This window comes from Cavia porcellus, unplaced genomic scaffold (assembly GCF_034190915.1).
Source record: "Cavia porcellus strain 051 isolate PalLab524CR breed Dunkin Hartley unplaced genomic scaffold, mCavPor4.1 scaffold_8, whole genome shotgun sequence".
Lineage (NCBI taxonomy): Eukaryota > Metazoa > Chordata > Mammalia > Rodentia > Caviidae > Cavia > Cavia porcellus.
Genome location: NW_026947491.1, coordinates 49431512 through 49644039, shown reverse-complemented (window position 1 = coordinate 49644039; position 212528 = coordinate 49431512). Strand labels below are relative to the sequence as shown.

Below are 212528 nucleotides of genomic sequence, written 5' to 3'. Positions count from 1 at the left end.
TACCAGGGATTGAACTCACGACTGCCTGCTTGCAAAATAATTTTTAAAAAATTGATCGTTATTTTTACAGTAGTGGTGACAAACCAGTGCCTTCACACTGAGTTACATCCCTAGCTCTATTTTAAGTTTTAATTGCATCTCATTAAACTGCCCAGGCTAGGCTTTCACATAGGGTCTTCTTATTTTAGCAACCCAGAGTACTGGGATTATAAACAGGTTCTACTCCTACCAGGGTTGCTTGCTTGCTCATTCTGTTTCGTTTTTGTTTTTGTTCTTTTGGTACCGGGGATCAAACTCATGACCTCACGCTTGCCAGGCAGGCACTTAGGCTGCTGGGCTAAATCCTCAGCCCTTGTTTTTGTTTTTTTTAAAGACAGGGTCTCATTATGCAGTTGAGTTGGCCTTGAACTCATTATGTAGCCTAGGCTGGCCTCAAACTCATGGCATACCTCCTGCCTCAGCCTCCCAAGTGCTGAGATTGCAGGTGTGCACCAACATGCCCTGCCACATTTATGTATGTATGTATTTGATACTGGGGATCGAACTCTTGACCTCCCACTGGTCAAGCAGGCACTTGTGCCACTGAGCTAAACCCCCGTCACTCTGCCACATTTATTAAAGGTAGGGAAAAACAGGCTTTGCAGAGTGAATTCAGGCAAAGTAAAGTAAGAAAAAGGCATAAAAAAAATGCAACCTATAGCAAAGAGAGCTATTATTAAGAAACACAATAGCATCATTCATTTTGTGGTACTGGATGAATTGGCACTGAGTGAGATTGCCAGCCCTCCCACCTTTTTTTTGTTTTTGTTTTTGGAAGACTTGCTAAATTGCCTAGGTTTGGCTCACATCTGTGACTCTGCCTCAAGCTTCCAAAGTAGCTGGGATTACAAACATGCAACAATATATAGTTTTAGATAATATTAAAAATTTGAGAGTTTATCAGATTGCAGAAAAGAGGAGATTTGAGGGCAAAAATTGACAAGTTGAAATTTTGGGCCAGCGATTTAGCTCAGTGGCTCAAGTACTTGCCTGATAAGTGCAAGGTCGCGGTTCTATCCCTGGTACTAAAAAAAAAGTTGAAATTTCACAAACTTTATAATGATCTTTGGAGAACAATTCTGTACCCCCCTACCACATTGAAAACATGTGAAATTGCAGTGATTTAAGAAAATGTTTAATAATCCAAGTATACAAGAAATTCTTGTAGTTGATACTTGTTAAGACAGAGAGGCTAAGGACTTAGCTCAGTGGTGTGCCTGCCTAACACATATGAGGTCATAAGTTTGATCCCCAGTACCAAAAAAAAAAAAAAAAAGTATGATACATTTCAAACAGTGATAAAGTTCAGTTACCTGGAGATGTGAGTGTTTTAGGTATCCGGATTAGGTGAGATGCCAGTGTAATGTGTGTGATGTTTCAAAAAACTAAAGACCAAAATTGTAAAATGAGTCTTGCCAGAAAGGGATGAGGGGGGGAATTTTTAGAATTGTTTGACTTTTATATAAGATTATCCTTATTCTAAAAAGCTTATTTTGTGCTAGACCATAGGAGGAAATAAAGGGTTCACAAATTATTTTGGACAGAAGACAAAGGAATATCTTATTGTGCCCCCCTTTCTATATGGGAGAATGAATTCAGGCATTTTTCACCTGAACTATATCCTCTGCCCTTGTTTATTTTTTTAGATAGGGTCTTGCTAAATTGCCCAGGCTGGGCTCAAACTTGAAATCCTCCTACCTCAATCTTCCAGAGTGCTGAGATTAGAAGCATGCATTGTTTTATGTTAAACTCTCTGATACCTTTTCATTGCCAAATGATAGGAACCTTTTCATGAACAGAGAAAAGAAAACTGATGCAGGTTAATGGTTAAAAATCTGGGGAAATGCCGGGCATGGTGGCTCATGCCTGTAATCCCAGCACTTGGGAGGCTGAGGCAGGAGGATCCTTGTGAGTTCAAGACTAGCTTGGGCTACAAAGTGAGCTCAAGGCCAGCCTGAACTGCATGGTGAGACCCTGTCTCAAAAAGACAAAAAAAAGAAAAAAGTCTGGGGAAATGTTCTAATGGGAAAATAAAGGATTTCCTCAATCTACCCCAAAGTACCTTTCAGTAAAATACTTTAAAATGTATATGTAGGGCTAGGGTTATAGCTCAGCGGCGCAAGCACCTTCCTGGCAAGTGCGGGGTCCTGAGTTCAATTCCCAATACCACAGAAAAAAAGGTGGGGCGTGTCCGGAGATACAGCTCAAATGCATAAGCGTCAGCCTGGCAAGTGCGAGGTCCTAAATTCGATTCCCATTTTTCCCAAAAAATAAAATGTATATGTGCTGGAAACCAGGCCTACCGGTGCACACCAGTAATCCCAGCACTTAGGAGGCTGTGGCAGAAGAATCATTGTGAGTTTGAGACCAGTCTGGGCTGCAAAGTAAGCTCAAGGCTTACTGAACTGCATAGTGAGACCCTGTCTCAAAAGGAGAAAATGTCTGTGTACTGGCCTGTAGTTCAGGGATAAAAGCCCTTGCCTACCATGTGTGAGACCTTGGTTTCATATTCCTTAATACCACAAAAGCTGCAAGATGCAACATATATAATGTGAATACCAGAACAGAGAAACAAATAGTATACCTACCAGTGTCCTACAACACATGTATTTGTATGTACCACGACTATATAATAATTATTTGTACTATTTATTCATTTTGTTTTTTGAGAGGGGGACTGACTGGCTTTGAGCTCAATACTTAGCCCAGACTAGCCTTTAACTTTGCTATCTTTCTGCCTCAGCAACCTAGCATCACACTTTATTGCAATGTTTGCTTGTTTGGACCTTAAAAAGGTCCTAATGTTTTATATTTATTTATTTACTTGACACAGGGTCTTAATTTAGGTGGACCTTGATCTCACTCTGTAGCTCAGGCTGGTCTCGAAAATCTTCCTGTTTCTGCCTCTCAAATCTATTACTGGCGTTTGCCACTACATCAAACTGATTAGTTTTGGTCTATTCAATGTGTAATATACATGTGTTAAAAAAATTGGTTAGATCCTTGCATTGATTGTATCGATGTAAGAGGTAAACGGGTCTTTTGACTCGCAGAGCATCTAGGGAACTTAAGATCTCCTATGAAAGGAAAAACCCGTATTTTCACTTTGAGAAGGCTTCAGACATCGCCATGGACAATTTCAGTGGTTCTTTTTTTTTTTAAGTAGCAGGGCTCGAGCGCTTATGCCGCTGAGCTAAATCCCCAGTTTCCTCGGGGTATTTCTTCAAGACACCACTATTTCTGTAACCGCGCTAACTTGGCAGTCAACCAGTTCAAGGTACTACCTAAGGAGAAAATCCAAGGACAGGGAAAGACAACGCATTTAGCTCACTCCTGCTTCCAACAGGAACTCGGCCCCTTTCCTAAACGTAGTTCCGCAGAGCACTGACATTGCTTTGGTCCAATTAGGTTTCGAGATTTAGAGCGCTGCTTCTCCAATCATAAAAGGAGTTTCAGATTTGCACCAGTTTTGACCAATGGCTGAGAGGATGGAAGTATATTGACCTATAAAAGTAGCTCTGAGAATGACGAGCAGGGAATTTACCCAATGGGTGCTGCTACAGCAGAGCGGGTATTCCTTCAGCTGCAGAGGAGCAGGCGGCACCAACAGCGGTCACTCTCAGTCTCCACCCGGACTCCGCCATGTTGAGTCTTGTGGGTCGTGTGGCCGCTGCCTCGGCCTGCGGGGCTTTGCGGGGACTCAGCCCTTCGGCATCGCTACCCCAACCGCAGCTTTTACTGCGGGCTTCCCCGGCAGCGGTCCAGCCTGGTAAGTGCCTTCCTGTGAGAGCCAGGTTTCTGTCTCCCCATGACCTTGAGCCGCAAGCGAACTGTAGTTTGGGCCTAAGGGTTCTGTTGTGCTAGAAGGATGCTGGAACGGCGTCCTGCCAGCTAACGGGTGCTGGACAAGACCTGTTTCCTCGTGGAAGCTTTCTGTGATCTAGCATTGCCTGATTTTGGAGAAAAGGCACTGTGTAACGAAGAAGTGCGGGCTGGTGCGTTGACCTTCCCACGGCATGGCGGTGTCAGATCATGAATAATAGGGTTTGGTGCAGAATGGGAAGACTATGCAGGCACGTTCCCGGCTGCTGCGTGGCCCTCTCGCAGGACACGCCTTTCATACTGTAGGAACGGGACTGAGCTAAGGTGGAATTTGTCCATATTTGTGGCTTAGGTCGGGGCTTCCGATGATGTTAGCCGTGCTGTCCCCAGCTCCACACAACATGTTTTTGTTTGTTAGCCAGAGACTATGCGGCGCAAACATCTCCGTCACCCAAGCCAGGCGCCGCCACCGGGCGTATCGTGGCAGTCATCGGTGCCGTGGTGGACGTCCAGTTTGATGAGGGATTACCACCCATCCTAAATGCCTTGGAAGTGCAAGGCAGGGACACCCGGCTGGTTTTGGAGGTGGCCCAACATCTGGGTAAGTAGAATTTTTAGAAATAGTGAAGCCATTAGTTAACCCACATACCTGAAAACGCTGTTCCTTCTATGATGATTTTATCAGCATGACTTTCGTTCTTCTGAATTACCTGAAGCCACATTTAGATACTGAGAAGGAGTCTTGGTTAAGTAGGTCTATCCTGCTAGGCACATTTCATTAAAGGATAACCAACTTGTCCTTACATACAACCTTCCAATCCCTCTGATAGGTGAGAGCACAGTAAGAACCATTGCTATGGACGGTACAGAAGGCCTGGTCAGAGGCCAGAAAGTCCTGGATTCAGGTGCACCAATCAAAATTCCTGTTGGTCCTGAGACCTTGGGCAGAATCATGAATGTCATTGGAGAACCTATTGATGAAAGAGGGCCTATCAAAACCAAACAGTAAGTTTCCAAGTATCTGTTTATGAAGGAACTGCCTCTTCCCATATTTATTTTTTGTGGTATTGAGGATTCACCCAGGGACTTGCACACACATTCTAGGCAAATTCTCTATCTTTTTAATTTTATTTTGTGTTTTTTTTTTTTTTTTTTATTGGTACCAGGGAGTGAACTCATGACCACGCACTTGTAAGGCAGGCGCTTATGCCGGCGAGGTAAATCTTAAGCCCCACAAGTTCTCTGTCAATAAACTACATCATAGCCCTTTTTTAATTTTTTTGAGAGAAGGTCTTACAGCGTTTTCCAGGCTGGATTTGAACTTGCCATTCTCCTGCATCAGCTTCCTCCAGAGTAGCTGGGATTACAGGCACATACTGCTGTGCCTCACAGGAACTACTTTTTAAGTTAGAGATATCAGGGTGATAGCTAATAAATCAGAATTTTCCTACAGGTAATTCATAACATATTAATTGACTTAATTGTTGAAATCACATTGCAGGGGGCTGGGGATTTAGCTCAGTGGCATATGCGCCTGCCTTGCAAGCAGGCAGTCGTGAGTTCGATCCCCAGTACAGATAAAAAGGAAAAAGACAAAAAAAAAAAAAAGAAAAAGAAATCACACTGCAGTTTTTGCTGAAGAAACTAACAATGCAGAAGTTCTGTGGGGTTTTTGGTGTGGGTGTTTTTGGTTTTGCTTTTTTTTTTTTTTTTTTTTTTTTTTGTAGTTTAGGCTGCCTTGAATTCATAGTGATCTTCCTGCCTCAGCCTCCAGAATGCACCACCATGCTCAGTCCAGAGGTTTTCTTTTTTTGTTTTGTCTTTTTGTTTTGAGACAAGGTTTTACTCTGTGGTTCAAGCTGGCCTTGAACTTACTTTGTAGCCCAAGCTGGCCCTGAACTCATAGTCATTCACCTGCCTCAGCCCCCTGAATGCTGGGATTATAGGTGTGTGACACCAAATCTGGCTGACCTAGAGGTTCTAATTGTTTAAGACCTGGTACTTTTTTAGGACCCCAGTTGAGTATTTTAAAAGGTTTAGTTTTGTAGCTTAGGTTAGAGTCTCTAAAACTGTCTTTTTCTTTTTTTCCTATTTATGTTAAAGAATGTTGTTAGGTCAGTAAAAGAATAAATAAAAAATTTTTAAAGCTCTGGAGTAATGGTATTGGTTCCTGAGGTAATGAAGTCTATTGCAGAAAATTAAAATAGATGCTAAACTGTAGAGTGGATTCTCAGTGTAGCTCTTAAGGGTTGATAAGGATATTTAAAACTTTTTACTTGCTTTCAACAAGGTAGTTAGATACTGATCCTCTTTCCTCTTTATAGATTTGCTGCTATTCATGCTGAGGCTCCTGAGTTCATGGAGATGAGTGTTGAACAGGAAATTCTGGTGACTGGGATCAAGGTTGTAGATCTGCTAGCTCCTTATGCCAAAGGTGGCAAAATTGGTATGTTAGTGTTGAGTATGTATTTTCCAAACGTAATATGGGAGAGAAAAAAAATATACCGTGATGTAAGTGGGTGTTTGATATCCGTCCTTCACTGATGAACAGCTTTCTGACTTTCGTTCTTCTGAGTTTGCTGAAGCCAGATGCCATTCCTGAGAAGGGGAAAGATGGAAAAAAGAATTCTTTGAAGTGTGCTTAATAGGGGAATATAGGACTCCTTAATGATTCTTTTTGATCTTTCCTAGGGCTCTTTGGTGGTGCTGGAGTTGGCAAGACAGTATTGATCATGGAGTTAATCAACAATGTCGCCAAAGCCCATGGTGGTTACTCTGTGTTTGCTGGTGTTGGTGAGAGGACCCGAGAGGGCAATGATTTATACCATGAAATGATTGAATCTGGTGTGATCAATTTAAAAGATGCTACCTCGAAGGTATTGAACCATTGAGCTGACTGATTTTCACAACATAGTAATGCTAGAACACTATTGCCAGTAAAACTGTTCTATATCTTCATTTTAGTATCCTAGACTAGGACCTACACAGAAACTATTGTTAATGTTTTTCTCCTTAACTTTCTTTAATGCACATTATCTTTCTTTTTAGGTTACAGTTTTAGATTTTTTTTTTTAGCTACACTAGGGATTGAACCCAGGTCTTTGCATACTAGGCCATACTCTACCACTGAGCTATTCCCTCAGCCTTGGTAGAATAGTAAATGGTCCTGCTGTTTGAACGCTAATTTGGAGAAAGGGTTTCCTGATGCTTACTATGCTTCAACTACCTATGTCTTAGATATCTACATTTTGTATCTTTTATTTCTACGTATTTCCATCCTACTTCAGGATTTGATTCTTAACTATACATTGTTTTAAAATGAATATTTAAGAAATTATCTTGTATTCTGTTTTGAAATGAATATTTGATAGGTTTTTGTTTGGGGGGTATATTGCTGGAGATTGGGCCTTGTACATGCTAGGCAAGTGCTCGCCCATTGAGCTATACCTACAACCCTGCATATTATAAACAGAAATGATAATAACTTATGAGAATGAGAGCCTGTGGTGGTTTCTTTTTAGTTAGAGCTCTAAGGTATGTGGTTTCCATCCTTTTGCTAGATTTTCTGATATGGTATGATTATTTTAGGTAGCTTTGGTGTATGGTCAAATGAATGAACCGCCTGGTGCTCGTGCCCGGGTAGCCCTGACTGGACTGACTGTGGCTGAATACTTTAGAGACCAAGAAGGTCAAGATGTACTGCTGTTTATCGATAACATCTTTCGCTTCACCCAGGCTGGCTCTGAGGTAAGGGAACTCTTTAAAGGATCTGGTTAATTGGGTCTTCCTGTGGACTTACACAATACAGAAGTTGACCAGTGACATAGACACTTAAAACCTTTGTTCATATTCTTTTTTTTTTTTTCTTTTAGGTGTCTGCCTTATTAGGTAGAATTCCTTCTGCTGTAGGCTATCAGCCTACCCTGGCCACTGACATGGGTACTATGCAAGAAAGAATCACCACCACCAAGAAAGGATCTATCACCTCTGTACAGGTAAAGAAAATAAATCGATGAAGGTTTAAGTTGCATAAAGGCATGTATATAGTAGTATAAAATCTCATTACCTACATCTCACAGCTTTTGGAGAGTGTCTGTAGGATCATCTAAAGTAATTGAACTAGGTCTAGTGGCATATCTATAATCCCAACACTGGGGAGGCTGAAGCTGGAGGATCCTGAGTTGAAGGCCAGCCTGAACTATGAGGCAAGACTGTCTGCTGTAGAAGTACAGGAAGTTGATTATTTGCTGTGGAACTAGGAATTGAATCCGGGGCTGGGAATTTAGCTCAGCGGCATAAGCGCCTGCCTTGCAAGCAGGCAGTCGTGAGTTCGATCCCTGGTACCGATAAAAACGAAAAAGACAAAAAAAAAAAAAGGAATTGAACCCATGGAGTGCTATGTCCCTAGCCATCCCTCAGCTCACTCTTTTTCTTCCTTCCTTCCTTCCTACCTTCGTACCTTCCTACCTTAATCATCATGTCACAGCTTCTGAAGTACCTGTGGCTACAGGCATATGCCTGGCTTGTTTTTGTTTCTAACTCTAAAAGTTGATGGCATAGTTACTATCATTACCATAGTGTAAAATGAAGACCAAAAGGAATGATAATGGAAATTCTTCTATTGTGACTGAGAAGGATCATGTAATCTGAAAGTTCACTCAACAGGTATTAGGGGTAGGTATTAAGAAACTCTTGGGAGGTGGGCTACTTTGTGAGTCAATAAGTCTTCTAGGTGGAGATCAAACTTCTTGTCTTGCCTTAGCTTCCCAAAGTGCTGGGATTACAGATATACACCACTACACCCAGTTTTGAGATGAGCTTTTTGAGAGAAAAATTTTTTTGTACTAGGAATTGAACTCAGGACCTTGCATTTGCCAGACATGTGCTATGCCACTGAGCTATATATCCCCAGACATTGAGATGAACTTTGAGACAGGATCTTGCAGTGTAGTTCAGGCTGTCCTCAAATGCAGTGATCCTTCTGCCTCCGCTTCCTGGTGCTGGAATTATAGGTGTGTTCCACCATACCTAACGAGATGAATTTTTAATGCTATGAAGGTAGAATAAGATGAAAGTCAGGAAAGGGAATGGCTTCAGTGGAATATTTTTCCTGCTGCAATTCATGGGTTCTTGACTCACTTTAGGCTATCTATGTGCCTGCTGATGACTTGACTGACCCTGCCCCTGCTACTACTTTTGCCCATTTGGATGCTACTACTGTGCTGTCCCGTGCTATCGCTGAGCTGGGTATCTATCCAGCTGTGGATCCTCTGGACTCCACCTCTCGCATCATGGATCCTAACATTGTTGGCAGTGAGCATTATGATGTTGCCCGTGGGGTACAAAAGATCCTTCAGGTAAGCTTATTGCTACGTGGGATCAGTGGCCATAAAGTTGGAAGGAATTTGAAGACTTAGCGGGATTCAGTCATTTGTGATTTGCTTTGGATCAAGGGGAATTGAAACCATCAACTGGTAGAGCTAATGAGTGCTCTTGAATTTCTAGGTAGACTTTGGAATTCAGTTTTTTACTACTAGCACCTGAGGGGATGGGTAGAAGAAGACACTTAATCTTGGCTGCTAGTCTTCATTATCCCCAGCATGTAACTTGCTCTTAATTTTGGACACTTAATTAAGCACCTTTGTTTTTATAGGACTACAAATCCCTCCAGGACATCATTGCCATTCTGGGTATGGATGAACTTTCTGAGGAAGACAAGTTGACTGTGTCCCGGGCACGGAAAATACAGCGTTTCTTGTCTCAGCCGTTTCAGGTTGCTGAGGTCTTCACAGGGCATATGGGAAAACTGGTACCCCTAAAGGAGACCATCAAAGGATTTCAGCAGATTTTGGCAGGTGAGATTTTGAGTACAAAGCTGAACATAGAATGATAGAAAAACTGGAATCTTGGATTCATGATGTGTTCCCATTGCAATAGAAACTATAATATGCTAATTTTTTTTTCCTGTTATTGGGGATAGAACCCCAGAGTCTTTGCACGGCTGTATTTCCAAATGTGTTTTTTATTTTGAGACAAGGTCTAGTTTAGTTTTCTAGGCTGGGATTCAACTTTGATTCTCCTGCCTCAGCCTCCAGGAGTGTTGGGAGTAAGGTGTCCATTATCATGTCTGGCTTTTACTTTTTTTAATTTAATATTTCTCAGAAATTTTACTTGAAAGTACATTTTTCTGAGTGACATGAGGTTTTAGCTTCTCTACTCCTCCCTTTTATTTTCCTAATGATTTTGAGATTGAACTCATGGTCTTAAACATGCTATCTCTGTACATCCCCACCCTTCATTTTAGTTAATATTTCACTTTTCCTTGAAAAATTTTTTATTTCAGTACTGAGGATTGAACTCAGGATCTTGCACATGCTAGGCAAATACTTTACTACAGGGCTATATCCTAGCTCTTTTTATATTTTGAGATAAGGTCTCACTTAAGCTAATCTCAAATTTGTAATCCAGAATTGGTTTCCCGAATAGTGGTTTAGCTAGCTAGCTAGCATCCTTTTATATGTAATGCAACCTTTTTCAGTACTAGCTACTATTTTTTTTCCTTTTTATTGGTACTGGGGATCGAACTCATGACTGCCTGCTTGCAAGGCAGGTGCTTATGCCACTGAGCTAAATCCCCAGCCCCAAGTACTAGCTACTCTTTTGAGCAAATTACAATAGTACAGGAAAAGCATTATTACTCTGTTTTACAAATGAGGAAACTGCAGCACAAAAGTGTTAAAAATAAACTTTCCCAGTATCACATAGCCAAGAAGAGAACAAGAATGTGTTGCTGGCCTTTGTGGTGCAAACCTGTAATTACAGCAGGCAAGAGGTTGAAGCAGGAGAATCTTAAATTCTAGGTCACCCTAGGCTACATAGTGAGAGTCTGTGTCCAAAAAAACCTTTTTTTTTTTTTTGCTCTGAAGTAGTGTAGTTCCAAGTCACACGTTCTTTTGTTTTTGGAATTTTGGGGATATGGGAACGCTATGTCACTGTAGTCCAGGATGGCCTTGAGCTCACTATGTGTCCCAGGCTGACCTTAAACTTGCAGTGATCCTTTTGCTTCAGCCTCCCAAGTGCTGGCGTACACGCAGGTACTACCATACCCGGCAGTGGTGTGTTCTTGATCCATAGTACACTGTGTCTTGAGGGACATTTAATAAGTTTCTTAGATGACATCAGTTGGTCATAATCTGGTGGCCTCCACCCACAGGTAAGATTGATACCATCCTATGCTTCTTGCTAGTTGGATTTGTTTTCCTTGCAGGTGACTATGATCATCTCCCAGAACAGGCCTTTTACATGGTGGGACCCATTGAAGAAGCTGTGGCAAAAGCTGATAAACTGGCCGAAGAGCATGCATCATGAGAGCCTTCTGCCAGAATAAGCTCTTGTCCTCTGTGCTGTCCTTCTCTTTGCCACTAACCCTGAAACCAGTTTCTATGTATGCCGTACAAGAGCCTCAGTTGAAGACATTGTATCTGAAGAGTATTTAAGGTTTCCAATAAAATGTAAACCCCTCAGTATTTGTGTTTTTCTTGGTTCTGACAACACAGCACTCATATTTTTCACAAGTAGCCATAGATGCAGTTTAGCACAAAGAAGGGTAAATGTACAAATGCTATTTGTGAACTGCTGTAGGCTTTAAAGAGGAATTTCCTGTGAGTAGTGTGATCTCAAGCTTTATCTCATAAAGCAAATGGGTTTTTTCCCCCCTCATAAAGAACATTTCTACTTGGTTTAAAAAGTAAAGGGATGTTTTTAAGAAGAGCAGTATTGGAAAAAAATGAATTGGTTTAAAGTAGCATATTCCAAGACAAGGTAGGGATTAATTAGCTAAAATTTTAGGAAATGGTCAATACGGTACTTGTCTTTGTAACTGTGCTAAAAAGGCACTTTACATTTTCCTTAGACCTTATAAAGGTGTCAGGTGTCTGACTACTGCCTGCCCCAGGACATCAGCAAGCCTAGACTTGCCTTTTGTACTTGTGCCTCTCCAGGGTAAAAAAAAAAAAAATAACAGGAAGCCCAGACAGCTCCCTATGAAAGTTTGGGAAAATTTGTCTCTCAGACAGAAGCTTTGTCTTAATCTGCTCTTAAAAAAAAAAAAAAAACCTTTGGGAACCTGGTGTGGTGGCTCACGCCTATAATCCCAGCACTCAGGAGGCCGAGGCAGGAGGATCCTTGTGAGTTTACAAAGCCCAGCCTGGGCTACAAAGTCTGAACTGCATAAATAGACCCTGTCTCAAAGACAAAAAAAAAAACTTTGGGAAAGATCTGATCCTACAGGGAGTTAACCAATTTACTGAATTGCTGCTTGGGTTTCTAAATGAAATTAGGGCGTTTCAGCCCACTATGGTTCAGAATGCAACATCAATTTTGGTGCCCCAGGTGTTCTCTGAGGCTAGGCCCATACCACTGCCCTCTGGTGGCAGCACAAGAGCCTGCAAGATCTCTGATGTCACCATTTTGAAATCCTTAAAGGCCATTTGCTGGGAGGTGGTTTTCATCTAATGACTGTTTACAAACCAGCTGAGGATTTAGTCCAGAGGAGGAGCCTGCATCTATAGGCTCCACCTCTGAGGCCTTTAAATTGGGCAGAAGCTAGGCGGAGACTAGCTGAGCTCCCAATTGAGAGGCCCCTGGGGGCTAAAGGTTGGGGAGGGGCCCTGGGAGAGGCGCCAGGGGTGGAGCAAGGCCTGTACACTTCCTCCGGTCTTCCTATGACTCCTCCGCACCAGTCTCTACTGTATCGTGATCTGGACGGAAGGTGGAGCCCCTGAGCTGCTTGTGGCTGGTTGTCGGCTCCCAGAAAAGCTTGAATTTGGCGAAATGCTGAGTTATGGGGGTGGGGACAATTCTTCTAGGTCCTGACTCTAAAGTGGATAAAAAGGTGGTGAAGGCCCCGAGGTATGGGTCACCCCTTCCTGCTAGTTTCCCCAGCTACCCAGATGCAAGCCTGGAAAAGAAACTCTAAAGGTCATTTGCATCCCTCCACTCCTTCCCCCGACACGTTCAGGACGACCTCCAGCATTTACCGAGAACCTTCTCCCTCTCACTAGATGCAATTATTTATTTCCTTCCTCCTTCACCACCCTTTTCTACCACGCCACTGAAGTGTCAACACACTTCTAACCTTCCTCCATATTCCTCCTGGTCTGCCCTGTCCTTGCCTCCTCCCTCTCTCCACCCAGAGAAAGCCCCGCCTTTCCCTCCTCCCTCCCACCCCAGTCTGTCACACAGGGACATCACCCTACAGCAGTTCAGGCTGTGTGGTTCGCAGGAAGCATACATTGGCTTTTTTATTCTTGCTAGTTTTCAGTTCACATTTTGAGAAGATCTAACACCAGCCTTCACCTCAAGGTGGGCCAAGGACAGTGAGGAGCCGGTGGTCCCAGCCGGGAGTTCTGCCAGACTGACATGGGTGAGTATGGGGCCAGCCCTGGGGAAGGCCTGAGGGATGCCTAGCTCCCTCCCTGGCTGACTCAGCAGGGGTGGGGCCTAACCTTTGCTCGTTTGGGGGGTGAAAGAGAGGAAATAGGACTATGGGGGAGTCACAGGGCTCAGCTGGTGAGGCTGCCAACCAAGGGATCCTGGCACTGGCAAGTTCCAGCTCTAAGCAAGCGTCTAAACCCTTGCCTCGGGCCAGGGGTTCCCCGTCCCCCCACCCTCGAAGTACTGCTCCTAGCTCCTTATTCAAGCTGGGGAGATTCCAGTAATATTTCATAGTACTCTTCCTGCCCCTACAACAGTAGCGCTCACTGTTGGTCGTGGTGGTGGGTCTTTGAGGTGCCTCCACTCCGCTCAATCTCTCTTTTAAATCCCTGTTTCTCTCTTCCCCCACATTGTCCCACCCCCTGGTGGGGGCTGTACTGAGCAGTGCTTCCCGTTGCCCCAGAGATTGCTGCAAGGGTGATGGTGGATGGGACAAAACTAAAGTACAAATAAAAGCGATTCTCACGGTCTCACATCAGCCTGTGTCAGGCTATTAGACAAGAGGACACTAAGGTAAAACAGCTTGAGCGGACGGGATGGTTTTGCCCTTGTGGCTTCCTGATTCCAGAAGCTCCACAGTTGTGCGGATGGGGCCTAGAGGAGGTGGTGAAACTGGGGACTTGTTCACCTCATAGGGAGCTGCGCGTGACTCTCAGCACTCTGGGCCTTGCTGGAGTCCTTGTGGCTCCCACTGCTTTCCCAGCCTCCTTTGTGCAGAGGTCTTCACAGCACCCCAGGAGCGCAGGCACCGCTCTCCCAAGTACTCCCGTTCGGAACCTTCCTCCTACTTCGCCGCCTAAGTTTCTGCCTCTTCCTGGGATCTGCTCTCTTCCTCCATCTGGGATCCTTCCTGGTTCTGGCCTAAGACACCACCCGCCGCCCCCCCGCCCCCCAGCGGAGCCTCGGCGGCCGCCCTCCCCAGTAACTCCTCACCCCGGTAGCTCCTGCCCCTTTAAGCGCCACCTCCCCCTCCCCCGCCGGCGGCCCAGGGCTGGAGGAGGAGGCGACGCCGCCCCGCTCCGCCACCTGCGCCGCCGCAGCCCGCGGCCCGGCCCCGCTCCAGGTGAGGCCCGGCCCCCACCTCCGGCCCAGAGTCCCAGTCACCGTTCCCGGCCCGGGGTTCGGGACTCGAGCCTCTCCCGGGAGCTGCCCTTCCTCGTAACCCGCGCTCTCTACTCGCCGGCTTCTCGCGCTCGGCGGCCGGAATCCAGAGGCTTCTCACGCCTAGCCGTCATCCTCTCCGGTGCCCCTCCCAGCCAGGCCTAGGAGCTCCCCTCCCCCGCGTCGTCATTGCCAGAAACATCTCCCGCGGTCCAGGTTTTGCCTCCCTCTTCTGGAATTAGCGCTTTCCCACGCCATCCTAACCCCAACAAAGTGAGGACAACCGCCACCACAGCTCCTCCCGTCTCCCGCAGTAAGGGCCGGGGCAGGGGCAACCCCTTCCGCAGCCCGGCTACGCTCAGTTCTCGAAGTACCGCCTCCAGCGTCTCCGCTGCGGTCGCCCCACCCCTAGTCTCCAGAGTTTGGGGTCCGACCCCAGCTCCGCCCACAGCGCCCAGGTGGGAAGGGCCCGGTTCTGGGCCCCGGGTTGGCCGTTCCGGCCTCCGACGACCCTCCCCCACGATCCAGGAACCCCTGGCCCGGGTGTGCCGGCTAGCGGCTGTTAGGGTAAACGGGTAGGGGTCTGTACTAAATCAAATCCCTGAGGGACACAGGGTGCTGAGTGAGGCGAGGGAAAGCCAACCTCCATTCAAGATGTAAGGGGAACCTCTATCCCAAGACTAAACTGAGGGGCACTGGCCAACTTGGAGAGAAGAGAATTTGCCTTTTAATACATTATGGAAGAATCTTGCCTCCCCAAGATGAGGAGAGGGCTGTTATGCTCTGATTTAAGGGAGGAGGGGACCAATTGGAATGGTTACAGGGCTGAGAGCCATCTCTCCACTAGATCCTATTAACAATATGATCCATTCTGCTAGCAAGAAGGGAGGTCTTATAATTACCCTACCTCGAGTAGGAAATTCTCTTTCTCCTTAAATCCAACTGCATCCCTAACTCTGCTCTTTTGTGCTTTCATTCCCACCCATCACCTGCAAATTGGGGACTAAGTGTCAGGATTCGATAAACACTTTTCTGAATTGTGTTCCAGGAGGTTGGGAGGGCATAGTAGGAAGGTGACCGAGGTCCAGGTCTGTAGTGGTGCTTGGGGTTGGATGTTAGGAGTGTCTGGAGGCGGAGAAGGAAGGAGGTAGAGCTAGGCGTAGTAGGACTCCCCTTTTCCCTTCCTCCTCCTGGACCCTGCCATCTAGCTGCGGAGTGGAGCCAGCACTGTGGCAGCTAACCTCAGAATTAAGCAAGTGCAGCAGAAAAGAGGGTTAGAAAGGGGAGCAGGTACTAATTTCTCTCTCCGCTTTTTCTCTTCCCCTGACCTGTCTTGAGGGAATCAGTTTCCTAGACACTCTTAATTAGTGATAAAATGATCCTTTCCCCCTTCCCCTTTCTAGTAGCTTTTTTTTTTTTTTTTTTTGATGGGTATCAGGAATTGAACTCAGGACCTTGTGCTTGACGCAGGCATTTGTGCCATTGAGCTTTATCTCTGGCCCTTCTAGTAGCTTCTTAACAGGGAGTTTGGTAGGTTATTAGCCACATCTGATGGAATTGAAAAATGTTTATGGACATACAGGGTCAGTGTGCTCTCGCTGTCTGGATGGGAGGGAGAAGCACAGCTGCTACTTGGGGTGGCTTCTGGCAAGAAATAAACACCCAGCTCTTGAGCATTTTGGCTGTTGACCATCATCTTTCAGAATGCTAGGAAGATTGCCTGATTAAATGGGAAAAGGCGGGGTCTCATTCAGGGATAAGGGTGATTGCAGTCCTCTGTACCAGATGGGAAAAGTGAGATCCTGTCCCTTTTTCTTTTGTAATCCCGGTGGTCCTCTCCAGTACCTCTCCCCAACCTCGACTGTCAGGGACTGTCCTAGAAGTTGCCCTGGAGACTAGGCCTGGGGCTCGGAAGGGGTGGGGGTAGTCAGTGTGCACAGGAGTAACCGGCTCTTCCGGAGCGAGAGAAGCCGCGGAGGGTGTGTGTGGGTGTGTGGTGTGGAGCAGAGAGGCGGGCCCACACCCCGTCTGACCGGTGTGGCTCCTCCTTGCTGGCTGAGTCTCCTAGCTGGCTAGCCCCGCATTTGAGAGCTGGAGGTAGGGAGATTCTCCCTCATCTGTCCTGGAAACAGGAAAAGGAAGAAGATATTAAACTCTCTTCCCCACCTGCCGGTCTCTTCCTTCCCCTCTCCTTCCCCTCTCCTTTACCCCCTGCCCTTCAAGTGTCAGTTCCACGCGCTGAGTTTCTTTTCGAGATAGGCATTTCTTAGTAAACTTCTTTGGCCTGCTCCTTTCTTCAGGAGAGATTTTTCCCCCTTGAGTGTATCCTCTATTTTACTATAGACTTGAGATCAGCAGGATATTGGGAGGCAGGGTGTCTTTTTTTCCCCCTCAAGGTGACCTATAAATGTTTGATAAGGAAAAGGATTTTTCTAGTTCTTCCCCTAGTAATCTACTTACCTAAGGAGAGGGAGAGAAACTCCCTTTAGTCTTCACTAACTCACAGATTTTGTGAGGCTTTGCTAAAGCAAGCTTCCTTATTAGCCTCTCTCAGCTATTTGTAGTGGTAAGTGGAGTCATTCAGAAAGCCAATCCCTGTGTAGAGCAAGGAAATCCAATCTAGAATTGATCGATTTACTCCCACCTTGCCTAGCCCTTAGCTAATTTTCAGATGGTTCCTCCTTAATCACCCCCAGGTAAAGGTATTTGTTGAGATCTCCCAACTTGCCAGAATTTTACCATCCCACTCTTGTTGCTCTTTCAAGACACTCAGCCTGAACTTTGCAGTTTTTAGGCAACTGTTTTATCGAATAGCATTTCATTGAATTGAATGGAAATTTTCTTGAAGCCTGAAAAACGTTGAATTGTAAGGAAATGAAACTTGGTTTATTTCTAGTCGTATTTTATCCACTGTTTGACCTTGAACAAATCATTGAAACATTGAGTCTTAATTTTGACAAAGGAGGCCTGGGGATTTAGCTCAGCGGCATAAGCATCTGCCTTGCAAGCAGGTGGTCATGAGTTCGATCCCCGGTACTGATAAAAATGAAAAAGACCAAAAAAAAAAAAAATTTTTTTTTTTTGACAAAGGAGAGAAAGTTGAACTAAAAGCTTTTATTTATATATTTATTTATTTTGTCTTTTTGAGATAGGGTATCACTATGTAGGTCAGGCTGGCCTTGAACTCACCATGATACTCCTGCCGCAGCCTTCCTGAGTGCGGGGATTACAGGTGTGCGTTACCACTTCCAGCTCTAAACTACAAATTCAATATTCTCTAACATCATATGTAATTATCTCTCATCCTGTGGCCCTGCAACAGACACTTTAGGTAACAGCCAAGCTAGTTTGCTAGATTTTACTTTTCTGTTTCCAGAAAGTTTCACGAAGTACTACAATAGCATAAGCAGAGCTTATTTTAGGCAAGTGCTCTACCACTGAGCCACATTCTGAACCCATGAGTAGACCATATTTACTGGTCAGTTTTCTGCTCATTTTCTACATTTTGGAGGGCATTTAGTCTAGAATCAGTTTCCATTGTCTGCTTCCAGAACCAAGCAGTCTTTTCCCTACTCACAGGAATGTTTCTGAAGGCCAGGGCCTTGCAGATGTCACCAGGAAAGTGGTGATCCAGACAGCACCAGGCTGCCCTGACCGAACAGAGGTGAGTGGGTGGTGGACCCTTGCTCTTTCCAACTCTTTGAATAATGCCCTAACTAATCTTTCCAACTCTATTTTCTACTACTCTGCCTGGGAAATTGTCCCTGAAATTGTCAATCTCCCTCAAGTTAGCGCGTGCCTTTGGTGCTAGAATTGTGGCCTAGTATTTTAGGTTAATTTTAAGACTATGGCTCGTCTTTCAGTTTGCTGGTGTGAAGCAAGACCACAGCCCTCAAAGAGATTTGGCTGCCAAGACTGGGTTTTAGCACTCAAAAGGCTTTAGGACCCAGATCTCAGAACGCAAGTTGAGACGTTGGGCGCTAGGACCTGGGAATCCAGGCCAAGGAGGGCGGCTTTCGCGGCCACATCTTCCCCGCCCCCTCCGGCTCCGACTCACTCCTCCCCTGCCGGCCATGTTGGCTACGCTCGGGCCCCGCGGTTGAGCCGCGTCCCCCATCCCCCTCCCAGACCCTGGACCCCAGACCCCCTCCCCCCGCGGGCGTCTCCTCCCCTCCCGACGCCCGCAGCTCGGCCATGTGAACCGCCCGCCCCCCGGGGAGACGCGAGCCCCGAGCCCGGCACGACGCCACCTCCCCAGGTTTGTGGGGTCTGTGAATGGGAGTCTGAGGAGAGGAAGCCTCGCTCTTATCCGAGGCTTCCCTCCGGGAAGAAGGTCCGGAGCTGCCTTCAGCCTAATATGGGGTGGGAAGCTGAGGGAAGCTTATTTCCTGCTCGGGGTGTCCCTGCCCTGGGGACTGGCCGAGCCGCGGAGGACCCACACTGGGCCGCGGGGGCGGGCAGAGCTGTGAAAGCTCCCGGTGGTGCGGCGGCGGCAGCAGCGACTTGAGGAGGCGGAGAAGCCTTCTGGCTGGTGGAGAAGACTCCAGTGGGCGACTCGGGGTGGAATCCTGGGGAGGGGCTCCACCTACTTGAGTGGGGGTGCGGACTGCCCGCGTGCTCGGGTGGGTGCGGGGGTTCCCTGGGTGGGCTAACCGTCTGTGGGTGTACGGGTGTTTGCGCCGCTGCGCCGCGGTGAGTGGAGGGCAGAAGGGGCTTCCCTGGGTCCGAAGGTGCCTCCCTATGGGAGCACGCACCTTCTGTGGAGCGTGGAGGCCAGGACACGGCCTGGCTGGGAATTGTGCTGCACTTGGCTTGGGGCACTGTCGTCCTCGGAGAGTCCCCTACTCCAGGGATGGGATCGATAAGTCTAGTCGTCCGGATTAGAGTTGGGTTCAGGGGGAAGATAAAGAGGTGTTCCTTTGCAAGGAAATCCCTCGTTAAGTAAGGGGATCCCCGTTTCCGTGGAAGGAAAGATGACCTCGCATCATCCCTTTTCTGGTGTTTCCTATTTTCAGGGAAAGGCAGTAGCAGTAGCAGTTATCCTATGTAGGGCTTTATCAGAGTGAGGGATTTGTATCCTTTGAGGGGCGTTGATGGGGATAGCTTCCACCTCCATCTGTACACAAACAGCCCCTCCCCCAGCCTCCCGCAGGAAGTGGCCGGGAAATGGCAGCTGTGCGTTTGCTGCTGTGACTCTTGTTGTTTTGAAATGTCCATTTTAATTAGATTTGGTTTCGTTTTCTGAGGCTTTCTGGGCAAGCTTGGATCCTACCAACCGTGTGACCTGAGAGACTTTTCGTTGAACCCTTCCCCCGTGGATAAACTTAATTTGTCAACTAAAAGTTGTCTACTGCAGTGGTCCCGCTAATCCCGATTCCCCTCCTCCAGAATATCTCTTTATCCCTGAGGTCCTCTCCCCCACCACCCCAATTTGCGCTGGAGGTACTCAGTGTACACCATCAGTATAAGTGATGAGTCCCTCGTATAGAGAGCTGCTATGAGAATGGCTTCTTCGGATTCTGCTTAATATGTTATTTGACAGTTTTTACATTACACAGCTTCTGGGCAAGTGAATTTGTGAAGTAAAGAAGGAAATATTCTGACAAGTGGAGGAAGAGGTAATGGGAAAGATTTAACCTACCTTTTTAAGTTGTCTAATTGGGGGTGGGAACTAATGTGTACAGAATGATACTGACTGTTCCTCAGTGGTGATTTTAGCCTAAGGACAGCCTTACTGGGAATCCTGTTGACTTAGGGTGTTGCAGATTTTTTCCTTCTTCGTTGAACTAATTTAGAATAGGAGTTTACTTGTCGTGTGGCTTACCCTTCAGTCTATGAAAGAACATCTCTTACTTGGAGAATGGTAAACTCTTCCTCTGCTGAGATTTTCGCTTAAGGTGATAAATTCAGATTTCTTTTATAGCCTAAAGGCGTTTTGTTGCACACTAGATTTGGCTGGGGACAAGAGTTCGCCCTAAGAGTTTAAATTTTGAGTGTTGACATACGAGCATTTGGAGTATCCTAAAAAGTATGTAAGTTTCGCATTTAAATCAAAGTTTGACTGTTTTCCAGTAAAAACTCTACTTTCTGATTGTAGATTTGTTGATTAAAATCCAGGATAAGGAAGTGGCATCATTGTGTTTAAGATAATGTCATTGCTCTTTTCATTGAGTGTTAACAAGGCCTTCTGATGTCAGGCTTTTCCATGCTCTGGTAGACTGGCTAGTTCCTTTGTTTTGATTTCTGGAATGATTTTTTTTTTTTTTTAAGTTCCCCTTTCTTTAGCCTTTGCTTACCTAAATTGAGACCTGACAGAAGAATAAGTTGATTTTTCCCTATTCGGATTAAAATTGAAGAGGTCTAGGTATGTCATTCAGTGATAGAGTGCTTACCTAGCACCCATGAGGCCCTGGGGTCAATGTCAGCAGTACACATACAAAAAACCAAAATAAAAACCTAGCACTCTGGGAGGCTGAGCTGGGCAACTTAGGGAGACCCTGTCTCAAAGTTTTTAAAAAAACAAAAACAAAAAACTTTTTAGGCGCTGGGGATGTAGCATCATGCAAAAATCCTGGGTTCAATCCTCAGTATATACCAATTTAAAAAAAGGACTTACTACTTTTGGACTTTGAAATAGATTTTTGAGAAAATGCTGACTTCCTTTAATACAGTTGAGGAAAGCCTTTTATGCGTTGTCATAAAATGGCTGCATTTCTCTACAGAATAGTAAATCTCTTAATACTGACTGCTCTCCTTAAAAGAAAAAAATTTGAAGTAAAAGAGTTATATGTGTTGATCTCAGCCAATCCAAATCTGAAATGCCAGTAGAGGTTTATTTTGTTGTTCTATCGTTCTGGAATCAGGTGCTACCAAGAGAGAAGCAAATATTTTTGGGTTTCTGACTTTTGTCTTAATGCTATTGACCTTCCTTTCTAATCTTTGAAGAGGTCAAGGACCAAACTACCATGTTTTTTTTACTGCTAAAATTGTATAGCCGGGTGTGGTGGCACACACCTGTAATCTCAGCATTTGGGAGGCTGAGGCCAGTGGATCTCTGGAGATTGAGGTCAGCCTGGATTACATACCGAGACTCAGTCTCAAAACCAAAAAGAATTTTAGGGCCAGACATAGCTCAGTGGCACAGCACCTACCCGGCAAGCATGAGGTCATGAGTTTGATTCCTGGCATCAAAAAAAGGATAAAAGTTAGTAATTGGTATGCATTTTGACCTCATGTGGTGTAAAGTGAGGCAGTAATGCCATTTTTTTTTTCATTTTATTTGTTTGTTTTGGTGCTGGGGATCAAAATCATGACCTAGCTCTTGCGAGCAAGGTGGTGCTTATGCCACTGAGTTAAATCCTCAACAGTAATGCCAGTTTTTATGTCGTGGGACATAGAGTAAAATACACAATTCTTTTTTTTTTGTCTTTTTGAGACAGGGTCTGGTTATATATGCAGTTCAGGCAGGCCTTGAGCTCACTTTGTAGCTAAGGCTGATCTCGAACTCACACGATCCTCCTGCCTCAGCCTCCTGAGTGCAGGCATGAGCCCCCATGCCCGGTTAAAATATACAATTCATGAGGTAGTTACTGGGCAAATCATCTTCCTGACTTAGAGTATCGATGTCCTTTTGTGTCTTATAGCCCAAAATGAATACTTCTCAACATTGTCTCATGTGACTGAGAGGATATATTTTTCAACAGTTTGTTAGAGTAATTTAAAAACCTTGTCTTTAAAATAGTCTGTAACCCATGTTAATAGCAGCACAGTTTATAATAACCAGATCTTGGAAACAACCTAAATGCCCATCGACTGAGGGATGATAAAAAAAAAAAATGTGGTATTTTCATCTGGGGCATGGTGGTACATGCCTATAATCCCATCACTTGGGAGGCTGAGGCAAGAGGATCTATAGAAGTTCCAAAGCAGCCTGGGCTACTAAGTGAGCTCAAGGCCAGCCTGAACTGTATAGCAAAACCCTGTCTCAAAAAGACCTTACCCCCCCCCAGTGATATTTTTCTACAATGGAGTACTACTCAGCCATAAAGAATAAGCTGGACACTAATAGATAAATAGATGCACCTTGAGAACATACTCATTAGTGAAATAAATAAGACGTGTAAACGTCATGTTTCATTAGTGTGACATGCTGAAAGAAAAAACATGTGAATGCGTAAGTATATAAAAAATAGTTAAGATAGTTATACTACTGATTTCTCTGAGTTCATTGAAAAGAAAGATTTATACTGGTATTGTTTAGACAGTTGAAGGCAGATGTCGTGCTCTGGGTGAATGATTTGGGGATGACAACATGAGTATATGTATCATTGTTACCCCCCTGATGTACTTTAAAATTTTGTTGTAGTTTTTTTATTTTTTTTCTTCCTTCTTATCTATGAATAAAATGGATTTGGAAAAAAAGAGTCTTTTAAGTGGTTCTTGTCACTAGCAGTACAGTAGCACTAACTTAGTATTTTGTCCTCCTAAATACATTCATACCTGTGTGACTTTGGTTCCAGACCCCAAGGATAACAAAATCTGAGAATACTTAGGTGACTTACATGAAATGATGTTATTATTTGCATCTCTGATTTTTAGTTTCTTGCAATTTTAGAGACATTTTCCTTTTTCTCACAGCAAAGTAACTAGAGGTATGGCAGAAAATTTTAGATTATGTGATTCCTTTACAGTGTTTTGTTAACAAATATTGTAAATTTGTGTACTATGAGTGTTCAGTTAAATATCAATCTTTCAAGACATTTCACTAGTTTAGAGCTTAAACTGATATTTTACAGTTCTTAGTACTTCTGTTTCTCAGCCTTATTTTCTACAAGGGAATAGCCCCATCTAAAATATGTCACGATTTCAGACCTTTTTTTTTTTGTGTGTGTGTGTGTGGTCTTTTTCCTTTTTATCGGTACCGGGCATCGAACTCACGACTGCCTGCTTGCAAGGCAGGCGCTTATGCAGCTGAGCTAAATCCCCAGCCCCTCAGACCTTTTTTTCCTCTAGAAATTATATCTCTGTGAAGAGTGAAGCTGAATTTTTTGGTTCTTTGAAAATAGGAGATTTTCAAATAGGATGAGTAAGCTGATAATAGTGAAATAAATACCCCACAGATTTACTCACTTGTTCAATCAAACAAATACTTTTTGGTTCTTTTATCTCCTAGATGCTAAATTAGGTGCTGGAAACAATGGTAGGACCTCATATCCAGTTGCTGCTATACAACCTACGTAGTGTGGGAGAAATAACCATCTTTGTATAAACTCCATTGAGCACCCTGGACATGGCAGTTTCCTTTGCTTGGTCTTTTAGTAGACAATGTACTTTCATCATCTTCCTGCCTCACCTTAACAGTTCTAACTAGGGAACTGGGCATATGGCTCAGTGGCACAGCGCTGCCTGGCAGGCACAAGGTTCTGAATTCAATTCCCAGTACCCAAAAAACAAAGAGTTCTGACTAGGAAGCGGGGGGGTTAAGTAAAGGGCATTTTGAAAGAGAATGAGCCTCAACTATAGTTTGTCTGAGTCAGAGCTCCAAGGGAAGCTTGTTTACCAGGATTGGAATGAGCCATCCTGACTGGAGAAGAAGGCATATGTGCTTTGAGTCTCGGTTCTTGGAACTCATATTAGTGGAGGAAGATAACTTGGCCAGAAAGAAGTGGTGAGGGGAGGGGAATACTGGGAATTGAACTCAGTACCTTGCACTTGCCAGGCAGGCACTGTGCTGCTGAGCTGTATCCCCAACCTGGGATTTTTAGATATGAGTCAAAGATCCCTACTTTTAGTATCAGAAACTGGAAGCAGTGAAAACCTGGAACTTTCCCAGGGTGTTGGGGAGCTTTTGTGTTGCATAGAGCCGGGTTTCTCAGTCTTTGTCACTGAATCTTGGGCCAGATGATTTTATATTGTGGAGAGTTGTCCTTTGCATTGATGATGCTTAGTGAGGCTTCTACTTACCAGCTGCAGGTAGCACATAACTTGACATAACTTAAAAATCACCCCATGTTGGAAACCTTTGTATTAGAATGTGGTAGGTAACCCAGATGTATAGAGTTGAGAACTATCCTTCATAACATTCATGGTTATAAAGCTAACATGTAGTAGTATGGTTTATTCACTATACAATAGAATTTGCTTTTGCTATTTAGTCAAGAAAGTTAAAGGCCGGGTGTGGTGGCTCATGCCTGTAATCCCAGCACTCTGGAGGCTGAGGCAGGAGGATCATTGCGAGTTCCGAGACCAGCCTGGACTACAAAGTGAGCTGAAGACCAGCCTGAACTGCATAGTGAGACCCTGTCTCAAAAAGACAAAAAAAAAGTTACAAGTCTCAACCCACCCTCTTCTCTCAAATTAGAAACCTTTCTTATGTGGCATTTTGGTGGACTACCTGAGAAGAACCACCAGAGTGCTGCAGAGACTACCAAAGTATCCAGTTGGAGGGTATTGATATGTCTTGTTTCCAAGGGTAACCTTAGAAGCTTTCAGGTTAGAATTGGTCAGGCAGGACACCTGCAGTAGTGTCAAAATCTGTCATATTTATTTCAACACTTACATTGTCAGTCTTTTTCTGTTAAAATCATGTCATAGACCCACAGAAGTTTTTTTTTTTTAATTGCAATTGAGAGAAAAGCATCACATTTGAGCATGTAGCAGGTGCCTTGCTGCCACAGATAAGGGGCAATGTCTCTTAACTTTTGTTTATTTTGAGACATATGTCTCACTGTGTAGCCCAGGCTGGCTTTGAAGTCTCAGTGATCCTCCTGTCTCAGCCTTTCAAGTGCTGGGATTACAGGTGTGCGCCAACACACCCAGCAACACTGAGGCTGTTAAGAAATCGTCCATTTATGGGCAGCAGGGTACTTGACGATTGTACTTCCTGGTCATGATGTCTACTATTCTGGGGATTGGGCACTAAATGATCCCTCCCCCTGCAAAGTCCTGCTAAGTTCAAAGGGAGACACCTTCCTTTGCTTTACTGTTCTTACTAGCTCTGCATTGGAGGACAGAGTTTACCTTCATGCTTTATTAAGGAAAGCATTTTGGGTAGGAAGATTAAAATGAAATAACCCCTGAGATAATCTTTACTGAGGAGAGGAATTGTTCACATTTTCATTGTGATCTCATATTCAAATAATACCAGAATCAGGAGTCAAATTGGATATAAGGAAATTTGAGCAGATCTTTCCTAGTTTTGAAGTCTTTTTCCATTCTGATAATGGTTTTAAATTATATTTCTAAGAGGGCCAGGGGGGGTTAGCTCAGTGGCATAAGTACCTTCTGGCAAGTGCAAAGTCATGAGTTTGATCCCCCAGGTTTTAAAAAAAAAAAAAATTTAGACCTTTTGGAGCTGATTATTATTTTGTAATCTAAGCATTCTTTTTATTCTCCAATGACAATAGCTAACATTTATTGAGTGTTAGGGCTTTATACAAATTTTCTAATTTAATATTCTCAAGCCCTGGAAGTGTGTACTAAAATTTTTCAAATAACAATTCTTTAATCTCACCAAGAAAGATAATAAATAGTAGAGCTGGGTTGTGAATCTAGAGCCTACTACATTGTGCTGACCTCATTGAACAGCCCAGAATGTTTTATGTGTCTATGAAGCTTATAAATGAAATGATTGTGGTTCTTGTGACCCTTCAGTAAGGGATGGTGGGGAGCAGACAGACACAAGCTAACTTCTATTCCTTTTACTTCTCTGATTTCTGTGAGCTATCCACTTACTCTTCCTAGTATGTAATTTATGAAAGGGGTTATGCTGTGCTTTTCCAGAGCAACAGCTAGTTTCCTCAGAGATTCAAATAGATAAAAAAATGATCTGTGGCTCACCATTGAGTGGGAGGGTATAGTCCAGAGTACATAAGAGGAAAGGGGTGTGTATATTTTTGTTTTGTATATGTGTGTTTGTACCCCCCACACACCAGATGAGAAATATAGCTCTGCATAAAATTTGGGGAACAGGAGAGATGGGTATCAGATGAAAGTGGTTCTCCAGGCATAGCATTTTCAGGATTTCTGAAGTGAACTATTGAATCTCCTTTTTATAGAATGAGCTTTGGAAGAACCTAACCTACAGATTAGGAAATGAGCTTTCCTTTTTGTCTTCTTTTATTTAGAAGGATTTCATGATGTTTATTTTTCAGATCCTCTAGTATTTTTTTTTTTTTTTGTCTTTTTCCTTTTTATCGGTACCAGGGATCGAACTCATGACTGCCTGCTTGCAAGGCAGGTGCTTATGCCACTGAGGTAAATCCCCAGCCCTGATCCTCTAGTATTAAGGAGTGCCATTTAACTATAATAGAGAGATCCTGGAGGACCATGAGGTCTTCTTTATAGAGATATGTTTGGGTTTTTTTATTTTCCCCCTTAGTGCACAGCAGGTTGAGGTGTGCTACTTATTTAATAAAGGAAGATTGGGAAATCCTATTCAGAATATAAGTCTTAATTTTTTCTTAAAAATTTTCTTTCTTAATCAGTAAAACACGATTATTTTTTATTTTAGTTTAAATTGCTTAAGGTAGAGGTAATTACACTTAGTCTAGAAAATTCTATAATTATCATGCCATATACTATACAGAGTTTATAATTCATGTGCAGAATTATGTTCTTTACACATACATAGGGTGATCAGAATATACAGTGAATGTTTAGGATTTTTTTTTAAATTTTTTATTGTTTTAATTTTTTTTTTTTTTTTTTTTTTTTTTTGGTCTTTTTCATTTTTATCGGTACCGGGGATCGAACTCACGACTGCCTGCTTGCAAGGCAGGCGCTTATGCCGCTGAGCTAAACCTCCAGCCCCAGGATTTTTATTTTTATTTGTTTTGGTACCAGGGATCAATCTCACAACCTTGCACTTGCCAGACAAATACTTGACAGGCCACTGAGTTGTATCCCTGGCCCCTAGAATTTTTTTTTAAATTATGGTAAAAGACATTGCCATTAATTTTCTTAACAGTGCTCCTCCTTACTTTGAGCACGTGTATTTCATTATTTTTGCCCTTTTTTTGGCGTGTCCTTTATTTTCAGACCTGTTTTGGTGTGTGTGATATTGGTGCTTGAACCCAGGGTCTTTTCAATGAGCTATACCTCCAGCCCTCTTCTATTTTTCATTTTGAGATAGGATCTTGCTATCCTAAGTTGCCTGAGCTGGGCTCAAACATCTATCCTGCTTCTGCCACCCAGACTGCTGAAATAACAGGCCTGTCCTACCAGGCCTGGCCATTTTTGCCACTTCATGAAGCAACTATGATACTGCTTTAAGTACCTTTATGAAGTATGATTTAAAATGTAGTGAATGCTGCTCCATGTACCATCCCACAGACAGCCAGTGTCATGAAAACATTACCTGTATCCTTACCTACCTTGTTCACCAGATGTAGCATCTTGTGACTTCTAGCTGTTCAAAGTCACAGTGATCTTTTTTTTTTTTTTTTTTTTTGTCTTTTTCGTTTTTATCGGTACCAGGGATTGAACTCACGACTGCCTACTTGCAAGGCAGGTGCTTATGCTGCTGAGCTAAATCTCCAACCCCCAGTCACAGTGATCTTGAAAGGTACATGTTTTGAATTGATTCAGAACATTGAGGCAGCCAGAAAAAAAGCCATGAAAGAAAATTCCAAAACTGCTTCACAAAATGGCAAGTATGACAGGATAAGTATGTTTGAGGGAATTTATGGCAATGTGTTTTTTACTGTAATAAACAGGAGAAAAGTATACACATTCACTGTATTTTTTGACTGTGCCTAATACATAAAATGTAATTGCAACATTGGCCAGTGAGTAGTCATATACATTCTTTTTTTTTTTTTCCCTTTGAATTTTAATTTTATTTATTTATTTTTGAAGCAGGGTCTCACTGTATATTGCAGGCTGGCCTTAAACACAGTTATGCAGCTAAGGCCAGGCTTGAACTCATGGTGTTCCTCCTGCCTCTGCCTCCTGAGTGTTGGGGTTATAGGCATGTGCCACCTTGCCCAGCTATTTATCTCTTTAGAAGTTTGATTAAAACATCACCTAAGGTATATTTATTACCTCTTTATGGGAATTTGGTTAGCTTTTCTGTGTGAATTATTCTGTCTTTAAAATCAAGTAACATCTATGAAGCTGTTTTCTCTGCATCAAGACAGATTTTCTCTTGATTGAAGTTAGAATACAGTAGTATACCACAAGTATCTGATTAATGTGTCAGACTTTACCAGTAATTTTGGCTTCTGCTTCCTATTTTACCTCTACTCTTCGTTCTGTTGAAGGGTTTTGTTTCTCATCATTCTTGGTGCTTCTCAGTTGACACTTTTTTTTTCTTTTGAGACAGGGTCTCACTATGAAGTTCAGACGGACGTTGAACTCACTTTGTATCCTAGGCTGGCCTCAGACTAGCTGCGATCCTCCTGCCTCAGCCTCCCAAGTGCTGGGATTACAGGCATGTGCACCATGCCCAGCTCAGCTGACACTGTTAATCATGCTTCATTGCTGACAGTTTTCTGGCTTATGTTCTTGAAGACTGTGCTATTTGTTGTGAAAAAGAAGTAGAATACTGAGGTTGAGTGAGGTAGGAGTTCTGGGAGAGAGTGCTTGCTTAGCATATGTGTGTGAGGTTTTGAGTTAATTCCCCAACATCGCTAAACAAAAAACAGAATAGTAGAATATCACTGATTTGTGTGTGTGTGTACCACAGTTTGTTTTCTGAAGTATATTTTCTCTTTCAAATCCATTTATTCATGTAATTACACTATCTTCAGATGTTTGAGGCTATGGATAGGATAACAGACAAGCTGGTTAGCTCAAGCATAATAAAAACAAAGTGGGGTATATATCATATATGCTTTTCCTGCCAGTATTCCCATCATCACAGCTTCTTGTTAAAAATACGACTTTGATAACTTTTTATGGATTCTGGGGATGGGCCTGACCAGGAGGATAAAAGCAAAAGGAAAATGTAGAGGGTTAATATCTTAACAGAGGGATAAGGTTGCTTGTGTTGAGTAGACTCCTAGGCTTTTGTATGATTATTCTCTCTCTCTTTTTTTAAGTCACTATAAAGTTAATTGAAAGACCTCTATAGACTCGTTGTCAGGTTAGGGGCATATTTCATCCTTTTCTTTCTCAAATCTTAAGTAGTGGGAGGGGAGGGGTAATTCCCTCTAGGAGATCCCTGGTGACATTACCTTGTTTAACCGCCAGTATTTTTTTCCCCTTCTCTCTCTCCCCTCCTACAGAAATGGAGGCAAACGACCATTTTAACTTTACTGGCCTTTCCTCTGCACCTGCTGCCTCAGGACTGAAACCCTCTCCCTCAGGGGAGGGCCTCTACACTAACGGGTCTCCCATGAACTTCCCTCAGCAAGGGAAAAGTGAGTGTGAGGGCCACATGGGCTGGGGAGGGAAATGGGCATCATTTCTTTAGAGCAGGTTATTGGGAGGAGGTTTGGCTCTGTTTTAGGCTAGCGATCCCACAACTCTTTCTTGCTAGGTAGGAAAGGAGGAAATGAATCCAAAGAACTAGCTGCTGGAGAGAAATCAGACTTCTAAGAATAAGTTCTAGGGGTTTACAGATGCAACATTTTTAGTCTTGACTTAAAGTTGGAAAGTATTAGAAAACATACTGGCTTTTTCATCTTACCCTGCTCTTATGTTAACACTGTTTCCTGGCTATTGCCAGAGAGTGGTGAGGTGGCTACTTCTGCTTATTGATGACTTGGTTATATCCTTGAGAAAGAGATAAAGGACCTGCCTTGAGAATCTGTTTTTAGAGGTTAGAGAAGCTGTTTTTGAGCTAGGACTAAGGGTGAAGAAAGGTAGGTGAAGATTGGGATATGTTTGCCTTTTAGTTTGTACAGCAGAGAAAGAACAGATTGTAGAAGGGCCTGTGTCACCTCCTGTCCTTGGATAAAAGGTAGGGACAAAAAAGAATTGAGTGTGTACCTAGTTTGCCTAGAGAGAAATTCATAATTCCAGATGGAAGTGCTGCTACCCTAATTAGGTCTTTTGCTGGATTTGGCTTCTCAGTTACTATGTAGTATGAAGTGCCTCTTTAATCTTGCTTAGGTTTCAAGTCCTTTATGTTTAATAGCAGAGAGAAGCCCCCATACTTTCCTCTGTCCTTGTAGGAGAAAAATACAGGCTTATACTTATCACTTATCCTCCTATCTTCTACAAGGGGCTTGCAGAGGGATAGAAGTTATTTTCATTGGCGTGTCTCTCCTGCTCCTGTCTCAGATTTCCTTTTTTCCTTTATTTGATTGTCCTCCATTATCCCAGAGAGTCCCATTGGTGTTGAGAGTTGAATTCTACAGCACGGTTCATGCAAAGATTTTTACCTTATTATTCTCCAGAGCCTATGGGGAGGGGCTAAGCCCAGCCTTCTGAGCTGAAATCTTGTCACTGTGGTGACTGCAAATTCTATTCTTAGCCCAGCACAAAGTGCTGGATCTGCATGTGCCAGTGAGGTGGAGGCTGGTCCCTTCTGGTGCCACTATGGGGCCAAATAGACACTGGGATGGGGAGTACCTAGAAAGTTCAGTTATGCCCCTCTGATGGAAGAATTCCTCCTGGGAATGACTGGAAGAAGCATGCAACTCACTGTAGGGACTCTGCAGACAGCTTCATTTAATAAAAAGGCGGCGGCAGCAGCCAGCTCTGCTGGTAGCTCCCATGGTACCCCCTACACAGCAGTCTCAGCAGCAGTTGCTAAGCTTACATTCAGGAGTATCTGGGTTTTGTGTTCCTCAGAGACCTAAAAGCTAAATATAACAGGGACTCTCCCTTCTCTTTATCTAATCAGTCCTATTACATTGGGGTCTTTTGGTGGTCTTGTATATACATCTATAACTGATCCTTTTCTCTCTTTTCTGCCAGGTTTGAATGGGGATGTGAATGTTAATGGCTTATCTACTGTATCTCACACTACTACTTCAGGGATTTTGAACTCTGCTCCCCACTCCTCCAGCACCTCACACCTCCATCATCCCAACGTGGCCTATGACTGTCTCTGGAACTACTCACAGTACCCATCTGCCAATCCTGGCAGCAACCTCAAGGACCCACCCCTTCTCTCCCAGTTCTCGGGGGGACAGTACCCACTCAACGGCATTCTTGGGGGCAGCCGGCAACCTTCATCCCCAAGTCACAACACTAACCTTCGAGCTGGTAGCCAAGAGTTCTGGGGCAACGGTACCCAGAGTCCAATGGGGCTTAACTTTGATTCACAGGAACTGTATGATTCCTTTCCTGACCAGAATTTTGAGGTGATGCCCAATGGACCCCCAGGTTTTTTCACCTCCCCACAGACTTCTCCTATGTTGGGATCTAGTGTCCAGACCTTTGCGCCCTCCCAGGAGGTAGGCAGTGTAATCCACCCTGATGAGGCAGCAGAAAAGGAGTTGACTTCAGTCGTGGCAGAGAATGGCACTGGCTTGGTAGGCAGCCTGGAGCTGGAAGAAGAGCAACCAGGTATAACTGGGTGTCTCAGCTGGATGGGGAGAGGGAAATGGAGCTGTGGGGATAGTGGCTTTTGGAGGTGAGAAAAACTTGTCCTTCCAGCTCTCTGCAGTGGAGGCTGATTTGCATGTTGGTGATTAGCAGAGCCAAGTGGCTGGTGTTTTTGTGGCTGCAGCACCAGCTCGAGAGTGGGAGTGCAAATTATTTCAAGCTCATGCAGAGCTGCTGGCCTGGAGAGGGCAGGTGGGCGAGCCTGAAACAGCCCCAACAGATACTCTGCATCAAGAAAGCTTCTTCTACAACATGAAAGGGTTAAGATGTTAGTAGTGGGCAATGAAGCCCTTTTGACTAAGGCATGATCAAGTGGCTGCTAAAGTCATCCAAACCCTAGTAGTGATTGACATGTGAAGGTGGAAGGAAACAAGCAGAATATACCATTGCCATTGCTTGTGTACAGCATTAGTATGTGTGACAATACCTCTATAATTTCTCTCAAAAAGTTAGCTTGCAAAAGGATACCCAGTACAACAGAGAGACCACCCTGTAAAATCATAGGATGTCCTTTGTTCTCATAATTGGGGCACATGTGTATGAACATGACTGGGTTCTTGTCTCAGATCCCTCTCACTTTCTGAGCTGCAGAATTGGTTTTACCAGTACATCTCTGCTCATTTAGAGTATCTTGATATACCAGTTTCCAACATAGAATTGGCACCCTAGCAGTATTTTGAGTGAATGAGCATCCTTCTAAAACAATTTTAACTGCCTGGTATACCTAAATGAAGCTGTTAAAGGCACCAATTTTGACTTGTGCTCTCTCCTGGAATTCCCTAGAACTAAAGATGTGTGGATATAATGGCTCTGTCCCCTCTGTGGAGTCATTACACCAAGAGGTCTCAGTCCTGGTTCCTGACCCCACAGTAAGCTGTTTAGATGACCCTTCTCATCTTCCTGATCAACTAGAAGACACTCCAATCCTCAGTGAAGATTCTCTTGAGCCTTTTGACTCTCTGGCACCAGGTGAGCTAGAAGGCTGGATCTTTTACTTCCAAGTAGAGGGTAGCCAGTTTTACCACCTAAAAGAAAAAGTAAAACAGAGACCATGTCAGAGAATCTGGGGCATTGAGACTTCCAGATAATCTAGAGGCAGACCACAGTTATGTGCCACTGGCCTGCCTGGGCCAACTTCCCCTCTGAACTGAATTGGTTCATTTCCCAAGTTCTTGCCAGTGTTCAATTTGGCCAAGAATCTTGGGCTCTAATAATTCACTGAATATGGGCTTAACTACTATAGCAGTTTGGCTATTTGTGTTCTCACTTAGAGAAAACATTTGTCAATGAACAGTAGTTTTTTTACCACACTGATATATAGGAAAGGCATGTTTTATGATAAATACTATAATTTTGCAAGGTTCTGTGATCAATGCTTTTTTACTTTTCACTTCAGAACTTTTATGGTCTTTACAGTCTGAGAACTTTACTCTTTTTTTTTCTTTTAAATGACTACTTTTTCATTCACTTGGTTTTTGTTTTGTTTTTTCCTGTACTGGGTATTTAACCCAGGACCTGCTTGTTAAGCTGTATACCCAGTGCCCTAATTGTGTACCCCTGGTCCTCTGCTTTTTTTTTTTTTTTTTTTGTAGATTTTTACACAGGATTTGCTTAAGTCACTAAGTTGCCCATCCTGGGTTTCAAGTTGTGATCCTCCTTCCTCAGCTTCCCAGAATGCTGGGATTACAGTGTGCACCAACATGCCTGGCTCTTTCTTTTTTTTCCTTTCTTCCTGTCTTTTTTTTTGAGACAGGGTCTCACTATGCAGTTTAGGCTGGCCTTCAGCTCACTTTGTAGCCCAGGCTGCTCTCAAACTCACAACAATCCTCTTGCCTCAGCCTCCCACGTGCTAGGATTACAGCAGGCATGTGCCACCATACCTGGCTAAAATGGAACTTTGTTTTTTGGTGGGGCGGGGGGAGCGGGATTGAACTCATGATCTCACGCTTGCCAGGCAGGTGCTTGTGCTGCTGAAGTAAACCCCCAGCCCCTGGCCAATTCTTTTAAAGTGCTGTATATTGTGTATTTTCCCATTTAATTGTTTAGGGGGATGGGGCTTCACCCACACCACCTACCAGTTTACCCACTGGGGTCGCCACTTGTGTGTCTCACACCACAAGCCTCCCATTTAATTTTAGAATCTTCACATTGTGGAAAGTAGAAATGGAGTTTGAGACAGAGTCTTGCTGTGTAGTCCAGACTGGCCTTAAACATGTAGTTGGTGATCCTCCTGCCTCAGCTGAGTACTAGGATTATAGACATGTGCTACCACACATGGCCTAGAGTTGGACATTTTTCAGGCCAGTTTTTGTTTTGTTTTGTTTTGTTTTGTTTTTTTTGTCTTTTTTTTTTTATCGGTACCAGGGATCGAACTCGCGACTGCCTGCTTGTAAGGCAGGCGCTTATGCCGCTGAGCTAAATCCCCAGCCCTTGTTTTGTTTTTTGGGACAGGGTCTCGCTATGCAGTTCAGGCTGGCCTTGAGCTCACTTTGTAGCCAAGGCTGGTCTCGAACTCGCAACAATCCTCCTGCCTCAGCCTCCCGAGTGCTGGGATTACAGGCGTGAGTCACCACACCTGGCTCAAGGTCAGGTTTTTTTTGGTCTTTGTCTTTGTTTTTGTTTTGGGTTGGGAATTGAACTGAGGACCTTTGCACTGACTTGTTAGCCCTTTTTTTTATTGGACACCAGGGATTGAACTCGGGACCTTGCACTTGCCAGGCAGGTGCTTAGGCTGCTGAGCTATATCCCTGGCCCTGTCAGCCTTTCTTTCTTAGTTATTTATCTACTAATAGGGTCGTGCTAAGTCACTAAATAGCCTAGGCTGGGCTTTAATTTGCAATTTCTGCCTCAGCTTCCAAGAGTAGTGAGATTATAGGCATGTGTCACCACCAAGCCAGTATTTTTTGAGGAAATTTTACCAATTTTTCCTTAATATACTGTTGATTTTTTTCTTTCACCCCATAAACAGAGCCAGTGAGTGGAGGACTTTATGGTATAGATGACACAGAACTGATGGGTACAGAGGACAAACTGCCTCTTGAAGATAGTCCTGTGATCTCTGCCCTTGATTGTCCTTCACTTAATAATGCTACCACCTTCAGTCTCCTGGCCGATGACAGTCAAACATCAGCTTCTATCTTTGCCAGCCCTGCCTCTCCACCCGTCTTAGGGGAGTCTGTTCTGCAGGGTAAGTGAGGAGAGGCAGGACGAGAAAAAGTCCTTGACCTACCAAAAAGAAAAGACAGAAAAAAAAAAGAAAACAAAGTAGATTCCATATAGTTAGGGCAATAGGAGTAGGAAATCAGCAGGAATGCCTAGCTAGGGGGTGAAGGGCTTATGGTGGTATTAAGAAAGGTATAGACAATTGTACTCTTAACCTGTGTTAAGTCAGTCCAGACTTTGGAGTCTTGGGACTTGCAAGGGGAGGCTAGATATCTTCCTTTTCAGGCTTCAGACAAAAGATACAATATATTTATAGTATATTTATATTTATAGTGTATATTGCCCTTTAACCTTTGTAAATGTTTGGGAAAGAAAGCCAGAGGTGCTTTTTCAAACCCTAGAATGAAGCCCTTGAAGTGACTATGGTTCACTTAATCCAGATTGTTTTATGTGATGCCATTTTTTCTTTACTCTATCCCTTTGGATCCTAGATAACAGCTTTGACCTGAATAATGGCAGTGACGCCGAACAGGAAGAAATGGAGACTCAGGGTTCTGACTTCCCTCCACCCCTGACCCAGCCACCCCCTGAGCAGTCATCCACTATTCAAATTGAACTACATCCAGTAGCCTCACCAGCAGTCTCACCAGCAGTCTCCCCAGAAGTCTCCCTGTCAGTTTCTCCAGCAGCCTCTCCACATCTCTCCCCAGCAGCTTGCCAAGTGGTCTCTCCCAGTTCCTCAGCAGTCCTACCGGCAGTCTCTATGGAAGTTGCCTTGACAGCTCCAGTGAGCTCCCCAAAACCTTCCCCTGTAACTTCCCCAGCTTCTGTCTCTCCAACAAATAAACATGTCAGCAGCTTTCATGAAGGCACTGGTGACCTGGAAGAGATCACAGGAGAAGTCACTACTTCTGGTAGTGGTAAGTGTCCAGATTCTGTTCAGCCTCTGACTGGTTCTGGGAAAAGTGTGTTTCATCTAGGTGTGATATATGCCTGTAATCTCAATGCTCTGGGAGGCTGAGTCAGGAAGATCACAAGCTCAGACCCAGTCAGGGCAACTTAGTGACTTAGCAAGATCTCTTCTCAAAATAAATTTTAGAAAGATTGGGGATCTAGTTCAGTACAAGGGTCTCAAATTCAGCCCTCAGTACTACTGAGAGTTGGTGGGGTGAGAGATGAAGGAAGGGAGTTGTTCCATGTTGCATGTATGTTATCCACCCCTCTCCACCCCCCACCCCCACCCTCGGCCCATTATGTTAATGTTGTACTTGAGCTCCTAACATGGGTATCCTGTGTCTTCCTTCCAAGCTGATGTCCTGAGGAGACGTATCGCTACTCCGGAAGAAGTTCGTCTTCCCCTCCAACATGGGTAAATGCTCTAGGTTATTGCATGCGTTGACCTTGAAAAGTTTAATGCATGACTTTTGGAATTGAGGAGCTCCCTTTTCTGAGTCTGGGGAGAAATTGGCTGGATAAGAGTAGATTACAGGACTGTTATCTGTAATTATATTGTTCCTTGGTATGAGATTCCTGAGTTTTTCTTCTTTCAGGATCTGTCTTCACTCACTGACTCTTTTCTCATCTTGTGGTGGCTCAGCCTTGATTAAGGGGCTCCAGTTGTTATCTTTACTAGACCCTGAGTCTCAGATGTCCAAACTAGCTGCCTCACCTATTTCTTTCTTTTTTTTTTTTTTTTGTCTTTGTTTCGGTACCGGGGATCGAACTCATGACTGCCTGCTTGCAAGGCAGGCGCTTATGTCTCTGAGCTAAATCCCTACCCCCCTCACCTATTTCAAAAGAGAAAGGGTAGTAATAAATGAGTAGTGGGTTATGAACAATGAATTGGGGTAGTTTAGTTATGGTGGTGGGGTTTTTTTTGGAATCAGGAATTGAACTCAGGACCTCACACTTGCCAGGCAGGCACTGTGCTACTGATCTATATCCTGGGCCCTTTGGTGGTTTTTCTTTAATGATGTTGCAAGAGGTAAACACTATAACAGTATGTTAACTAGAATGAATAAGCCAGCAAATACCCAAGGGCTTTGTGGAAGTAACTATCATGCCTTGTCTTCCCCCAACTCTTCTAGGCTATTTACAGTTACCAACTCTTAGTATTACTTACAATATGAAAGAAAGATAAAGCTTAGACTTAACAAAAATCTGTCACTCAAAACATGGAGTTCCTAACTAAACTCTGGCTTACTGAGTCATTTTATGGAGTCAGTGGGGACTTGACTCTTCAGTTTGCCTCCCCAATCCGCTTTCTTCTATCCCTACTCCCCTCGATTTTTTCCTTTATTGTCCACTCAGTAAGTTTCCCTGAATGATATTAGGAAGGGATTTCTTGCTGTTTATCTCACAGACTTTGTAGGTAGAGGTCTTTTTAGTTTTGCGTAGTTTAATGTATTGCTGTCCTCCTGAGGTGTTTGTGAGAGCTCAGTTGGCCTTTTAGTCAAGTTTATCTCTCACAATGCTTTGGCATCTGCATACAGTACTAGTGAGACAGCTATGGGAGGGTCATCTGCTCAGTGGGCTTGGCTCCTGGGTGGCTTGGAAGTGGGTAGGCGTGTGACCTGGTGGTAGGGCCCATGTGCTTCTCTGGCAGGTGGCGGAGAGAAGTGCGCATCAAGAAGGGCAGCCACCGATGGCAAGGGGAGACCTGGTATTATGGACCCTGTGGGAAGAGAATGAAACAGTTTCCAGAAGTGATCAAGGTAATATAGCCTTTATGGGTGTTTTTGAAGGTAGACACCCCTTTTTGAGACCTGTGGTGTTGGATGGCATTGTTTACTCCAGGGCCTGTTGTGCTGTGCCATTCCCAGCCAAAGACATCGTTAAGACTCATTAATGTTGATTAACTTCCTTCTTTTAGTATCTGAGCCGCAATGTGGTACACAGTGTGCGCCGTGAACACTTCAGCTTCAGTCCTCGTATGCCTGTTGGAGATTTCTTTGAAGAGAGAGACACACCAGAGGTGCTGGCCAAAGGTTTAATGTATTTTGGTCCCTGAAAAAGAGTTGATGGACAATCTGGAGCCTTTTCTTGTGGGGTTTGGAAGTTCTGGGAGCCTTAAACGGTTTAGAGGATCTAAGTGATTTGCACTATTGTAACACAGTCTTCCTGCTATCTTAGGGCTTGCAATGGGTTCAACTCTCAGCAGAAGAAATTCCATCCAGGATTCAGGCAATTACTGGCAAACGGGGTCGACCTCGAAACAATGAAAAGGCTAAGACTAAAGAAGTCCCCAAGGTGAAACGGGGCCGAGGTCGGCCACCCAAGGTCAAAATCCCTGAGCTATTAAATAAGACAGACAACCATCTTCCAAAGAAACTGGAGGCCCAAGGTATAGTAGCATTTTTTACTTTGAGATTCTGCTCCCACACAAGGTATCTGAAATTACTAAATTGCTAATACCTGGGTTTCCCAGGAGTGTGACTGATACCTGAGAAGAATTTCAATCAGCTTCTCCTCCTCGTAATAACAACATCGGGGTCCCAGCACTTTGGGTACTTGTTTTGCAATGTTTCTTCCTTGAGGTGGTCTTATTAATGATGTCTTAAGTCTCCAGGTATAGTTATATTTCTCAGAAGAGAGGATTTCTATTATTTCCACGCCCTTTGTTACCTCTTACTCAACTTCTTATTTATACTGATGTCATTTGTCCACTTTTGCTTATGACCACTGTAAGGAGATTTGAAATTCACATCTCAGTTCAAAAGATAATCAGTACTAGTTTAGGAGAATACACAGGGTTGGGGTAGGGGGTGTCTTAAGTGCTGCAATTTCCCTGTGTGAAAATATGAACAAATTTTGTTTTCTGTTTCCTACCAGCTCTACCATTTTCTGACTGTGTGACCTAACACAGTCTCATTACCTTTTTTTTTCTTTGAGACAGTCTTACTCTAGGTAGTTCAGGTTTATCTTTGAACTCAGTATGTATATGTAGTCTAGTCTGGGTCAGCTTCAAACTCCCTGTTGTACCTTCTGTATCATCTTTTTGCCTTTACTCATCTTTGCTTTACCTTCCTCACTCAGTGTTTCCTGCTACTTCAGCCTTTTGAGTGCTGGGATTATAAGTGTGTGCTACCACATCCAGCTGAATCTCATATTTTAATGGAAGTCTTTTTTTTTTTAGTTGCAGGGATCGAATGCATGCTTTGCACTTGCCAGGCAGGTGCTTATGCCGCTAAGCTGATCCCTGGCATTTTAATGGAAATCTTAGGCAGTTCATCTGCCCATGTGTATCTGACTAAGGGTTGCTTTATAGATGAATGGTGGTATTTCAGAAACAAAAGAATAGGTACTATCAGATTAAAAGTATCACAAAGTACACAGAATTATGCTTCAGTATTTAGTCTTCCAGAATAACGAAATTCTGTTTGTTCAGTGAAGCTAGAAGACCTGAGATATAGGCATAAGCAATAGCTATGTTGATGTTGAACTATATAGTGTCTGTTACCTGCTACCAACTAACACCCTCCTTCCCTGGCGCCTTTCTCAGCCCTCTCTGGCACCTTTCTCAGCCCTCTCTGCACTAAAATGAGTTTGTGCATTGCTGCACTTGTCAGGTAGCCTGAGAAAGAGACAGGCTGCAAGGCTACCCTGTTGTTAAGACCTCTTTCCCATTAGCTGGACTGCTTCCAAAATCAATTAATTTGGATCCAGAGGCTGCTGCTTGTGAGCAGGAGATCACATTTGAGTTCTTTATGCTCCTCTCCTACATTTTCCCCCAGTATTTTATTATGTATACTTAAAAATAAAACATAACATATTGTAGTACACTGCCATAATCCCGTAACTCTGGGAACCTGAGGCAAGGATAGAAGGTTTGATGGCGACAGGGATATAGCTCAGCAGCGTGGAGCCTACCTGGTAAGTGTGAGGTCCTTTGTTCAATTCCCAGTACCTAAAAAAGAAAGAAAATTTAAACCCAGACAATTTGACTGTTTAACAAGACCCTGTCTTAAAGTAAAAAAGGACTGGTGCTAGGCATGATGGCTCATGCCTGTTAATTCCAGTACTTAGGAGCTTGAGACAGGGGATCACTGAGAGTTTAAGGACAGCCTAGGCTACATAGTTCCAGAAAAGGCTGACGTACAGAATGAGACCCTGCCATAAAACAAAAAAACGAACAGGCAGATGTAGCTCAGTTCATCCCTGAGTACCAGAACTCAGATATTTAAAAAAAAAAACTCCCTAGGCACGGTGGCATGCACCTATAATCCCAGCACTAGGGAGGCTGAGGTAAGAGGATCTCCTTGAGTTGGAGACCAGCTTGGGCTACATAGTGAGTTTAAGACTAGCCTGAAGGTACATAGCAAGTCCCTGCCTCAAAAAAACAAAACAAAACTTCTCTACATTCTTCTAAGGAACTGCTTGAGAGACCAGCTTTGTAATGGTGTGTGCTGTCCTGGGTACCAAAGGTCTGTCTTTCTGCCTCACTCATCTCATTTTTCTTTACAGAAACACTGAATGAGGAAGATAAAGCAAAGATGAGTAAAAGCAAGAAGATGAGACAGAAGGTACAGCGGGGAGAATGTCAGTCTCCTATCCAAGGGCAGGTGAGGGACATCAGTGGGCTCTTCTCCTACAAATTGCTTCATGTTTTTTTCCATCTCCCACATCTCTCATCCCCTGCATAGTACCACAAACTTATTGCCCTGAAGTCTCTTGGGCTTGATTTAGAGAATTGGGTTTATTCATTAATAATGTGGGCATCTGTAGGGTGAAAGAATCCATTGCCATCCCTCATCCTGTCTCCCACCTCTCCTCCCCAGCACCCTTGTTTGTTTTTTAATCCTAGCCCAAGCAGAGATGCTTTCAGAGTTTGAGGAGAAATGACTTCCCTTATGGTTTACAGGCCAAAAACAAGAGGAAACCAGAAACCAAAAGCTTAAAACAGAAGGACACCAAGAAGAAATTGAAGGTAGGTGCAACTAAGGTACACACTTGCTGAGGATAATTTTGAAGTGATCGAACTTCTTTGTAAGATGTGTATGTCTTACAGTTTCATTTCTGGGCTGACACTGGGAGGGACTGAGGCCAAGAAATGGTGGTGACTGGTATCTTTATGTCGCTCCTGCTTCCTCTCTCTTTGATGGGTAGGGTGAGAAAGAAAAGATAAAGACAAAGCAGGAAAAAGTGAAGGAAAAAGTGAAGAAGGAAAAGGTAAAAATGAAGGAAAAGGATGAAGTGGCCAAAGCCAAGCCAACTTGTAAATCAGATAAGACCCTCACTACCCAGAAACGCCTGGAGGAACGGCAGAGGCAGCAGATGATCTTGGAGGAGATGAAGAAGCCCACAGAGGATATGTGTCTAACTGACCACCAGGTAGTGAGGGGAGAGAACAATTCTGGGGTCACTTTTGGAGGGACCATTTGTAAGGACATCTCTACTATAGAGAGGACCTCATGGAAAGTCTTATGGTTGCCTTCTGCTAAGTCTTAACAAAACATTGTACCACTTTCATCCCTCCAGCCCTTGCCTGAGTTCACACGCATCCCTGGTTTGACACTGCCCAGTAGGACTTTCTCAGACTGCTTGACCATTGTGGAGTTCCTGCACAGCTTCGGCAAGGTGCTGGGCTTTGACCCTAACAAAGATGTGCCTAGCCTGGGAGTCCTGCAGGAGGGACTCCTGTGTCAAGGTGACAGCTTGGGCAAGGTGCAAGATCTATTGGTACGGCTCCTAAAGGCTGCGCTCTATGATCCTGGACTGCCCTCCTATTGTCAGGTGAGCTTTCCTGGGCAAGTCAGGAAGGCTTGCAATGTAGTGCCTTGTCTCCATTTTACTTTTCTGAGAACACTTAGAGACTTCATAAAATGATGAGAAGTGGGGGAGATGTTTTTGTTTCCATTTCTGTTTTCCTTACATTTTTCCATTTCTTTTTCTTCCTGACACCTTGCTTCCCCCGACCCCCCCCCCCGCCCCTTTGGGTACGAAAATCGAACTCATCACCTCATGCATGCCAGGCAGGTGCGGTGCCACTGAGTTATATTCCTTTTCCTTTGTCTTAATCTTTTGTTGTTGTTGTTGTTCTGTTTTGTTAGATAGATAGGGCCTGACTATATATAGGTCAAGCTGGCCTCGAATTTGCCACAATCCTGCCTCAGCCTCCTAAGTGCTGGAATTACAGTCACCACACCTGGTGTTAATCCTTTTTTTGTACTTTTCTTTTGCAGTCTTATTTTGTTTTAAAAACCTTCTTCTGTATTTTCTGTTTTAACCCAGTAGTTTTTTCCCAGATTAATCGAATTCAAGTTGTTCCTCTTTGCTGCTTCACTCTCATTATGCTCTTTCCTTTAAACAGTCTCTGAAGATCTTGGGAGAGAAGGTATGTGAGATCTCACTGACAAGAGACAATGTGTCTGAGATCCTACGCTGCTTCCTCATGGCATATGGAGTAGAGCCCACCCTATGTGACAGCCTACACACTCAGCCTTTTCAGGCCCAGCCACCCCAGCGGAAAGCTGCTATCCTGGCCTTCCTTGTGCACGAGCTGAACGGGTCTACCCTTATCATCAAGTGAGAGGCTAGGGTGGGGATGGTTGTCTTATGCCTTGTCATACTGGGATTGGGGAGGAATTTTGCCTTTCAGAAGTCCTAAGGTGATATGTGCCCACTGCTAAGCTCTGGAGATGGTAGAGTGAATTTTGGTGCTCTTAGGAGAATTTAAGCCTGCCTCTGACATTCGTCTTGTCTAGGTTCTAGGCTGAAGCTCCCTACCCCCTATATGTCTTTAAAAGTTTCTTCCCTTTTTTTTGTGCTGCTATTTCTTCCTCAAAATCCCATTCTTTATTCTCCTGCAGTGAGATTGACAAAACTCTGGAGAGTATGTCCAGCTACAGGAAAAACAAGTGGATTATTGAAGGCCGGCTCCGGAGGTAGGGACAGGAGAGCAAAACTAAGAGAGGAGTGAAGTAGGGAAGGATGAAGCATGCCTAGCATTTTTGCTTACAACTTTTGCCCTTAGTTCCTACCCTAGGTTGGGGACCTTAATAATGGTTGAGATTCCAGATTTTCCTGCTGTGGCAGTAGGATGCTCATCACAGTTTTCTTTAATCCACTATCTGTTCAAGACTGAAAACAGCTCTGGCTAAGCGAACTGGGCGGCCTGAGATAGAGATGGAAGGACTAGAGGAAGGCCTGGGACGGAGGCGTAGTTCTCGGATAATGGAAGAAACCAGTGGCATGGAAGAGGAAGAAGAAGAGGAAACTCTAGCAGCTGTCCATGGTCGAAGAGGTCGAAGAGATGGAGAGGTACTGGCCCAACAGCAACAGAAGTGAAAGTCAAAACACACCAGACACACACCTATAATCTTAGGCAGGAAGAGTGCCATGAGTTTGAGGACAACCTGGGCTACAGAGAATTCAAGGCCAACCTGAACTAACTACATAGTGAGATCTTGTCTCCAATAAAAAATTTGTTGGCTGGAAATGGTGGCTCACGCCTGTAATCCCAGCATTCTGGGATCCCAAAGCAGGAAGATCACATGTCCTAAGCCAGCCTTCACAGTTTACTGAGACCCTATCACATAATAAAAACATGTAGAGAAGCCAGGTGTAGTGGTACATGTCTGTAATCCCAGCATCGAGAGGTTGAGGCAGGAAGATTGTTACAAACTTGAGACCAGCCTGGGCTACAAAGTGATCTCAAAGTCAACCTGAACTGCATAGCCATACCCTGTCTCAAAAAAAGACAAAGAGCAGGGTGTGGTGGCACATGCCTGTTAATCCCAGCATTTGGGAGGCTGAGGCAGGAAAATTGTTGCAAATTCCATACCAACCTGGGCTACAAAGTGATCTCAAGGCCAGCCTTAACTGCATAGTGAGACCCTGTCTCAAAAAGACCAAAAAAAAAAAAAAAAAAAGTGCTGGGGATATAGCTCAGCAGCATAGTGTCTGCCTGGCAAGCATGAGGTCCCCAGGAGAGGGGAAAAGAAAACATGTAGAGCTAGAAGTCGGTGAGAAGGCCCTGAGTTCGATCCTTAGAACAGAAAAGAAAAGGGACATAGGTACTTCTCTGTCTTGGTCCTGGTAACTTCCTTTTTCCTCGTGTTCTTGTTTTTCTCTAGGTTGATGTTATAGCATCTAGCATCCCGGAGTTAGAGCGCCAGATAGAAAAACTCAGTAAGGTATTGTTGGTAGAGTTGGAAGTGTGGGCTGGGCAAGAAATAATCACCTCAGCTGGGTATCAGTTTTACAGGGGAGCTCTGAGAGCTTGTGCCTTCTCCCATGTACTAGATGAATTCACTACTCTCCCTCTAGAAATGTGTTTTTTAGTCGTCTTCCTTTTCCACCTGCCTATACAGCGTCAGCTGTTCTTTCGCAAAAAGCTACTTCATTCATCCCAGATGCTTCGAGCAGTCTCCTTGGGGCAAGACCGATACAGACGCCGCTACTGGGTATTGCCATATTTGGCTGGTATCTTTGTGGAAGGAGCAGAAGGGAGCCTAGGTAGGTGTGTGTGTGTGTGTGTGTGTGTGTGTGTGTGTGTGTGTGTGTGTGTGTGTGAAAGCCTCAATCCTCTGAGCCCTATCTAATAAATGATTCCTTTGTCTCTGCTTAGTTAGTGATCTTAGGCTTCTTTTGTTTTATGAGAATCATCAGTAGAGCACAGTGGTTAGGAGCACAGGCCCTAGAATAGGACTCCCTACCTGCTTGCTATGCCACTTATCAACTATATGCTTGTTTCTTCATTTGTAACTGGAGTTAGTAATAGAATGTGTGTTTTATGGAGCTGTTAGGGGGATCAAGAAGAGTTAATGCTCCTTATTGGACTAGTGCTTAACAGAACAGGCCTTGAGGAGTATAGTTCAGTGGTAGAACACAGAATAAAATTCCTGGGTTTGAGCCCCAGCATCAGAAAAAAATAATAATAATGCTTAAAATACAGTTGGTTCTCAGTAGATTTCTGCTTACAATTATGCCACTGCTGCTGATGATCACTTAGAACAAACAGTATTTTTTTCCCCAGATATTTTGTCCATTGATATATAAATTATTACTAGTGGTGGAACATCATAGAAAGAAGACTAAGTCCAAAAGAAAAAGAAAGTATGTATCATGTATTTATATGTTCTTTTCTGTTGTATATCAGTATGTGTCTTAAATTCTTTTCTTTGTAGTTCCTGAAGATACAAAGCAGGAGAGTGATTCCTTAAGGGTGACAGTCCATCCAGCACCCACTCCTGCCTTCTTCTCTGTGAAGAGAGAATTAAGTAGCTGTAGCACCTCTGCCAGTTCTGCCCGGACACGAGGCCGACCTCGAAAAACTAAACCTGGGTCAATGCAACCTAGAAACCTGAACTCTTCTCTCAAAGGCCAGGATTCAGAACAACCCCAGGACCGGCTTCAGCCCAAGGCGCAGCCCCATCTTCAGCCTCAGGCTCCTCCCCAGCTCCAGCCCCAGCCCCAATCCCATCATGAATCCCTGGAGCTAGAAGGCTCTCCTTTGTCTCTGAGTCAGAGCCAGCATGACCTCAGCCAGTCAGCTTTCCTGTCTTGGCTGAGCCAGACTCAGAGTCATGGTTCTTTGCTGAGTAGCTCAGTCCTCACACCTGATAGCAGCCCAGGAAAGTTAGACCCAGCCCCCTCACAGCCCATGGAGGAGCCTAATGAGGCAGAGTCTGGCCTTGATCCTCCAGCATCCTGGTTTAATTTCTCAGCCCAGGTGCCCTGTAATGCTGCCCCTACACCGCCCCCTGCAGTTTCTGAGGATCAGCCCACTCCTTCCCCTCAGCTGCCTGCCTCAAAGCCAGTAAGTTGCAGAAAGAATATGTTCCTTATGTTTGCACAGGCTCCATGGGTTGGCTATGGGACTGCTAAGGAAACCTATATGTGTGAAAATACCCTCATCCTTTTATGTCTCCTTTTAGTCACAGATGAATAGACCTAGTGCCGCCAACCCTTCTTCTTCAGCACAGTTCTCGTCCACCCCCTTGACTGGGGTAACTCCTAAGAGGCTAGCAGCAGACTCTGGAGAAATGCTACAGAGTCCCACAGGGCTGGGACAGCCAAAACGGAGAGGAAGACCTCCCAGCAAGTTATTCAGACAGATGGAGCAGCGTTACTTAACCCAGCTGACAGCCCAGCCTGTTCCCCCTGGTGAGTGATTCTGGGTGCAATGGGGTAAGAGTACAAGGAAGCATTGTGGGCATTGTGTTTCATAGCTGGTTCCCAAACCTCACCCCATGTATGGGTTCCTTGTTTTCAGAGATGCGTTCAGGCTGGTGGTGGATTCGAGATCCTGAGGTGCTGGATGTCATGCTCAAGGCCCTACACCCCCGAGGCATCCGGGAGAAGGCACTTCACAAACACCTTCACAAGCACAGGAACTTCTTGCAAGAAGTCTGTTCACGGCCCTCAACTGGTAAATAGATACCTTCACCTAGCCTAAACTGCAGAGCCCAGGGCAAATGTGAGCTCATGGGCCTCTTCTGTCTTCTCACTTCTCAGATCCCATCTTTGAGCCTAGTCAGCTACCTCCCTTTCAAGAAGGGGTTATGAGCTGGTCACCCAAAGAGAAGACATATGAAACAGACCTGGCTGTGCTTCAGCGGGTAGAGGATCTTGAACAGCGGGTTATCCTGTCTGACCTGCAGATTCGGGTATACTGGGATTGGCACTGGGTGGGGAGTTGTTTAGGAGAGGTCATTAATTCCTTAAAAACTATTTGGAACCAGGGGTTTAGCTCAGCAGCATAAGTGCGTCCTTGGAAAATGTGAGGTCGTGAGTTCGATCCCTGGCACCAAAAAAAAAAAAAAAAAAAAAAAAGGAGTGGGGCATGGTGGTTTACACCAGAAATCCTAGTACTCTGGAGGCTGAGGCAAAAGACTCTCTATGAGTTCAAGGCAACCTGAACTACATAACAAGACCCTGTCACAAACACACATACACCATTCAGAAAACCTCTTGTGACCTAAAAATGGGTTTTTTTTCTCCTTTATGAGTTTTATTCTGCTTTCCCACATGAAGGGCTGGACATGTCCTAGTCCAGACTCTACTCGTGAAGACCTGGCCTACTGTGAGCATCTAGCTGACTCCCAGGAGGACATCACCTGGAGAGGTCGCAGCAGAGAAGGGCTGGCACCTCAGCGTAAAAGTACCAACCCTCTGGACCTGGCTGTGATGCGACTGGCTGCATTAGAACAGAATGTGGAGCGGCGGTACCTGCGGGAGCCTCTCTGGCCAGCTCATGAGGTGGTACTAGAAAAGGCACTGCTCAGCACACCCAATGGGGCCCCTGAGGGCACCACGACAGAGATGTGAGTGATTCCCACTAGTTCTTGGTATCAGAGAGCAAGGCTAAGCTCCCCGCTCTTCATTTGATCCTGCGCCTTATCCACACATCACTGCTTTCTTCCTACAGCTCATACGAAATCACCCCTCGGGTTCGGGTTTGGCGCCAGACACTTGAGCGGTGCCGGAGTGCAGCCCAGGTGTGCTTATGCATGGGCCAGCTGGAACGGTCCATTGCCTGGGAAAAGTCTGTCAACAAAGTGGTAAGAGACACAGAGGGCCTGAAAGGGCCAAGGAGCCAGCCCTCCCATGTGGGTGGGGTGACAGATAGGCAGAGGCTTAAAGGCTTCCCGTGTCTCCTCACAACCAGACCTGTCTAGTCTGCCGGAAGGGTGACAATGATGAGTTTCTTCTGCTTTGTGATGGGTGTGACCGCGGCTGCCACATTTACTGCCATCGGCCCAAGATGGAGGCTGTCCCAGAAGGGGACTGGTTCTGTGCTGTCTGTTTGGCCCAAGTAAGTAAGATCTCCACTCTCATTGCATCCCACTTACCATCAATCCTACAAATGTTATTCTGCTCCCAAACTCAGCTTGGAATGAGTTCACGGGATATTAGGAGACCTGGATTCTGGTTCTTATTTGGAAAAAATCACTTAAATTTTATAGCCTCAGTTGCCTCTATAAAATGGGTAATTATCCCTTTCCTTTCACCCCGACTTGTTATCTGAATAAATTCAGATGCCAGCTTATATAGGAAGGTATTTTGAAGCCTCGGTTATAGTTAGGGATTCTAACAAATTAGAAGGCAGCCCTTGTGGGTACTGGGGAACTGATGATGCTTATCTCCACCTTTTCTTACCCTCAGCAGGTGGAGGAAGAGTTCCCTCAGAAACCTGGTTTCCCAAAGCGAGGGCAGAAACGGAAAAGTGGTTACTCACTGAACTTCCCAGAAGCTGAGGGCCGGCGCCGCCGGGTACTGTCAAGGGGCCGAGAGAGCCCATCATCAATACCCCGATACTCAGAAGAAGGGCTGTCTCCCTCCAAGCGACGTCGACTCTCCATGCGGAACCACCACAGCGATCTCACGTTCTGCGAGTGAGTTAGTGCCATCTGCCAGAAAGAGGACTAGGTGGGGCAGTGCATGCAGCCAGAAAGGGAGCCATTGCTGTCCTTGTGCTGGTAGGATTATCTTGATGGAGATGGAGTCTCATGACGCAGCCTGGCCTTTCCTGGAACCTGTGAATCCACGACTGGTGAGTGGCTACCGGCGCATCATCAAGAACCCAATGGATTTTTCCACCATGCGGGAGCGGCTGCTCCGAGGAGGGTGAGTGATGTTGGTGACTCCCTAGCTCCTCTCTGTGGCTCCACAGCTCTTCCCAGTTTACAGCTCTGCCTTCGCTCCTTCCAGGTACACCAGCTCAGAGGAGTTTGCTGCTGATGCCCTTTTGGTTTTTGACAACTGCCAGACCTTCAACGAGGATGACTCTGAAGTGGGCAAGGCAGGACACATTATGCGCCAGTTCTTCGAGAGCCGCTGGGAGGAGTTTTATCAGGGAAAACAGGCCAATCTCTGAGGCAAGGGAGGTGGGGAGTCATCTGTGGCCTCTCTCGTACCTTCCACAACCTGCCATTCACACCTGCTGATGGTGCCCTGGGGCCAGGCTCAAGTCAGATAGCTGATTTTTGATCCTGCCCTTGGCAGCACCCACGTCCTCTTACCCCTAGTCCCCTTTCTCCCTTCCTCCTCCTGCTCCTCAAATAAGAGGTGTGGAGATGAGGTCCTTCTGGACTGAAAAGCCAAAAAAGAAAGACAAAATAATTTTTCCTGTTTTATTTCCTAATTAAAAATGTGGAGGGGGAAAGAAGTCCCTACTTCCTCCTCCCCACTTCCTCTCCCTCCCTGTCCATGCCCCAGCATTCTGGGGTGATTTAACAATAGCAATAGTTCTAGTGAATGTGTGAAACCGAGAAACACTCTGTACTGTGTGCGGACCCGCAGTGACGGCCAGTAAAGTGAACTTAACCCCAGGCGTGTCGCCGACACGGGCCCTGGACATGCTGCTTCCACGTGCAGACCCATCCTGTCTTGCTTCCTCCCGGCTTCCCCTCCCCCGCCATTTCCCAGTTTTTTCAGATTTTCTCATCCAATAATGTAAAACTCTTGTGTACGGGTTTCTCCCTCCTTTTCCCCAAATCTTTTTCCCCTTCAAAGGAAAAAAATTTAGAAGTCCCTGTTTTTCTCTCTGTCCTCATCTTCCTGCTGATAGCTGTTCCATGTAAAATGTTGGATGCTCCTCACATGCTGAGTTTCCATCCTTTCCTCAAACTCAGTGACTGGGGAGAGGGTGGCCGGTACCCAGGGCCTTCCAGCCTCCTTCCTCACCTGCTTTCCCAAACTTCCCTCTTGGGAACTCCTCAGGGACAACTACTGCTGAGTTTGGGTGCACCTCTGAGATAAAGGCCGGGTAGCACTTGACTGGCCTCAGAGTGGAAGAGTGGTGGGTGTGGTGTGCATGCACACATGCCTTGACTGACCCTATTTTGATGAGATCCATTTCATTTGTTTTCCCCAAGTATGTTTTTAATCCTACTGTTCCCTTGTTTCATACCATCACTTCTATGTCTTTGGGAAACCACAGGAACAATTTCTCTGGGTCATTTCTGTTCCAGCCTCTTCGAACTGTGCAATCTTTCAGTAGGCGCACTCCCCCTCAGGAGCTTTGAGTCTCACATTTTTGCAGGGAGAGGGGTAGAACTGGATCTTTCCTAATCCCATCAGCATCTATGTGTTTAGTTGTACTTTTCCTTCCTTTTATCTACTCATACCCTGGGATCCTTTCCCAGCAGCAGAGACTCCTGAGCACAGGAGAGGGAAGGGAGAGGGCTTCTGGGTCCACCAACCTACCTGTGACTGCCCAAGTGAGCTCCCAGTCTATGAGAAAACTGCTCACTCAGACCATAGCCATGGCCCCAGCCCCCTGCTCCTGCTCAGCGAGCCCCTCCCACCAGAGATTACGGGTACTTGCACTGGGGAGGTGGCTGCTAGCTGCCCGAGCAGAGCTGAGGCATCAGAAGTGTCCACTGATGCAGCACCACAGAAGGGTGCCTGCCGGGCAGCAGAGCGATCATTCCAGTACTTCTGGCAGCACTGAAGGGGGGGGGGGCTGCAGTGTAGGTCTTGGGCACCTCCTTAGTCCTGTACGTCCCTTCTCTCCCAGAGCCTATTTCTAAAGTCGCCTTTTCTGTCAGATAAACCTCAGAACTTTTAATTTTGAGATTTTTTTTTTTTGCTTTTAAATAAGAGGTGGATTGAAGAATAATTGACTTTATATTATGCATAAATATTTATATTTTATCTAAATAACTGCGCTGTAACAAACTTTGTGTTAGACATTTGGAACTGTTCTAGTTGGGCGCCCATCTTTCTCCCCATGACAGTTTTCCTCTGGCATAAAATGTCGATTACTTTTCATTGTTGGAGGTGGGGTGCATGGGGTGAGGTCTCAGTTGTCTGCTGTGTGTTCCTCTCCGGCTCCCTCCATAGGGACCAGGCATTCTGCAAGGGGGTTAGAGACTGTAGAGGGGTGGGGACAGCACAAGCAGGGGGGCCATTTCTCACTTTCCTTTCCCCATCTTCACTGCCCCTTAAGCTAGGTGGATTTCTCTGTTGATGAGAGTATTTGTAGAGAAGGCAGTAAAAAGTAAGACAGCCCCCCACCCCTTAGTTGCCCTTCCCCTATCAGTCTGGTAACAGCAAGAAAACCACATCATTGACACCAAGTTTCCATGTTCCTTTTACTTCAGAAGGGACTGACTTTTTATATAACCAAATGTGGTGTTTTAGTGACTTTTTGATAATGTACAGTTTTTTGTGAATTTAAATTTATTTCTTTCTATATTTTTAGGACCAATCTCATTTTTAATAAGGTTAAAAAAAAGAAAAGTCTAGAGAAAAAAGCCTCCTGTTTTTGCCATGTGATGTTCCACATGTGATGCAGCTGTAGAAAAGTGCTTGTCAGTTGAATAAAAACCACATTTGATAGAGATTCAAGACTCTGTGTATTTCTCATCCCTTGAGCATAGTCTCACACATACCTTTTAAGTGGGGAGCCTGGGTGTTGGGTTTAGCAAAAGAAATACATTTATCCCTGCCACATATTGGCAGGGATCCCAATATGTAGGAGACTGAGGCAAGAGGATCTCCAGAAATAAGGCTAGTCTAGGCTACAAACAGAGTTCCAGGACAGCCTAGACTACACTGTGAGACCCCCATTTCAAAACAGGTTTACCCTTAAACCTCCCACATTGGCCCCACTTAAGCATGGGTTCCTGTCTCACACGTTGTTTGTGTGGATGGAACAGGTATAGTTCTGCCTTAAAAGTCTGAGGTGCTGGGTAAACTGAGATTGGTTCCAGCCTTTTTGTGAGATGTGCTTTAGCTTTCTGAGCTGCCACCTGTGTTCCTGTAGCAGCAGATAGCCCGTCACCAGCTTTTCCTCCCCACTTGTGGATAAGACACCAAGACAGCCTTTTGTGTTTTATTTAAGAAAAAAAATTAACAAAATGAAACTACCAAGTTACAGGGAAAAACGTGGGAAGACCAGGGGTCAGAAAAGGAGTAAGCTAGAAGGGTAGCATTGGCATAAACACAGAAGAGTATAAAACTAGACATCTCTGGATAAAGAGGGAAAAAAATGTACAAAATTGTTTTAAGTATAAATTAAACTTACTTCCTCTCCAAGGTGATAAGTGCATGCAACAGAGTTCCTGCCCAAAAGCCACCCACCCAGCCATCTTGGGGATTCAGAACTGCAGGAATGGGGCAGAGACTTCAATTTACTCAGGCTGGGAAAGTTACCACCCTCCAGCTTTGGATCTTCGTCTCCTGAACACCATAAACTACCTGGACCTTAGGGTGGACAAGGGAACATCTTCTAGCCCTGTAAATGTCACAAACTTTGGTATCTGGTTACCCTTTCAGCCATGTGGTGGCCACTGAGCCGTTCTCTTGTGGTAGGGAGACTCCCAGCCATGCAGTGACTCCTTGGTCACTGCATCCTGCCCTTTTAGGACCTATCAATGAAACTTACACTATTCTAGGGTGCTTAGTGAGCCAAAATCTTAGACAAGACGTTGCAGAAGTAGAAATATCCAGAGTTTGCATTTGTTCATGAGGCCTTTCTAGCTTACTAACGAAGAGAAAGCCAGTAAAGTCAGGCACTTGTGCCCTTGTTGTAGAACTGTGAGGTAGATAAAATAACAAGGACAAAGGAGCTTGGAGTTCTGTTTGGACAGTGAAGGCCTCTTCAAGCCAAGCGGACAGGCCAGGAAAAAGCAGTGGGAGTGGTGATAAACTTCTCACCCCTTCAGGAGTCTCATAAAGACAGTTGTTCTTTGCTGCTGAGGGAAGGCTATATAAAAGGCAGCAGAAAACCCCACTGACCTTCAGGAGTCTAATGCTTGAACCAAAAAGTGTGTTGCATAGAAATGGAATAATTGGTGTAAAACCAGCGTAACAAGGCACAAGATTTAAGCTCCACCTCTGCAGACTGGCTTTTTATCACCCATCCTCCTTTTGGGCATCAGTGGATGCCACTGACCCAGGAGGACTGGAAGAGACTGGAGCAAGTGTGGGCTAGACTACCCATCTGCGTGGACTGCTCCTAGTTAAGGCAAAACAGCCCCCGGGAGTGTGGTGCTGCCACTTTCCCAGAAGGAGGGGTATCTGTAAGAACAGCAGTGGGTCCTTTTCTAAGACTCAGAAGCACTGGGGGATCCCTGCCAGGGCTGTGGACAGTGACAGCAATGTCTGCACAGGAGCACAAAGTGACCCCTGAGACAGGCATGGGGTGACAGACTCACTAGTGAGCAAGTCAGAAAGGGACAGGATGGAGCAGGCTACAGTGCTGACCAGAGAGCCTGTGGAGCAGCAAAATCTGTCTGATCTCAGCACATGAACTGTCCTGCCACCCCAGCTATGACAAGTTTATTCTCTCTTCAGAGCCAGATCCTCAGGCTGGGCAGCTCTTCAAATTCTTTGGTTGAAAAGCCTTTTTTTAAAAACCCCTTCCCAGCCAGACGTGGTGGTGTACTGCTATCATCCCAGTACTCAGGAGGCTGAGGCAGAAGTATTGCAAGTTCAAGACCAGCCTGGGCTACAAAGTGCGCCCAAAGCCAGCCTGAACTGCATGGTGAGATCCTGTCTCAAAATACCACCCCCGCAAAAAAAAAAAAAAAAAAAAAAAAATCCCTTCCCATCATTCTTCCCAAATCTCAACCTCTACCTGCATCATTCTTCTGTCCCTGCAGTCAACACTAGCATGAGACGGGGCTCGCAGGCTCTGTGCCTAGAAAAGTGCTTGGCAGCTGAGGAAGGGACTCTGCTGTGCTCTACGGTATTTGAAAGCTATAATAAGACTGTTACAAGTTTCAGCCAGGCTCAATGGCACCCACTTGTGATACCAGCACTTGGGAAACAGGAAGGAGGATCACAAGTTAGAGCCAAGACTGGGCAACTTAGTGACTTAGTAAGAACCTAACTCAAAATGAAAAGAGGCTAGGGATGCAGCAGAGGCCCTGGGCTTAGTCCTCAGTACCTCACACAGTGACAGGGAAGCTTCTGTAATGATTGGGGTGAGAGCAGAGGCAGGACTCAGAAGTGCTGCCCACACCACCGTTTCACACAGGGAGCGATGCCTTAGCATGTCCTTCTCTTCCCAGTCACTCCCCACTAAGAGAAAGGGACTAACGGGAAAGCAGGACTGTTCTTCCACCAGAAAGCACCTAAAAGTGACTCCTCTGGGCCACTAACCATTCAAAAATAACTGCAGGCTCCTGATTACTTCCCACATCTGAACCTGCCCAGGTCAGAATAATCATTAATAGAATCTAACAAGTAGAGTCAGATAAGACTCTCAAAAGGTAACTTCGAAGTTTAAAACAACCAGAAAAAAAAATTAGAACCTTTTTTAGATTTTAAAAAAAAAGTTCTGGGAGGCAGAGGAAGGGCAGCAGTGACAATGATTTCCATCAGGAAAGGTGTCCCAATGAGACCTAGCGGCAGCACCCCATCCCCTAGTTGAATGAATACAACTCTGGGTTTTCTCTCTTTAAGGCCACTGACAGCTGAGAGTGATGGTGTACACTGTTATCACAGCATTCAGAGGCTGAGGCAGGAGGATCATCTTAAATTTGAAGCCAGCCTGGGCTACAGAATAAGACCCTGTTACAAACAAAGGCTATTGACAAGAAAGTAGCTGTGGTATACTGCCCTTCACTGACGGTTAAGAAACTCCAAAACAAGCACTATTTGTCTAGCCAAACCCCAGAGGGGTACTGAGAGTGGGGCTTTTATCCTGGACAAGCTTTTCCTGAAGTTGGAAGCACCAATAGAAAAATGGGCAATTTTGTTTCTTAGTTTTTCAGTCCTATTCATTGCCTCAATCCCACTCCTTTATCCCAAGGATGTATATAAAAGGACAAACAGGAAAAGGAGGAGGACAGGGACTCTAAACTCGGGGGTGGGAGGAAAATCTGTGTGCCACAGCCGCCCTCCCCTCTGCCCTCTACTTCCCCCAAGCTGGCCTCAGCTCTGCTGTTCCCCTCGGCCACCAGCTTATCCCGCTGTGGCAGTTTCTGGGGAGATGAACCTAGCTCCAAGGGAGCAGATTCTTTGTTGAGAGGAGACAGCAGCAGGATCATCTCCTGTTCTAGTAGGTGGTCACAAGTTTTCTTCATCCTGTCTCCAGTGCAGTCAGATCTTAGAGAGGACAGCTATGGAATGAGACAGAGGGCGTCTAAAAGTCTCTGGCCTTGTACACTGTGAGATGGGATATACAATGCTTTTTTATCATAGCTCACTGCTGTCCTTCAGAAAAAGGAAAATTCTCTCTTTGGTTTTCTTTGGGACAAGATAGATCTTACCATGTAGCCCAGGCTGGCCATGCATTTGCAATCTTCTTGCCTCAGCCTCCCAAATGCTGGGATTATAGGCATACACCAACACAGCCAGCTAAAGAAAATGATTTCTGAGGTCCTGTTTCACCAGGGAAGGGGTCCAAATATGCCAGGGCAGGACAGTCACTCTGCCATTAGAGAACTCTGTCCTTTCCTATCCTGTGCAGCACACAAACAATTCCCGTCTCAGCCACAGAGAAATGTGTGTGTACCTGCTACATTAACAAGAGCATCCAGCTCCACCAGGACAGCATCAAAGGTCAAAGTCTGGGAAAATTCTAGGATCCCGGGATCCCTACCCACCCAACCAGTTGCACTGAGTGTCAAAAGGTGCTGTGTCCAGGGCCGGGATGGGAACTGACCCCATCCCAGAAAGCTGTCTGCATCACAGCTTTTCCACCTTGGCACTGCTGACATGTTAGGCCAGAATTCTTGATGGGATACAGGGTGTCTTGTGCACTGAGGGGTGTCATCGGTGTGCTAGGTCTAGCAAATAGATGCTGATGCCTATAACACATACACACCACCCCGAGGCATGGCCATCAGAAATGTCACCAGCTATCAACCCCAGGCCCTGGGGAACAAAACCACCACTGGCCAAGAACCACTGGTCCATAGTCTTGTAGTCTGGACAGAGCCTGAGTGAACTTGGCCAGGCCACAGCGGCACAGGCCCTGTGCCAAGTGGAGCCCAAATAGCAGGGGGAGAAGGGCCATCGCCACAGGGTAAGTGGAGACTGCAAAGCAGGGACCCAAAGGCCGCAACTTCCACAGAGGACGCTGGCCTCACAGCAGTAAGAGCAAGAGGTCAGTAAATCCAACTGCAACTTATTGAAAAACACTTAGTCTTCAGCCACATTTGATTCAAAGGTGACTTCCGAAGGCTGTGGAGTCCTCTCTGAAATGGACCTTGCAGCGGCTCTGCTTCCCGCAGCTATCCTCAGCGCAGAGGAAAAGCCACTTCTGTTGCTGCTCAGTGTTTGGCCTTGCTCCTTGCCCAGCACTACCCCCAAATTCCAAATGAAATTTCATTCAAAAAAATTCACAAAAATAAAAACTGTGAAAAAGTAAGCAGGCAGGCTCAGCTGTATAGAAAAGAGAAAAAGAACAATCTTGAGAGAAAAAAAGACAAACGTGTGAAGAGGAGATGCAATGTGTGAACTGAGAGCTTTACAAAAAACAAAATCTTAAAAATCTGCTTGTTTTCTGAAACATATACATACATATTTTAAAAACTCCAGAACTAAATTCAGCAAGTAGGGGTCAGCGTCACCAATGGTCTAGCACCACATTTTTCTCTTTTCCTTTTAAAGAAGTCTTAACGAAGCGTATTAAGGTTTTCCCAAATAACCAGGACGTAGCTCACAGAGCAGCCCCAGGCGGCAGGGCACCTGGCCACCGCGTCTGAGGCAAGGGGAAAGTATACTACAATTTAAAACAAAGCAAAACAAAGAAAAAAATGTTTCATCTCCTTGAATGTAACACATACAAAAAGTGACGATTTCCCCAGGCTGCATCAGTGACGGTTCAGAAGCAACGCAGAGCAGGCTTGCAGCACCTCCTCCCCAGGGTCAGCGCTCAGTGGGCTCGCGGGCATCTGTCACTGGGCTGAGCTGCCTGGATCTGCAGGCATCTCCAAAACTTCCTTTCTACCCAACATGGACAGCGAGGAAATCCTAGAGCAGGCCCAAGCCGGAGAGGGTGGGAGGGGTGGCGAACACGAGAGCCTGCCTGGCTCCAGGCAGGGCTGAGCTGTGGCCCTCACCCTTACCGCTGTTACTTGCTGAACTGGAAAGAATAGACTCCAGGCTCTGAGGGCGTCTCCACTGCCACCTGATTCTGCGGACCGCTGTTCTCCTGCACCACAGCCAAGGAGGACAGTCAGCTTCTGCTCTCCCTTCCTTGCCTCCCACTGAAGCAGCCTCACTAAAACCCCCAAAGCTGAGGGGTCTTGCTGGCCCCCCATGCCCTACGTCATGGACACACACCCAGCACCAACCACTGGAAGGATGTAAAATGCTGCAGCCACTCTGGAAAACACTTTAGCAGTCCCTCAATGTTTTGGGATTTGGGTTCTTTAAGACAAGGTCTCACTGTATAGTTTAGGCTGGCCTTGAACTCCTGGAGCCTCCTGCATCAGCCTCCTGAGTGCAAGGATTACAGCCTTGAGCTACCACATCCAGGAGCAGTCCTTCAAGATTTACAGCAGCCTGACCTCTTCCTAAGGCACACTAATCAACAGAAGGCAGCATCCTGATATTTGCTGCTGGTGGCCAGATGTACAAAGGGCCTCATTCTCAAGGACAGAGTAAATCTTTCCTTCCTGCATTCCTCATATACCTACAGCTATTTGTGAACACAGAATCAGCATCACTGTGGGGAAGATCATGAACAGGGGAAGATTTGCTTCTGCAAAGTTACAATGCTCTTACCTCAACAGAAACACTGGAAGAAGGCAGAGGTGCATACTGGGAGATGTAAGCTCCATGCATAGCTGCAGGTGTCGGCATATACTAGGGTGGAAACATCGACAGGCTTAGAGTTATGGTTCTTGGCACCTGTGAAACACCTGGGCAGCTTTTACATATTCTGATGCCTGTGTTCTGCCTCTAGAGGGCCTACTTTAATTGATCTGGGCATTAGACTTTTAAAAGCACTCTGAGAACTTCCAGTGCAGTGCATGTCTGAAGTGCTAGCACTCAGGAGGCTGAGGCAGAAGGACAGGCTTGAGTTCAAGAGTAGCCGGAAATACACAGTAAGATTGTATCTCAAGCAAAAAAAAAAAAATGCATTCCAAAGTATACTGCCTTAGAAATGCTTCTGCCTATGCTACCTGGGTGACTTACTTCCTTTTTTTTTTTTTTTTTTTTTTGAGCCAGGGTCTTGCTATGTAGTTCAGGTTGGCTTTGAACTCATTATGTATCCCAGATTGACCTTAAACTCTCAGCAATCCTCTTGCCTCAGCCTCCTGGGTGTGGGGATCACAGGCATGCACTACACCCCTGGCCTTTCCTGCTGGCCTTCTATTTTTCCTCAACACCCTGCCTTCCTTGTCTTTAAGTGTTCTTACAAATCCAAACTGGGTAGGCCTGAAAGAAACCTAAAGTTTTCTTCCTATTACTATTTTGATAAGGGAATGAGTATTAATTCTTAAATTAATACAGTGAGTAATCATGTATTGCAAACATGTACGGATACAAGTTTTATAATAATTTTTAAAATTCACACACAGAAATGCTATTCACTTAGTTTTGTGAGTAGGAAGCAGCTCTAGGGTAGGCTGGGAAGCAGATTAGCTGTTTCTGGCTTGTGGGTTATCTTTGCAGTTTGTCTCTTCTAATTCTGACGTGACATGGTCACCCTGGCATTCACTGCAGTTCTGCTAAGGACCTCTGTGCTCCTCACTCTGTGACTTCTATAGTCAGAAACACCCTACTTTACCGTGCCCGTGCTGCTGAGTGAGAGGTGGCCTAGTTGCTGGGTCAGGGGTCCCATCATGGAGGCTGGTTGGAGAGAAATGGGGTGATCCATCCCTGGTGTCAGAACGGAGCCCTTAAGGCAACAACAAGGGGAAGTGTTATTGGCAGCATCCTAAAGCAGTGACAGGTGGCTACTACGGACACAGAAAACAGACATCCCAAAATCCTAGGACTGAAAATCCCTGGTGAACAGCTAGCCAACTCACAGCTCGCTGCCCTTCAATATGGAGGGACCCACTCAAAGAAAAACATGAGGTCTCATAGCTGCGCTATGGGCCCAAGCCAGAACTCACACCCACACCTCCCACCATCCACGCCCTCTGTTTTCCTTCCATCCAACTGCCTCTTGCTCTGCCCATGTCTGATAACTCACGGAAGGTGGCATGAGGTATGACTGGTGGTGCATCCAGGATGGGTTAGGTACTTGCAGAGGAGATGCCTGAGTCACTCTCTGATGTGAGCAAAAACAAACAAAAGTGTTAAATAACTAGAAACTACTGTTTGGCTCGGTGATCCAATTGTAGTCAGCAAGGCTCCCCGAAAGTTGAAATTTCCCCTCTCAGAATATAAAATCATTAAGAATAAATTGCTGCCAGGCACAGTGGCACACACCTGTAATCCCAGCACTGGGGAGGCTGAGGCAGGAGGATTTCTGGGAGTTTGAGGCCAGCCTGGGCTACATAGTGAGCTCAAGTTCAGACTGAACTGCATAGTGAGACACTGTCTCAAAAAAAAAAAAAAGGAATAAATTGTTTTAAAAATATTACTAACTCATGTAACTCAATAATTTACCCAGTCTTAAATCCAATTTTTTAAAATGGGCAAAGGTCTTGGATTGGATTTATGTCAGACAATATATAAATGGTCAAAAGTACACAAAAGAGGCTCCAATGCAGATCAAAACCAAAATAGGACACAATACATACCCAGGATGGCTGTCATTAAAGAGCCAGAACACTCAGGAGGGTAAGGCAGGCGGATTGCCACAAGTTTGAGGCCAGCCTGAGCTATATAGTGAGTTCAAGGCCAGCCTGAACTCCATGGTGAGATCTTGTCTCCAAAAAAATTAAAACAAAAAAAATAATAAAGAACCAGAACAACACACATCCCACAGACTGGTGGGAATGTCAAACAGTACGATCACTTTGGAAACACATTACCAGTTCCTCAAGAAGTTGAACACAGGGTTTAATTATTCACAGCTATACACCTGGGTGAAATGAAAGCACATATCCACATAAAAACTTGCATGTTCAAAACAATATTACTTACAATAGGCCAATAGGTAGAGGCAGCCACAGAAAAGAATGAAATACCAGTGTACACTATAATGTGAATGAACTGAAAATATGCTCAGTAAAAAAAGCCAAACACAAAGACCATATATTTTAGAGTTTATTTGTAGGGGCTGGAGATTTAGCTCAGCGGCATAAGCACCTGCCTTGCAAGCAGGCGGTCATGAGTTCGATCCCTGGTACCGATAAAAAGTTAAAAAAAAAAAAAAAAAGAGTAGAGTTCATGTGTATAAAGTATCCAAAACAGGCAAATCTATTGAGACAGAAATTGCCTGGGAAGGGCTGGGGATTTAGCTCAGCAGCACAAGCACCTGCCTTGCAAGCGCGTGGTCATGAGTTCGATCCCTGGTACTGATTAAAAAAAAAAAGAAAGAAAGAAATTGCCTGGGCAAAAAAACAGACCCGAGGGTCAGTGGAACAGAATAGAAGATGCAGAAAATTTCAAACACACTCAGCCACCTTATGTTTGACAAAGGAACCAAACAAATCCACTGGAAGAAAGCCTCATTAATGAATGGTGCTGGGAAAACTGGCTTTCCACATGCTGAAGATTAAACCTAGACCCAGATCTCTCACCACGCACTAAACTAAAATTGAAATTTATTAAAGTTCTAAAAAAAAATTTTTTTTTGGTCTTTTTGGGACAGAGTTTTTGCTATGCAGTTCAGGCTGGCCTTGAACTCACTATGTAGCTCAGGCTGGTCTCAAATTTGTGGCAATCCTCCTGCCTTAGCCTCCCGCGTACTGGGACTACAGACATACATCACTACACCCAGCCAAAGATCTAAATATTAAGATGAAACAATAAATCTGCTGGAAGACAGAACAGGTAGATCCCTTGAAGACACTGGTGTAACTGAAGACTTTATGAACAAAAGCCCAATCACAATGGAACTATCTTAAGAATCAACAATTTGGATATCATCTTATTAAAAAGCTTTTATGTAGCAAAAGAAACTCCAACAGAGTGAAGAAACACCCACGGTATAAGAAAAAAATTTACCAGTTTTTCCTCAGACAAAGGACTACTATTTAGAATATATTTAAAAAACTCCAAAAGATCACACCTCTCAAATTTAAAGACTCAGTCCAAAAATGGGCATCTGAAATGAATAGATACTCCTCATATGAAAAGTAGAAATGGCAAAAAAATATATGAAAAAAGCTTCAACATCATTGGTCATTTGGGAGATGCAAATTAAAACAAGGACATTCCATATCACCCCATAAAGAATGACTATTATCAAGAAATCAACTAATAACAAGTGCCGGTGTGGCTGTAGGGGAAAAGGGACCCTTTTCCTTTGTTGGCAGGAGTGTAGACTGGTGCGACCACTGTGGAAATCAGTGTGGAGAGTCCTCAAAAAACTAAGACTAGAGGTTCTATTTGACACAGCTATTCCCTTTCTTGGTATCTTCTCAAAAGAATTAAAAGTATCACACCTCAGTAATATAGGCACACCTATGTTTATAGCAGCACAGTTTGTAATAGCTACAAGGAATAGCACTGAGGAATGGATAAAAAAGATGTGGTTTTTAATAGAGTACTACCCAGCTATAAAGAAGGATAAATGAGACATTTCTTGCTAAATGGATGCACCTTGAGACCATACACTGAAGTGAAAGAAAGCAGACACATGTAAATACTGCATTGTTTCTCTGGTATAAGAATCCAAAAGTGTAAATATGGGGAAAAATGTATAATAGCAACTAGGAAACTGGGAAACAGAAAGAAAATGTTCAAATGAGAAAGGGAACAAGGGGTTGGAGAGAAAAGAAGGAACAAGAAAAAAATAAAACAAGAAAAAATGGAAACAATGTTCCTATAAATAAGGAGGGAAAGAAGGATTGAAGAGAGGAAAGGGGAATGGGAAAAAAGAAGATATGTCATGTACAGGTACAAATCCCCATGACAAAGATTATCATATGTATCACATGTTGTTTCCAAGTTTTCCTTTTTTTTTTTTTTTTTTGGTAGGGATCAAACTCACAACCTCGTACTTGCCAGGCAGGTGCTTATTTGTGCCACTGAGCTAAATCCCCAGCCCCTCACTTTTTTTTTTTTTTTTTAACTCTTCCCTCCTTTCTTTTCTCCTTATATGTAGTTAAATGTCTTTTTCTTTTACAGCTTTTGAATTGCCCTCCTAATTAAAAGTTGTTAGTACAATGTACTAATATGGTACAATGTACTAACATGCTGCCTGTAATCCCAGCATTCAGGAGGCTGAGGCAGGAGGAATGCTGTGAGTTTGAGGCCAGTCTGAACTGAATAATGAAACCTTGCCTCAAAAAGACCAAAAAAAAAAAAAAAAAAAAAGATGCTAGACTAACTCATTAACATTCTGGCAGAAATCATAATAAAGAAGCTTGGCATGGTGGCACACGCCTATAATCCCAGCTCACTGTGAGTTTGAGGCCAGCCTGGGCTATATAAGTGAGTTCAAGGCCAGCCTGCACTACACAGTGAAACCCTGCCTCCAAAAAAAGAAAATATAACAGGATTTTTAAAATACTTTCTTTCTTTCTTTCTTTCTTTTTGGTACTGGGATCAAACTCAGGACTTCACATTTGCTAGGCAGGCACTTATGCCACTGAGCTAAATCCCCAGGCTATAACAGGACTTTTATCTTATGCCATATACAAAAATAAATTCCTGATGATATCACACTTAAGTGTAAAAAGAAGAAAGAAATGGGGGAAGGAGAAAGAGAAGAAGGAAGGAAAGATGGAAGGAAGAAAGGAAGGAAGAGAAAGAAAGAAAGAGTGAGCAAGCGATGGGCAAACAAGCAAAGCATGCTTGCCTTCCACCCTGGACTTGCTGAATGCGAAGCTCTGGGCGCAGTACCCAGCAAGCTGGGTTCAGGTGGGTCCTTGGGAGACTGAACCCAGGGCTCTCACCTGCAGGTGAGTGCTGACCCACGGAACTGTGCTCCCCACACACAACCTAGTGTTACCAAACCATCCAAGTGATCCTAACACTGAAGTCGTAGGACCACAAAGTCCACAAACGATAAGTCTGGGGAAAAAAACAATTTAATTAGCTGTTCTTCAGACGATTGATACTTACATGAAGAATTTGTACAAGTTGATGGGAAAAGGACAGATAATCAAGTAGCAAAATGAACACAGCACACAAACAGCAATCAGACAAGGGTAATCAAAATATGACAAGCAAAAATTTCACCCATATTCAGAGAAATACACAGTGTGCTTCACAGTCATTAAGACAGGAAAATTTTTGAAAAGCAAAGACATCAAAGGCTAGAGGGAAAAGGCATTCACATACCACTGGGGGAAATGTAAACCAATACAACTTCTGCAGAAAGCAATCTGGCAATATCTGTAAACCTGAATCTCTATATACTACTCAACCCAGGAAACCTACTCTTGAGACTCTAGCTTCCAGAAGTGAAAGCATTCACACTATTTGTAGCAAAAAAAAACAAAATCTAAGTGAACAGCCTTCAGTGGGATACAGCTGAAGAATTCTGGCATGGAATTCAATGCAACTGTTAACAGAATTAGAGCTTAACACTAGCTGTGGTAGAATCATTTGGAGGGCTTCTTAAAAGCCTTACCCTCAGGGTTGCTAATTCAGTACATCTACAGAGAAGTAAAAGAAAATTATGCTAAACCAGGTGTGGTGGTACACGCCTGTAACCCCAGCACTCAGTAGGCTAAGGCAGGAGGACTGCTTTGAGTTCGTGGTAAATACATAAATAAAAAACAAACATGCGGTAGGGGAAAGCACCACACGCCCTTCTGAGTGTGAACATACCTGATATGAAGACACTGGAGATGGAAGGTAAGGGGAGAGTGCAGACTGGGCAAGCACCCTGCTGGAGGTGATGTTATAAGGGGCTGGATAGAACCTGTAGAGGGGAACTTTATTCAGGTGTCACAGGAGATCACAAAGTCATGGTCTCTACTGCTAAAAGCACCGTAAGTGTCCCACCAACTCGATTTAAAAATTAAGATGAGGCAGGAGTGGTGGCACATGCCTATAATCCCAGCACTAGGGAGGCTGAGACACGAGGATCCCTGAGAGTTTGAGGCCAGCCTGGGAGATAAAGTGAGTTCAAGGCCAGCCTAAATCACGTAGCAAGACCTGATCTCAAACACACCTCCCCTCTTTCCTCCCAAAATTGAGATGAAACATCCAAGTCCCTGGACATGGGCTGCTGTCATTTCCGGTGCCCTAATTCTATGAAACATCCTTACCCATTCTGAAGAGCTGAGGCGGGGTCATACGTTAAGGCCATACCACCCTGTAAACAAAGAACACAGCGTTCACAATGCAAGCTCTAGGGTGAGGACAGAAGCAAGCCCAGAAGGGCAAAGCTGGGTGTGTATTTAGTTCCATGATTAAAGTTTGGCCAAGTCCCAGGGCAGCTGCTGCAGAGCTTCCCGGCTGTGCAGGCTGCCCTCACTGAAGATGGTCAGGCAGCGGCATCTCGGCTCCGGGCTCCGCCTGCCTGCGCAGCAGCCAACTGAGCTGGGATAAGGAGCCTGTAGTCACTTCCACTGCGCCAGTTTCTTCCGTACTCCTGTTCCTGCAGAGGTCCTCTTACCATGTCTCCGTTCCTCGGCCAGGCACGTCCGTTCTGCACAAACTTTCCTTGGTTCTGTCGTTTCTTTGGCCCACCATCAGCAAATTTGCAGAGCAAGGGATCGGATGGGGCTGGCAGAAAAGACAGAGGGGAGCCCACCTGACGCAGCGCTCACACAAAGCTCCAGTCTTCACCGCACCCCCACCCCCACCCCGTTCTGGGCCCCACCAATGCCTCACCTGGTACCCCGGGGGGCGTTTTAATGTATTTCCCATTAAATTGGGTGATGATGGCTTCGCACTTCTCTGTGGACTCCATCCTAAGGGGCACAAGACCGGTTAGGCTCTGGCTTCCCTCAGGATCTGTACAAAGAGAAGGCCCTACAGATATTCCACAAGTGTTCCTGGCCTGCAAAAGCTTATGATCTAAAGTGAAAAAGCAATGTTGAAACGACTGAGTTAAAGATTTTTGTTGGCACAAGAGTAGCAAGAATCACAAGATCTCAATACCAGTGCCAGGTCGCACTACCTGGAGCGCTGTCAATAGTAAACACCTTCTGGACTCATTCCTCATTGGTTTTGTTTGTTTGGTTTGGTGGGTTGTTTTTATTTTTTAAGATAGTAAAATACAACAAAGCAAGACAGAACAATGCAGTGAAATTAGTACAGAACTTCAGAGCAGGATACCGGCATAACAGTAATAGGTACTATGCTATATCATGTTATCGTCACAATAGTTGCCCATTCAATTAGGTATAGCAAAATCATTGGTTTTTTTGAAACAGGTCTTACTATGCAGTTCAGGCTGGCATTGAACTAACTATGAAGTCCTGGCTGGCCTCCCACTCAGGGAAGTCGCCGTCTTAACCTCTGGAGTGTTGGGATTACGGATATGAGATACTATGCCCACTCATTCTTCATTTGTTTTAGAGATAACATCCATCTATCCAGTGTTGTACAGACTAAATGAGTAATGCATATAAATGTGTTCTAAAAATTGTAAGAACATGCATGTCTACAATCCCAGCACTCAGGAGGCTGAGGCAGGAAGACTGCCATGAGTTTGAGATCAGCCAGGGCTACACAGTTGAGTTCAAGGTCAGTTTGGACTATATAGGGAGACCCTGTCTCAAAAACTATGATAAGAGCCTAAAAAAGTAAAAGGGCTCATTCAGGTTTGGAATAAGCAGAAATAACAACAATTAAAAATATAATACATTAGGTGCTTACTTGTACTCTTAAAAATTTACACTAGGTGTGGTGGCTCATGTCTGTAATTCCAGCACTCCTGGAGGCTGAGATAGGAGGATCATTGCAAGTTCAAGACCAGCCTGGGCTATAAAGTGATCTCAAGGCCAGCTTGAATTGCATAGTGAAGCCCTGACTCAAAAAAAGAAAAGAAGGGCCAGGGATTTAGCTCAGCGGCACAAGCACCTGCCTGGCAAGTATGATCCCTGGTATCAAAAAAACAAAAGAAAACAAAAACATAGGGGCTGGGGATTTAGCTCAGAGGCATAAGCACCTGCCTTGCAAGCAGGCGTCGTGAGTTCAATCCCTGGTACCGATAAAAATGAAAAAGACAAAAAAAAGAAAACAAAAACATAAAAAATAGAAAACAAATTTAAGGCCAGCCTAGAGAAATTAGCAATCATCCATCTCATAGTTAGGCAGATAGTTAAGAGGCTGAAGATGTAGTTTAGCGGTAGAGGGCTTACCTAGCATGTCAGTTCAATCCCCAGTACCAGAAGAAGAAAAAACAAAGCAATTAAGAGGGCCTTATATATTGTATAATGTATGGAAACTTCTTTTATCTACTTCCATATGTAAATTAAACTCTAGTATATACTGTATGTCAGTAACATGAAAACCACTCCTCGGCAGAAGGCAACTTTCAAAAGGCCTCAAATAGAACATTTATTCATTCATTTCTTTATTCATTTCGAGACAGAGTCTCACTATGTAGTTCATGCTGGCCTTGAACTCAAGGGATCCTCCTGCCTCAGCTTCCTGAAGTCTGACATTACAGGCATACACCACCATACCCAGCCTTCTCTCAATTTACTTCTTAACTAAAACTAAACAGGTATTGAAAATTGGAATTAAAACCCCTTTTGTAAGTGATTTCCAGTTATTTGCTTCTAATAAAGCTGACAACTTCTGCAAATGATGATGATTTTTCCAGATTAATTTTGATGGGGCTGGGGATTTAGCTCAGTGGCATAAGTACCTGCCTTGCAAGCAGGCGGTCGTGAGTTCCATCGCTGGTACTGATTTAAAAAAAAAAAAAAAGATTAATTTTGAGGTACATGCCTGTAATCTCAGCACTTCTGAGGCAGGAAAAGCATCATGAGTTTGAGGTCAATCTGTGCTACATAGTGAGCTCAAGACCAGTTTAACTATGTAGCAAGACTCTGTCTCAAACAAACAAAAATAATAATTTTGATGATAGATCACCTTGGTATATAATTCAGAAGGAATTCAAAGAATTTCCATTCTAACACAGCTCCTATCCTTATCTGTTTATCTATGTGAACATGATGAAAACAAAAACCAGGAACAAAACTCATATTAAACTCTGTCCTGTTATAGTGATAAATTACATTTATTTATTACTTTTTTGTTTGTGAGACAGTATGTAATTCAGGCTGGCCTTGAACTCAATATGCAGCCCAGGCTCACCTTGAACTCATGGTGATCTTCCTGCCTCAGCTTAAGTGCTAGGATTACAGGCTTGTGCCACCATGCCTCACCTAAATGATATTTATTGACAGTTGCTTGACTTTAATTTTAAAAACCTAAAAAAAAAAAAACTAAACAGAACTTTAGCATTTCCAATAAAATTTACTTTACATAAAATAATTTTGTATGAATAACATTTAAACTAATAATTAAAAAGATTATTCTCTTATGGGTCAATAGACATAGTGTAATGGCCATGGGGGGAAAAAATTTTAGCTTAAAACTTACTTGTGTTGGAGAGAAATATAACAAGATGATCCATATGGAGATTTTCAGAACTAAAAATATGTTACACTACAACAGAATTCTGTAGAGAATGCAAACACAGATCAAAAAGATGAGTAATACTGGAATAACAACGAGATGTATGACTATTAAAAAAGAAGTGATCCATACAATTTTAAATGGACACTTTTGTTTATGGAATGATATTTAAAGTTGAGTGTGGTGGCACAAGCCTGTAATCCTAGCATTTTGGGAGCTGAGGCAGGAGGACTGCAAGTTTGAGCCCAGCACGGACAATTTAGGAAGACTCTGCCTCAAAAATATAATCAAAGGACTGGGATGTGTGAAGTCACAGAGTTCAGACCCCAAATGTGATGACCACTAAGTGTGGTAGCAACACATCTGTCATCCCAGCTACTCAGAAAGCTGGATCAGGAGGATCACAAGTTTGAGGTCAGCCTAGCAACTCAATAATATTCTGCCTCTGAGCTGGGGATATAGCTTAGTGGCACAGTGCCTGCCTGGCAAACAAGGTCCTGAGTTCAACTGAGTTACCAGAAAACAAAACCAAAAACAAAACAATATTCTGCCTCAAAATTGGAAAAAAAAAAATATATATATATATATAATATAAATATATATAAATTATACATATATATTTTTTTCCCCTCCCCTGGACAGGGTTTCCCTATGTAGTGCAGGCTGGCCTTGAACTCACATATCTAGCCCAGGCTGGCCTCGGACTCATGGTAATCCTCCTGCCTCAGCCTCCCAAGTTCTGGGATTACAGCTGTGCACTACCATACATAGCTCAAAACGAAATTTAAAAGGTCAAGGAACATAGCTCATGGAATGTGTGAGGCCTTGGGTTCATTTCCCAGTACAAAAAAAAAAAAAAAAAAAAGACCACAAGCCTAGTAACTTCCCTTGGTTATGTCTGGGGTTGCCAGCAGGTGGTGCTACCCAGATTAAGCCCACTACAGCAGAGGACTAATCTTTATTCCCAAAGCCAAAAACACTCAGGCTGAGACAGCATTCATGAACCAGATAAAATATTGTAAAACAAAAACAGAGCTTCAGATTACAATCCAGTAGTTTTCAAGTTAAAAAAAAACAAAAAACAAAAACAGAATCTCCTGTCAAGTAACTCACAGCCTCCTGCATGTTAGACAAACACTCCCTGTGGGCTCCATCCCCAGCCCTTTTGATTTGAGACAAGGTCTCACTACATTGCCTAAGCTAGGTTTGAATTTGTGATCTTCCTGCCTTAGCCTCTCTAGTAGCTGGGATTACAACAGGTACCACAAGCTGGAATTCCCTTTCTTGTTTGTAAAATAATATTTTATTCAGTGAATAATGAATATTTACAGGGTTATTATAAAGATTAAATGAGATAAATGGATGAGAAACCCTCAGGTATAAAGATATATAAATTATTTTGTGTTGGTTGGGTCTGGATCAAAGGACAAAGGCAAGTATTGGTGAAAAGATAAAGATTTGGGGGCTGGAACTGGAGTATATGCAGACCAGTGGTGCAGCGTTTGCCCACCTTGTGTGAAGCTCCTGGTTTGAGCCTGCAAAAGTAATAATGTAGGGGCTGGGGATTTAGCTCAGCGGCATAAGCGCCTGCCTTGCAAGCAGGCAGTCGTGAGTGCGATCCCGCTACCGATAAAAAGGAAAAAGACAAAAAAAAAAAAAAAAAAGGATTAATGTAGTGTTGAGCTGGGCATGGACGCACATATCTGTAATCCTAACACTTGGGAGGCTGAGGCAGGAGAATTGCCAATAAAATGTAAAATAGAGTAAATTTTTTTTTTTTTTTTGGTACCAGGAATCAAATTCAGGGCCTCATATTTGCCAGGCAGGCATTGTGCTGCTGAACTAAATCCCCAGCTCAATCAATTTTGATCAAGTTTTGCTTTTGTAGTACCAAGGGCTGAACTCAGGGCCTTTGCACTCAGCTATATTTTTAGTCCCTTCTCTTATTTTTTATCTTAAGGGATGATTTTGTGAAGTTGCTATTTGCCCAGGGTGGGTTCAAACTTGCAATGCTCCTGCTTCAGCTTCCCATAGGGCCAGGATTACAGGCACATGCCACCCTAGCAGGGGGCACAGAAGTAGAAGGACATAGATGTCTTTGGTGGCTTCCTTAGTGAGATTTTTTATTAACCCCAGCACTTTTCACTCTTACCATCCCTCACCTTGCAAAGCCAACTCCTCTGCTGGTCCCATTGGTATCTCGAAGGATCCGAGTGGAGATAACCTGGCCAAAGGGCTTCAGCATCCCCTCCAGTTCTTGCTCATCCATGGACAGTGGGAGGTTTGAGATATATAAATTTGTAGGGTCCTGTTCTTGTTGCTATGAAAAGAAAAATGAGCAAGGAGGCTCACATCTCTTGCCCCCTTCCCACTCCTGCCTCTCAGCTACAAAATGACATTTCAGAAGAGACCAAGGAAGGGCCCACAAGCACACAGCATCTTAACTTCCCTTCATGCCCAGGCCACTGCTGTGGGTTGTATACTGAGTCAGGGAGGAGGCAGAGTGTCACTTGTTTCTCATGCTGTGCAAACTGCACGCAAGTCATTCGTAGAGTCCAGCTGAGAGCCAGGCAGAATGGCCTCCCCAGAAGCTGCCCTGGCCCCACTCTCAGGGACAGCTTGGAGGACTCCACATGCCCTTTCTGGCCACAGCACCAACTTCTGAGTAGGAAGTTGTTGTTCCGGGAGGAAGGAAGGAAAGCAAGAAGGGAGGGGATCCAAAGGGCCAGAGTAGCTCACTGGGTCACCACAAGGCCTCACTGCAGGAGGAACAGGACAGTGCCCCCTCCCACCCCAGGCTGCACGCATGGGATTTATGCAGCCACACTGCTTTAGACAGTGGTCACCAGCAGCCTAACCCCACTCTGCCTTTCCTTGTAGGATTTCCTTTTTCTTAAATCCTTACAAAAATGGGTGGCTGGCTGGCCTGCCTCATCAGTTCTCTAAACATTCATGATGGCTTCAAAAGGCAAGACCTAAGAGAAGTGCAGAAAACCTTCTAGTTTTCAAGTAGGCTGGACACAATAAATACATAAATAAGTAACAGCGGAGGCAGCTCTGAGAAGGACAGCCATTTTCCTTCCTTGCTGTGGTTTCCTCCCCTCCGAGGCCCACTCCCTGCCTCTACAGGGACCAGTGCTGGGAAGCAGAGAACACTGTTCTGAACCTCTGAGTTGCACAACTGGCTTCTCAAAGAATGTTGCAAAACTATCACAGCCTTTCTGGTAGGGAAGTGGGGCTGGGGTGGAGCCATCGAGGCAGCAGTGCTGCAAGAGGCCCTCTCCTGCCAGCAGCAGGCAGGAGCACAACAGAAAAAGCCACCAGCCAGGGTCGCCCTCCCACAGTCTGGGAGGCACAGGGGATACTGGCTGGACTGAGTGTGGCCAGAGTAGGGAGGCGCTGAGAAAGTCTTGGCCCTGGCTCAGGGTCACACAGCCTCCAAAGAGCCCTGAGAACCTCAGGACAGGGACTGAGAAGCTAAACACTACCTCTCAGAGAAGCAGTCATGAGACAGTGTCCTTACCTTTGCCATCTGTGCCTGCACACCACTGGCTTTCAGTGCTGTTACAGCCTTCTGTGCTGCTGAAGGGCTGTCAAAGTCCACAAAGCCATAGCCTGGAACAGGGAAACAGCATTATGGGAGGTGAGGTGTGAGAGAGGTAGGAGGCTCAGGCTTTGCAGGAGACAGGGGAAGATTTATGATCCATGTAAGGGAAGTTTCAGGGAGAAAGAGAAATTAAGAGGTTTCAGGTGGTTCTCCTCACACTCCTCAAACCCGGAGGCTGGGTCTACTTAGGGCCAACAGTGTCAAGGCAAGGTCTTTGTGTACCTACCTTGCTCCCATCCCCTTGAAAACCTAGGCTTCGGGAACTAGCCTTTCCGATAATCCACAGCCTCCAGCACACACACGTCTGAAGGAACTCCCTGCCCTCTTCTGTAGACACTTCCCAAGGCTGACACCCTTCCCTTCCCGACCTGCAGCCCTCTCTCCTCCTCCCATCTCTCCAGCTCCACTTCAAACTGCTCTAATGCCCCCAACTGTTCATTGTTGGAAAATAACACCTGAGTTCCTTGCCATCTCTGCCAAAAGAAAATTACCTTGCTTTGCAAAACAGAAACAACCTCACTTACCTACCTCTACCACCCCCTCCAAGTAAATAACATCCAAAGTGAGCCCAGGGGACTCCAGGGAACTCTGTAGTCTTCTCACCTTCTGACCTCAAACAGCACTTTCAGCTCAAGCTGTCTGACACCAGGGAATCTCAGTACCCACTGGGCTTTCAGGCCCAAACCTCAGAGCCTGCTCCCTAGCAGAGCACTGAAGACTGCCAGCAGCAAAAGGCAGAGCCAGATGGCTGCTCCCCTGCTCTCTCCACCACCTGGGACAGCTCTTCTCTCACCTTTGCATTTATTTGTGGTCTTGTCCAGTATGGCCTTAGTGGAGACAATCTTGCCATATCTAAGGGAAAGGAAAATGCAAGACGATGATCTGGGGCCAGGAGCAAGAACAAGATAAAGACTAAGACACAGGGGCTGGGGATTTAGCTCAGCGGCATAAGCACCTGCCTTGCAAGCAGGCGGTCGTGAGTTCGATTCCCGGTACCGATAAAAATGAAAAAGACAAAAAAAAAAGACTAAGACACAGACAGTGAATCCCATGCCTCCCTCTGGGCCCCATAGGATCATTTTTCCTCCTCAAATTCATAAAAAGAAAGAGAAAAAAATTATGTCACCAGAACCAGGCATGGTGGCACACACCTATAATCTCTGGACTCCTGGAGGCTGAAGCAGTAGGAGTGCAAATTTGAGCCCAGCCTGGGCAACTTAGTGAGATCCTGTCACAGAGTGTGGACTGTGGAGGGCTCAGTGGTAAGGCCCTGAGTTCAATCATCAGTCCAAGGAAAAGTCACCCTAAATAGAAGCCTGTTATAAGGCTGTTCCCACAAAGGAAACAACAGGGGGTGAAGAGACTATGCGCTTGGAGCACCAATACATTCATCTCTTCCACTAGGACTTAGGCATCCACTAGAAAGTGAGGACTTTTTGGACAAAGCTTGGCCCTGGCCACACTACAGAGTGTGTAAGGGCAGAGCTCTGGCTGGCATTCTCAGACGCTAAAAATAACCCTTGACATTACTTATTTGCTTTTGTACAAACACCATTCCTCCTCAAAATCTACGGACATTTCTTTCTTTGCTGCCCCATTCTCATTCTCCTACTGATGCTCTACTGAAAAGTCAAACTCAGCTGAACTCCTTTGGTTCAAATTCTAGTTCTGGCCAGGTAAGGTGGAGCACACCTGTAATACCAGTGCTTGAGAGGTTGAGGCAGGAGGGTTGCTGCAAGTTCAAGGCCAGCCTAGGCTACCCAGTAAGTTTAAGGCCAGCCTGAACTGCACAGTGAGATCCTGTCTCAAAAATCCAAATAAATTGGGGCTGGAGCATAAGCGCCTGCTTCGCAAGCAGGCAGTCGTGAGTTCGATCCCCGGTACCAATAAAAAAGAAAAAGACAAAAAAAAAAAAAATCCAAATAAATTAATAAATAAACACAAATAAATGGATTACTGGGAATATAAAATGAATTGATGGGGGCTGGGGATTTAGCTCAGCAGCATAAGCACCTGCCTTGCAAGCAGGCGATCGTGAATTCAATCCCGGGTACCGATAAAAAAAAAATGAATTGAATACAAGGTACTAATGTTTATCAAATGGTAACCACCTAAAAAATCCAACTATCATTACTGTGACAATATTCAAGGGTCTTCAACTTTAACCTACTGCAAATGGCTCACTCCCCTGCCTTATCATATTCCTTTTTGGGGGGTGGGGTAGAGGCAAGGTCTCACTAACTCACATAAGGCCAAGATGACCTTGAATTTTTAGTGATTCTTCTGCTTTTGCCTCTTGAATACTGGGATTATAGGCATGCGCCACCATGCTGGGCCCACCTAACCATAGTCTAAAACTTTGCATTTTCACTGTTTTAGATTTTTTTTTTTTTTAATCGGTACCTGGGATCGAACTCACGACCACAGGCTTGCAAGGCAGGTGCTTATGCCGCTAAGCTAAATCTCCGGACCCTGTATTTTCATTGTTAAAATGTGATTTCTTCGAGATAGGATAGGAACACCACCAGGTGGAACAGGAATATTAAAAAGGCCATGGTTTGGTAACCTATGCTCCCTGACTAATATAATACACTTCTATACTTCCTATTGAAGACTGAGGCAGGAGGATCACAAGTTTCAGCCCAGTCTGGGCAACTCAGTGACTTAGCAAGACCTTATCTCAAAAAAAAAAGGGGGGGGGGGGCTGGGGAGTGAAGGCTCTGAGTGCAATTTCCAAGACCACAAAAATAATAAATAAGGGCTGGGGATTTAGCTCAGCGGTATAAGCGTCTGCCTTGAAAGCAGGCAGTTGTGAGTTCAATCCCTGGTACCGATAAAAACGAAAAAGACCAAAACAAAACAAAAAAATAATAAATAAATATGAAACTTTTTTTAAGGGGCAGGTTACAGCTCAGTGCACAAGGCCTTGGATTCAAGTCCCAGAATCACTAATAAATAAATAAATAGGTAAATGAAAGAAAAGAAAAGAAAATGAAAGAAAAAACCAAAAGATAATCCTAAAGGCTACTGCTTTTATTATCTTGCAGGATATGAACCAGTTTTGTATCTAACCCAGCAATACTATTCCAACACTATTTCTTCAGTACCAACAAACAATTCCTAAACACTCTTTGAACCCATTTTCTTCCATCTTGCTTCCATTAGTAAGTTAAATGCATCTCTGATACATGTTTATTCACTCTGTATTTGTATGAGCGAAACACTTTTCAGCTTTCTGAGCATTCTGCTTTGGAGGCAGGCAGTGTTGCAGGGCCCCACAGCTCGAGTAGGAAGCATGAGGGATTTGGGGCAGCTTGAAGGGTGCTCAGGAGAGAAAGTCCCCTTCTCCCAGGCTGACAGTGTTAAAGAGCAAAAGAGAAACCACTAACAAAGTCAGAAGTATGACAGCTAACTGAAAACAGTTGGCAGGGACTGAAATTGAGGCCAATACCCCACACAAGTATTTTCCCCCGTATCTGTCCTCTTCTCCCTAAAGAGCACCCAATGATTGACCGATTTGTTTTCACTCCGCGGCCGCTCACTGACATTTTCAGTGGAGCTTCCGTGACCCAAAGGATTAGACAGAATAAACCAAGCAATGCCCTGGAGGCTGGGGAAAAGCACAGTAAGAGAGGGTAAGGATGGATGTGGTGATCTTAGCCCTTCAGGGCTACATGCTTGGATTCCTTCCCAAATTTAGGCAAGAGGAGGGACTGAGAAGTCTGACTCTAGGCCAGAGGACACAAACGCGCTCTCCCTATCAAGGCCCCAGGGTGGAGCCTGCTGTGGTCTAGCAGCAGAGCCTGAGCTCACAATTTCCACTGCAGCTGGCAACAGCTGGGTCACTGCTGCTTCCTCCTTGGACGAAGGGGCCCCACCAAGAGAACCCGGAGTTCCAGTCCCAGACCACACCCCTCCTTCCGGCCCACCAGAGTTCAGGATCCAGCACCGTTCATTTCCTTGACAACCCAGAAAAGACTACAGAGACAAAGGCAGGAAGTCCTTTCCGCACAGGAGGAACGCCCTTCCTACAAAGGCTCCGCCCACCGCCTCTCTGCTGCTTCTCCACAGTCCCTGTGGGTCCCTTCTCCCACCCATAAACTAACCCTGACTGTCCCACCCCTCCAGAAGCTGTTCAGAAGATCCAAGTCAAAGTCTAAAAGCACAGTGCAGTTAAATTGAGTTTCTTCTCTATCTTCTCCTGTGATAGCATTTTGGGTTTTTTTGAGACAGAGTTTGGTAAGTAGTCCAGGCTGACCTAGAACTCACAGCAGTCCAGCCACAGCCTTCTAAGGACTGGGATTACAGGCGTGTCCCCCACAGCCAGCATGAGAGGATTTTTTAAAAATACATCATGGTTTAGTACAAGAACCTAAGTGTAGAAATGATGGACCTAAATGGCTATAGCAGCACTCTTTTCCCCCATGAAACAACACTTGTATTTCCAGCTCCCTGAACAGTGATAGTCAGTGTTCTATGTTTCACTTACACCCTTCCAAGCAAGGGAGCCTGGCATGTAAAGTAGACACCGGTTTGGTATTTATACCCAGCTTTTAGAGATAGAGTCTGTAGCCAGTGCCAGCAGAAACCCCTGTGATCTGCACTGACCAAGTTACTACCTCAGAGAGGGATTTATAGAGCACCTCAAAAAGCATCAAGCAGCTACATTTTGGGGGCAAGATGTTCTGTTTTTTCTCTTCTGGGATTTGAAGCAGCCAGAATTTACACAACTTGCCTTAGGAATTAGAATTAATCACTTCAGATTTAGTAATATCACTTATTTAGTAATATCCACAAAAACTGGGCATGTTGTATATCTTGTCACCCAGCAATTTTGCCCCTAGGTACTTAACATATGTTAAATTCATAGCATATGATTTATATTTATTCATAAAAGTCAAACTGGAAAAAATGTCCAGGAAAAGTAGAATGAGTAACTGTTATATTTATACGATGGAAATTTATAAAACAATAAAGTTTTGGTACATTGCAACAACGTGAATCAATCTCAAACATATTATTTATCAAAGGAAACCAGATAAAAAAAGAAAGAAAACAAGAAAGCAAGAGAGAAAGAAAACAAAGAAGCCACATATAGAAATGTATGTGCAACTGGGTATGGTGGTGCACACCTATAATCCCAGCACTATGCCAGGCTGAGGCAGGAAGACAGCAAGTTCAAGGTCAGCCTGGGCAACTGTCTTGGTTATTTTTCTTATTGCTAAAAAAATTTTTTCGTTGGGGCTGGGGATTTAGCTCAGCAGCATAAGCGCCTGCCTTGCAAGCAAGGCAGTCATGAGTTCGATCCCTGGTACCAATTAAAAAAAAAAAATTTTTTTTTTTCGTTGTTGAGACAAAATAACACCCAAAGTTAAAGGAGGAAGGGCTTATTTCACCTCAGTCTGTAGAGGTTTCAGTGCAGTCAGCTGGCTCCAAGGCAGGGTGGCACACAGCAGAGGGGCATTGCAGAGGGGAAACAGTCTATGGAAGAGCAGGACAGGCAGAAGGCAGCCAGCAGCCAAGTAGCAAGCAGCAAGCAACACAGCAGCCCTCTCTGTTTTATATTCTACCCAGGCTACTCTCCCTCAGGGCCAGTAGCACCCATGCCCACGGAGGGCCTTCCCATTATTCACTCCCAGAACTATTCCAAACCAATCAGTGGACCAGTTTAGAAATCACACTCCCTTGATCCCAGCATCACACACTCCAGATCCAGCCACCTCTGAAAATCCCCACCATGACCAAATGGGGCTTTGGGGGCCATCTAGACACCAGACATAACAGTGGTTTAGTAAGACCCTGTCTCAAAATAAAAATAAACAAATAAATAAGGGCTGGGGATGTAGCTTGGTGCGAATGCCCTGGGATCAATCCTCAAAAGAAAAGAAAGGGAGGAAGTATGTGCCTTTATGATTATATTTACATGGAGTTCAAACAGGCCACTCCAATCTATTGTTTAGCAGCCAGCAGGTGACTTTGCTCAGGCAGCTGCTGGTCAATGGCAGGCAGAGCTCTGAAGAGTTGATGATGTTTCTTGATTGAGATATAAGCATCTACTCCAAGGCTGTGTTCCCTTTGTGAAAATTCCCTGTACTCAGTATACTTCTGTGCACTTTTCTATACTCTTGCTATACTTCAACAAAGAGTTATAAAAGATGATAAAAGTTCCTAATACTTCTTTCTACCATTCTCTTACCCTCCTTCAATTCTTTCCTGTTTCCCATTAATCTCCTTGTCTTACCCTCAGTCTTCTTCAACCATTCTCCCAAACATATTATTTGAAATGCATGCTTTTCCAGCAAATGAAATTGAGTCCGACATCTCTGCATCCTGCCTTTTCCCAGCAATCCTAACTGGGGTCATTCCACAGTCACTCTGCACCTCCAGGGTCAAAGGGTCTTTGTGGGTTTAATGCTGGAGGGCAGCCTCTTTCTTCACTTCCACCTTTTTTCTTTCTTTCTTTTCTTTCTTTCTTTCTTTTTTTTTTTTTTTTTTTTTTTTTTTTTTTTTTTTTTTTAGATAAGGTCTTGCTTATGTAGTTTGGGCTAGACTTTTTTTTTTTGTCTTTTTGAGATAGGGTCTCACTGTGTCGTTCTGGCTGGCCTTAAGCTCACTATGCAGCTCAGGCTGTTCAACAAATTGCAACAATCCTCCTGCCTCAGCCTCTGAGTGCCCGGCTCATTCAGGATAGTCTTGAACTCACTGTGCAGTTAATGTTGGCCTGGAACATAAACAGTGATTTTCCTGCCTCAGCCTCCAGAGTGCTGGTATTAAAAACCTGTGACAATACACCTGGCTCTACTGTCTTTCTTCACTAACATGAAAAGTCCTCTGATTCGCTGGGAGCTATGGCCAGCAATAGAAACTCCTCAAGTGTATAGTTCCACTGGCCTCTCTCATTCCTTCTGTCTTTGCCAGCTCTCACTCCCTTCTGGTCACATTTACAGAGATCCTGAGCGTTTCTAAGGACAGCAATCTTTCCATTGAAGCTCTCAGTTGCCAGGAGATGCTAAATTTTACAAAGTTAGAAACTGGGCTTCAAAAGGCCAGCCTCTGTCAGACAAATACATAAAGGTTTTATGTATTAGTGGCAGGAAGAATCTTTAAAGAGTGGATGCTGAGACACCTTGCAGCTGTGGGGCAGAAGCATCACACTGTCACACTTCAGCATAACGCCTGGCAATAAGCCAGCATCACAAGTCTGCACTGTCCACGAGTGTCTTCCAACTTACGGCTGACACAGCTTGACAAGGTCCTGGTCAGTCGTGCCCGGCTGCAATCCGCGGATGTACAGGTTGGTTTTGCTCAGCTGGTCATTCCCACTGCCCCCACTGCTGCTGTTGGGGGTGCTGCTGCTTGGACTAGGTGGTGCCATCTGCTGCGATAGTGACACATATGGCTGCAGGAAGACACAAGAAATAGAGGTCAGAAGGATGGGATATTTAGATGTTGGAGACTGAGGGAGTTCCTGGCTCCCCAGAAGAAAATGTTTCTAAATGTTAATAATAATGAACTCAACAGAAGGATAAAAAATTAGAAACAAAAAATTAAAGGAATTCTGCCACAGAATGAAAAAACCATATATAACTATTCTGCCAGGCATGTAGTGCAGACACCTGTAATTCTGGCACTTGGAAGGCTGAGGCAGGAACATGGCCTTGAGTTCAAAACCAGCCTGGGTTTGTAGTGAGTTCAAGGCCAGCCCAAACTGCAAACTGAAACTCTATCTCAAAAATAAAATAAAATAAAACAAAACCCTTTCTAGTGTAAACCTATCAGGCACTACTTCCCTGGAGTAATTAGCATCCTAAAGATGAATGCTAATTTCATCTCCAGATTTTTTTTTCCTATCTCTCTTTTTGATGGTGATGTTGGTGGTGGTGGTAATGACTAGGATAGTAACAAAGGAAAAAGAAAAAGATGAATATCAAAAAGGAAATCTCTTTTGCCAATAAAACCTTAATGTGAAATATGCCTCTTATATTTCATACCTCTGACCCTTGGCAAATTTCAAAATAAAAGTCTGAGGATGTAACTTATTGGTAGAGTGCTTAATTGGTCTTTTTTGCTTTTCTGGACTTCTCTTTTTATTTATTTATTTATTTATTTATTGGTACCACGGATCAAATTCACAACTCTGTGTTTGCCAAGCAGGCACCTGTGCCACTCAGCTATATACCCCAGCCCTTGTTTTTGTTTTTTTGAGACAGGGTCTCACAGGCTGGCCTCGAACTTGTGGCAATCCTCCTGCCTTAGCCTCGCATTACAGGTATGCACCACCACGCTCAGCTAGATTTATTTCAACACTCCCCCCACTCTCTCTCTCTACTTTGGTGAAGCAGAAGTAACAGAAACCTTAATTACTGACAATATCCAAATGAGAACAAACGGCTAAGAAAATACAGAATGCAGGCTTGTACAGGACTTTATATCTTTAGTTTCCCTTGTGCCAAAAGAACAATTCTAAATTCCTGATTCCTGAGTTCTACTCAGGGTAGGCCAGTTAGAACAGAAGCATCTGAACTATGAATACAAGAAGTGAGAGAACTATGAATCCAAGAAGTGAGAGGACGGTGGAACACATCCTTAGCATTCAGGAAGACCTAGGTCAGACCCGCAGCACTGCAAAAAGCAAAACCAAACTGCAGCCCCCTAGCCTGTGTAGGAAGCTGGCTTCCCTGATGTACACAGTGGCGGCATGGCCCTTCTCCCCACCATAGGTAGGCAGCACAAACCCGGCTTGCACCCAAGCTCAAGGAATAGCCAATGATACCACCAGCCTGACAGCATAGGCAGGGTGACAACACCTCACATGGACCGGAAAACCTCTACACATACCTAGAAGTTTATCTACTTCTTAGAACCGAACAAGGAGCTTTGGTCTTTGAAGCTGAAGCCTGAACATGACAGCCAGTCACTTGTGGAGAACATGGCAGAGACACGACCAGATCTCGCTGAGTTGCTCTGTGTTACCATACTCCCCCACTATTCAGCCTGGCTGGGAGACTGCTTTCAGAATGTTACAGGAGCTGGGAGGAAGATGCCAAGTGGAACAGAATAGTGTCATTAGTGTTTCAAAGCTCACAGCAGAGGCACTGGGAGAAGTGTGTTTGCCTCTTTTCCATCGCATTTCAGATAAAGGAAAAAGAAAATGTATGCCTCTAATTTATTTTTCTCTATTTTGTTATTGATCACGTTTTTTATTTTTTGAGACAAGGCCTTGCTCTGTAGCTCTTGGCTGTCCTTAAACTCACTGTGTAGTCCAGGACCTCCTTGAACTCATGGCAATCTCACCAAGTGCTGGGATTATAGGCATCCTACATCATAGCAGCCCTACCCTATTTTCTTTTTGTTTCTGTTTTTGTGTTTTGATTTACATTTCTCTAATACAAGGTCTTGTTATGCAGCTCAGGCTGGCCTCCAACTCAGGGCAATCCTCCTGCCTCAGTTTCCTGAGTGCTAGATGACAGATGTGTGCATCAGGCCTGGCCAACTTTATTTTCAAATTTGATACTACTTCATTTTCATCAGAAATACAGAGATCACACACCCAGAAAACCTCAGGAGACTCCAGCACCCTCTTTCCTCACCTCACACTACTTATTCAAAGACTGCTTACATTAATGAGTAAGAATCTGGGTGTTTGTACTGGAGTTGGAATGAAGGGCCTTTGCATTGAGTATAACCCAGCCTTTTTTTTTGAATCAGGGCCTCTCTATGCAGTTCAGGCTGGTCTTGAGCTCACTTTGTAGCCCGAGCTGGTCTCGAACTTACACCGATCCTCCTGCCTCAGCCTCCCGAGTGCTGGGATTATAGGAATAAAACATAAATCTCTTAATTCCCAGCCTCTAAATTTTCTTCCAATTTTCTACTACCTTTTACTTCTTTTCTCTAGTCTTTTTCCTCTTCACTTCTTTCTTCCCCCTTTCTCCTTCTCTACCTTTGCTCAGGCTCACGGCTGAATGGTTGTCTTCAGTGGTAACCTTAGATAATTACGCTGGTTGTAGTATTAAGGTTACTCACCCCTTATTTTATTTTTAAAAATATTTGTATTAGTACACTTCACAGTATGCAATGGTTATACTCCAAGTGGGGAGTTGGTACATATATGTAACAAATCTTAATTCTTTTTCATTTATTTTCCCTTCTTCCCACCTCCTCTCTTCTGTAAATGATCCATTTCCCTATTTCCTATTATGTACCTTTTTAATTTGTTCTTTATATTTATATTTTGTATTTCTCATATAAAAGAAACCATGTAATTGTATGTTTGATTTACTTCAACATTATGGTCTCAAGGTCCATCTATTTTGCTACAAATGACTCTTAAGTTTATCCTTCTTTTTATTTTATTTTTTTTTTAGATTTTTGTTTAAGGTTATTTATTTTTTGCTTAATTAGGGTTTTTATTTTTAAAAATTTTTTCCAAATCCATTTTATTTCAAGGATAAAAAGAAAAAAAGAAGTAGAGAAAAAAAAACCTACAACAAAATTTCAAAACACATCAATCAGGAGGCAACAATGGTATATATACTGTGCACTGTCATTCCCGAATCATTCATCCAGAGCACAAGACAGCTGCATTCAATTGTCTGAACAATAAAGGCACAAATCTTCCCTTTCAGTGAACTCAGAGAAATTGGTAGTATGACTTACTTAACTATATATATATACATTTTTCTTTCAGCTTCTCACACATAAAACAATGTAATGTTTACAAACATGTGTCTTATTTATTTCACTAATGAGTATGTTCTCAGGTTGCATCCATTTACCTATAAAAGACTCCAGTTTATCCTTCTTTAGGCTGAGTAGTACTCTATTGCATATAAATATTTTTTTATCTATTTGCGATGAACATACAGTCTCCTTCTGAGACTGTTATTATAGTGCTGCTATAAACATGAGTATTCATGCATCACTACAATATGATATCGTGGGCTGGGGATTTTGCTCAGAGGAGTAAGCGCTTGCCTGGCAAGTGCGAGGTCATGAGTTTCATCTCCAGAACAAAAAAAAAAAATCATATCTGTAGACAATATGATGTCTTTATTTAAATCTTTTGGGAATATACCTAGAAGAGAAATGGCTGAGTCAAATCCAATTTCAGAGTTTTTTGAGAATCCTCCAGACTGCTTTCTCTTACAAGTTTACATTCCTACCAACAATGTAGAAGGGTTCCCTTTCCCCCCAGCAGCCTCACTAGCTTTTGTTAATACTTGATTTCTTGAGGATAACCACTGTTTTTGGAGTAAGAATATCAGTGTTGTTTTAATTTGCATTTCTCTAATACCAGTGATGTTGAACACTTTTTCATTTATTTATTGGCGATTTCTACGTCTTCTGAGGAGTCTCTATTTCAGTTGCCCATTTTTTAATTTGGTCTCTTACTTTATTTTATTTTTTTGGTACCAGGGATAAACTTATGACCTTGTGCTTTCTAGGCAGGCGCTCATGCCACTGAGCTAAATCCCTAGCCTGGTGTCCTCTTATTTTAGGAGGCCTAATTTTTTGAGTTCTTTATATATTCTAGATATTAATCCTCTGCAACCAAGGAGTGGCTCACAAAATTTTTCCCATTCTGTAGGTTATCTTTTCACTCTGTTGGTTATATCATTTTTATTTATTTATTTTTTAAAGACAGGATCTTGCTGTGTAGTTCAGGTTGGCCTTGAACTCACTATGTAGCCTAGGCTGGCCTTGAACTTACGGCAATCCTCCTGCCTCAGCCTCCCAAGTGCTGAAATTACAGGTGTGTGCCATCACACCCAGCTACTGGTTTACAACTTTTGCTATGTAGAAGCTTTTTAGTTTGATATGACCCCCTTTGTTGAGTCTTGATATTTTTTCTGTGCAGTTGGGATTCTGTTCATAAAGTCCTTGCCTACGTGTATGTCTTCAAGACTTTACCTATTTTATCTTCTGGCTGATTAAATCACACCTTGTTTTCAAGGGGAGCAGGCATGGCGACACACGCCTGAAACCACAGCTACTCCAGAGACTGAAGTAGGAGGATCCCAAACTTGAAGTTAGCCCTGTCAAATCAATGAGACATTATGTCAAAAAATTTTAAAAAGGAAGTGGGGAGATGTAGCTCAGTGCTCCCTGGGATCAGTCCTCAGTACAAAAAAAACAAGGGAAGGTTGCCAGGGAGGTAGCACAGTGGCAGAGCACTTGCCAAGTGTGTGCAAAGCCACTGGGTTGATTCCCAGGACATGGGCGCGTGCACACACGTGCACACACACACACACACACACACAGCAAAAGTATAACAAATCCCTACATACTTAGCTTCAATAATTACTCCTGAACAAACATTTCTTTTTGTCTCTCCCCCTTTTTTTTAAGACAGGTTCTTTTTTTTTTTTAAATAGTACCAGGGATCGAACTCACGACCACACGCTTGCAAGGCAGGCGCTTATGCCACTGAACTAAATCCCCAGCCCCTAGACAGGTTCTTATTATGTCTCCCAGGCTGGTTTCAAACTCACAGTGATGGGCTGGGGATATAGTAGCACAGTGCCTATTGGCAAGTGCAAGGTCATGAGTTCAATCCCCAGTACCAAAAAAAATAACAAAAAACTGGGATCAGGAATTTAGCTCAATGGCATAAGTGCCTGCCTGGCAAGTGCAAGGTTGTGAGTTTGATCCCCAGTACCAACAAAAACCACAAGAAACTCACAGTGATTCTCCTGCTTCAATCTCCAAAGTGCTGGAAATAGAGTCCCATGAACAAACATTTCATCTGCTTCTTCACCTATTTTCTTAATCCCATTATTTCAAAGCAAATCTTGGATGTAACATTTTATGTCCACATATTTCAGCATGTTACTATGAAATAACTCTATTCAAAAAATAAATAAGATAGACATGGTGACACATGCTTATAGTCACAGCTAGTAGAGGAGGGTGAGTTCAAAACCTAAGCAGTGCATGAGGCAGGAGGATTGCTGGGAGGACAGGGCAAGCCTGGCTACATAATCAGTTCAAGACTAGCTTCAACTATACAAAGCAAGACATTATCATTAAGAAAATAAATAAAACCTAAAGTAGTAGTTTGTTAACTTCATAAAATACCTAGTTAAAATTTCCAGCTCTCCCATAAAAGCAAGAGTCTTGTATTTTCTTTTAAAGTACCTGGGAGGCTAAGGCAGGAGGACAGCAGTGAGTTCAAGGCCAGCCTGAACTGCATAGTGAGACCCTGCCCCCAAAAAACTGACAAAGAATAACCAGGCATAATGACGCACACCTGAAATCCCAGCACTCAGGAGGCTGAGGCAAGAGGACAGCTATGAGTTCAAGGCCAGCCTGAACTGCACACTGAAACCTTGTCTCAAAAAGACAAAATAGAAAAAATATTTAATCTCTTCTACACAGAAAAGAAATAATCTATTACTAAGGGGACCAGGAGATGTAGTTGGGGTCAGGGGAGTAAAAAGAATTAGGATGTGTTGTGTCCATATACCAACTCCCCAGGATGAATGTAATCACTGGGAATATAATCACAGCAACATGTACCAATAAAAATAAAATATTCTTAAAAAGAATCTATAACTAAACAATTCTTTTTTGCATTTCTGTGCAACACCTGGAAATGCTATGAGAATGCAAACAATGACATGAAACACACCAAAATCAAAACAAAACATCGGGCTGGGGATTTAGCTCAGTGGCATAAGTGCCTGCCTGGCAAGTGTGAGGTCGTGAGTTCGATCTCCCTTACCAAAAAAAATAAATAAACAAAATAACTAAAAATCATAGTAACAATGTAAAAGAGTCCCCTGGTCTAGCCTCTTAAAACTAATGACTGATGTTAATAAGGAGAAAACAAAACCGAGCCCAGAGCGGAGCCTCATTCGGATAACTCACATACCTCACTCTGCCAGGCTGAGCAAAAGGGTTCCAAGTTCAAGGCTAACTCAAGTAACTTAGTGACTTTGCCAGACTCAGAACAAAAACTTTAAAAAGTGGTGGAGGTTGTTCAGTGCAAAGGTACTGGATTCAATCCCCCCAAATGGCAAAACAAAACAGGAAAAGTCAATACAAGAACATGGTAACTGCCAGCACAGGAGCACATACGCAAAAGCCAGTACCAAGAGGCTGAGGTACGAGGATCAAGAGTTCAAGTCCAGATTGGGATGTACAGCAGGCTCAAGGCCAGCCAGGGGTGTACAGTGAAACCCTATTTCAAAAAAAAGAAACAAAGAAACAATGTGCCAGGGATTTAGCAAAGTGACTCAAGTGCTTGCCTGGTAAGCGCCAGGTCATAAATTCAATCTCTGGTAAACAAAACAAAACAAAAAATCGATAAAAGAGCTGGGCATGGTGGTGCACACGTGCGATACAGCACCAAGAGAGGCTCGGGGCCCTGGGTCACACACCCAAGTCCCATCAGAATGACGGCATACACCTCATGGGTAGAGCGCCTGGGATTTGATCCCCATCAGAGGATGGAGAGTCTATGGGCCTATTATTCTATCATCTTTTTCTCAAGCAAAGAAAAGAGAAAATGAACATTTCCTGGGCCTGGTAGCTGCCATATTCCAGGCCCTGCAGGCTTTAGTTATCTATTAGAGTCTTCACAAGAAGATGAGATATGTATCATATCCGTTTCAGTGTTTCTAGACAAGGAAACTAAGTGTCTGCGGAGTAAGGTGCTTATCTAAATTTATATAATGAGTATGCTGCGGAGTCTTAGTTTTGACTGAGGTTGTCTAGCTCCCAAGTCCACACCCTGTCTGTTGCTATTTCTGAACTAACCAACCAATGGCTTTCACTAACTGTAACCTTCAATTATTAGAAAAAAATTTGAACACATTGAAATGTGACATTAAAAAGCAGGTAAAGATATTTAGCTTTATCATTTTTACCTGAAACACAAAAAAAAAAAATCTTTTTTTTTTTTTTTTTTCTGGTTGTTTTTTGGGTCTCACTATGTAATGTAGTTCTGGCTAGTCTTGAGCTCACTATGACAATCCTCCTGCCTCTGCCTCACCAGTATTGGGGTTACAGGCATGTGCTATGGCAACTGTATCAAAATCCTCTGTTTGAGCACTGGTCTAATAAGTGGAAATGGAACTAAATCAAGACAATCTGGGAAAAAAGAAAGTGGTTAGACGGAATGATCTTGTGGTCATCCTTAAAGCAGAACACACTGTATCCCCTACTCCAGATGTTCCTTTCCATATAGAAGAGCAGACATTAGCACATCACCCCTCCCCAGCCATTGCGATTCCAAAAGGAGTACAGTCCACACAGCTCCTCCTTCCCCAGCATGAGATCCAGCGGCCTGGAAGGACACATGAGCCTCGTTACTCCAACGTGGTGAGTTTTATGTGGGACATCTACAGCTCCTTTGATTTTACTGTATTTATTTATTTTCCACTTTAAACACGGCTTCTATTTAAGTGGCTAAAACTGTCAAATTCTGGCTCCCAAATTATCAATCCTCTCCTTCCCTCCCTCCCTTTTTACTTTTTTGGTAGTACTAGGGACTGAATATCAAAAGTTTGGAGCTACACTCAGCCCTATTTATTTATTTATTTTGGTACCGGGGATCGAACTCACTACTGTGTGCTTGCAGTGCAAGCCCTTAGGCTGCTGAGCTAAATCCTCGACCCAGCCCTTTTTATTTATTTATTTATTTTTCTTTTGAGACAGGGCTTGCTACACTACTAGGCTGACTCCCGCTTGCAGTCCTCCTGTCTCAGCCTCCTCAGCAGCTCAGAGGGTTCTATGTATCACCACCAGGGTCAGTGTAAGCTCTCTTGATGTTACCCTTATTTCTAATAATGTGTTTCTTTTATCCCCACCTGTCAAATTATTTTCTTATCTCTCAAGTGGGAGTAAAGGGAGAGAAATGCTTCAAATTAAAACCTTTGAACTCCAACAATCTTTAAAGGCAAGGCAAATATTATCCTTGGTAGTGGAAATGGTCAGATAAGGGTTTGAATACAGTCCTACCAGTCTGCAATTTCTGATATTTTATTATTATTATTACTTATTTATTTTTGCTTGTCATATGGTTCAAACTGACCTTAAACTCACTATGTGGCCCAGGCTGGCCTTAAACTCTAAGTGATTCACAGGGACTATAGGTGCACAGTATCCAGCTTCACTTTTTATGTAATTACAAGGTTATTCATTATTCATTCAGCAACTGGTTAGGTAATGAACCAACCCTTACTGAATTTTTTTAAAGTATGTATTTTTTCACAACTGATCCCATTACCCAGCAAAAGTGAGCAAAACATAGTCTCAAAAGTCATAGAGACTTAGATTTAATTCTATCACTGTATATATGAGCTATGTAACTGTACGTTGCTTAACCTCACCTATAAAATGGGGATGCCACCTATATAAAAGAATTGTTGTGAGGATAAAAATAAATACATGTAAAACTCTCATGTGTTCTGAAGCACAAAAGGAATTCAAAACCATTCACTGAACAGACATGTTCACTTGAGTACCTGGTGGTATGTTGGTTGTGTACAAAGGCTAAAACATTGACTAAACTAGGCAGTATTTTGGCCCTGATGGAATCTGATGTTAAGTGGGGAGAAAGGTATTAACCAACTAATTATAGAATAACTATAATCATCTACTGTGCTAAATGGTCAACAAACAATAAGAACAGAGGCCGAGGGAGGGAAGATGGAGGAGAAGGAATGGAACAAAGAAAACACTGGCCCTGAATCCAGGCCGGCAGCTTCCTGATGCTGTTGTTTTCAAGCAGAAGCCTAAAGAGATGTCTTTCTATGGTCTGTTGGCCATTTCAGAACTTGGGCAGTGAAATGGTCAATTCATTAGAAAGAAACAGCCTGAAGCAACCCCCACCCTCCGTGAGCATCTGTAAGCATGGCAGGCTATGGCGGCCCAGGATGGGAGCCATGGGCATTTACTGGGACCCGTGCCATGCTGGGACCTGGAGTGCTGAGAAACCAAGCAATCCCTCCTCCCTTACCTGTTTTGTTTTGTTGAACTTCAATATACATGAGAGTATGGACAGCTATTTTGAAGAGAACGAGAGACTGTACGACAGTCATTAGTGACCTGCCTATTGTTCTGAAAACCTAAAACATCTTTCTAATTCTGTTCGGATTAGTTTTATACTATGTTGTTTTGTATGAATTCTCTGTATGTGAAGACCTGGACAACTATTTGGAAGAAAACAAGAGACAATATGATAGACAGTGAAGATTTTAGGTAGTCTAGCTTTGAAATTTTTATCTCTTACATTGCTTTCTTATGTCCTATTTTGTTCTGTTTTGCTGTGTTTAATTTTACCCCCTTTAAAATTAAATAATAATTAAAAAAAGAAAACAATGAAGATGTGTTATGTACATGCACCAATTGCCCACAATGCACATAAGCATTATGTACTGCAAACATGTACTAATAAAAGTTAAAATTATTATTTGACAGTTTTAGCCACTTAAAATAAAAAGTAAAAAAAAGAACAGAAAGCTGTTACTTATTTTCACCAGCTTAGTCAGAAAAGTGACATTAAGACTTCAAGGATGAGAAAAATGTGGTCATACAGATAATGGAATAAAAGATTATTCCAGAAAGAGGGAATCAAATGGTTCCAAGATTTAAAGTCATTGGGCATGGTGGCACACGCCTGTGGCCCCAGCACTGTGAGGCTGAGGTAGGAAGATTGCCATAAGTTTTGAGGCCAGCCACATAGTGAGACTGCTTCAGAAAAAGAAAAGAACAGACATAAAATCGTGGAGAAGATATATCTAGAGAATAGGGCAAAAGGCCTGAAGAACTCTAAACACTCAAAGTGTAAGCACAATAACTCACAATGAGACTAAAGAAAAGAGCCAAAGTGCAAGACCCATATGCATAGTACTACCAGAGCCACAGAAAGGAACTTCTTCCAAAATGGGCAGCATTCAGCCCTAGCAAATGCCAGAGAGGTATCAGACAATACAAACTAAAAAAAGTCAATAGCATTGAACAATTTAATGTTACTACTTTTTTTTCTTTTTCCTTTTTTTATTGGTACCGGGGATCGAACTCACGACCACCTGCTTTCAAGGCAGGTGCTTATGCCGCTGAGCTAAACCCCCAACCCCTTAATGTTACTATTTAATATGCCTATTTTAAGGCAGTTGTGGTATAATCCTAGCACTTGGGAGGCTGAGGCAAAAGAATCAAGATTGCAAGGCCAGGCTAGACTACACTGGAAGACTTTGTTTCAAAAACGCAAAACAAAACAACCTACCTATTTGGAGGCTGAGGCAGGAAGATTACAAATTTGAGTCCCATCTAAGTTAAAAAGGACTAAGCACACATCTCAGTGTAAAAATCTTACACTCAACCCCCAGTACTACACACACACACACACACACACACACACACCTATTCTAATGGGACAGTGGGAACAAAAGCCAGATTAGAGGGGGATAAAGTAAGGTATGGTTGGGGCCAGGGATTTAGCTCAGCAGCATAAGTGCCTGCCTGGCAAGCGCCAGGTCGTGAGTTCAATCCCCAGTACCAATAAAAAGGTATGGTGGTTCACACTTGTCATGCACTCAAGAGGCTGAGGCAGGACTGTGAGTTTTAGACTAACCTGGAGTACCTACTAAACCTTTATCTCAAAAAATAAATAAATAAACCAGCAGGCTGAAGCAGGAGGATTATTGCAAATTTAAGACCAGCCTGGGCTACAAAGTGAGCCCAAGCCACCCTGAACTGCATAACGAGATCCCATCTCAAAAAAAGACAAAATAAATAAATAAATAAATAACCAAAAATAACAAAAAAAGTAGTAATAAAAACAATAAATATAACTCCAGAAATACAAAAGACAAGGCAAAACAAAACAAAAAAGAGAGTGGGAGATTTTGACTCTAATATATACGAATAAAGCCTCCCAGATCCTACTAAAATTATTATAAAAGAAACTAAAAGATTTTTTTGGTGGTACATGCCTATAATTCCAGCCTCAGGAAACTGATGCAGGAAGATCACTATAAATTTGAGGCCAGCCTGGGCTACATAGCAAGACTCGGTCTCAAAAAACAAGCAAACAAACAAATATAAATAAATAAATAAGAAAGCAAGAAAACGAAAACTTAAGAAAAGGACTGATCTGGGACTTCTGAAACAAAATACAGAAAATTTACTTTTTTTTTTTTTTGTCTTTTTCATTTTTATCGGTACCAGGGATCGAACTCATGACCGCCTGCTTGCAAGGCAGGTTCTTATGCCGCTGAGCTAAATCCCCAGCCCCCTTTTTTTTTTTTTTTTCTTTTTTGTCTTTTTATCGGTACCAGGGATCGAACTCATGACTGCCTGCTTGCAAGGCAGGCGCTTATGCCACTGAGCTAAATCCCCAGCCCCTAAAATACAGAAAATTAAAAGAAAAATTATAATAAACAAAATACCACAACCAAAGGATGTGATATTTTGCAGACTGAAGTGAGTATCCAAACCTAAATAAATAAGAACCACACAAGTGCCTACTGCTGAAAAGTTTTAACACTAGTATAAAAATAAGATCCTTTTTTTTTTTTCTCAAATGAAGGTCTGGGCTGGGCATGGTGCTCGCGCCTGTAACTCCAGCATTCAGGAGGCTGAAGCAAGAAGATCGTAGCCAGCCTGGGTTGCAGAGTGAGTTCAATGCCAGCCTGAATAGCTTAGCAAGAACCCGTCTCAAAAGACCAGACAAACAAACAAAAAAGAAAAAGAGAGTCTTGCTATACATCTCAGGCTGACTTAGAACTTGCAGCAACCTTCCTACCTCAGTCTTTTGAGTCCTGGAATCACAGGCATGGGCAACCTTGCCTGTAGAAAGAGGAGATCCTTAAACCCTTAAAAAGGAAAGAAGAAAGTTAAGGATCAGGAATAAAAATGGCATTAATCAGGTCAACAGCAAAATCAGAGTACAATGGAGCAATGTTTTCAAAATTGAGGAAAAAAATGCTCTTTAACTGATAATTATATATCCAATTACACATTGAAGTAAATTAAACATTTTCAGACTTAGAAGTTATCAAAAAACTCCTTCCCTTGCACTTTTCTTTTTTTTTTTTTTTTTTTTGTCTTTTTTGAGACAGGGTCTCCCTATGCAGCTCAGGCTGGCCTTGAGCTCACTTTGTAGCTCAGGCTGGCCTTGAGCTCACTTTGTAGCCCAGGCTGGTCTCAAACTCGCAAGATCCTCCCACCTCAGCCTCCTGAGTGCTGGGATTACAGGCGTGAGCCACCACACCCGGCTTTTTTTTTTTTCTCCCTTGCACTTTTCACACACCACCACAACTGGGGAGTTACATACAAAGAGAATGGCTTGAGAACCAAGGGAGAATCCAACCCAGACAGGAGGCAAAATAATCCCTGGACAGGGTGAAAGCCAACCCTTAGCCACAGCTATGCAGCAAGCAACCAGTCCAAACCAGGCCCGGGGATCAGGAATCTCTAGTAGAGAGGTCTCCAATTCCTAAAAAATGAAATCACAGGTATCCGACCTGTCCCTAAGAGATTTACACTTGTCAGGAAGTTTGAGGGCAACCAGGCATGGTGGTGCATGTCTGTAATCCTAGCACTTGGAAGGCTGAGGCAGGAGGAGGCCAGTCTGGCTACAGAGTGAGTTCAAGACCAGCCTGCACTACACAGTGAGTCCCTGTCTCAAAAAAGTTTAAAAAAAAAAATAGTTTGAGGAAAGTGAAAAGTACACAGGAAGGCAACACTGCATATTGACTGGCAGACACCAGCTGTTCTGCGTACCAGCACTGGGCCTATACCTCAACATCTCCATATGCATAATGGAGATGATCATGTTTACCTCACATGGTTTTCTTTTTTCTTCTTCTTTGTTTTTTTTTTTTTTTTCTTGAGACAGAGTTTCATTATGCAGTTCAGGCTGGCCTTGAACTCACCTTGCAGCCTATGCTGGCCTTGAAACCACAGCAATTCTCATACCTCTGCCTCCAAGTCTCACATAGTTTTTAGAGGGCTTATATGAGTTAAATTTTGTAAAGGGCTTAGAGCAGTACCTGGTATGTAAAAATGCTACTTGCTTATTAAATAAAGCTAAGAAACTTAGCAAAATAAATTCAATACTTAATAAGGTTAGCCAAGAAGGTGACAGACTTGTGCTCTGCAAACTGAAAAATACTGCAGAAAGAAGTTAAAGAAGACATTAGTATATAGAAAGATAAATCCATATTCTTGGATTGGAAGAATTACTTTAAAGATATCAATACTACCTAAAGCATTATCTAGAGATTTGATATAATCCCTGTCAAAATCTAATAATTTTATTTTTTGGGTTTTTTTTTTTTTTGCTTTTGTTGTTGGTTTGTTATGCTTTGTTTGTGGACAGAGTCTTGCTATATAGTTTAGGCTGCCCTTGAATTCACTATGTTAAAAAAAAAAAAAAAAAAAAAAAAAAAAAAGTATTCACTATATAGCCCAGGCTGGCCCGGAACTCACAGCAATCCTCCTGCCTCAGCTTCCCAATTGCTGAGATTACATGGCATGCACTACCATGTCCAGTCACACTCAGTTTAATGCTATTTTTTTTTTTAGAGAAGTAAAATCTATCCAAAACTTCATTTGGAGTTTCAAGGGACTCCAAATAGCCAAAATTAATCTTGCAAAGGAAGATCAAAATTAGAAGCATCACACATTCTGATTTCAAAATCACAGTAGTAGGCCATGGATTTAGCTCAGTGGCACAAGTGCCGGCCTGGCAAGTACAAGGTCATGAGTTCAATCCCCAGTACCAATAAACAAATAGCTTGTAAAAAAAAAAGTCACAGTAGTAAAAACAGTATGGTACTAGCAGAGTATCAATTGTTGCAGTTTGAATGTGTCCTCCAAAGTTTCACATGTTAGGACTGAGTCCCAAATGCATATGTTAATGGTGTTTTGAAGTTCAACCTTTTGGAGGTAATCAGGATTAGATAAGGTCGTGAGTGAGGCTCCAGGGTGGCATTAGTGACTGTACAGGAAGGGGACCAGATGTGAGCTAGCAAGTATGTTTTGCCTTATCATGTGATGTTCTCCTTGATGTGATGATGAAGCTAAAAGCCCTCATCAGAGCTTGTTATAACTTGAGCCCCGGTATAAAATCCAAGGAGGCAAGAGACCGAAAATTTAGTGGCAAAGGCTTTATTTCCAGGCCTGGCGACCAGTCTCCGGGAGCCAATTTGGAGACCGTCCCCTAGAAGCTGAAGGGAGGACTTTAAAAAGGGGCTGGAGGAAAGGGCGGGGGGAGAGAAACAAAGAAACCTGTAGAGCCATCAAACTTGTTGACCCGAGTCTGGAAACTGTATTGCTGTCTATTTAGCTCTGACAGTCTAGGGAGTTCCTGGTGTTTTTTAAATTATTCCCATCCTGTAGACTGACATTATCTCAGAGTGGCACGTCTGCAGCAATATTTGGAGAAGAAAGTGGAGAGTTAATTATCTCAGGACAGCTTGTCTTCACTAGTGAGTGCGAAGGGGTCACAAGTTATGAGAGGCTGGAACTTAAGTTTTATAAAGACCTGATATCTAACTCATTTGATACATACAGAACAAAAGGAAAGCACCGATTGGGGTTTGGGCCATAGTATTACCCGGTAATTTGTTTAAGCTAAGCAGTTCTTAAAATTGGGGCAGGCTCATTTTATAACAGATCATCACCGGGTCGGGGGGAGGTCACCAGAAACCCAAATTCTTTATGGCCTAGATAGATAGGTGAGGGGAGAGGGAGGCAATAAGGCGCCATACAGAACAGAAAACGGCGGTAATGTGTCAAGGTCAGGGTAAAGGGTTAAACTTACACGCAAATCTCTCTGCACACAAGCAGGTTACTTTAAACAAATGTAAATTAATTGCCATTTTAGTTTTTCTTAGCTCTTTAGCGGAGAATAGAGGCTCCTAGCAGTGATTAACAACCCTTGTTAGCTTGTTTTAGCACAGCTTCTGTAGTTTGTAGAGAGCAACAATGGTTAACATATCAATTAGGTGAGATTCTTGCAATTCTTTACAGAGGAGAGTGTTGCTCAACAGATCAATTAGGTCCCTTAACATATCAGTTAGGGAAAAAGGATAAAACAAACACATTTAGTAAGCCCCTATACAGGTTTGCTATAATATACATATAACAAAGCTATTTTCTTAGGGTACAACATTCCCCACTGATTTTAGTCAGTGTGTCAAATCATTGACTCTTTAGCATCTGTTTATAACCTTGTATGTGTCTTTAAAATTATAAGCTTTTAAGAACTTTGACATAGTTTATCAACTTGTTTACAACACAAGGCCCAGTAGGAGGATTAACAAAGGTCTTGTAGCTGTCATTAAAGCTGTTAACCAAAAGGAGAAAGAAAACCAACATTTAAATTTACTCTGTTTTATCATACAAGTAACAATTTTTAAGTTAGACAGAGGCCTCTTTTAAGTAGCATTGCCACAGCGGCCAGAATTTTAGGCATGGAGGCCACCCTTTTGTTACTGGATTGAGCCTTTTGGAAAGATAGGGCTATAGGCCTCTGCATGTGGACTTTAAATCCCTTTCCGGGCCTGCAGGCTTATCGGGTATTGTCACAAGCAGAAGGGGCATGCTTGGGGTAAGAGCTCCATCAGAAGGGGGACTTGGCTGACTGCTAGCCCTGGAGGATTGTCTTTTGCCCAGACTTCTGGAATCTCCTGATTCCATTTGCCCAACAGTTTTAACTCTAAGTCAGTTGTGAGGACTCAGGTACGCTGGACAAATTTTCCAGTAGACGGTAATTTTTTTAGTTTTAAAAGACCTTTTGTGCTATCTCTATCAACTGGCTGAGGGGCATTTTTTTTTTTTAAACTCTCAAACCTTTGTAATCTTTTTTTTAACATGTGGGGCCGACTGAGTTGCAAAGAGACCAACTGGCGATACTAGGGAAACCTCCTTACCTCTGGATGTCCAATCGGCTTGGGACAAAAGGACAACATGGTTTTGGCATTTCATATCAGAGAGCAGGCTTTATCTGGATGGCACACCACCTTTTGTCCCAGGGTGCCACCTGGCAGGCCATCATTTTACTAAAATTACATACTTAATAAAAAGAAGCTTTTTCATAGGTAACAAAATTGTGCCATATAATCTCCCAGAGGTCCACAGCACATGTGAAAACTTATATCTTATCTCTTTTTTTTTTTTTTTTTTTATCGGTACCGGGAATTGAACTCACGACTCCCTGCTTTTAAGGCAGGCGCTTATGCCACTGAGCTAAACCCCCAGCCCCCCTATATCTTATCTCTATTATCATCTATAATCTCATATTAATGGAAACACTTTGCAGCAAAGGTTTAGAATCTTATAAATAAATCTATCAAAACTGATCCAATACTGTCAAACTTTGAACACATTTACTTCTTGTCAAACCTGTTGTCTTCAGTACTATAAACCAAGACAAAATTTATATCATCTCGAGCTTTTTATAACTTATAATATACCTCTAAGTTTTATCTTTTTTTTACATTTTGGCACAGCAGACATTTTACTTGAAGACAAACCACTTTCTTTGTCCCTCCTTTTTACTATCACCAGTCAATTATCTTTTTTTTTTTTTGCTTCTCAGACAACATTAAAACTCTCAACAAAACCCTTGAAGTTACCTTTTAGTAGTCTAAAACATATTTAATTAATTTTATGTCTTTTTACCACATTAAAATGCTGGGTTTTTTAAAGCTATAACCTTTTAACTGGCTCAATTACAGTATGACCTGGTTTTTACTTGGTAAAGTTGATATGATTTTTAAAAACCATAAATATACACATATATGTGCACATATATTTACTTTTTAACCAGAAAGAAAAATATTCCTTTTAAAAGGCATGCCAAGGTTGCAAGCAATCAGTTGAAGACTTACATATTAAACAAGGCGCCACAACATTAAAGACACAAACAAAGGGTGCTTTTTGCACAGTTTGGTGAGCTAAAGGAAATAATTTTTCTTATTATGAAGCTTGAATCTAATAAGCCATATGGATCCTGCAACAGAAATGGGCAACAAGCCCCTAAGTTAGTAACAAATCCAAACAGGCAAACAATTTTAAAGAACAAAAACACTGCACATCAATATCTAAATCCCTTTGTCCATTCTGGGCTCATAGAAGGGGTTCCTAGGAGAGAATGTTCTGTTAGATTTAGGGTAACCAAAAGGAGAACAATTAGAACAAATGGACAAACAAACAGACATACAAGACGAGACAAGCTGCAGCAAAAATGGCCTTTGCCCAAAAATTAGTCAAATTTTGGGATCTGGAAGAATTAACAAATTAACCAACAGAGTGGTTCCTCACCCGGGGCAGAGTCACAAATGGCAAAAACCAATTGACTCTGTCCTCAGGAGGTTTCACTTCCCAAATTAAGGGCGTCCCCTTCCAAACGGAGCTGTTCCCCACCCGGGGCAGAGTCACAAATGGACAGAATTTGTCCTACAAACCAACTGACTCTGTCCTTGGGTGGTTCCCGCTCCCAAATTGAGGGCGTCCCCTCAAAATTACAAGTTGACCGCGGCCCAAACAAATCCTCCAGAGCACTTACTTTCAAATGTTCAGAAATGAGTCTGGGGTCTTGCTTCCATCCCGGACGAGCCCCCAAATGTTATAACTTGAGCCCCGGTATAAAATCCAAGGAGGCAAGAGACCGAAAATTTAGTGGCAAAGGCTTTATTTCCAGGCCTGGCGACCAGTCTCCGGGAGCCAATTTGGAGACCGTCCCCTAGAAGCTGAAGGGAGGACTTTAAAAAGGGGCTGGAGGAAAGGGCGGGGGGAGAGAAACAAAGAAACCTGTAGAGCCATCAAACTTGTTGACCCGAGTCTGGAAACTGTATTGCTGTCTATTTAGCTCTGACAGTCTAGGGAGTTCCTGGTGTTTTTTAAATTACTCCCATCCTGCAGACTGACATTATCTCAGAGTGGCACGTCTGCAGCAATATTTGGAGAAGAAAGTGGAGAGTTAATTATCTCAGGACAGCTTGTCTTCACTAGTGAGTGCGAAGGGGTCACAAGTTATGAGAGGCTGGAACTTAAGTTTTACAAAGACCTGATATCTAACTCATTTGATACATACAGAACAAAAGGAAAGCACCGATTGGGGTTTGGGCCATAGTATTACCCGGTAATTTGTTTAAGCTAAGCAGTTCTTAAAATTGGGGCAGGCTCATTTTATAACAGATCATCACCGGGTCGGGGGGAGGTCACCAGAAACCCAAATTCTTTATGGCCTAGATAGATAGGTGAGGGGAGAGGGAGGCAATAAGGCGCCATACAGAACAGAAAACGGCGGTAATGTGTCAAGGTCAGGGTAAAGGGTTAAACTTACACGCAAATCTCTCTGCACACAAGCAGGTTACTTTAAACAAATGTAAATTAATTGCCATTTTAGTTTTTCTTAGCTCTTTAGCGGAGAATAGAGGCTCCTAGCAGTGATTAACAACCCTTGTTAGCTTGTTTTAGCACAGCTTCTGTAGTTTGTAGAGAGCAACAATGGTTAACATATCAATTAGGTGAGATTCTTGCAATTCTTTACAGAGGAGAGTGTTGCTCAACAGATCAATTAGGTCCCTTAACATATCAGTTAGGGAAAAAAGATAAAACAAACACATTTAGTAAGCCCCTATACAGGTTTGCTATAATATACATATAACAAAGCTATTTTCTTAGGGTACAACAAGCTGATACCAGGCCCTATGACTTTCTAGCCTCCAGAACTGTGAGCCAAATAAATTTCTATTCTTTTGTTTTGTTTTGTATTGTATTATCCTGTATTGTTTTGTTGAGACAGGATCTCACTATTTTAATTCAGGTTGGCTTTGAACTCACTATGTAGCTCAAGCTGGCCTCAAACTCAATGTGACCCTCCTGGCTCAGCCTCTCAAATTCTGGGATTACAGGCCTGTTGCCACCATGCCCAACCTTCTATTCTTTGTAAATTAGCTACCCTCAGGTTTTTTGAGACTGGGTCTCACTATGCAGTTGAGACTGGCCTTAAACTCTCTTCATAGCCCAGGCTGGTTTTGAACTTGCAACAATCCTCCTGCCTCAGCCTCGGATTATAGGCATGTGCCACCATGCCTGGCTACAGCTATTTTCTTATAGCAACAGAAAGTGGATTAAGACATTAATGTCAGTGACAAAAAATATTTATCAAATTTTTTTCTTTTGTAGTTCTAGGGGATTAAGCAACCTTTGCCCCGCCCCCTGCATTTTTTTTTTTTTTTTTGAGACAGTCTCACTAAATGGTCCAAAGCAGGACTCACACTTACAGTCCTCCTGCCTCAGACTCTGAGTGCTGGGGTTACAGGTGTGCACCACTGTGCCCAGCTTGGTCCAGTGATATTTTATGAGGGCGTCAGGACCATTCAGTGGGTAAAGGACAATCTTAACAATGAACACATGAAAGGATGTCCAACATCACAAATCACTGGCAAATCAAACCTCAGTGAAATACCACCCCACACTCAAGAGCTTTGAATGTGTCCCCAAAGTTCATGTGTTGGAAATCGAAGGCCAAGTGCAACACTGTTGGAAGGTGAGACCTAGGAAGAGGTAATCAGGTCATAAAGGCTCAGTATTTACTAACATATTAACATCAGCAGTGGCCTGGTGTAATCCTGCCTCTCAGGCAGGAGGATTGCAAGTGTGAGATCAGCCTAGGCAATTTAGCAAGACCTTGTCTTGCAACTGGGTGTGACTATCCTGGGCTACAAAGTGAGTTCAAGGTGAGCCTACGCTATATAGTGAAACCTTGTCTTTACTAATTAATTAATCTATTTAGCCTTTTTTTTTTTTTTTTACTGAGATGATTCAAGGCAGATATTTAGCCTTTTTGAGACTGGGTCTCACTATGCACTTGAACTCACTTTGTAGCCCAGGTTGACCTTGAACTTTAAGCAATCCTCTTGCCTCAGCCTCCCAAATGCTGGGATTTACAGCAGGGGCCTGCAGTGTGCACCACCACTCCTAGCCAAGATAATTTGCTTTAAAAAAAAAAAATTGTCTCAAGGTAAAAAATAAAAAGGAGCCAAATTACATGCCTGTAATTCCAGCACTCTGGCGGGGGAGGTTGAAGCTAGGGAAGATCACAAATTTGAGACCTTGTCTCAAAATAAACTATTAAAATGGTGTGAGAAATAGCTCAGTATTGAAGAAAGCCCTGGGATCATTCCCCATTACTAACAAAACAAACAGATAAATTTAAAAATAAAAAAAATAAGTACATAGGAATGCAGCTGTAACTCAATGATAGAGCACCTGCCTAGCATTCAGGAGCCCCTGAGCTCAAATCCAACTATGATTTGATTTGATTTATTTTTTGGTACCAGGGATTAACTCACAATCTTGCACTTGCCAGGCAGGTGGCTGTGCCACTGAACTAAACCCCTGGTCCCCAACTATGACTTTAAAATAAAAAGAATATAACTTAAATTTTTTTTTGAGAAAAATCTCACTATGTAGTTCAGGCTGATCTCAAACTTGACAGGATCCTCTTGCTTCAGCCTCCTGAGTGCTGGGATTACAAGCATTCACTCCCACGCACAGCTGTTTATTTATTCACTTATGTGTTTACTGTACAGAGGATTGAACCCAGGGACTTCTCACTGAGCTACATCCCCAGTCCTTTGTTTGTTTTTTTATGTCTAAATTTTGAGACAAGGTTTTGCTAAATTACTAAATTGTCCTGCTGGGCATAGACTGGTAAGTTTCCCACCCTAACCTCTCAAGAAGCTGAGCTTGCTGGACTACAAGACATATTCTACTTCACTGAGCAAAAGCAAGGAAATGCTGACATGTTTCATGGATGAAATTGGAGCCTATTGTGCTAAGTGAAACAAAGCAGCCATCAAAATACAAATTTGGGGGTAGAAAGGAGATTAAAAATGATCATGATATGATCTATGTATGTACCAGTACCTCAAAATGAATGTATGCATACATTTTGTGTATAGCAAACATATGCTAATTAAGAAGAGACAACTACTATATGAGTCCACTTAGGCAAGGTACTTAGAGTAGGTAAACACATAGAGGCAGAAAGCAGAACAATGACTGCCAGAGGCTAGAGGAAGGCGGAAGACTGGAGAAAGGTGTACTGGCTACAGTTTCTTTCTTTCTTTCTTTCTTTCTTTTTTTCTTTCTTTCTTTCTTTCCTTCCTTTTCTTTCTTTCTTTCTTTCTTTCTTTCTTTCTTTCTTTCTTTCTTTCTTTCTTGTTATTGATGCTGTTGTCTTTTTGAGACAGGGTCTCGCTATGCAGTTCAGACTGGTCTTGAGCTCACTTTGTAGCCCAAGCTGGTCTCAAACGCTCAATGATCCTCCTGCCTCAGCCTCCAAGTGCTAGGATTACAGGCATGGGCCTGGCTTGGCTACAGAGTTTCTATCTTGCAAGATGAATAGAGTTCTGGAGATTGGATGCACAAGATAAAGTAGTGAACTCTACTGCACACTTACATGGCTAAATTGGTTTTACTTTATGTGTATTTTGCCAAAATTAAAAACAAAAATTAAACCTGGGTATGGCAGCATATACCTAGAGGCTCAGCTACTCAGAAGGCTGAATGAAGCAAGAGGATCATGAATGCAAGAATAGTTTGGGGGTTGGGGATTTAGCTCAGGAACACAAGCACCTGCCTTGCGAGCGTGCAGTCATGAGTTCGATCCCCAGTACCAAAAAAAAAAAAGAATAGTCTGGAAAACACAAGAGAAAGATCCTGTCTCTTACAAAAGTAAAGAGGTTGAATGTGTAGTTCAGTGGGAGAGCAACATGCTTGCCCTTAGTTCAATCCCCAGCTGGATCAAAAACTAGAAACTTGTTTACATGCAGATAAGAATTAATGGTAACAGAATCGTATTTTCCATGGGTCATTTTCATTCTGTTAACCTTAACGATCGCTTACTGTGTTCCAGGCATTCATAAAGAGTCTAATAGAGTAGGCACTGCTATTACACCATCATCTATGAGGCTGTGGGAGAAAAAGATGAATCAAAAATACAGTGATGTACAAGGTTTTGGACTGAGCACCTTGAAAAATAAAGTTGCCTTTTACTGTGATGAAGACGACAATGAGGACAGTTTTGCAGAGCAGGAAGAGAGCAGACAGGAAATCTGCTTTAAATACATTAACTTTACCATATCTAAATGGAGATGTCACAGGTGACATCAGAGAGATGACCACAGTGGAATAAAACTCTACAGCTGACATGATACAGATGACATTCCAAGCTATCAGACTGGATAATAAACTGCATGGAGAAAGAAGTATAGACAGAAAAAAGGCATAAGGACTGAGTGAGGTTACTACTGAGTCAGGAAAATAAGAAAGAAGCAGCAAAGGAGCCTGAAGAGGAGAGGCCATAGTCAGGAGAGGAATCCTGGGACGGTGTGGTGTTCTAAAAATCATGGAAGACAGCTTCTCAGGAACAGTGATCAACTGTGTCAAATATCAACAGTGAGGTATATACTTAATTATACAAAAGTCACAGCAGACTTTCATCTGAGCAGTTTTGGTGGAGTAATAGAAGTAAAAACTTAATTAGATTGGGTTTAAAAGAGAATTCAGAAAGGGAGACAGACAGACAGACAGAAACAGACAGATTGGTATTATCAAAAAGTAAGGATGTGAGAGGCCAGGGATTTAGCTTAGTGGCATAAGTGCCTGCTTGGCAAAGGTGAGGTCGTGAGTTTGATCCTAGCACCAAAAAAAAAAAAAAAAGTATGTATACATTTTATATACTGCTGAGGGAACAAATTTGGTTCAACACATGGCTTTGAAAAGCAATTTAATATTATTTCCTAGAGCTGAATATAAGTTGAGTATTCCTAAATGTGAAATCTGAAATGCTCTGAAATTTTTAAAAAAAATTATTTTTGAGACAGTGTCTCACTAAGTAGTTCAGGTTAGCCTTAAATTTACTATGGAGCCCAGGCTGGCCTCAAACTCACAGCAGTCCTCCTGCCTCAGCCTCCTGAGTGCTAGGATTACAGAAGCACACCACCATGCCTGGCTGAAATTTAAAATTTTCTGAGTGCCAAAATGACAATCAAGAAGTTTTAGATTTTGGAGCATTTCAGATTTTGGGGTAGGGGTGCTCAACCAGTCTATGCAAGTATTCCACATTCCAAAATATTCAGAAATATAAATTATTTCAGGTCCCAAACAATTTCAATAAAGGTTACTCAACTAATATTCACATACCTTATGACTCAGCAACTCACTCCTACAGATAAGCCTCAGAGAAACTTTGTGCAATAAATCATGTATTTGACAATGTTCAGAGCCAGGTATGGTGGTACACAACTGTAACTCTAGCACTTGGGAGGCTAAGACAGAAAGATTGCTGCGAGTTCAAGGCCAGCCTGGGCCACATAGTGAGTTCAAGACCAACCTGAGCACATAGAAAAATGCTGTCCCCCCCCCCCAAAATAAAACAACGTGACAGCGGGTAATAAATTTGGGTTCAAATACTATCTGAGCCATTTATCAGCAGTTTGACCATTAAACTTCCTGCAACTCATTTTTCCTCATATATAAAATGGGGATAATAATGAAGTTTTTTGTTTGTTCTTGCACTGAGAATGAAGCTATTATAAAAATAAAATTAAAGTGGTTTTGAGGACTAGGAATTGAACTCAGGACCTCATACTTGTCAAGTAGGCACTGTGCCACTAAGCTAAGTCCCCAGACCCTTAAATTGAAATTTTAAAACCTAGAAAAAAATTAATACATAGCTACATGCTATATATATGTCACATATATATATATCAATATCTATATCTATATCTATAGTTTTTGTTTAGGATTTTTTTATTTTTTGAGATAGGGTCTTACTATGTAACCTAGGGATTATAGGCATACACCACTACACCGGCCTATATTTATAGTTATATAAGGAATTAGAATAATGAAAACAGGTGAATTAAACATGACGGTTTGGGGGCTGGGGGATTTAGCTCAGCGGCATAAGTGCCTGCCATGCAAGCAGGCGGTCTGGAGTTCAATCCCCGGTACCGATAAAAAGGAAAAAGACAAAAAAAAAAAAAAAAAAAAAAAAAATGACCGTTTATTTGCTTGTTTGTGACAGGGTCTCACTGGATGGCTTTCAATTTGTTATGTACCCCAGTCTGGCCTCAAACTCACAGATTCTCCTTCCTCAACCTCCTAAATGCTGGAATTACAAGCGTGTGCCACCACACTCAGCTCTAATAATGACTTTAAAACTATGTTTTTAAAAAGCAATACATGGCAGGGGATTTAGCTTGGCGGCAGAAGCATATGCCTGGCAAGTGCAAGGTCATGAGTTTGATCCCTGGCATCAAAAAGTAAAAAAATAAAAAGCAACAGAATGATAAATAGAAAATGTAAGTAATGGTTACCTCATGGAAGGGGCAGTGGATGGGATGGAGAGAAACTCATAGCTATATGTAATTTACAGGCAATAATTCTAGGACTTTAGTAGGAGTCCATCGATGTTCTTCTTATACTTTATAACTGCATATAATCTTTATTAAATAATGCATTAAAAATAATAGAAAAAAGACAAGAAAGAGTAAATACATCCAAATTTGGTTTTTTGTTATTTTTGGAGACAGGTTCTTGCTATGTAGTCCAGACTGTTTAAAATCTCATCCTTCTCAGCCTCCAGAGGCCTGGGATACAAGAATGTGCCACCATGCCCAGCTTACAACTTTTGAATAAACACCTCTTTCAAGATATTTTACTGTAAAGGAAAGAAGAGAAAAGGGACATTTGCTAGAGGAGGAAGTGGCTTCCAGGAAAAGTTTTGAGGTTGGAGATGCAGCTCAGCAGTAGAGTACTTGCTTAGCATGCCCAAAGTCCTAGGTTCAATCCCCAGCAACACACACAAAAAAAGAAAGGAAAAGTTTTTTCATTTGATAAGAGAAATGATAGTTAAGTTACACATGCTGATATGTGATTATTAGACATTACCAGTGGCAAAAATTACATTTAAATTCAGGTCTAATTTCATATTTTCAGGATTTGTAGACACGATGTTGCTTTTTAACCTTTACTTAGTATTTAACGTTATCTTAATCATATTTATTAGGTTTATTTTTGATTTTTATTTATTTTTACAGTGCTGAGAATTGAATCCAATGACTATATAAGCTAATGTCCAAGCCTTTTAATTTTTTTTTTTAGGCCTTTTAATTTTTAATTTGAGACTAAGTCTCTCTCAATCACTAAGTTGCCCAGGTTGGACTTGAACTAATAATCCTCCTGCTTCACTTCCAGAATGCTAGAATTATAGGAATGGGCCACAAGTCCTAGTTCTGTATTCCTTGAGTATCACCTTAGACAAGCGTAAGGTGCTATTTTGCTATTTTGGAAGATAATAAACTGAATAACACTGTTTATATCCTTATATAGACTTTATATTCCAGTAATGAAGGTAAGACAATGACCAATCTGATTCCAGCACAATTCAAAATTATATAAACACCATAAAGATGTACAAAATATGGGTGTTCAGAAAATAAGTCCTCTCCAGGTCTAGAAAATAGAGAGATTAGGGAAACTATTTTTCCAGTATTTGGGATTAAAACTAGGACTTTCACACTGAGCTAGAGTCCAATTCTTTATTTTTACACAGGGTTTTATTAAATTGTCTAAACTGGGTTACTGCCTGGTGTGGTGGTGCACACCTGTAATTCAGCACTCAAGAGGCTGAGGCAGGAGGATCACTGCGAATTCAAAGTCAGCCTAAACCACATAATGAGACTCTGTATCAAAACGACAAAAATAAATAAGTAAACAAACTAGGCTCCTGCTGAAATCGTTCTGCCTCAGCCTCCCACGGACACACAACCATACTCAGTTTGACCATCAGTACCATGGATTCTTTTTTATTTAAATCACAATCTTGTGCCACCATAACCACAATCAATTTTAGAACTTTTTTATTACTCTGAAAAGAAACTCAATACTCATTTCCAGTTACTTCCCATCTCCTCCCCCCCAGTCTCTTCCCCCACCAGTGCCCTAGAAAGACAACCACTAATCCAATTTCTATCTGTATGGATTTCCCTATTCTGGACATTTCATATAAGTGGAATCATATAATATGCAGTTTTGTTTTGTTTTTATAATACACAGTTTTTATGATCAGCTTCTTTCACTACCTTCTTTCGCTAGCATGTTTGATTTTTGCTTTTGTTCTCCCCTATTGAGAATCCAACCCTGGGCTCCATGCATGTTAGGCAAGTGCTCTGCCTCGGACTCCAGTCCTAGGATGTTTTCAAGGGTCATTTGATTGGTAGCATGTCTCAGTATTTCATTTCTTCATACTGCAGAACAGCATTCTTTTGTATTTTATTTCTCCAATCATCAGTTAATAGAAATTTGGTTTGTTTCCATTTTGGAGTTGCAATGAATGAGGCTACTATTAATATTCATGTGCAAGTTTTTGTGTGGACGTATGTTTTCATTTCTTCTTGATATGCATCTAAGAGTAGAATTCCTGGGTCTATATAACCTTTTAAGGAACTGCCAAACTGTTTGCTAAAGCAATGCATCATTTTCCATAGCCATTAGCAGAGTTTGAAAGTTCCTATTACTCTACATTATTACCTGTCTTTTTTATTGCACGTCTTAGTGGGTGTGAAGGGGATTTTTTTTGGGGCGGGGGGAGGTCTTTTTTCCTTTTTATCGGTACCGGGGATTGAACTCACGACTGCCTGCTTGCAAGGCAGGCTCTTATGTGAAGTGGATTTTTTTTTCTTTTTCTTTCTTTTTTTTTTTTTTTTTTTGCACCAGGGATTGAACTCTGTGACCCCACACTTGCCAGGCAGGCGCTTATGCCATGAGCTAAATCCCCGGGCCTCTGTGAAGTGGATTTTTGATTTGCATTTCCTTGGCGGCTAATGCTGTTAAGTATCTTTTCATTGCCCCTATGAAGTCCTTTGGAGAACTATCTACTCAAATTAGATCTTTTCTCTACTTTTTATTTGGGTTCTGTTGTTCATGTACTTGGTGGATTAGCCTCTACAAGCCATCTATACTTCCTTACAGTCTTTTACTCATCAAGCCATTCAGGTCTCACATTTGCTTCCTACTCTTCTGAAACTGCTTGTCACAATCATCAACTATCTCTATATGAACAAAATCAATGGCTATTTGAGGCCTGTATGGACAAATTAGTGAGAACCTGTCCCAAAATAAAAAAAAATTAAAGGGCTGGGGTGCAGCCCAGGGTAGACTGCCTCTAGGTTCAGTAACCAGTACTGGAGGGACAACCCTGAAGTACAGTCAAAATTGAGAGCATAAAATAGGGTAGCACTGCTAAAAATGGGAAGACAGGTTAATGCTAATATATTATCACTAAATTGCAACCATTTAAGTTAACTTATTACGAATAACAGAACTAATATTTATTCTAAACAGGGCATGGTGATCTATGACTCTAGTCCCAGCTACTCAGGAAGCTGAGGCAGGGAATTCCCTGAGTTTTCTAAGAGACTCAAGGCCAGCCTAGGCAATATAGTGAGATCTCCCCTCAGAAAAGAAAAAGCTGCCCAAGCAAGAGCTTTTAGATTTAAATATTGTTAGTACTCATTTTTATTACATCTCACTTGCCAGAAACTAGATAGAAATATAGTAAACACATACACACAGAAAATTCTCTCATAAGTATGAATGATATCTCATCTCAGGAGCAGTAGAAAAAAAAAAGTATGAATGATAATAATGTTATTTCCTACATTCTTCTCTTTCCTAAGTAAACACTTTTGACAATCTCAGGTAACTGAAGCTTCTCAAAGAGTCTGGAGCAGGAGTACCCACTGGTGAGTCCTCCTCTCATCATTGCCTCCGGCTCCCACAAAGGCCCTCAATATATTAACAGTAAGAGAAAACGGAAATGTATGCAAAATAGGTGGGAAAGACAAATTCTTGAAGTGAAGCTCAGCCTCTTTTCTTTTTTCCAAAGGAAATGACTGTTAACGCTATGAGGAGTTAAACTGTACTAACACATGCCTGGGGGATGACGTCAGGGAAAGGCATGGGAGGGCCCTTTCCAAGGATGAAATTCCGCTAGTTCTCTACACTTCCTCTTTCAGTCTCTCATACTCTCACTGCGGAGGCAATTTCTTCAAACACTGCAGAAACAGAGATGGAAGAACTAATCTTTCTGCTTCAACCGTTTTGCTAACTAACCAAAAGTAACTAAAGGCAATTAAAACTAATGTTTTTTTTTTTTAAGTACATTAAATGATACTGCAGAATTCCTTTTTGAGACTCACATTTCCCTCTTCGGTAACTATTTTAATTCCAAAGAAATGAATGGAAATTTAACATGACATCCCAAAACAGAATTGCTTTATTAGACATTACACATTCTAACTGCATTCCTTTATCACCAGTCAAAAAAAGAATAAGAAAACTAGGATCATCATGAGATTCTTAGCAACAACTTTTCCCTATAAGTGAAGTATATAAGTATGTTTCAATTTTTTTTGGAATCGTACCAGGAATTGAACTTAGGACCTCACAATTGCCAGGCAGGAGATGTGCTACTGAGCTATATCCCCACCCCCAGTTTCAAAATGAAATAATACTACTTTTTAAAGTCAAGTAAATAAAATTAACACACTTCAAGGAAGTCCCAACAGTGGGGTACAAACAGTTCTTCAAGCTGATACCACCAGCAATTATTTTTTTATCCCACAAACTAAAGTTGATGAATATAGCCAACAGTCAGTATAAAAATTCCCCTTATTTAAAGACAGTAACAGGTATTTATAATTTGATTGGTTTTTATTTTAGTTTTCTTTCTAAGGGGAAAGATGATGCTGGGATAGAAACTACAGCCCTGTCTGTGCCTGCCACGCCTGTATTCTGCCACTAAGCTACACTTCCAGCTCTATTTCCATGTTTTAAACATTTTGGACAAGTCCAAGAACTTTATTACATGGACTTGTTCTACTTGAGAAACAGATCTTTTCTTTCTCTTTCTGTGTGTGTGTGTGTGTGTGTGTGTGTGTATCACTAGGGACTGAATCGAGGCCTTAACACTGAGCTACTTCCCCAGTCCTTTTTAATTTTAAGACAGTTTTGCTATGTCAATAAATTGCTGGGAGGCTAAAATTGCTATCACAGAAATGGAAAATTAACTACTATCAAAATTAAAACTCCATCTTGGCATTTTCAAAAAGCTTGTAAAGGCACAGACACCAAACTGCTACCAGTCATTGTCCTTGAAGAGTGGAATCTGAGCAAAGTACTACAGAACACAAAGAGAAGTTTCTTTAATTTCTTAATGCTTAATTTAAATGTAAGTATGTCTTACATTTATCACTAAACACTAATAGAAGTCATTTTAAAATTTTAACCTTAGGTAAAAACAGTAAAAATTACATAAGTAAGTACATTCAAAATATTCTTCTCCAGCCAGGGATTTAGCTTAGCGGCACAAGCATTTGCTTAGAAGTACCAGGTCATGAGTTCAATCCCTAGCATCAGAAAAAAAAAAAGTTCTTTTCTAGGGCCAAGGATTTAGCTCAGTGGTGTAAGTGCCTGCCTTGCAAGTGCACGCTGATAAATTCAATCCCCGATACCCCCCCAAAAAAAGAGAAAAAAAATCTTCTCCAAACAGAGAAACAAATATATTAAGCAACCCCCCAAAATGTGTGTGTATATATATATATATGGTCCCATATGTCAATGTCAAAAGAAAGAACATTGTGATACTGCATGAGTTTAAATCCATCTGACACTGAAAGCCTCTGTGTCCACACAGAGTTGGATACACAGCCATGATGCACATACCTTGCACCCCGAGCTGTAAGAAACCAGAGAGCGGGGCGGGGATTTAGCTCAGCGGCATAAGCGCCTGCCTGGCAAGTGCAAGTTCCTGAGTTTGATCCCTGGTACCCCGCCCCCCAAAAAAAAAAACCAAAGAGTCCTGAAAGTATTGGTGCTTATAAGTCTACTTCCTCTCCTTACCTGCCTACTGTTCCCAATGTTTCTGGAATTGCTGCTCATATCTCACAAGTTATGAGGAACAGATACACAATTTGAATCCAAATTCATGAACATACCATTCATCCCCAATACTATACTAGACTTAAAAGTTGGTTAAAGTTTCCCATACTGAGAAAGGAGAGGAAGTAGAGAGCTGATAAAAGAGATTTTTAGACATCTTCAAATACATGAAACTTTAAAATTGGGAAAAACTAATTGGGGGGATTCATTTTACTTTATTTTAATGGGGCTGTGGATGACCTGAGAAAACTGAAGGGAAACAATAAGGAAGAGAACCTATATAGTTCAGTGCTACCTAGATTTGAAGAGAATAAAGACAGATCAAATAGTCCCCTTTCAAACATACTTGTATAATATATAATAATTGATAGGGGTATCAGTATAAGTACATACATACATAAATAACCAACAAATATATAGGAATATTTAGTTCTTGGGGCTGGGGATTTAGCTCAGCAGCATAAGCCCCTGCCTTGCAAGCAGGCAGTCGTGAGTTCGATCTCTGGTACCGATAAAAACGAAAAAGAAAAAAAAAAATTTAATTCTTAAGGACATAGAATGCATAGCATTCCAAGTAACATCCATAAACTAACACTAGTGTTTTGGGTCTATAAACATTCACCCACCATCCTGGTCAGATGGTTGTACTTAAATCTACCTGTAATGGTCTCTTTAGGTAAACCTAGACCCTCTAACTTTTCTTTACGTAAGTGAAAAAAAAAAAAAAACCTCTAAATATCTATAACAAGTTTTTTCTTCAAAGAACAGCTATAACACACCGAGAGTGAATGGAGTCTTCATGCTACAGTGCGAAGTTCCTCTTAATCAGGACTGTCTGTCCTGAAATGCCAAAAAAACTTTCAAAGATAACGCCGGCAACTGTGGACAAGGATTGCTGATCTTTCCCTAGATGGCCCATGTACTCAAACGCAGAACCAGAACAACTCTCAGGCAGGCAGGCAGCCGATGGGTGGTTAGTCATAAAGACTCCAAGGACCTAGTTCCCAGAATCAGCTCCAAAACAAGACCCCCCCCCCCCCAAGCACGGAGCTTTCTGCCTCAATCCCAAGGCTCGGCAACTCTCAAGGCTCCTTCTCCAGGGGCTGGGTAGGGCAGGGCCCCAGTCCTGCAGAGCACACCCAGGTCTTGAGCTGAGCGCTTTCACTGACTACCTGTGATTTCAGCAAACCGAGGGTAGGTGGTACGGGGAGGGAGGAGGCAGGCTGAGGGAGAACAAGCGGTTCCTGAAAAAGACAGAACAATCTTTCGGGGTGGGCCGGGAGACGGGGTCTGAGAGGACATATTACCGCCGTGGAGGTTAGTGCATCAGCAGGAAGTCACACTAACTTCATTTCAAAGGATAACAAGCTGGAAAGTTTGATTTGCTTTTAATTCCCTGTCTCCTAGGGCCTCACATAAAGAGACTGGAAATTCCTTGAACTCCAGAACCAGGTGAGAAAAAGCACCCAAAGAAGTGGCGAAAAGGGAGAGGCGCTGAGACAGGAGCCGGAGAGAGGAATCTGGTGCCCCTCTTAAAGGAGAAGGCGAAAACCGAGGGTACTCCGGGATCCCCAGAAAAGGAAGTAGCCTGAGTCCAAAAAAAGCGCGTTTCTCTACCTTTTTGTTGTTCTTGTTATAGCCAAAAGTCGAAATCCCAGGCCTGGAAGTCACTGATAGCAGCATTTTCTCTTTAATGTTGGGAAGCTGAGAGAGAGGAGAGGGAGAAGGAAAGGGAGGGGAAAGAGGAAGGGAGAGGGAGGGAGGGAGGGAAAGAGGGAGGGAAAGGGAGAACGGGGGAGGAGAAAGGGAGAAAAGGAGCAGGAGAGGTGGGAGGGGGCTGTGGGTGAGCGGAGCCGGGGCTGCTCCTCGGCGTCACTCGGCCGCCGAGTAAACCCGGGTGGGACGCTCGCGCCGCCTCCTCTGGGTCCTAAAGTCCGAGGCGTTCTCTTTCTTTCTTTTCCATAGGCTCAGTAGTTACCTCGAGAAAGAAGAGTTCTTAGGTCTAAGTCCTTTCAAATTCATATCCTTTCTTCTATGAACAAATTCTGATTTTCTTGAGAAAACAAAGAAAATTTCCCTTTCCCTTCGGATTTCATCTATAACATTTCAAGCTGTATATTTAAAGGACCACTGAGACACTGCTTTGAAGATATGGAGGCTAGGGATAGAGCGCTGCGGCACAGCACCTGCCTGGTAAGTGTGAGGTCATGAGTTTGATTCTTGGTACCAAAAGAATAATAATAATAATAATAGTAAGGCTTCCCCTACTTTATATTTAGGGAATGAATATATATAGAATACGAACCCAGGACCACCTTTGCACTGAGGTATAGCCCCAGCTCTTTTTTAAGATTTTGAGACAGGGACTCACTAAGTTATTCAGGATGGGCTTAATCTTGGGATCCTCTACTCAACTGTTCTTGTAGGGGAAAAAAAAAAAAAAAACTTGGGATCCTCCTGCCCCAGCTTCCCAGAATACTGGGATTATAGGTGTATGCCACCTGCCGGTTTATTAGATGACCTAGTGAACTAAAAAGAAACAGAGGATCACACCAAAGAACAGCAAAAATGAAAAGGTATGGGAAATAACTAATTTCAGATCTTTAGATACTGTGTTTCTCTGGGGTTACACTGACTGGCACCTGCCACTCCTGTTCTAGATGCTCTGAGGAAGGAGCTCACACTGAAGAAGGCATTACACTCACCTGCGCAATGAGCCTCGGGGCCTGCAATTTCTTTAAAAATTGGAAGCTATGTTATTTGACTCTTTATCTTTCTATTTCCTATTCTTCAAGATCTATAAAGCTGAAACAACTATAGGAACTTACCAAACCTGGAATTTATGTCCAAATTGATGTTCACAGAATTGGGATGTCTGCTTCAAGTTGTCTATGAACTAGAAAAAAAAAATATATATATATATATATATATGTATATACATATATTTAAAAACCATATGCTTCATGGGAAAAATACATAGAATTTCTTAGGAAAAAACATAATTTAAAAATCAAGAACCTAACACCATTGCAAAAACACTCACCTCTGGTAGTTACAAAGAAATGCCCTTGAAGAAGTATCTTAGTAAGAAAAGAAACTTGCAGGAAACCAAAACTTTAAGAATGATACCCAGAAACCCTGCTCATCCAAGTGAAACAGGGATGTAGAATGAGAGACTTCAGATCCCTTCATAAGACCATCTTGTTGTCATCATAAGTATTCTCCAGACAAAAATTAATCCTGTCTTACTTTGTTACAATAAACACGAAGCCCACACCCTCCCTCAATGAAGTCCAGGCCTTTAGTCTGCTTTTCCTGTCACTTTTTGCTATGATAATGGGACAGACAGTGCTGGCAGAGTAAATACACCACACATATCCACCCACAAACTTTCATTTCCAATGGGACAGGAAGTGCCTGCTCAGCTCAAGGGACACAGGAAGGGTGGGAACAGTTTCAATGTGGGAATTTGGCAACTGAGATTGGAAACAGCCGCCAGATACAGTAAATAAATAAATAATAGTATTGCTCAGTGGTGCCATGTTTTTTAAAAAGTCCCCTTTCTGTCCTCAGGGACTTTCATTCATTATATATCAATTTTTCCTTGGTTGATGTCTTTTCTCTTGGCTTAACAATGTTGCGCAGAAGCCTTACTCTGGAAGGTCTGATTCATAAGGGCAGTATATTTAACTTAATTTTTTAAAAATTTTAATATGTCATTTTCCTACCATGTATGAGGCCCTGGGTTCAAGTACTTGCAAAAAAAGTCTAATTTTTCTGTCAGCTGAATATTTTTTTAAAAATAGTCCCTCTAGGAGCTAGGAATATAACTCAGTGGCATAAGTGCCTGCCTGGTAAGTGCAAGGTCCTGAGTTCAATTCCAGGTACCAAAAAAAAAAAAAAAAAAAAAGTCACCCTATCTGGGTGTGGTGGTGCACACCCATAATCCTAGCATTTGAGAGGCTGAGGCAAGAGGATAGCTACAAATTTGAAGCCAGCCTGGGCTACACAGTGAGTTGGAGGCCAGTCTGAACTATGTAGCAAGAATCTGCCTCTAAATGCCAAAATGAACAAAACAAAAAAAAAGGACTGGGGATGTACCCCAGAGACCAAAGACCCTGGGTTCAATACCCAGTAACACTAACACAAAATGAAAGAGAGAGAGAGAGAGAGAGAGAGAGAGAGAGAGAGACGGAGAAAGAGATAGAGAGAGAATATATTAAGTGAAGGCTGCTAGGCTTGGTGAAGCATGGTAGTCCTAGCATTGGGAGGCTGAGGCAGGAAGATCACTGTGAGTCTGAGAACAACCTGGACCACATAGTAAGTTCAAGCACATTCCAAACTACATAGCAAGACTTTGTCTCAAAAAATACATAAAATAAGTGAAATTTAAAAAGACTGCAGTTGTGCTCCAGTAAAAAAAAAACAAGCAAAAAAACCCCACAAAAACCCTGCATATTAACAGATATCACACAATGTTTTGATATGTGTATATACCATGTATTTTAGAGGGGGTAATACTGAAGATTTAATCCAAGGCCTTCCCACTGAGCTACATACCCAGGCTTCTTGCTGTTGTTTTGTTTTTTAAAAACAGATTCTCATTAAATTACCCAGGCTGGCCTCAAATTTATGATCCTCTTGCCTGAGTGAATACAAGGTCAGCCTGAACGGCATGAACTCAAAAAGACAGGAAAAAAAAATCCGGATATTAAAGCAGAAATACTTAATATGCTGGAACATAGAATAGGTAAAACTAGTAATCTGGTTTTTTGGTTTTTTTCCTTCAAGACAGTTCTCACTGTGTAGTCCCAGTTGGTCCTGAACTCACTATGTAGTCCAGGCTAATATCAGACTCACAGCAATCCTCCTGGGTAGCGTCCTGAGTGCTAGGTTGACAGGTGTGTGCCACCATGCCCACTGTAACAGGTAAAACTTTTAAAGACATAGGTATACACAGACTTTATAAATAAAACCCTGATTGCACAGGAAATATTGCAAAGAATCAACAACTGGGATCTCATATTAAAAAGCTTTTGCACAGTAAGAGACCACCAACAGATCGAAAAGACAATCCGCAGAAAGGGGAAATTTTTTTTCCCAACCATTCCTCAGCTATTCTAATATGTAGAACATATAGTGAACTGAAAAAAACCAGACCTGCCCCCAAATTTAAAGATCCAATCCACAAATGGACATCTCAAATGAACAGACACTTCTGAGATGACATACAAACAGGGCCAGGGATTTAGTTCAGCAGGTGTAAGTGCCTGCCTTGCAAGCTTGAGGTCCTGAATACCAGGTACCAAAAAAAAAAAAAAAAAAAAAGAAAAGAAGAAGTGCAAACAGCAATTTGATCCCCAGTACCCCCCCCAAAAAAAAAAGTGCAAACAGCTTATAAATACATGAAAAAATATTCTGGGGCTGGGGATTTAGCTCAGCAGCATAAGCCCCTGCCTTGCAAGCAGGTAGTCGTGAGTTTGATCCGCGGTACCAATAAAAAGGAAAAAAAAAATTGAACTTCACTGATCATTTCAAGAAATGCAAATTAAAACAACACTGAGATTCCATCTCAGAAAAAATGACCATCACCTTGTAAATCAACCAATAACAAATGCTAGTGAGGATGTGGGGAGAAAAAGGAACCCTTCTCCACTGTTGGTAGGAAGGTAGACTGGTGCAGCCACTCTGGAAATCAGTGTAGAGATTCCTCAAAAAACTAAAACTAGAGGTTCCATTTGACCCAGCTATTCCTCTTCTTGATATCTTCCTGAGTTAAAAGCATCATAGTACAGTGATATATATACACACTCATGTTTATAGCAGCACAATTTACAATAGCTAAACCTTGAAAACAGCCCAGATGTCCATCAATGGATTAATAAAGAAAATGTGGCTTTTATAGAAATGGAGTACTATGCCATAAAGAAAGAGAAACTTAAGACAGTTTAGCCAAATGGATGCACCTTGAGAATATAATTTTAAGTGAAATCAATCAAACACACATGTTTAAACATCACATTGTCTCTCTTATTTACCCAAAGGGTAAGTAAGAATCAAAATGGAGGGCAGAAATTAGGAAGTGGGAAGGAAAATGTTCAAATGGGAAGGAGAATAAGGGAGGAGAGAAGAAAAGAGAAAGGGAGAGAGTAGGAATAAAAAAATAATGGACAGAAAAAATTTAAAGATTAGGGCTGGGGATTTAGCTTAGCAGCATAAGCACCTACCTGGTATATGTGAGGTCATGAGTTCAATCCCCAGTACCCAAAAAAAAAAAGAATTTTTTTAAAAGATTAAATTAAAATTGGGGCTGGGGATTTAGCTCAGCAGCATAAGCTGCCTTGCAAATGTGTGGTCGTGAGTTCGATCCCCAGTAAAGATAAAAATTAATTAATTAGTTAATTAAAATTAGAAAATAAAATACAGATGTGGCTGGACTACGTTTCCCAGTCTGGACTCACCCTCTTGAGTTTAAGGGCTCCTTCTGCCTCCTCTACCTTAATGCTGTGACTAAAGGCACATACCATCCCATTCAGTTTCTCTAGTTTTTTTGAAGCTTTCTGATTTCAGAAATCTTATGAGTAAATACCCAGAAGTAAAACTGCTAGATCAATTCCAATATTCTAGTCTCCTTCTGTATTCCATAATGTTCAGTATATCTTAGAATTTTAAACACTGGGCAGGTTGGTATGCAGTCATCCCAGCACTTAGAAGCTAAGGGAGAAGGACCCTTGAACCTAGATGTTTGGGCCACGCTGGGCAGCATAGTGACACCCCCTTTAAAAAGGAGAATTAAAAATACATTAAATCATAGGTTTGTTTTCCTCTGTTTTTGTTCTTGATTTTGTTTTTTCTTGAGACAGGGTCTCTCATTGTAGTGCAGGCTGGCCTTGAACTCACTACATAGACCAGGCTGGCCTCTGCCTCAGCCTCGTAAGTGCTGGGAATACAGGCATGTGCCACCATGCCCAGCTTGTTTTGGTTTAAAACAGGATCTGCCTATGTATTTCTGTATACTTTAGGCTGCCCTTGAAATCACTGTGTAACACAGGGTGTCCTCAAACTCACCTGCCTGTCTTCCAAGTGCTGGGAATACAGCTATGTTCCATCATGCATGGCTAAACTGTAGGTTTTTTATTTTTGTTTGTTTTGTTTTTTGGTACTGGCAGTTGAACTCAGGGCTTCGTGATTGCCAGGCAGACACTGAGCCACTGAGCTACATCCTCAAGCCTGGTTGGTTGGGTTGGTTTTTTGAGATAGGGTTTTACTATGTAGCCCAGTCTGGTCTCAAACTCATATCAAAAAAAGTCCTCCTGCCTCAGCACTAGGGTTACAGGTGCTCACCACTGCACCTAATAAAAACCATGTGTTTGAGAGAAAATCACACTCAAATTCAAATCTTAACACCACTGTTACCATTTATGTGACCTTAGGCCAAGTTACTTAACATGTTCATTCATTCAGGTGAACATGGAGATAGTATCTATTTTATTAGCCTTTGGGACCACACCTAAATCAGAACTGGTTTCGTCCCATTTCTCAGGAGCTTAGTGACACACAAAGAATTACCTCAAATGTCTGAACTTTATTTTCTCATCTGTAAAATGAATTAGTTACTTCCTAAGGTTTTTTGTTGTTGTTGTTTAGTTTTTTGGTAACAAGAATTGAACTCACAACCTCATGCTTTCCAGGCAGGTGATATGCTGCTGAGCTATATCCCCAGCCCTTCCTAAATTTTTAGTACAATGAAACAAAACAACACATATAACCCATATTTGAAGATGTGAAGTGAACATTTCCAAAAACTAGCATTTTAGTTATATTTAAAAGATTATACTAGGACCACTGGCTGTGGGGGCACACACCTGTAATCCTAGCACATAGAAGATCACTGCCAGACTGAGGTCACCCTGGGCTACATAGTGAGTTCAAGACCAGCCTGAACTACATAATGAGACCCTGTCTCAAAAAAAAAAAAAAAAACCACTAAATAAATATAAAAGATTATACTAGAAGCAAGTAAATTTGGAAGGTATTAAAAACTAAATTTGAGGGGCTGGGGATTTAGCTCAGTGGCATAAGCGCCTGCCTTACAAGCAGGCAGTCGTGAGTTCAATCCCTGGTACTGATAAAAAGGAAAAGGGAAAAAGACAAAAAAACAAAAACAAAAAAAACTAAATTTGAAGAATCACTCCATCCAATTTCTCCTTTCTCTTCTCCCACTCTAATAAGCAAATTACAATGCAGAAATTCTTTTCATAATTCCCAGTGTCCTGTAAGTTGGTAGAATGACTCTTATCACAAATCAAACCAACAAGATGATACAGAATCAAGGAAGTCTAGATACAAAACACTCCTAACTCCATTTATCTTTGACTCTTACTAATCCAAAAAATAGTGCTGGAGAAAGCAGGACTTTCTTGTCTTAAGATTTAGCCCCACTTTAAAAAAAAAAAAAAGATTTAGCCCCACTTTCCTCTAAGAATAGAGAGTACCACACAGAAAGGATGTGAAGGAGCCACTAAATAATGTACATAAACACAGGCAAAAATTTAATTTTTTTTGGTCTTCCCAGTAAATTTAGGGCCATAGAAATAAAACAAGCCTGATACACAAACTGATAATACCAAAGATGAGTTATGTCAAAAAATACCAACAAAATTAATTAAAAACTACATCCTTCTTTCTAGCAAGCACATTTTTGTGATTCTGGAAATTGAATCCAAAGCCTCACATCATGTGTTCCACGCCTGAGCTCCTCCCTCAGGGGCCTCGTGGGCGTATTTTTAAAGGGAGTTCTGGATTTTGTGGAAGGGATCGGGAAGGTAACAGAGTTATGTGGTTAGATTCAGGAAGTGTACAGGAGGAGAAAGAATCCTGTTTCCTCCAGCATATTTACTTTGACTCCCTTCTGTTTTGTTCATTATATTGCCACATTTTTTATGATTTAGTCAATGTCTCTCTAATCATAAGTTCTCATAGATCCAGTAGTTCAGTTGTTTCGAGGGGGAAAAAAAAAGTAAAATAGAAGTTATTTGTAATTTCTCTAGGGAAGAAGATATTGGCACCTAATTCAACTGGTTTGTGATTTCTCCAGAAAAACAACACTTTTATTTAAACAAGTATTCCAAGTGAAGGCACTGGGGCCAGGTTAATCTGGATCTAGGGGTTGAAGATGTTTGCCTGCCTTGGTTGGCCCTTCCACCCCGAAGAATGAGAGGAATATATTACCTGCAGATGTGCTGGCCTCTAGCCAGACATTCCTAGGCGCCAGGCTGATGTGGCCCGTGAGGCTGAAGGTAGGAAGACAAACAAGTGTGCTAGCAAAGCTGGCAATGTGGTTCAAGACCTGAAGAAAGTTTATCAGTACCAAAGACACCCAGCCCTTCCTCCCCCCTCATTCCCCCTCCCTCCCTTTCTTTCTCACACATGCACTCCTCACCCTGCCCACTCCACATATAAATACTCCCCGTAGATTAGCTTGCTTTCCACTGATTAATGTTTGTGCCCCAAATGCTATGCAATGGAAATAGTCCAAAAGTTGAATTTAGTAAGCTGGTAAAGGGCTGAGGTTACACCTTAAGAAAAAGTGAAGAAAAAACTTAACACATTAGTTTCCAGCCAGGTGTGAGGTGCACGCCTGAAATCCCAACACTCTGGGAGCCTGAGGCAGGAGGACTGGAAATTCAAGCCAATTTAGCAATTTAGTGAGATAGTCTCAAAATATAAAAAAGAGCTAGGATGTCGCCCAGTGCAAAGGCCCTGGGTTTAATTCCTACTGCCAAAACAAAAACAAACAGTATATTAGCTTCCTTAGGCAGGAAGCTTAACGAGCTATATAAAAAAACAAAGTCAAAAAAAAGTGATGCTTAGTCCTAACCCTTTCTGATATAGGACAGAAAGACAAAATTGAGCACTGAGTATAGTGTGCGTGTCTGTGATCTCAGCACTCAGGAGGCTGAAGCAAGAGGATCACTATGAGTTCAAGGACAGCCTGGGCTACATCCATAGACTCTGTCAAAATCAGTCTAAAACTAGGAATTGGGAAAGTCTGGCATCTCAACAACTTCCTCAATTAACTGGAACATAGGGAAAAAACAGACAGACTGCAGTGATATTTATCACTACAGACAGCAAATTGTCTATTCTGATAGCAACAGATGTTCCTGGCCAAAAAATTATTACAGAGAAAAATCTTGCCTTTAACAGACTTTTCCTTTGCCATACCATGGAGGAGTAAATTCAGGAACCAAATTATCTAAAACCACTGAGCCAGAAAAATCAGCAAAACACAGGGTTCAAAAAAGACTAGACTTTTAAACAAGTATTCCAAGTGAAGGAACTGAGGCCAGATCACTAGGCAGCATCTAACATATTGCAAAACAGGGGAGGCTACAGGGATAATAATGCGCCAAAATACTGATTATTCAGCTAGCTCCTCCCCTCACCCCATGAAGAGCCAGGGAGAGAAGCCAGGGCCTTCTGCACATTAGGTAAGTGCTCTGCTACTGAGCTATATACCTCTAATCTCTTGTTGCTGGGGGTTTTTTGTTTTGTTTTGTTTTACTTAAAAAAGACTAGTTCTAGAGGGGTAAATTTATTTGCACGAAGTCACAAGGGAGGAGTCATAACTGATGCAAGAATCTAGATTTTTTTTGAGACATGGTATTACTCTAGCTCAAGCTGTCTTGGAACTCACTATGTAACCCAGGGTGACCTTGACCTCATGTAGATCCTCCTACTCACCCTACTGAGTGCTGGGATTCACAGGAGTTTGCCAACACACCTGGCCTAGATTTTCCTGACTTTCAATTTACTCTTTCATTCTGCTTGTAAAATTAAGAATTTTCCTTGACCCAGCACACAGGAGGCTGAGGCAAGAGGATCACTGTGAGTTCAAAATCACCTTGGGCTACAAAGTAAGCTTAAGGCCTGTCTGAACTGCATAGGGAGATCTTGTCTCAAAAAACAGGTGGTAGGGGCTGAGGATTTAGCTCAGTGGCATAAGTACCTTCCTGGCAAGCAGGCAGTTGTGAGTTCGATCCCTGGTACCGATAAAAAAAAAAAAAAAAAAAAAAAAAAAAACAGGTGGTGGTGCATGCCTGTAATCCCAGCATTCAGGAGGCTAAGACAGGAGAGTCCAAATTTGAGACTAGTTTGGGTTCCACAGCCAGTTTAAAGCCAGCATGATCTATGTGGAAAAGACCTTGCCTTGGGTTGGAGATTTAGCCCAGCGGCATAAGTGCCTACTTTACAAGTGCGTGGTCGTGAGTTCAATCCCTGGTACCAATAATTTAAAAAAAAAAAAAAAGACCTTGCCTCAAAAAAAAAAAAAAAAAAAAAAGTGTCAGGGAGGAGCACAGGTTGAAGGCAGCAGCTGCCAGAAAGGCCTGCTGACCAGATGTACAATATTTTACCTGAAGCCATGTGTGGTGACACATACCTGTAAACCCAGCTACATGGGAGGCTGAGGCAGAAGGCTAAATTACAGAACCAACTGGGCAATTTAGGGAGACACTATCTCAAAAATTTAAAAAGGAGAGCCAGGCATGGTGGCTTATGCCTGTAATCCCAGCACTCCGGTGGCTGAGGCAGGAGGATCATTGTGAGTTTGAGACCAGCCTGGGCTACAAAGTGAGCTCAAGGCCAGTCTGAACTGCATAGTGAGACCCCGTCTCAAAAAGACCAAAAATTGGGCTGGGGATTTAGCTCAGCGGCATAAGCGCCTGCCTTGCAAGCAGGCAATCGTGAGTTCGATCCCCAGTACCAATAAAAAGGAAAAAGACAAAAAAAAAAAAAAAAAGACCAAAAATAAATAAATAAATAAATAAATAAATAAAAAGGGCTGGGAATGTAGTTCAGGGACAGAGTGCCCCTGGATTTAATCCTTAGTATATATATATATATATATATATATAAAACTTATATATATATATAAAATTCTACCTGAGTTTTGACTCACTATACATTTTGAAAGTAATTGGCTTGAATTCTGTTTTCCTTCTGGGGATAATTGGTACCATATCCTGAAATGCTTACATGAAACAAGATTTGAGTGTAAAAAAATCATTTCTAAAATACCAACATACATAATTTATAAGGCCAGTAGTCAAAAGTGCATGCATCCTCAGAGGCATAAGCTTGATGGAGATAGGGACTGTGATTATCTTGTACACTGTTCTATCCTTCTCATTCAGCAATAGCTGGCTAATTTCTGTGGGGGGGGGATTTTTTGGACGGGGTCACCTGGCTAATTTCGAATTCTCAACTATTTATATTATCAGGTGTGGTTGTGTATGGTTATAATCCCAGTGCTCAGGAGGCTGAGGTAGGTGGATTACCATGAATATGAGGCCAGCCTGAACCACATAATGAGACCCATGTGCACATACTGGGAGCATTCAGGAGGCTGAGGCAGAGGGATCCCTTGAGTCCTGGAGTCCTGGAGTCTAAAACATGGGCAATATATAGAAAGCTCATCTCTCAAAAATGCAACAACAAAAATAAAAGATTTTTATTGAATGAATGGACTATCTCAGAATACTCAATTGACACCTAAAATATTAGTCATTTAAAAAGCTGAATGTACCCTGGCATGGTGGCATATGCCTGTAATCCCTGCACAAGGGAGGCTGATGCAGGAGGATCTCTGTGGGTTCAAGACCTGTGTGGGCTACAAAGTGAGTTCAAGGCTGTATAAGGAGAACTTATCCCAAAAAGCGAAATAAATAAATTAAATTAGATCAATAAAATAAATAGCTGAATGTAGGACTGAGGGTGTAGCTCAGCGGTGGTGAGGCCCCAGGTTCAGTACTGAGCACCAAAAACAAAGCACAGGGAAATGAAAGCAGTGTTGAGAGTGAGGGAATGGCACATTAGGACAGTGAGGCACTTTTTCCTGTAAATTTAAATTATTTTATTTTTATTATTTTTGTGTCATAAAGAAGTTTTAAGAGCTAGAATTTACTGTGCCTCCTAACAACACAGTAAGTACATTCTCATCATTGTGCTAGATAAAGTAATACTCTTCATGATCACATTAAAGACAGCCTCATGGAGGCTCTGGTTTTCATCCCCAGCACAAACACAAAAGCTACCACTTCAAGAGGTCCATTATAAATTGTATTCCTATAACATTTTGTTTGAAATTGTTGTAGTTTTGTGTGTTTGTGTTTTTGAGAGAGTCAGGTTACCTGGTTCAGACTGGCCTTGAACTCACAGCAATCCTCCTGCCAAGTGTTAGAATTACAGGTGTGTACCACCATATCAGCTCAGGCTTATAACTGTAGTAATTTCACCTGCACTCCTTTATTTACTTATTAATTAATTAATTAATTTATTTATTTTACAGACCTGAAGATGAAACTGAGGGCCTCTTGCATGCTAGTCAAGCACTGTACCACTGAGCTGCATCCAGCTCCTCACCTCCACTCTTGCTTCCATAATGTGAATGCTAGTAGGCATCAATTCTATTAATGTAGTCTAGTATCTAAACATAACATGCTCAAAAAGAAAATAACATGCTCAAGAAAGAATATAATTTTTACCTCTTTGCAAGTATTTTAGTCATGGGAAGTAAATTTTGAATGAGTACTTAAAGAAATACTGCCACCCTCTGGGTAGAAAAGGTCATGTTTCTTTTAGGAAGTACCAGAAGCAAATACCAGACAGCATTCATAGGTGACAGATAAGTTTGTAGTTTAGTTGCTGAGTGTGATGGCACGACTGTAGTTCCAGCACTGAGGAGGCTGAAGCAGGAGGATCACCACAAGTTTAATGATAGCATAGGCCACATGGTGAGTTCAAGCCCAGCCTGAGCTACCTACCAAGACCCATCCCCTCTGCTAAAAAAACCAATTTTGGCTTCAAACCCAGATCTATCGCTTGCTGCATTAAACTAAAAAACTCAACCTTCAGAAGCATCAGGTTTTTTTAAAAATGCTGTGGCTGCTTATTTCTCAGGAATTGTAAGAACAATCAAATCACTATAAAGTTAGTTTGTTGTTTATGGATTTTTTTTTTTTTTTTGTCTTTTTTGGTACCAGGGATCAAACTCACAACTGCCTGCTTGCAAGGCAGGCGTTTATGCCGCTGAGCCAAATCCCCAGCCCCTGTGGAATATTTTTACAAGTATGGTTTATATTTTTTCCAAAATATAGTATGTTGGAGTAAAAAAATTAATTTCAGCTGGGTGCAGTAGCATATGCCTGTAACCCCAGCATTTGGGAGGCTAATGTAGAACGATCTCCACGGGTGTTTAAGGCCAGCCTGAACTACATACTGAGATCCTGTCTCTAAAAAACATTTTTTTTTCTGGTGTCAGGGATCAAACTCACCACCATGTGCTTCCAAGGCAGGTGCTTATGCCGCTGAGCTAAATTCCCAGCCCCAAAACTTGTTTTTAAATACTTAAACTGTTGTGTGTGTCTGTTGGGAGCACTCAGGAGACTGAGGCAGAGGGGTTCCTTGAGGCATGGAGTCTTGGAGTCTAAAGAAAGGGCAGTATATAGAGAGCCTGTCTCTCAATAAAAGGAAGAAAAGAAGGAAGAAATTTAAGTGGATAGTAACAATGGGAAGGAAATGAATTCTAGACCTATGTTAAAGATAAGGAAGCAGGAGAAATACAAGATTACATGTGAGCTTCTGGCTGAACAGATTTTGATGTCATTCATTGAAATAGGAAGTACAAATTAAGAAATGTGTCCAGAGAGCCGGGGGTTTAGCTCAGCAGCATAAGCGCCTGCCTTGCAAGCACATGGACTGGAAGCTCTGAAAGTATGAGCCCAAATAAACCTTGCTAATTGATACAAACTTTATAAATACAATTTTAAAAATGAAATAACACTAAATGCCATGTTGCCTGTTAAAATGGCAAACATTTAAAAAACGTGATAACTAGTTGAGGTGAAGGAGAAAAAAACAGGTACATTATTGGTGATACTGTTAAGGCAGAGTGACTATTATGGGAGACAAAGGCAATTGGCAAGACATCAAATTACAAATGTATATACTCTGACCCATCAACTAGATTTTGAAGAATTTATCCTGCAGTTTTTTCCCCAAATCCATTTTATTTCAAGGAAAATAAGGAAAAAAATTCCAAACACATCAATCAGGGGGCATCAATGGTATATACACTGTGCACTGTCATCCCCAAATCATTCACCCAGAACACAAGACATCTGCATTCAATTGTCCGAATAATACCAGCACAAATCTTTCTCTGCAGTGAACTCAGAGAAATCAGTACTATAACTATTTTTACTATTTTTATATACATATACATATATGTATACATATGTTGTTTCAGCATCTTACACTGAGACAATATTGTTTACACGTGTGTCTTATTTCACTAATGTGTATGGACTGAAGTTACAACCATTTACCTATAAAAGTCTAGTTTATCCTTCTTTATGGCTGAATAATTTCCCATTGTACAAATATACCTCATGTTTTTTATCCATTTCTCGTCAGTTGGCATTTAGGCTGTTTCCAAGATCTGGCTATTACAAATTGTGCTGCTGTTAAACATAGGTTCACATATATCGCTGTGGTATGATTATAATTCTTTTGGGAAGATATCCAGAAGAGAAATAGCTAGGTCAAACAGGAACTCCAGTCCTAGTTTTTTGAGGAATCTCCACACTGATTTCGGCAGTGGTTGTACCAGTCTGCATTCTCAACCAACAGTGTAAAAGAGTCCCTTTTCCCCACAGCCCCTACAGCATTTGTTATTGCTTGATTTCTTGATAATAGCCCTTCTTTCAGGGGTAAAGTAGAATCTCAATGTTGTTTTAATTTGCATCTCTCAAATGACTATCCTGCAGTTGTTTGTTTTGTTTTGCTGGTGGTTTTTTGAGATAGAGTCTCACTATGTAGCCCAGGCTGGCCTTGAACTCATAGTGATCCTCCTGCCTCAGCCTCCTGAGAGCTAGAGTTATATACTATAGTTTTATTTAGATTTGAGTTTCCCTAATCTTAAAATCCAAAATCTGAGATGATTTCAAAATCTTAAATACTGGACAACCCATTTGGGATCCTTTCTGTCTCTCTCAGACAGAAGCTTTCTTTCTCTCAATAAATATATTCTCTTGGGGCTGGGGATTTAGCTCAGTGGCATAAGCACCTGCCTTGCAAGCAGGCGGTTGGTTGTGAGTTCGATCCCCAGTACCGATTTTATATATATATATATATATATATATATATATATATATATATATATATATATTTGAGTGCCAACATAATATACTAGTAGAAAATTTCACACATCACCTACTGTGATAGGTTGTAGTCAAAATGTACCACACAAAATATTGCATAAAGTTATCTTCAGGTATGTATGTAAGGCATATTTGAAACAAATAAATTTGTGTTTGGTCTTGGGTTCCAGCCTTAAGATACCTCATTATGTGTCAGGGATGTTGGTGAATGTTTATAAGCCCAGTGTCCTGGGAGGTTGAGGCAGAAGAATAAATTCTACTCTAGCCTAAGCAATTCAGCAACTGAATGAGACCCTGCCTCAAAATTAAAAAAAAAAAAAAGACAAAGGCTATACCTCACTGCAATGAGGTTGTGGGGGCACATACATGTAATCCCAGCATTTGGGAGGCTGAGGCAGGAGACTCACTGCAAGTTCAAGTCCACCTCAAGTTCAATGCCAGCTTAGGTTACACAGTAAGTTCAAGGCCAGTATGGGCTATATAGAGAGACTCTCACAATGATATGATCAAAATATATCCATGTACAAAAATACCACACTGAAATCCAGTATGTTTGTGCTTGCTTTGTCAGCACATTTACTGTACTAAAATTGGAACAATATAGAGATTAAGGGTCAAGTATATAGCTCAGCTGCATGGTGCCTGCCTTGTAAGCACAAGTTTAGAAGTTTGTTTCCAGTACAAAAAAAAAAAAATTACCAGAGATTAACATGTCCTCTATACAAAGATGACATACAGATTCACAGAGTATTTCATATTTGTGTTCTCCAATGGAAAGGGGATCAAGAGATGAAGGAGGGGAGAGGGGAAGAGAATGAAAAAATGAAGATGTGCTATGTACATGCACCAGCTCCCCACAAGGAATGCAAACATGCCCTTCAAATATGTACTGATAAAAAACAGAAAGCTTTAAAAATCCAGTATTTTGTAAAAGTAATAGGCACTAATAAAGATATATTTTTTAAAAGTTACCCAACATTCCTTGAGGCCTTTCTCTTTCTATTTGAACTGCCTGCCCTGTTTAGCCTAGTCAGGAGTCCCTTCTTTACACTTCCACATACTTGTACATTACAGCACCTTTTATCAGGAATTTGAAACATTACTTTTCTTATTTTTTCCCATTATCAAAACCTGGAGTTTGTTTATGTATTTATTTAGAGACAAGTTCTCAATATGTAGTACAGGCTGGCCTAGAACTCATTTATGTGTCCAGGCTGACCTTAAACTCATAGCAGTCCTCCTGCCTCAGCCTCCTGAGTTCTGGGATTACAGGTGTGCACCAAGGTCCCCAGTTTGGAGTTTATTGTTAGTTTTCAAATTTTCTGGATTCTTCGGCATTGGCTTGGCACATTGTAGGCAAATGAAAAGTAGTCATTGAAAGAATAGAAGATGACTACTTCAGGATTTACAGCTTACTCAGTAAAATATAAGCTTATCTTTTACATATAAACTGAAGTATGAACGATTTTGCACCAATAGTACCATTAACAAAAACTAACAGAAAGAAATGTGAAATGATCTTGCACTTGATCTAACACCAGAGATATAGTCTAAAAAACAAGAATAAACGAAAGACTAAATAATAAAAAATAGGGGCTGCGGGTTTAGCTCAGCGGCATAAGCGTCTGCCTTGAAAGCAGGCAGTCGTGAGTTCGATCCCTGGTATCGGTAAAAAGGAAAAAGACCAAAAAAATAAAATAAAATACACCAGGTGTGGTGGTGCATACCTGTAATCTCAGCACTCGAGAGGCTGAGGCAGGAGGATCATTGCAAGTTTGAGAACAGACTGGCTACAAAGTGACAAAGCCAGCCTCAACCGCATAGTGAGACCCTGTCTCAAAAAGACAAACAAACAATAATCTCCAATACAAACATCATTTCTAATTTTACAACACAGAAAATTTGGCTTTTCTCATTAAAGATCACTAAGAGCAACCTTTCTTCATATATCACAAAACTCTTGACACAGCCAAAACAGATTTAAAAATCCATTATTACAGACACAGGAATTTTCTTTAAGGAAAACCCTGATTTTAAGCTGCCCACATCAGACTTGGACACATTAATCACCCTAGATGATAAACTTGTTCTTGAATATTTCTTACTTTACGGTGTTACAGGCCTCCTGAGTCATTAATTCATGCTCCAGCCTCATGCAGACAGCACTACTGAAGCAGAGGCAGAATTGGTCCAAAGATCAAAGTGCAGCTGAGGTTCGTTCTCTATGCACCTAGTCTACAGGCAGATTTGCTTCACTACCCAATCAGTTCTTATTAGTGAAAAAGTGCAGGGAAGGAAAGACTCATTACTAATTATAATTAAAGTTAATTAAAAGAACCAGAAATAGGAAATGAAGCAAATAACTTCTGGGTAATATTTAGTAATTCCCTAGCATATGATATTTTTCTCTTGAACAGATCAAAAAGCTGCAGAAAAATAATACGTCAATAAAAAAGTGTATTAGCCTGTTACATAAACAAAAACTAATGCTGAACTGAGTCTGCACAAAGTATTAAGACTCACAATTCTGCCTTTTAGCCAAAACCATGCATGAGGCAACAAATTTGAGTCCCTGAATTAAAGAAAGTCCAGCTGATTGAACAGATACGATAGGGCAGATAGGGAATGGACAGAAGAGAAAAAACAGACACAAAAAAGGTCTTTTTATCTGGTGTCAAACCAAACAGACTCCTCCAACTCTAACCACTGTCAAGGAGACTCACAGAACACTGGAGTATGGTTTTGATATTTTCTTATAATTATTCTTGATAGTCATTTTAACGCAAAAATAAAGAGATTCTATTTTGTGATACAGCCAGAGCTGCCTCAAGAGACAATTCCATTGCTGAGTCATAGTGCTTCTGCATGAAATACATCTCTTAGAGATGGGGTAGTTTTTCCTGCGATATTTCAACTCAATTGTTAGATTGGTGGGAGGGCTGCACGAAGGAGAAACTGGCAGTCTTGGGAACTGGCAGTTTTGGCTGTGATACTCTCGTGCTGGGTTACCTTATGCAAATTAATCCTAATTTATGAGACTTATTTTCATACCACCAAAATAAGACTAATACTAATTGCTTTGCAGGTCTCTGACAAGGAGAAATTGGTTAGCACACCAGAGGCACTCTACACTAGCTATTTACATAACGAACTCCTACTAAATACAGATGCTTTTAGATCTTGGGGAGGCACAAAGTAAATTCTCTTAATTTCAAATGACAAAATTCCTGAGTGTTCTTAGTTTTCTTGTATATCACACCTTCGCTGTGTAAGGAAGCCAAGGGCAAGCAACTGAACAGCCAAACGTTTGGAAGCACTTAATGGTTTATAAAACATTTTCGTGTGTGCTGCCTTATTTTAACGTCCAAACTTCAGGGGTAAGAAAACAAATCCTATGAAATCACCAAATATACGTAGAGATACACCTAGAAGCCTGGAAGCCTTTCGCCGATGCAAATCACTAAGGAGTTCGACAGCAATGTCCCGGTGGGGTATTCTGCGGCCAGCGGACCCCACTCACCAAGCAGCACCAGGCGTCCATGCTAGGATACTTTTGGCTTGAGGCCACGCTATACAACTAGTTACTCAAGGACCACTAAGTGGCTCCTAAATAGAGCTCACGCTCATCCTCGCTAGAGGCAGCGCTCACCCCTTCACAGGGAAACCCACCGTGCCCGCTCTGCAGCGACCTGACTCAGAGCCTAGCTCCCGGGTCTCTGCTCTCCGCTCTCCCGCCCCCGCACGCCGCAGGCACCACGCCGCGGATGGGTCCTGGCGGCGCCTAGCGCACTGCCCATCGCATTGCTCTCATTGGGCAGCCTCGCCCTTTCCCGCCCCCAAGTCTTTGCTTCCCCTGCGATTGGGCCAGGAACCTATCCATCTCGATCCTCCCGGGGACACCCCCAAAGAAACCCCCAAGACCCCAGCCCAATTCTCCTTCAGAATCCGATGGTTGTTTGCCCAGTCCCTGCCCGTGGGCAATGGCTGGCGGAGCCGGACCGAGAGGGGCTGGCCCCTCCTCCTGCTCCAGCCCCACCCCCGGCCTCTTCTCTGCCCTCTGCTCGGCGCTGCCTCTCTTCGCTCCCCGACACCTGTCTCGCCCTCGTCGCCGCCGCCCCTCCCTCCCTGCTAAGTCCCTCCGCTGAAGTCCTGCGCGCTCCGAGGCTTGCGCTCCATGAGGGCTCTGCAGAATGCACTGAGCCTGGTCGGCAATCACTGCTGGCGGGCGGGCTGGGGTCCCCTGAGCCGGAGCCCCCTCCTGGGCGGGGACATCCGGCATCACATCAGTGAGGTCGCGGCGCAGGGCAGGGAGACGCCGCACAGCCACCAGCCGCAGCTCCCGGATCAGTAAGGCTCGCGGGGCAGGGGCTCCTGCTTCCACTGTCGTTCTTGTTAGCTTCTGAGTCCCCTTCCCCAGGGAGCACAGCTCATCTCCGCTCTCCCGGCTCACTGGCCCGCGATGCCTTTGCCTTTAGATTTGGGGCTTTGGGTCCGCCGCGCTCGGGCGGTAACGTGCCGCCCGCCTGCTAGGGCTTTGGGGCAGGTCGGTCTCCGAGATGGTGCCTGTCCAAGGTGCGTACTTAACTTGGGAACGCAGATGGGCGCCGAGTGTTTCTTGGGGCACGTGTCTGAATGCAGGGCCGTGTGCACGTCCGATCATCCTTACCTTTCCTCTCCCTGGTCTTCGGGTGCATTTTAGGGCATGTATGGGTGTGCAACAGCCTCCACCTGCTCAGGTCCCAGCGTATTTGGGTCTGTGCTGTGTCTGCCTCTGCGTATCCTCATCTGGTTGATATGTGATATGCGTGTGTTACTGGCGCGCAGATACTTGCTTATGTACGTGTGCCGAGCAGGGCTCCCTGATCTACAGAGTAAGGATGTTTTTCTAATTTGGTCTTTGAATGAAAATATTTATAACGGGTGGTGGCAAAGTATTTATAAGATGCGCATTTCCCATTCACAGCCAGTCACAGCTGTTATGTATGCTGCTCAGCCTCCCTCACTCAAACAGTGCTCGTCCTTTGGGCATTTCTTACACCCATGAAGCCGAATTTATTTCTCCACCACCGCCCAAGGGTACTTGGCGGCTGAGTCCCCCTACCCTTACCCAGACAAGACAGCTCCGAGCAAGAAACTTGGCCTCCCCAGAGAGCCAGCTAGGCACTGTCCAAGTAGCCCCTTCCCTGTTGTAGCAGTAACAGGAAGTGGACCACCTCTCCTGTCATTAACTTCTAGCTGATGACACTCAGACACATATGCACACCAAAACTAAAGTGGCGAGGCTGACCCAGCACTGCCTCACCACTGCAGGTGTTCCAGTCCTGAGAGATAACAGATGGATAAATATTATTTATTAATCACTATTATGCTGTACTTTTCCAACACATGGAACATTTAAGGGATAAAAACTCTCCTTTCTGTTCTAATCTCCATCCTACTTCCTCCCAAATATTTACTTTGGGAGAATGAGGATGTGATAGAGTGAAGGCTTACTCTCCCTCACCTTTTCACCTTCTTTGGAGAGAAGAACTTGAGGTTATCCCTGATTCCCCCCGGCAAACTCGCCCACCATTCACTGGTCAGTTGGTGGAATACTACAGAACATTATAGGAGACCTAGTTTCCCCTCTCTGCTGCTTGTGCTCCAGACAACCTCTTTAAAAGACCTTAGAGCACTGGGTCGTTGCTCCCTGGGCAGAGAGGTTGACAGCACTGGAGGTTATGGGCTATGAAAGTGGTACCACGAGAGACAGGGGTTTCTGTGTTTGTTGGGGAAGGAGGGCAGCAAATAGGAAATAACTTGTAATTTGGGTTATTTGTAAAATATTTAGTTTTATTGTATTTATGTTTTGTTTTGTTTTTGTTTTTGAGACAGAGTCTGGCCGTGTAGCCCAGACCAGTCTCAAACTTGCAGTAGTCCTCTTGCCTCAGCCTCCCAAGTACCCCACACTCAGCTGCTGCTGCTGCTTCTTCTTGATACTATGTATCTTGTTTTTCTTTTAAACATCAGAAATATTGGCTAGGGATTTAACTCAGTGACATAAACACCTGCCTTGCAAGCACTCAGTCATGAATTTGATCCCCAGTACCAAAAAAAAAAAAAATAATAATAATAATTAATTTTTTAAAATAAAAAAATAAAAATCAGAAATAGTAAGCCACACATGGTGGGGTACACCTGGAATCCCAGCACTTGAGAAGCTGAGGCAGGGAGATCATTAAGAGTTTGAGACCAACCTGGGCTACAAAGTAAGCTCAAGGGCAGCCTGAACTACATAGCGAGACCCTGTCTCAAAAGACAAAAATAAATAAATAAATAAATAAATAAAGATCAGAAATACAGCCAGACATGGAGACACATGCCTGTAATCCCAACACTTGGGAGGCTGAAGCAGGAGGATTGCCACAAGTTTGAGCCCAGCCTAAGCTACACCGTAAGTTCAAGGCCAGCCTGAACTACAGAGTGAGACCCTGTCTCAAAAAACAAAGACAAACAAATCAAAAAACCCAGTATCAAGAAGAAAACAGGGCTGAGGATATAGTTCAATGATAAAATGGTTGCTTAACTAACTTTACACAAGGCCCTGGAAAGATACCAGTATTAGAGATAACCAAGTAAGACTGTGACATGTCTCTCTCTATATATTATCCTATATGTATGTATATATACATAATTTATTTATTTTTATTTTTGTTTTTGTGGAACCAGGGATCGAACTCACAACCTTGCACTTGCCAAGCAGGTGCTTACGCTACTGAGCTAAACCCCCGGTCCCCCTATATATATAATTTAATAAAATGGAATTATACATATTAGTTGGTAAACTATATTTTCCATTTGTGAATTGCTTTGTTTTTGAGACAAGGTCTCCACTAAATTGCCAAGGCCAAGCTCAAATTTTCAGTCCTTCCACACATGGCGGTATACACCTGTAATCCCAGCACACAGGAGGATATCTGTAAATTCAAGGCCGACCTGGACTATACAATAAGACTGTGTCTCAAAAAACAAAAAACAAACAAACTTGCAATCCTCCTCAGCCTCTGGGAGTGAGGCATGCATCCCAAGCCCCACTTGTGAAGTTTTAATACCACTGAATATATGTTTATAACACTCTCACTTTCCTTTTTTTCAGTATTGGGGACTGAACCTAGAACTTTGTGCCTGCTAAGCAAGTACTCTACTACTGAGCTACCCTTTTCTTTTTTCTTTGACAGGGTCTTTAAATTGCCTTCTGACTTTTATTTCTCCTGCTTCAGCAACCACCTATCTAGTAGATGTTCATAATTATTTGTTAGAGTAAATTTCTGAGAAACTTTGCTTCTCAGAGACATTTAATATCATTGATAACTTGCATATCCTTGTAAAGATACTTCATGTGTAAAATACATGTGATACTACTTTACCTTTTTATCCAAATGGTATTATACTACACACATTGTACTGCACCTTGGCTTTTTCGCTTCAGCATTATATTTGTAATCAATCCGTATCTCAAAGGGTCTGCAATTTTTTAAAGGCTTTTGAGTCATCTGAAAGTGGTGCAGCATTATTCCCTGGCTTCCCTCAGCCTCCATGCACAGAAACTTACCTTCAAAGTGTTGCTACAAACTTTCCTCTTGAGTTATCCCTTAGTTTTTCCCTTCTCTGCTCTCTATGGGTACTCTTTTCCCAAGCACCCGGGAGATGAATCAGTTTTACCCATTCCTTATATGTCCTTCTAGAAATATTTTGTGCCAAAATAAGCAGCATGTATATATTCTTCCCTTTTAAACATAGTTTCATACTGTATAAATTTTGTTTTGTTTTGCTTGAGATGGCTTCTTGCTATGTAGTTCAAACTGGCATTCAGCTCATGATATAGCCTAGGTCAGCCTCAAACTCACAGCAATTCTGCTTCTGTCTCTCGAGTGCTGGGATTACAGGCATGTGTCACCACACCCAGCCTGTATACACTATTCTTTTTTTTTTTTTTTTTTTATCAGTACCGGAGATTGAATTCATGACCACGCGCTTGCAAGGCAGGCGCTTATGCCGCTGAGCTAAATCCCCAGCCCTCTAATTTCTTTTTATACTGCATAACATTCCATTACATGAATATACTATGATGCACATTTAGGTCTTTTCCAATCTTACTATTTCAACAATACAATGGATAACTGAATATATTACTTTGTAGATGTATGAGTATATCTGCAAGATAAATTCCTAGAAATCAAATTGTTGGGTCAAACAGTTTTAAAGAGCCTTAATCTCAACTAGCTGTCATTATCTGGAAATGATCTGATAAAATAATTCCTCCAAATGTGTTAACATATTAATGGAACTCGACAAGACCAAGGAGTCTTTTGGTGTTTAAGTTTAGGTATAAGAAGCCAGTGGGATGGGGGCTGGGGATTTAGCTCAGTGGCATAAGCACCTGCCTTGCAAGCAGGCAGTCGTGAGTTCGATCCCTGGTACCGATAAAAATGAAAAAGAAGCCAGTGGGACCACTGGGTCTTAGGGAATGCTAGGAGGACCATGTACAAAAAACAAAAACCATCCCCCCCCCAAAAAAAAGAGCTAAGGAGAGTGTCTTCTGGCAGTAAGGTGGCACATATGCCATATCAGCAACATAAGCAAAATCTGAAGATTTGGGAAAGCTGTCACAGAGTTGATGACATTGGATCCGGAAGTGAAAGAGAAGTCATTACATGCAGAAGTTACAGCATAAGCAAAGTTCAAGAAGCTTCCTACTGGGGGCTGGGGATTTAGCTCAGCGGCATAAGCACCTGCCTTGTAAGCAGGCAGTCGTGAGTTTGATCCCCGGTACCGATAAAAAGGAAAAAAAAAAAAAGAAGCTTCCTAGTATATGGCCCAGTTTGGGAGCCATCTGTTACTTCCATTGTAACTGAAATGTGGGAGAATGCTAGGGAATAGGAAAAGAAAGTTGGCAGGTTTTATGTAACCTTGAACACTACACCAAGAAATAAAAACTTATTCTGTAGGCCTGATAGAGTTACCACAAGGATTTGTTTTTTGCAGAACTAGGGATTACACCCAGGACTTCATTCATCCTAGGCAAATGCTCTACTACTGAGCCATATTCCTAGCCTTCTTTAAATTATTTTATTTTGAGACAAATTCTGAATCACCCAGTCTGGTCTTAAACTTGCAATCAGCCTCTCAAATAGCTGGGTTACAGGTGTGTGCCATCTCACCTATAATCATAAGGTTTTTGAACAGAGAAAACTGACTTTTAGATAAGTGGCACATTATGAAAGATGCATAGGAAGTCCAGAGAGTACAGTGGCAACTAGGTACTGATGATAAATCAACATGACTTACTAAGCACCTACTTTGTGTCTGTTTTTTATGGAATATGATATTAAGCCTCATATCATCCATGAGAAGTAGCCATTAATACCCATTTTTTACAGATAAAGTAGTAAGTTCAACAATATTAAATGACCTCCCCAAGATTACATAGCTACTAAGGGACAAACTGTGGTTCTACTATACCATGCTTATGACATGGGGAGAAAGAAGAGAGGATAAATTTTAAGTATTACCATGCACATGCCTGTAATCCCAGCTTTCTGGTAGGCTGTGGCAGGAGGATCACAAGTTTGAACCCAGCCTGGGCAACTTTTCAACACTGTGTCTCAAAAAAATAAAAAAGATCTAGGGATGTTGCTCAGTGAGAAGGGCTTGGGTTCAACCTTGGTACTAGATAAAGAAATAAATAAGTGCATGGGTAGGTTAAATGATTTGGGGGAGGAAGCACAGAAAGGAGATACTCACCTAATAATAAGTAACGTCTCTCCCCAAAACAGTGATGCATCACAAAGTGGCATGCTGTCCCGCCTTGGTGACTTGCTTTTCTACACTATTGCTGAGGGAGAGGAACGAATCCCTATCCACAAGTTTACTAGAGTAAGTTGTTCTCTATCTGTTCTGAGTCCTCATCCGTTAGGACTGCTGGATAGGGAGAAATAGAAGAGAAGCGGGACAAGTGCAGGGCTGCTAATGTGTTGCTCCAGGAGGATGAAGAAAGCAGATGAATAGTAACAGATGCCTCAGGGCCAGGAGATGAGACTGACTCATGAAAAAGAGCAGGAAACCCTTGTCACCTTCAAAGCTTCTGCCTTCCCTCTCTCCCTAGTCTCCAAACCCATTCGTTCCACCTAAGGTAGTAATTGGGTTTGAACTAATAGAGTATAACTGGGAAAAAAAATCCTTGAATGATCTTAACTGGCGTCTTCTTTCCGTAAGGCACTGAAAGCCACTGGACTGCAGACATCAGATCCCCGGCTCCGGGACTGCATGAGCCAGATGCACCGCATGGTCCAAGAGTCCAGTAGTGGTGGTCTCTTGGACCGAGATCTCTTCCAAAAGTAAGGGACCCAGAAATAAGGGCACTGCTCTAAAAACTGTTGAGTGGACACAGACCATCAAAGTGGGGCAGGGAGGGGGGCACTTGGGGATTGTATTATACAAGTAATACATGAGTACTCACTGTAAAAATTCAAACGATATAGAAATACATTCTCCTTTCCATCCAGTCCTAATCCCCTTTACCAGAAGTAAAGTGTTAATAGGTTAATGGATAACTTCTTAATAATGTCCTATATTTTTACATACATATATGATGATATGGAAATGTGTTACATATTACTTCCCATGTCATGACAATGCCTCATTTTAGAAGCAAGGAAACTAAAACCTAAAAAGATAAAGGGACTTGAAGAATGGGCTAGGGATTTAGTTCAGTGGTATAGGAGCCTGTTTGGCGAGCGCAAGATTGTGAGTGTTGTGAGTTCGATCCCCAGTACCAAAAAAAAAAAAAAAGGGACTTTAAAGAAGTCATACATCTGTTGGTCCCAAACCAGATATCCACTCACAACCTTCTTTATTCCCAACTTCCATGGCTCCAAAGTGAGTCCTAGCTGCATCTCTCCAGCCCCCTAATGGAATCGTGTCTGGGATCCAGGTGTGTGAGCAGCAACATTGTGCTCCTGACCCAGGCATTCCGAAAGAAGTTTGTCATTCCTGATTTTGAAGAGTTCACAGCCCATGTGGATCGCATCTTTGAAGATGCCAAAGAACTCACTGGAGGCAAAGTGAGGGCCAGGGGAAAAGGGAGGGGACAAGGGATCTGGGCCAGATACATTTTGTTTCTCAGAGATTTCCTGGGGCTGGGAATCCAATGGATGAGTGAGACATGAGAAGCAAAATGGGAATATGACTTCATATCTTTCTATACAGGTGATTCCTAGAGCAGGTGAGGGAACCCTTTGGAGACAATTGGCATAGTGAGGGTAACTAAGCCTAAGAACCAAAAGGAAGCCAATCCAATAATTCATTTTCTCTCTCTCTCTCTCTCTCTCTCTCTCTCTCTCTCTCTCTCTCTCTCTACCTCTTGAACTTTCTATGGGATTTACTGACATCCCCACAGGTTTGGAGCTGCACAAAGATAGTCCCCTAGGACTTAAGGATTCTATATTTCTGGGATCCCTAGGCAGACTGGAGCCCATTTGACATGCAAGAGACAGAATTTTAGCTTTTATCCAAAAGATTTTCTTGACCTTGAACCTCAGCATTATTCTTTTCCATACCCACCTCCCTTTTCTCTACCCACTCATGCCAGGTGGCGGCCTACATCCCTCAGCTGGCCAAGTCAAACCCAGACCTGTGGGGTGTCTCCCTGTGCACTGTGGATGGTCAGCGGTGAGATACTGGGAAAGAGGAAGGGGAGGCAGGGAACAAGGGTGGAACAAAAGCCAACCTCTCTCCTGGCACCTGTCTGCCTCCAGGCACTCTGTGGGCCACACTAAGATCCCCTTCTGCCTACAGTCCTGCGTGAAGCCTCTCACCTACGCTATCTCCATAAGTACTCTAGGCACTGACTACGTGCACAAGTTCGTGGGCAAGGAGCCCAGTGGTCTGCGCTATAACACACTCTCCCTCAATGAGGAAGGTGAGGAGCCCTAGGACTCAAAGCAAACTCACATCTGCACTCTCTTACACATCTCAGCCTGCTTCCTCAGACTTTTGTTACTTGGCTTTTCCCCATCCAAAGACTAATCCTGCCTGACCCTGCTTAGCTTCTGAGATCAGAAGATATTAGGGTGGTACAACTGTAGATGCTTTGTTTTTCCTGATTAATCCTGCCATTCCTTTCTCCCTAGCAAAGAAATCCTTCTTGGGCAGGCTGTGAGAATGCTTTGTCCAGTGGCTGATAAGACTGAGTGATTTGTATTTCCCCAGGAATCCCCCATAACCCCATGGTCAATGCTGGTGCCATTGTTGTCAGCTCCCTGATCAAGGTCAGTGCCACTCTAAACTTTTGAAAGGTATTGTTCTCTAAACAGTCCCTGTATTCCTCATAGCTGTTCAGCTTTCGAGGGAGACCAGTGAGGCCTTTATTCTTTTGAGTATTCTCAAGAAGCATATAAGCTCGGGGCTGGGGATTTAGCTCAGCGGCATAAGCGCCTGCCTTGCAAGCAGGCAGTCGTGAGTTCGGTCCCTGGTACCGATAAAAACAAACAAACAAAAAAAGACCAAAAAAAAAAAAAAAAAAGCTTATAAGCGCACAGTAGGGACGCAAGTTTTGTACTGAGGATGTTTGTAAGAACTGATGGTTCCACCTCCCCCACTCTCACCCTGTACTGTTACCAGCCCCCACCTGTGAATCTGGAGCCCAAAGCCATCTGGCCCATAGAGAAGTGAGCAGATTCTGACCCCTGCCTAGGACTAAGGGCTAAATGCCAGACGCAGGGGGAGGACAGCACCATTAGGCACTGATTGGCCACTTCTGGGTGAGGAACACATGGAAAAGAGGTGAATGGCCATACCAGGGCAGTTATTCACGTCACCTAGAGCTGTGAGTTGACCCTGAACAAAGATATCAGGCAAAGCCCATCAGCTGTAGAACTCCCAGGGCTTGAGCAAGAACCTGGGAACAGTGTGGGCAGTAACACTCTGAAGCCAATCACAGCCTCTGGTGGGGAAGGTGGTGTTAGGAACCTTCCCCCCAGGGCCTCGGGTATCAGAGTCCCTGTGCTGTTGACTCTATGGCTGACATGTACGGGAAGCAGTGAGTCTGAGGGAGGAGACTAGGCCAAGCCTCTTACTTTGTTCTAGGATAGCTGTATCCACAGCTGTGTATCTGAGACCTGACTCATCACCCTCCCATCATCAGCCATATTAGACATGATTCTCAGCTAAAATCTTTAGCCTCAATGCTGGGGGTGTAATTCAGTGGCAGAGTATTTGCCTAAAATGGATGAGGCCTTATGTTCAGTCCCCAGCATGACTAAAAACCCCTTCAGTGTCACTGAATATTATAATGTTTTCAACAGACACCCTCATCCCACTTCTTTCACTCCATCCAATCTTGGAGATTGAATGGGAGTCAGGAGAGTGCTAGAGTAAGACTTTACCGTGAGGTACAGGGAATGGTGATGGGAATCAGGGCTAGGAATGGGACTTGGGAATAGAACTGGAGATAGGAAAATGGAAGTGGGAGTCAAGAATGAGAGTTCAGAGTAAGAAGAAAAGTTGTAAAGCTGATTGATGGGGTGAGGTTATCTACATTCTCATTCCATAATAAAATTCAAAGTCAGTAAAATCAGTAGATACAAATGGAGACAAGAAGGTCTCAGTTGCTTAAAAAGAAAAAGAAAGTTCACTAGAACATAGTGATGAGCACCTGTAGCCCTAGCTACTTGGGAGGATTAAGCTAAAAAACTCCAGGCCATGGGGCTGGGGATTTAGCTCAGCGGCATAAGCACCTGCCTTGCAAGTGCGTGGTCATGAGTTCTATCCCCGGTGCCAATTTAAAAAAAAGAAAAAAACTTCAGGCCAGCCTGAGCAACATAGCAAAACCTATCTCAGAAAAACAGAGAGAGAGAGAGAGAGAGAGAGAGAGAGAGAAAGGGAGAGGGAGAGAGAGACAAAAGCAAGGTCACTGTAAAATGGAACATTCCCAGTAGCTAGTCTAATACTTCAACTCCACGAGGTCCTTCTGACCCTTCCGTCATCCTTTTAGGCTTGGAATACTGACATCTTTCTCTTCTCTACAGATGGACTGTAATAAAGCAGAGAAGTTTGATTTTGTAAGTCCCCCTGCTACTCAACTCCTGGCTGCCTGTCACCATGATGTGCTGTCCTCTCCAGCTGCCCCACATGCCTTCGCTTAGCCACTACTGGGTGCATCTGCCCGTGCCAGAAGCCTTATTTCCAGAGGAGTGGGGATCTGCTGACCTCAGAGATGAAAGCCTCTTGTGTGCCTGCTCTCTGGATGGAGCTGGCTCAGAAGAGCTAATCATTTGGGATGTGTTTAGTAGGGGTCCTTAGTTAAGCAGCACCTCCTTCCCCCTTCTCTTTCAGGTGTTACAATATCTGAACAAAATGGCTGGAAATGAATATATGGGTTTCAGCAATGCCACGTAAGGCCCTGTTCAGAGGGTTGGCTGAATGCACTGTGGTGTTGTGTGTATGTATGGACACAGAAGAGCGGAGGGGAGGGGTTGGATAGAGTAAATGAATATGAATCTTGGGAGGAAGAAATTCCAGAGCTTCTGAGGGTGGTGGTACACACTTATAATCCCAGTATTCAGGGTGGTGAGGCAGAAGGATTACCATGAGCTCAAGGCTAGCCTGGGCTCCGTAGTTTAAGGCCAGCCTTAATTAGGTACCAAGACCCTGTATCAACCAAAAAAAATTTTTTCCCCCAGGGGAACTTTGGCCTTCCAGCTGCCTCTGAACCCCTTCACTGGCACTTACTTACTTTATGAAATAATTTGTTTCATTTTTAATTAGTATGGATGAAATGAGAGAGGCAGAACATCATACCAAAGGGTTTATGACTAAATGCTTGCCAGGGTTCTCTCCCTAGACAGCTTTAGATGTTTGTTTGTTTTTTTAACTATATTTACATTTTATAACAAAGCTGTGTAGAGTGTTTGCTCAGGTTCAGAAGTTTCCTTTAGGCCCCGGAATTTAGCTCAGCAGCATAAGCACCTGCCTTGCAAGCGCATGGTGTGAGTTTGATCCCCGATAACAAAAAAAAAAAAAAAAAAAAAAAAAAAATCCTGGAGACATAGGAGTAGGCAGAGAACTCATGAACAGAAGTTTCCTTTAATGTTACTGGGCAAGGTACACAAGAGGCCAATTCCATCTGACATATGTGTAGGTCTGTGTCCCTGTGGAGATAATATCTCCCTTTTCCCCCTACATCCACCTGTCATGTTTGAAGCACTAAACTGGATGCTTGTTTCAGATTCCAGTCTGAGAAGGAAACGGGGGATCGGAATTATGCTATTGGCTATTATCTCAAGGAAAAGAAGGTAACTGGAAGAGAAGAACATAGAAAGTCTCCAGAAATTCTGCTGGTGGTAGAAGGGTGGTAGGGACTGGGGACGTCAGCTGAGACGCTGACAGTATGCAAGGGGCTGTCACTGGTCTGAAGAGAATGCTTTCCCTTCTTCCTTGCAGTGCTTTCCTAAGGGAGTGGACATGATGGCTGCCCTTGATCTCTACTTCCAGGTAAGCAAACACTGTCCAGACCAAGGGAACAGGACAGATAGACACCCCTCCCTCCCTGGTTCACACAAGGAATGCCAGGGAAGCTGCTGAGAGATCTGAATGCCAGGAACACTGTTCTACACTTTGTGCCAAGTTCACACCCACACTGCACCTTCACCTCTCCTATCTCCACAGCTGTGCTCCGTGGAGGTCACCTGTGAATCAGGCAGTGTCATGGCAGCCACCCTCGCCAATGGCGGGATCTGCCCCATCACAGGCGAGAGTGTGCTAAGTGCCGAAGCAGTGCGGAACACCCTCAGCCTCATGCATTCCTGCGGCATGTATGACTTCTCTGGCCAGTTTGCCTTCCATGTGAGTGTTTTCAGCCCTGCTATCCATCTGCGATGAGCCTACTGCTGAGAAGAAAGGACCCTGCACAATGAAGATTCAGAGGGGGAAGCTCGCTTTCTGCTGGCCAGACAACTAGGCTGAGAGACCTTAACAGAAGTTGCCCAACACCACGTTCCTCAAATCCACAGACACATGATGGTGCAGCTTCTGAAATGCTTTTGTGCAATCCTTCATGTGGCTGTCTCTTTGAGTCTCAGATTTCAAGTCTAAGGCTTTTTCTTTTGGCATGCTAGTCAAGCACTCTACTCTGAGCTCCATACCCTAGGAAACTGTAACTGGGGACCTGTCTCAAGTAGGTCCCCATCTACCTCTATTCAAAGCACCTTTTTTCTTCTGTTTATCATAACTACCTTTATCTGCTTATGTTTGAGTGTTCATTATCATTCCATAACCATCAGAAAGTTAAATGAGACTTGTCCTACTTCTAAGCACAGCAGCCACCACAGGATGCTGTTAATAACTCAGTAAACATTTCCTAAATGTATCAGTGAGGCTTGGGGGAGGATGCCATTAAGAAGCTAATTAACAAGGCAAAAGTTGAGGTGGGTTGTGACCTTGCCAATGCAGTCACTTAGAATAGCCCGCCTTACTTATTTTCCTAGATTTACAGGACTCTCAACTCATCCTCATCTTCAAATTTGTTCCCCAGGTGGGCCTGCCAGCCAAGTCAGCAGTATCAGGAGCCATCCTCCTGGTGGTACCCAATGTTATGGGAATGATGTGTCTGTCCCCGCCACTGGACAGGCTGGGAAACAGCCAGAAGGGGATCAACTTCTGCCAGGTGAGGTGCTCTGCATAAAGTACTTACTACTTTTTAATTAATTAGTAAGTTTATTTAATACTTGCTACTTTAAGTAAATAAAGTAATTTTGAGCTTCTACCAGGTTTAAGAAGCAAACAATATATTTGGTTTACAATTCTAGAGGTTGGTGTCTCTTTTTAACTTCCACAACTATGACAACCTACGGCACTGTGCTCGGAAATTAGACCCACGGCGTGAAGGAGAAGAAGTTCGGGTAAGAGATTTTAAGGATATTTCAGGAAAGAACATTCCATGACACTTCGGCAATACCTTCAGCTGAGAATCCATGGGGTAAGGTCAGAGGGCAGAGCTGAGGATCAGTGGATTCAAAGCTACAAACTCAGCTGGGTATGATTTGTGTTTTAGAACAAGACAGTGGTGAACCTGTTATTTGCTGCCTATAGTGGAGATGTTTCTGCTCTTCGAAGGTAATTCTACTGTAACCAAACATACACAATCAGATACTTCAGGGAAAAGACCTTATTAGGAGGCAATATAGCAAAGTAGTGAAATGCTTTATCTTGAGGTTTAGCCAGAATGGACATAGACTGCCTGTCATATAAGAACTTAATTAATGGCAGTCACTATTATTAACTTCAGTGTTAAAATAGTCCTTAGGAGGCAGGAACCCTGCCTTAAGTGATTACCAACATCAACAAAATGTGCTACTGGGTGTGGTGGCACACATCTGTGATCCCAGAACTCAAGAGGCTGAGACAGGAGGATCATCATGAGTTCAAGGCCAGCCTGAGCTATATATGTGAGTTCAAAACAAGCCTGTGCTACACAGTGAGACCTTGTCTCAAAAACAAACAAAAATTGTGCCATCATGATGTCTTTAAAGCATCATATTCCCATCTGTCACGAGAATAAATCTTAATTTGTACAGAAACTATACAGAGTCTAAAGGTCTTGGCATACACTATTTTACTCTTTCTGATCCTACTTCAGAAAGGACAGTAGTGATTCTAAACTGATGTGGGTAACCCTACTCTTTCATTACCCTCAGGTTTGCCTTGTCAGCTATGAATATGGAACAGAAAGACTATGACTCCCGCACAGCTCTGCATATTGCTGCAGCCGAAGGTATCCTAAAGGGCCAGAGTAAGGAAGTAAAGCAGAAGGCTTTCTTATCTGCCACTTAAAGAGCACCCTCATGTCCTGGCAGTTACAGAGGCAACAACCAGTTTTGTCCAGATGTCCTACAGCTGGCAGTTATACTATTTATTACTGGGTGCTGGCAAGAAGCAAAATGGGAAGATTTTTCTCCTCTCTTCTTAATATATTCCAGCTTCCAAGGGTCTAAACCAAAGGGCTCAGGACCTACACACTCTTATTTTCCTTCTCCCCATATTCCTAGGCCACATCGAAGTTGTTAAATTTCTGATCGAGGCTTGCAAAGTGAATCCTTTTGTGAAGGACAGGTGAGTAGGGTTAGTCTAAGAGGGGGCGGAGTAGCACAGCTTCTCCACCACTGCCCTGCAGCCACCCGTGCACATGTATACAAACATGGCACTCCCCATGTCTTCTTTGTCTGATCATGGTCATTGTCCCTCATAGGTGGGGCAACATTCCTCTGGACGATGCTATACAGTTCAACCACCTGGAGGTAGTCAAACTGCTTCAAGATTACCAGGACTCCTACACACTTTCTGAATCACAGGCTGAGGCAGCAGCCGAGGCCCTGTCCAAAGAGAACTTAGAAAGCATGGTGTGAGCACAACAGGAAAAAGCACAAGCTGGTCACACATTTAACTCATAAACATCAAAATACTATGAAGGGCTGCTTCAGTGGGGACCAAGAAAGCCATTTGGTGACATACACGTCATTTTCTAAGTCACATACTCCAGTCCTTCTGCAGACAGCAAACAGAGAAGGACCAGAGGGACACCTGCAATACAGCTATCTATAGAGACTTCAAGGTATGGCCTAATGGGCTGGCCTACTCAACACTGTCCCAGGTTTTCACCCAGGTCCCCTCTTCTTGCTGAAGAAACAACCAGGACACAGCGATACTTCAGTGAAGGAACTCTACCTACCATGAACATGTACTATTACAGAATAACAGAAACAGGGGCGTATGCATTTGGTTTTTGTTGTCTGGAGAGATCTGTCCCCTTGGCCAAGACATGCTGCTGCTACTGCTAGCAACAATTTCAGACAGAGAAAGTATTTCGCTCTCAAATAAACTTTAATTACACAAGTTATTATTTTTGATAAGTTCATTTTTTCTCTCCCCTAAGGGTATCCAGCTTCATCACCATCATAGAAGGTAGAATAAGACAGAACCACAGCATCAGATAGCCCAAACAACACATATTTCATACACATACTCACTTATCCCACCAGGTTTTCCTCACCCCTAAATAATGCTTCAGGTTAAATGTATTCTGCTGCCAAGGGGAAAGGGGGTTTGGATCTGATGAGACCCAAAAACAGATGTTGTAAAACCTTAGGTCTTCTTCCTCTGAACTCCCCCACCCCCTACTACCGGGGAATGAACTCATGAACTCACAACCTCGCCCCTGCCAGGGCTAAACACCCAGCTTCCTCTGAATTTTCAACTGTAGCAGAAATTAAGATGGAAGTTCTTAGGAATAAAGTTGCTGGCACTAATCCCTTAGTTATCATCAGTCTAGTGTCTCTTCTCTTTGGTCACAGTTGTAACTGTCACAATGATTATGACAGACTGGCTAGGTGTCAGGATGAGGATTGCTGCAGTCATGTGAGTCTATGCATGGAGGTACTAGGGAAGGAGGACTCTTCTCAAACCTACTGAGTCATTAAAGCATTTAGGGAACCAGAGTTCACACTCTGTAGGTTGTAGAGAAAGGTTCAAGTCACTGACTGCACAACTCCTACAGCCAGAGGTAGAAATGATTCACTCTGGAACCTCCAAAAGTTATACATGGGTATAAGGAAGGAGAGGTAATACAGTGATGAATACATAATTCAAATACAACTGAAAGACAAGACTCCAGAGCCAGGCATGGTGGCACGTGCCTGTAATCCCAGTACTTAGGAAGCTGAGGCAGGAGAATTACCATGAATTTGAGGCCACACTGCACTACAGTTTAAGGACAGTCTGAACTACATCGCACCAAGACACTGATTCAAAAAAAAAAAAAAGGCTCCTGAACTGAATAGTCTCATAAAGACCTGGCAATGGGCAGGCAAGGCAGAGAAACTAAACAAACCAAATGAGGGAACATATATCCATGGTTGTCCAAGAAACTGGCAGTAGTCTGAGGGGAAAGCTTGGCCATAGGCCTAGCTTTCACAAGTTAGGAGACAGGAGACAATGACTTAAGATAATGTACAGGGCTTGACACTGAACTGTGGGAGCTAGAGGTTGTTTGATGCAATGTAAAACAGTTGCAGACACTTTAAACAGAAAGCTGGCCAAGAGCATTAGGTACTCCAGTAATGGACATGCTAGAGACCCTTAGGCACCTCAAGTCCAGAATGAGTCAGGAGCTCTCCATCCCAAAGAGCAAAAGCAGGCACCACTGGTCCCCGGAAATCTGTCTGTAGCGTGCAGACCACAGAGACCTGGATCACATCCACCAGGCTCAGCTTTTGGGCCTCATACTCCAGCAACAGTCCCACTTTCTCTGGCTGTCCGATCCCCTCGATTGGGGCTTTCTCGTTGGCCAACATGGTGTGCCACTTGCGCTGGGCATAGGAGAACACCCATGATCGATCATCGGCACCGATGCAGCTATCCCGGGATATGTCCGCATCTGCCACTCCTATTCGGAACTGTTGGGAACGCTTCACTGTCACTTCCCAGTAGTGTCTGCCACTGGTGACCGCTGTGTCTGCCAGCACGACTGCCCACTCCCGGAACCGCTCCACATTCAGGGCTAACTTGGTAGGCTCCAACCCCACCAAGCCATATTTGACACCTGTGTCAGCTCTGAAAAGTGCCAGACTGCTGTGGGCGGTTTTTTCTTCCAGTTTGAAACTGATGCCTGCGGGCAGAGCAAAAAGACTGGATAATGAGAGGAGTAAGATTCTAGGGCTTGGTGATAGGTTTCCATCTGAAGCATTCAGCCCTAAGATCACAAGAAATAGTAGGCAGGCAAGAAAGAGAAGGCTGTCGCTTTAGTAATGCGAAGCCCAAGAAGCCGAAAACCTCGGATTGTGAAGCTCTTGTATTAAAATAACAAAACAAAACCCCCCAAAAACAGTGCCCAAGGTTTGGATTCTCAAGTCTAAGGCAGATAACGGAGAAGACTCCAGAGGGCTAGAGTTCTCTGGACGGGCTCCAGGAGTAAAAGACAGATTATTCTGGAGGTAGATGAGAGTAAAAAGTGATACCCCTACCTCTCCAGGATTCCCCAGCGGCTACTCCCCATCGTTTCACAGCCCAGCGGCACAGGCGCCAAGAACGCGCAAAGGGTAGCGCCATCTTGCGCCACGGACGCACGGGACACGCCCCCGCGCCGAAGACTCACTCAGGGAACATCCGGCTGCTGCCGGAGCAGGTGGTGCGCCGAGCGCGCAGCGAGATGACGTAAGGGGTCCAACGCCACAGGGGAAGCATAAATCTCTTGATGTTCTGTTGCCGTTTGTTGAGAGTTAGGGCGGTGAGGGTTCCCGATCATATTTGAATTAAACAGTACCAGTCGAAATAAGGCGTAGCCAGATGGTTACCACCATATATTCTAGAATTAAGCAATAATTAATGACCTGGGGTTTAGTGTGTGGCTTTGGGCAAATAGCTTTAAGTTTTGTGAGTCTGAGCATTTTCATCTGTGAAACAAATAATGCAATCCATATACCTGCGTATAAAGAAGTCCTGGGTTTGACCCTCCGCATCGCAAAATAATAATAGTTGTAATAATTTCGGATATAGATTGGCAAATAGCAATCACTGAGTGGCAGTTTATAGTAAGTACTAGGTAAATACATGTTGGTTTTGTATTTTCAGGGCTCAGAAAGGATGGTTAACAAAAAGTATCATGGTGTTTTTATTTTATTTTTTCGAGACTATCGTTATTAATTCAGGCTGGCCTTGAATTCATGTAGCCCAAGCTGGTTTCTAACTTAACAGCAATCCTGCCACTGCCTCCCAATGCTGGTGTAGGTCGGTGGTATGGTATTTTGGTTCATCATGGGACAGGTATTAAGTTATTACATAAACCCTACATTTAACATTTTGATCTGCTTTTGATTGTGACTCTTGCTTTCTAAATGTTTCACTCTGCCTTCTCAGGGTTATGATGAGCTCAATATCAATGTCCTACCTCCACCCTCTCACCCCTCGAGTAATTTTAGATTTTTATTTTATTTTTTTGATACCAGTAGTGGAATTCAGGATATTGTGCTTGTCAGGCTGGCAAGCTGCACCCCATGATTTTAGATTTTTAAAAGCCTAAAGTAAAATGGTGCATCCCTGTAATCCCAGCACCCGAGAGGTAGAGGATTGCTACAAGTTTGAGGACAGCCTAGGCTACATAGTTAGGACTGGCCTGAGTAGCTAGGCTCTGTCTCAAAAAACAAAACGAAAACACCTAGGCTGAGAATTTAGCTCAGTGTTGTAAATACCTGCCTGACAAATGTAAGATCATAAGTTCAATCCCTGGTACAAAAAAAAAAAAAAAAAAAAAAAAAAAAAAAAAAAAAAAAAAGAAAGAAAGAAAGAAAGAAAAAGAAAGCCTAAAAATTTAACCAAAAGTTCTGCTGTCCAAGTTCTAACAACTATTTCAGTGGACTTGGCTCTGGTTCAGATCATTGACATTTGTGGCCTCAATTTGGGTTTGCCATTAAAACAAAAAAAGTTTGAATGTATAGCATGGTAGCTCCATCCATCTGCTTCTGTTCCACAGTCAAAGTAAAATTACTAAACACAAATCAGATCCTGCCACTCCCCTACCTGCATCAAATTTGCTATATTTTTTCTGCATTAGATTTCCTTGCTTGTTCATAGGTTTTATGGGATGATTGCTCTTCTTTGTTCACTTCTTTAAAAAATCTTTTTGAGATAGGGTCTTGCTATGCAGTTCAGGCTGACCTTGAGCTCACTTTGTACTCCAAGCTGTTCTCAAATTTGCAATGATTCTTCTGCCTCAGCCTCCCAAATGCTGGGATCACAAGTGTGCACCATTATGCTTGCTTTCTTGTTTGTTTGTTTTTGTTGAGTTCTTTTTGTTTTGGGGTTTTTTTGTGTGTGGTTTTTTTGAGACAGGGTTGCACTGTGCAGTTCAGGCTGGCCATGAACTCACTTTGTAGCCCAGGCAGGTCTGGAATTTAAAGTGATCCTCCTGCCTCAGCCTCTGAGTGCTGGAATTACAGGCATGTGCCATCATGCCTGGTTCTTTGTTCACTTTAATAAGAATCAGGTATTTTTGTTCAAAGACCAAAGATCTACCTGGGAGACGGATGAGAATATTGGTGGTTGCAATTTGATGCAGTGTATTACAGTTGAAGTGAATTAAAGATGCCCAGAAATTAAGAGGGAAGCCTCTTAGACTATGGGATAGTAGCTATGGCTTTGGCCCATAGCTACTACAGGCCAGAAAGTGCAGTCTATATATCTAGCCAGTTACCTAGGTGTCCTTGATTTCTTTGTCTCTCTCAACATATCTCATTGTCATTGGCTTCCAGTTATATTATTTCTCCCAGAGACTGCAGAATAGACTTTCTAGCTGGTCTCTCACTTTCCCCCAGTGCTGCCCAGGGAACATGGAAATAGGCAGCTGCTTATCTCAGCCACTAGGTTTTGGATTCTTCAGAATGGGGATTCAAACTTTTGTTCTCTGTACCCCTCTATATTTTTATTGCTGATAAAAGGGAATGAATTATTTAGTGTAAAGGGAGAGGGGTTCAGTGTCCGCATCTTTGTGCAGCAGCTCTGTCTTTCCACCAGGTGTCAGTCTGGCCCAGCCTGTTCAGCCACACAAATGTGAAAAGTGAGAGATTTATTGCCTGGTGCTTTTTTTTTTTTTAAACACAAGGCCTACATCTCTGTCCCTTTTTTTTTATTTTTATTTTGAGAATGGGATCCTAACTCACTAAATTACCCAGGCTGGGCTTGAACTTGCAATCCTCCTGCCTTAGCTTTCCAAATTGTTAGGATTATAGGAATATGTCACCATGCCCTATTAGTTTGTGCCCTTTTAAACCTAGGCATGAAGTACTGGGAAGAAACATTTCTTTAAGAAGTTTTGCTTGATCAATGTTTTGCATTTTTGCAGAAAAATTCCAGGATTGTGTTTCTGGAGGATTTCTCCCTCTTCACCCTGGTGTGTAGACTGACAAATCACTATAAATCCTGCACACTGCCACTTAAAGCATACATATTTTTTTATTTCTCATTTAGGAATCCCCATCATCTCTTGTATTATTTCACTTTTATAGAGTTGCCGTTTATCTAATAAACTTAGCTTCATCATTCAGGTGATCTACGTGGCTCGTCATCAACAAGTAATTCTTAACATTTGCATGTGTCCTAATTAGGAAATGATAGAATTATTTGACAAACAGGAGTAGCATACTGGAAGTAGAGGGAACCATTTGGGAAAAACACTGAGTTACGAAACAAAATTGAACATTGGAGGGACCACAAGAAACATGATATTGCCAGAGTTTCTTTTTGGGGAGATAAGGAAAGCACTGAACTACCATCTGTACCATGATGAAGAGTTTAAAGTTGTCTTTTAGGTATTCGTGAACTGTTGAAAGGAACACAAAGAAATGATAAATTACAGGTCCTAATAGGTAAAGCTGGAAGCAATGTGAGTGAATTGGGATGAGAACAGGGAGAGGAGCAGAATCGGAGGCCTAAACACTTCTCAGTGAAACAATGTGGACTCAGCTATATTAAAGATAGAATTGGTGGCAACTTGAGCATGAAGGAACAGAGGACTGGTTGGATGAGAGCAAGACGATGAGGAAAATGTTAAAGCTGAGTCATAGGTTTCTACCAATGAGGAGATACAACAAAAGTGTGTTGGGATGGGAGGAAGACAGTTAAGTATTTCATAGGGTGAATTTGAGGTCTTTGTGGAGCCACGAGGGGCAAATATTTTGAAATTTATATGGATATAAATTTCAAGACAAATGGGACTGGGGATTTAGCTCAGCGGCATAAGCACCTGCCTTGCAAGCGTGTGGTCATAAGTTCAATCCCTGGTACCGGTAAAACAAAAAAAATTTCAAGACAGCCCAGTGGGGTATCACACATCTGTAATCCTACATACTTATGAGGATGAGGTAGAAGGATTGCAAGTTTGAGGACAGTTTGAATAACTTAGCAAAATAAAAAATGAAAAGGGCTGGGGAATAGTTTAGTGGTAACATTCTCCTCGCCTTGATCTATCACACACACACACACACACACACACACACACACAATCAAGAGGAATGGATGTAGTTGAAGTCATCCAAGTAGAAGGTATAGGACTACAGTAAGTAGAGAAACTAAAGGCACAACTCCAGTGTTAACTATTGAGTCAGATTAGACTTGAGATAAGACATAAAGTGCTTACAGTGGACCCAACTCTAGCGAGCATTGATCCACACTGGGATTGTATCTGACTCCCTGCAAAGAAAGGGAAAGAAGCCAAGAGTAGGACAGATGAATGCTTTGATTACTCTGTTCTTGGATTATTCCATGGGGGGCCCTGACCTGATCCAAGTGCTAATTAGATCCCTCATCTATGGATGGCAGAGGGATGATGCCCTCAGAGCTTGGTGATTGTTCTGGACTTTGCCAGGAGTCAGCAGTCAGCAAAGCGTAACCAGAGAAAGAGAGGGAAGGGGGGCCTCAGGAGCTAGCCAAAGGGGCTGCTGGGCTGGCTTGTGCTGTGTTGGGGCCTTTGTCCTACACAATAGGAGCTGGGTTACTTGCTGACCTAGCATTCTGAATATGGGGCTGGGATAGAGGTTCTACATGGTAGAAGCAAAGATTGATGGTCACCTAGTCTATGATGACCATATCTCTACTCACAAACATTGAAATCCCTAGTGAGGATGGTAGGACATGATCATAATAAATTATCTTTATATGTGATTAATTCACAAGACAATTCATTTTTAGTGTAAGGCAGCTAATTCAATGTGTATATTGCTGAGATTTATTTGTCCTTGGTTCAACCCTACAAGTTCAATGAGGTAAATCAAAAAGGTAGGATTTTGTTTTGTTTTGTTTTGTTTTGTTTTGTTTAAGACAGGGTCTCACCATGTGGTTCAGGCTGGCCTCCAATTCATGGCAATCCTCCTGCTTCCGTTTTTTAAGTGCTGGAATTACAGGTGTGCACCACTAAGCCCGGCTTCAGCAAAGTAGGTATTTTTATGGAACTCAAAACTGGCTTACTTTTTAGGTCCTGGATATGAGTTGGCTAAGGAGTAACTGCAGGAAGTGATGAGTCATTCTTGGACCATCTTAGAGGCAGCAGTGGTAATCCATGGGACCAACTGTGGAGGAATGAAGCAGATCACGTAACTCTGCCTGCACATTCCCTGACCTATATACACCTGCTTCTTTCCCAGTAGTATGGACTATGTGTCTTATGGAACTTTCTTTAATGAATGGGGGAGAAAATTTAGGATTACTGGCCCAGGAACATCCAGAGTTTATAAGGTTGATCATTACAGTCAGTAGGAGATTACTCAGTTTTAAGTGCTGAGACAGATGAGACTCCAGGATGACTTACTACAAACCACTAAGACAACTTTGTAACCATCCACATTTTTATTTTACAAATCTTTTCTCCTCTTCCATAGTTCTTATTGGAAAAAAAAAACCAAAAACTTGTTTTAAATGATTGTATTCCAGGAAAGAAGAGTGAGAATCTACAGCTAAAAATTTTTTAAAGAACCCTAAATACAACAATAAAGTAGGGGCTGGGAATTTAGCTCAGTGGCGTAAGTGCCTACCTTGCAAGTATGTGGTTGTGAGTTCGATCCCTGGTACCAATAAAAAAGAAAGAGACAAAAAAAGAATAAAGTAGAGTGGTAGCCAAAAGGGAGAACAAGACAGCAAGGAGAAAAAATAAATAAATAAAGGAAAAGAAAAGAAACACAAGAAGATGAATTGAATGTTTCCTGGGTGATCCCAAGAGTGTTAGGTCCCAGGAATCTCCAGGAATTCCCCAAAGGCTATTCCTCTGCAGATTCTAATTGTCTGGTTACCAGTCTAGCCACTGGTGGTATCTCACTGGTTTGTTGTTTTATGTGAAGGATAAGGATGTCTATGGAGGACCTCTTGGATGACTCTCCTTGAACAAAGAGCAGTTACTTCCACTTTGGCTAAACCTGGCCCTGTGTCTATGTACTGATATGACAAGAGCTAGCTAAGCCATTTCCTTTTCCTTCAATTGGTTCTAAGCAATGTAAATAGGGCTAGCTGAGGTGCTGATGCATAGTCATTGAAGCTAGGTGACAGCTGCTGTTTTCCCCACCGCAGTCTTCCTAAATATGGTGGAGCCAGATAAATGTAGAGCCAGGTCTCCAGGGCTGTCAACTGGGTTGAGCTTCGAGATAAGAGGCTATGACCTCCCAGGGCAGAAAATTTCACACACCAGAGCTGAAGCACTGGCCCCCTAAACATTAAATGCTACTTCAGTTGTGTCATGCAGATCAGTCTTTCTACACAACCTTCTCTCTGTGTACTGCAGTGGTGTTTTCAGGCCTCCTACATAACCCAGCTCACAGTACTCATCTATTTCCCACCATTCACACAGTCACTCATTCTCATACCACTGTCTTCTTCAAGAGTTAATAAAATCCAGGCTGGGGCCTGGGTTGAGGACTTTGTTCTGAAGAACCTTCATCCTGGCTGACCTTAGAATCCCTTGGCTCTCCAGTACTATAAATACATCCCAGTGTCTTTATTCTTGCTGTGAGTTGTCTTGTAAGTGATAGATTGAAATTAACTTGCTAGAATTCCAATAGCATTTCCATGGGATTACAAATGTAAACTTCTACAAGGAGGGGAAAGGGTTCTCTATAAATGTCCTTATTTTTCTCTTCCCTTAAACTCTTTCCATTGTCTTCAAGATCATTTTTTCAGTTTTTGTTTCCTCTCTAGGTCTTGAAACCCAACTCCATGGTTAAAGAGCGGGAGAATGAGTCTCTAGCTGCACTTTCAGTGGTTCTGGTTGAAAAAAGCCAACATCTGATCATACCTTTTACCCAGGGACTCTGGGGTCAAAGAGTTAAAGAGCAAGAAAACTTGATAGGAAAGAAAGGGCCAAGGTGGGAAAGTGTAGATGCCTAAGCATGAGAACAAGTATGTTTTTGTGGTTCACTGAGGAGGTCCTCATTGGGGTTGGCATGGAGGTGGTGGATAAGGCTTCTCTCTGTTGGCTGAAGGAAGGAGAGAAGAGATGTTCTCATCAGAGAAGTTCAGCTCTCCTCTCTCAGGCTTCCTCTTCTTCAGGGGAGGCATATGGAAACACCTGTTTCTCTCCACCCAGTTCCACTCACCCAGACCTAGAAAAGTAGTCTTCAAACTGAATGTACAACTCCAGACTCAGCTAGCAAAGTAATTTTCTGAGAAATAAGGTTCCTGAGGAAATGAAAAGTCATCATCAAATGGAAAACCAAAACCTTTCCTTTTCTTCATTCCTAAAACCCAGTCAGGCAACTGGTACCTAGTTTCTTTCTTTCTTTCTTTTTTTTTTTTTTTTTTTTTTTTTGAGACAAATTCTCACTATGCAGTTCAGAATGGCAGTTCAGATTGAACTCACTATGTTTCCCAGGCTGGTCTCAAATTTGTGGCAATCCTCCTGCTTCAGCCTCCCAAATCCTAGGAATATAGGTGTATACAGGAAGCTTCTTACCCTAGTATAAATTACTGTGCAATTATGGTGGTGGTCTAAAGTGGCAGAAGGCCAAAGCTGGAACGCTTACCATTTCCTGCTTCTTCTTCAGCCCTAATTGCAACTCCCTTTCCTGTTTGCACACACAGAGAATTCCAATCGGTTCCTCATATGTCATCAATATCTGCCCATGCGCCACTTCTAATCAGAGGTCATATAACCCTCTGCTTCTCTGTATCTGGTGGAAGGAGACAGCCCAGCCTCCATGGGTTATATGTTCCTTTGCACATCCTCAACTCAATCCTTTTTCTACTTTTTGCTTCTCTATTACACCAGAGTACTCTAACATACACCACCATGGCCAGCTCTATTTACTGACTACCCCTTTATCTTTTCTTTCAACCACTTCCTGAGGGTTACTTGATCAAAGAGTTGAGGGTCAGGAGACCAGAATTATGATGTTAAGGTCTGGTTGGTTGGTTTTTGTTACTGTTTTGTTTTTGTGAGATAGGGTCTCTGGCCTTGAATTCACTGTGTAGCCCAGGCTGGCCTGTTCCTCCTGGCTCAGCCTCCTAGTGCTGGGATTATAGGCACGTGCCACCACACCCAGCTTTTTGTTTTCCCCGCTTGTTCTGGGCATTGAATTTAGGGTCTTCTACATGCTAGGCAAAGCAATTCATACCTCAAACCCCTGATTGGATTTTTTTATTTGTTTGTTTTTCTTCACATAACTGGGGATTAAACCACAGGTCTTCATACTGAGTTACATCCCAAACCCTTGTTTTTATTTTTTATTTTGAGGCAGCATCTTGCCAAGTCACTAAATCCTCCTGTCCCAAGTAATGCTGGGATTTCCAGGCTCCTGGTTGGGCTTTTAAAGGGAAAAAGAGTGAGCAGGAAAAGCGGAGACCAATGACAGAGCAGTGGGAGGAAGAAGAGCAGGCCAGTACCACCCCCCCACCCCCCCACCCCCCCAGCCATGGTAATCTTGCCTTCTGCCTTTCTCTTCTTCCCCAGGAGCTGCAGCATCAGCCCTTTAGACAGAGGTGCTGGCTGGAGGCTTGAGTGCTCTCATGTTGATCTTTGCAGATTCTGGGGCTTCATGCTCCAGTGGGAGTGCCATACCAGCCTCAGTCTCTCATACCTGCAGAAGCCACCCTTCAGCTTTTCTTGAGACAGAATCTCACTAAATTGCCCAGGGAGGGTCTCAAATTTACAATCTTGTTTCAGCCTCAGGGAATAGCTAGGATTACAAGTATACCCACTCCCCTCTTTTGTTCATCTAAAAAAGCTAGGCCAATAGGAAACAATGATCATGCTAATTATATGTAAATATATGCAAACACAAGTTTTAGAGTTCATCTCCAATTAGATTTGAAAGATGCTGGCAATCTGCTAAGTGAGGAGGTTTATGTGAAAGCAAATGGGCTGTGGTACAGTTCTCAAAGGGTTTTTGTTAACATTTGGGTTTGTTTGCTTGTTTTTCTTTTTCCTTTTGTCGTCTTGTTAATAGTTAATAAAGAAATACAGAAGAGATTATTACTCCGAAAAGCAATTCTAATGACTTTATTTAGTGTTGACACGGGTTGGATTAGCTGCCCTTTGCCCTTCTGTTTCTTCTGTTTTTTTCATTTTTATTGGTACCAGGGATCGAACTCACGACCGCCTGCTTGCAAGGCAGGTGCTTATGCCACTTAGCTAAATCCCCAGACCCCTGTTCTGTTTCTTCTTATAGGAACTAATTGGTTTGGTGAGATAACGCCTTCTCATTTATAAAACCCTCATCTAATAGCTCTTGTTTATTAAACTTTTTACTGTATGCCACATACTATACTGTGCTAGGTTCTTTCCTACGTTCTCTTAGGATCCAGAGGACATTGAGACTGAGAATTTATATTAAATTGATCCAACAGCTGGGCATGAGTAATCCACTCCAGTAATCCCAGCACTTCGAGAAGCTGAGGCAAGAGAATTGGCACAAATTTGAGGCCAGCCTGGGTTACATAGGGAGTTCAAGATTAGCCTGAACTGTATAGTAAAAAAACTTGTCTCAAAAAACAAACAAACAGGAGCTGGGGATTTAGTTCAGCGGCATAAGCACCTGCCTTGCAAGCAGGCAGTCGTGAGTTCGATCCTTGGTACTGATAAAAATGAAAAAGACAAAAAAAAACAAAACAAATTATCATTTTTCTGCCTTACACAGATCAAGGTTCAGATTTGCAGTGGAGAACAAATCAGATTTGGCTCTTGCTCTCCTGGAGTTTATATCTATTAGGAATCACTTGCCTACCTAGAAAGTAGGAAAGCAAGTACCCAGTGTTGGGGTGCACACCTACAATCTCAGCACTCTAGGAGGCTGAGGCAGGAAGATTGTGAGTTCAGGCCCAGTCTGGACAACTTACTGAGACCCTATCTCAAGATTTTAAAAATTTTAAAAAGGCCTACGGAGGCAGTTCAGTGCAAAGGCCTTGGGTTTGACCTCCAGTACCAAAAGAAGAAGAAGAGGAAGAAGAAAAGGAAGAGGAAGAAGAAGAAAGAAAGAAAGAAAGAGAAAGAGAAAGAAAGAAAAAAGAGAAAAAGTAAAGTGGTAAAGCCAGGATTGTTGCTATTACTGCCTTTTTTTTTTTTTTTTACAAAACCTAGCTCTGTAGTTCATGCTGGCCTTGAATGTGCAGCAACCTTCCTGTCATCAGCTTCCTACATCAATTTCCCAAATGCTGGAATTATGGACGTGTGCTAACACACCTGGCCCTATCACTGCTATTCAAGGGAGGCACATATGCTGCTGAGCTAAATCCCTGGCCCCCAATGTTTATTTTTAACAATGACTTTCTTTCTTTCTTTTTTTGGCTTTTTGAGGCATAGTCTTGCTAGCTAGTTCAGACTGGTCATGAACTCACTATGTAGCTGAGGCTGGCCTCAAACTCACAGCAATCGTCCTGCTTTAGCCTCTCCAGTGCTGAGATTCCAAGTATGCACCACCATGCTCAGTTCTCTGTTATTTATGAATTTTGGTTTCGCAGAATATTCATTTGTTCATTATATCCCCTCTGCACTGGCATTTATATGGCTGTATTTATCTATGCATTCGTTTATTTACTTACTGTCTTATTTTTTTCGTTTCTGAGACAAAATATCTGACACCCAAGTTAAAGTTGAAAAGGATTTTTGTTTGTTGTTTTTTGAGACAGGGTCTTCCCATGTAGCCCAGGCTGGTCTTTAACTTATGGCAGTCCTCCTGCTTCAATTTCCCAAATGCTGGCACTACAGGTGTGCCATCACACTCAGCTAGGAAAGGTTTATTTGGCTTATAATTCATAGAAATTTCAGCCTATAATTGGCTGGCTCTAAGGCAGGATGGCACATGGCAAAGGGGCAACAATTCAAAGGGGCAAGGCAGAAGGTAGCAAAAACAAGGAACCTTAGCAGCAGCTTTCTGCCTCTTTTATTTTATCCATTATACTTAGGTTGGGTAGCACACCTTTAATCCTAGTGCCCTTGATCCTAGCATTGCACTATGAATCAATTCCAGCATCACATACTCTGGATCCAACCACCCTGAAAAAGCCCCATCTATGACCACATGAGGCTTTGGGGGAGATCTAGACATAAGCCATAATATTTACTTATTTTGAAGTCCTGGAATCCAATCTGGGGTCCCATGCATGCTAATTGAGTGCTTTACCGCTGAGCTACACTCCCAGTCATGTTTATTTATTTATTTTTGGATACTAGGGATTGAACTTTTTTTTTTTTTTTTGGTCTTTTTCCTTTTTATCGGTACTGGGGATCGAACTCATGACTGTCTGCTTGTAAGGCAGGTGCTTATGCTGCTGAGCTAAATCCCCAGCCCCCTAGGGATTGAACTTATAACCTTGTGTTTGCCTGGCAGATACTATGCTACTGAGCTATATCCCTGGTCCAGTATTTATTTATTTTTTTTATTTTTTTATTTTTTGGTACTGGGGATCAAACTCGCAACCATGCACTTGCAAGGCAGGTACTTATGCTGCTGAGCTAAATCCCTGGCCCCCAATGTTTGTTTTTAACAATGACTGAATATCATTACTAACCATCAAGTCAACAGAAAAAGCAGAACCTTGACAGTCATAGAAACTCACATCTCCATGTCCATGTCCATGTCCATGACCCATTCCATCCTTTTCTTCTTTTTTTTTTTTTTTTGTCTTTTTTCATTTTTATCGGTACCGGGGATCGAATTCACGACCACCTGCTTGCAAGGCAGGTACTTATGCCGCTGAGCTTAATCTCCAGCCCCGCTTTTCTTCTTTTTACACTTTTTTTTTTCTTTTTTCTTTTTTCTTGGTACCGGGGATTGAACTCATGACTGCCTGCTTGCAAGGCAGGTGCTTATGCCGCTGAGCTAAATCCCCAGCCCTGCATCCTTTTCTTCTAAACCAAAATAAATATACTTACTATCTTGACTCGTGTTTATCCTTTTTTTGTGTGCGTAGTTTTAGCTCATCTACTTGTATTCTGAAAGTTATTTTTTTATTTAAATTGTTTTTTAATTTTATAAAAAGGTTATGTCATACATAATTTTTTGGAACTTTTCTCTCTTTTTTTTTTGTTGCTAACTTATTACCAAGATCCATCCCTATTATTAAGTGCCATTGTGTTGGTTTACTCATCTTGACTGCAGAATAATAGTCTTCTTTTTGGACAGGGTCTTGCTTTATAGTCCAGACTAGCTTGGAACTTGCTATGTAGCTAGAAATGGCCTCAAACTCACAATCCTCCTGCTTTAGCCTCCTGGGGGTGACTATATTCTGCTTTATTCATCCCTTCATTTTGTTGTTGATTACCATCAACAGCACTATGAATAGTGCTGCTCTATTCTTTCTTTATATATATTTTTTCCTGCTTCAGATTTATTTGTACAAAGAGCACAGGAGGACACCAGACCCCACAGATGGCAGCCCAGGGGTCACACCTGTCCTTCTGTCCTTTTGTTGCAGGCAACTGAGTTAGAAATACTATAGGCAGTGAGACAGGGCTGGGTCCTCAAAGGAGCCACTGCAGAAGCCCAGATACCTTGCAACTATCGGGGAGATAGACATCTCTTTCTGTGGGCCAGGCCTCAAGACAGAAGACCAAGCAAATACATCTATATCCTAGGTACTGATATTCTAAATAGTTTCCTATCACCCTGAGAGTTTCATTCCCCAATATCACTTTCATAGACAGACAGAGGCCTTTACTGTGGAGCCTTCATGGGGTGTTGGACACCTTTGATAGCCTGAGCTAGAGCAGATACTGGAGAGGTAGCCTAGGCTTGGGCCTTAGTTAGAGCTTGAGCCTCTTGCCAGCAAAGCCTGAGACCTTCAGCACTGTGGGCACAAGTATCCTTCCTGAGCTTGGAGTGGGCCATGCAGGCAAGTCCAGTGAGCTTGTGGTTCTCTCCCTTTGGGGTCTTGGACTTGACCCCCTTGGACTTAATAAGGGCCTTGATAGCTTCAGCATGTGCACTCATGGCCTTGGCATTGTTCGCTTGCCTCTTCTTTAGCCTTAGTTGAGCTGCTTGGCACATGTATGCCTCAGGAACTTGGGATCCCGCCGTTCAGAGATTCATATCTTTGTGATTGGTTTTTGTTTTGTTTTGGTTTTTTGGTACTGAGGATTGAACTCAGAATTTCGCACTTGCCAGACAGGTGCTTCTACAGCTGAGCTATATCCCTGGCCTATGACTGGGGTTTTTTGAAGTCATTTCTGTGACTGTGGTATGATTCGTGGACATGGCCATATCTTCACTGTAACCCATGGTTGTAAAGCACTTGGGACCAGAAGAAGAAAATAGTTCTAAATATTTTCATACATATCTTCTGATGTAAATATAGGAATGCTTCTGTTAGGTATATAGATGAAAATCCTGTATCAGAATATATGTGTCACTGGATGTGGTAGCGCACACCTGTAATCTCAGTACTTAGGAAGCTGAGACAGGAGGATTGTGTGAGTTCAAGACCATCCTGGACTACATAGTGAGTTCAAGGGCAGCCCAAACTATATAGTGAATTTCTGTTATATAAAACAAACAACAAACAAACAAAAAGAAGATATGTGTTTGTTAATCTTTACAGACTTGTAATATTCTGTGTTCCAAAGTGATTGTCCAAATTTATGCTCCCACCAGTAATCATAACTTTTTGTAACTTTGGCTTTTTTTTTTTTTTTTTTTTGAGACAGGGTTTCGCTATATAGTTTAGGCTGAACTTGTACTTGTTACAATCCTTTTGCCTTAGCCTCCCAAGTGCTGGAATTACAGGCATGCACCACCACAGCCAATTTTTTTTTCTTCCCTTTCCTCCCTTCCTCTCCCTTTCTCTCTCCTCCCCTCCCAATTTTTTGTGGTACTGGCTCTTGAGCCCAGGGCCTTACACATCTCATGTATGCTAGGCAAGTGCTCTGCTACTGAGCTACATCCCCAGACTTCTAATTGTGTATAAGTGTGAGTGTGTGTGTGTTTGGTACTGTCAGTATCCTCACCACATCTACACTGAAGTATCTGTTGTTACAGTCTCTGCCCTTAATGCCATGTGGTTACTCTCCTATTTAGAACGTTTGCTGGAGGTGGCACAAATCCTGCAGCTTCTCTGAGGTCCTAGGATCTGAGTGCATCACTGGGTGGGATGCAGCAAGGGTTACTGGCCCTGACATCAGGGAACGGTGGGGCTTCTAGCTTACAAGAAACTCCAAAGAATAGTGATGGATTCTCTTTCACGAAATCAGGAGTACCTGTCTCCTTGGGTACCTTATGTTCTCAGCAATTTTTCCTGCACATAGATGGGTTAGAGGGGCATGGAGAGTTAGGATTCCAGTGACCTGGTCATGGTTGTGTTAGAGGACGTGAAATCTACACATTTTTTCATACCTATCATTTTATTTCCTTCTTTTCACCATTTCCAGCCATGACTTTGTGAATTTAGGAAAGATGAAATACCACCCAACTTGCAGGTTTACACTACTGACCGACCCCTTTCCTCCTAGGTTCCAAGTACACTCTTGGCCTACACATGGAGAATAACTCCTTCCTCGTCTCTGTTTAAAAGGCCAGGCTGAGGGTTTGGAAAGGAAGGTGCTAGCATGGGGTGGGGGTAGGGAACCCGGGTTTGGAGAAAGCCAGACACAGCAGAACTATTCTGTTCCAGAGCTGCAGGGTCCACAGATTCCAGCCCAAATCAGCCAATAGGAGAAGGCCCTCTAATCCCAGAGAACTAAAGAATTCTCTTCGGTTATCCAACTTCCCCTCTGAACCCCACTCCTTACCCCCCCTTACCCCTGCCCTTACCCCTGCCAGACTCAGAGAAGCCCAATGCCCCCAGAAGCACAGCTGTATACCCCACGAAGGGAACTCAGTTGAATGGAACTTCCAAAATTTAAGGACTGTTCTAATGTAGATGTCAATCAGCACTATGAACCCCAACTTTGACACAAACAGAAGGACAGAGTCTTCCTGTCCCCTCGTCCACATGTCTCTCATCTTTGTGGTTTGTGGCTGTCTGGGATCACCTCCCTATTGAGGAAGGAAGGAAAAACCCAGCAGCTTTATCAGATGAGCAAGACTTCAGCCGTGTGCAGCATTTCAGGGGTTAAGAGGCCAGGCCAGCTGCCTGAGCCTGCCCCTCCCAGGGATTAGTTCTCTATAAAGGGGGCTGTTCAGAGCAAGCCAAGGGGGTGTCAGGGACCCAGGCACCATACCCATCCCCCTTGCCATGTGGGAACTGCGATCTGCCTCCTTCTGGAGGGCCATATTTGCTGAGTTCTTTGCTACCCTTTTCTATGTCTTCTTTGGGCTTGGGGCCTCACTGCGCTGGGCCCCCGGACCCCTGCATGTCCTGCAGGTGGCTTTGGCCTTTGGCTTGGCCCTGGCTACATTGGTGCAGACAGTGGGCCACATCAGCGGAGCCCACGTCAATCCTGCAGTGACTTTTGCCTTCCTTGTGGGCTCCCAGATGTCCCTGCTCCGAGCCTTCTGTTATATGGCAGCCCAGCTCCTGGGGGCTGTGGCTGGGGCTGCTGTACTGTACAGTGTTACCCCACCTGCTGTCCGAGGAAACCTCGCACTCAACACGGTAATGGTTGGCTGACGGGCTAGGGGAACCTGGTGACCTGCTCTGTTTCCCTGATTCCCTGCCTGGTACAATGTGTGTGTGTGTGGGGGGGCTGGTTGTGGTGGTGCATATCTTTAATTACAGTACTGGAGAGGCTGAGGCAGGAGGATCACTGTGAGTTTCAGGCCAGCCTGGGCTACAAAGTGAGTTCAAGGACAGCCTGAACTGTACAGTGAAACCCTGTCTCAAAAGACAAAAAAAAAAAAAAAACCCTGCATGTATGTTTATATGTTATGCAGGCATGTGTGTGCCTGTGTATTTATGTGTATATGTGTGTGTGTGTGTGTGTGTTTAAGATTGGGAGCATCAACAGGCAACTTGGAGGGATAAGAAAACCATACAGCTGGGGCTGGGGATTTAGCTAAGCACCTGCCTTGCAAGCAGGCGGTCGTGAGTTCGATCCCTGGTACCGATAAAAATGAAAAAGACAAAAAAAAAAAAAAAAAAAAAACCATACAGCTATGGACTAAATCAGAAAGACTGATTTTGGATTCCAGCTTTACTTCCAATTCCTTTCATGTTCTTAAGGAAATATAAATTACCTTACAGGACCTCAATTTTCTCTTCCACATAACTGGGTACAATAATTTCTACTACAAAAGAGTACTCCTGGAAGAAATTAAGATACGAATATAATTATAATGAAGGGGGTTGTATAGCCATCTTCTCCAAGGAACTGAGGCCGGAAGAGAGTCCTTGCCTGGCTGGGAAGCCTTAAGGAGGTAATGCTGTGGCAGCTCTGGTGAGCTGCCTCCTTTTTTTTCCTTTGCCCAGTTACACGCTGGGGTGAGTGTTGGCCAGGCCACCACAGTGGAGATCTTCTTGACACTCCAGTTCGTGCTCTGCATCTTTGCCACATACGATGAGAGGCGAAACGGCCGCCTGGGCTCTGTTGCTCTAGCTGTTGGCTTCTCCCTCACCTTGGGACACCTTTTTGGGGTAAGTAGTATAGGGGAGCAACTTCCTGCTCAAGGGTTTCAGGGCCCTCAGACTTTCTCCAATTTTTTTTTTTTTTTTTTGTCTTTTTCATTTTTATTGGTACCGGGGATTGAACTCATGACCGCCTGCTTGCAAGGCAGGTGCTTATGCCGCTGAGCTAAATCCCCAGCCCCGCTTCTCCAGTTTTTAAGGATTCTTCCTGCCCATTCCACTGTCAAACATGACTGTGATCCACCTGTTGTCAGCTGGCACAAAGGACTCAAGCTGCTCTACCCTTTTGTTGTAATTACTGTGTTTAGCCCCCAACTTGCAGGTAGAAATGCACACGATAGAAGGGTTGGGGTTTGCCTGTGAGTCCATCATCTGGGAATGGAGGTTGTCATGTAGGTTGTCTTTTCCTACTTGCTGCTGGCTGGAAACACATTACCAGCTCTCAGGGCCATGTGGGCTATGATGAGAAGCTGGGAGCAAGGGGTGGGGAGTTCTCAGTTACAACTGTTTCTCTCCCCCTCCCCCCTTTATTGTTGTTGAGACAGAGTCTTGCCATGTAGTTCAGGCTGGCCTTGAACTTACTTTATGGTTCAGACTGGCTTTGAACTCCTGGCGGTCCTTCTGACTCAGCCTCCCAAGAGCTGGGATAATGGAATGTGCCATCATGCCTGGCTTACAACTATGTCTCTTGCAGATGTACTATACTGGTGCAGGCATGAATCCTGCCCGCTCCTTTGCTCCTGCCATTCTTACTCGGAACTTCACCAACCACTGGGTGAGTGAGGGGAAAGGGACAAGAAGGTTCCAGGTTTGGTTCCTGTTTTCCTTTTGGATATACTGGCTGCCAGGCCAGCACTCAGCTAAGGGGGCTTTGAAGAGCACGATATGCCTGTTTGAACAGGTTACAATATTTTGCCAGAAAAAGATCTTAGTTAAGAGTCATGATTCCAGTACTGGAGGCTGAGGTATGAGATGATCTGAGTCCAGATGTTTAAGTCCAGCCTGGGCAATATAGTTAAATCTTTTATTATGAGAGAGAGACAAAGGCAGAGAGAGACAGAGACAGAGAGAAAGACAGAGAGAGAGAGAGAGAGACAGAGACAGAGACTGAAAGAGAGACAGAGAGATGGAGAGACAGACAGAGAGAGACCAGGCATGGTGGTGAATGCTTGTAATTCCAGCACTTGGGAGGGTGAGGCAGGATTGTTGCAAATTCAAGGCTGGCCTGAACTATATATAGCAAGAGCCTCTCTTAAAAAAACAAATGAGAGAGAGAGAGACAGACAGACAGACAGACAGAGAGAGAGAGAGAGAGAGAGAGAGACAGAGAGAGAGAGACAGAGACAGAGACAGACAGAGACAGAGAGAAAGAGAGAGGAAAAAGGAAAGGAAGAACAAAACAGAGCAGAAAAGGTTCTTGTTCACATTTTTCCTTTTCTGGCTAAATATAAAAGTCAAAAACTTCTGTTCTCATAACTCAGGATGTGTATAAGTGCCATATGGTCTGGCCCCCATCTCATTTCTCACACTTTATTAGTCTGTGTGTGGCCACTAGTAAATAATTCAATTTTTTTTTTTTTTTGTCTTTTTCCTTTTTATCGGTACCGGGGATGGAACTCACGACTGCCTGCTTGCAAGGCAGGGGCTTATGCCACTGAGCTAAGTCTCCAGCCCCAATAATTCAATTATTTTGAGCCTTGTTTCTCCAACTATAAAATGGAGTGTTATGAGAAATAAGTGTGAAAATTATGTGCACAAAACATTAGCACAGAATCTATCATTCATTTATGTTGTTTTGGCCATATGTAAGATTTTTAAAAAGGGGCTGGGGATTTAGCTCAGCGTCATAAGCGCCTGCCTTGCAAGCAGGCAGTCGTGAGTTCGATTCCCGGTACTGATTAAAAAAAGAAAAAAGACAAAAAAAAAAAAAAAAAAAAAAAAAGATTAAAAAAAATCTACAAGCCGGGCATGGTGGCACACTCCTGTAATCCCAGCACTCAGGAGGCTGAGACAGGTGGATCACTGCAAGTTCAAGACCAGCCTGGGCTACAAAGTGGGCCCAAGGTCAGCCTGAACTACATAGTGAGACCATTTCTTAAAAAGACAACAACAACAAAAAATCTACAAGGCCGTAAACCCATTTTCTTTTTTGTACCAGGAATCAAACTCAGGACCTTATGCTTGCCAGGCAGGTGCTGTACCACTGAGCTAAATCCCCAGCCCCTGTAAATCCATTTTCATAGCAGCATTATTCACAATAATCAAGAGGTGACAGCAAACCCTAGTGTCTCTTGCTGGGTGAAAGGACAAACAAAATGTGGTCTATACATACCTGGGATATTATTCAGCCTTAAAAAGGAAGGACATTCTGACACATACTACAAATGGGTAAACCTTGAAGACATTTTGCTGAATGAAATAAGTCAGTCATAGACAGACAAATGCCTATATAATTTCACTGATATGAGGTACTTGAATTCACAAAAACAGAAGATAAAAGGGTAGTTGGTTGCCAAAGGCTGGATACAAGGTGAATAGTTAGTTATTTAATGACTATGAAGTTTCAGTTTTAAAAATAGAAAAAATTTTGCAAGTGGGTTGTACAACTATGTGAATATATATTTTTGTTTGGATTCGAGAATTGAACTCAGGACCTTGCACATGCCAGGCAGGCACTGTGCCACTGAGCTATATCCCCAGCCCTATGTGAATATACTTAACACTGTGGAACTGCATGATTAAAAGTAGTAAGATAAATTTTGTTATAAAGTATATTTTACCATCCCCAAAATTTTGAAAGTATTGCAAACTGATGACAGATAAAAATATATATGTGTGAGAAGGTATGAGACAGAGGACTAACAATAAGTCAGAAAAGAAATGGTGAGTTTGGAAGGACGGAGGAGTTTAAAAACAAACTGAAATTGGAGCTCAATGATTGAGTATACGCTTAGCATGTGTGAGGCACTGGGTTTAATGTGTATCACCACACAAATAAAACCTCACAATGGTTTCTTCTTAGATAAAATTCAGATGCATGTGAAAACTGTACAATGTCTTGATCCACTGAAGGAGTTAGGAAAAAAAAAGCAGCAGCCTGGTTTCTCCCTCCCTTTCCTGAGCCTGAGCGTTTCTGTTCTCTTCCCACAGGTGTACTGGGTGGGCCCAATCATTGGAGGGGGTCTGGGCAGCCTTCTCTACGACTTTCTGCTCTTCCCCCGGCTCAAGAGTGTTTCTGAGAGACTGTCTATTCTCAAGGGTACCAGACCCAGTGACAACAATGGACAACCAGAGGGCACTGGGGAACCTGTTGAACTGAAGACCCAGGCCCTGTAAAAGTTTCTGCTGGAGTGGGGGAGTAGAAAGCTGGGTTTCTGTGGAGGGGCCAAGCCAGTGCCTGGATGAAGAATGAGACTGTGGGGAAGGGCACGTACTTCTTTCTTTTTTTAACTTATGTGTGTGTTTTTCCCCCTTTTGCTGTGTGAAATCTTTCAAGTTGCATTCATGAGCTGGTTGGTGCCAACTTCCCTTCCTCCCCATCCCACCTTCCTTCGCCGTGTGGGCAAGATTGTGTGTATGAATGTGGGTGAGTGTGGCCATGTCAGAATTTTGGGGCACAGGAGCTAGGGAAGGGAAAAGAAGTGTCAACATATATGTCCCTCCTCCGGCCCAGTGTGGTGAGCACAGGGAACCTTAGGGTTAGGGTTCTGGCCTTTACCTTCTTTTCAAGTTTATGGCCCTTATTTCAGAGGGACTGAGGAGGTAGGGAGTTACTCCTCCATGAAGGCACCTGGAGAGAGGTGGAGAAGACAAAGCATTCCAAGTTTTGGGAGAAAGCACTCAAAAGAGGGGATGATAGCTGAGGTATTAGCCTCAGATCCACATGCAAGTGTACCTAAAAGTTTTGGGGGAGCCAGTGGGAGAATGTAGTCTACTTATCTCAGGGATGCTTGTCCCAAAGACTTGGGTGCAAAAGTGGCTCTGAGAAAAGTGAACACTGGGATTTGAGTTGTTGTGTAAAGCCACATAAACCTGTCTACATCCACTGGCTGGGTTGTCTGTTCATTCTGATGTAATGGATCTCTAGAAGGCCCTGGGACAGAGCTCCCAACCTAAATAGGAGGTGGGCAAACCTAGAATCTAGAAAATTAAGCTGCTTCATATCCCCTGGCAATGGCATTTATACCTCAGAATTGCTCCCAAGGATCAAACCAGACAATCTAACTCCTGGCGCAAATTTAGTAGAGAACAGGGGGCAAAGAAGCTTTGATTTAATTTATTTAGAGCAGCTGGGTGTAGTAGCGCACACGTCTGTAATCCCAGCACTCAGGAGGATGAGACTGCAAGACTGCCGAGTTTGAGGCCAGTCCACATTACAAAATGAGACACTGTCTCAAAAAACAAACAAAAATATATTTAGAGCAAATCCAGACGCTCTCCAAATGGCATCTATCATTTTTTATCACTAGCTCTAGTCTTATTTTTTATCTGTCCTTTCATTTCACAGCAAACCTCTGCTAAGTCTCCCTAATACCTCAGAAACTTATTTCTTCTATTTAAATGCTTAGTAATCCAAGTGATAATTCTTTGGAGCCCTATCTTGTTTTACTGTTGGCAAAATACACCACTTTGGCAGAGTCAGGGGACTCTCAGTTGAACAAGGAATACTTACTGATATCTTCTTTTTTCTTTTATGAGCCTCCAGCAAACCTCACAAGCGTTCAATTGATATCGATAGTATGAGACAACTCTAACTCCTACCAATACTTGAGCTCTCCTCTTCCAAATAAAATACAACTTGTCTAACTCACCTTTTAAGGCTTTGGAATAGTCCACTTTACCAGAAAGGATAGAATAGTCCACCTCACTAAAAACATTCGCCTCTAATCGGACCTTGACGCCTATTATAATCCAACAGAAAATTCTTAGCCCTGTAGCATTTCGGTCCAGACAGAAGATCGACTCAGATAAAAGAACCCTATGATCACTTCCCCTTTCCTTACCTGATCACCAACCCCCCCCCCTTCGCTTGGAGCAAGTGGACCTGCCCGACTCGCCCCGCCCCACTTACAGAACAGGCGGTAGTGGTCTCGCCTAGCCTGTGGCGGGAAAGGTTGCAGAGCTGCGCCTGAGGGCTGCTGGCTCCGTGGGGCTCCGGAGGATCCCCGGGGAGTGGGTGAGTGAGTGTGGCCACAGGGCTCTGGGTGGGCTCGTGTCCCTTCAGAACTGCAGAAGATAGCTTGAGTCTTGTGCAGTTTGCGTTCCCGCCACCTGGTCGAAGGGCAGGGGGCGGGATGTGACTGTGGACGCGCATGCGCAGCGCCGTCCCGGGCTCGGGAGCTATCTGTTCCGGGTTGTGCAGCTCTGCGCCCCTGGGCCTTTGGCGGGGCGCGGCTGTAATGCTTGGAAGCTGGAAACTTCAAGAGTAGAGCAGAGGTTCTGTGGAATTTCCAGTTGCAGCCTACCATCCAGTTCTCCGAAAAAAAAGATACGAGTGTTGTGATTATCAGGCTTCAGAATTGACAGGGCGCTTGATTTAAATCTTATATTTTTTGGGCCGAGCGTTTAACTCAGCGGCTTAAGTGCCTGCTTGGCAAACGCGAAGTCGTGAGTTCGATCCCCGGTACCAAAATCAATCAATCTTGGGTTTTTCTAGAACACATAACTCCCTTCCCTTCTGTCCCAGGGATGGAAGCCTCCATTCGGGTTTGTCAACTTCCCATTATACACAGACTAAGCATCGTCTTGAGTCTCAGTTCTTTTCTTTTGTTTTTTGAGACAGAGTCTCGGTTTGTAGTGCTGGCTGGCCATCAGTAGTCCAGGTTGACCTCGTGGTGACCTCTTGCTTCTGCTTTCCAATGCTGGGATCGCAGGCACACACTACCAAGACCATCTGTAGCCCTGGAATATTGAACCCTGCTTTATTTATTGTCATTGTCACTCAATTTAGTAAAAGGTTATAGAGCTTCTTCTGTGTACAGAGATGAGTAGGCCCAAGGTTCTGTACTTGAGAAATTCACAGACTAGTAGTAAAAACATGTAAATGAGACTTCTGCAGTTAGAGGTATGGCATGGTAAAAATGTTCTCCCTGACTTTCTTATTCCTCTTGCTCTTCACTTGCACACATACTGTGCCACCTCCGTAGCTGTAGCCCAAGCTGTCCTCCCTCAACCTTTATGTAGTGTCCACTTCAGTTTAGTCAAGCATTTATTGAGCACCTACATTATGCTGATTGTAGTAATCCCTAAGCTCTAGAAGTTTATATTTTAGTTCAGGTTTTTTTTTGTTGGTTTGTTTTGTCTTTTTGAGACAGGGTCTCCACTCTTCAGTTCAGGCTGGTGTTGGGCTCACTTTGTAGCCTTAGGCTGGTTTTGAGCTTGCAGTGATCTCCTGCCTCAGCCTCCCAAGTGCTGGGATTACAGAAGTGAGTCACAACGTCCAGCTTTTAGTGCAGCTATTACCAGGAGATTGCATTTAGAATCACCAGAGGAGCATTTTCAAGACACCTGGTCTAACCCCTGCCTACTAGATATTTTGATTCATTCAGTAACCAAGCTCTCAAAATTCAAAGATCTATAAGAAAAACTTCTTGTTCTTAGGCAGTCTGAGTCCGATGGGATTCACAGACAGTTAAATGAGAGAAGGGCATTGTAGACAGGAGTGGTTTGAATAAAAGATTTGAAAGATAACAGCAGGCAGATCATATAGTATTTTGTATTGTGGGCATGGGGGAGTTGTCAAACTTTGAATGTATGTTACTGGTAAACAATTCAAATAGCACCAAAATGGAAGATAACTATTTTTCTTTTTTTATCAAGACTTTATCGGTACATTTTAGATGTATGTAATAATCATATTTATCATAGAGAATTTGTACCTGTACATGATACAATTTGACCTTTTTTCTCACTACCCTGCCTTGAGCCTCTCTTCCCCTCCCCATTTACAAAAATTTGTTTTATTTTTTCCTCCTTTTCTCTCTTTTTTTGGGGGTACTGGGGATCAAACTCACAACTTCATGTTTGTCAGGTAGGCGCTTAGACCGCTGAGCCAAATCCCTGGCCCTCGTTTTTGTTTTTTTTTTTTTTTGGCCCTCGTTTTTGTTGTTGTTGTTTGCTCTTCCCTTCTTTCCTTTTCCCCTACCCCATTCTTGGTTCCCTGCCCATTTAAACATTTTCTTCCTATTTCACAATACTTATTATACATTTTGGTCCTTGTTTACAGTTTTGGTTTTTCAAGCCAGAGAAACAATTTGGTATTTACAGATGTATGTCCCATTTATTTCACTTAAGAGCATAGTCTCAAGGTGCATCCATTTACCTTAGAAGTGTCTTGAGTGTATCCTTTATGGCAGAGTGGTACTCCACTGTATTAAAAAAAAAAAAAACATATCTTCTTTATCCATTCATCAGTTGATGGGCATTTGGGCTGTTTCCAAGATTTGTTACAGTCTGCTGCTGTAAACATGGGTGTGCATATGTCACTGTGGTATGATGCTTTTATTTCTTTTGAGACCAACGAGGGGAACAGCTGTGTCAAATGGAACCTGTAGGCCTAGATAAGTTTTTTTGTTTTTTTGCCCCAAAGTCCCCAATTCCCTCTAGAGATATCTGTGAAGTGACTGATTTACTTATTTTCTTTCTTTCTTTTGAGATAGTATCTCTTTCTCTTACCAGTGTTGGTTTCAAACTCCTAGGTCCAAGCAATCTTGCCTTAGCCTCTTGAATAAGTAGGACTACAGACTTGTATCACCACACCCAGCTGAAGTTTCTTATGTATTCACTTAAAGTTTTTGTTTGGCCCAGGGCCTCACACCTGCTAGCCACATGCTCTACCACTGAATTACAGCAACAGCCCATTTGAAATGTTTTAGGTAGTGCGGTCATATGGCTAAATCAAGTAACATATAGTTATGTTATGTGGCTAGATTTAAGGGAATAAGATTGGAGGGAGAAAGAAATTAGGAAGCAGTTAAATAATCAAAGAAACCCAACATCTGAACTAAGTATTGGGGATAGTTGAGGGTGGATGAGGAGTTTAAGGAGTTTAAGACAGATGGAAATATCTAAGATGACTCCTGGGTTTCTTCTGTTGTAAACAACTTGCATCAGTGCTTGAGAGATCTAAAACAGAAGTAGAGACAGACTTGGAGGATGAGTTTAATTTTGAACATTTTATATGTAACTGAAGGATATTCATTGCTCAGTTTAACATGTGGGATTGGTACCTTGGGAGTTCAGAAGGACCCAAGATACAGATTTGCTGGCTTAGATGATAGTTGAGGTTTGGAACTAGATGGCTTTGCACAAGGAAACTGTAGATATAATGAGAATAACACTAAAGATGCAGGGCAATGAAACATAAGCATTTAAGGGGAATAGGAAAAATAGACTCTGCAGGGAAAGGGAAAGCTTTATTTCACAGTGGATCCCCCCAGTCTAACGTGTTGAACAACTCATAGTACGTGGAGATGGCGCTAGTATAAAGCAAAAGTTGAAAATAACTATCCATGCACACATACAGAAGACCTTTTTTATGTATCACTGCAGTAGCAAGCAGAGACACCAAAATGACATCCAGGATTTGGAGGCAGATTTATTTACTTACATTGATAGGCGCTGATCAGGATCACTGCCAAAAGGTCAGGCCGCAATTTCTGGTGGTCTAGAGCTTTTCTATGATGCACAGGCAAGAGGTACAGAGGAGGTACCAAGGTGAGACAGAACAGCCTGACAGTTCTGATTAGCTGGCAGGGTGAGATCATGGTTAAAAGAACTTGGTTCAGTGTGGTACCTTTGGGTATCTTGTATGTTCGATTACATTCTCGTGGTTACAGGGGTCAAGAAGGTAATTACAAAGCCATGGAGCAGTTACAAAGTTAGGCAGTTTCAAAAGAACAAACTTTTAAAAACTTTTCCTGTTCATCACAAGTAGCCACACTGCCTGCAGCTCTGCCCATTGACTCAACCTACCTGTTCTGGTTTCAAACCAGAGAATTTTTGTACTGCATTGGATAGCAACTGTCATCCACTGTGGGGTTGTGCCTCAGCTGGACCTATTTGTGTAGCAAGTCTCAGCCAGTGATCCCTGTTTCCCTTCTGCATCAGGGCTTGATGTCATGACCTATAAGCCATCATCTTCTACAGTTTCCTGTGCCATGTATTTCGCTGGACCCAAACTGTAGCCCCCTTAGGTGCCAGTGGGGCTAGATGAGAAAGAGGACCAACTTATGAGAGTGGAGGCCTGGGCCACTCCAATTTTTGGATGAGATATCATGTACAAATCCCTCCCTCAATCAAGTATTTAGTCTATACTTCTACTGACTGCTGCCCTGTGATTCTCTCATAGGTATGCAGAGTAGTGTGCACTGCTGCTAGCTATTTCTCAGTCAGAGAATACTGGTTTTTAACTCCTTTCCATAACTGTGACTAAAATCCAATAGGGTGCTTCTGCTTCCCTTGTTTTGGCCCCAAACCCAGCATCATCTATACTCACTGTTAGTGTAAATGGCAAAGTAAGATCCAGACCCAAAGAGTTTGTAGCTGTGCAACTGTCCTTTTTGAGTCCTGAAAAGGAATTTATGCTGCATCTTTCCAGTCCTGTGTTGCTTGCTTTCTGGTCATCTGGTGTAAGGGCTACAGCAAGGTAGCTAAGTACGGTATATATAAAGACCTAGCAAGACCACATACACCTATAATTGGCATACTGTCATGGTCTGGGATATGCCTAGATTTATCAATTTGGCATTAGGAATTACTTCTGTCTTACCTGCCCAGATAACACCCAAGAATTTGACAGGCAAGCTAAGTCCCTGGACCTTGTCTTCATTGATGGCCCAACCTCAGGCAAGCACACTGTCTGTCAGGTTGTGCATAATGGCTTCCAAATCTGCAAGACAACTAGAGGTTAACATAGTATCATCAATATAATGCAACAGTGACAACTGAGTGTGGCGTGGTCCAGGTGACCAGGTTCTGGACATCAAGCCAATGCACAAAGTTGGGCTATTCAGTTAGCCTTGAGGCAACATCTAGAAGGTCCATTGCCTGTCCTCTCAGATGAAGGTTCTAAGTGTCCAACACAATAGCAGTGAAGAAGGCACTGGCCAAATCTACAACACAATGGCTTTGACCCAGGATCAGGGTGAGACCATCCATCAAATCTGCAGTGTTAGGCACTGCCGCATGCAACAGAGGAGTCACTTTATTCAGTTCCAGGTAATCCACTGTCGTTTTCCATATCCCATGTCTTCCACATAGGCCATACCTGGGAGTTGAAAGGGGAGTGTGTAGGGGATATCAACCCTGCTTCTTCTGATTTCAAGATAGTTTGTCCTGTGAAATTGTCTGGAATGCTATAGGTTAATGTTGATTCTGGTCTGGTATCTAACAGTACTAGTACCTACTGTACATTCTTTGGGGATCAGTAAAGAGCTTCACATGTGACCTCTAGTCCCCCAGGTTCCTCTAACTGTGCTTCCTTCTGCTGCCTATTGTGGGTAAAAGGAGGCCAGTGTCACTTCCTCTTGTTTCACTGGGGTTGCTTTTACCTTTGGGTTCATCAGCCAGTATTACTTCTTGGCACACAGTTGCTACCAGAGTCAGCACTACATCCAAAGGCTGCCTGGCTGTCTTCTTTGTAGCTGAGCCAGCAGCCAACAGGTCTATCCAAATTTGGTACTGGCCAACCTTCAGTGGCCCCACCGCCTGTCCATGGAGGGTTGACTTGGTTTGCTTAGGGACTGCCCACTTTTTCACCTTTAGTGATATGGTTTGTACTGTTCTTGCTTTACCTTCTACAACCCCCAAGCGTTCACAGTGTCGTGGACCAGGAGATCTACAAAGGGAGCTAAAAGGCTGTCATTGTTTTGAATGTGCCAGCCATCTCACTTGACCAAATTGTGTCCCTCATGCATGCTGTTAGCATTTCCTTGTCAGTGCTACAGTAGTGTGTAGCAAACTTCATTTGGCACATGCCCGTTTCCCATGGCACAGAGACTAAGTCTAAGTAGGTTGTCCATTTTGCAACTTTTTCTGGCAGATCACCTGGATTCTCCCAAACCAGGAGAGCCATCGCCATCAACTAACTTAGCACAGTCTGGTTACACACAAAGCTGTCCTTTGTGTGTCCTGCAGAATCCATCTCATTGAGGAGATGCTGGCCGTGGTGGTTATTTGGGACATTTCCTCTAGGCTTAACTGTGTTATCAGCCCCATCGTTCCATAGTCAGAGCAGCCACATGGGCAGAGTTTCACCTACCTTTTGTTTTAATTGTTTTGACAGCTCCTGCAACTCTATGGCTATGTACCTTTATTCTGGGTAGTACTGGGTGGGCCTCCCAGCTCACCTCACTGGGATAGGCATTCTTCAACCTCCACTGTCTGATGAATAGCAGGCATAGCATGCAAGACCAGGGGATTTTCCCAGGGGTCTTCTTGAATATGAGGACTTAAGCTTCTGGAGACACTTCTGGAGGAGGCTGTGCTTCCCATGCCTCACAATATGAGCTCCCTTGCAGCTGGTCTACTTGCTGGACAAGGCCATCTACCTCTTGGTTCACACGGCAGAAGAGAGTGAAGAACAGCCAAACAATCCACCCACCATCTCACAGTGAGAGGGAGGGATTTGTGAGTCTGTTGCTTCTAAGGCTTTCAAAACATCCCTGGGTCCCAGACAGACTGCTTCCTAGTCTTCTGGACCTTCCCAGCTGCCAAAAAAGGTGGCTACAAATAACCAGAGTAAGGCTAGGAATGTGTGTCAGCAATTCTCCAGGGCTGTCCTCACTATCTGGCCCTCTTTCTACAGCTGCCAGGGTGAGGACCCTCACCTCATTCTGCCTACTATGGCAGTTGAGGAGGCTGGAGACCTGGAGGGGTATCTTTGCAGGTGAAGTCCCCAGGACACAGGGCAGATATTAGTGCAAGGGCAGGCAGCAACAAGAGCAAGAGCAGCAGCAAGAAAAAGGACATTTGCATATTTATTTATTTATTTATTTATTTTTTTGTCTTTTTCACTTTTTTCAGTACTGGGACTCGAACTCACAACCGCCTGCTTGCAAGGCAGGTGTTTATGCTGCTGAGCTAAATCCCCAGCCCCCATCTTTATTGTTTTTACTTCTATATGCCATTATCACTTATTTACATTGTTGTGTACTGGCTTAACCATGCACATGCATGATTGTCTAATGTTAAGTCATGGTTATAGAAGCATATCCTCCTCTGTGCCTCTGCTAAACTATGGGTTTACCTCCTCACATGTCTTTGGATGACCCCCAAGCTTTGAAACAATCCGCAGTGTCCCTCACAGTCTTGCTCTCTAATTCAGGCTGGCCTTGATCTCACAGAATCCTTTGAGTGCTGGCATTACAGGCATAAGCCAGGATGCCTGACTGTTTTCTACTTTGAATTACAAATGTATTTCACATTTTACCTTTAATGTTTTCCTTTGATTCTTGCATTTTGAAGCCTATAGGTATTAGTTTCAGATCATTTCTGCTTCATTTGAACTGCTTTGAACTGCTTGTTACTTAACTGAGTGACAAAAGTTAACTAACAGCCTTTTTTTTTTTTTTGATACTGGGGATTGAACTCATGACCTCGTGTTTGCCAGTGCTGCTGAGCTAAATCCCCAGCCTTTAACAGCCTTCTTAAATCCCAGATCCACTGGGTTTATGGTGTTTTATAAAGTTCTCATCTATGATGAAATGTGAGAATAAAGAAAAAATATATGAATGTTTTCATAAATAAAATTTATTAAATTTGCTCTATACTTTGTTATCAAAAAGGCTATACTTTATTTTTTATTAGTACATGTTTGCAGTATATGACTGTATTCATTATGGGGAGTTAGTATAGGTACATAACACATCTCCATTCTTTTTATGTCCTAAAATATACTTTATCCTGAGATTTTTGTCGCTGGTCCATGCTTTAGTAGGATGAAAATTAAAACTAAAGCATGACAGGAAAAAACTAACTGGAAAGTAAAAAAAATGGTAAGGGACTGTAGCTTGAGGATCTGACAAAGATCATGCTGGTCTTTAACAAAGAAAAAAAATTGGCAAAGAACTCCAGCTTGAGCAGCCCCTCTGATGAGGATCCAACTGGCCCACCCAAAGAAGCAGCAGCCAGTTCTTTTTTTTTTTTTTTTTTTTTTTTTTTGGCTTTTTCATTTTCATCGGTACCAGGGATCGAACTCACGACCGCCTGCTTGCAAGGCAGGTGCTTATGCCGTTGAGCTAAATCCCCAGCCCCCAGCAGCCAGTTCTTAAGAGTAGAAGATACAACTAAGCTCAAAAGGAGTCCTTATGACTGGCAATTCCAGTGGTGTGAGACTCTGTGGGAACCCAAGGTGACCTGGCCTTCAGGCCAGTAGAGACTTATGGGAGTGGGTATCCTCAGATTAAAGAGCAGATAGGCTTTGTCGTTTAGAAATAAAAGGCCTACTAAATGACTAACCTGTCTGTGTGCAGAGATGAAAAGGATTTGATCCAGGGTTTCATAAAATGAAGGTTAAGCTGAGAGTCACAGTTTAAATCCCTAACTCCCTCAGAAGAAAATATAAATCATGCTTTTTGTGAAATCAGGTTGGGAGCCAGGAGTAAGTTTGTCCTTTGTTCCTGTAATGGTTTCTGTGTCATGACTATTTTATTTTGTCCCTAAGTTTTTTGGTGTAAGAATAGTGAAAAGCACATATACTTAAAATATATATATATATTTCCTTATTAATGTTGCAGAATTCAAAAGACCAGAAAGCCCATGGAGGAAACAGGAGGGCTTTATTTTTCCGTGTACACTGACCCAACCAGACTTGTATCTAAAATGACTGAGCATCAAATAAAGGGGACGCTCCCATTTTTACACATTTTTGTCAAGGGGGTTGATGCAAAACTGGAAAGGGTTGCAAGCTAGATTATGAAAGCTGAGACAACGGCAGTTATTTACTCAGTGATGTTTTGTAAAGTTCTCATCTATGATGAAATGTGAGAATAAAGAATAATATATATGAATACAAACTTAGCCTTGAAGACAAATTCCAGTGTGTCACAGGACCCTGTTTACAGGAACATAATTGTCAACCTTATCAGCATCAGAGCAGAGGTCAACCTTGAAAGAGAGCAGATTCCTGAGAAGCCAGGACTCTTGTAGAGGAAAATGTTTGTTTTGTTTTGTTTTGCTTTTTTGAGACAGTCTTCCTATGTAGAGCAGGCTGACTTTGAACTTGCTCATGTAGCCCAGCCTGGCTGCAAATTCAGTGATCCTCCTGCCTCAGCCTCTTGAGTGCTGGGATTACAATTTGGTTTTCTCCAAGTCCTATTTTATAATTGTGCAGAGTGATGCATAAAACAACTGTATTGAAAGTCTGTAGTATGTGCTTTGCAAAGCCACATTGCAGAGACCAGTAACAAAGGCAGTAAATTTACTTACCAAGATCAGGGTAAAGATTAGGACAGGAATTTGCAGCAGGCGAGTTTCCAAGAGGGAAGTCTCTTTCAGATTGAAAGACTGAGGCATTCATAAGGGATTGAAACATGGGAAAGGGTCTGAGTCAGTAAATGTAGATGCCTGGTGAATGCTTTTCTACGGTGATTAGTTCCTTGTTAAACTTCCAGGAACACCTGCTCTGTATCTGTTATGTTTATTATTATTATTATGGTTTTTGGAGACAGGATCTCATTGTGTAGTTAAGGTTATCATGTAGCCCAGGCTGGTCTCAAACGTGGAACAATTCTCCTGCCCTAGCCTCCCAAGTGCTGGAATTACAAGTCTGTACTACCACACTAGGAAACCTGCATTTTATCTAAAGTTGTGAATCAAAAGATGCAAATCGGCAAGATTTTTTACTTTGATCTCACAGAAAGACCCTCACTAAGAGAAAGGTTTATTTTTATCTCATGCTGTTGTTGATCAGTGTTAGTGCAATAACTATGACTGCTTAAGTAGAGCTGGCAAACATTGCTTGGTGAGGAGCTACTCAAAGTTTTAACCCTTTTGTTGCTGATGGATAATCACCACAGTATGCACCTATGTGTTCCTGAGTAATGTGATTATCTTTATCAGCTTGAGGAACTATGAAAATGTTCTATAGCAGCTCTACCATTTTATAGCTGTCCCAGCAATAGACAAGATATGTTTGATTTTCTTCTTTATTTTTTCTATGCTTTTGTTTTAAAAAGAAAAGTTGCTAAACTTATATTAACCTCCCTAAATTAAAAAGCAAGCAAAATCTAAGAGCTGGGGATTTAGCTAAGTGATAGGGCTTGTCTAGTGTGTGTAAGGCCCTGAATTGATCCCAAGCCTTCCAGAAGCTTTACAACTACTGCATTGTATCAGCCTGTATTTAAAAACAAAAGCAAGAGGCTTGGGATATAGCTCAATGACATGGTCCTGCCTGGCAAGCACAAGGTCCTAAGTTTGATTCCTGGACCCCCCCCCCCCCACACACACACCAAAGCAAACAAATTGTCCAGGAGTTTATTTATCACTAAACAGAAAATTTCCTTTTTCTTTGGCCAGCCAGAGTGGCTCATTTTCCATTTCTTCTGTGTTGTGGGTGAAAAGAAGGGAAATCACTTTCAAAACAGAAAACTCAGGAAGTAGGATAAGGTGCTATGACTGGAACAAGAGAAATCATAGGCTTGTGTGTGCACCTGGTCTTTGGCGCCTGGAAATGGCACACGTGGTTTCTCATTTCCCCTCTGTGGGAGGGAGAATTTGGTGGGCTATCTATTTTTAGACTCTACTCTCTTGTCTGTGCACCAGGATGAACCTCTGAAGTTAACAAAAACATAAAACTTTGGACTGTTTCAAAATTCACATGTGAGATCAAATAAAAACTACGAAGATAAAGGATGTGGAGAAGACTGTAGGTTTTGAAGGAAGAGAGGAAGTTTCTGTGTCTCAGCAGAAGTGACATAGGCCCTTCAGATTATATAGGGGAAATAGATGTAACTCCCAACCTGCTAGATGTTCAATATTTCGAGTTCATGTTCCCCAGAATTGAAGAGTAAATTCTAAGGAACAATAGAGATTAAGAGTAGGAAGTTTTATTTAGAGAGAGACAGCCCCTGAGAGAGACATGTAAGTTGTGCAGTCCTTTCTTCACAAAGGAAGTTTTATAGAGCAACATCATGAGGTGGGTACAACATGGGCTAAAGCCATGTCACTAAGATTATAACCATAGCTGCTTAGGTAATAGTGACCCAATGGGAAACCAAGTCACATAGCAAGTGTATGTGAAAAGAACAAAGAACTCTTCAAGAAGGGGTGGGTCCAGAGATCTTGGTCACTCACTGAGGTGACTGATGTCTTATCTAGACTTTATTAGACTAGATCTTCCGGCTTATCCTTTAGGGAAGCGTGTAGGCCTGGTCATTCCATTTTTATCTTGAGGGCTGGCTTGCAACAGATGCACATTTTTCCATCTTTTCTCTTTACTGTCTCAAGGCCCTAGCTCTGTCTGACTGACTGTAGTATTTCTGCTTAACTCGGCTGTTGATAACAGAAGCAATAAATTCTCAGCTAGCCGGACTCTTTGCTTCGTGAATTCTGTAAGAAAGGATTTCTGTGAGCTGGGGGCACTACAGTGGACAGTAGCTATCTTTCCTGTTTTTATTGAAAAATAGAAAACAAAACAAAAAACAGTGGACATGGTGGTGCACTCCTGTAATCTCAGCATCCAGGAGGCTGAGGTAGGAGGGTCACTGAGTTCAAGGCCAGCGTGCATTACATAGTGAGATCTTGTCTAAAAATAAATTAAATAAATAAATAGGAAGGAAATTTTAAATAATTTATTTCCCTAAAGGAAGATGCACATTTCATATACGTTCTTGGGGTGCTAGATAATCAAGATAGGTGTTTCCCTAGTTTTGAGGGGAGAATATACTGGAATATGAAATTATAACGAATGAACCAAGCTGGGCATGGTGGCGTGCACCTGTAATCCCAGCACTTGGGAGGCTGAGGAGGAGGATCACTGTAAATCTGAGGCCAGCCTGGGCTACAAAGTGAGTTCAAGGGCAGCCTGAATCATAGTGAAACCCTACCTTAAAAAAGACCAAAACAAAAACACCCCAAAACTCTTCTTGAGAACTCTAAGATGGATATCTTGATGGGTGCTACAGCATCTATATATGTACTTTCTCCTTTTTAGACTGATTTGGTGAAGAATAGACAAATGGTCAATGAAGCCAAAACTCTAATCACCCCATCCTCTGACCATTGTATTGTTCTTTCTGTTATACCAAATTGGAATCTACAGGGATTTGGTTTGGTTTGGTTTGGTGTTTTGTTTTGTTATACTGGGAATTGAACCCAGGGCCTTCACACTGAGTTACATCTCTAGTCCTGTTTTATTTTTACTTTATTTATTTGGTACCAGGATCGAACTCACAATCTTGCACTTGCCACTTTGTGCTGCGGAGCTAAATCCCTGGCCCCTGTTTTATTTAATTTATCTTGAAACAGAGTCCCACTGAATTGCTAAATTGCCCAGGTAGCACTCCAATTTGCAGTCCTCTTGCCTCAGTCTCCTAAAGTGCTAGGATTACAAGTGTGCACCACCATACCAGCTGCATTCTACAATTTTTAACTGAGTATCTCCCATAGGAAAGTTTCTACATGCAGTGCATTCAAAAATGTTTAAGACAATGTGTAGTGAGGAAAAAAAGAATTTCGGTGTAATTATAATGTGAGACAAAAAGTAGGTGCTGCCCTAGGAAGTACATATATAGAATGATTTGTGTCATCAAATCCCCACCTGCCACAGGCTGTTGGAGAAAGCCTTACAAAGGAGTGCATTGGAGCATGCCGGCATCTGGAATCTGGGAGGCTGCTAAGGCAGGAGGAGTGCCCTAAGTTCAAGATTACTCTGCACTACAAATCTTGTGAAAGAAGGAGGGAGGGAGGGAGGGAGGGAGGAAGCAATCGAGCAAGCTCTTTTATCACAGTTCCTATGAATGGCTTCCGGGGATAGGGAGAGGGTTGGCCTGGAAGATAGATGATCTGACCCATTTCTTGCCTTTTTTAAAAAATCAAATTTATTGGTGTATTTTAGATATACATAATGATCACATTCATTGTAGGGAATTTGTACCTGTACATGATACGCCTTTTTTTTTCTATTCCTCTACCCTCCCTTCAACCCTTCTTCCCCCTTCCTATTATCTGATCGATTTCTTCCTCTGTGTTGCCTGTGTTGTTTTGCTCAGAACGCAATGGATTAGAAACAGGAGTCTTGGCTCTTTTACATAACCTCTTGCTTTCTCCTGTCTGCCAGCATTGCCTCTTTCCTATCTTCTTTCCCTTTCTCCTCCACCTATTATTTTGATAACCAGGAATGATGGCTGTTGCTGCCTGTGTTATTTTTCCATTTCAATAAAATGATGTGGTGAAACCAAAAATTTGAGCACCCCTGCTGGGGCCTTTTTTTTTTTTTTTTAATTGGTAACAGGAATCAAATTCAAGACCTTGTCCTTGCCAGGCAGGCACTGTGTCTCTTAAGTTACATCCCTGTCCCTGCTGGGGCCATTTTTACAAGTACTGAATTGTTATTTCACACTGGTCTACTATGAAAGAGCCAAAATAAAAGGGGAGGGTGACTGGGAGGTCTGAAAATACTGCGTGTCTCTCTTATTAAAAGACTTAACTACTTTACCCCTTTCAGTGCCATGGTGTGATACCTGCCTTATTTTGAGGAGAATGTGTTGGCTTATATTGTTACAACTGTTTAGCTTTGTTTGTTTTGCAGTACTGGAGATTGAACCCTGGACATCACATGTGCTAGGTAAGGACTTCACCACTGAGCTACATCTCTACCTCTACTCTTTTCTTCAGCTTGCACTTGACAGTAGATAGAGAACACTATCAGTCTGGGTGTGCATGTGTGTGTATGCATGTACATAGTGACCTCTGCAAAAACTGGATGGATCTTTGAGGACAGTCAGGGATCTCACACTCTGAACCTGCTCACCATCCGTATCTCAAGGTCCACAGATCAAAAAAAAGACAGTGAAAAGAAACCTCCTTATAATTTTCCTGGTTACTCAGTGAGTGTTTTACAGGCTTCTTTTATTGCTGAGCCGAGCAATCGGAAAGTAGGTTAGCACTGGGTGGGGGTGGAGGAGTAGCAGGCAACATGAAGAAGTGGACCAGTTATGTAAATGCAGGGAGATAACAGCAGGCATTGAACCGTAATCTCACTGTCCATTTCCCGCGAGAAACACAGTTGGAGTCAGGCTGTGCAGGTAGGTGTGGGAGCCAGGAAAGGTCTTTTTAGAGGGCGCTACTAAAGGCAGGGAGCAGAGCAGGTGCATATGATGGATGTTCCAGATTTTCCACAGGAACAGGGTAAAGAATGTTACATGTTTGCATCAGTGCTATCAGCATCCACCTCTGAGACATCCAAGAATCTGGATCTGTGCCTATTTCATTACCCAACAGGGTTTAGGAATCTAAATAAAAAGGGGCACACATGGGGCTGGGGATTTAGCTCAGCGGCATAAGCGCCTGCCTTGCAAGCAGGCAGTCATGAGTTCGATCCCCGGTACCGATAAAAATGAAAAAGACAAAAAAAAAAGGGGGGGGGGCACACTTCAGAAAAAAGAAGATGGTTCTTGTGGAAGAGTGGCAGGAGTTTATTAGCTCCTATCACTCCTTTCCCCCCATTCCGTTAGCCACTGATTTCCACTGAGATTGCCAAGGTTTAAGAGCAACTTTGGGGAGAAAAGTAAAAAAACTTTATCTCCACATCTCCAATGCCTCAAAAGCCCCAGAGCTTCTAGGACATATCAGGACCTAAGTAAAATCATTGTGTGGTTGGAGCTGTACTTTCCTAATTCCTGTAGTTCAAAGTCAGAGCTGTGACTGTCTGCAGAAGAAGCACAGGTGCAAGGCACTGGGTATGACCATTCTAAGGGAAAAGTTGGCTTCTGCCTCCCTCCCAAGGGAACTCCCTAAGGGTGAAAGTTTCACAGTTTATGCCCTTTTCTACCCAGTCATTCTTCCTAGTAAGTGGTTGTTTTCACTCTGAAACAGGCTGTTTTTACAGGTTCAGATCCAGGTTAGAATATGGGCATGTGTTTAATTTATAGACTGGAACCTCTTTGTTTTTGTAGGTAGGAGCCTGGGCAGGCAGGGTGTTGCTGGGTGGTAGAGCACTTGCCTCCCATGCATGTGGCCCTTTGGTTCAACCCTAGCACTGCAAAAATAAAAAAAATAAAAATCTTTCCCTGGTATTGAGAACAGCAGTTTGGGTTCCGACTCAAGTGAAGCATTTGAGAATCTTGCTCCGAATGCTCTAGGTAGTAGTGCCTTATCTCATTCCTCACTCCTGTTCCCCGCAAGGACCCTATATCTGTCTTCCCCTGTTTCTGCAGGCCTCATCATTTTGTCTCGACTGTCTCTGTCTTCTTTTTCTGCTGGCTGGTCCTCTGGTGTATGGACTTATACATGATGAACTGTGAACTTCTAGCCACATGTAGTGCCCTTGGGTACTTGGAGGGTGATGCTTACCACAAGGAACCAGATTGCTTAGGTGAGTAATTTCTTCGAAGAACCGGTAAAAACCTTGGTGGAATTGAGGCAGTCTGTCAAATTTCTCAAGCCCTAGGTATGACAAGCATGTGGGCTTGAGTGGAGTTTCTTGTAGGATTTCACGTACTTGTTTTTTCTTTCTCTGAAGAGAGTGTGAAGGATTTGATCCGCTACTTGAGGTATGAGGATGAGACTCGAGATGTGCGGCAGCAGCTGGGGGCTGCCCAGATCCTGCAGAATGACCTTCTACCCATCCTTGCCCAGCACCGCCAGGACAAGCCTCTCTTTGATGCTGTCATCAGGTTCCTTCCCCAGCTTTTTTATTTTTGCCACATGCCAGCATTTGTGTTTGTGCTAATAGGTTTAGGTGTCTGTGCAGGCCAAGGCAACCTAATAGCTTCTTCCCCCGTTGTTTTCCCCAGACTGATGGTGAACCTGACACAACCAGCCTTGCTGTGTTTTGGCAGTGTACCTAAGGAACCCAGCATGCGGCACCACTTTCTACAGGTGCTCACTTACCTGCAGGCCTACAAGGAGGTGAGACCATCCTTTTGAGTCCCCGAGCACAGTTTGGATGAGTGAGGGGAAATGGATGGACACTACATAAGAGCCATTTCCTCACAGGCCTTTGCCAGTGAGAAGACTTTTGGGGTCCTCAGTGAAACCTTGTATGAATTGCTGCAGCTGGTGAGTCTCACCTACAAGAACCCATGGCACAGGTAATGCATTGCACCTGTCCTGAGCTGAGGAGGAAATGCTGAGTCTGGAGATATAGTCCAGTCCTGGAAGATACAGTAGTCCAGGCTGTAGTCTCTGGGTGCCTTGGGGATACTCAGAAACTGGGTGAGGTTCTCTTCTGCACCTCAGTCTGCCAGTCTGGGTAGATGCTGCCCGCCTTCCATAAGGATTCTCTTCCTTTGTCTCTTTTCTTTCTGTCTAGGGCTGGGAAGAACGGCAGGAGGAAGACAATCTGCTGATTGAGCGGATCCTGCTACTGGTCAGAAACATTCTGCATGTTCCAGCTGACCTTGACCAGGAGAAGGTATGGCCCTGGGTCGTCTGAGTTCTTCTGCTGAGTCAGGTTGAATTATCTTTTTCTTTTTCTTTCTCTCCTTCCCTCCCCCTACCTTCTCTCTCTCTCTCTCTCTCTCTCTCTCTCTCTCTCTCTCTCTCTTTTTCCTCCTCTTTTTAAGGTAGGATCAGGTTGGCCTTGAACTCGTGAACTTCCTGTGTAGCCCAGGCCAGCCTGGAACTTGTATTGATCCTCGTGCCTCATCCTTTCCAGTGCTGGGTTATATGTATGTGCCACCATGCCCAGATGAACTTCTTGTTAGGCTTTACTATCTTGTGACCAATCTGAGGCAAGAGCTTTCACTAAGGAATGAGCTGGAGAACTTCAAAGCAGGGCGGCAAAACTGAGTGTGCTCCTCTTCTCCCCTCCCTACTCGTTGCTCAGAGGATAGATGATGATGCCAGTGTCCATGACCAGCTTCTCTGGGCAATTCACCTCAGTGGCCTGGATGACCTGCTCCTCTTCCTGGCCAGCTCTCCTGCCGAGCAGCAGTGGAGCCTACACGTGCTAGAAATTATCTCTCTTATGTTTCGTGACCAGGTAAGACCCTGAACTGCAGCTGTAGTCCCTCCATCCTTGTAGTTTTCTGCTACACCACCAGACTTGGTCTTTTAACAGTGGCTGAATTGTCTGGAGAAGGCAGGTGGTGGGTAGAGTCTCCTTGTCTTCAGTAGAGGGTCCCATCAAAGTCTGGTTTTGTTCACTCTTTCTATCCCCAGTAAAAGTGAGTTCAGGATTGGGAATGACTGTCCTTTTACTCTCCCCTCCTTGTTCCAAATCTAGAACCCCGAGCAGCTGGCAAGAGTAGGGCAGGGACGCTTAGCTCAGGAGCGGAGTGCGGATGTGGCAGAACTGGAAATGCTACGCCAGCGAGAGATGGCGGAAAAGAAGGCGCGAGCCCTCCAGCGAGGCAACAGGTGTGTAGCACAGAGCTCTCTGCCTGTGTCCTTCCTGCAGCAGGAACATAAGCACTATGGAGCAATTCTAAGACAACGGAGGCTGGACACCATTCTAAATCTTGAGCTCTTTCAGTGTTCCTGGTGAAAGAGAGTGGGTTAAAGCTTCCAGATGACTGAGGAAGCACTTTGGACTTTTCTCCCCTGTAGACATTCTCGATTTGGGGGCTCCTACATTGTTCAAGGTTTGAAATCCATAGGGGAAAGGGACCTCATCTTTCACAAAGGCCTTCACAATGTGAGTATTTGCACATCTGGTGTAAGAACATTGGGGCTGCAGGCTTTAAAAGTGTTACCATTTCTGAGATCAAAGCATCTTTGTTTCTTTTTTCGAGACATGGTTTCACTATATAGTACACGCTGGCTTAAAACTCACACTGATCCTCCTGCCTCAGCCTCCCAAGTGCCGGGATCACAGGTGTTTGCTGCCACGCCCTGCAGCATTTCTGTTCTTAAATTTAGAAACTTGGTGATGACAGCAAAAAGAAGTAGAGTGTGTACTGTTAGTCACATTGTCTGCACTCATGTTTTTTCTTAGCACCTGAGGCAGAGAACTGTCTGAGAGTTCCTTCTGAGAAAATTGTAATGCCAGGGATCTGGTAGAAGCCACAGGGGGACAGTGATAGTTAGGAGTAATTCTAATTCTCCAACCTGCACCTTCAGCTCCAAAACTACAGTTCAGATTTAGGAAAGCAGCCCCGCAGGATACCTAAACGCCACCAGGCCGCTCAGGAGCTGTCCACGCAGCGCCGCTCTGCCCTCAATGTGAGACTTTTCCTCAGGGACTTCTGCTCTGAGTTCCTGGAGAACTGTTACAACCGGCTTATGGGTGCAGTGAAGGTGAGAAATTGGGAAGACATGGAGGTACTCGGGGATGGTGCAGAGAGGTGTCCAGAAAAGTGACAGGCCAGTGATGGGGAAGAATTGCAACCTGGAGCCTGGAGTGTGGGCAAGGAAGCAGATAGGGCACAGCAGAGATGGAGAAGATGGCAGGAGAGGGTGGGTGATTAGCATAAGGAAAAGGGGCTCTGGAGATGTTACCCCAGAGGGAGGGGAGGGCAATGTGGAGAGACCTAAGGAGAGCAAGAGAAAACGAGGAATTTTAGATCCAACAGTTATCACAGTGATGTCTAGGCTTCTCCCCATCATCACAGGAGGGAAGGAGGGCAGGAAAAAGTTAGGAACCCTGAGGTCATAGTAGTCTTTTTTTGTTTTGTTTTGGATCTTAGGATCACCTGCTTCGTGAGAAAGCTCAGGAACATGATGAGACCTACTATATGTGGGCCTTGGCTTTCTTCATGGCTTTCAACAGAGCTGCCTCCTTCCGGCCAGGCTTGGTTTCTGAGACACTCAGTGTCCGTTCCTTCCACTTCATTGAGAAGAACCTCACCAACTACTATGAGATGATGCTAACAGATCGCAAGGAAGCCAGATCCTGGGCATGCCGGTGAGGGGTAGTTATCAGGGCTGCAGTGGGCATCCTGGCCAGGCGGGGGAATCTAAGTATGTGCATTTTGGATGGTACTTTTTCTCGATTCAGCATTGAAGGAATCAGGCTGGGGACTAAGGATTGACAGGGTCATTTGTTCCTGGTGGCACTTTTTGAGGAGTGATGTTTCCATTAGCCAGTGCTCTAAACTATCCCCCATTTCACTTGTTGGCTTCATTCTTAGGATGCACCTGGCACTAAAGGCCTATCAGGAGTTGCTGGCCACCGTGAATGAGATGGACATGTCCCCAGATGAGGCTGTGCGGGAGAGCAGCCGCATCATCAAGAGTAGGCCCTGGCTCAGTTCCTGATCCCCGCCTTCCCATCTCTACCAGAGTCTCATTCTTCTCAGTCCCAATTTCACCCATTTCTCCTTTTTACTCAGGGTTTTCAGGTGAGTCCTTCCATTCCTTTTTCTTTCCCCTACGTAGACAATATTTTCTATATGATGGAGTACCGAGAACTATTCCTGACACTCTTCCGAAAGTTTGATGAGAGATGCCAGCCTCGCTCTTTCCTTCGTGACCTGGTGGAAACCACCCACCTCTTCCTCAAGATGTTGGAGCGATTCTGTCGGAGCCGAGGGAACCTGATGGTCCAGGTACTGGGTAGCCCCAGGATGTCGAAAGTGTCATGAGGTGAAAGGCAGAGGCTCTTTCTCCCCCTATACCATATAGCTTAAGCTGATCTGTTAGAACTACTCTGAGCTAACAGGGCTGGAGGCTTGTGGTGTCACTGGTATGAGTCTGCCAGCTTTACTTCTCCCATTAGGTTCAGCCCTGATTTACCGAAGTATCTCCATTTATTCAGGAAACATTTATTGAATGTCTGCTGTGTGCTAGGTACATAAATCTTTAGAGATTAATAATTTTAATTAAGGGGTTAGGGATTTAGCTCAGCAGCATAAGCCCCTGCCTTGCAAGTAGGCAGTCATGAGTTTGATCCCCAGTACCGATAAAAAAGGAAAAAGACAAAACAAAACAAAACAAAACAAAACAAAAAAAAATAATATTTTTTGTCTTTTTGAGACAGTTCCACTATGCATTTCAGGTTGGCCTTGAACTCACTTGGTAACCCAGGCTGGCCTTAAACTCCCAGCACTCCTCTTGCCTCAGCCTTCTGAGTGCTGGGATTACAGGAGTGTACCACGATGCCTGGCTTAGAATTCATAATTTTAGATTTTAGTAATTAGCTTTCTGTTGCTGTGACAAAATGCCTGAGAAAAACAAGAGGAAAATTTTATTTTGACTTGCAGTTTCAGAGGTTCCAGTCTATGGTTGATTGGCTGTGTTGTTTCTGTGTTTGAGGTGAGGCGTATTGCAGAAGGGAACAGGTGAACCACAGCTGTTTACCTCATGGTGACCAGGATGGGGGTGTGTGCAGGAACAAGATATACCTGGTCATGGCACATTGCCCATGACTTAAATTCTCCAACCAGGCTCACCTCCTATAGTTTCTGCCACCTTTCAATATTCCTTTCAGTCATGAACGCATCAGTGGAGTGATTTGTTGATGAAATCAGAGTTCTTGTAATACAGTTATTTCCCAGAAGTCCTACCTTTGAGGATCCAATGCTGTACTAGTCACTGTTAGAATAAACTTAAGCAGCTTGTTTCAGTCTCTCTAGATCCCTGGATAGAAATTATAACATAGACCTTAGCAACTTCACCAGACCTTGTCTTAAAAGTCAAAAAAGGGCTGGGATGTAGCTCAGTATGAAGGCCCTGGATTCAATGCCTAGTATTACTCTCGAGTATGAAATAGAATAATAAAAGCCTGCAAAAAAAAAAAAAAATTCATATGCTGGAGACAAAGAGACTCTGCTTTGTAAAACACATTTCGTCCCAAACCTTACTATAATTCTAGTTTCTGCAGTTTAGAATTGTGTCAGGCCAAGTATAGTGCTGGACTCCTGTAATCCCAGCACTCAGGAGGTTGAGGCAGGGATTGCCATGAGATTGAGGCCAGCCAAAGCTACATAGTGTGTTCAAAGCCAGCGTGGACTGCATAGAGACGCATTCTCTCAAAATATAAAATTAAAATAAAATACAGTAAAATAATTCTATCTGAAATGAACTTGGGAAAGGCAGCAATACCAATGATGCTTTATTAAAAAGTATTTTTATGCTCAGGGCTCTTTGGTATTATCAGTAATAATAGGTGTTACCATCTAGTCACAGTTTCCTATGTATCAACATAGTGCTAAGGTTTTCATGTAATACATGCAACAGCATTAGGACATCTGCAGGTGAATACACTGCTTGCCTAAAATCTTGTTACTAAATGGTTAGTATCAGTGCAACCGTGGTTCATGAACTTAATTCTTTCCACGATTCTGGTCACAAACCAAATTAGATGAGAACCAAATCAAATTCAATGGTTATGTTTAATGTTGACCTTGGGGGGAAATTTGATTTGGTTCTCATCCAGTTTGATCTGTAACCGAAATTGTGGAACCAGTTAAGTTTGTGAACTGAAATACTGCTATTCTCAAGTCCAGATCCCTAGAGTCCAAAGCTCATGCTCTCCATTTGGTGTGTTTGACCATGAGTTTCTCAATAGAGCATGAACCTCAAGGGTTCCCCACCCAGCCATCCACTTTGACTTTTGTGCAAAAGACTACTTTACATCTGTGACATGAGGGAGGAGAACTAGGGGACTGATCTTTTTCTGTGTGTGTGTAGGGATCGAACTCACGACCTTGCACATGCCATGCAGGCGCATATGTCTCTGACCTAAATCCTCAGCCCCTGGTTGACTTACCCTTTGCTTTTGTTTTGTTTGACATGGGGTCTCACTATGTAGCCCCAAATGACCTCGAACTTAAACAACAATCCTCTTGCCTTAGCTTCCCAGCTGCTGGGATTACAGGCTGTGCAGCACCACGCCCTGCTCTTGCTTTTGAAGAAAAGATTTTGCCTTTTACAGAGGCTTTTCATGTATCTTATTTGATTCCCATAACAAATTTGTTCATGCTGTAGATCTTTACAGATATTGCTGCTTTTGGTAAATTCTTACTCCAAGAAATAGGCATTTTATATGCGATGACATTTTATGCTTATCCACATTACTCGTACCTACTCTGTAATGTAATTTCCTTTTGACTTACCTTCTCTCCAACTAGAGTACAAACTTTTTAGGGACAAAGAAATATACTGTTCACTATTGCTTCCCACAGCCTATGAGCAGCACATACTGGGAACTTGGTAAATCCCCACTAAACTAACTAGTTTTGTTTTTAGTTTTTTTGTTTGTTTAGTATTATTTTATTGAGACAGAGTCTTGCTGTGTACTCTGTGAACTCACTATGAAATCCAGGCTCACCGTCTGGGCTTCTGGCTCGGCCATCTGTGCACCTGCATGGCAAATGGGAGGTTGTGGGTTTGATTCCCTGTGCTCCCACCAGGCTTTTCAGGAGCATCATGTCTTGGCACTCGCTCTCTGTGGGCTGAGGATTTAGCTCAGGGGCATAAACGCCTGCCTGGCAAGTGCAAGGTTGTGAGTTCAATCCCCGGTACCAAAAAAAAGAAAGAAACCCAGGCCGGGCTCAAACATGTGCAACCCTCCTGCCTCAGCTTCCCAAATGCTAGGATTACTGGCATGCACCACAATATCTGCTTAGTTTTGTATGAGAGACAACAATGAGGAGAAAAGACTTCACTCTCCTGCCATAGTCATATGATTCTTTCCCCCATAGAACAAACGGAAGAAGAGGAAGAAGAAGAAAAAGAAGGTTTCTGACCAGACTGTGGCTTCTGGTAATGTCTCATACAGTGCAGAGGAGCTGGAGGCCTTGTGGCAAGGGCTGGCTGAGCAATTGCAATGCTGTACCCAGGTAGGTGGTTGCAGACACTCCAGCTTTTTTGAGGTGACTGATATGGGCAGACAAATATTTTTTTCTTTGATCCCAGGGATTGAACTTACAACCTCATGCTTGCCAGGCAGGCGCTTATGCCACTGAGCTAAATCCCCAGCCTAGACAAATATTCTCATCCATTTCTAGGATCCTGAGCTCAGTGTAGACTCCATGGTTCCCTTTGATGCTGCCTCAGAAATCCCAGTAGAAGAACAGCGGGTGGAAGCCATGGTGAGGATCCAAGACTGTCTCCTGGCCGGCCGGGCTTCACAGGCTCTGAGCCTCCTGAGATCTGCTCGGTAAGAGCCCTGCCCAGCACCCTTCTAAGCTTTGGCAGCCTTCTTCAGGGTGCAGCATTCTCAGGCTTCAGCAGGGAGAAGTCCTGTCGGACTCTGGGACCCAGAACTGAGTACTGACTTCTGGGAGCTTTGATTGACTTGGGGGGTTTTGGTTTGTTTCTGAGAAATGTTAGAAACCACAGTTAATCAGAGGGAAAAAAATAACTACTAGCCAAAGAGAGCCATCACTACATTTTGATGAGTAATCTTCCAGAGTCTGTTATAGATGGGCACACACACACCTTCTTTTTTAAGAGCGAAAAGCACATGTACTGACTCATAGTGTTTGTTAACTTCTTGACATATTTCAAGCATCATTTCTCATCAGTTATACTTCTGTTATTGTTAATGACTTTCAGGCACCATTGTGTATATATGTACATTTGCTGTCTACGTGTCAGCATGTAGGTTGTCTCCATTTTGTTCTTACATGATTTTCAATGCAGTTTGGCTTATAAGGAAACGTTTCCCTGGATTCTGTCTGTGGTGACAGTTTGGATTCTCTTTCAGGCTGAAATATATCTCAGTTCCTTCTCACATTCTACTTGCAACCGCCATTTCCTATAGTTAAAGCCTTTTTCCTCTGTGCTCCAGGGAGGTGTGGCCAGAAGGAGATGTGTTTGGCTTTCCAAACATTTCCCCTGAGGAAGAGATGCAGTTGCTGAAACAGATCCTCTCTGCTCCCCTTCCTCGTGAGTCTATTCCTTTGCAGCTCCCTTGTTTCAGCTGTGCTCCAGCATCAGCATGATAGAGACCCCATAGTCCTCACTCTTTTTTTCTCCCCCCAGTTTGAGCCTAAGACTTTTCCACTAAGCTACATCCTTAGCCCTTCTTTAATGTTGAGAGAGGATCTCAGCAAGTTTTCCATGTTGGGTTCAAGTTTGAGATCCTCCTGCCTCAGCTTTTCTGAGTGCTAAAATTACAGGTATTTGTTACCACACTGGGCTAATCTTCACTCTATGTATAGGGCAGCAGGAAACAGAGGAAGGAGATAGAGAAGAGGAGGAGGAAGAAGAGGAAGAAGAAGAGAAAGAAGAGGAGTTGCAAGTTGTGCAGGTGTCAGAGAAAGAGTTTAACTTTCTGGACTACCTGAAACGGTGTGTGCTAAGGCTGAGCTGCTCCCACTTTGGTGACTATTCAGCCTTGAGGATTGCTTGTGCCTCTGTGATGCTGAGCCCTTCTCCCTTCCTCATCTGGTGCAGCTTTGCATGCTCGACCATTGTGCGAGCCTACGTGCTGCTGCTACGGAGTTACCAGCAGAACAGCGCTCATACTAACCACTGTGTGGTCAAGATGCTACACCGGCTAGCCCACGACCTCAAAATGGAAGCCCTACTTTTCCAGCTCTCGGTCTTCTTCCTTTTTAATCGTCTGTTTAGTGACCCTGCTGCTGGAGCCTACAAAGTGAGAGGCTACCAAGGAATGGGGCTGGGGGATTGAGGGTGATCTTCAGGAAGTAGAAGCTGGAAGGTGGTCTGAGTGGGACAAGAGAACATGGCTAGCAGGCAGATGGAGGGAGCTGCCTAGGAACAGCAAAAGAGAGAATCCAAACACTTGGAAGGCTGGGGCAGGAGGATTGCTGTGAGTTGAAGGCCAGCTTGTACTACATAGTGAGATCACTGTTTCGAGAAAAAAAAGAGAACAGCTAGTGGGCAGGAAGGAAGAAAATACCTAAGAGCCAGTCTGTATATCTGTTTGGTGTCACAGTAGCCTTTCTTCCCTGTAGGAGCTTGTGACTTTCGCCAAATACATCCTCTCCAAGTTCTTTGCATTGGCCACAGTCAATGAAAAAGCCTTTGTGGAGCTGCTGTTCTGGAAGAACACAGCTGTGGTTCGAGAGATGACTGAGGGCTACGGCACCCTGGATGGCAGGTGAGCTTGTGAGTGGCGAAGGATGGGCAGTAGGTAAGTGGAGCAGTTACACAAGGTGAGAGCTGGAAGAGTTGCACATCATTTGATTTAGTGTTTCCCTTTCAGAGGTGAGAGATAGGCCCAGAAGGTGAAATACTTATCTAAGTTTACCCAACAAAGGACCAGGGACTGTAGCCTAAGTCTCTTGTCTGCTCTAGTTTCCTTCTTTGTCACCAACTTACTTAGAGGTGATTGCTGATGGGAGTGGTAGTGGTTACCCCCTGAGTTTGTGTGTGCCCTCTCTACTAATGTGGTGGGAAACCATAAGCATTCACAGAAACGTTTGTCCTCTTCTCCTAGTACCTCAGTTTCTCTGTTTCCTGTAACACTCTCAGTCCTTGGAGTTTCAGGTTCCATAGGTGCAAGCTGGGAAATCTAGTAACATTGGGGTTTTTAAATGGAAGGAGAGTATGGAGAATACCACATGTTAGACCCCTGCTAACTGGCTCTGCTGAGTTAGTTATCTATCTCACTTCTCTTGTTCCTTTCCGAACTGCTCACAGAGGGCCTTTGGTCTCCTCTCTTGAGGCCAGCAACATACATACTCCCCTTACCCTTGCACCATTCAGGTCTTCCAGTTGCAGAGCTGCTGCTTGGGGCCCGGAGGAGGAGGCTCAGCTTCGGGAACTGTACCTCACTCATAAGGATGTGGAAGGTGTGAGGCCTTGAATGCTGAACAGTTTTTGAGGAGAGCAGCCTGAGCTGCAGGACTTGTCTTTACTGCTTCTTTCCCTTTCTACCATAGGTCAAGATGTGGTGGAAGCCATCCTAGCCCATCTGAATACTGCTCGGACACGCAGGCAGGTCATCCACCATTTGGTACGGCTGGGACTGGCTAACAGTGTCAAGGACTTCCAAAGGTAGAGGCTTCTGTTTTGGAGTGGATGGGGAATCCTCAGTCTACTCGCTGGACCTCCTTTTCTGCCAACACCACCCTCAACAGGAAAGGGACCCATATTGTATTGTGGACAGAAGACCAGGAGCAGGAACTTCAGCGGCTTTTTGAGGAGTTCCAGGACTCAGATGGTGAGTGAAGTGGAAGCTCAAGAAATAGCTAAGATTAGTGCCAAGCTGTCTACTTCCTTGTATTTTAGAGAAAACTTATCCCATCCTTTCTGTCCACTTGCTATATTTGTGTCATTTGGAGTGAGGTGAGCTAGCATCTTTCTAGAAACCTCTAATTTTTTGTTACTAATCCCTTTCTCCAGTTGCTCTCAGGTATTCACACACTCCCTCTCCATAGATGTCCTTGGTCATATCATGAAGAATATCACAGCGAAACGCTCAAGGGCTCGAATCGTGGATAAATTGCTTGCCCTGGGGCTGGTAGCTGAGCGGCGGGAGCTGTACAAGAAACGGAAGAAAAAGCTGGCACCCTCTAGCACGGTAATAGTCTCACCCTGGTTCTGCCCACCTGGGCCCATTCCCCCTGAGTGCTCACAGGAGCAGCCCCCCACCTTGCCACTCCTCCTGCCTCAGGCTGTTCCAACAAGGCCCTCCCGTGGGGGCGTCAGCAGACTCCCAATGTTTCTCATGGGCCTCCTTTTCATCATCCTGCCAACCAATGAATTCTAGCCTGATGGGGAAGACTCCCCGAAAGATTTTCAGCAAGATCTGGAAGATGAGGAAGACTTACCAGAAGAAGAGAGTGAAGAGGAGGATGAAAAAGATGAGTTCTTGGAAGGAGAACAAGCCCACGGTCACTGCGTTCTCTCAGCTGCAAGCCTTGGTCAAGACCTACGTCAGGAAGGTGAGAACTTCAGATGAGAGAGGTGGAGGTTGAGACGGGAGTATAGACCAAATATGTTTCCTCTTTTTGTTTAGGCTTTTCTGTGCCACTGCTGTGGCTCCAGAACTGCCTGCTTCGAGCAGCGGATGATCGGGAAGAGGATGGTGAGTGCAGAGATGATGGTTTTGGAACCTTAGAGGCCTGGAGTCCTGGAGGCCACTAAACTGGCTTGCAGATGGAAAGACTGTCCTTTCTCACATGTGGCTGCTGGCTGTTCTAGGCTGCTCCCAGGCAGTTCCACTGGTGCCACTGACAGAAGAAAATGAGGAAGCAATGGAAAACGAACAGTTTCAGCAGCTGCTGCGCAAGCTAGGGATTCGGCCCCCAGCCTCTGTGCAGGCAAGTCGCAAGTTAGATACAGTGTCAGCCAAAGCACATTGGTCTGTGTCTATGCGCTTGCTGTCTTCCTCTTGTCCTCCTCACTGTGTCTAGCAGCTGTCTTACTAGTTTTCCTCTCTGCAGTCTCCCTTTCCCCCAAATCCATGTTCTATACTGTGCCCTAGATTTTTCTTTTTAATCTTATCTCCCCTCCCACACCACTTCCCACATAGTATTTATCTTTCTAAAATACAGTTTCCCTTAGATCCCTTGCTCATCTCAAGCACCTCATGGTCCACAGCCAGATGGCAGCCAATCTGTGCAGGCTGGCGGCCATCCCACCACACACCTGCTTTATACCTGCCGTAGCCACCCTTCATATGGTAGGCTTTTCCCTGACCATACACAGTAATCATGCCAGTTCCTCTTTCAGAAAGCCGTACAAGCATGATGACAAGTACACGTGCGCTCATACATGCATGCATGGATACATGTGTGCTCATACCCCACCACCTTCCTGTTGAACCCCAGCCCGAGTCAGCTTAACTGTCATTTCCTCAGAGATGCAATCTCCTTTACCCTTTAATTCCTGAAGTAAATGTAATCCCTTGGTATACCTGTAACCCCCGCATTCCAGAGGCTGAGGCAGGAGGATCACAAGTTCAAGGATAGCCTGGGCTTCAAAGTGAGTTCAAGGCCAGCACAAAGTGCATAGTGAGACCTTGTCTCAAAAAAAAAAAAACGCATGCGCAGGTTCCATGGCCAGAGCCCCACCTCTGGTCCCTTTATTACTTTGATATAGCCTGAATCCATTAGTGTTACAGCACATTTATTGTTTTTAAGCACATTTGTTCTTTCTCCCGTTAGATTATGAGTTTCTTGAGAATAAAGATCATATGTGGTTTACCTTTAGGTCACCAAGATCCCTTCATTTATTTAGTTAACAACTGTATGTACTGGGAACCTATTAATGTAGATAGGTATTATAGATAAACAATAAGTAGAATTCATGACCCTTGTGGTCTTCACTAATGTGGAATCTTATTTATTCAATGAATAATATAGAAATCTTATATGAACAGACTGGTCTTTTCTTGTCATTTTCTTTCTCTTTGTCCTTTGCTCTTTTTTAGGAGATGGTGGGTGGCAGTGCTGGGAGTTGAACCCAGGGCCTTCACACTGATCTACATCCCCTGCCCTCCATCCCTTTTTCTTTTTCTCTTTTTTTTTTTTTTTTTTTTTTTTTTTTTTTTGTCTTTTTCTTTTTTATCGGTACCGGGGATTGAACTCACGACCGCCTGTTTACAAGGCAGGAGCTTATGCCACTGAGCTAAATCCCCAGCCCCTCTTTTTTTTTTTATTCTGAGAGTCGTGTTAGTTGCTTAGGTTGGGATTGAATTTATGATCCTCCTGCCTCAGCCTCCTAGAGTGTTGAGAGATTAGAGAAGTATACACCATGCCTGGCCCCTTAGCTGTCATTTTTAATTGCTTTGTCCCTCTAGGAAACCTTCTGGCGAATCCCAGCCAAGTTGAGCCCCACCCAGCTACGCAGAGTGGCAGCTTCCTTGAGTCAGTCAAAGGAGGAAGAAGAGAAGCTGCAGCCAGAGTTAAGGCTGAGCATCAATGGAGAGCAAGGCCCTAGTGAGGAGGACCAGCAGGAGAACTTCTTGTTAGCTCATAAAAAGAAAGCAGGACTAGAGTCCATGGAGGGTAAAGTGTGACCGCTTATCTATTGACAACTTATTTGTTGTGCCATATTGGTTTGGAGGTATGAGAAGGTATTTTGGGAACATGCAGGCCCAGTTCCCTATTTCTGTGCTTCTGTTTATGATAGAGGAGGGAGCTGCTGGTGGGAAAGAGCATCTGAAGGTGGTGCCCAAGAAGCGGCAGCTGCTGGACAGTGATGAAGAAGAGGAGGGAGATGAGGGCAGAAGCAAAGGTAGCAAGTTTTTCTCTTCTAATCTCTGTCTTCAATCTGAGGACAAACTCATCTCTTTGTCGTTCCTGTACTTAGATATTCTCTCTCACCCCTATTGTTCCCACAGTGCCAGAACTACAGGCTCCAGTAATCCCAAAGAAGAAGCGGTATCAGATTGAAGACGAGGATGAATGACTGAAGAGCCACAGGCCTAGGCACAGAGATAGACTTGATTTTAGGTGCTAAATTTAAGTCAGAGTTGGGAGGACCCAACATCTGTTCTTAGTGGAAACAAACATTGGCTCCTGGGCTGTTCCATAGATTTAAGGCCCAAGAATTTTTAGTCCCAGAGTCAGAGGGACATTTTGCTGTCAGTCCCAGTTTCCCCCAGTTTTGTTTTATATTCCTGATTCTGGGGTCAAACACAGGCCCTGCCACATGCTAGATGAGTTCCCTACCACTAAGCTTCATCCCCAGGCTATCTTCTCTCCACTTTATCATTATGCCTGTCCTGAGAGCTCTCTGAATACTGACTTCTGGCTTCTCATCTTCTAGGAACCATTCTTTTTTCTTTTCCCCCCCTTTTGTTTACTAGAAACTTAGCAAATGAGAGTGAGTAAAATATAGAAGCTACCTTGAATCCCTTCCTTGCTTGGTTGGTTGGTTTTGTGGTGTTGGGGATTGAACCCAGGGTTTCTTCCATGCTAGACAAGCATTCAACCACTCAGCTCCAGCTCCAGCCTCCTTTTGTCTGTTCCTTTTGACTTTGTGCTAGAGGTGGGTCACAGGACCAGATGGGGGCCTTTACTATGATGCATCAAGGGTTTGCACTGTTTTTAAAAGACACTCAGACTCCTCCACCCTATGTTTTTACAGTTACCACCTCCTAGTCACCAGATTGAGCCCAGTTCTTGCAATTGAGGTAGAGCTAAGATGAAATATTTGTCAGATAATGCATATATTTGATTTGACATTAAATTAAACATGTAAAATAACAGTTGCTGATCTCAGTCTGAGTACCCCAGCGACCCCCTGCTGTGGTTTTGGAAGAACTTTAAAATATACTTAAAGGAGACCACCAACCCTCCCTTTTCTTTCACTACAGAAGACACAGAAAACTGTTCTTTCTTCAAGAATCTTGTTGCCAGGTATGATGATGCACACCTATAATCCCAGCACTTGAGACGCTGAAGCAGGAGGATCACTGTGAGTTTGAGGCCAGCCTGAACAACAAAGTGAGACACTGTTTCCAAAAATAAATCTTGAGCTTTTATGGAAGCTTCATTACATAAGCATGGCTGTTGGAGTCTGTTCCTAGAGCCTCAGTCCCCCAAACGGGTGCACAGCAAAGGCCCAAAGGAATGAGACAAGCGGCACAATCTTTAGGGTTACAGGAGGACTGAAGTCCTCGGCAGAGCTTGAAACTCTGCTAGCTGACCAGCCGATTGACACTAGGCAGCCCGTATTTAATCAGAACAAGCAAGTTGTTGCGTGGACAATGGAGGAAACCTGAACAGGATCTTGGGAGGAGTTCAAGGACCCCTCAGAGCAACAGATGATGCCAATTTAGGAAAACTATCCAGCCGAGGCCCCCTGAGTTGTCTCCTTGTTCTCAGTTCAACCATGCCTGGGTCACACCACAGCCCTGTACATGTGTGTATTCAGCTTCAATGCTCTCCAACACATGACTAATTAAATCACTGACTGTTGGTTTATCGATTCAAACGTAATCCCCTCTTCCTGTTTGGTTTAGGGCTTTGTACATCCTTGAGCTGTCAAAGGTGGAGATGGGACTGAAAATTCCAATTTTATGATCATATGGTTGCTTCCTGTGATCAACCAGGCCCCATCCTGAGTCTCCATACGGGTTTCCAGTCATAAGTCATTCATTAGCACTTGCATCATTCCAGGGACAGGTTATATACAAAGTATGATTGAAAAATACTTTTACATTTAAATTTTTTTAAAATGTAGTAAAATACACATTATCATTAATCCCCCTCAAAAATAGTCCTTTTATTTTCATCCAATTATTCTTACCACTTTTGGTGGGGGAGTTTGTTTTGTTTTGTTTTTGAGACACAATTTTGCTGTGTAGTTCAGGCTGGTTTTGAACTCGCTCTGTAGACCATGCTAGCGATCCTCCTGCCTCAACCTCCCAAGTGTTGGAATGACAGGTGTGCACCTCTATACTCAGCTTTGCATTAAGGTTTATAGTGTACGTGTTACCAGTCTACTTTTAGGTGATGTTTAATGCTGCTTTATGTAAGAGCACAGTGTGAGAAGTTCACCCGTATACTTCTTTCCTTTGCCAGCATTGTGCTGTTAACACATTCTTGCGCTTACACATTCTGTGCCCTACATTGGATTATTTTGGCCTTAACTAGCCTATTTCCTCTCTTTATTTTTTTATTTTTATTTTATTTTTACTTTTTGTGCCAGAAATCAAGCTCAGGACCTTGCACTTGCCACGCAGACATATTATGCCACTGAGCTGTATCCCCAACCCATCTTATTACCTCTTTAAAACAGCAGCAACAACAAAAACCCACATACATACTTGTCCAAGTAATTACCATTTTTGTATGTATGTTCTTCATTCTTTAGTATACATATTTCCACTAGAAATCATTTTTTTCTACCTAAAGGCTTCCACTAACATTTCTTACAGTGTAAGTCTGCTGGTGATAGATTCTTTTAGATTTTGAATGTTTTGGGGATTTTTTGTTTTTTTGGTAGAATTCATTGTTTTAAAAATGTACCATAGGGGCTGGGGATTTAGCTCAGCGGCATAAGTACCTGCCTTGCAAGCAGGCAGTCATGAGTTCAGTCCCCGGTACCGATAAAAAAATATGAAAAAAATGTACCATAGCTGGGCATAGTAGCACACACCTGTAATCCCAGCACTCAGGAGGCTGAGGCAGAAAAGATTGCCTGAGTTTGAGACCACCCTGAATTACCTAGCAAGACCCTGTCTTAACACAACCAGTGGTGGAGGACAGCATTTTTAAAAAATGTACAATTTTCCAATACTTAGGAGACTGAGGCAAGAGGCCAGCCTAATGTACATAATAAGCAGGAGACCACCCTGAACTACATAGTGAAACTATCTCAAAAAACAAAAGTAGTGGGGCTGGGGGTTTAGCTCAGTGGCATAAGCACCTGCCTTGTAAGCAGGCGGTTATGAGTTTGATCCCGGTACCATTATCAAAAATCAAAAGTAGCTTGCTAAATGTGGATGTGCTTTCAATCCTAGCCACACAGGAGGCTGAACAGGGATCTCAAATTCAAGGTCATTCTGGGAAATTTAGCAAAACTCGCTCAAAAAAAGAGAATTAGTGATGTAGCTCAATATTCCTTGGAATTAGTTCCCAGTACTAGGAAAAAAAGTCTCAAGAGATGGGTGTGGCAGCATACAACTCTTAACTGGGGAAGCTGAGGTAAGGTAAGAAGGAGGTCATGAGTTCAGTTCCTGATACCAGCAACAAAAATAATGAACAAAAGAGAATCTGTAGATTCAAGGCCAACCTGGACTATGTAGTAAGATCCTGTCTCAGACAACAAGGAACTGTACAATCCAGTGCCTCTGAGTATATTCACGGTGTGCAACCATCACTACTCTCTAGTTTCAGAACATTTTCATTCCCCAAAAAGAAACCCTATACTTAACCATGTTGAAAAATCCTTTATCTTACCAAGCGCTGTGGCTCATTCCTCTGATCCCAGCACTTTGGGAGGCTAAGGCAGGAGATCACAAGTTCAAGCCCAGCCTATATAACTTAGCAATTTAGTAAGACTTGTTTTAAAAGATAAAAAGGACACATAGCCTGGTATGACGGTTTTGGGTTGACTCCCCCTATATCAAAGGAAGAAAGAAAAGAAATTGATTTGTTACTTGCTTTCTAGATTTGTTTTGGTTTCTTTAATACCATGCATGTAGCCATTGATTCTCCATATGCTGAAATCTTTTGGAACAGAGGTTGGTGTTCCAAGAAAGGAGTTGATTCCCTCCCTTTTATATTCTACCACCTTGCTGGTCTGTAAGACCAGCTATTCAGGAGACTGAGGCAGCAGGATTGAAAGTCTGAGCAATTTCAAATTAAATTTAAAAATGGGCTGAGGCTTGCTATAGTATATCAAGGTATACTCAAATATTTCAAGGAAAGAGACACTATGGTAGCTACTGTTATGTCGGATTGTCTTGTGGTGAAACACTATGTTGCTTAAATTGTTCTGTTCTGACCTGTGTTGTTATGTCCTCTTTTATCTTAATCTTTTTTTTAAATTTAAAAAAAAAAAAAAAAGGGCTGAGGCCAGGCATGGTGGCACTTGCTTGTAATCCCAGCACTGAGGAGGCTGAGGCAGGATCATCATCTTGAGTTTGAGCCTCGCTTGGGCTACATAGTGAGACCCTGTCTCAAAAACGACCCAAAAAAAGGCCAGAGATTTAGCTCAGAGGCATAAGCATCTGCCTGGCAAATGCAAGGTTCTGAGTTCAATTCCTGATACAAAAAAGAAAGAAAAAAAAAAATCAACTCCCCATAGAGGAGGGGAAGGTGGCTAGGAATGTAGGTCAGTGAAAAGTTCTGGGTTCAGTCCCTGTGCTAGGGGAAAAAAATTCACCATGTAAAATTGTGTTTCAAAGAAATTTGTTTTAGGTGCTGCTGAGATTAAAAGAATATATTGCATATTACATTGTTTCTTTTCCCAATGAAAATCCCTTCTATCTTCATTTGTGACCTAGACTCTTATCTGACTCTGGTTTCTCCTTTTGGTCCCCTCTTTTCTTTAGGTTGTTTGATTGTTTGTTTGTTTTGAGACAACATCTCACTTGGTTGTGTAGGCAGGCCTTGAACTATGAAGCCCAGTGTCTTGATTACTTTTTTCTTGTTGAGACAAAAATCTGATACACAGAATTAGGGAAGGTAAGTTTTATTTAGCTTACAGTTTTTTTGGAAGTTGCAGTCCATACTCAGCTGGCTCCAAGGCAGGGTGGTGTGGCTGAGGGGCAACCGTTCATGAGGCCACGAGCTGAAAGAGTGAAAAGGCAAAAGGTGGGAAAGCACCTCTCTTCTCCTCCCCTGTATTGTATGCCAGTTACTCACCCCTGGGCATGTGCAGCACTCATACCACCAATGTCAGTGCTAGACAACGAATCAATCACAAACACTAGATTTAGCCATGTCCGTGATTGCATGAGGCTTGGGAGGCCACCCAGACACAAACCACAACACTCAGGTTGGCCTCATTCTCAACAGTCTTCTTGACTGAGCCTCCTGAATGCTGGGATTATAGGTGTAATCCCACGCAGCTTTTATTTTTCATTCTGTCTGGAAACATTTCTCTCTGAAACATGGTTCTGATTATATTGTTTCCTGCTCCAAAGCATTTAATGGACAGACCATCACCAAAAGGTAGGATGCCTGATGTTAGCCAGGCACCACACCATGACTGCACAGTGATGTTTCATACCCTTGTTGCCCTGTGCTATTTGAAGCCCTCTACACAGAGCAGGCCTTTTCATGCCATCTGCTATTAATTTAATTGTACCAGTCTGTCAACTAGACGGTTCTGTCCAACTGCAGCCTTATGCTTCAAGAATCAGCTCTCAAAAAAATTTCAGGGGGCTCAGGATTTAGCTCAGCGGCATAAGCACCTGCCTTGCAAGCAGGCAGTCGTAAGTTTGAACCCTGGCACCGATAAAAAGAAAAAGAAGAAAAAAAAATTTCAGCTCAAATGTTCTTGCTTATGTGAAGCTGTCTGTTGCTCTCTGAACCTTAAAGCATCAGCAGTTACTTTTTTTTTTTTTTTTTTTTTTTTTTTACTACTGGGGTTCAAACCCACAGACATTGTACCATCCCAGGCCTTTTTAATTTTTTTTTTTTTTTTTTTTTTGTCTTTTTCCTTTTTATTGGTACTGGGGATCAAACTCATGACTGCCTGCTTTACAAGGCAGGCGCTTATGCCGCTGAGCTAAATCCCCAGCCCCTTTAATTTTTAAGTTTCCCAGTCTGTCCTCAAACTTGTGTTCTTCCTACCTTAGCCTCCTAAGTAGCTGGAATCACATGTGTGCAGCAACATACCCAGCTGAGAAATCATTTTGATTTGTTCATTCCCCTGATAAAGTGAGAGTTTTACAGTGTTTCATCTCTTTGTTCTTTTTTTGAATAAATAGCTGAGCAAAGCTTTGGAAGGAGACAATTCTGGGGATTAATCCCAGGGCCTGTGTATTGATCTATGTCCTCAGCCCTTTAAAAAATATTTTTATTTTGAGACAGTGTCTTGCTGAGTTGCTAGGCTGGGCTTGAACTGAATTGAAAAAGGAAAAATTCTAAAAGTAATCCATGTGTGTTGGTGACCATCTGTTTATGTATTTAGTCCCTCCAATATGGGAGTCATAGTGCTGGACATTGGATATCTGTTGGGAATGATTACCCAAAAGTGAGGTGTACACAGGTGAATAAAACTCAGACTCTCACCACACTCAGCTACCTAGTGAGTTCAGGGGCAGCCTGAGCCACACACACACACACACACACACAACCCAGACCTCAGAGCTGCAGCTGTAGACGGTGGTGGGAAAGTCACGCAGGTTTTCTTCATCCCTATACAAGACCATCAGGACAGCAGCCCAGGAGGAGGTTCCCAGGGATGCCCTGGTATCTGTTTTATAGCTTTAAGGCGGGGTTCAGCCTAATCCCCAGTGAACAAAGGGTACCTTTGTCACCATGCTTTGCGGGCACAAGCAAGAGCAAGCTGTGTATAACACAGACCCACATCTGCCAGGAACAGGAATCTACTAAGAATTCAGGTGCAGCTTTGTATTCTGCTGCTTGGATCTACTCTGTCAAAGCCAAGGAATAAGATGGATAGGTCCATGGCCCTGAGCCATAGTTGTCTGTGGTCATGCAGATGTCAGGGGATTCATGGACAATTGGTAAGCTCTGTGTTACCTCAACATGCAGTGAAGATTTCGGTTCAGCATATAATCCAGTAAATATTACAAGGAGGAAAACAAACAAACAAACAAACAAAAGGGGATTGGGGATTTAGCTCAGTGGCTTAAGTCCCTGCCTACCAAAGGTGAAGTCCTGAGTTTGATCCCGGGTACCAAAAAAAAAAACCAAAAACAAAAAGAACAGCAAACACTCCTCTGATAGACATTAGGGAGGAAGATTTGGTGGGTGCCAAAGGTGTGTCACCAAGAGGTGATAAACAACATAGTAGCCTCTGAAGTCAAGATTTCAGAAGAAGTGAATTCATTTTACTCATTGTGGGGCTTATTGAATGGCCATAACTTAGACACTGTTCCTGTACTAATTCCTGGCAAGCTGTATGCCTAGTGTTTAAAATTCAACTAAACATCGGACTTGACATCTATTTTTTTCTCATTAAAATTTGTTTTAATGGATCTCAAAATTCTGTGACAGATTTTTGGGTTGATTTTTAAAACTGACTTTAAGTAGCTTAGTGGCACAGCACCTGCCTGGCAAGTGTGAGGCCTGAGTTCAATTCCCAGTACAAAAAAACAAACAAACCAAAAACTGACTTTAAAACTATCACACACTGGGCCAGGGATTTAGCTCAGCAGTATAAGTGCCTGCCTGGCAAGTGCTAGGTCATGAGTTCGCTCCTGGGTACAAAAAAAAAACCTGCCACACACACAAAATGGTCCCCATAACATTCTCCTTTCCTTCTGAAGCTTTCATGATACATCATTATCATTAACCAGTCTTTCACTATTAAACCTAAATGACCAGGTGGGAGAAACAGTTCTGAGACAGGTCTTCACCACTGATTAAGAATGGGGTGGTGGGTGTTAAGGGATAATATTAATTTAGCCTTGTGAGCTTTCTGGGCAGACTTGGTGACCTTGCCAGCTCCATCAGTCTTCATGTCCATTGCTTTGATGACACCACAGCAACTGTCTTTCTTATATTGCAAACAGCGAACAACCCAGAGATGAATAGTCAGAAAACCTCTCAACACACATGGGCTTTCCTAGAACCATGTCAACAATGGCTGCATCACCAGATTTCAAGAATTTGGGATCATTTTCCAGCTTCTTACCAGATCAGCAATCAGTCTTTTAGCTCAGCAAACTTGAAAGCAATGTGAGCTGTGAGCACTGATCTGGCTGGGATGGTTCAGGATAATCACCTGGGCAACGAAGCCAGCTGTTTCCATTGGTGGGTATTTTTGCTGTCACAGGAGTGTTGCCACAGTGAACATCTGTGACAGATACATTCTGGCTGTGAAGCCCACACTGTCGCCAGGAAGAGTTTCTTTCCGTTTCATGATGCATTTGGTCAGATTTTACTTCAGTTGTGGCATTGAATGGAGCAAAGGTGACCACCATGGAAGTTTGAGAACACCAGGGCTGGAAATTTAGCTCAACGGCATAAGCGCCTGCCTTGCAAGCAGTCGTGAGTTCGATCCCCATTACCGATAAAAAGGAAAAAGACAAAAAAAAAAAAAAAGTTTGAGAACACCAGTCTCCACTTAGCCCACAGGGACAGTATTGTTGTGGAAAATAGGACCAAGCCAGATGGAAGACATGCAGCAGTGGCAGCACTTGGAAGTCAAACAGTTTTATTTACACCACTGGCTGGTGGGAATTGGTTCCAAATCACCAGCCCCATCTTAGGTTCAAACAGACATTTATATAGGCTGTTAGCAGAAAACACAAGAAGGAAAAAAAAATACAAGAAGGTTGATAACATGATATTCTATAGTTGATTATATATTGTCATGTTGTTAGGCAGCTTTATTTGGGGCAAGTTTAGCTGAGATTTTTTGTTTTAATCCTATTTCAGGAAGGTGACTAGTAGGGTGAGCAGGAAGAATCAGTCACTGTCTTATATTGAGCTGAGTTGTCTCTGGGTAATAACTCCTTGAAACCTTGGAATGGGTTAAAATAACAAGATGCATTTTTTTTGTCTGGATTACACTTATATGTACTGCAGCTGGCACTGGAATACCACGGCTAGCTGAGTTTTGCCACTCTCTGATTATGGGAACAAGCTGAGCCTGCTTTTCCCATCCTTGAATATAGTGACAGGCTATAAATTTTAAAATTTCCTTTACATCTCCCCCTTTTTCTTATAAGGGAGATTCTTTTTCCTCAGTTGTAAGCAATTAAAGGGCTTCCTTTTTGTGAGTGGCAGCAAGCAGGAAGGGGGTGCCATGAAGGCCTTGAGTACACTCTGGGAATACAAGGTGGGGTTGCAGCCTGCCTACCATGAAGTGCCACACACCGCATCTCTGTGATTTGGATCTTCATACCCAACCATGTCCTCACCAATCCCAATTCTGGTACTTTGTGTCCCAACTGAGAAAGATGAAGTCTCGGGGGAAATTGTCTACTGTGGGCAGCTGTTTGATAAGTCCTCCCTACAGGTGAAGAACTTCGGCATCTGGTTGCACTAGGACTCTCACAACAGCACCCATAACATGTACCAGGAACACCATGAACTGACCACAGTGGCTGCCATCACCCAGTATTACTGGGACGGGGGCATCCAGCACTGTGCCCATGCCCACTCCATCTAGATTGTGAGGGTGGAGGAGATCACAACCAGCAAGTGTCACTGCCAACCATCAAGCAGTTCCGTGACTCCAAGATCAAGTTTCCACTGCCCTACCAGGTCCTGCATTGCCAGCACAAGCCCCACGTCACCACCAAGAGGACCAACACCTAAGGGCGGCCACAGCTGTGCCAATAAACTCAGCACTGCACTGCACCTATTTAAAAAAAAAAAAAACTGATAGGAGGAAGTGGCCTTTATTTAAAAGAAATTGTTGATGTATGACCTCGAATTGTGTAGACAAAAAGCAGGTCAGAAATTGAATCACCCTGGGGCCTAAAAGGAGAACTGACAGGAAGGCTATTATCAGCCTGAGCAAGGCTCATGCCCATGAAGGGGAAAAGATCCAGGGATTCCCCACCAGGAAGAAACACTTATCCTGTTTTTAGCTCTCTGTTCCAGATGCTTCTGGAGCTGTCAGGAATTTTCTTTGATTACTCCTGACTTGTTAGCATTATAACAACATTCCTCTTCCAGGAAAAGACAGGTTCCTCCTTGCTGGGCTGTCAGGAGGTCCAAAGCCCTTTTATTTTGTGAAACAACCAAGACTAAAGAATCAGTCGGTTCCTCAAGGATGCAGTAGAGTTTTGACTGCTTGCAAAGTCTACTATTGTTTGATCAGTCAGTTGTGTATATTGGTTTTGCCCTAATCCAAAGGCTGTTATGCCCATAATGGCATCCTGTTGCTGTTATGCTGGACAGAATGGGCAGGAACACAGGATCACATTTACCAGGGTAGACATTTAGATCTGGGACCAGAAAGGCAATAGCACAGAGGCTTGTGTTATTATAGCAGATGTGAGAAACAAACTCACAGAGGCCAAGAATGGATACAAGCAAGCTTTGTTAGTTTGCAGATGGTGGTCAGCAATCACCTAAGGCACCAATCTCGAGGCTTTTTCTCAGGGATTTTTATACATTTACAAATTCCTTGGCACACACCTATAATCCCAGCACTCAGGTGGCTGAGACAGAAAGATCGCTGTGAGTTTGAGGCCAGCCTGGGCTACATCAACAAGTTTAAGGCCCACCTGAATTGCAAAGTAAGAGCTTGTCTCCAAAAAAACACTAAATAAATAAATTCCTTAGTAACCATAGGAACCTCACTACTTACTTGGAATTTTACAGGATTGTCATAAGGTCTTTCTCAACTATCTGGGTCATTAGTCAAACAGAATGTAGAGAGGGGTCAGCATGTCTGTTGTTTAATGTAACCATTTGTTCCTCCCTTGTGGGTTTTATGGCAAACTGGGAGGGGGTTTTGAGGAGTGGGTTCATCCAAAGTTAACTACAAACTAAAATGGAGTCCTAAAGCAAAATGGAGTTGCTTTTGTCATGTCAGTGTTTTGGTGGGAAACACATAATAGATCCCATCAAGGCATACACACTGGGTCTGGTTATAGAGGCACAGTTAGCTGACACATTTTGGGAGTCTCTATATCTCAGGAAGCATGTGGGGTTTACTGTCATTTGGGTTGGAGAAGTTTGGAGCCAGACTGCTAATGACTGAGTAAAGTTGTTTTTATTTTATTTTATTTTATTTTATTTTATTTATTTTTTTGTCTTTTTGAGACAGGGTCTTGCTCTGCAGTGCAAGCTGGCCTTGAGCTCACTATGTAGCCCAAGCTAGTTTTGAACTAACAACAATCCTGCTTCAGCCTCCCAATAGCTGAGATTATAGGCATGTGCCACCACACCCAGCTAAAATTGAGTAACATTGAATTTGAATGCATCTTTTGTCAGTGCTCAATATGTTAGGGCTATAAACAGCATACAGAGCTGACAGTCTTTGGCTAAGGTGGAATCAGCCTGCTGGAAGACACTATGAGTTCAATTAATGAATTTTAACAAGTTTGGAGCAGTTGAGATAGGGCTCTTGGTATGTGAGAGCCTATAATCAGTGAAAACCCTGGAAGTAGGAACCTGAATAGTAGGGATAAAAATCTTCTGGATATGAGCTGGACGTGATGGCACACACCTGTAATCCCAGCACTCAGAAGCTGAGGCAGAAGGATCATTGTAAATCCGAGACTAGCCTGGTCTACAAAGTGGATTCAAGACCAGCCTGAACTGCACAGCAAGACTCTATCTCAAAAACACCAAAACACCCAAAACAAAACAAAAAATACCCTTCTGCATAGGTAATAGCATTGCAGATTCCTTGTCAGTGCCATCCACTCATGACCAAGGCCCAAACACTATCTTTGGGATTATATATATGATATTGAGCAGGGTTACAGATACTCTTCATGTGGTTAGAGGAGGCTACTAACTGGGTAATGGGAGGCCTTCACTCATAAGGAGCCCTCTTTGGTTTTCTCTTCTAGGCCAATATACCTTGGCACATCTCCAAACACTAATACAAGTGTTGTGTCTTAACACACATATAACTCAGAGATGCATTTGGGTGTTCCTGCCAGCTTTGGCAAGAGTACTTACTGTTGGCTTGGTAAGTCCACTCCCAAATCAGGTCGCCACAGCCCATGTAATGATTTAGATTTGTCAGGGCAGGCATCAAAGTATAAAGTCACAACAGGCTGGTAAGAGTCCTATCTAGTGTGGTTGAGGAGATCTTATGTGCCCTTCAGGTGGACTTGGAACTCTCAGTATCCTCCCTTTCCATATGGTCCTAGGAGGTTTAGATACATTACCCACAGGGGAATCATTTTGAACAGTTAAGGGTTCTCAATTCAACAACTACAACAAGACAGAAAAGAAGAAAAGTAAACTTTTTTGGAATTCCCCAATCTTCTGGAGACACAGTCCAAAATCCAACAGCAAATATCAAAACAGATGGGATGGGGGCTGGGGATTTAGCTCAGTGGCATAAGCGCCTGCCTTGCAAGCAGGCAGTCGTGAGTTCGATCCCTGGTACCGATAAAAAGGAAAAAGACAAAAAAAAAATCGATGGGATTAAAAAGACTAGGAATACAATAGTACATTAAAGCCACAAATATTCCAGTGTACAATGTCTATTCAGTCTTCAGCTGTTCATTGACTTATCAGCTTTCAGGAGTGATAACAGCAGGGCTTTGGGCGTATTGTCTCTTCAGGATAGTCTTTAATGGAACCAACTCGTCTGAGGAGGCCTTCCCACAACTGTCAGGATGGGCTGTCTTCATCCTGGAGTGATAAATCCAGGCATGGATTTCTACTACTTTCACTGCAGTGGGAATGGTCAAAATAATTAGAGATGGGTCCCTCCACTCAGGGGATAGGGAGTCCTTTTTTAAATCTTTTACCCAGACCATGTCACCCAGACTATGGGTATGAGCTTGGGTGTCAATGGGAAGCAGGTGCCCTTTCTGTTATGTTTTCATGTAACTAGGAGAAAATGTTTCCTAATCAAATAAGCTGTTCCTGCAAGGTGATATTTCCCAACTGGCATAAATCTCCCTGGAGACCTTTTATTAAAGGTAAAGGTTTCCCGACAAGACTTCAAAAGGCATGTATCCAGTGGGTTCTGGTGATGTCCTGACCTTCAAGAGAGCCATGAGTAGAAGTCTGCCCATAGTTCCTGAGTCTCTTGGTGATATATAGTTAATACTGTCTTTAGAGTCCAGTTCACTCATTCCACTTTGCCAGGACTTTGGTGCCTATAGGCAATGTGAAACTTCCATTTGTTTTTTAATTCTTTGGCCAGTTTCTGGGTCATTTCTGCTATAAATGAAAGCCCATTGTCACTGCCTATAGTAAAAGGCAGCCCATACTTAGGAATAATTTCTCTTAACAGCATTCTGAATACTTTAGAAGCTTTTTAAATCCTAATGCGGAATGCCTCTGGCCACCTAGAATAAGTATAAACAAGGACCATGTTGTAGTCAGGGGTTGTGAGGAGAAAAATTACAATCAGGATGCAGAATTTACAATATTATTTTAGATAGTCACCCTGAGTTAAACACAAGGAAATGCAGCAGGAAATCTGTCCACAACACTAAAGACCCAGAATATACAGCCAAGGGCCTGGATCCCATAGCAAAGTCCTGCACGAGTCCAGCTGAAGACCTAGAGCCCATGAGAATGCCTCTTTGTGAGTCCAGCTGGAGTCTAGAGCCCACAACAAAAACTCATGGCAGTCTGTTTTATGGTGCACTGGGAAGGCCCAAAGGTCAACGGTGGAAGCCAAAAAGTCTATGCCAGTGGGATGAGGGATCTGTGCCAGCACACAGAGTTCTACACTGGAGCCAAGAAGTCACACGCAAAATAAAGACCAGAGCTACCCTGAAAAGCACTGCAACCACTCTCAGTGACAATGAGAACAGTTGAGTACATGCCAAAAAGCCTGGATGACAAGCTTCACCTGGAGATTAAACAGCACACATCTTTTCCGCCACAGCCAGGAAGTGATACTCAATGTAAGGACCAAAGCTCCCCCAAAGTGAATCATAGCCACTCTCACCAACAAGGTCCCGAGCTCCTCCTCAGGCCGAATATATTCGGGAAGCTAGCCATGAAAAACTCCTCCAGGAGAACTAATGACTTGAAACAGCAACTTAGAACAATGCCCCACTCTTCTTCTCCACATCTTTATTTATACTGGCAACTTTCCTCAGGTGGGCCATCTACACTCAGCACTATGCTGACTTAATTCAGCTGGTGTTAAGCTGACCTCCATTTTTTTTTTTTTTTTAAATTTTATTTAACGAGAAAAGAAAAGAAAAGCAGGGAAAGGGTACAAGTTATACAGATTTACAGAAAAAAAATGAACAGTAGGAAATCACTAGTTAATGGATTACATATTGTCATCTTAGAAATAATTGTTCAAGTCACAAAATTAAAGCTTGTAAAGTGGACATTCCATCAATGATACTGCAAACAGTTCTGTTCATTGATCCAATAAAACTCTGTGATATCATTTTCTATCTTATACACTTAAATATACATGCAGTTATATAGTTTGGAGCACTTTCTTTTCCTCTCTTTTGTACCATGACTATTACACATTTTGGGTTTCATTGCTCCCACGGTTCTTATTACTTTTTTGGAAGAGAGTAAAACCAAATGTGACATAACAGAACAGAATCGGTCAAGTCAAAAGGGTGGACATAATAGATAATGTAAAAACATAATACAAGGTGATCAACAATGGTTACCATAATGCCTCCCGCTATCTCTAATAGAATTGCCTATATCATTAGTTATAATACAATTGAACAAAACAGTAAAGAATAAAACCGACAAAACCAAAACATTGGAGACATTGTAGGTCTTCAAAAGTAGATAAAAGTCAACAAGAATGGGCGTCATAATGAATCTCATTATCTTCACAGCTGATGCCTAAACTTTCGAACCTGATACTATCCAGCAAAACAGAATAGGGGAACATCAGTTAAAAACCAGATGGTGAGAGTAATACAGGGCTTTAAATCAAGGTAATGAAAAGTCAAAGTGGGTTACTATAATATATCCTGCTATTTTTTTTCCTTTAATTAAAAGGATAAAGATAAAAAAGTAAATAATGGAGTGGAGATTGAGATAAAAGAGGGCATAACAACGAAACAGCGCAGATCAAAACATAACCATTTAAGCAGAATAGTGTTTCACCACCAGATAATCCTAACCTAAAAGTAGTTACCATATTGTTTCTTTCTTTGAAATCCTTGAGTACAACTTCGTATACTGTAGCATTAAGTATATCAAAACAATGTAAGACCATTCAAGAGAATGACAGCATTACAGAGTATTTAGAATTGACTAACAAAATGAACAATGGTTTCTGTATAATCTCCTTGTCTTTAAAAGGTTTTTGCT

The 212528-nt window shown here is 43.1% G+C and overlaps 7 protein-coding genes, 1 long non-coding RNA gene, 3 other non-coding genes and 1 pseudogene across 32 annotated transcripts; 10 read left to right on the top strand and 2 right to left on the bottom strand.

The window, feature by feature from the left end:
• The first annotated feature begins 3603 nt into the window (after window positions 1-3603).
• On the top strand, window positions 3604-11384 carry Atp5f1b (ATP synthase F1 subunit beta). The gene is made up of 10 exons (XM_063254974.1): window positions 3604-3808; window positions 4280-4462; window positions 4692-4866; window positions 6186-6307; window positions 6553-6737; window positions 7450-7608; window positions 7734-7856; window positions 9006-9218; window positions 9515-9716; window positions 11129-11384. The coding sequence occupies exons 1-10, from the start codon at window positions 3682-3684 to the stop codon at window positions 11227-11229; spliced, it is 1590 nt and encodes a 529-aa protein (XP_063111044.1). The 5' UTR covers window positions 3604-3681; the 3' UTR covers window positions 11230-11384.
• LOC111753378 (small nucleolar RNA SNORD59) lies at window positions 4525-4599 on the top strand. Its single transcript, XR_002788181.1, has one exon. It is a non-coding gene; the product is annotated as a small nucleolar RNA SNORD59 (small nucleolar RNA).
• On the top strand, window positions 6396-6468 carry LOC134477481 (small nucleolar RNA SNORD59). The gene has a single exon (XR_010049532.1). It is a non-coding gene; the product is annotated as a small nucleolar RNA SNORD59 (small nucleolar RNA).
• A 1697-nt stretch (window positions 11385-13081) lies between the features above and the next one.
• On the top strand, window positions 13082-51409 carry Baz2a (bromodomain adjacent to zinc finger domain 2A). Of its 13 annotated transcripts, XM_063254958.1 has the most exons (31): window positions 13082-13285; window positions 18037-18121; window positions 28781-28888; window positions 29685-29819; window positions 31324-31917; window positions 32740-32925; window positions 34925-35143; window positions 35610-36038; window positions 36427-36487; window positions 37724-37832; window positions 37991-38092; window positions 38251-38461; window positions 40582-40679; window positions 40922-41044; window positions 41224-41448; window positions 41596-41850; window positions 42428-42642; window positions 42927-43001; window positions 43197-43377; window positions 44193-44252; window positions 44430-44574; window positions 45246-45877; window positions 45996-46224; window positions 46334-46489; window positions 46576-46727; window positions 47095-47384; window positions 47489-47621; window positions 47729-47875; window positions 48226-48455; window positions 48544-48687; window positions 48772-51409. In XM_063254958.1, exons 4-31 carry the CDS (start codon window positions 29687-29689, stop codon window positions 48935-48937), a joined length of 5700 nt encoding a protein of 1899 aa, XP_063111028.1. In that variant the 5' UTR covers window positions 13082-13285; window positions 18037-18121; window positions 28781-28888; window positions 29685-29686; the 3' UTR covers window positions 48938-51409. The 13 variants fall into 13 exon arrangements, with proteins under 13 accessions (XP_063111028.1, XP_063111026.1, XP_063111035.1 ...); XM_063254956.1 differs by lacking the exon at window positions 28781-28888; XM_063254960.1 differs by lacking the exons at window positions 13082-13285; window positions 28781-28888 and adding an exon at window positions 14401-14419.
• On the bottom strand, window positions 35821-112456 carry Rbms2 (RNA binding motif single stranded interacting protein 2). Of its 4 annotated transcripts, XM_063254977.1 has the most exons (18): window positions 112275-112456; window positions 112060-112127; window positions 110849-111209; window positions 78484-78650; window positions 72045-72103; window positions 71168-71259; window positions 69807-69964; window positions 64882-64961; window positions 64664-64773; window positions 64314-64360; window positions 63871-63964; window positions 59410-59517; window positions 59171-59248; window positions 58760-58870; window positions 57751-57831; window positions 57090-57175; window positions 39988-40024; window positions 35821-35998 (listed from the first exon to the last, which is right to left on the bottom strand). In XM_063254977.1, exons 3-16 carry the CDS (start codon window positions 110912-110914, stop codon window positions 57095-57097), a joined length of 1332 nt encoding a protein of 443 aa, XP_063111047.1. In that variant the 5' UTR covers window positions 110915-111209; window positions 112060-112127; window positions 112275-112456; the 3' UTR covers window positions 35821-35998; window positions 39988-40024; window positions 57090-57094. The 4 variants fall into 4 exon arrangements, with proteins under 4 accessions (XP_063111047.1, XP_063111046.1, XP_063111045.1 ...); XM_063254976.1 differs by lacking the exons at window positions 35821-35998; window positions 39988-40024 and adding an exon at window positions 51888-56403; XM_063254975.1 differs by lacking the exons at window positions 35821-35998; window positions 39988-40024 and having other exon boundaries at window positions 56501-57175.
• On the top strand, window positions 87936-88072 carry LOC111753311 (small nucleolar RNA SNORA2/SNORA34 family). Its single transcript, XR_002788130.1, has one exon. It is a non-coding gene; the product is annotated as a small nucleolar RNA SNORA2/SNORA34 family (small nucleolar RNA).
• On the top strand, window positions 110162-126425 carry LOC134477333 (uncharacterized). Of its 2 annotated transcripts, none has more exons than XR_010049315.1 (3): window positions 110162-110683; window positions 111197-111424; window positions 122583-126425. It is a non-coding gene; the product is annotated as an uncharacterized LOC134477333 (long non-coding RNA). The 2 variants fall into 2 exon arrangements; XR_010049317.1 differs by lacking the exon at window positions 122583-126425 and adding an exon at window positions 111892-113387.
• A 2929-nt stretch (window positions 126426-129354) lies between these two features.
• Gls2 (glutaminase 2) lies at window positions 129355-144385 on the top strand. Of its 5 annotated transcripts, XM_063254971.1 has the most exons (19): window positions 129614-129801; window positions 129930-130026; window positions 135270-135369; window positions 135709-135830; window positions 136427-136556; window positions 137084-137163; window positions 137250-137413; window positions 137704-137762; window positions 139521-139553; window positions 139828-139886; window positions 140720-140786; window positions 140935-140985; window positions 141160-141336; window positions 142025-142156; window positions 142299-142391; window positions 142544-142605; window positions 143187-143263; window positions 143538-143601; window positions 143738-144385. In XM_063254971.1, the coding sequence occupies exons 3-19, from the start codon at window positions 135289-135291 to the stop codon at window positions 143892-143894; spliced, it is 1608 nt and encodes a 535-aa protein (XP_063111041.1). In that variant the 5' UTR covers window positions 129614-129801; window positions 129930-130026; window positions 135270-135288; the 3' UTR covers window positions 143895-144385. The 5 variants fall into 5 exon arrangements, 4 of the variants coding, with proteins under 4 accessions (XP_063111039.1, XP_063111041.1, XP_063111040.1 ...); XM_063254969.1 differs by lacking the exon at window positions 129930-130026 and having other exon boundaries at window positions 129359-129801; XM_063254970.1 differs by having other exon boundaries at window positions 129664-130026.
• Window positions 144351-146653, bottom strand: Spryd4 (SPRY domain containing 4). The gene is made up of 2 exons (XM_003476180.5): window positions 146508-146653; window positions 144351-146152 (listed from the first exon to the last, which is right to left on the bottom strand). Exons 1-2 carry the CDS (start codon window positions 146590-146592, stop codon window positions 145614-145616), a joined length of 624 nt encoding a protein of 207 aa, XP_003476228.1. The 5' UTR covers window positions 146593-146653; the 3' UTR covers window positions 144351-145613.
• A 14995-nt stretch (window positions 146654-161648) lies between these two features.
• On the top strand, window positions 161649-166519 carry Mip (major intrinsic protein of lens fiber). Its single transcript, NM_001172983.1, has 4 exons — window positions 161649-162042; window positions 162856-163020; window positions 163706-163786; window positions 166162-166519. Exons 1-4 carry the CDS (start codon window positions 161683-161685, stop codon window positions 166345-166347), a joined length of 792 nt encoding a protein of 263 aa, NP_001166454.1. The 5' UTR covers window positions 161649-161682; the 3' UTR covers window positions 166348-166519.
• Window positions 166520-168082: 1563 nt separating this feature from the next.
• On the top strand, window positions 168083-201878 carry Timeless (timeless circadian regulator). 2 transcript variants are annotated; one of them, XM_013159446.3, is made up of 31 exons: window positions 168083-168187; window positions 181760-181795; window positions 183387-183544; window positions 183692-183845; window positions 183966-184080; window positions 184168-184230; window positions 184484-184585; window positions 185000-185155; window positions 185399-185532; window positions 185722-185809; window positions 186235-186411; window positions 186801-187018; window positions 187245-187348; window positions 187492-187661; window positions 190758-190895; window positions 191064-191215; window positions 191849-191946; window positions 192222-192351; window positions 192457-192658; window positions 192981-193126; window positions 193735-193820; window positions 193911-194025; window positions 194109-194191; window positions 194409-194551; window positions 194741-194915; window positions 194990-195058; window positions 195175-195293; window positions 196775-196982; window positions 197107-197211; window positions 197318-197429; window positions 198296-201878. In XM_013159446.3, the coding sequence occupies exons 3-30, from the start codon at window positions 183448-183450 to the stop codon at window positions 197383-197385; spliced, it is 3615 nt and encodes a 1204-aa protein (XP_013014900.2). In that variant the 5' UTR covers window positions 168083-168187; window positions 181760-181795; window positions 183387-183447; the 3' UTR covers window positions 197386-197429; window positions 198296-201878. The 2 variants fall into 2 exon arrangements, with proteins under 2 accessions (XP_013014900.2, XP_013014899.2); XM_013159445.3 differs by lacking the exon at window positions 198296-201878 and having other exon boundaries at window positions 197318-198187.
• A 4498-nt stretch (window positions 201879-206376) lies between these two features.
• Window positions 206377-206891, top strand: LOC100732689 (large ribosomal subunit protein eL20-like; annotated as a pseudogene).
• The last annotated feature ends 5637 nt before the right edge of the window (window positions 206892-212528 follow it).

Coding starts and splice junctions, on each gene's coding strand:
- Atp5f1b (XM_063254974.1), top strand. CDS start 3,682: ATGTTGAGTCTTGTGGGTCGTGTGGCCGCTGCCTCGGCCTGCGGGGCT. Junction 7,609..7,733: donor TCACCCAGGCTGGCTCTGAG/GTAAGGGAACTC, acceptor TTTTTCTTTTAG/GTGTCTGCCTTATTAGGTAG. Junction 9,717..11,128: donor ATTTCAGCAGATTTTGGCAG/GTGAGATTTTGA, acceptor TTTTCCTTGCAG/GTGACTATGATCATCTCCCA.
- Baz2a (XM_063254955.1), top strand. Junction 41,851..42,427: donor GACTGCCCTCCTATTGTCAG/GTGAGCTTTCCT, acceptor TCCTTTAAACAG/TCTCTGAAGATCTTGGGAGA. Junction 42,643..42,926: donor GGGTCTACCCTTATCATCAA/GTGAGAGGCTAG, acceptor ATTCTCCTGCAG/TGAGATTGACAAAACTCTGG.
- Rbms2 (XM_063254977.1), bottom strand. CDS start 110,914: ATGCTGCTATCAGTGACTTCCAGGCCTGGGATTTCGACTTTTGGCTAT. Junction 71,260..72,044: donor GACCACAAATAAATGCAAAG/GTGAGAGAAGAG, acceptor TCCCTGTTCCAG/GCTATGGCTTTGTGGACTTT. Junction 63,965..64,313: donor GCCTCAGCTCTTCAGAATGG/GTAAGGATGTTT, acceptor TCCCCTCTACAG/GTTCTATCCAGCCCCTTATA.
- Gls2 (XM_063254969.1), top strand. CDS start 129,629: ATGAGGGCTCTGCAGAATGCACTGAGCCTGGTCGGCAATCACTGCTGG. Junction 140,787..140,934: donor ATTATCTCAAGGAAAAGAAG/GTAACTGGAAGA, acceptor TCTTCCTTGCAG/TGCTTTCCTAAGGGAGTGGA. Junction 143,264..143,537: donor GCATATTGCTGCAGCCGAAG/GTATCCTAAAGG, acceptor CCATATTCCTAG/GCCACATCGAAGTTGTTAAA.
- Spryd4 (XM_003476180.5), bottom strand. CDS start 146,592: ATGGCGCTACCCTTTGCGCGTTCTTGGCGCCTGTGCCGCTGGGCTGTG. Junction 146,153..146,507: donor CGCTGGGGAATCCTGGAGAG/GTAGGGGTATCA, acceptor CTCTGCCCGCAG/GCATCAGTTTCAAACTGGAA.
- Mip (NM_001172983.1), top strand. CDS start 161,683: ATGTGGGAACTGCGATCTGCCTCCTTCTGGAGGGCCATATTTGCTGAG. Junction 162,043..162,855: donor GAAACCTCGCACTCAACACG/GTAATGGTTGGC, acceptor TCCTTTGCCCAG/TTACACGCTGGGGTGAGTGT. Junction 163,021..163,705: donor CCTTGGGACACCTTTTTGGG/GTAAGTAGTATA, acceptor TGTCTCTTGCAG/ATGTACTATACTGGTGCAGG.
- Timeless (XM_013159446.3), top strand. CDS start 183,448: ATGGACTTATACATGATGAACTGTGAACTTCTAGCCACATGTAGTGCC. Junction 186,412..186,800: donor GGCTTATGGGTGCAGTGAAG/GTGAGAAATTGG, acceptor TTTGGATCTTAG/GATCACCTGCTTCGTGAGAA. Junction 197,212..197,317: donor AGATGAGGGCAGAAGCAAAG/GTAGCAAGTTTT, acceptor TTGTTCCCACAG/TGCCAGAACTACAGGCTCCA.